General features: G+C 42.7%; 4 protein-coding genes and 2 pseudogenes across 8 annotated transcripts; 1 reads left to right on the top strand and 5 right to left on the bottom strand.

The window, feature by feature from the left end:
* Nucleotides 1–21,895: 21,895 nt before the first annotated feature.
* On the bottom strand, nt 21,896–51,244 carry KCNG3 (potassium voltage-gated channel modifier subfamily G member 3; the record flags this gene model as incomplete). Of its 2 annotated transcripts, none has more annotated exons than XM_079720659.1 (2): nt 21,896–22,541; nt 50,580–51,244. In XM_079720659.1, 2 exons carry the CDS (start codon nt 51,242–51,244, stop codon nt 21,896–21,898), a joined length of 1,311 nt encoding a protein of 436 aa, XP_079576785.1. The 2 variants fall into 2 exon arrangements, with proteins under 2 accessions (XP_079576785.1, XP_079576786.1); XM_079720660.1 differs by having other exon boundaries at nt 50,613–51,244.
* Nucleotides 51,245–97,457: 46,213 nt separating this feature from the next.
* On the top strand, nt 97,458–247,847 carry MTA3 (metastasis associated 1 family member 3; the record flags this gene model as incomplete). 2 transcript variants are annotated; one of them, XM_079720939.1, is made up of 17 exons in its annotated part: nt 97,458–97,485; nt 99,127–99,194; nt 109,405–109,498; nt 148,679–148,805; nt 164,922–164,985; nt 167,187–167,304; nt 179,214–179,316; nt 183,784–183,883; nt 204,309–204,497; nt 220,329–220,403; nt 222,276–222,334; nt 228,192–228,316; nt 231,382–231,533; nt 232,395–232,617; nt 240,509–240,595; nt 243,547–243,693; nt 247,792–247,847. In XM_079720939.1, 17 exons carry the CDS (start codon nt 97,458–97,460, stop codon nt 247,845–247,847), a joined length of 1,815 nt encoding a protein of 604 aa, XP_079577065.1. The 2 variants fall into 2 exon arrangements, with proteins under 2 accessions (XP_079577065.1, XP_079577066.1); XM_079720940.1 differs by lacking the exons at nt 240,509–240,595; nt 243,547–243,693; nt 247,792–247,847 and having other exon boundaries at nt 228,195–228,316; nt 232,395–232,736.
* LOC307064765 (tropomyosin-like) lies at nt 105,043–105,855 on the bottom strand (annotated as a pseudogene). Its single transcript has one exon. The product of its transcript is annotated as a tropomyosin-like (transcript).
* Nucleotides 247,848–250,506: 2,659 nt separating the features above from the next.
* LOC307064227 (hepatic leukemia factor-like) lies at nt 250,507–251,211 on the bottom strand (annotated as a pseudogene). Its single transcript has one exon. The product of its transcript is annotated as a hepatic leukemia factor-like (transcript).
* Nucleotides 251,212–268,266: 17,055 nt separating this feature from the next.
* On the bottom strand, nt 268,267–270,041 carry OXER1 (oxoeicosanoid receptor 1; the record flags this gene model as incomplete). The annotated part of the gene is given in 4 exon segments (XM_079720712.1): nt 268,267–268,681; nt 268,683–269,086; nt 269,092–269,400; nt 269,895–270,041. Coding segments are annotated over 4 exon segments (1,275 nt in total).
* A 2,256-nt stretch (nt 270,042–272,297) lies between these two features.
* On the bottom strand, nt 272,298–284,834 carry HAAO (3-hydroxyanthranilate 3,4-dioxygenase; the record flags this gene model as incomplete). Its single annotated transcript, XM_079721501.1, has 10 exons — nt 284,658–284,834; nt 283,636–283,714; nt 278,535–278,618; nt 278,132–278,238; nt 275,469–275,558; nt 275,076–275,119; nt 274,630–274,775; nt 272,746–272,814; nt 272,475–272,557; nt 272,298–272,376 (listed from the first exon to the last, which is right to left on the bottom strand). Exons 1-10 carry the CDS (start codon nt 284,735–284,737, stop codon nt 272,298–272,300), a joined length of 861 nt encoding a protein of 286 aa, XP_079577627.1. The 5' UTR covers nt 284,738–284,834.
* Nucleotides 284,835–288,358: the final 3,524 nt, after the last annotated feature.

Raw genomic sequence — 288,358 nt, 5'->3', positions numbered from 1 at the left:
GTTTTGGTTTCCTGAATGGAACCCTGATTCAGTATTTTAGCTTTTGTGAGACTATTGAATAATAAGGTCTTCTTCTGGCATTATATCTTCTGTTTGTGTTTGTAAACACAAAGATCTATCAATTCTTTAGATAGCTACTTTTAAATCTCCCATTATGATTGTAAATTTGTCAAATTCTATTAGGTTTGCTTTAAATATTTTAATGTTCTTTTGTAAGGTGTAAAATATATGGTTCTTATAATTTCTTGGTAGATTGTTTCTTTCAATAGCATAAAATAACCTTTGCACATTTTAATTCCTTTGGTCTGATATTATTATTATATTTGTTACATATAATATTATATTGTTATATGCCAACGTTCTTTAGCCTACTGAGGGGTTTTGCCTTCTTTTTTTTTTTTTTTGAAGAAAGCAAAACATTCATATCGTTCAAAATTTAATAGGTTATCCAGTGATGTCTTCCATCCATGGAAGCTACCAGCTACCCAGTTCTCTCCCTCAGTGGAATCTGGAATGTCTTTTTCCATTCCTTTATTTTTAACCTTTCCATATCAAGTTTTTTAGAAGTATTTCTTAAAAACAGTATGTAGCTGGATTTTTCAAAATCCAAAAAAAGAATCTCTGCTTTTAATAGAGGAATTTAACCTCAGCATATTAATTATGATTACTGATATATTTGGGTGTATATTTGCCATCTTGTTTTTATTCTATTTACTATACTTTTTCTTTGCTTTTCTCTCTCTCTCCTGCTGTCTATTGAACTGACAAAATTTTTATTCCATTTTTCTTCTTCTAGTGATTAAGAAGCTATATTCCATTTCTATTCTTCCAGTGAAGAATTGCTTGCCTTTAAACACACACACAAAAACCTGTTGCTATAATAATAATTATTCCATTCAAAGTTCGCCAACATGGTTTACCAATTTCTTTTTTTTCTCCTTTACTTCTGGGATCATGCCCTTTCTTTTTCTGATTCACTTTTATTCCTGCTGAAGCATAGTTTTTAGCTGTCCTTCCAGTGAGGGTCTGTAAATTCTTCTAGTCTTGGTAGTAAGTTCTCTTAGCCTTTTCATGTCTTAAAAAATCTCTATTTTACACACACTATTGATAGGTTAGCTGAGTATAGAATTCTACATCCAAATTATTTTCCCTCAGTACTTTGAAGGTGTTATTTCATTGACTTTCAGCAACTATTTGTGCTAAGAAGAAGCATACTGTTATTCTGATTGTCATTCCTTTCCAGATAATCTGTTCTTTCCCTCTGGTAGCTTTTAAGATGACTCTTTACTCCTAATATTTTGTAGTTTAACTGCAATGTTCTAAGTGTAGTTTGTTTACTTTTTCTTTTTTCTTTTGTTTTGTTCTTCTTTATTTTTTTGTAATCTCTCTCAGCATTCAGTAAGTGTTTTCAATCTGATAACTTGAGTCCTTCTTAAATCTTGAAAAATTCTCACCTGTTTTGTCTTCAAATATTGCCTCTTTGTCATTCTATCTAGTCTCTCCTTCTGGAACTTAAAGAGGTTTTCTCAGTTCCATTTTCCATTTTATTAATTCTCCTTTGAATGTGTCCAGCCTAGTAGTTTTTCATTTTGATGGCTATATTTTTTATATATACCTGTTCTTGTCTCATTGCCTCTAGATCTTACTCCACTGAATTATCCCTCTGTTATACCTAAGCATTTTAAAATATACTTATTTTAAAATCTTTTGAATTGGTCTATTATTTCTATTTCCTGATAGAAATTCTCCCATTTCTTGGAATTGTTGATTCTCTTCCATAGGGCTGGACCACAGGTGCTTTGTAATTTATGTTTGAGAGCTTATCTTGGGAATTTTATCCTGCTGTGCCCCTTCCTGTCAACTGGTTTCTCTGGTGCTATGATCCAGCCTAAGCAGGTACAGAGATCCGAGCTAGACCTCGCATTAGGGCTCAGGGTTTTTGCCCCATTTGGATAGTGTGATTCCAGACCCTTCACCAGATCAGTGAGGTCTCACATGTACAGATGGCTTCCGTTCCTCCCATGGCCACAGACAAATGTCATATTTCTAGTTACAAACCTAAGGTAATTGTATTATTGCTCCCAAATATCCACTGCCCCTCCCTATAGGAGGATTATATTTTCTCACCCCAATAATGTCAGGCTGGGTGTCAAGTGACTAGCTTTGTCAGTAAAAATGTGGATTAAAATGAAGTGTGACGGGCTTCCCTGGTGGCGCAGTGGTTGAGAATCTGCCTGCCAATGCAGGGGACACGGGTTCGAGCCCTGGTCTGGGAAGATCCCCCATGCCGTGGAGCAGCTGGGCCCGTGAGCCACAACTGCTGAGCCTGCACGTCTGGAGCCTGTGCTCCGCAACAAGAGAGGCCACGACAGTGAGAGGCCTGTGCACCGCGATGAAGGTGGTCCCCACTTGCCACAACTAGAGAAAGCCCTCGCACAGAAACGAAGACCCAACACAGCTAAAAATAAATTAATTAATTAATTAAAAAAAAAAAAAAAAAAAGAAATGTTTAAAAAATGAAGTGTGACTGGGCTTCCCTGGTGGCGCAGTAGTTGAGAGTCCGCCTGCCGATGCAGGGGACACGGGTTTGTGCCCCGGTCTGGGAAGATCCCACATGCCACGGAGCGGCTGGGCCCGTGAGCCATGGCTGCTGAGCCTGCGCGTCCAGAGCCTGTGCTCCGCAACGGGAGAGGCCACAGCAGTGAGAGGCCCGCATACCGCAAAAAAAAAAAAAAAAAAAAAAAGAAGTGTGACACTTCTGAGTAGACGCTCTAAGGATCTGAGTGCTTCCACCATCTTCTCTTTGTCCTCTGACACAAGAATAGCAACATCCCAGGCAGGGACCATGCCTTCATCCTGGATCCTGAAATGAAGAGGATATGGCATAGAATCATAGCCAACCTGTGAAAGACATGCAACATGAGCAAAGAACAAGCCTTTGTAGTGGTAAGAAATTAAGATTTGGGGGGTGTTGGTTATCACTGCATAACTTAGTCCAAGGTGATGGATACAAACTTCAAGCTGTCAAGTATAACCTCATTTTAAAAATATGTTGTATCACATTTTAAATAACTTCTAAGTGTTTAGAGTAGATGCAAAAATTACATAGTCACTGTGCTTTTCTTTTTTATCACAGTAAAATACACATAAAATTTACCATTTTAACCATTGTTTAAGTGTACAATTCAGTGGCATCAAGTACATTCAAAATGTTGTACAGTCATCACCACTATTTATTTCCAGAACTTTTTTCATCATTCCAAACAGAAACATATCTATACCCATTAAACAATAATTCCCCATTCTTCCACCCACAGCTCCTGGTAACTTCTGTTCTATTTTCTGTCTCTATGAATTTGTGTATTCCAGGTATCTCACATAAGTGGAACCATACAATATGTGTCCTTTTCCATCTGGCTTACTTCACTTAGTATAATGTTTTCAAGGTTCATCTATGTTGTAGCATATCTCAGAATTTCATTCCTTTTTAAGCCTCAGTAATATTCCATTTGTGTGCGTCTCTGTGTGTATATACCCCACATTTTGTTTATCCATTTATCTGCTGATGGACATTTGAGTTGTGTCCATCTTTGTGGCTATTGTCACTGTGTTTTTTGATCTAGTAGCAGCCAAAAACATGCTATAATAGAAAAAAGCCTGAAATATTACACAAAAACCACTATCAGTTGGTGCCTGTTGGGTTCAATATGGAATAAAGAAAACTTTTACTCTTCATTTTTTATATTCCAAAATTATTTAGTTACAATAATTTTTATGCAATTTAAAAAACTAATAAGGGTTTTTAAAAAGAAATAGTTCCTTTTGATCAGAAGGGGGATTAACAAGAAACCTAACGAATCACTGCAAATGTGTTTTTAAAAATTATTAGTAAAAGCTCAGGGTGGTTCCACTAGTCGGTCAGCCACAGAACATCCATAAATGAAGAAGAGCATTTATTAAAAATTAAAATCACACTGCTGGAAACCATATATCACTAAATGAGACTCTTGCACATAATACTATCACTTTTTTCCTCGTATTCTTCTGGATCAGATTTTATGGCTCATAATGATTAATGATTATTAGTAATAACAGTCCCTTTTGAACAAAGCTGAAGCTTGTTATAGTACCACACCCCAGAGTCTAAATGTGATTAAGAATATACTCAGTTCCAGCTGCATCATTTGTAGTAAAATGCCACCCGTGTGGAACTGCCCTTTGTTTTTTAACTGAAAATGCTACTGTGATTTCCGCTGTTCAAACTGTGTTAACATTGCTCCTGACAGGCCCACGGGACATTCTCATGTGCTGTAATTTCCCAGGTGATTAGAATAAAGTTCAAATGGTGCTTCCTGATATCTTGGAAAAGGTTAGGTTCAGGGAAATGGAAACTTTGAATCAAAGGTTTGCTGAATCAGAGTTGGAAAGCCTGGGCTTAGTGCCCAACTACTTCCATCTTCTACTCAATGCAACTTACACTTTCAGCCCTTTGACTAGCAGGAAGATCTCCCATTTAGTTCATGTGCTGGGCTTGCTGGATGCAGCTGCAAGAGAATAAATAACTACTCACAACTAACCAACGATGGCACTGAAAAGACCAGACAGCAATCATGTGCTTCGGGGCTAAATCCCAGAAGTGATTTCAAAGCCATCTCAACTCCTAAGAGCTCAGGCTGCTGGTCAGTAGTAACTGGAGATCCCCTTACTACCATGGGGCAATCTATATAAAATGAGGATTTAGTCTGAGAAGACCTAGGATTAAATTTCAGCTGAGCCACCTAGAGCTCCGAGTTGCTGAATCCAATGACTACTTTTCAGTTCTCTACTCACCTGATTGTTGGGAGTCATTTAACATCCCCACCTCCCTGCTGGGCCCCTCAAAGGCCTTTCCTCCCCTTGCCCCACTTGTCAGTCTCTGGGAGCAGAATCCAGGTTACTTCCTGTATTCCCATCAAAAGCTACTCACTCTTGCCCTGTGTCTCTCCTCTTTGCTACTGGGTCCTCTCTCATCACTTCCTCCCTGCCTGGATGATGAGCACAATAGTTTCCTAACTGGTCCTACTGTTCCCAGTCTCTCTCCACCCTTGACTTACCTGAAAGAGCGATCCTCCTTTTTTTTTTTTTTATCCCCAGCCATGCTGCACTTGTGGGATTTTAGTTCCCCTGTCCAGGGACTAAACCCGGGCGCTCGGCAGTCCTAGAGCTCAGAGTCCTAACCACTGGACCGCCAGGGAATTCCCAGCGATCCTCCTTAAGGACAAACCTTGCCATGCCATTCCCCTGACTTACATCCTTCAATGGCTCTGTGCCTGTAGGGTAAAGCTCACCTCCTTGGCTGGCACATAAAGCCTTTCCTAATCTGGCCTCTACCCACCCTATTGCACCCCTCACACACTCCTCTGTGTGCTAGCTGACCGAGTGAAATGGCCAGAACAAGCCACGTTCTCTTGCTTTGGTGCGTTCTAAACCCTCTAAGTGTTGCAAATCCTTAAGGGCCTATCTCCCTGAACTGAATTTAAGAATCACTCCTCCTTGGGCTTCCCTGGTGGCGCAGTGGCTGAGAATCTGCCTGCCAATGCAGGGGACACAGGTTCGAGTCCTGGTCTGGGAAGATTCCACATGCCGCGGAGCAACCAAGCCCGTGAGCCACAACTACTGAGCCTGCGCATCTGGAGCCTGTGCTCCGCAACGAGAGGCCGCGATAGTGAGAGGCCCGTGCATCGCGATGAAGAGTGGCCCCCGCTTGCCGCAACTGAAGAAAGCCCTCGCACAGAAACGAAGACCCAACACAGCCAAAAATAAAAATAAATAAATTAAAAAAAAAAAATCACTCCTCCAGGAAACCTTCCTAGACTCCTGAGCTGAATGAGGTGACCATCCTCCAGGATCCACAGCAGCCATTTCATAACCTTTATCCTACCCCTAGACCTCTTTAATGTTTTATTACTGGTCACTTTCCCCACTGGGAGCTCTTCAAGGCTGGGGCACGTCTTCCACATGTGTGTCTAGAGCAGAGCACAGAGAGAAATGAGGCAAAAAGAAGAAAATAAAGCCAAGAAACAAGAATAATTTGTTACACTGATAGGGAACCATGTGCTTATTTCTTCTCTTCCAGTTTCCTATGTGTTCTAGTATGTGGATTATACTATTTTTATACATTTTTGAAAAATCAGGTCATTTTTAAGATGTGTCCAATCTCTCCTACAGAGCTCCAATAAGAGAACTTGCTGCCTAAGTAAAGTTTGTCTTTCCTCAGATCCCTCTGGCTCAAGACCTCAAGCTCCACAAATTCTTCAGAACTGAGCAAAGTAGAAACACTTACTTCAACATTTTCAGCAGACAGAAGGACCACCCACACACACATAAATTCCTTGGCCTTGAAAAGGTTACATTGCTCTAATAGCAGAGTGCCAAAACCCATTTTTGGCCAAAAATTCATCCGACCCTCACTGTATTCACAGCCTAAACAAATGAAGAGGTACATTCACAGACCCTGCCTAAGATGTCAAGAAGATGGAGATGATGGAACTTCTGAGTGATATATCTACCACCTTGTCAACTTGAGACATCAATGAAAGATAGGGAAGAAAAAAAAAACTCTGAAAATTCTTCTGAAACATTGTCTTCTCAGACAGATATCTAAACTTTCAACCATGCACACTGGCTTGTAATTCTTTTAAATTTGTGAGGAATAAGCCAACCATATAATGTTCAGTCTGACATTTGCTATTATTTTCCCTTAGACGAAAACAAAAACCTGATTAGTTCCAAAAATAAAACATAAAAGCTCAGTTGAGAAGCAAACCCTGTGGCTTAGAAATCATCACTCTGATTAACAACACATAAGTGTTACCTGATGAATGGATTCTTATCTCAGATGCAATTATCAACACATTTCTCGGGATCCCCACTGTTTTTATAGTTTATGCCCAGCTCTTGAAGCAATAACTTTAATAGCAATAAAGCAAAGGAAACCTCACCTCAGCACTCAGGCTGACTAGACTTTCTCCCCTCGGTCAACAGAGACCATGGAATGAGGTGTTCAAACTAGGCTCAAGAGCTGTCCAGGAAGGTACCTATTTCTCTACCCTCAGAAGTCCTTGCATCTGGCTCCTGGAGGGGTAAGCTTCACAATTAAGCCCATTGCTAGAGCCTGCTGAGACAATCAGGAAAAGCAGGGCCTCTGCCCTCAGGAAATCCTGGCCTGAGTCTTGGCTGGCCTCCATCCTGGGGATGACTCCACCAAGCTGTTGGCGGTACCAGAGCAAAGTGCTTCTGCCAGTGGGGCTAGAGCATCATCCAAGTCAGAGGGGCCACTGGAGTACAAGGAGGTCAAATCTGGACTCCCTTTTCTCCTGGAAGTTGTGGGTGTGGGGTGTGGGCAGGGATCACACAGAGGAGAGAGACATGGGGTAAGAGGGGAGTTGGAGAGGGTCATGTGGCCTTTTCACTAGGAAAACTGAAAGGGTCTGGCAGGCATCTGTATCACTGAGAACATACTCTAAACAAGTATGGCATTTAGAAGGTTCAATGTCCAAGACTTTTTATTCAACTCAACACATATTACGTGCCTACAGGTACCCATCATCATCAACTGGAAACTTACCTCACATAATTACTTATGTTCTTACCACAGAGAAGAGTAGTTAAAAGGGAGAAAGTGAAAGCAGGTCAGAAGAAGATCAAATGATTGATTCAAAGCCTCATGACCACGAGAGGCACCGTCACAGCCAGGAGACACCTTTTGTGCTTCATCCACCATTGGTTTATTGCAAAGTGAAGTTTAGGTTCAAAACAAAAGGGAGATAAGTCTACTAAGAATGAATTACACTAATTCACTAATTACAGTGAAGTCAACACACCAGACAGGAACATGTATTTAGTATCAGCTGTAGGTGGTTCTCAAAGTCAAAATTTATTAACTATTCAAATGGTCAAGCTGTACAGATTTTTTTCAGATGTACATACAACATATGTATATAATAACAAAGTTATTTTTAAATAAAATATTATTTCCTTAGGGACTAAAGGAACCACTAATTAATTAAATATTTGACGCACGTTTATAGGTACTATTAAAGATTTGACATAAATATGTAAGTCACATAGCCGAATCAGAAAAGCTATGACCCATATGATTGCATACTTTACTAATCCCATATTAAAGTAGAAAACAAAATTATGCCACATAAATGGAGCTGATTTTAAGAATCTTTTTATTAGAAGATAAAAGTGATGTCCATTTAAACCATCATTCCTAAAAGAGCTTCTAAACAATTAAATTATTACCTTAAATCCCAAACTATGATACAATCTTTACTATCCAAATTACCCTCTCTATTGGCTGATAGTACATCTGATCCTTCTATGATAAAGGCAATGGCCATTAACGATGACAATTAGCAGTAGTTATGTATACACAGCAGAAGTATAGACCATATGGTACAACTGACATACACACATTTTTGAATCACTACTCCTACTGAGAATAGGGTCAATGAAAATAATGATTAAAACCAACGGACATTTTATCTGTTCAGTCATTTGCTATCTTTAGGAGTAAACACCACACAACACTCATATTATATTTTCCATAAAATCTTTACATGTCCAAGGTACTTTTTAATCCAGGTTCAGATTATTAACAATGAAAAGATATTCATCTTCTTTCCTACCTCCATGGACTTAATCAGGCCTGCATTCACCAGGCGCACAGAAATATTAGTAACTGGAAAGACGATTTGACTGTAGACTGTTTGCAAAACAGGACTGCTCTATTTTAAGGCAAGTATCTTTATCACATACATACATAACAATTTATTCATTGGTGAACTTTATCATATGATAGTACAAAATTCAACAGAAAAACTGAGGTATAACTTTACCTAACATAAATACAAATGTCAGAAAGTGTAAGGACATTCTCAATGTACTTAACAAATTTCACCAAAAACTAAATAGAGAACTCTTCTCAAAGTTCTTATATGTCCAGAAATACCCAAGATTCTGAATTCTAGAAAAAATACTAGAAATTAAATACTCTAAAATCTTTGCAATAAGGCTCTCCACATAAGGCTACCTTTGATATAAGGCTACTTCAAACTTGGTCTGAAAATAGCAAAAATGTGCACCAAAATTCAAGCTATTCTTAACTAGAGAGGACTTGGTTTCATGAGGGATAGTGAGGTGATGAGTTTACTGAGCAAAAGCAAATTTTTAAAATACATCAAATAAAAAGTTTTCCTATCGTTTTTTTAACATAAAGCTAAACTATTGTGATATAAAAATGACTGAATGTGGGCTTCCCTGGTGGCGCAGTGGTTGAGAATCTGCCTGCCAATGCAGGGGACACGGGTTCGAGCCCTGGTCTGGGAAGATCCCACATGCCGCGGAGCAACTAGGCCTGTGAGCCACAACTACTGAGCCTGCGTGTCTGGAGCCTGTGCTCCGCAACAAGAGAGGCTGCGATAGTGAGAAGCCCGCGCACCACAATGAAGAGTGGCCCCCGCTTGTCGCAACTAGAGAAAGCCCTCGCACAGAAACAAAGACCTAACACAGCCAAAAATAAATAAATAAATTCATTAATTAAAAAGCAAGTTAAAAAAAAATAGACTGAATGTATAAGGTACTTTTTGGGCAAAACAGACACACCTTTACATAAATAATTTAAATGGAATATAATCCATAACTTGCTATATATAATATATTTTTTTAAATCTACATTCTGTGACCTTTACAAAAGTAGATCTATTCTTTACTTTCAAGTTAGAAACAGTGCAACCATTTATCTTTGGATATTTCCAGTCAATGGCTGTATAAAATGAGAGATAATACAAATCTGTCATAGGCCATTCGGTGCATTAACATGTAAGCCATCAGTTTGGGGCCCTAAAAGAGAAAAAATGATTAATACTACATAAAGTGGAAAAAATATACCCCAGATTTCTGCTCTAGTCCAAACACTTACAGTCTTACAGTCCAAAAACTTAAAGTATTTTAAATTATTGAATAGTTTGATGCAATGACATTCAGTGAAAAAATCTGATTACTAACTGTATTCACATTAAAATGTTTCCCTTACGGGCTTCCCTGGTGGCGCAGTGGTTGAGAGTCCGCCTGCCAATGCAGGGGACATGGGTTCGTGCCTCGGTCCGGGAGAGTCCCACATACCGCGGAGCGGCTGGGCCCGTGAGCCATAGCCGCTGGGCCTGCGCGTCCGGGGCCCGTGCTCCGCGCCAGGAGAGGCCACAGCAGTGAGAGGCCCGCGTACCGCAAAAAAAATTGTAAACTGACAGTATTCATTATGCTTAAATACAAAGGTAAAAACTAATGACAAGGTAAATTTTTTTTTAAGTTTGACAATTACAGCATTCATTTCCTCTGTCAAAGTCCCGGTGATATTAACAAGAAAAAATATTCTAATTATTTTCACCTAATACTTTAATCAAATACTCTAGAAAAATATTGTTCTAAAGGAAGTTCAGCAGGAATTGCTTATTACATTTCCAAATTAGATCAACATAAGAAAAACAAAATGGGGTTCAAAAAATTAGACCATGTAACTGAATAAATAATAACAATAATGACAAATAATATCCCAAATTTGGAAAATTTAAGAGCAAAACATTTTGGTAACCTCATCCTTGATGGCATATGAACAAAAGGAATTTAAGATTGTGGATGGAAAAATGGTAGTTTCCATCAAAAGAGGAATACACAGAGTAACCAGAAAGGTTCACAACCCCTAAATTCCACTTCCACAGTGATGTCAGGCATCATCTGGTTGTGGAGCCTCCTGCCAATTCCTACAGAAACAGGCAGAAAGCACCCTCAAGTTTTCGATTCTTTGCAAAAATGTCCTGACATTGGTTAACAGCAGAGGGTGGGAAAAAAGGAGTGGTAAGTGTAAATACCAAGTTAAGCGCTCCTTTGTTTGAAGGGATCTAGAAACCTGCTTATTTACTAATTAACCCAACATACCACTGACTTCAAACACTTGCACCTCTAAAGACAGCCACAAACCAGCCACTGCTTCTTTTTTTTTTCAGTCCCACCCCTCTCCTCAGCCCACTGCTCCCCGCTCTACTGTACACTGGGCCTTCCTGTGTTGCTCACACTCCTAACACCTCAACCAGCCACTGCTTTTGTCCACAGGACCATTCACTCTTGTACCTGTGGCTAATCACAACCGCACCTGGAGCTAGGATCTAGGATCATAACTCCATTAGGTTTGATACTTGCATTTCCATTGAAGATTATTAATATTCACCCAGCACATTCATGGGATTTATTAAAAATGTAGCCATTAACCAAAGGCCCTTGGGGCATATGTACAAAATTAGAGAACTGTAGTATTCAGTCAAATACTACATTAGCAATATTACTCATGAAAAAAAATTCCAGTGGAGCTCTGTCCATTAAAAGATAGTCAGGCTTGAAAACTTGACCTTGCAGGTGATCTCCCAAACCATCTGGGGAAGCGTTGTTTACAAATAACATTGAACTTTTCACCAGTTATTTTACTGACATAATTTCTTAGAGGAATTTCAGAATGATTATATTCATGGCTAGGGTTACATTAAAAAATCTGGGCTTAGATCAGCTCGGTGCTTTGTGACCGCCTGGAGGGGTGGGATGGGGAGGGTAGGAGGGAGGGAGATGCATGAGGGAGGGGATGTGGGAACAGATGTATATGTATGACTGATTCACTTTGTTATAAAGCAGAAATTAATTTAAAAAAAAAAAAATCTGGGCTTAGTATTTGTGTAAAGGAAGCTCAGAATAGGTCTTCTGAGCAGAATGGGAGGGTTTTTTCAAAAGGCATCTGCCAGGGCAAGGGCAGCTGATGGTCATCCCTGTGTGCCCCACAGGGCCCAGCCCGGAAGTCAGGCAAAAGCTCCTACTACGTGCACACAAGGGATTAAAAATAAGAATAATAATTTTTAAAAAAGCCTTTCCTGCAGCAATGCTGCAGGTTAATTAACTATCAAGTGCTGTTTTTGAGATGGCTTCTTCCCCATCCCAGTAATTCAGTGATACTTGCACTTCCTGTAAGTACTATGAAAAGATGCAGACAAACACACTAGGAAACCCAATTCCAGGAAGCTGGTTCTCAAGCTTTTCTACCAAGGTATCCCCAAGATAGGCAGAAGAAGAAAATTGCAACAGCTCTAATCCGACTGTTCAGGGAGATACAGTCCGCCTTTATCCACACCCTCTGGCATTCTCCTAGTATTCCTGTAATATCTAAGTCTGAGAAGCAAAAAGTCAGGTATTAAAATAAACCAACCAACAGAAACAAACTATCTCTAGTGTCTGTGTGTCTCTGTATCTTCAGGCAAGTGAACACAAACTCAAATTAACTTGGGTTAATGAAGAGAGTCAGTTTAATAGTCTTAGAAACCATTAAATGTGTATCAATTGACAAACTGTAAAAACCATCAAGAAGCACTTCTTTGGCTTCAACCTGATTAGCATCTTGTATAGATTTAGAAACTCGCTTCAAGAAAATTATTTCCTGACACAGATAGTACAAGAACTCAACTCACAAGAAAATCTGCCCATCTCTTCATTAAAACACATTGTTAGAATCCAACACCCTTTCATGATAAAAACACTTAACAAACTAGGTATACAAGTTCCTCAACCTGATCGCAGGCATCTATGAAAAACCCACAGCTAACATTATACTTAATAGCGGAAGACTAGAAGCTTTCCCTCTAAGATCAGGAAAAAGAAAAGAATGTCCATTCTCACAACTCCTATTTGACATTGTACTAGAAGTTCTAGCCAGGGCAATTAGGCAAGAGAGGAAAAAAAGGGAAGTAAAAAGTAAAACTATCTCTCTTTGCATATGACATTATCTTATATATAGAAAACAATTTTAAAAATCCTCAAAAAATGATTAGAACTAACAAACAAGTTCAGCAAGGTTATAGGATACAAGATCAATATACAAAAATCAGTTGTATTTCTATACACTAGCAATGAACAATCTGAAAAAGAAATTAAGAACACAATTCCATTTACAATAGCATCAAAAAGAATAAACACTTAAGAATAAATTAAATCAAAGAAGCACAAGACTTGTACACTGAAAGCTATAAAACATTGGAAGAAATTAAAGAAGACTTAAATAAACGGAAAGACATCCTGTGTCCATTGATCGGAAGACAGTATTGTCAAGATGGAAAAACTCCCCTAATTGATCTACAGATTCAATGCAATCCCTATCAAAATTCCAACTGCCTTTTTTGCAGAAATGGACAAGCTGATCCTAAAATTCATATGGAAATGCAAGAAACCCAGATAGCCAAAACAGTCTTGTAAAAGAAGAGGAACTCATATTTCCTGATCTCTAAACTTACTATAAAGCTACAGTCTTCTATGTGGTTTTGGCATAAGAGTACACATGTAGATCAATGGAAAAGAATTGAGAATCCAGATACACCCACAAATCTATGGTCATCCAGTTTTTGACAAGTATGCCAATACCACTCAATGGTGGAAAGAATGGTCTTTTCAACAAATGATACAGGGACAACTGTATATCCACCTCCAAAAGAATGAAGTTGGACCCCTACCTCACACCATATATAAAAAATTAACTCAAAATGGATCAGAGACCTGAAAGTAAGAGCTAATATAATAAAAATTTTAGAAGGAAATAGAAGAGTAAGTCTTCATTACCTTGAGTTCTTTAAGATACAATACTAAAAGTACAAAAGACAAGAGAAAAAATAAATTGGACTACATCAAAAGTTAAAACTTGTATGCTGCAAATGATATCATTAAGAAAATGAAAAGACAACCCCTTCATCTGAGAGAAAATATTTGCAAATCATATATCTGATAAAGTTCAGTATCCAGAATATATAAAGAACTCTTAAAATTCAACAATTAAAAAAATCCATTTTTTAAAAATGGTCAAAGGATTTGAATAGACCTTTCTCCCTAGAGGGTATATAAATAATCAATAAGCACATGAAAAGATGCTCAACATCATTAGTCATTAGGAAAATGCAAATCAAAATCACAGTGAGATATTAACTCACACCAACCAGGATGCTATTACTTAAAAAAAAAAAAAAAGGACAAGGAATAATTGTTGGGGAGGATGTGAAGAGATTGGAACCTTTATATGTTGTCAGTGGGAATACTAAATGGTTCACCTGCTTTGAAAAATAGTATGACAGTTCCTCAAAAAGTTAAACATGGTGTTACCATATGACCAGGAATTTCATTCCTAGGTATATACCCAAGAAAATGAAAAACCTATGTTCACACAAAAACTTGTACATGAATGTTCATAACAGCATTGTTCACAACAGTCAAAAGTAAAAATAACACAAATGTCCATCAAAAGAGAAATAGATAAACAAAATGTGGTACATCCATACAATAGAATATTATTCAGCAATAAAAAGAATGAAGTATTGATCCATGCTACGATATAGATGAACTTGAAACATTATGCTAAGTGAAAGAAGATGGACACAAGGGCCACATGTTTCCATTTATATGAAATGTCCAGAATAGGCAAATCCCTAGAGACAGAAAGTAGATTAATGGTTGTCAGGAGATGGGTAAGGGAGGAATGAGGAGTTACTGCAAATGAGTATGGGGTACATGAAAATGTTCTAGAATTAGAACATTTAGTGGTGATGGTTACATAGCTCTGTGAGTATACTAAAACCCACAGATTTATATACTTTAAAATGATACATTTCATGGTATGTGAATTATATCTCAATTTGTAAACAATACATAAATATATTGCTAAGAACACCTCATATTTATTTAGTTCCACTTTTTAACTCCCCTAACTAGCCTTCCAAAATCACCTAAAGCTTATCAACAAAACCACAATGCTTACAATTGATCCATCAATTTAGTCAAATGTCCAGTAACTACTTCTCACTCCCCTCCCTAGCCACTCACTTGCCTCTTGGCATGGTGAAGACATGTTTAACCTCACTTGTGTGGTTTTAAACAGAATAAGATGTGAATTACTAAACTGAGAAAGGGAAAGGCAGAAAAGATTTAGAAGAGGCAATAAAAAGAAGGTATCCACCCTTTCATCCCTGGCTACCCCTTAGAAAACTTTTGAGGGGATCAGGAAATCACATCCAAAAGCTAATAAAAATTAGCTGATAACAATTCTCATTAAGTTAAATGTTCTAATTTCTCAAATCTTATTTCACACATAGCAGCTTTTCAATAATTTGATATGAGTCTGATCCCCATGCAAGTATGTTCTTCACAAGAGACCTCATTCTTACATACATGAAAAGTCAAATCTAAAAAACATATAGTTCAGGGGACAATAACACAACAGAAGGATGACTCACAGGTTAAAAGAATTCCCTAACCGAATTCCTATACACATTCATTATTGTGTATATGAAATATGATGAAATTTACAAAAAAAATTTTCATACTAATGTTTGGAAACCTATTTATTACAAAAAGGGGATGCACCTAATTATTTCTTGCATGCTACAATCCTCCTATCTCTGCCATGCACTGCAGCACAGAAAAGTGCATAAATAAAAACTGTATTTAAGAAAATGGCACAGGGCTTCCCTGGTGGCGCAGTGGTTGAGAGTCCGCCTGCTGATGCAGGGGACACGGGTTCGTGCCCTGGTCCGGGAGGATCCCACATGCCGCAGAGCTGCTGGGCCCGTGAGCATGGCCGCTGAGCCTGCGCGTCCGGAGCCTGTGCTCTGCAACGGGAGAGGCCACAACAGTGAGAGGCCCGCGTACCAAAAGAAAAAAGAAAAAAAAAAGAAAATGGCACAAACACGCATATGCTCAATTTCTTTCTGACCTTTTTAAACTGAGTGACTGGAAGAGCTAATTAAATGTGATTTCCCTTATGTAAGCCAAAGCTTTCAAAAAGGGGACGATGACCCATTATTCTAATTTTAAAACTATACTATACTTATATAATTTTTTTTTAAAAAAACCTTACAATGGTAAAGATTATCGAATGAATAAAAATACAGGTAAGAAAAAAAGAAAAAAAAAATACAGGTAAGAAGTTAGGCAGTTTATCTCAAAGCAAAAAAAAATCTAAACTTTCCACTTCTGTTCAATGAATAAAAATAAACAGCCTTTCACATGGACCTGAAAGCTAAGCCTTATATTAATTTCATAATTTTGCATTTTAGTTCCAAATGTTTCATATGAAAGAGTGGCTATGGCTAAAAAAATGAGGGAAAAAAATATGCACAGCTATGGCCACACACACAATTCTCTTGTATCAGAGTCAAGGATTTAAACTCAAATACTGCTCTCCACTAAGGAAGTAAAATTCTCCTGCCCTCTGCATTGTAGGGAAGGAAAGCATGGAATTCCACTGGAGCTCCAAGATCAAGTTTGTAACATACAGTTAAAAAGCAATATGTTAAGTTGAATAAATCCCTGTATTTTATTTTATTTTTTAAAATATGGAATGCTTCATGAATTTGTGTGTCATCCTCACGCAGGGGCCATGCTAATCTCTGTATTGCTCCAATTTTAGTATATGTGCTGCTGAAGCGAGCAAAAATCCCTGTATTTTAATACAGCAAAACACCTGTCATTACTAACACTTTTTTTCTCTAATGGAAAAAAAAAAAACATTTTATAACAATAAACACTACAAATGGCCTCCACTCTGTCATGGGCAGAATTATAGAATTATTTCAAAACAATTAAAATAATTGAAGTCTAGGAGGGGAAAACCTACCAAGTACAAAGTCATGGTAAGTTTTAGTTTTAGTTTCAATACAACATTGCATAAATTAAGTAAAAGCACTACTCCAGACATAAATGATAGAGCATTACTTAGTCCTGGTAGGTGAACTCCAAATAATATATACTCCCTCTGGCTTTCATCCACTAAGTGTATATTGGTATAGTGTTGATAGTTTAAAATATAAATTAAAGGATGCTCATCAAAGCTATGTAAAATTAATTTGTTCAAATTATAGCATAAATGCAGATTATCCAATTCAATTCCGTGACAAATAATAAACTCACAATTGAGCTACACCAACAGTCAAAAGTTTAAGTTGCTTATTGGGAATGTCTGGGAGAATTGGAAAAATCTGAAAGTTTAGGCATAAGTGTGGAATTGCTAAAAGAAAAATAAAAGTTAATGACAGAATGGGACAATATAATCGTGCTTGTGGATGACATTTCACAAGTCTATGGAAAGCTCAACAGCATGGGGCAGCAAATTATTAGTTTACTTTTCAGGGGCAGAACTGATATGCCCAGTCCTCCAAGTACAGATGGGTCTGGAAAGGCAGGAAGCAAAACACCATATGAAAGCATGCTGAACAAGCAGAGAAGTGTATGAAACCTTCCCTGACCAAAATGGAATTTTTCCAGAACACTCCATTAAAGCTTCAACCCATGTTACTTCCTCTTCAGTTATGACATTTCTCAACCTGGTCCTTCTAAATAATGCAATGATAAACTATGAAATCACTGCACTTATTTGCATGTATGTGAATGAGTGCACAACTGTGAAGTTTTGCAATTTAAAAACTCTGTTGAAGGGCTTCCCTGGTGGCGCAGTGGTTAAGAATCCGCCTGCCAATGCAGGGGACATGGGTTCAAGCCCTGGTCCGGGAAGATCCCACATGCTGCAGAGCAACTAAGCCCGTGGGCCACAACTACTGAGTCCATGTGCCACGACTACTGAAGCCCACGCGCCTAGAGCCCGTGCTCCACAACAAGACAAGCCACTGCAATGAGAAGCCCGTGCACTGCAACGTACAGTAGTCCCCGCTCACCGCAACAAAGCGTAGCCCCCGCTCGCCGCAACTAGAGAAAGCCCATGCGCAGCAACAAAGACCCAATGCAGCCTAAAATAAATAAATTTTAAAAAAAGCAACTCTATTGAAAATCTGAGTTCCCTATACACTGGTCCCAAGTCCTCCTTCCTGACATCTAGAGCATCTAAAAGCAACATCTGATTTTTTTTTTTTTTTTTTTTGCGGTACGCGGGCCTCTCACTGTTGTGGCCTCTCCCGTTGCGGAGCACAGGCTCCGGACGCGCAGGCTCAACGGCCATGGCTCAAGGGCCCAGCCGCTCCGCGGCATGTGGGATCTTCCCGGACCGGAGCACAAACCCGTGTCCCCTGCATTGGCAGGCGGACTCTCAACCACTGCACCACCAGGGAAGCCCAAAAAGAAAATATTTTTAAGAGAAATCCTTCGTGCCTTCTGAAGTTACCAAAAAAAAAAAAAAAAAAAAAAAGTATGTCCAAAGAGTACTGAATTAAAGTCTGAAAACCAGGTTTCTGAGGCGTGCTCTGACACTAGGGTGACCAAGTGTCCCAGTTCACCTGAGACTAAGGGATTTCCCAGGATGGGGGTGCGTTTAGTGCTAAAACCAAGAAAGTTCCAGGCAAACCAGGGTAAGCTGGTCTCCCTACGGGTGATGACGGCTAAATCACAACCCACTGGGAGCACAGCGGCCTGGCTGCTAACATTTAGATGGGATAAAGGACATAGGAAGGGTCAAAGTAAACCAGAAGGTCTCCAGGGCCCTTTAGTTGTAATTTATTATGACCCTATGACATATTTATACCACATTTGATTGGAATGTATATTTCATACCATAAGTGAATGTACATTTATGTAGGGTCAGAGGGCGCTGGAAATATTTTGTGAAGCTATGCGTTAAATTTGGAGTTATATATGCTTAATAGCAAAACAGAGCTAGGAGTTTTCAGCTTTTTATTTTTCATTTCTATAGTAAAGAGGAAAAATAAGCTGCTTCTAGAAAATATCAAGCCAACAGAGAAAATTCTTCCAATACCAACATCCAACTTAATCCCATCTCTCCTCCTCCCAGATCATTGGAGACCTAGGACATCTGGACAAAAGTTTAAAAACAGGAAATATTATTTTGACTTACTGCCACCATGAAAGAATACATTTCCACATTTTTAAGAAAGTAAGAACTTAGAAACGTGTGCTTACAAGTAACTACAAAACCCAAGAGAAAAGCAAATGCAACTGTAGCAACCAGCAATAACAAAAGAGTCATAAAGAGCCCGTGCTCTGCAACAAGAGAAGCGCACTGCAATGAAGAGTAGTCCCTGCTCACTGCAACTAGAGAAAGCCTGCACGCAGCAACGAAGACCCAATGCAGCCAAAAATAAATAAATAAAAGATAAAGAAGACCTTGAATTGTTAGAGTATATTTACTTTCAAATATGTTTCCTAATTTTGGATCTTTAATTCTGAAAAATCCCACTTAAGAGGATACAAAACAAGTCATACATTACAAGATCAAGTCTAATAAGCTCATGTGCGGTACAATGAGAACAAACATTCGGGAGTCCTCTTTCCTCCTTGGGCATTCTAATTTAAGATACCTGACTTACTGAGACTAATATAGGTCCTAATGAAAGCATTTCTGCCATGAAGACTGAGTTATGAGAAATTTCTAAAAGTACAACTATGAAAGAAGTGCTACTCAATTATTATTTTTTAAGGCAGTAACATTCAGGGAAAGCTATAAGAAAATGCCTCTGTTCCTAAAAAACTACAACATCCATGATATATATTTTTTTCACTCATGAATGAACTATTCTATCAGGTCTCATCATCATCCTTACTACACGGGTGGCTGAACTGACATTAGCATTTATCTAACATGCTCCTTTATGAGAACTGGTCCTATGAAAACTTTGGCATCACCAACAAGCGATTTCTTACTAGCTACTTAAGAGCAGCCTCAAAGTCTGCTTGTGAATTTACATGTGTGACTCTACACATACCCATACAGGTATACAGTTCTCCTTGTCTCTTCAAAAAGCAGTTTCTCTTCCCAAATCAGTCAACAGTTTGTGCCCAAGTCTATGTCTATCACATATGCTGTGGGGACATGAAGGTGTGTGTGAGAGAGAGGATTCCAGCCCTCAAGATAGTTATACTTTACTTGGGGAGATAAGACATATATTCTCATGAAGAGTTCTCAGTGCCAGAAAAATTGCTGGTTGTCTTATTCTTGTTAGTAATGTAGGGGTGCTATCACCTGCCTATTATTTGCATAAATCACAAAGCCTTAATCAAAATAGGTAAGAAAAAATAAATCCATGCTATCTATTTCAAATATATTAAAATACAATAAATATACAATAAATAACAGAGCTTATTTTGAGTATGTAATAAGTAACATACCAGTGTGCAATAGTAGGCAAGATGGAGCGAGAGTCTTAATGGCCAAAATATCACTTAAATTCAGGAAAGGAAATTAGGGAAAAGGAATGGTTTCACTATTATTACCTCAGCAGTGACAACAGCAAAGAGTGTGGTTTCTCAAGGCTTTTCTTGAAACCCAGAGGTGTGTTAAGAATAAGCTGCTGGGCTAGGTTCCTAGAGATCTAGGTTTTAGCCCCACCTCCTTCACGATCATATCCTCTCTTGCCCTGGTTTTCTAGCCATACTGCTTGAGGCTGGAACTAGATGATGGCTAATATTCCTTTAATGAACACTTCTGGTAACCCTTTCTCTGATAAATATATCCAGGTCCCCTTTCCAACGCTTCTGCTCCCCCTCCCACCCCCACTAAATTACAGTGTATAACATTAAATTATTCATGAATCTATGACTTTCATTTTTTGTGTTTCTATACTGACGGCTTTACGGCAACTGGTTAACAAAGCAAAATCCCAATTCAGATTGCTAAAATTCAGCAGTAAACAATCATCAGTTTCACATTATCTAGTCCTAGGAACCTAGCCAGATTAGTATGGCATATTATTCAATATTGTTACAAGAAGTTTTGGCATAGCTATCATTGACAATGGTGAAGATCAGCTCAAATAATTATGTATTCATTGTTTTTAGCTGACTTAAAAGTGGCTTGGCTACACAGCAACCAAGAGTAAAGAAATAATTTTTTTTTATGATAATCTAGTGACAACATCTAAGTACGACTTTGGTATAAAACGGCTACATAAATATCCTTTCATCTTAAGTCTTATTAAACCCATGGTGTTTGGCAAAAAAAGTTAAGAGCAGAAGAAGATAAGTATGGGTTGTAATATCAAACTATTTCCATTATCATTTTAATGTTGGAAATCTTGTTTGGACATCCAAATCTTAGGATAATTATCACCTAGTAACAGCAATGAATTCCAATAAAATGAACTCCAATAAAATGCTAAACAATACAAATACTCTTTTTAGTCATATCAGGACAGAGAAAAAAGAAATCCAAAATGGAAAAGTAGGAACATACTCAATCTTCCATGAAGCTGTATGATAAGGTGAAAAATAGGAACAAACATAAATCAGATAATTGAGAAATATGCTGGAGAAGTTTTTCAAATACTATTCTTGCTTGTATCTACTAGCTCCACTATACAGTTTAAAATCTGGCCAAATTTTTAAAGTAGTTGTTAAACACTTCCTGCATCTGACATATGTTTCCAGGGTACTTCTGACATTGATATGAGAGATTATAAAACATTTAGAAATGAAAATGTTACTCTCCAACAAAAAACACTATAACTTCCAAGCTTCCTCTGCATTCACAAGACGGAAAAACATTTGGAAAATAGTAGCTTTCGGTTTTAAAATGTTCAAATAATATACTTTAAAACAAACACAAAAAGTGTAATTGTTCAAGGCAAGGAAGAGACAAGTCTAAATAAAACAGGATCCTAAAATTTACTCTAGGAGTCATTCCTTTTCCTTTGCAGTCTCAACCATATTTACTCCATAATAAGTAAACTGCTTTACCCCTTCAGCTGGGAAGGACAATTTTTACTCTACCAAGGTGATGACAGGACCACTGCAGTGCTCACCCAACGAGAAATGCATGAATATGAAGTAGCGTCAACTCGATCAAATGAAGTGTATGCAAGATTTGATTTGCAATGCATTAATTTAGGAACTCAGCGGAGAGGCTCCTACTATATCTAGCTGATCTAAACTTGAGCTCATGATAACACTGCACGAAGCTATGGTAGATAAAAGTGATAGGTAATGCCAATAAAACGATTCCACTGACAACACAAACTCCTCCAAGAATTCTTCCAGGCATTGTGATAGGATACATATCTCCATAGCCAACTGTAGTCATAGAGATAATCACCCACCAGCAGGCAGCAGGAATGCTGGCGAAGTCCTTGTTGGATGTTTCCAGGTCCAACCCATGTTCAAGAAGCTGAGAAAGTGCACTAAAGATTGCCATGGCAACACAAATGAAGACAAGCAACATAACCATCTCTCGGTAACATCGTTTGAGAGTCAAACCGAGTGTCTGAAGACCAATGAAGTGACGGGCAAGCTTAATCACCCAAAAAATCCTCATCATTCTAAGCACCCTCAAGGTGACTCCAGCCCTCTGGAGTTGAGAATTCTCGCCCGTAAATACTGTCATTAACACGGAGATGTAATACGGCGTGATTGCCAGTAAATCAATGATGTTCAGGGGTCTCTTGACAAACTCACACTTGTTTTTGGAGACGATGAACCTCACAATGCATTCTGCAGTGAACCAACCTATGCAGATAGCTTCAATTATCCTGTCAAGAGAACAAAAGAAGAATTGATCATTTTATTTTTAAGCATTTTAATAGCTCTTAGATTTCTTCAGATAGTACTACACTGACATACACATTTAGTTACCTTTCCAGAAAACATAAAAGAACAGACAGCATTACCAACATCATCAGACCCACTGGGATGCAAGAGAACAACAAATACATCAACAAATGAAAACTGAACTTGATAAAGTTCTTATTTATATATGGCATGTAATAGCATTGAAAAAAACATGTTTGCTTTTTGTCACTGATACTTAAAAAAAAATCTATCTCTTACTTGGTGGCTTGAAATTAACTTATACTCAGCTCGCCACACTATGAAATGTTATTCCATGAGGACAGTGGTTCTCTACTGGGATGTAAGTTATTAAGTAGGTCAGGAGGACTTGGTTCCTACAGACAGTGGACACACCCAAGTTTTCAATGATTTACTTCTTGGTAAATAAGAGTGAACTCAAGATCATCTACGAAAATGTTACTGTATTTTTTTTTTTCCTACAGGCTTGTGTGGGAGACACTGAATCTGAGCCTGCCTTTTGGGCTTTGCAGGAATGCCAGTGCCCTCACCAGGAGAGCACCAGGTCATGACCATCCTCATTACAAGCGTTACAGTGGGAAAAAGGCTGAGGAATACTGCAATGGAACAAAACAATCACTAAGACCCAACAAGTTTGTTTGTTTGTTTTCCATAGCTATTTTTATTCAACATGTATCTTTAAAATATAGGGCCATGGACTTCTCTGGTGGCGCAGTGGTTAAGAATCCGCCTGCCAATGCAGGAGACACAGGTTTGAGCCCTGGTCCGGGAAGATCCCACGTGCCGTGGAGCAACTAAGCCTGTGAGCCACAACTACTGAGCCCGCGTGCCACAACTACTGAAGCCCGAGAGCCTAGAGCCCGTGCCCCCGCGCGCCGCAACTAGAGAAAGCCCGTGCGCAGCAATGAAGACCCAACGCAGCCATAAATAAATAAATAAATAAAATATAGGGCCACATTTAATCTAGAGTGGTATTTACCAACCCTTCCATGTCACTGCACACATTGAAAAGAATATTACCTGCATAGCCTACTGGCGTCAAGGGGTAGCATTCCTGAAGTGGAAGCCACCAGCCTCGCCCCACACTCCCCAAGGCTGAGGAATTAAATCTCAGCACAGTGGTTAGGAAGCCCTGACCCAGAGTGAGAGGTAATGCTAAGGTAATTTTTAATTAAATTACATTTTTTATTTGTAAATATTTTTATTTCAGTTATTTCATGCAGTAGCTTTAGAAAAGAAAATGCACTACAGTACATGTCTGTACAGTACAGTACAAATATGACTGTAATAAAATGTTTTAAACATGGCATTTAAAAAATTATAATTAAATTACATTTTAAAATTCAAATTTAAAGTTACAGTCCTTATACCATCATTCGTTTTTCTCCACATAATTCTGTCTTACTATTGACCTAGACCCAAACATGAGAAATATGATGGAGAGAGAAGAAAATGTAGCAGGTGGGATGGTAAGGTCTGTGGGGCAACATTTTGAAAAGAAGTACCCAAAGTGCATGGCACAGAACACAGATTGCACTGGATGTTTCTCAGGGAAATGAATAAATAAAATTAACCATGTTCCCCTACTATGGAGGTTCCTAGGGCCATAGAGATTAATTTTATTTATGTCTTGAATAGGTAGTACATTCACATGGTTTAAATTTCAAAGGTAAAAAAAAGAGTACAGAAAGAAAATTCTCACCCTCACCCTATTCCCCAGTCACTTGGTTCCCCAGTATTCACTCCAGTCCCAATTCCTCACTGGTCAGAAGGGCAAGAACCACTGACCAACAAGAAAGTGGTAACTTGATTATATTAATTTCCTGTGGCTGCTGTAAAAAATTACCACAAACTTGGCGGCTTAAGACAACAGAAATTTATTTTTTTCACATACCCAGAGGTCAGAAGTGCAAAATCATTATCACTGGGCCAAAATCAAGTGTTAGTAGGGCCCACTCCCTTCGGAGGCTCTAGGGGAGAATCCATTCCTTGCCTCTTCCAGCTCCTGGTTGGCATTCCTTGGCTTGGGGCCACATCACTCCTATCTCTGCCTCTGTGCTCACCGTGTCAAATCTCCCTCTGCTTCCACCTTGTAAGGATACACATGATAGCATTCAGAGCCCCAGGGATAATCCAGGACAATCCCCCATCTCAAGATTCTTAATTTAATCATATCTGCAACATCCCATTTGATATGTAAGGTAATATCCACTGGTTCCAAAGGATTAGGACCTGATATCTTTTGTTGAGAGGGAGGGATTATTCTTCAGCCTACACACAAACTAAGCAGGAAGATAAAGCCCACAGTGAAAGTAATCCAACCTACCGCCCAGTGAGGAAGGTCAGCAGATGAAGTCACAGCTGCCCCTATTTCTTTCTCTACTGTATTACCTGCTGCTCTGCACAGAGACCCCATTACTCTGTGGTTGGCAGCGACTTCTCTATCCCCACCAGGCTATCAGTAAAAGCTGCTGCCATAATGACCTCTATGAACCTAGAGGCTTAGAAAACTGGGAGGGTAATGAAACTTGGTAGATCTAGAAGATAGGAGGCTGCATTTTTTCAATATTCAGTTTTAATAAACACATTACCATAATAAAACATTAACAGGGAGAAGGCATCCCTTCTCCCTGGTAATGCTCATCAAATACTCCATATGTTCCCCCATATTTCTAGCCCCTTTCAGTTAGGCAAGGTCACATGACCAGTTCTGATTTATGAGCTGTGAGCAAAATGACTACAGTTCTGGGTAGAGGCATGGAAGAGTAGGTGTGAATTCTCTTCCCTGCCATGGCAACCTGAAAGGCATGTGTCCTAAGTGGCTCCAAGATGGTGGGGTTCCTAGCAGCTCAAGTCACTGAGTATATGTTCAAAGAAAGACAGACATTCCCCATCCTGACTCTGATTGGACATGGTATGTGGGCAACCAATAAATCCTTGTTGTGTTAAGCCACCAGAATTTCCAAGTTGGTTGCTATCCTAAGTAATAAACTGGTAAATTCAGTAAGTAATATGATACACACTCAAAAAGGATTGCAAGAGCACAAAGCAGTCACAGTAACAGTGTTCTTTGATCGGCTGTGGTTTTTACCAGTTCTCTAGCTAAAGTACTGTCTCTTCTCTAGCCAGACATGAGCAAGAGCCTGATGCTGGGAGCCCTGCTGCTCTTCTCACTCTGATCTTCTAAGAGCTCTCCCATCAATAAAATCCTAAGATCCTATTAAATTAAGAGGAGTAGAGGCTTCCCTGGTGGCACAGTGATTGAGAATCCGCCTGCCAATGCAGGGGACGCGGGTTCGAGTCCTGGTCCAGGAAGATCCCACATGCCGTGGAGCAACAAAGCCCGTGCACCATAACTACTGAGCCCACGCCACGACTACTGAAGCCCGTGCACCTACAGCCCGCGCACCGCAACGAAGAGTAGCCCCCGCTCTCTGCAACTAGAGAAAGCCTGCGCACAGCAACGAAGACCCAACACAGCCAAAATTTTTTTAAAATAAATTTATTTATTTATTTTTGGCTGCGCTTCAGTAGTCGTGAGGCGGGCTCAGTAGTTGTGGCTCGCTGGCTCTAGAGCGCAGGCTCAGTAGCTGTGGTGCACGGGCTTGGCTGCTCCGCGGCATGTGGGATCTTCCCGGACCAGAGACCGAACCCATGTCCCCTGCATTGACAGGTGGATTCCCAGCCACTGAGCCACCAGGGAAGCCCAAGAAGAGTAAAAATTTTAATTGTGCCAAAAACACCAGAACATTTTCAGCTAATTACTTCCACCAGCAGCCAAATTGTTCAGATTAAAAAGGAGGAAATCCAAATGACACTAAATAATCTCTCAGTAAGGGAATGTCAAAGAGGTAAACGCGTCTGTAATGAGGCCCACGGGGCTCCTCCTGCCCACCCCCCAAGTCAGACACAATTTATCCAGAATTCCACGCTAAAGAGATGAATAAGTGAGAAACCCCAGGCATCCCTCTTTCACCCAGGATTATGCCAAGGCATTCTCCAACAACAAACACCACTGAGCTGCCAAAGCTCCCATGCTTCCAAATGGCACTCTCGCCAGTGCCACCTCCAGCAACTGCTGGAAAACTTGAGTGCTGTGTTTTACTGAGCACTACAGCAAATGACTGGGCACTCCAAGGGCTACTTCTATAAAAAGCAAACTGAAAAAAAGAACGGAAGAAGATACTGAAGGATATCAGAATCCTTTGAAGCCCATTCTGATTTCTTTTGAGGCCCAAACATATAGAAGTTCATGAATTCACAGCTAAACATATATATATATATATATATATATATATATATATATATATATATATATATATATGCACACACACACACAGAGAGAGAGAGGCCTTTCAGTTGGGCACTGTGTTAAGCACTTTGTAGACATCATCTCATTTAACCCTTTTCAAGAACTTTATGGAGTGTGTACTTCCCCTAATATCTCCATTTTACAGATGACAAAACTGAGGCTGAAAAGTTAAACATCTCTTCTAAGATCACACGACTAAGAAACTGCAGTGGCACAGCTAATGAAACCCAGATCTATTGGGCTTTGAAGCACTAAGGAACATCTGAAACTGCTAATGATTTTTATGACAATGTTCATTGTTAATATTAAATTATATATGTCAATCTCTTGGTCTCCATGGTTGATGTATTAGAGCAGCATTTTTCACACTGCTGATTCTTAGCCCATTAATGGATCAAAATTGATGGAGGTATTTTTTTGGGAAATTAAAAAGAAATATTAGTGTGCATCAAAGTATAGTTTCATAAAACTTTTGTTTCAGCTACATATAATTGTGTACTAAGTTACGATGTAAAATGTATTCCCTTCTGTAGGCACTGGAGGACCTCAAAAATTGCTGGCAATCATCAGTCATTCTAATTCCCCTAACTGATCTGTCATGACAGAAGGCACTTCTGGCAATGACTCAGAGGTTTACAAACAGGCTCCACAGGAGAACAAATGCTTTTAGTGCTAACCATCCCCTCCTGCCTGCAAAAAAGACTAGGACAGGACATAAAAAGCCATTAACTATGTTGTATGAGGTGAAGATCAGTCTCCCTCTGGGAGCTAACTTCTCATCTTTTTCCCTCAACATTTTATTGTGAAAAATTTCAAACATGGAACAAATTAATTAATATTTTAAATATACTTGCTTATCACCTATTCACCCCTATATCCATTTATTAACCTTTTTTTCTTGGATGCATTTTAAAATGAATCCAGACATCTGTGCACTTCCATCTAAAAAATTCAGAGTGCATATTATTAACCAGAGTTCAATATTTGTTTCATTTGTTTCTTTTGATTTGAACTTTACATGCAATGGAATGCACAAACCTTATGTGCACACTTACTGAGGTTGGACAAATGCGTAACCTCTATAACCGAAACTCCTATCAAGATATAGAGCATTCACGTCACCTGAGAGTTCCCTGCCTTATTCATCTTTGTATCTCCTGCCCTTACTTCCCATCAGACATACAACAAGTGCTCAACAGCTTTTTGTCCAGTACAATGTAGTGACTTTGATAGAACCTGAAGTACTGGAATGGCTCTTCTGGGAGCTTTAAGGGATAACTGAAGCCTGTCATCAAAAAATGGTGCTGAGGGGACTTCCTTGGTGGCACAGTAGTTAAGAATCTGCCTGCCAATGCAGGGGACACGGGTTCGATCCCTGGTCTGGGAAGATTCCACATGCCGTGGAGCAACTAAGCCTGTGCGCCACAACTACTGAGCCTGCGCTCTAGAGCCCGCGAGCCACAACTACTGAAGCCCGTGCGCCTAGAGCTCGTGCTCTGCAACAAGGGAAGCCACCCAATGAGAAGCCCGCGCACCACAACGAAGAGTAGCCCCCACTCGCTGCAACTACAGAAAAGCCCGCGCGCAGCAACAAAGACCCAACGCAGCCCCCCAAAAAAGAATCCACCTGCCAATGCAGGGGACATGGGTTCAAGCCCTGGTCCAGGAAGATCCCACATGCCGTGAAGCAACTAAGCCCGTGTGCCACAACTACTGAGCCTGCTCTCTAGAGACCGTGAGCCACAACTGCTGAGCCCACGTGCCATGGCCCGTGCTCCGCAACAAGAGAAGGCACCACAATGGGAAGCCCGCGCACTGCAGCGAGGGGTGGACCCCGCTCGCCACAACTAGAGAAAAGCCCTCACGCAGCAACCAAGACCCAGTGCAGCCAAAAATAAATAAATAAATAAAAATGTATTTTTCAAACAATCGTGCTGAGTTCAGTTGGACCCTTACCTTACACCAAGTACAAAAGTTAATTCAACATGGATTAACTGCCTACATGTAAGACCTAAAACAAGTTTTAAAAAAATTCCTAGAAGAAAATATAAGAGAAAAGCTTCATGACATTGGACTTGGCCACGATTTCTTGGCTATGACACCAAAAGAACAAACAACAAAAACAAAAATAGGACTACATCGAACTTAAAAGTTTTTGTGCCTCAAAAGGCACAATCAACAGAGTGAAAAGGCAAGTTACAAAATAGGGGAAAATATTTGCAAATCATATATCTGATAAGGGATTAATATCCAGAATACATATCGAACCTCTACAACTCAACAAAAAAAAAAATCAAATAACCCAGGACTTGCATAGACACTTCTCAAAGATGGTATACAAATGGCCGGCTAGCATTTGAAAAGATGCTCAACATCACTAATCGTCTGAGAAATGCAAGTCAAAACCAATCAGAAGGTATCACCTCACACACATCAGGATACCTACTATTAGAAACAAAAACCAGAAAACAAGTATTGATGAGGATGCGGTGAAATTAAAATCTCTGTGTACTGTTGGTAGGATTGTAAAATAGTGCAGCAGCTGTGGAAAACAGTACGGAGGTTCCTCAAAAAATTAAAAACAGAACTTCCATATCATCCAGCAATCCCAATTCTGGTTATATATCCAAAAGAACTAAAAGCAGGGTGTTAAAGAGATATTTACACACCTGTGTTCATAGCAGCACTATTCACAATAGCCAACAGGTGGAAGCAACCCAAATGATCATTAATGAATGACTCCATAAATAGAATGCGTCACAGTCTTACAATGGAATATTATTCAGCTTTACAAAGGAAGAAAATCCTGTCACATGCTAATAAATGGATGAACCTTCAGGACCTCATACTAAGTGAAAGATACCCAGTCACACACACACACAAAGACAAACACTGTATGATTCTACCTTTAGGAGGTATCTAAAGTACTCAAAATTCAGAGAAACAGAAAATAGAATGGTGGTTACCAGGGGCTGAGGGAAGAGGAAAAAGAGAAGTTGTTGTTTAACGGGTATTTCCCCTAATATCTCCATATTACAGATTACAAAACTGAGCTTAAAAAGTCAAACATCTTTTCCAAGATCACACAACTAAGAAATTGCAGTGGCACAGGTAATAAAATACGGATCTACTGGGCTTTGAAGCACTAAGGAACATCTGAAAATGCTAATGATTTTTATGACAATGTTAATTTTTTTAAAATTAGTTTCTGCTTTATAACAAAGTGAATCAGTCATACATATACATCTGTTCCCCCATCTGTTCCCTCTTGTGTCTCCCTCCCTCCCACCCTCCCTATCCCACCCCTCCAGGTGGTCACAAAGCACCCAGCTGATCTCCCTGTGCTATGCGGCTGCTTCCCACTATCTATCTACCTTACGTTTGGTAGTATATATATGTCCATGCCTCTCTTTCGCTTTGTCACAGCTTACCCTTCCCCCTCCCCATATCCTCAAGTCCATTCTCAAGTAGGTCTGTGTCTTTATTCCTGTTTTACCCCTAGGTTCTTAATGACATTTTTTTTCTTAAATTCCATATATATGTGTTAGCATACGGTATTTGTCTTTCTCTTTCTGAGTTACTTCACTCTGTATGACAGACTCTAGGTCTATCCACCTCATTACAAATAGCTCAGTTTCGTTTCTTTTTATGGCTGAGTAATATTCCATTGTATATAAGTGCCACATCTTTATCCATTCATCCGATGATGCACACTTAGGTTGTTTCCATCTCCAGGCTATTGTGAATAGAGCTGCAATGAACATTTTGGTACATGTCTCTTTTTGAATTATGGTTTTCTCAGGGTATATGCCTAGTAGTGGGATTGCTGGGTCATATGGTAGTTCTATTTGTAGTTTTTTAAGGAACCTCCATACTGTTCTCCATAGCGGCTGTACCAATTCACATTCCGACCAGCAGTGCAAGAGTGTTCCCTTTTCTCCACACCCTCTCCAGCAATTATTGTTTCTAGATTTCTTGATGATGGCCATTCTGACTGGTGTGAGATGATATCTCATTGTAGTTTGGATTTGCATTTCTCTAATGATTAATGATGTTGAGCATTCTTTCATGTGTTTGTTGGCAGTCTGTATATCTTCTTTGGAGAAATGCCTATTTAAGTCTTCTGCCCATTTTTGGATTGGGTTGTTTGTTTTTTTGCTATTGAGCTGCATGAGCTGCTTATAAATTTTGGAGATTAATCCTCTGTCAGTTGCTTCATTTGCAAATATTTTCTCCCATTCTGAGGGTTGTCTTTTCATCTTATGGTTTCCTTTGCTGTGCAAAAGCTTTGAAGTTTCATTAGGTCCCATTTGTTTATCTTTGTTTTTATTTCCATTTCTCTAGGAGGTGGGTCCAAAAGGATCTTGCTGTGATTTATGTCATAGAGTGTTCTGCCTATGTTTTCCTCTAAGAGTTTGATAGTTTCTGGCCTTACATTTAGGTCTTTAATCCATTTTGAGCTTATTTTTGTGTATGGTGCTAGGGAATGATCGAATCTCATACTTTTACATGTCCCTGTCCAGTTTTCCCAGCATCAATTATTGAAGAGGCTGTCCTTTCTCCACTGTACATTCCTGCCTCCTTTATCAAAGATAAGGTGACCATATGTGCGTGGGTTTATCTCTGGGCTTTCTATCCTGTTCCATTGATCTATCTTTCTGTTTTTGTGCCAGTACCACACTGTCTTGATTACTGTAGCTTTGTAGTATAGTTGAAGTCAGGGAGCCTGATTCCTCCAGCTCCATTTTTCGTTCTCAAGATTGCTTTGGCTATTCGGGGTCTTTTGTTTTTCCAAACAAATTGTGAAATTTTTTGTTCTAGTTCTGTGAAAAATGCCAGTGGTAGTTTGATAGGGATTGCATTGAATCTGTAGATTGCTTTGGGTAGTAGGGTCATTTTCACAATATTGATTCTTCCAATCCAGGAGCATGGTATATCTCTCCATCTATTTGTATCATCTTTAATTTCTTTCATCAGTGTCTTATAATTTTCTGTATACAGGTCTTTTGTCTCCTTAGGTAGGTTTATTCCTAGATATTTTATTCTTTTTGTTGCAATGGTAAATGGGAGTGTTTTCTTGATTTCACTTTCAGATTTTTCATCATTAGTGTACAGGAATGCCAGAGATTTCTGTGCATTCATTTTGTATCCTGCTACTTTACCAAATTCATTGATTAGCTCTAGTAGTTTTCTGGTAGCATCTTTAGGATTCTCTATGTATAGTATCATGTCATCTGCAAACAGTGACAGCTTTACTTCTTCTTTTCCAATTTGGATTCCTTTTATTTCCTTTTCTTCTCTGATTGCTGTGGCTAAAACTTCCAAAACTAAGTTGAATAAGAGTGGTGAGAGTGGGCAGCCTTGTCTTGTTCCTGATCTTAGTTTCAGTTTTTCACTATTGAGGACGATGTTGGCTGTGGGTTTGTCATATATGGCCTTTATTATGTTGAGGAAAGTTCCCTCTATGCCTACTTTCTGCAGGGTTTTTATCATAAATGGGTGTTGAATTTTGTCGAAAGCTTTCTCTGCATCTATTGAGATGATCATATGGTTTTTCTCCTTCAATTGGTTAATATGGTGTATCACGTTGATTGATTTGCGTATATTGAAGAATCCTTGCATTCCTGGAATAAACCCCACTTGATCATGGTGTATGATCCTTTTAATGTGCTGTTGGATTCTGTTTGCTAGTATTTTGTTGAGGATTTTTGCATCTATGTTCATCAGTGATATTGGCCTGTAGTTTTCTTTCTTTGTGACATCCTTGCCTGGTTTTGGTATCAAGGTGATGGTGGCCTCATAGAATGAGTTTGGGAGTGCTCCTCCTTCTGCTATATTTTGGAAGAGTTTGAGAAGGATGGGTGTTAGCTCTTCTCTAAATGTTTGAAAGAATTCGCCTGTGAAGCCATCTGGTCCTGGGCTTTTGTTTGTTGGAAGATTTTTAATCACAGTTTCAATTTCAGTGCTTGTGATTGGTCTATTCATATTTTCTATTTCTTCCTGATTCAGTCTCGGCAGGTTGTGCATTTCTAAGAATTTGTCCATTTCTTCCAGGTTGTCCATTTTATTGGCATAGAGTTGCTTGTAGTAATCTCTCATGATCTTTTGTATTTCTGCAGTGTCAGTTGTTACTTCTCCTTTTTCATTTCTAATTCTATTGATTTGAGTCTTCTCCCTTTTTTTCTTGATGAGTCTGACTAATGGTTTATCAATTTTGTTTATCTTCTCAAAGAACCAGCTTTTAGTTTTATTGATCTTTGCTATCATTTCCTTCATTTCTTTTTCATTTCTTTCTGATCTGATCTTTATGATTTCTTTCCTTCTGCTAACTTTGGGGGTTTTTTGTTCTTCTTTCTCTAATTGCTTTAGGTGCAGGGTCAGGTTGTTTACTCGAGACGTTTCCTGTTTCTTAAGGTGGGATTGTATTGCTATAAACATCCCCCTTAGAACTGCTTTTGCTGCGTCCCATAGGTTTTGGGTCATCGTGTCTCCATTGTCATTTGTTTCTAGGTATTTTTTTATTTCCTCTTTGATTTCTTCAGTGATCACTTCGTTACTGAGTAGTGTATTGTTTAGCCTCCATGTGTTTGTATTTTTTACAGATCTTTTCCTGTAATTGATGTCTAGTCTCATAGCATTGTGGTCGGAAAAGATACTTGATACAATTTCAATTTTCTTAAATTTACCAAGGCTTGATTTGTGACCCAAGATATGATCTATCCTGGAGAATATTCCATGAGTACTTGAGAAAAATGTGTATTCTGTTGTTTTTGGATGGAATGTCCTATAAATATCAATTAAGTCCATCTTGTTTAATGTATCATTTAAAGCTTGTGTTTCCTTATTTATTTTCATTTTGGATGATCTGTCCATTGGTGAAAGTGGGGTGTTAAAGTCCCCTACTATGAGTGTGTTACTGTCAATTTCCCCTTTTATGGCTGTTAGTATTTGCCTTATGTATTGAGGTGCTCCTATGTTGGGTGCATAAATATTTACAATTGTTATATCTTCTTCTTGAATCGCTCCCTTTATCATTATGTAGTGTCCTTCTTTGTCTCTTCTAATAGTCTTTATTTTAAAGTCTATTTTGTCTGATATAAGAATTGCTACTCCAGCTTTCTTTTGATTTCCATTTGCATGGAATATCTTTTTCCATCTCCTTACTTTCAATCTGTATGTGTCTCTAGGTCTGAAGTGGGTCTCTTGTAGGCAGCATATATATGGGTCTTGTTTTTGTATCCATTCAGCCAATCTGTGTCTTTTGGTGGGAGCATTTAGTCCATTTACATTTAAGGTAATTATTGATATGTATGTTCCTATTCCCATTTCCTTAATTGTTTTGGGTTCGTTATTGTAGGTCTTTTCCTTCTGTTGTGTTTCTTGCCTAGAGAAGTTCCTTTAGCATTTGTTGTAAAGCTGGTTTAGTGGTGCTGAACTCTCTCAGCTTTTGCTTGTCTGTAAAGGTTTTAATTTCTCCATCAAATCTGAATGAGATCCTTGCTGGGTAGAGTAATCTTGGTTGCAGGTTTTTCTCCTTCATCACTTTAATTATGTCCTGCCACTCACTTCTGGCTTGTAGAGTTTCTGCTGAGAGATCAGCTATTAACCTGATGGGGATTCCCTTGTGTGTTATTTGTTGTTTTTCCCTTGCTGCTTTTAATATGATTTGTGTTTAATTTTTGAAAGTTTGATTAATATGTGTCTTGGCGTATTTCTCCTTGGATTTATTCTGTATGGGACTCTCTGTGCCTCCTGGACTTGATTAACTATTTCCTTTCCTATATTAGGGAAGTTTTCAACTATAATCTCTTCAAATATTTTCTCAGTCCCTTTCTTTTTCTCTTCTTCTTCTGGAACCCCTATAATACGAATGTCAGTGCATTTAATGTTGTCCCAGAGGTCTCTGAGACTGTCCTCTGTTCTTTTCATTCTTTTTTCTTTATTTTGCTCTGCATCAGTTATTTCCACTATTTTATCTTCCACCTCACTTATCCGTTCTTCTGCCTCAGTTATTCTGCTATTGATCCCATCTAGAGTATTTTTCATTTCATTTATTGTGTTTTTAATCGATGCTTGATTCATCTTTAGTTCTTCTAGGTCCTTGTTAACTGTTTCTTGCATTTTGTCTATTCTATTTCCAAGATTTTGGATCTTGGAAATAGAATCTTGGATCATCTTTACTATCATTAGTCTGAATTCTTTTTCAGGTAGACTGCCTAGTACCTCTTCATTTGTTAGGTCTGGTGGGTTTTTATCTTGCTCCTTCTCCTGCTGTGTATTTTTCTGTCTTCTCATTTTGCTTATCTTACTGTGTTTGGGGTCTCCTTTTTGCAGGCTGCAGGTTCGTAGTTCCCGTTGTTTTTGGTGTCTGTCCCCAGTGGCTAAGGTTGGTTCAGTGCGTTGTGTAGGCTTCCTGGTGGAGGGGACTAGTGCCTGTGTTCTGGTGGATGAGGCTGGATCTTGTCTTTCTGGTGGACAGGTCCACGTCTGGTGGTGTATTTTGGGGTGTCTGTGGACTTTTTATGATTTTAGGCAGCCTCTCTGCTAATGGGTGGCGTTGTGTTCCTGTCTTGCTAGTTGTTTGGCATGGGGTGTCCAGCACTGTAGCTTGCTGGTCGTTGAGTGAAGCTGGGTGCTGGTGTTGAGATGGAGATCTCTGGAAGATTTTTTCCATTTGATATTATGTGGAGCTGGGAGGTCTCTTGTGGTCCAGTGTCCTGAAGTTGGCTCTCCCACCTCAGAGGCACAGCACTGACTCCTGGCTCCTCAATTTGGGATGATTCGTTGTCTATTCATGTATTCCACAGATGCAGGGTACATCAAGTTGATTGTGGAGCTTTAATCCGCTGCTTCTGAGGCTGCTGGGAGAGATTTCCCTTTCTCTTCTTTGTTCTCACAGCTCCCGGGTCTCAGCTTTGGATTTGGCCCCACCTCTCCGTGTAGGTCGCCGGAGGGCGTCTGTTCTTTGCTCAGACAGGACAGGGTTAAAGGAGCAGCCGCTTCGGGGACTCTGGCTCACTCAGGCCGGGGGGCAGGGAGGGGCATGGAGTGCGGGTGGAGCCTGCAGCGGCAGAGGCTGGAGTGACGTTGCACGAGCCCCAAGGCGCGCCGTGCGTTCTCCCAGGGAAGCCGTCCCTGGATCCCGGGACCCCGGCAGTGACGGGCTGCACAGGCTCCCCGGAAGGGGGGCATGGACAGTGACCTGTGCTCGCACACAGGCCTCGCGGCGGCGGCAGCAGCCCCAGCGTCCCACGCCCGTCTCTGGGGTCCGCGCTTTCAGCCGCGGCTCGCGCCCGTCTCTGGAGCTCCTCCAAGCAGCGCTCTTAATCTCCTCTCCTCGCGCACCAGGAAACAAAGAGGGAAGAAAAAGTCTCTTGCCTCTTCGGCAGGTCCAAACTTTTTCTCGGACTCCCTCCCGGCTAGCTGTGGCGCATTAGCCCCTTCAGGCTGTGTTCACGCCGCCAACCCCAGTCCTCTCCCTGCGCTCCGACTGAAGCCCGAGCCTCAGCTCCCAGCGCCGCCCGCCCCGGCGGGCGAGCAGACAAGCCTCTCGGGCTGGTGAGTACCGGTTGGCACCAATCCTCTGTGCGGGAATCTCTCCGCTTTGCCCTACCCAGGTACGTGGGGAGTTTCTTGCCTTTTGGGAGGTCTGAGGTCTTCTGCCAGCGTACAGTAGGTATTCTGTAGGAGTTGTTCCACGTGTAGCTGTATTTCTGGTGTATCTGTGGGGAGGAAGGTGATCTCCACGTCTTACTCTTCCGCCATCTTCCCCGGAAGTCTGACAATGTTAATTGTTAATATTAAATATGTCAATCTCTTAGTCTCCATGGTTTATGGGTTAGAGTAGCATTTTTCACACTGCTGGTTCTTAACACAGTTTCAGATTTGCAAGATGGTAAATTTTATGTTATGTATTTTTTACCCAAAATAAAAATACATACATGAAACTGCCCAACGAAGGGGAGAAGATAGGAGGCTCCTGAAGCAAGAAGCCCTTCTCCACTTGTAACTTGCTGTGAAACCATGGATAAGCTATTTAATCTCTCTTCCTGAATTTTCCTCAAGGGTTAAATGATGAGAATAACAGTAAGACCTATCTCTCAGATTGTCTTAAGAATTAAATGAATTAATATGAAATAATAGTAAGTGCTCAGTAAATCGTGTCTATAATTATCATTATTACAAACCATCTCTGGGCTTGTAGTCTTCCCTTCACACTCAAAAGGAGATCACGTCAGTGTTTTCCTGAGTGCAAAGAGAAGGCAAGAATGAAAGCTCCATCCTTTCATTCTCTCTTCTCCCAAGAATTCTGCCTATATTCTCACACACTGCTGGCTGCAGCATAAACTGGTAAAACCACTTAAAAGAGCAATTGGCAGAACCTATCAAGCTTTATACTGCACATGAAACCCAGCCACCTACTCTAGGAATTTATCCTACAAACACACTTGCATATTTACATAAGAATATGTACAATGAGATCCACTGTTTGTAATACCCAAGGGTAAAAAAATATATAAACATCTATCCAGAGGAGATTGATTATATAAATGTATTTCCCAAAGTTATTAAGTTGAACCATATGAAATTGACATTGGAAATTTTATGACTCTACCTTATGCCACGTAGCCACGAAAAAGAGTTAAGGTGCATTCCTGAGCTTTGATGTGAAACAGTCTTCAAGATGTACAGGTGCAGAACAGTACATATATTATGCTCTAATTGTGTGTGTGTGTGTGTGTGTGCGTGTACTGGAAGGATACTTAAGAAAATGTTAATACCAGTTGCTGACTCTAGGGAGGGAGCCTGACGCAGGATGGAAACTCACTTTCTACTTTATTACCTTTTGTGCTGTTAAATGATTTACCATGTGCACATATTATTTTTCCAATTAAGAAAAATTTTAAAGAAAAAGTGAAAATCACGCCCAACTAGAAGAGCAATCACCATGATGAAGTTGTCAGTGGCTTGAATCAACCAGCACACCCCCAGGAGTAGCACAAAAAGAAAAGTTGCACCCTTCCTACCCTAAGCTTTCAGGCTTGAACATATGAGGCATTTCCAGCAGGCCTATACAGTGTGATGATACATGGTGTAATAAAAATCTCCAACAAACTACATCACCATCCACCAAATTCTCTACAGTCTCTTTCATGTCCTTATAAAAGTTTTCTCCACAAGTTCAATGGGGGAAAAAGGCAGGAATCAAACAAACAAAAAAAAACTTGATTTTTTTCTTATGTATTTTAATTACCTTACAGAAAGAAAAAATCCATACCACTTATATATTTTTATCTTGTACTCTAGATCAGTAATGAAAATAAACAAAAACATACATTAGGTACTTACTCAAGTACCAAGAATTTTTCTGTAAATTTATACATATTAATTCATTTAATTCTCACAACTGAATGCATAGTACGCAGAGAACAGGGATCCTCACTGGGCTGCCAAGTGAGATGTGCAGTGGAGAGAGGCGTGATTGTAGGATTTATGGCTGGAAGCCTTATGGCAACACTGAAGCCTTATGGCAAAGCTGATAGATTTTTCAAAGTCAAGTTATAGCTTTAAAGGCAAAGGGAACCCCTTAAAGTTTTGGCAACAGGTGGATTCATTCGTGGAATAAGCATTTCTTAAGAGGTTACCGTGTGCTGGGCATATTGCCAGGCCTGTGAGCTGGGAAGAGGCCAAGCGTACTGTGGGAATATACATCGGGCAGATGTTTATGGGCTGACTGGAGGGTGCGAACAGGCAGGAGGCTGTGACACAGGCAAGAGAAATGGAAGGCCCAAACTGGCAGATGACGGGAATGAAATGAAACGAAATAATGCAATGAAATGAAATGGGGGATAGATGGCAGAAGACTTCAACAAGACCCTGCCACTGGCTGGCTGTGAAGGGCACAAAGAGCTGCAGCTGCAAGGATATGAGCAAACGGCCCAAGACTCAGCAGACCTTCACCACCATCCTGGACCTTGGAGAGATATGTGGGTCCAGGCAGGGAACCAGGCAGATGCCTCGAGGCAAGCGAAGAAAAGAAAACCACCCAGCAAAATCTTATTACAAGAGATGGCCGCTCTGAACCAGTCTCTTGATTTTCCTAACAGATGAAAAGACAGAAATCATCTTTCCAGAGCCAAATTATGAAAAGCATTTCATCAACACCATGCTTCAGTGTTTGTGTTCATTACCCTGTAATCGAGGACTTGGCTCTGGGCTGACTCTGAAGAAACCATCCACATTTCTGTGTGTATCTCTACCAGATGCTCTCAAAGTCAGGGACACCAGGGCAGCTTTTCTTCACCAGATGCTGAGGAATGAGTTTTCAGTAAACCACCATGTTCTAGGTGAACATACACATAACAAGTGGAGAGACCCAAAAGCTGTGGTTCTGGTTCTCACTACTAAAAGACTTCCCAGAGATGAGAACAACAGAAACCCAGATCCATCAACACCTGCCCATCCAGGCCACCAGCGTTCTCCACTCCAGGTGGGCATCCTTCATCCTGCAGGTACAATCATCTCCCCCAGCACCTTCACCTCCACTCCAAAGAGACACTAATCCATCTAAATAATGATGTAAGATCAACTCACTGCAAGAACTGATCTGTTCTCAATCTATAGACAACTACCCGATGGGTTCTACTCCTTCTTTTTTATATTTCATTGGCAATGCATTAGTAAAAGAACTTTTTAAAAAAGAAATGATATCAAGAGACCATCCTCCTCAGACACGATCATCTTATAAAAACCAATACCAATTCTTTTCTTTTTTTGCCTACTTTCTCTTTTTATTTTTTAATTTATTTTTTGACATTCTTTTTTAAAATATTCTTTTCCATTATGGTTTATCACAGGATATTGAATATAATTCCCTGTGCTATACAGTAGGACCTTGTTGTTTATCCATCCTATATAAAATAGCTTACATCTGCTAATCGCAAGTCCTTTCCTCCCCCAATTCTTTGCTTTTTTAATGAATTAATTTATTTATTCATTTATTTTTTTTTTTTTGGACTGTGTTGGGTCTTCGTTGTTGCATGCGGGCTTTCTCTAGTTGAAGCGAGCAGGGACTACTCTTCGTTGCAGTGCGTGGGCTTCTCATTGCAGTGGCTTCTCTTTTTTTTTTTTTTTTTTTTTTTTTTGCGGTATGCGGGCCTCTCACTGTTGTGGCCTCTCCCGTTGCGGAGCACAGGCTCCAGACGCGCAGGCTCAGTGGCCATGGCTCACGGGCCTAGCCTCTCCGCGGCATGTGGGATTTTCCCGGACCGGGGCACGAACCCGTGTCCCCTGCATCGGCAGGCGGACTCTCAACCACTGCGCCACCAGGGAAGCCCAGTGGCTTCTCTTGTTGCAGAGCACGGGCTCTAGGCGCATAGGCTTCAGTAGTTGTGGCACGTGGGCTCAGTAGTTGTGGCTCGCGGGCTCTAGAGCACAGGCTCAGTAGTTGTGGCACACAGGTTTGGTTGCTCCGCAGCATGTGGGATCTTCCTGGACCAGGGCTTGAACCCATGTCCCCTGCATTGGCAGGCGGATTCTTAACCACTGCACCACCAGGAAAGTCCCTAAAAACGGTTTTAAAAATGCAAAACAATGCTATATTTTATGTGTAAATACATATGTGTGTACAAGCATATATTAAAAGTGTTTTTGATTTGCCCCTTTGCTTAGACCCGCTAGGCGTCCCTGCCTGGTGAGGAGGCTGAAGCCATGGAAGCCCACGCATACTACACCTTGGAAGAGCTGTCTTGGAGGAGGGCACATCCAGGGCCCCACATGCCACTGGGCCTGAACTGAGAACAGGCCTGGGCCTGGGCTCTGGATAACTTCCCTATGCTGAGCCACCCCTCCTGCCAAAGCCCCCAGTTCTGCGGGACACGCACTACTGTGCATGTGGGCTGCCACGTCACGCCTGCACTGGACATGCAGACGGTCCCCAGGTGGAGAGCAGCCAAAAACGCTGGTGAGACACACACGTCCAGGAGCCAGTGGCTAATCCAGGATGGAGCGACAGTCCCGTCAAGAAAAGGCCAAAGCCAAACACCGCAGGGCACAATAGGGTCTGAATAGCCAGGAGATGCCAGCAGCAGCGGAGGCCAAAAGACACGCGGCCAGATCGCCTCCAAGTGCCCAGGCCACTCCCCACCCCACACCCCGAAGCTGCAGAAACCCTGTAGAGGCTTGATGCCCTGTGGAACTCAGCAAAGAGAAGAATCGCGCCCTTCTGCCTGGCCCACATCGCCCCTTCAACCCATGCCCTGGCCTGGGGCCTGGGTCATCCCAGTGGAGGGCTCATTATGCCTGTCTGGACTCCTCCCCTGGGCCCCGCCTTGCTCCAGGATGAGCCTGGAAGACTGTGGGGCAGAAGATTCCGTATGTGCCTCCTTTCCTGGATTACTGACAGGTTTCTCAATTAGAAATCTCTCTTCAGGGAATCCATACTATCTTAAGGAACTTTTTTATAGCTGTACTCAGAATTGTCATGTTTATGTTAATTCCAATTATGAGCAATGATTAAAACGCGCTTCCTTAAAAAAAAAAAAGTGTGGGCTTCCCTGGTGGTGCAGTGGTTAAGAATCCACTTGTCAATGCAGGGGACACGGGTTCAAGCCCTGGCCCGGGAAGATCCCACATGCCACGGAGCAACTAAGCCCGTGTGCCACAACTACTGAGCCTGTGCTCTAGAGCCCTCAAGCCACAACTACTGAGCCCGCGTGCCACAACTGCTGAAGCCCGTGCCCCTATAGCCCATGCTCTGCAACAAGGGAAGCCACTGCAATGAGAAGCCTTCACACCACAATGAAGAGCAGCCCCCGCTCGCTGCAACTAGAGAAAGCTCCCGCGCAGCAATGAAGACCCAAAGCAGCCAAAAAATAAATTAATTTTTTTTAAAGTGTGTTTTTGTTTGTTTTGGCTGCACTCTGAGGGATGCAGGATCTTAGTTCCCTGATCAGGGATCAAACCCACACCCCTTGCATTGTGAGCACAGAGTCTTAAGCACTGGACTGCCAGGGAAGTCCCTAAAAGTTTTTTTAAATGCATAAAACAATAACACCAAAGTCAGAAAAGTGGCTATATCTGTGGAAAAGGAAGTGATTTCAATGGGGAAATGTTTTATTTCTTAAGATGGGTGGTAGGTACACAGGCACTCGATGTACTATAATCTATACTTTTTTACATGCCTGAAAGACTTTATGATGGTTTTATGCATAACTTCCTCTTCTGCCTTCGTAAAACATGTATTTCCTTTATTTCACAGATTGATTTGTTCTGCTTTTTAAGTTTCTGGTAATTGTATTCAAAGAAAACAAATTTTGATTGGCATAAAGAAATCTACATTTTAAAAAAATGCTTCAGTTTTGCTTTATTTTCAATAGTCTCCTAAGTTAAAAATAATTCTTTAGAGCATTTGCTGTAGAAATGTTAAAGCACCAACATCCACCATTTAAATAAATTATACAGATTAAAAGAGAAATAGGGACAATTTGTTTTAAAAGCCCATTGTATAAGGTACTGTTTTTTTTGTTTGTTTATAAATGTATTTATTTATTTATTTATTTTGGGCTGCGTTGGGTCTTTGTTGCTGTGCGCAGGCTTTCTCTAGTTGCAGCGAGCGGGAGCTACTCTTTCGTTGCGGTGCGCAGGCTTCTCATTGAGGTGGCTTCTCTTGTTGCGGATCACGGGGCTCTAGGCGTGCGGGCTTCAGTAGTTGTGGCATGCGGGCTTCAGTAGTTATGGCTTACGGGCTTAGTTGCTCCGCGGCATGTGGGATCTTCCCGGACTGGGGATCAAACCCATGTCCCCTGCATTGGCAGGCGGATTCTTAACCACTGCACCACCAGGGAAGTCCCCAGCTATTTTTCCACTTTGGAATTTATCCAACATATGCACTTATACCAATTTGCAAAGAAACATGAAAAAGACTGTGTTCTGCACTCCTGTTTGCATTTTTGAAAAACTACAGTTGAGCTAACCATTCCACAGCAGAGTAGAGCAGGGACCTGGGAATCAAATGCCAGGTCACGACTTAACCACTATGTGAGTCTGACATACTACTTAATCTATCTAAATCTCAGTCATAAAATGGGGATAACAATGGTGCTACCTTGTAGGATTATTATGAGACTTAGATGATAAAATAATTGTAAACCTTAACAAGTGACTAGCACATTATAAGTATTCAATAAATATTGACTATTACAGCCATTACTATAATTGATAGGACAGACACTTGTAAATGAACTGTGGCCCATCTATACAATGGAATATTACACAAATTTTAAAAAGAAGGAGGAAGATTTATATTAACTGATGTGGAAAGAGTTCCTAGATGTTAAGTGAAAAAAGCAAATTGCTAAACAAGATTATAGAATGATCCCAGTTATAAATTTAAAAAGACACCTGTAAGGGGGCTTCCCTGGTGATGCAGTGGTTAAGAATCCACCTGCCAATGCAGGGGACATGGGTTCAAGCCCTGGCCCGGGAAGATCCCACATGCCGCAGAGCAACTAAGCCCATGTGCCACAACTACTGAGCCTGCACTCTAGAGCCCGTGTGCCACAACTACTGAAGCCCGTGTGCCTAGAGCCTGTGCTCCGCAACAAGAGAAGCCGCTACAATGAGAAGCCTGCACACTGCAACAAAGAGTAGCCCCCACTCGCTGTAACCAAAGAAAGCCCATGCATAGCAACAAAGACCCAACGCAGCCAAAAAATAAAATACAAAATAAATAAATTTATTAAAAAAATAAAAATAAAAAGACACCTGTAGGGACTTCCCTGGTGATGCATGGATAAGACTCCATGCTCCCAATGCAGGGGGCCCAGGTTTGATCCCTGGTCAGGGAACTAGATCCCACATGCATGCTGCAACTAAGAGTTTGCATGCCACAACTAAGGAGCCCATGTGCTGCAACAAAGACCTGGTGCAGTCAAATAAATATATAAATAAATAAGAGACATCTGTATAATATGCATATATAATTATATATCCATGCATGTGTGGATAGTATACATATACACATATATACACACATATATATGTGAGTGTGTATATCTGTATATATGCAAAGAAAATTTCTGGAAGAATGCTCAGAAACTGGGTAATAGAATGCAGGAGAAAGAGGCATGTTTACTCTTTACTCTGTAACACTTAGAACCATACTTTTTTCCAATGAGCAAAGTTTTCATTTAAAAAAAAAAAGAATAATGTTTAAAATAACTTGCTTACCAAAAGGCAGAAAAAAAGCACTTTGATTAAAAAAAAGGTATTAACAAAAGGAAGTTTCCACTGAATTCTAAAATTGGCAGCAGATAGAAAAACCCTGTACACATATTAAAAGAAACAGTCCACTGTGAAAGAACAGACTTTAACTGAGGTTCTGGGTTATGTTCAATCCTATCAGAGATCTATTAATTACTGGTTTCTGAAAATATCCACCTTATCTGCAAAGTAAAAGCACTGAGACTTTCATCTTCAGTTTCAAATATTGCTTTTTATTTTTAAAGTACTTTAAAAAACCTATTGAATTTATATAATATCGACCTAAAAGGCAATAGAAATAACACAATTGAGTTTTAAATTTCCATCACCCGCTGTTTCATTTTTATTTCATTTTTTTAAACTTGAGCTTAAAATAACACCTAAAGAAATTTAAATATCTTTACATCTCAAAGTCTCACAACACAAAGCAACTTTTAGAAATAATTTCTAAAGAACAGATTAAAATTACAGGCTTTGCATGCTAAAGAGATTTAAAACTCAAAAGAGAACACTGCTGGGCTTCCCTGGTGGTGCAGTGGTTAAAAATCTGCCTGCCAATGCAGGGGACATGGGTTCAAGCCCTGGTCCAGGAAGATCCTACATGCCGCGGAGCAACTAAGGCTGTGCGCCACAACTACTGAGCCTGCGGTCTAGAGCCTGTGAGCCACAACAATTGAGCCCACCCGCTGCAACTACTGAAGCCCGCGCACCTAGCCCATGCTCCACAACAAGAGAAGCCACTGCAGTGAGAAGCCCATGCACCACAACGAAGAGTAGCCCCTACTCGCCGCAACTAGAGAAAGCCCACGTGCAGCAACGAAGACCCAACACAGCCAAAAATAATTAACAAATTAATTTTTTAAAGTTTTTTTAAAAAAAAGAGAACACTGCTGCTGAGATAACTGAGGGACCAAAAAGTAAAAGGCACAACTTATTTATATCTGGTCCATGTTTTATTTTATTATTTATTTATTTATTTATTATTTTTTTAAACCCAAGCCCCCTGCATCGGGAGCACAGAGGCTTTTTTGTCTTTTCTTTTTTTAATTTATTTATTTTTTAGAAATTTATTTTATTTTTGGCTGCGTTGGGTCTTCATTTCTGTGCACAGGCTTTCTCTAGTTGCAGTGAGCAGGGGCTTCTCATGGCAGTGGCTTCTCTTGTTGTGGAGCACGGGCTCTAGGCACACGGGCTTCAGTAGTTGTGGCACTCAGGCTCAGTAGTTGTGGCTCACAGGCTCTAGAGTGCAGGCTCAGTAGTTGTGGCACACATGCTTAGTTGCTCCACGGCATGTGGGATCTTCCTGGACCAGGGCTCGAACCCGTGTCCCCTGCATTGGCAGACGGATGCTTAACCACTGTGCCACGAGGGAAGTCCCTGTAGTTTTCTTTGAATGGGGTCCTAAATTAGAGAACAAAATATTTGCAACTCATGTCATTAACAAAGAGCTAATTTCTTAATTCTTTCTAAAAATCTTCCAACTAAGAAAGTCATCGCCAAAATGGGCAAACGGTACACACAGATCACTGAAAAGTAAAATAAGTGAGTCCTAAATATATGTAAAGATGCACATTTTTACTCAAGGCAAAAATAAATTAAAAATACTAGACACCGGGGGCTTCCCTGGTGGCGCAGTGGTTGAGAGTCCACCTGTCGATGCAGGGGACACGGGTTCGTGCCCCGGTCTGGGAAGATCCCACATGCCACGGAGCGGCTGGGCCCCTGAGCCATGGCCGTTGAGCCTGCGCATCCAGAGCCTGTGCTCCGCAACGGGAGAGGCCACAACAGTGAGAGGCCCACATACCGCAAAAAAAAAAAAAAAATACTAGACACCATTTTTCACTTTCCAGCATGATAAAAAATCAAAAGTATAGGTATAATGTTATAAGTCATAATTCTAGTTATTACTTTAAAATGTGTATCTCAGAAATAACTAGAAAAAATCAAAAGTATAATAACGCTTTGAAGAGTATGAAAAAACATGGTCTCTCACACACTGCTGGTGGGAGTATAAATTGATACAACTTTTTGTAGAGCAATTTGGAATTATCTATGAAAATGACAAGTACACAAAATGGAGTAGACAATCAACAAGGACCTACTGTAGCATGAGGAACTATATTCACTATCTTGTAATAACTATAAAGGAAAAGAATCTAAAAAAGAATACGTATGCATGTTACTGAATCCCTTTGCTGTATACCTGAAAATAGCACAACATTGTAAGTCAATTATATTTCAATAAAAATTTTAAAAATTATATATATATAATTTTTTAAAAGAGAAGTACAAATGTCCTTTGACCCAATGACTTACTTTCAGGAATTTATCCTATGGATATACTTTCATGAAAGCAAAATAATGTACATGTACAAGGATATTCACTACAGCATTCCCTACAGACAAGAAACAATGTTAAGTGTCCAGAAATTATAGAACATTCATACAATGGAACGTCATGCAGCTGCATAAAAGAACTGAGCAGTTCTTGGGATTTTCTGTTGTTTTTTGGCTGCGCAGAGTGGTTTCGGGGTCTTAGTTCCCAGATCTTAGCTCCCCAACAGGGACTGAACCCACCCTGGCAGTGAAAGCGTCAGGTCTTAACCACTGGACCGCAAGGGAAGTCCCCAAACCATATATTCTTATCTTTATTCCTTTTGCACAGTAAGTGCTTCATAAATAATCATTCCCTGACCTAACAGACTTTTTTCTCATTCTAGCACAGGATCCCATTCTCCTCAACTAAGAGTTCCACCACCTGAATGCCTCAGCCTTAACCCACAGAGCTCTTCAATCTATGCAAGAGAAGATATATTCCTGGAAGGTTCTATTTTGAAATGTAAGATAAACAATAGATATTTATTGTGCCTGAATAATAGTTTTTTCTAAAAGATGCTATCATAATAAATAGTACAATATAAGAGAATTTAGATGCCTTCTAGGGCTTTTCACCTCATGTAGTTTGGTGGCTAAGACATGGTTATATAAAAAAATAACCACCATGCTAGGAAGGATATTACAGCTGCCAAATGAGTCACACAAGTAAGCAGTCTCTCAAGAAACTCAGGAGGAAATATCACATCTACTAGGGTAGTCAGGAAACGCTTCAAAAGGGAAACAGAATCAGAGTTGGGCTTGATGGATGATCTAATTTCAACAGGCAAGGGACTGACTGCACAGTAAGGGACATCCAGGTGGTTCAGGAACGAGTGAACAGGCTGGTCTGGACAAATGGAGCCTGCAGGTGGCAGGGAGTGCTCCTAGCTCCTGGAAATCCACTTATTCAGTCCCTGAGCCTGTATCCTTCCAATGCCCTGGATTTATTTTGATTCTTCCTACTATTTCCCAGAGTTGTCATTTCATCTCCATTCTCACCAACCTCAAAGCAATCCAAGCTCTCATTCCCTCCCTCTGCAAAAATCTCCAAATTAATCCTCCTATTTCCAGTCTCCACCATCTCCAATCTATGGTGTACAACTCGTGACATTTGTTACTTTATACTCATGATCCACTCACCCCAAACCTGTCAACAGCTAACCACTGCCTGCAAAATAAAATTATTCTCCCTCTCATTCCAGGCCTTCTAACATTGCCCTGTCTCCATCTTTCACTCCATCACTGGACTCACACTCCCTAAACGTAATATACAAATGTCATGCCTAGGCCCTGGATGTTCCTATTACCCGGAAAATCTCTGTATTTTGTTCCCAGGTGGGGTACACATGGTTGTACAGGTTTCAAACACTGTAGTTTACATAAATGATACCGCCTGCCAGTGTTGGGCAGTGCACAACCTCTGCAACCTTCCAAAGACAGCTTGTTTCTATCCTCTCCCACCTTGAGACCTTCCCAGAACAACTCAACCCAATTGTTGATCAATTGTGCCTCTGATTCCTACATCAACTGCCAACTTGACACGGTTTCCTAACCAAAAAATGTTACAATATTTGGAATACCAATAGTACCTTGAACACAGCCGATACTCAAAAGATGCTTGCAAATTACAGCGGGTAAGTCAACAAAGGCAGATTGTGGTTAATGGGCAAAAAGCCTTGGAGAGGGACTTCCCTGGTGGCCCAGTGATTAAGAATCCACCTGCCAATGCAGGCGACACGGGTTCGAGTCCTGGTCCATATGCCACGGAGCAACTAAGCCCGGGCGCCACAACTACTGAGCCTGTGCTCTAGAGCCCGCAAGCCACAACTACTGAGCGCATGAACCACAACTACTGAAGCCTGCATGCCTAGAGCCCGTGCTCCGCAACAACAGAAGCCACCGCAATGAGAAGCCCGCGCACCACAAAAAAGAGTAAACCCCGCTCGCCGCAACGAGAGAAAGCCTGAGTGCAGCAATGTAGACCCAATGCAGCCAAAAATAAATAAATTAAATAAATAAATAAAATTTTCAAAGCCTTGGGGAATTCCATGGCATCCAGTGGTTAGGACTCCACACTCTCACTGCCAAGGGCCGGTATTCGATCCCTGGTCGGGGAACTAAAAATCCCATAAGCCACGCAGCGCGGCTAAACAAAACAAGACAAAACAAAACAAACCAAAGGTAAAGAGCCTTGAAGGCCAAGAGAGAAGTTCCGACTTCATTTGGGAGATGATCAGAATATGATCAGAAATATGATCAGAAAGATGTTTTAGGAAGAAAGACTAATTTCAGCAACCACAAGCAAACAGGGTTTGAGACACTATTCTCAAAGTACCACCTTAGTTGTCTGTTGGAGGGGGCCTGTGGGAGGCTCCCTCTGTAATGTGCAGCCTCCTCAAGTCATTCAGCCATCCTTCAGTTTATCTGTTTGGGATTACAGATAATGGTTTACATATACCTACACTCAGAGTGAAGCTTAAAACTGGGCCATTAAGCCAAGAAAAACATGTTTCTGCCTGAAATATCTGCGTATCTAGGAAACAGTTCTGACGTGAATAATTATATACATACATAAAATACATATACACAAATTAAACATTTATCTTCTTCCTTCACTTCTTTTGCAGTCTTCCTCTTTTCCATCTGTCTCTTCCCTTTTTGGTTTCTTTCTCTCTTTCCCCCTAAAATTATTATTCATGTCTCTCATTTCTTTCATAAGTACATAAATTAATTTCATTGTACTGATGGAGTACCAAATAAGTAATTCTTATCTGTAAATTGAAAACTCAGAAACTAATACATTAAACAAAATGAGTTTTCTAATTAATTTCCTTTCAAAGCATGTGTCTTAGATTTCATGTCAAGATAGCATATCAGTAATGGACTCCATGGTCCCAGATAGTTTATTTACTTCCTAGATTTAAATAAAAATCTTTACTCTCCAAAGGAAGAATATTATGTGGAAGTAATCCACTCCAGTATCAAGGCACATAGCACCAGTAGAACCATGCACATGTCTATCAGGAAAAGATTACCAGGCAAGCAACCAAATTTTTAAAATGAATGGAGAGTGAATCTTAAAAGAGGATCCAAGGTAAAGCACATGATACAATTTTGTGTTTGTGCCCAAAGAGGCTGTCTCCCTTGAAAGCCCGAATTTACTGTTTATTCCTCCCACCAAATATGCAAAATAAACTCACTAGTACTAAAAACAGAAGTATGCTATCACTACTGAAAGGTAAGCACCATCAAAGGAAAGATCAAAATATTTTCCTTTCATCCTACTAAAGTGAAAAGAAAAACCATTAAATACTGGATACTGTTTCTGAATTTAGGGCAGTTTCCCATGGTTTTTTCCCTCCCCAGCCTGAAGATCTTCCGGAAGTCACAGTGTGAATCTTTGGTAACAAACGGTGGACAGGTGCTTTGCTAATTCCATACTTGGTAGGAAAAGAAGAGGGAAAGGGCACGGACATCCATTATTTAGAGTCTATCGCTAAATTAATCTCCTGTATAAAAATTCCATTACAACTAATGTTATTCAGAGTGTATAGAGTGTGTGGGTAGTGTACAGCAGACCACACCATGATAACAAGACTTCATCTTTTCAAACACCATCAGAAATTGGCAAATAATTCAAACTGCTCTTAGCCCAAGTTTAAATTGTTGAATACTAACGATAAAAGTTTAGAGAAATCTAATTAACCGGTTGCTAATTTGCTCAAAAGTAAACTACAAACATGGGAGGCTTGTTCATCTCTACCTGCGTCTCCCCAAGGCTGGCGATTCGCCCTCAGGAGGGGCGTCTAGTGGGCGGACCGGAGCCGGCTAGAGCTGGGGAAATGGGGGTGGGGTGGGGGGTAGTGAGGACCAACCCACCCCTTGGCTGGCCGCGCCTGTGGCCGCGCTCGGCCCAGAACCCGGCCTGGCTTGGCCTCCCGGAGGCAAACAGGACGGAGACTGGACCGACGGACGGGACGGACAGACTCGACAGGACGGACAGGACGGGCAGAGAAGCAGTGCGTCCTACCCGGAGGGCTCCCTCCCAGGGCCGGCGGAGTACCTGCTCCGGTCATCCAGGCTGCGGTTGTCGGCCGCCGCGGCGCGCCAGTCGGGCAGTGTGCTGGCGCACAGCACCACCATGGACACGATCACGAACACCACCGACACGCTAGCCAGGATCTGCGCGGCCAGGGACGACGTGGGCTCCTCGAAGGTCCGCCGCATGCGCTCCAGCCAGCGCCGGGAGGGGGCCGCCTCGGCACCGCTGGCTCGCGCCTCGTCGCGGCCCAGCGCGCCCGGCTCTTCGGCCGTGTAGAAGGTGTAGGTGTCGGACATGCGGTCGTCGAGGCGGCGCTGGCAGCAGTACTCGAGGTGCGCGCCCTCCAGGCCCCAGTAGATCATCTCATTGTAGAAGGAGAGCTCGCACATCCGCGGCGCGAAGCGCAGCTTGCCGTGGCCGCGCACGTAGAGCAGGATGAAGCCGAAGGCCTCCGAGTGCCGGTCAAAGAAGTACTCGTTGCGTTCGCGGTCGTAGTCGTCGCACACCTCGAGCACGTCGCGCTCCGAGCGACAGCCGTGCAGCCGGCTCACGCGGCGCAGCGGGAAGTCCTTCAGTAGCTCCCGGGACAGCGAGTACCGGGCGCCGCCCACGTTCAGCACCACCGAGGCCGCCCCGCTGCGCCTGTAGGTCATGGCTGGCAGCCCAGAGGCCCCGAAGCCCGACGGCGGCGCCGCCGCTCCCCCGGCCGCCGCGCGGGGCCTGCCTGCCGTTGGCCGACCGGGGAGCGCGCCGTCGGGCCCCGCAGGCTGTCCCGCCGGCTCTCCCTCCGTGCTCCGCTGCTGCCCTTCGCTGGCCCGGGAGTCCCTCGGCTCTAGCCTCTTCGGCAGTCCGGCGTGGCTGCTAGCGACGCTCCCTCCGCACGGCAGTACCTGAAGGTGGCCGAGGAGTCCCCTCTGGCGCCAGCGCTGCGCCCCACGGGCCGAGAACGAAGCTGCCAGCGCCGCCGCCCCTCGCGTCTGAGGGATGCCCCCTCCGAGGCCGGGGTGCCCTTTCAAGGCGGCGGCGCTTTCCCCCCTGGGGGGCGTGCGTGCCGAGAGGAGGCGCCCGCGCTGGATGTCTCCGGGTCCCTGGCGCTCCCTCCGGCCGCGGCTTCAGCAAGCGCCCCACCACCGTCCAGAGGCAAGAGGTAAAGTGAGCGGGTTCGGAGGCGGCGAAGAGCCGGCTCCGAGGGGCGGGGGCGGGGCCTCCTCGCGGTTCCCCCTCCTTGCCTCCTGGCTCCGCTCCGCTCACCTCCCTCCACGCGCCGCCCTCCTCTTCCCATCCGCGCCCTCACCTCGCTCGGGCTGGGATTCCCCGGCGCCCCTCCCTGGACCTCGGGCTCCCCGCCTCGTGACGCCGTCCTCCCCCTCCGCTCCCGCCCCCAGTGGCCAGGAGGGGTCTGTGGAGCAGGGATGCGCCGAGCCTGCAGCCCCGGGTGGAAGGGTAAGCAAAGCCCCGCGGCCGGGGTCTCGGCTCCGGAGTCCCGCCCCGGACCATCGGGATGACTTGGGGAGTCTCCAAGGGCCCTTTTAACGGCCCCCAAAGGGAGGCGACAGGAAGGTAAGGAGGAGTGGACTGGGGTGCGGGATATGAGGGGCGGGGACAGACGGCGTTGGGAGAGCTTTTTCCAGAAGCTATTCGGAGCCCAGCTCGATTTCTGAGACCGCCCCAAAGGATTTCTCAGAGAAGGCACCCCAGCAATTCTTTTCTTGCCGACTTTGTTCTTCCTCACCCGGCGCGGAGACTTACGTACCGCGTGCTCCGAAGGCGGCCACACATCCCAGCACCCAGTCTCGGTGCCGCCTTCCCGAAGCCTGCCCTGTCTCGGAGGGGAGCGGCTCCAGCCCCCGCTTTCGGGGGCGCGGGTCCTAAGAGAGCGCCGAAGTGTAGCGCCGCTGGACCCTCTCGTGACGCTTCCTGCAGAGTGGCGTGAAAGTCTGGAGAGAATTGCCTTGCCACTGGCAAGAACAGAATTTCGCATTGCCTTCGTCTGCCTCCTCCTTTCATGTCTTGATTTCCCCCATGCACCTCCAAGTCGGCTGCAGCACCGGCCCTCGGAGCTTGAAGAGCCCTTTAAGGCTCTGCAGAGCGAATTGCCCTGGGCACTGCTCGATGCTCTGGGAGTGGGCTCCATTTGGCAGGGATTATTTTAAATTGCTCCCAGCAATTCACACGACACCCGATACAGGCAGCCCTGCCCGCGCAGTACCCGCCAGAGGCGAAACAGGTGAGTTGTAAGGCAAGCTATGTTAAATGTAAAAGTACTGGAAGGAAAAATAAGAGTGGGGTGGGATGGAGTGGATGCTGTCTTCTGACCTCAGAGTAAACCCAGCTGGTTACTTGGGAAAGGTTTTACTTTGCCCTTCACTTTTCATAATTTCGTAGGATTGTCCCCTGCCCACTAGAGGTCACCATCAAGAGTCGTTTTGCTCTGATTCTAATGTGGATTCCTAGCGAAAAAGCAGACACTTAAAAATTGGAGTGCTCTCTCCTCACAAAGTAAAATCACTCTGGGTGATTTTTTTGTGTGCTTTTTTTCTTTTAACTGAAGTAAAGTTGATTTACAATGTTCCAAGTGTACAGCAAAGTGATTCAGTTATATATAGATATAGATGGATAATATGTCTATATTTTTTTCAGATTATTTTCCATTAAAGGTTTTTTCAAGATATTGAATATATTTCCTTGTTGGGTGATTTCTTAAAGAATGAAAATCTCTGTAAGTTGTTTTTTCTTAGACTTGGATATTATCCCTAGACTTGGATAATTTATCTTAAATGCACTTAATGTGATTAAAAACTCAAAAACGGAAGTTGTTTACTTGCTAAATATCTACTAACCCAGGAAAACATCCTGAAGGAAATGTTTCAAGACAGAATCAAAGGAGGTGATGGTCATAAGCTGGCAGAGAGAAGGAGGAGAGCCTGCCGAGTAGCAAAATCTCAGGTGTGGAGGACTAAAGTCTGTAAAAAAGCTAATGCATTTGCTTGGCTGAAAGGATGGGGATCTCCACTGTAGAATTTAGATTTCATCCTACAAGCTAATGGGATCCCTGAAGGTTTTAATAATAGAACCAACTTTATCTCAGGAAGAGCCATTTGCCCTCAGGAGAAGGCCACTTCTGCAACCAAGGAATGGGAACCCCACCCCTAAATCTTTATAGATGAGGAAGGGTTATTTCTGAGAAACACTGAGACCAAGAACTCAGCAGGGCTTGGAAATGGATTTGTTATAGGATATGAGGATGGAGAAAAGTTTGCAGTTGCTAGCAGAGTGAAGAGCCTGGCTTCTAGAAGCATCACAGGCAGCAGAACACAGAACAACTATTTTGTCAATTATTCGTTTCAACGCTACTATATTTATTTCCTATGTTCTCTATCTAAAATCCCTTTAAAGTCTGTTGATTTGAACCAGCTGAAGAAATATCATATTTTAAATTAAATTTGAGCTTAGAAAACAAACCCTCTTGCACCATTGGTGGGAATGTAAATTGATACAGCCACTATGGAGGACAGTGTGGAGGTTCCTCAAAAAACTAAAAATAGGGGCTTCCCTGGTGGCGCAGTTGTTGGGAGTCCGCCTGCCGATCCAGGGGACACGGGTTCGTGCCCCGGTCTGGGAGGATCCCGCATGCCGCGGGGCGGCTGGGCCCATGAGCCATGGCTGCTAGGCCTGCGCGTCCGGATCCTGTGCTCTGCAATGGGAGAGACCACAGCAGTGAGAGGCCCACATACCTCAAAAACAACAACAACAAACAAACAAACAAACAAAAACTAAAAATAGAACTACCATAGACCCAGCCATCCCACTACTGGGCATATACCCTGAGAAAACCATAATTCAAAAAGAGTCATGTACCACAATGTTCATTGCAGCTCTATTTACAATAGCCAGGACATGGAAGCAACCTAAATGTCCATCGACAGATGTATGGATAAAGAAGATGTGGCTCATATATACAATGGAATATTACTCAGCCATAAAAAGAAATGAAATTGAGTTATTTGTAGTGAGGTGGATGGACCTAGAGACTGTCATACAGAGTGAAGTAAGTCAGAAAGAGAAAAACAAATACTGTATGCTATCACATATATATGGAATCTGAAAAAAAAAAAGGTTCTGATGAACCTAGGGGCAGGACAGGAATAAAGACTCAGACATAGAGAATGGACTTGAAGACACAGGAAGGGGGAAGGGTAAGCTGGGACGAAGTGAGAGAGTGACATGGACATATATACACTACCAAATGTAAAACTGATAGCTAGTGGGAAGCAGCCGCATAGCACAGGGAGATCAGCTCGGTGCTTTGTGACCAACTAGAGGGGTGGGATAGGGAGGGTGGGAGGGAGATGCAAGAGGGAGGAGATATGGGGATGTATGTATATGTATAGCTGATTCACTTTGTTATACAGCAGAAACTAACACACCATTGTAAAGCATTATACCCCAATAAAGATGTTAGAAAAAAAAAGAAAGCAAATTAATTTGATGACAATACAGTTTGTGTCTCCTAGGTATATTTTCATAAAATATCTTAGATAGGTTTAAGTCATCTCATTTGTTTCAAGAGTAATATTCTTATTTGATTTTAATATCATCAACCACTACTGCAACAATACCCAAGTCATTTATTTATTTATTTATGGCTGTGTTGGGTCTTCGTTGCTGCGCGCGGGCTTTTTCTAGTTGTGGCGAGTGGGGGCTACTCTTCGTTGTGGTGCGCGGGCTTCTCATTGTGGTGGCTTCTCCTGTTGTGGAGCACGGGCTCTAGGTGCGCGGGCTTCAGTAGTTGTGGCACGTGGGCTTCAGTAGCTGTGGCTTGCAGGCTCTAGAGGACAGGCTCAGTAGTTGTGGTGCACGGGCTTAGTTGCTCCGTGGCAGGTGGGATCTTCCCAGACCAGGGCTCGAACCCATGTCCCCTGCCTTGGTAGGCAGATTCTTAACCACTACGCCACCAGGGAAGTCCCCCCAAGTCATTTTTTTTAAACAAAGAAAACAATAAGATGCAGAGATGATTGGCTTGTCTCAATATAATCTGGTTTAAAAAGCATCCTTAAAAACAATTTTCCTCCTTTGAACTTTGAAAAAAAAGATTTATGTTGAGAATTATTATATTTAATTTCTTTTCTGGATTCTGGATGATATTTAGGGTCTTCAAACATAAATCTTTAAACTGCATTAAATTTTAAAGGCATCAGGCAGAATTTTAGAGTTTGAAAGAGATTTTCTTATCTCAGTTTATAAGCCCATTATTTGGAGAGGACTAACACGGCTTCAGAGGTGTGGCTGTAACTTGCCCTAGGTTCCCCAACCAGCAGCATCACGGTAGAGACAAGGCTAGAACTAGATTTTCTGGTTCCAAACCCTAGTCACTCCATCTCCAGGGCCTGCATTGCTGCCACAACCTCCTATCTGATCGCTGCACTCCAGTTCTTTCCTCTGTCTGTGAATCCTGTATTATGCCACTAGACAGCTCTTCCTTTCCTTCAGTTTCACCAAGTCGTTCCCCAGTTCAAGAACCTAAAGTGGCTAAGGATCTATAATTACAAATTGTCCTTACAATAAAGTCCACAATGGTTCTAAGGGCTGTGTCTCTAGGTTCAAATCCTGGCTGTACAACTTATTTGCTAAGTGACTTGGAACAAGTTCCTTAACCTCTTTGGGCCTCCGTTTTCTCATCCCTAGAATGGAGATAACATGGCTCCATCAAAGGGGTGATGTGAGGATTGAATGAGATGATGCAAGGGTGGTAGATGGCTCAATGCATGACACTGGAAAAAAATCTCACTTCGTGTGTGCCTCCACCAGCCCAAGCAGGTCATGCTCATTCTCACTCATGGGTTGTAAATAAATACAAATCAGACAAGTGAATTGATTCATCTAAAAATGTGACCAATCACAAAAAGTAACCTGAAACATCAAAAATTCAGTGAAAAGTTGTGACCCATGTACTGCTGAGTCTGGATTGAACATGGATTCCTCCATCACTTTGCACTGCACGACTGGATGTGTTCAGGGTCCTTCAGCAACTCTAAACACTTTTTTTGTTTGTTAATTATTTTTATATTTTTGGCTGCTTTGGGTCTTCGTTGCTGTGCTTGGGCTTTCTCTGGTTGTGGTGAGCGGGGGCTACTCTTCCTTGCGGTGCACAGACTTCTCATTGCAGTGGCTTCTCTTGTTGCGGAGCACAGGCTCTAGGTGCATAGGCTTCAGTAGTCATGGCACGTGGGCTCAGTAGTTGTGGCGCACGGGCTTAGTTCCTCCGCAGCATGTGAGATCTTCCCGGACCAGGGCTCGAACCTGCGTCCCCTGCCTTGGCAGGCGGAGTCTTAACCACTGAGCCACCAGGGAAGCCCCCTAAATCCTTTTATACAAGGTTGAACAAAGAGAGGCAACTGTAGAAAAGTAACTAAAATATATGGGGAGGCTAAAGGAAGATAAGAATTATTTTAACAAAGCCTGTTTATACAGAATTCTCTCAGCTTCAACTTCTGTCCTTGATGATAAGAATGGTACTTTCCTCCTGGTACAGGGAAGACATCTTTCAAATTGGGGTTTTATCTCCTGCTTTGAGAAAGAAAAGGGGGAGGTCAGAGCACCCTTTTTGTACCTGATGTTTTTTAAGTGCTCAAAATAATCCTTATGCCAAAGTGACATATTTTAGGGTGGGATATTCTTCTACCCTTCATCATTAACAGCAAAATACATTTTTGGTGCCATTGCAGAAAGACCCCTCCCCTTTACCTTCACCCAACCCTCACTCCCATCCTGCTGCTATATTGCATTATGATGTGCCCACCCTTCTGCCCACCATCACTGCAGGTCTCTTGCCTCTCACAGTGACCAAGAGCCCTTTCTATGTGGCACCACAAGCTCAGCTTTCCACAGAAAGGCTCTTATTATTACCCTCATTTTCCAGATGAGGAAATGAGGCTTCAGAAAGTTAGACTTGCTCAAGAACCCACAGCTCCTAGTAAGTACCAGACCCAGTACTGAAACCCAAAGTCTCTGCAGGCTCTCATGCTTTGCATGCTGGCTCACCACCAACTCTCCTCTCTACCCAGCATCAAACACCCCTGGGAAGGGAGGAACAAGTTAGGCGATCCCAGAGGAAGCAATTTGACAAATCTTGAATGTGGGTCATTCTGCAAGATAACTAATCTTCAATAAGTCGCTTTCATATCCTGAAATATTTAAGGAGGAGATGATATAATGTCTGCTCTCTGCTTCAGAATAATCAAGGGCAGGGGCAAGTGGATTGGAAGTATGGATGAAATAGATTGGCCCTGAGTTGATAATTGTTGAAGCTGGGGGATAGGGTTCATTATATTAGTCTCTCCTCTTTTGTATTTATTTGAAATTGTCCATAATAAAAAAGTTTTAAAAATTATTTTAAACCTTGAGCTTCATTTAAGCTTATTTTGTTTTTAATCTTTTGTTTCTTCATTAGAATGTAACTTCTTTTTTTTTTTTTTTTTTTTTTTTTTTTGCGGTACGCGGGCCTCTCACTGCTGTGGCCTCTCCCATTGCGGAGCACAGGCTCCGGACGCGCAGGCTCAGTGGCCATAGCTCACGGGCCCAGCCACTCTGCGGCATGTGGGATCCTCCCGGACCGAGGCAAGAACCCGCGTCACCTGCATCAGCAGGCGGACTCTCAACCACTGCGCCACCAGGGAAGCCCTGTAACTTCTTTTTTAAAAAATGTATTTACTTATTTGTTTGGTTGCGCCGGGTCTTGGTTGCAGGCAGGCTCCTTAGTTGCGGCATGCGTGTGGGATCTAGTTCCCTGACCGGGGATCAAACCCGGGCCCCCTGCATTCGGAGCTCGAGTCTTATCCACTGCACCACCAGGGAAGTCCCTAAGCTTGTTTTTGAATGTTGACAATTATTCCTTCAGACTGGACCTGAATGCACTATTTCATAGTATCTGTCATGATGAGTCCCTTCAATTTCTCCAGAGTATAAAAAAGCTCAGTACATTTGACCATGTCTATTAAAAATTTTAAATGCGGACTTCCCTGGTGGTGCAGTGGTTAAGAACCCGCCTGCCAATGCAGGCGATCCAGGTTCGAGCCCTGGTCCGGGAAGATCCCACATGCAGCGGAACAACTAAGCCCGTGTGCCACAACTACTGAGCCTGCACTCTAGAGCCTGCAAGCCACAACTACTGAGCCCTCGTGCCACAACTACCAAAGCCCGCATGCCTAGAGCCTGTGCTCCGCAACAAGAGAAGCCACCGCAATGAGAAGCCCGTGCACTGCAACGAAGAGTAGCCCCCACCTGCCGCAACTAGAGAAAGCCTGTGCACAGCAACAAAGACCCAACGCAGCCAAAAATAAAATAAATAAATTTAAAATAAATAAATAAATAAATGTTCTCTGAGTGCTGAACTGGCAGTATCAGTGTGTGCATATAGTGAGGCAGGAATTGACCAACTTGAGAAATCCAGGCTCTTTCTGAAAAACCACTTCAATTTTGTTAACTGGTTGGCATCCTGGCAGAGATCTTGGCACTGCTTTCCCCCTGTACTACAGTGTATGCCAGCTTCCTGTGGAAGCTCTACTCATTTAGCTGACCCCAGCCCTGGGTCAGTGGGTGCCCCTATATTCCTTACCCAGCAGGTGCTTTAGTTAGAAAAATTCTTAGAATCAGCTCCAGTCATGTCTGTGTTCCACCATCCACCCATTCCTGTCCCTGGAGGAAGGAGAGAGTGTGGACGCAGAGCAGGGGCTGCAAGGAAAGAAGAACTGTCTGCCATTGAATTAAACACTTCAAATGGTCTAACTGTGAATTCTATCTCAATAAAATTGTTTCCAAAAAAATAAACTGTCCAGAAGGGACTGGATGTGGATCTAGCAGTTCTGTGTGTCTTGGCTCACAAACTATAAGAAACAAGGAAAGAAATTTAAAAGGCTGTTGCCCTGGTGGTAGATGGACATCTCAGAAATTCAACTGCTTGATTGGGTGCTCAAGATTAACGAAGTGAAGCTTTCCAGCAAAGCAGGTCTTGAGCCCAGATGGGAAGGAAGTGGGAGAGCCAAGTAAGAGAGAGAGGAATTCCCAGACTCTGCCCCTTATCACATTACAGGGCATATTCAAACAGCCTGAGACAGGGTTCTACTCACAAGAAAAATCAAAGACATTTTCAGAATGAATGGAACGTTCCCTGCTGTGTTGTATCCATTCTGCAAAAAGGAGAGCTGCCTTTATCAACATTAGTGAACCAAAATTAACTGGTTTAGGAGTCAGCTTTCAGAAACACCTGCTGTTTTTATCCTTATGTCCCTATAACAATCTATTTCCCTACCCCCAGTCCAGCCCTCCTCCCCCTCTATGCTCAGCGCTATTATTTCTGCCTCAGAGGAAAGGTTGGGGCTGGGGTTGACTGAAGCGAAGCGTATGATATTCCTGGAAATGATCTTCTCATTGTAGATGCAACCAAAATAACATTGGTTCCACACTTAATAATTGATCTTCTCTTCAACAGCAACTGCATTTTTCTCCAAGGTACAGGATTTAAAATACAGACTATTTTTCTCCAGTTCTTAACTGGAGATAAAATAATTCAATTCTGGTGTGTGTGATCCCATTACCCTACTATGGCAAAAACCCCAGGCATTTGCCTCAGTTTTCCCTGAGATACGTGTTCTCACAGGGTAGCTAAATAAAGAAATAAATAAGTAAATAAATAAATAAATAAGGAAGGAAGGAAGGAAGGAAGCATGCTCTTAGTGGAAAGCTAAGAGGTATAGCAATCTGGAAGATTTGCAGTTTTAAAAGAAGGTTTGGAGCCAAAGCAATTAGGTTGGTATAAGCCTGTCTCAGGCCTGGGTCAGAGAGCAGAGCCTATGGCTCAGCAAAAAATGCTGAAGTAAGTATTGGCTTTAACTCCATGTGCCCATGTGGATGTGCAACCTCAGATCCTGTCCCCATAGGACCTTCCTCTGCCTGCAAGGAACCTTGCCCTCTGCTTAAGATTTGCTAGTACCTTAGGTCTTCCAGGTAGGATTTTTCCTTTTCAAAGGAAAGTAATCACAAATAAAAATCTCTGTATCAAGACACTGAGAAGCTTTTTATATCCTTTCACTAGCTTCTATTGTGATGGATGAAATTGCAAGAACAATGGCAGCAGAGCAAATGTCCACGTCAATCTATAAAGAAAGAAGAAAGTAGGTTTACCAGGTTTCCTTTGATGATGACAAGGCATTCTTTTCTCTAGATACAGTGCGCCTTTAACTTTGACAATGTCAGTGACTGAACTAGTGGTCTATCTCAATAGTGACAGGTACTATGGAAAGGGAGAAATTGTGAATACAACTTCCACTGAATCAATATTAGTCAAGACTTTCAATTTATAGCTCATTGTGATTTCACCCTAGTAACCAACTCAAGCGTGACATTTATATTCTATATAGATTAAACATTACTGAGACGAGACATCCCCTTACTTATAGAACCCTTAAGAAAACTAGTTTTAATGGTGCCACGCAAGCAGTCAGTTCTCTCAGACGGTGAAAATGTGAGGTATGCAAGTAATTTTGCCACTTAATTTGATTCCGTCACCATGAGATCCCCCAGAAGAATGTTCACTCTGCCCTCGCTTCTCACCTGCTAAGTAATCAGGAGAGGCTAGCGTTTTCGGCTACCCCTTCAGTGGACGCCCCATTTTATCTCTGTCTTAGCAAGCACCTTGTTAGATGTTTAAAGTATTGTTTGATGTTAAACTGCAGCGATTTATATTGCAAAAACCAACTGGGATTGGAGGGATTCTAAGGGATAAAATGAGAACTACTTGGAATACCTGGTCCCTATTCACAATTTGACTGAGAAAGGATTTGTAGTCATTGAACTTGAGTAGGTTAATCTTCTTGGTTTAACAAATATCATTAGAACTGAGCATTTCAGAAGCTAAAAAAAGAACCTTCCTGAGAGAGCCACTAGAAGGCATGGGAAGGAAAGAGCAGTGGCAGCACCCCGGAAACGGGATGGACTCCAAGTTAAGAAGTCATTGGCCTCCAGAGGCCACCTGAACAGTGGTGACAATACACCTAAAGCTAGCCAGAGGGACGTCCCTGGTGGTCCAGTGGGTGGGTCTCTGCGCTCCCAATGCAGGGGGCCCGGGTTCTATCCCTGGTCAGGGAACTGGATCCCGCATGCATGCTGCAGCTAAGAGTTCGCATGCCACAATTAAGAAGTCCTCATGCTGCAATGAAGATCTAGCGTGCCGCAACTAAGACACGGCACAGCCAAAATAAATAAATAAAAATAAAATAAAGGGACTTCCCTGGTGGCGTAATGGTTAAGAATCCACCTGCCAATGCAGGAGACACGGGTTCGATCCCTGGTTAGGGAAGATCCCACATGCTGTGGAGCAACTAAGCCTGAGGGCCCAAGAGCCACAACTACTGAGCCTGCATGCCACAACTACTGAAGCCCGCATGCCTAGAGCCCATGCTCTGCAACAAGAGAAGCCACCACAATAAGAAGCCCGTGCAATGCAACAAAGAGTAGCCCCCACTCGCCACAACAAGAGAAAGCCTGTGCACGGCAACAAAGACCAAACACAGCCAAAAAAAATAAAAAACAAAACAAAACAAAAATAATAAAATAAATAATATTTAAAAATAAGTAAATAAATAAAGCTAGCCAAAGACTCAGCAATAAGGAAGAGTATAACCAGGCTTATCAGGACCTTCAGAAGTATTCTTTGGATAGCGACCACAGGATAGAGAAAAGGGTAGAACTTCCAGGGCAGAGAAAGAGGGCCACCAGGAGGGCTATTTGGAAAATTAGACCCAGCTGACCTGAAGCCCAGACGATGACTGCTGGATTCAGGGAGCTGGGAATTAGGAGAACCGGAGAGGACCAGGTACCCAGGCTGTTCCGTGGGGCAAATGGGGACCCATGCCCAGGAAGACCCTGGAAGGATCTCAGACTCCCATCAGACCCAGCAACACTGGTCCCCTTCCTCCACCTCATGCTGAGAGGCAGAAGTGAGAGCTTGGAGAATTCCAGGTCTGCAATAATGACAATTGGGCAAATCATGGTTACCTTAGGATAAGAAAATTGTATTCCACAATTACTAAGAGTGCTGCTAAAATTTCCTTGCACATGTCTCTGAGGAAGTTTTTATAGGTTATGTTCCTAGAAGTATTATTGGGTCATAGGACATGAACATATTTAATGGAACATAGTAATTTGGGGAGCATTAGCACCATCATGATATTGGGTCAATTGATGGGTATAATTTAACTATCGATTTATTCATTTTTATGTCCTTTAATAATTTATAATTTTTTAAATAAAAGAGTTGCACATTTCCATTGTGCTTTAAAAAAACTATTCAAAAAAATTGTATTCCGTTAGCTCTCTATTTCTATGCTATTTGTAAAAAATCTATACTTTTACATTTTCATTTGTGTGTGTGTGTGTGGGTGTGGGTGTGTGTGTGTATTTTAAAAAGTTCTTTATGTAAAAGCTCAGTCTGTGTAAAACTGAAGGGAGAGGGATTTTTGGCCTTGCTTCGGTTTCAGGGTGGCAGCAGCAAAGATCAATTATTAAAAGCACCATAAATACTGCTCCCCTTTCCTTCAGTCCAGGCTTTTTATTAAGCACAGAAAATGGACATATCTTTATGAAACTCAAGCCTTTTCTAGTTCAGGGTCCCAACCCAACCCAGCGCTCTAGGTGTCCAGATGACTCCCTCCCTCCTTCCCCAATAAAGGTTTTATAGAATTCTAATTTTTACAGGTTTACAAACTCAAGGCAAATGTTAGAGTTTCATTTTACAAAATGGCAATACCTTTACATTAGGAAGGAAGAAAATGGCTTCAGGATCTTATGTCTAGACTTGAAACAGTAAATGTGATTGAAGAATTTAGTGGTGACAACCCATGGATATCAGTCTAGCCAAAGCCCATTTAAGCAGCTTTAAAATGTAGACAGATGGGAATTCCCTGGCGGTCCAGTGGTTAGGACTTGGCGCTTTCACTGCTGGGGCCCGGGTTCGATCCCTGGTTGGGGAACTAAGATCCCGAAAGCCATGCAGCTCAGCCAAAAATTTAAAAATAAATAAAATAAAATAAATGTAGAGAGAAAGCAAATGAGAGAATGGGTAGCAAAGTATACAAAGAAATTAGAAGCCAAAATGGAAACAAAAGTAGGCTTATGCATACGTGTAGCACACTTTACCTTAAGTCAGGGAAGAGTAAAGGATGAACATACAGTTGAGCCCACCCAGTGCCCAGATCTTAGTTTCTAATACCATTCTCAAATATAAGGAACCAGGACTCCTTGGAGAAATGGCTGATTCTACGACTGGGGCAGGAAATATACACAATAAACTGCCAGAAAGTAAGGAAGTACTATTATAAAAAAAGCGAAAACAAACAAAAGCTATCACAATATGGTGGTATGTCAAAGCAACAGAGAAGTCAACTGAAAGAGCTTCCAATGGCCAGAGCTAGAAGAATTTGAGTAAAAAAAATAAAGTAGTATGGGATTATAACCCAGAGTATGAAATCAATATCCATAAGGCCATACTAATATAAATAAATGATTGATTAAATACATAGGGAGAAAAGACAAACCTCCGATGCAGAAAAACCCTGAATAACTTGTGTAGGTGCTCTACCCTGAAAGGAGGCGGAGGATAACTCCTCATTCCCTAAGTGTAGGTTGCTCATAGTGATGTCTTTCCAAAGAGTACAGTATAGAAAGGTGGAAAAAAAGAGTAACTTCGGGAGGAGGAAACTGGCAAACAAGTTCATTTGGTGATCAAGGTCAACATCACCAATGATACAAGGTGATGAGAATAGCACTTCACCTTTGTGGTCTTTCTCTCCAAAACCCACAACCTCTGGGCTTCCCTGGTGGCGCAGTGTTTGAGAGTCCGCCTGCCGATGCAGGGGACACGGGTTCGTGCCCCGGTCCGGGAAGATCCCACATGCCGCGGAGCAGCTGGGCCCGTGAGCCATGGCCGCTGAACCTGCACGTTGGGAGCCTGTGCTCCGCAACGGGAGAGGCCACAACAGTGAGAGGCCCGTGAACCCCCCCCCAAAAAAAAACCACAACCTCAGTCTAATCATGAGAAAAACATCAGGCAAATCCCAACCGAGGGACATTCTAAAAATACCTGACTAGTATTCCTCAAAACTACAAGGTCACCAAAAACAAGGAAAGTCTCAGAAACTGTCACAGCCAAAGGAGCTTAAGGAGGCATGACAACTAAATGTAATGTATCCTGGATGGGATCCAGGGCCAGAAAAAAGGACATTAGGTTAAAAAACTAAGGAAATCTGAATAAACTATGGACTTATAGTCAATGATAATGTATCGTGTGGGTGCATTAATTGTAACAAATGTACCATCCTAATGTAAGTTGTTAATTATAGGAGAAACTGAGTGTGGGATATATGGAAACTTTCTGTACGACTTTCTCAATTTTTCTGTAAGTCTAAAACTGTTCTAAAAATAAAGTTTATTCTTTTAAAAAATGCAGTAGGAAAAAAAAAATGCAGTGGAGGGATTCCCTGGTGGTGCAGTGGTTAAGAATCCACCTGCCAATACAGGGGACACAGGTTTGAGCCCTGGTCCAGGAAGATTCCACATGCTGTGGACCACAACTACTGAGCCTATGATCTAGAGCCCGCAAGCTACAACTACTGAAGCCTGCACGCCTAGAGCTCGTGCTCCACAACGAGAAGCCACCGCAATGAGAAGCCCACACACCACAACGAAGAATAGCCCTTCCTGCCGCAACTAGAGAAAGCCCGCATGCAGCAATGAAGACCCAACATAGCCAAAAATAAATAAAATAAATTTATTTTTTTTTAAATGCAGTGGAATTCAAGAAAAATGTAGACACATATCAGAGTAGTAGCAGGTTCATGACAGGTCTCAAAGGGGGAAGGTAAGTGTGTTAGAGACACTTTTAGTAGTAGTTGCCCAAGGATCTGACTTTTCCTCAGTTTACCTTGATGGCCACTGCTCTTGCCTCTGCCCCCATATCTAACTGTGTTCCCAACCCTACACGTGCAGGCTCTTTCTGGATCTTCCATCCTTTTTCAATTGCCCAGAGAACATCTCCACCTGGATGTTCCATAGGTACTACAAAATCAGCTTGTCTCAGAACAAATCAGTGACCCTCATTATTTCCTAGCCTGTGTAACTGTACCACCACCCACCTGCATCTGTTCTGCCCAGCCTCATGCCTCAAGATTCTGCCCCATAAGCGTAAGAGAACATCTGTGTGTTATGAGCAGGCTTCCCAAAACTGGTTTCTCAGTGCCCCATTGAATCGTTTGTACTTTTTCCTATCTCAGGCCACTTCTATTATGAGCTCTCCCTCATTCTTTGGTTCCTTTTTGCCTGGCCTCTCCACCCAGGAATCTCAGCTCCTAGCTTTGACCTCCAGTCCTTGACTTCGATAACTATCTCATTCCTCTGTCCTGGCATCTCCTAGAACTGACAGACCAGTGACAAACCCTTTATTGACATCACATCTCTGGGACTGGCTGTGGTAGGCTTCCTGGAAGATGATTCCCAATGGTTTTTTTGGGTAATCCTCTCCCCTTCAGTGTAGACTGGGCATAGTGACTCACTTCTAACAAATAAAATACAGCAAAAATGATGGGATATCATTCCCAAGATTAGGTTACAAAAAGACTGTGGCTTCCATCTTCTGACGGAAGTCAGCTGTCATGTTCTGAGCTGTTCTACAGAGAAGCCCACATGACAAGAAACTGACGTCTCTAGCCAACAGAGAGGACCCGAGGTCTCTCAACAGCCATGGGAGTGAGCTGGAAGGTAGATCCAACCCCTTGTAGGGCCTTGTAATGACCGCAGCCCCAGTCAACAAATACACTGAAGCCTTGTGAGAGATTCTGGACCATAGGCAGCCAGCTAAGCTATGCCCATATTCCTGACCCCAGAAACAGATAACTGGGAATTCCCCAGCAGTCTAGCGTTCAGGATTCAGCAAGTCCCTGGTTGGGGTTTATCAGACCCTCAAGGTGCCTCCCAGAGTCTCCTGGGAAAGCTGTAAGGTGTAAAAGTGGCAAGCTGGGGCTCCGCCAAGATCACCACCACCTAGTCTGTGTGCTGAACTCATCCACAGTCTCAAAACCACCTCCGAGGCTCAGCTACTTTGAGTGACTTGTCCTACCCTGGCTGCTGCAGCTCCCCTGCTGGGCATCAGCACTTTACAAACTGAAGCTTGTAAGGCTTCCTGAACCAGGATATGGTCAGGCATTTGGATAATAATTCATTTGACAGTTTTCCTTTCTCTGGAAACAGGTTCAATACATGAGTGGCACCCAGGGGTCATTTCTGTCTCTCCCCTCCCTGCTCCAGGCTGGGGCTTGCTGACAGCGTTTGACAGATGGTCCAGCCTAGAACAGTCACGTTTTCCTGCCTGTAAATCTGGAGCATTCAATGAATCAATATCAAGCCTGAGGGCTTGGGGAGCAGAATCCAGAGTATTGCCCTAGAGAAAGTGTCCATGACCTCTAGCTGCCAAGGTCCCTGTAGCTATGCTAGTTCATATTCTTTCCAAGACTTGATTACTTAGCTCCTATATTTCAGTTCTAGAGAAGCTTTCCACTAAACTCCCAATAATATTTTCTTGTAACCAAAATAACCTTAATTAACACGAGCTTCAACAAATATTTATTGGGCACCTTTTATGTACAGTTACTGTGCTAGATTCTGGGAATTTGGGGGTACAAAGATGAGTTTTTAATTAGTCTTTACCCTAAAGGGGTTCATAGTTCAACCTATATTCTTTGAACTTGGCCTCAAAATGCTAAGTGTAAAAAAAAAAAAAGAAAGAAAGAAAAAGAAAGAAAAGGAAGAAAGAAAGAAAAAGGGAATTCCCTGGGAGTACAGTGGTTAGGACTCTGCACTTTCACAGCCAAGGGTATGCGTCAATCCCTGGTCAGGGAACCTGCAAGCCACTCAGTATGGCCAAAAAAGAAAAAAAAAAAAATGTGGGCTGACACAGGGTCTTTTCCTCCCTCCCTGCTGCTGGAATCTGGACAAGGCAAAGACCCTGCTTCAACCAGGGAGATAAGGTAAGCCAGAGGAGATGGAGGAGCCACAGGGGGAAATAACCTGGCCCCTAAATGACCTCAAGAAGCAGAGTTACCTAAAAAAAAAAAAAAAGGCAAAGTTACCTGCTGACCTAAACACTCATCTCTGAGGTTATATAAGAGGGAAATCAGCTTCTCTGATCTTTAAGCCACGGAATTTGGGGATTCTCTTTCGAGTTGTCATTTAGAAACCCCTCTCCCACAACTAATACAATCACCTCCCCATTAACAGAGATACTGTGTTATCATGGCCTGAGGTGGCCATCCTAAGATACTTCCTCAGCCAGGGCACGCTGACTAGCAAAGATGATCATGGTTCTAGATTGGAAACTCTTGAAGGCATCAAAGATACAGAACGGTTCCTGAGTTTTGCAGACTATACCTCTGGTCTGATTCCTCTCTTTCCGACAACTTCCCTTTGATTGGTCTCTGGAAAAAAAATAAAAAAGCTTTCTATTCACCTGGAATGGTTGCAACCATCATTTGGGGAAGTTTAAGACCCTCTTTACCCTGTTTCTGTCTGCACATACCCTCATCCACGATTTATACTAAAGATAGATGCATCCAGTCTTGAGGTGGTGCTACATTCTCTCAGAATCTGCAAGCACTAAGGCCCTAAAACCTTGTATTTTGGCACTGGTGGAAGAGAAAAAAAAATTTTTTTTCTGGTTATTATTATTAAAAAAAAAAAGAGACACCTGCAGTAAGGCCACCTTCCAGGTCTGAAGGCCAACTTTCAACCTGAAGGCCCCAATACTCTAGGACATGCAATTGAATTACCAAAGCCTGAACCCTCTTGGGTCACTTGAGGGTGAGGCATGGCAGATGCATGGAGTCCTATTCCTTCTGCATTTCAATTTCAACCTCTCCTTTGCCACAGAGAAAGAACTGCCATGTCAGTCCATGCTTTCCCAGGTAGCCTGAGTACCCAGGACTCCAAATGCCACCTGAAGAAATCCACTGCCAGATAACCCCACCCAGACCTAGAAATCATTGCTCAGAACCAACACCAATCTGATAACCAGGAGCTCCATCATCCAGACACAGCCCCAGAGAAAAGCAGGTGCAGGGGTGGCTGCCAACTCCCATAGCTGGTTGTTTGCCTTCTGGGGGTGAGGCCAGGATTCATGGTTCTGCCTGTGTCCCACCGTTCTCTGGAGGCCTCCAGGGTCCTGCCAAGATGACTAATGCATACCTTGGAATGTCTCTTGGCCCTGCCAATACTCGGTGTGCTCTGCCATGTGAATCCAGAGAAATGACAGGCACCCTGAGGACAGCCGTATTCATCCTCATCTCTGGGCACCCTGGAAGATGGCCTGTGCTAGAATTTGTTTCCAAACCCCCATTATGCCCGGACGATGATTTGTTCATTTTGTTCGTTCTTCTATTTAACATTTATTCAGAAATTCCTATGTACTAGGCACGGTTCTATTGTCTGAAAATAGAACAAAAAGAAGTCACTGAACAAAAGAACAAAATGAAGTTACTGTAGCTTGGGAGTTTACATTCTAGTGGAGAAAGGAAATGATACATTAAAAAGTAAGTATAGGGAATTCCCTGGTGGTCCAGTGGTTAGGACTCCAGCAATTCACTTCCGGGGCCCAGGTTCAATCACTGGTTGGGGAACTAAGATCCCATAAGCCATGTGGTGCAACCAAAAAAAAAAAAAGTAAATATACAAAATACCTGCCAGTACTCCTCACAACTGTGAAATAAACCTTAGTAATAATTTTCTTAAAGTAAGCATACAGTATGTTAGATGCTGATGAGTGCTGCGAAGAAAAAGCAGGGGCACAGTGGTAGGTGCTCTTTTAGTTAGGGTGGTCAAGGAAGGCCTCAGCATTCAGCAGAAACCTCAGTGAAGGAAAGGAGTAAAGTGTGAGGATTTCTGGAGAAGGGGGAAGGAGTGCAAAGGCCTTGAGGCAGCAACATGCTTAGTGTGTTGGAGGTATACAGAAACCTGCTTAACTATGTCTCCTGTTGGTCATTCCATCTGTCCCTCCCTTCCTTCCTCCCTCCCTTCCTCTCTTCTCTTTCTCCCTCCCTTTCTTCCTTCCTTACCTTCTTTACTGAAAACGTGTCTTAATGTTCAGAGTGGAAGGAGAATGGCTTGATGTGGTCCTGAGACCACACTCATGTGCAGCTATGAACCCTTTAAGGCATAAGTCCTTTTGACCTCCAAGGTGTTGTAGGTCGACAGAGACAATACAGGCTTGAAGAGCCCAGAGAAAGTACGTTAACTCAAAGTTCAACCTTCTCACGTATTTCAAACAATTTTTCTTTTTTATAAAGAAGTGCTGTTTTTTGGGACTTCCCTGGCAGTCCAGTTGTTAAGACTCCGTGCTTCCACTGCAGGGGGCACATGTTCGATCTCTGGTCAGGGAACTAAGATTCCGCATGCCGCACAGTGCAGCCAAAAAAAAAAAAAGTGCCTTTTTTTTTTAAGACAAATTTTTTAAATGTTTATTTATTTATTTTGACTGCACAGGTCTTAGTTGCAGCACGAGGGATCTTCCTTGCAGCCTGGGGACTCTTAGTTGTGGCATGCATGCGGAATCTAGTACCCCAACCAGGGACTGAACCTTGGCCCCCTACACTGGGAGCATGGAGTTTTACCCACTGGACCACAAGGGAAGTCCCAAAGTGCTGTTTCTTGATAAATAAAATGTCAGTATTCTCTTGTGGAGTCCCAAGACTTCCTCTCCTCTGCTTCTTAGGGCCACATTCTCAGCAGGAGTTTGTAATGCCCAATTACTATCACTACATGTTAAAGATCCATCCTTCCATGAGATAGCATGGGCTTTCTCCATGGTCCCATGACTCTCTGGACAGCACATATCTTTACAGCCAGCCAAAGAAATTACCTATTTCTCTTGTGAAAAGAGCTTAGTATGAGGAGATAGACCTGGTCATTTGAATCCTGGCTTTCCCTATGATTAGCTGTGTGATATTAGGAAAATCACCTACCCTCTCTGAGCATCAGTTTTTTCATCTATCTTAGCCATTTTCTTTTTTAAAAAAATTATTATTATTTATTTTATTTTTGGCTGCATTGGGTCTTCGTTGCTGTGTGCGGGCTTTCTCTGGTTGTGGCGAGCGGGGGCTACTCTTTGTTGCGGTGTGCAGGCTTCTCATTGTGGTGGCTTCTCTTGTGGCAGAGCACAGGCTTTAGGCGCTCAGGCTTTAGTAGTTGTGGCTCACGGGCTCTAGAGTGCAGGCTCAGTAGCTGTGGCGCACGGGCATAGTTGCTCCACTGCATGTGGGATCTTCCCGGACCAGGGCTCAAACCCATGTCTCCTGCATTGGCAGGTGGATTAATAACCACTATGCCACCAGGGAAGCCCTCTCAGCCATTTTCGATTGTTTTGTTTTGCTTTTTTAAGTAGTGAAGCCATTTAAAAAATGAAAGAGTATGTAAAACTTTAATCTTTAAATAGATAATAGAGGCCCCAGTCAGGTTGAGGCGGAACTTGGAGAGCACAGAGTTCTACCCACTAGGCCTCCCCTTTTCTCCCCCATGTCTTTTTCCAGGCAGCCCCCAGAGATCTCTGCAAATGGGAACTTCACAGGGCACTGTTTGAAGATTACTGTTCTTGTGTTTTGTTGTTTGTGTTTTTCTTTTTTTGGCCACACCACACGGCTTGTGGGATCTTTGTTCCCCGAGCAGGGATTAAACCCCAGGCCCTGGCAGTGAAAGCACAGAGCCCTAACCACTGGAATTCCCAGGAATTCCCTGAAGATTACTGCTCTACCCACAGAAATTACAACTTCACCAGCCCCTGGTCTTGAGCCCTTATGTTCCAGGGCCTCACCTGTTTTTAGGGACCAAAGGCCATATGACAGCCACCTGCCCATGGGCAACTGATGTACAGAAGAGAGAAAGCCCTTTTGCCTTCACCTTGCCTGTATCCCAGTTTTTATTTCCAATCTGAGGACTTGTCAGTTTTCCAAGTGATTGACATGAAGAATAAGCTCACTCATCGGGTGATTTTTACCTCCCACTCTTTCTGTTTCCTTTTCAAGATCTTTTTTTGTTTTTTTTTTGTTTTTTTGCGGTACACGGGCCTCTCACTGTTGTGGCCTCTCCCGTTGCGGAACACAGGCTCCGGACGCGCAGGCTCAGCGACCGTGGCTCATGGGCCCAGCCGCTCCGCGGCATGTGGGATCTTCCCAGACCGGGGCACAAACCCATGTCCCCTGCATCGGCAGGCGGACTCTCAACCACTGTGCCACCAGGGAAGCCCCCTTTTCAAGATCTTAACCCTTGGCATTAGGCAGCAGTAGTTTGAGACTGCCCATGTGAAGGATCAGCTGAGTATTTGAGAAGCACCTAAGGAACTTCACCCCTCTGAACTTCCCTTTCAAACAACTGGGCTTGTCCAGGCTAGGAGAAGAATGGAGATGGGCTGGTCCATGACTATATGGACTAGGAGGCAAAGAAGATCTAAAAGGTTTAAGGGCACTCCACACAACACATCAATCCAAAGGTGTCAGGCAGACAGACAATAACCTCACAATGAGATTACAACCAGAGACAAAAAGATGGAACTGGCTGGCTTGGAAGGAGAGAAGAGGCAGAGTCTAGACTTGCCCCGTTCAGTGTGGTGGTGACGAACAACAGGGGACTGCTGAGCACTTAACATGTGGCTAGCCCAGATTGAGATGCACTGTAAGTGTAAAATATACACTGGATTTCAAAGACTTGGAACAACAAAGGGAATGTAAAATATCTCATTAATAATTTTTATAGTGATTACATTTGATCCAATACAATTATAATAATTCTGTTTGTATCAATTACATTGCTTATGTTGAAAATGGTAATATTTTGTACATAGAGGATAAGTAAACTATAGTATTAAAATTAATTTTACCTATCTCTTTTTACTTTTATTAATGTGGCTACTGGAAAATTTTTAAATGCATATGTGGCTCACATTATTGGGTAGTGGTAGTCTAGACTCTGAGCCCTAGAGAGATCTCCTGAGGTGGGGAAACAAAGAAGCAGGGACCTTTTTATAGGAAATCTGAAGTCTTGCCCTCAATAAGGAGACAAATTTTAAGAGAAACACCTGGAGACTTCCCTGGTGATCCAGTGGTTAAGAATCCACCTTCCAGGGGCTTCCCTGCTGGCACAGTGGTTAAGGATCCACCTGCCAACTCAGGGGACATGGGTTCGAGCCCTGGGCTGGGAAGGTCCCACATGCTGCAGAGCAACTAAGCCCGTGTGCCACAGCTACTGAGCCTGAGCTCTAGAGCCCGCGAGCCACAACTATTGAGCCCGCATGCCACAACTACTGAGCCCACAAACCACAACTACTGAAGCCCACGTGCCTAGAGCCTGTGCTCCACAACAAGAGAAGCCACCGCAATGAGAAGCCCACACACCGCCACGAAGAGTAACCCCCGCTCGCCTTAACTAGAGAAAGCCCACGTGCAGCAACAAAGACCCAACGCAGCCAAAAATTAATTAATTAATTAATTAAAAAAAAAAAAAAAAAAAAAGAATCTGCCTTCCTAATGCAGGTTCCTGGTCGGGGAACTGAGATCTCACATGCTGCGGGGCAAGTAAGCCCACACACTGCAACGAAAGATCCCGTGTGCCACAACTAAGACCCCACACAGCCATAAATAAATAAATAAATAAATAAAAATATTTTAAAGAAAGAGCAACATCTCTCTCAGTCTTCTTCCTGTCAGGAGCTCAGATGGAGTCTATTCAGTTTGCTTGACGGAAGATTCTAGGAAATTTGGGAGGATTCTGAAGGTGGGGAGCAGATTCCCATGGGGCAGTACTTCTTTACTCACATCAGCCTAGAACTGGACCCATCACTGACTCCAGTACATTCCAGTGCCCACCCTAGGTTACTTGATGGAGGATTAGCTTCAGTTGCATATAACACACAAAGCTCAAAATAACAGCAGCATAAACAAGACAGAACGTTATCTCTCTCTCTCTCTCTCTTTTTTTTTTTTTGGCTGTGTGGCGAGGCTAATGGGATCTTAGTTCCCCAACCAGGGGTTGAGCCCAGGTCCTTGGCAGTGAAAGTGCGGAGTCCCAACCACTGGACCATCAGACAATTCCCAGAACTTTATCTCTTAAGGAAAAAAATTTGGGACAAACCTTAATCTTGTTTATGCACTATTTTTTTTTGACATTGTCTATTATGTGCAACTGGAAGTGTTGCATGGACTTCTTACAGCCATCTTGGACCTTGAGACAATGAGCTAATGAAGGTGAACAGCAAGGTAGAAGGAACCCAGGTCCTGGATGATAGTGGAGCTATCATTGGTTTATTGTCTCATGGTTCACGAAATCCATGTTTGAAGCAGGAGAAAGGTGAAAAAGGAGGGAATAAGACATTTTCCTCCCTTTTAAGGAGACTCCCCAGAAGTACCGTACAACACTTCTACTTGCATGTCTTTGGTCAGAACTTGGTCACATGGTACACCTAACTTCAAGAGAGGATGGGAAATACCTTTTTTTTTTTAATTGGAATATAGTTGATTTACAATGTTGCATTAGTTTCAGGTGTACAGCAAAGTGAATCAGTTATACATATACATATATTGACTCTTTTTTTAGATTCTTTTCCCACATAGGCCATTACAGAGCATTGAGTAGAGTTCCCTATGCTATACAGTAGGTCCTTATTAGTTACCTATTTTGTATAGAGTGGTGTAAATATGTCAGTCCCAATCTCCTGATTTATCCCTCCTCCTGGAAATACCTTTAGATAGGTGAATTGCTGCCTTGAATAAAATCAGAGTTCTGCAACTAAGAAGGAAGAGAAAATAAACATTGGCATAAGCAATACATTTGTACCTTTTGGGTACATGTTGATGATCTGCATCCCTCTAAAAGGACCCACAGAGTGGTCCTACAGCTTTCAGCATAAGCATGTAGACAAAAGCTAAACCATAGGAGTATTGACCCTCCAAAGATCTCCCCCTGGGCCTCATACAATAGAGAGGGCATAGAGTAAGTCATGTCTGTGCACAGGGGCAGGTTGTAGACCATCTCTACAGCACTTCTGCCTCAGAGGCAATTAGGTGATTAGGAATTTATAGTGGTCCCTCACGGCTCAGGTTTGACCAGAGCACAGGTGTCCCAACCAGAGGCTTTATTGGCTCATGTAACCAAACTGTGAGAAGGGCAGGGGCAGCTGGCCTAAGAGACGACTGGAATCAGATACTCAAATGCCACTTTCTCTCTGCATTGTCCGCATCTTTGCTTCCTGCTGAGGAATGGCTTCTTCTGCTCAACTGGAAATTTGTCTGCATATCAGCCTCAGAGCCTCACATCTACCACTTTCCTCCCTTTCTCCGGCTGGAATTTAAAAAAAAAACAACACCAGGGGAGGGCTCTGGTGTACATCACGTGCCGTATTCAGTCATCAAGGGTTGAGTCTGGTGAAGGAGGAAAAGGGGTCCAACTGTGGATGGACAAAACAATATTACAGCCAATATTAGGAGTTAGCTTTGTAGAAATCTTTGCTAAAATGAGAGGTAAAAATGATATAGGTAGAAAAAGTCTTTTCCCTTTGTTGTGAGTTTTTTTTCCCCAATTTGATGTTTGCCTTTTACTTTTAGTCATTTAATAAACACTGCAAAGCATTCATTTTGCACAAGACTCCTGGGTCCTTCGGTATCCTTTCTTTGGTCAAGGTAACAGTTGATTAGGTTACAGTTTTCACTAAATCCATTTCAATCCTAAGGATATACTTCAGCCTCTTGATAGGATTTAGGTATTTCCGAAGTCTTCTCAGTAATATCTATTCTAGCCACTTCTCCCACTGAGGCCCTTACCCAGGACCTGTCAATTAATGACGGCTCCTTGCTTGTAAATAACGGAACCCTGTTCAGATCAACTTAGGCAGAAAGGAAGACAGAACTCATAAGTTAGAAAAACTGGGCTTAGGAGGGATTGAAATCTGGAAATGGGGGGACTGTGAGGTGCCAAGGCAGCATTTTTTTCAGTTTTTCAGTGTGTGCTCCCTTTTTTCTTTTTTTTTCTTTCTTTCTCTCTCTCTCTCTCTCTCTTTCTTTCTTTCCTTTCTTCTTTTCTTCCTTTCTTCCTTTCTACACTGATGACCCCTGCCTTATTCTGCTTTCCCTGCAGATGAACTTTCTCTGTGCTCATGGGGAAAACAGTTGCCCCCCACCCCATTATTCCAAAATGTGTATGTACTCCTCGATCAAGTACACCTACTCCCAAGTACCTGTCCCATCCAGAGGTTCTTGAGTAACTGGCCCACTTGAGTCAGGGTTCTTCTCCCTACTCCAGTCATCTATGGTCAGGGGAACAGAGTCCCAAATGATAAACGTGGCCCAGCTCTGTGTGGAGGCTGGGAACGTGAGTGGCTTCTCAGAGAATGCAGGTCTTGGGCTTACATTGTTAGAATCTTCCTGAGAACTTCCTGTTACAGATCCCCAAGTGTGAAGAGAGTAGCACTGAATACCAAGGACCACTCGCTCCATTTCTTGCCTAACTATCTGGCAACAGCCTGTATTTGACGACCAACTGATATCTGACACTGAAACACCCGTTCTTTGATCAGTAGAATGCTGTTTAAGTCTCACAGAGATTAGAGGACTCTAGCACTCCAGGTCCCAGTGATGACAGCAACAGAAAACAGCTTGGTCATGAGACCATCAAGATTTTTAGGGCTTCCCTGGTGGCGCAGAGGTTGAGAGTCTGCCTGCCGATGCAGGGGACACAGGTTCGTGCCCAGGTCTGGGAAGATCCCACGTGCCACGGAGCGGCTGGACCCGTGAGCCATGACCGCTGAGCTTGCGTGTCCGGAGCCTATGCTCCGCAATGGGAGAGGCCACAACAGTGGGAGGCCCGCGTACTGAAAAAAAAAAAAAGATTTTTAAGTGAATTCCCTAGTGTATTAAGTAATGGCACTTTATTTATGGATTTGTGACATAATAGCAAGAAGAGATACAGGTGAAAAAATGCTAGATTCTTATCTCACTCGACAATTTCGCCCTCCGTGATTCTATTTCTATGGTTTTAACTGTCATCTCCACAGAAAAGACTCGCAAATCTAAACTGTAGCCCTCCCCTCTAAACTTAGCTCTAGGTATAATTTCCACCTGCACTGGATATTGCTATAAATATTCCAAATTTATTAGGACCAAAACTATCTTTCCCCACAAATCTGCTCTTACCACATTACCAAACAAGCATTCAACGGCATTTCTTTCTTTCTTTTTTATTTTTTGGCCACACCACGCAGCCTGTGGGTCTTAGTTTCCTGACCAGGGATCAAACCCGTGCCCCCTGCAGTGGAAACTCAGAGTCTTAACCACTGGACGGCCAGGGAAGTCCCTCAGTGGCATTTCTTTTTTTTCTCCTTTTTGCGGGACGCGGGCCTCTCACTGTTGTGGCCTCTCCCGTTGTGGAGCACAGGCTCCGGACGCGCAGGCTTAGCGGCCATGGCTCACGGGCCCAGCCGCTCCGCGGCATGTGGGATCCTCCCGGACTGGGACACGAACCCATGTCCCCTGCATTGGCAGGCGGACTCTCAACCACTGCGCCACCAAGGAAGCCCAGTGGCATTTCATTTTTTTTTTTTAAACTTTTATTTATTTATTTATGGCTGTGTTGGGTCTTTGTTTCTGTGCTAGGGCTTTCTCTAGTTGCGGCAAGTGGGGGCCACTCCTCATCGCGGTGCGCGGGCCTCTCACTATCGCGGCCTCTCTTGTTGCGGAGCATAGGCTCCAGACGCGCAGGCTCAGTAATTGTGGCTCACGGGGCTAGTTGCTCCGCGGCATGTGGGATCTTCCCAGACCAGGGCTCGAACCCGTGTCCCCTGCATTGGCAGGCAGATTCTCAACCACTGCACCACCAAGGAAGCCCCAGTGGCATTTCTTGTAACTACTACCAAGCTAGAAACCTTCCTGCATCCTCTCCATCTCTCCCCTTTATCCAGCCCCAGAACTGCCGCCTTTGGTTAAGTACTATTGTGTCTTGTCTGGACAACTGCAATGGCCTCTTCATTAACTTCCTTACTTTTTCTCCTTCTTGTCCTCCAGTGCATTTTCCATGCTAGAATCAGATTATCTCATTAAAAAGATGAACCCAATGTTGCTCCCTGCATAAAAACATGATCACCTACAGAGTGAAACCCAAAGCTTCTTAACAGTCAAGGCTCTTAAGATTTTCTAGCTTTTGCTTATCCAGCTTCATCTACCAGATGTGCCCGGCATTATACCTCACGTCCTCCTTACACCCTATTAATGTCAATTCCTCACCCTTCCCAAAACAAGAGTTTTCCAACCTAGATGCCAGAATGTATATTCCAAGGTAATGAAATGTAATGTGCCATAATAGAGCTATGCACAAGTGCTAAGGGACCCAGAGGAGGAGCAACCACCAGCCTCCATCCTTGGGAAAGAAGTACTTCTAAGCCCAGAGCAGGAGTTACCAGGTGGAGTCAAAGGGGGAGAAGATCAGTAGCAGATGCTAAGATGGAAGGAACACAAGGGGGCTTTCAGTGTTTAGTATCTTTGTAGAGTAGCAGAGTGTGTGGGGGGCGGGGCGGGGCGGGGGGAGGAAGGCAAGGGGCTGGTGATGGTTCTAGCCCAGCTAAACTGTAGACAAGACAATGGAGCATATTAGGGGAGTGGCTTCAAAAGATTTTCAGGACAAAGAGATCCCTCTAGAGAGGCAGAAGGAACCTAAGAAAATACAAGGCTTTGTCCTTAATTCCAGAGAGAAATGCTCTGGGTGAGATGAGAACTAGGGCATTGAAGGATATGATCCTGGGATGGAGGGGAGAGCGGGGGTTCCCAGAGAGAATCAATTAATTCGAGTTAATAAAAAATGGGAGGGGGGAACTCGTGCATGGGGAGGAGTGTCTAGGAGGAATCTAGCTTCCTATATGTAAGATAAGAATATAATACAATTCCTCACTCATTCGATAAAGTATGACAGGCTTCTAGTTTTGTGGCTGGTGCTTGGCAGATTTTCGAGAGGGTTTAAAGTTGATAAACCGTTTTCCAGAGACTGCATGATATGATCCTCAGAAGTGTTGAATACAAGGGCAGAGGGCTTTCAGATATAAAAATGGAGGCCCAGAGGTTCCAGCTCCCCCAAGTCAGTGGTGGGTGGGGTTGAGATCCCAGACCAGGCCTTCTGCCTGAGACCTCTACACCTTTGGAAGTACTTCCAGCTGGAAATTCTTGTTTTTGAAATTCTTTTAAGCAGGGAATCTTGAACTTGCCTTCCCAGAAAGATTCCAAGATATAAAAGAAGGGCTCAGGGGGCTTCCCTGGTGGCGCAGTCGTTGAGAGTCCGCCTGCCGATGCAGGGGACACGGGTTCGTGCCCCGGTCCGAGAAGATCCCACATGCCGCGGAGCGGCTGGGCCCGTGAGCCATGGCCACTGAGCCTGCGCGTCCGGAGCCTGTGCTCCGCAACGGGAGAGGCCACAACAGTGAGAGGCGGCCCGTGTACTGAAAAAAAAAAAAAAAAAGAAGGGCTCAGTATAATGCTGATCACCATGATAATAGTACTAGTTATTGACTGTTTTGGAAATTCATTCTGTGGATAACCTGGTGGGGGGAAGGGAGGGAGAGAAGGAGGGTCTTAGAGTCTTAATAAAAAACCCTTAACATCAGCTAATAGCAATGATAATAGAGGCACCTGGTGACTGCTTTGGGCACTTAAATGTAAATGAAAATGGGAGGGCTCCTTGGTTGTCTCCATTGTTATATGCTAACGAAGTGGCTTCACTCAGACAAAGGCCACAGGGAGGTTAGTGGAGGGTGTGGCCTGGTCCCACTTTGGGTCAGAAATCTGTGGCCGTCCTGGGCCCAGAATTAGAATGTGTTCCTCTGTCCTACTCAGCTTTGTGACTTGGAGCAAGACCCTGCACTTTCCTGGACCTCTGTGGGGTTTTTTTTTGTTGTTGTTGTTTTAAGTAAAATGTATATAATCAACTCTAGGGGTGGCTGACACCTACAGTCTAGCCTGGCAACCAGATTGTTGATCATGTTTTTTTCCTAGTCAAACCAGAAAGACTTGAAAACAATTATTTGTAGTTTCTTACATGGGCTGTACTGTACTTAGAAGTTTTTCCTGCTTTCATTCCTTATGCGTATTGCAAGTCTTCCCCAAGCATCCATGTGCATGGAATCTGTGGTACCTGATGGGTTCCCTGCTGTCAAAGGCTCACGTTTGGATGGGAGATAGACTGTGTGGAAAGACAGGAAGCAGAATGTAATCAGGGTGGGACATGGTAGACAAAGAAATATACAATAGGGCAAAATGGGGCACGTGTCACATGGATCCCACAGCAAGAGTTGTACAAAAGTGGGAGCAAAGTACTATGGGAGCCAGTGGGGTTGGTCTGGGAGGCTTCACAGTGTTGTGTTCTGTCAACTGAGAGGCTGCGTCCTGGGCTTAAGGCCTCAGTTTTGTCTGCCAAATAAAACATAATTTTCAACTTTTGGGTCTGCATTTTTTTCAGTCGACAGTTTTATGAGCTGTAGAAACGCTCTCAACACCCCCACCACCACCACTTCTCAGTGATGACTACAGTCAATGGCGGACTTTTTAAAAAATACAGATTCTCGGGACTTCCCTGGTGGCACAGTGGTTAAGACTCCATGCTCCCAATGCAGGGGGCCTGGGTTTGATCCCTGGCTGGGGAACTAGATCCCACATGCGTGCCGCAACTAAGACCTGGTGCAACCAAATAAATAAATAAATATTAAAAAAAAAAAAAACAGGTTCTCTGGCCCCTCCCCCAGAGAATCAGATTTTTTAGTTCTGGGGTGGGCTCTGCAAGTCTTCGGAAAAACAACAACACAACACCACTCTCACACAGGTCAGAATGGTCATCATTAAAAAAAATCTGCAGGGGGACTTCCCTGGTGGTCCAGTGGTTAAGACTCCACACTCCCAATGCAGGGAGCATGGGTTTGTTTGATCCCTGGTCAGGGAACTAAGATCCCGCGTGCCATTTGGCACAGCTAAAAAAAAAAAAAAAATTACAGATAAAAAATGCTGGACAGGGTGTCAAGAAAAGGGAATCCTCCTACATTGTTGGTGAGAATGTAAATTGGTGCGGCCACTATGGAAAACAGTATGGAGGTTCCTCAAAAAACTAAAAAGTGAGTTGCCATATGATCCAGCAATCCTACTCCTGGGACATGTATCCAGACAAAACTCTACTTCAAAAAGATACATGCACCCCTATGTTCATAGCAGCACTATTCACAATAGCCAAGACGTGGAAACAACCTAAATGTTCATCAACAGTTGAATGGACAATAGAATACTACTCAGCCATAAAAAAGAATGAAATAATGCCATTTATAGCAACATGGATGGACCTAGAGATTATCATACTAAGTGAAGTAAGTCAGAAAGAGAAATTGATATGAGATTACTTATATGTGGAATCTAAAATATGACAAAAATGAACTTATCTACAAAACGGAAACAAACTCACAGACATAGAGAACAGACTTGTAGTTGCCAAGCAGGAGGAAGGTCGGGGAGGGATGGTTTAGGAATTTGGGATTAGCAGATGCAAGCTATTATATACAGAATAAATAAACAACAAGGTCCTACTGTATAGCACAGGGAACTATGTTAAATATCCTGTGATAAACCGTAATGGAAAAGAATATGAAACAGAATGTCTATATAGATATATATATATATGTATATGTATAACTGACTTTGCTCTACAGCAGAAATTAACACAACATTGTAAATCAATTATACTTCAATAAAATAAATTTAAAAACAACAACAACACAACAACAAGAAAACAAACTGCCTTGTGCTTCTGATGATCAGCCATTGGAGCCCATTGGTACAGTGGGGGGACAGGCCCAAATAACCATGGGGGTTGTTAGAATAGAGGGATGCTATGGGGGTGTTAGTGCTCTAGGGAGAAGCTTATATTTAAGCTAAGAGGTTCGCCCAGCAGAGCAGAAGGAAGGAAGGCCAGGTCATGGAAACACAGGTGCAGAAGTTGAAGCCAAGGCAAGCCTCTGCCTTGCTCAAGCAGCTGAGGGTGGCTCCAAGGTGGTGGAGTACACGGGGAGAAGGGTGGGACATAAGACTGAGAAAGGGGCGTTGGGACCAGATTGTAAAGGGCTAGCCTTGAATATTGTGCTAAGGAGTCTGGACTTGATCGTAGAGAGACTGGAGAACCAGAGAAGGTTACTTTTATGCACACCCAGACCTTGATAGAATAGTGCAAGTTCTTATAGCTGTTGTAGGGATTCAGTTATTCTTTCCTTCTCTCTCTTGGGTAAATCAATGAATAGTTCAGAATGCAAGTGAATCTAAGTCAATCAGCAAGTTTAGAGCAGACTATGAAGAAGCCTGTCTTAAAACCACCTCTCACTTGGACTACTGAAAAAGCTTTTTGTAACTGGCCTCCTTGCTTCAGTCTGGCTCTTCTCAGATTGGTCCTCTTTAATGCTTCTGAGAGGTATTTTTAAAATGCTTGTCACATCCTTGCTTAAAACCCTTCGGTAGTTCCCTGTGGTCTCTACATAATAATAAAGTTTCACCTTAGCCTGGTGTACACAGGCACTCATGATCTGACATCTTCTTAGTTATAGTAGTTTCTTTTTGTTTGTTTGTTTGTTTGTTTGTTTTTGGTTTATGTAAACTAAGTTAATTTAAGAAAAAAAAAGGAAAATTGATTTGGTGCAAGGAATAGGGGTGCAGGCTGGACACCCAAGAAAACTGACTAATCAACTTGGCTTCAGGAAGTTCTACTGTATAATTTTCTGTCTATGTCTTTAGTTTTTAAAATTTTTTTGTTAAATAAAAAAAATGTATTTCAGGACTTCCGTGGTGGTCCAGTGGTTAAGAACCCGTGCTTGTAATGCAGGGGGCACGGGTTCAATCCCACATGCCGTGCAGCCAATAAATAAATAAATAAATAAATAAAATTTAAAATGTATTTGATGAAAATGTAATGCATTCTCATCGTAAAAAACTTTGAACAGTATGGAAGTACACAGAAGAAAATCGAGTTATTTTCACACGCCTCCCACACCCTGTCCCCAGAGGTAACTACTGTTGGTTACAGATCTTTCTAGCCCATCTTCTATACATTTATTTGCCTATGTATTTACACTACAAATATATAATTTTTGTTTTTTCCTAAATGCAATTGTACCATACGTATTTTAATCCAGCTTGCTTTTTTTCACTTAATATTATATATTTCTTACCTTTTTTTTTGGTGGGGGGAGTGGGTATTTTCCTAAATTTCTTAGGCATTTAAATTATCTTGGAAATGTCCAACCTTGTCTCTGTGAACAAATAAATTTTAAAATGTGTGTCTCTATACTTGATTCAGGAAAGGGGATCAGGGCCCTTCTACCTGAAGGTGCAAACTCATCCATCTTTAGTGCCCAGAGAGAGATGGCAGAGGGAACACAGGGCCATATCCTTGGGACTAGTGTAAATGGCTGTCACTCCTCAGCTAGCATTTCTTCTCAAGTTACTTAATATTTACCTTTTTAAAAATTGCTATAATTTGCCATCTGTTATCTCTTCAGTTAATTTTCCAAAGGCCTGGGCAAACTCAGTCCACATACTTCTCAAATTTGAATGATTCCAGGTTCCTAAACATCTCCAAGTTCCTATCATTGGAAGTCTCACCAGGCCTGAATAACCACCTCTCTCCAGTTCTTAAACCTAAATAATCACTTCTCATAGGAGCCCCAAAACCTTCATTTGCTTCTCCCTCTCAAAAATTCTCCAGGGCATAGGTGACCTCATCCTCCAGGACTCCTGAGACCTCAGACAGCTGGGATTTTTTTTTTTTTTTTTTTTTGGGGTACGCGGGCCTCTCACTGTTGTGGCCTCTCCCGTTGCGGAGCACAGGCTGTGGACGCGCAGGCTCAGCGGCCATGGCTCACGGGCCCAGCCGCTCCGTGGCAATGTGGGATCTTTCAGGACCGGGGCACGAACCCATGTCCCCTGCATTGGCAGGCGGACTCTCAACCACTACGCCACCAGGGAAGCCCCAGCTGGGATTTTTGAAGTGGGAGCCAACACATAGGAAGGGTTTTCAGGCAATAATACCATTTCTCCTCATATATGGGTCATTTTCACCTTTCCAAATTTTCTTAGATAGTTTGTGCTGCTATAACTGAATACCATAGACTGGAATCTTATAAACAACTGAAATTTATTCATGGTGCCAGTAGGAACGGGTTCTGGTGAGGGCCCTCTTCTGGGTTGCAGAGTTGTAGCCTCACATGGCAGGAAGAGGGCTAGAGAGCTCTCTGGGGTCTCTTTCATAATCCCATTCATGAAGGCTCCACTCTGTGACCTAATTATCTCCCAAAGAGCCCCACCTCCTAACACCTTTACATTGTGGGTTAGGATTTCAACATATGAATTTTGCAGGGACAAAAATATTCAGTCCATAATACCAAGATAAAAGAGAATGGAACTCACACGATGAGCTCTAATTTACCCCTTCTCTTTTCAAACACTTCTCTGCTGAATTTAAAGATAAGTCTAACAGGGAGCATGGCTGCCTCTGCTCTATTGTCAGCTCTGCAGGCCCAGAAATGTTATGTATTTATACTAACCTAACTCACATTTTAGTTACAAAAACTAAAATGCCAATTTATTGGGAATTCCCTGGCCATCCAGTGGTTAGGACTCTGTATGTCCACTACAGGGGGCATGGGTTCGATCCCTGGTCAGGGAACTAAGATCCCACAAGCCCCAAAATGTGGCCAAAAAATAAATAAAAAAAAATAAAATGCCAATTTATTAAATTTTAGCCACTGCTATCCTTCTTACTTAATACAAATATAACAGTGTTAGCTCCCCATGGCCTCTAGGCCCTACAGCATTAGGTCAAACTCCTTAGCCTGGCATTTAAGGCCTTTACAATCTGGCTTTGGGCCAAGTTTCTAGTTGGTTCTCATATGTCATGCATGTACTTCCTATATGCTCTTCCCTCTGTCTGGAATGTCCTTTTTGACTCTTTACCATGCAAAGTTTTTATTTTAATTGATGGTCCAGATCAAATATCACCTTCTCTCAAAGCCTTCTCTGACCAGCCCTGCCCCTGCAGCAGGCCATATTAATTGACCAATTCTGAGCAATTATGGCTTTTATTTTATTAGACTGTAGCTCATCATATACGAATTGCCTGCCTCTTCCATCAGACAGTGAACTCCTTGAGGATCAGAAATCTATTTTCATCTATCAAGGTAACCCAGAGTATAGCACATCGACTAAACACACAATCTCAATAAACTTTGAACTGAAGTGAACTTCTGCATTTGTACTTCCTGCAATTACTTCCTTTTCTTGCCTAAGTTCTTATAAAAGTTAATTTTGAAAATGTCAGCCGTCTCGGCTATCTTTAGAGGAAAGGAGGGTAAGGGTGTTTGTTCATGCAGGGACTGAGAAAAAGCACGTCCCTGGGAACCAGGAATGGTGACTGCTGTAGAGATACAAGCGAGGGAAACCACCGGGAGGAAAAAACACAGCGGGAGAAGCCAGGCCAAATGACAACTGTTTCTTTCCACCAGGAAATCACCTTTTGAGATCTTTCTTTCCTCATATCTGGAGATTTCCGGATATTGTAAATAGAGGGCCCTGTTCCCCTGTGTCTTCTCTGTGTAGGGTTTCCTCTGTGTTTGTGTGCAGCGGGTGGAGGACGGCTTCCTAATTGGGACCTGTCTCAGGTGGAATAAGAAGAATCAAGACAAGAGGGTTGGTCCATGTTTGCCCAACTTCCCATCATCCTCCTTCCAGCTAATCAAAAGGTAAGCGCGATCATGTGGGCAGATGCTGTAGCACAGATCTCTCCAGACCAGACCGGGAAGAACAGATATCGCAAGACAGGAATGGCACAAAAGGGTCCAGAGGCATGAATCCAGCCAGAGTTTGTTCTGATGTCTCCTAATTTCATTCCCACATTGGCTCTGGAACTATTCCTCTGGTCTTCCAACTCACCTTTCCCTCTCGACTCCGAAGTCCCCTGCAAACCCTTTAGATCTACCCTGGAGAGGGAACTGGGATCTGACAGTGGAGGAAAGCCATAAACCAGGGGCACCCAACCTTCCCCTATGATCTGCATGGTGTTTATCAAGTCCTCAGCCTTGAAGTCATTTGTGGTGCTCTCTGCTTTACTGAAGCAAAATGGATTTTGCCTCAATTCCTGATTCCTGTTTAAATATTTAGTTTAATCAGCACAGGCCCAAGTGCCTTTTCCATTTCCCCTGGTGCCTGGGAGCCACGCTGACACCAGTATCATAAATAATGCATCAGATCCCAGCAACATGCCACTGGCTAGGAGTCGCTCCATCCCTCAAGTCTCAGGGCCTGCCCTCCGCTGCAGCTGCTTTGGGAGAAGCTGGGCTACCATGCAGAAGTCAGTGGAGCTTTGAAAGCTTCACCTCAAATCTTCTCCTGGAGGCAGTGATTGTGACAGACAAGCAGTCTTCACTCCAGCCCGGATCTGAGGGGCCTTGTGGAGGTGTGAGGGGGTGTGTGTTGGTGGGGAGAGTGGGAGGAAGAGGTGGGAACACCAAGGCCACAGAGTTTTCAGACTCTGCCTTTGAAGTTGCTCTGACCTGGTGAGAGACTTCAGCCCACCCCTAGAAAGGGTCCAACATAGGTTCTGTGTGAGTGTGGAGCAGACAGGGGACACCTGACGAGAGGAAGCAGCCAGGTTCAAGGGCACAGGAAGGAGACTCTGTGAAATGCTGGAGACTTCTGTCTTCCCTCGGCTTCCAGAATTCTGGCTCCTAACGTGGGCTCCGCCCTCTATTCCATGAACACAGTCTAAATTTCACCCACTAAACCAGAAGCCTGTCGGGGATGGAGGGGAGTCAGGACTTCCAGAGGATGCACACTTAGTCTCCTCTTACAGAAATCAACCAGTGATAGGATTTGGCTGGATGGCTCCTGGGCATCCTTTGCCAAAACCTCAAAAAGCTTATACTGCCTCTAGGTGCCCTTTCTTTGGAGCCAGGTCCTCAGCGCTCTGATCTGGGCAATTGAATGGGAAACATCAGTTGCTACTAATAATATGGTCCTGTCCTGGCTTTGTAAAAGAAGCTCCTTGGAGCAACTCTGTACTACTCATGTTTTTTCCTCCAAAACTTCACAGAGATAAAAGGAAACATAAACAACGATTTATTTATCCGGGAGTTTAAAGTTTTGCTTTGAGCCCTCCAACATTTTCTGTCCTTTTTGAAATTAAGATGCAGATAATGTCCCTCAGTCTCTTTTATTTTATTTTTTAAATTTATTTATTTATTTATTTGTTTTATTTACGTTTGGCTGTGTTAGTTCTTCGTTGCTGTGTGTGGGCTTTCTCTAGTTGCGGCGAGTGGGGGCTACTCTTCGTTGCAGTGCGCAGGCTTCTCATTGCGATGGCTTCTCTTGTTGCGGAGCACGGGCTCTAGGCGCACGGGCTTCAGTAGTTGTGGCACACGGGCTCAGTAGTTGTGGCACATGGGCTTAGCTGCTCCGCGGCATGTGGGATCTTCCCAGAACAGGGATCGAACCCGTGTCCCCTGCATTGGCAGGCGGACTCTTAACCACTGCACCACCAGGGAAGTCCCTCAGTCTCTTTTAGAAAGGGCAGCAGCTACAAACCTATGGATAAAGATAAAAGGAGCTGATGAAAGGAGCAAATTCTAGTCTCCATCCCTCAGTCTGGGGGGGTTCGTGAGCCCCCCTCTGTGCTTTTGGAGTCATCTACACCATAGAACGTCTAAGGCCAGAACCCTACCAATTTTTTTCCAGCTGCCTAGGATTTCGACGGTCAGAAACTACCAAAAGAAAAGATGTCAGGGGAGTTGGTCTCTGAAGACAACGATCTTGCCAAATCCAGTGGTCGATTGGTTGCTCTGGTTTATCACAGTTGGGCCCCTCCCTTTGTCACATGGCTCCTGGAACCTGTACTCCTCAGGCTTTTTTCCTAGCTCCTTCATTGCTCCCTCAGTCCCCCTTTGCAGCTCTCCTCTCCTGATGACTACTTGAATAGTTCTCAATCTTGGCTGCCCATTAAAATCACCTGAAGAGGGACTTCCCTGGTGGTACAGTGGTTAAGAATCCGCCTGCCAATGCAGGGGACACAGGTTCGAGCCCTGGGCCAGGAAGATTCCACATGCTGCAGAGCAACTAAGCCAGTGCGCCACAACTACTGAAGCCTGTGCGCCTAGAGCCCGTGCTCCCCAACAGGAGATGCCACCGCAATGAGAAGCCCACGCACCGCAATGAAGAGTAGCCCCTGCTCGCCACAACTAGAGAGAGCCCACGTGCAGCAACGAAGACCCAATGCAGCCAAAACTAAAAAATAAATAAAATAAAATAAATTTATTAAAAAAATCACCTGAGGATTTTTTTCTCTTAACTGAATGAAAATCATGGTCCACTCCAAGCTAATTAAATCAGGATCTCTGGGGGTGGGGCCTGGGTATTATAATAGCAGTTTCCTTGGTGCAGCCAGGGTGCAGAACTGACCTCTGCCCTCAATGCTGGCTTGCCCCAGGGTTCAGGATTCTATGCTCTTTGCCATCTATACTCTCTTCCACGTGATCTGACCAGTCCCCAGCTTCACAGACTTTCTACATAGTGGTGACTCCCAGATCTGCATTTTTAGCCTGGGCCTCTCTGCTGAGCTCCAGAGCCCAGACCCAGTTGTCTATTCCAAACAGATATGTACAAGCACTTGAAAGTACTAATGTTCATGGATTTTGCCCTCTCGTCTCCTACATCCAACCCTTCAGCCAGGGCTATTGGCTCTATCTTAAAAATATATCTTTATTAGCCACGACAGCTATCATTCTATTCCAGGCCTTTGTCACCTCTCTCTCGAAGTATGTTAGCCTCCTAACAAGCCTCTGTGTTTCCATTCCCCTCAGTCCATCCTCTGTACAGCAGCCCAAGTGACGTTTGGTGTCTTTGGGGTTTATTTTTTTGTGTGAACTTTTCAGTAGGCTTTATTTCAGGTCATGATATTATATGCAGCATCACTTATAACCAAGACACTTTATTTAACATGAAAAAATGCAGTAAGTGGCTCATATTCATGGAATTCACTGGTCTTACCATGTTCCCCATGACCAAGATGTAGTTCTTGGTCTGAACTTGGTTCAGAACTTGGTTCTTGTGGCTGAAAGAAAGGTGAATGGCCTAGGAAAAACTCAGTGACAGTATTGGGTGTAAGGGGAACTAACTACAGCCTACATGACAAGATGTTGTCCAATATGATTTGGTATAGGATTTTAAAAGGTAGCCAGTGTATGTTGCCATTACGTACAGGTCTCAGTACCACAGTTTGAGCTGGAAGGGGTCTCTCTCACTATTATGCCAAATGAAACACAGGAGGAGTTTTGGTTTTCCATCACATAAACTTTGGATTGGTAAGTTTTGAATTCCTTGTGCCCAGGGAGGTTTGATGCCTCCAGAGAACACAGTCATGCTTTTTTGTTTTTTTGGCCAAGGGAGCTTAGTTCCCTGACCAGGGATCAACCCGAGCCCCCTGCAGTGGAAGCGCAGAGTCTTAACCGCTGGACCATCAAGGAAGTCCCCAGTCATGCTTTTTTTGTGTGTGTGTGGTATGCGGGCCACTCACTGTTGTGGCCTCTCCCGTTGCGGAGCACAGGCTCTGGACACGCAGGCTCAGCGGCTGTGGCTCATGGGCCTAGCTGCTCTGCGGCATGTGGGATCTTCCCAGACCGGGGCACAAACCCATGTCCCCCTGCATCGGCAGGCAGACTCTCAGCCACTGCTCCACCAGGGAAGCCCTCCAGTCATGCTTTTTTGAATTGGAAGTCAAGACTGGCCCCTTTCTACTTTGTGTTCTTCATATTCCAGTTGATCTTTTAAAAACATAAATCAGATCCCTGTTACTCCTGTGTTAAAAACCTTTCCATTATACTTAGAACAAAATTCAAACACTTTACCATGGCCTCCTAGGCCCTACATGATTGGACCCTGCTCACTTCCCTGATCTCATCTCCTACCCACACTGGCCTTCCTAGGTCACGATCAGGTCAGGCTGAGTCTTGATTTGGGGAATTGGCACTTGCTGTTCCTTTGTCCTGGCATGTTGCTCCCCACACGTCCCAGTGGTTCACTTCATCCCATCATTAGGTCTCTTTTGAGTTCTTATGTCCAAGAGGCCTTCCCTGACCACCATCATAACTTTTTGTTTCTTTACCCGGATTTACTTTCTGTAGGACATTTATCGTTGTATACTAGCATATCTATGGATTGATTTACTTGGTCATTCTTTGTCTTCTCCACTAGAATATAAGCTCCAGGTGCTTTGTCTGTCTTGTTCACTGGTGTATCCTCAATGCCTTTAACAGTGCTCATTATCTACTTGTTGAATGAAAAGGGCACTTTTGTAGACGAGACTTATATTCTTGGTAGCCTCTACCCTACTCCCCACCATAGAGGCATTGATTGGGATCTGAGGAGCCAGAGTGCTTCCTGACAAAGAAACACAATTAAGGGGTTAAAAGGTGCATTACCTTATTGGTAATCTGCTGTTGCTCATGGGAATGTGTGATAGCTCACAGGTGTGCTGGGGAAGAAAAAAATTGGGGGATGCTTACACTGGCACTTAGCTGAGGGGCATCGCATCTGGGTGTTCCTTTCTCTTAGCACTACTAAGCCAACCATGTCAGCCAGAAGGAGAGACAAACCAAGATGAGATGAACTGAGCTCTGTCTAAAGGATTTGAGCAGGACTTAAGTGGAGTGGTGCTGGGCCCTCTTCTACGTATCTGTCTTTTATTTGGCTTAGTCTCTGTATGTCCCTTAGTCTCTGTATATAGTGCTCAGTGTTTTCTGGCTGAATCTATGTTTACTTAAAGTCAAGGGGTGGTTACGGTCTGTATGAGTTTCCTAGGGCTGCCGCAACAAATTACCACAACTTGGGTGGCTTCAAACAACAGATATTTATTCCCTCATGGTTCTGAATGCCAGAAGCCAGAAATGAAGGTGCCAGAAAACTTAGTTCCTTCTGGGGCTTTGACGGAGAATCTGTTCCACGCCTCTTCCCCAATATCTGTTGGTTGCTGGCAGCCTTTGGCATTGCCTTGGCTTATAGCTCATAACACCAGTCTTTGCCTCTACCTTCACATGCCTTCTCCTCTTCACTCTGTGTCCTCTCTTCTTCTGTTTCACACAAGGACACTTGTCGTTGGATATAGGGACAACCCTAATTCAGGATGATCTTACCTCCAGATCATTAATTTCATCTGCAAATACCTTTTTTCTAAATAAGGTCACATTCACAGATTCCACGTGGACATATATTTTGGGGGATCACCATTCAACCCACTATACCATCTTAGAGGCAAGAGGGTTAAGTTAGGAAATAAGCAGATTTGCTCTATTAGGCTGTATCCCTTCCCTTCTCTTCCTGTTCTTTTCATCCCCCACTCCCACCGTCCTACCCCAGCTGCTTTTTTCATCCTGGGAGCAGAACTCTCTCCAGCTGAGAATTTTGCCTGTGGGAGGTCAGCCCTGGGCATTCCCCCTTGTCTTCACCATCTGTCTTGGTCAGTGACTTGCGTGGCTCTTTGCCCGTGCCCTGCCTGTTTGCACATTTGGACCTGGACTCTGATCTCCTGGACCTAGACCGGCTAAACCAGTTTTCTCCCAAGCTGAAGGACTCAGGGAACCTGCTTCTTCCCCTGGGGGCAGGGTTTGGTTTATTCCTCAGACAAGACAGACCTGGCTCTGAGCTGATGGTGACACAGAAGAGGGTATTTCTAGCCCAGATCTCTCAAACTCCAGGTCTGTTCTACACCTCATTCTTTTTTTTTTTTTTTTTTTAAATTTTATTTATTTATGGCTGTGTTGGGTCTTCATTTCTGTGCGAGGGCTTTCTCTAGTTGTGGCAAGCGGGATCCACTCTTCATCGCAGTGCGCGGGCCTCTCACCATCGCGGCCTCTCATGTTGCAGAGCACAGGCTCCAGACGCGCAGGCTCAGTAATTGTGGCTCACGGGCCTAGTTGCTCCACGGCATGTGGGATCTTCCCAGACCAGGGCTCGAACCCGTGTCCCCTGCATTGGCAGGCAGATTCTCAACCACTGCGCCACCAGGGAAGCCCTACACCTCATTCTTAACAAGGAAACATACCTTCATGTTTCCAAAGGCACCTCTTTTTTTTTTTTTTGCGGTACGCGGGCCTCTTACTGTTGTGGCCTCTCCTGTTGCAGAGCACAGGCTCCGGACGCACAGGCTCAGCGGCCATGGCTCACGGGCCCAGCCGCTCCACGGCATGTGGGATCTTCCCGGACCGGGGCACGAACCCGCGTTCCCTGCATTGGCAGGCGGACTGTCAACCACTGCGCCACCAGGGAAGCCCGGCACCTCTTTTTTTTGGTTGTGCCACCGGCATGTGGGTTCTTAGTTCCCCGACCAGGGGTCAAACCCACGCCCCCAGCATTGGAAGCACGTTGGAAGTGTGGAGTCTTAACCACTGAACCGCCGGGGAAGTCCCTCAAAAGGCACCTTGCACACAACTTGTCTAAAACTGAACCTGTCAAGCATCCCTCTTCCCCCCAACTTGCCTCCCCTCCTGTACTTTCTACTCACTGAATCACACCTCTCTCCACCCACTTGCTGATAACCAGATGCTACACATTTACTCCAAACCTCCCCAAAGGCACCAGATTCTGTAGCTCCCACCCCCTAAGTCTCTCTCAAACCCATCTACATCTCTCATATCCCACTGCCTCTACTCTAGGTCATCATCCCTTTGCACCAACCTGCCGACTAATCTCACAGCCTCGACTCTCCAGCCTCTCCAATCCACTTTCTTTGCTGCTATCTGAGTCATTCCTACAAACACTCCCTGTTGTATCCCTTCAACACTTCCCATTGCCTTTTAGGATTCTATTTCCTGACCCCACACCCTGTGCTGTCATCATCGCCAATTCAAATCCACAGCACTCCAGCACTTTACAGATTAAAAAAACAAGAGCACTGGGCTTCCCTGGTGGCGCAGTGGTTGAGAGTCTGCCTGCCAATGCAGGGGACACGGGTTCGAGCCCTGGTCTGGGAAGATCCCACATGCCGTGGAGCAACTAGGCCCGTGCACCACAACTACCGAGCCTGCGCGTCTGGAGCCTGTGCTCCGCAACAAGAGAGGCCGCGATAGTGAGAGGCCCGCACACCGCGATGAAGAGTGGCCCCCGCTCGCCACAACTGGAGAAAGCCCACGCACAGAAACGAAGACCCAACACAGCCATAAATAAATGAATGAATGAATGAATAAATAAAATAAAAAAAAAAAAAGAGCACTTAGGTCAATTAGGTTACCCTTCCAGGTTTCCAGTGATTTCCAGTCCCTTTTCCAGTATTTGGAGGCAATGTTGTCGCTAGAGAAGGAACCTCCTTGTGGATGCAACCAAATGGCTGAGCTAACTCCTCTCTGAGGACATGAGAGAGCCATGGAATCCTAAAACACACACTTCCAAAAATCAAGATCTGGGACTGGTCCTGGGTTTCATGTTTTTTGCACAGGGGATCAATGGAAGGAGAAGCTCCATGGCTAAAGAAGCTAGGAAACTCCAACTCTGGTTTCCTTTCCCTTAGGGGCTCCATTGCTTTGATTCTTGCTTTCTTCTGGAATACAGTCATCTGCTTGTAAAACCCAGGACCACCTTGGAATAGCTGAGAGAGACAGGCCTTTTTCCAAAAGAAGTTTTACTAAATAACACATAAGTTAATGAAAGAAAAGGGAAAGAGAGAGAGAGAGAGAAACCAAAGAAAACACAAAGGACAAGATATGGTACTTATCTAAAGACTGGCATCTGGTTTCAGATTAATTACATTCTAGACCCCCAGGCTGCTTTCTTGAGTTCAATATCAGAAAGTTCCCAGACTCTGGCCAGCCCTTATTTTTTTTTGCATGTATAAAAATTCCATCCTGATGTTGAGACAAAAACCAACCCTCTGTCTTATCTATAGCTTTCTTACAGCATCCACTTTTTTTCAGCTAAGCTGTGGGATGCTGGGGACTGCACAGGGAAGATTCTGGGCCTTTTGGCAATCCCTTATCGTGGTTCTTTAATCACAACGGCCATGCCAGGAAATTTTACCCTTGCGGAGGCTGGATTTTCCCTGGGGTTTCTGGCATGATCCGAGAGACCCCTCTTTCTTAGTAATGAGGATGGCTGGATTAGAGAGAAGTGACATATAAGTATGAAGCTTAACATGTGCCCAACACATTGTATATTTCACTTTTTAGCATAAGCATTCGCCATAGGTGTCAATCACTAGTCATGATTTGTAGAACTTGAGGATCTGAGGTGTTAAGCAACTTGCTCAAGGTGTTAAAGCTGAACAGTTAAACTAGGAGTGAAGTTTGGGCTGATTGATGACAAGTTTGTGATCTGAGCCATGCAGCCTGAGGAGGTAGAAGTGCCTTTGCTTTCTTTGAAGGCACAGGCGTTTCCACTCTTCTTTGTATGTTTTTTTTCTTTTTCCAATCTAGAGACATTTGCTGAACTCTCTTATGTGCATACCTCTTTGATATTAGGAGGTATAAAAGTTTCCTAGACAAAGTCCCTGCATTCAACTCTGCACCTGGTTCTCTATGTTGAGCCCATCATTCACAGGCACTTATTCTTTCAGATATTGAGCACCTATTATGTAGAAGACACTGGCCCAGGATCTGGAGATGAAAGAGGTTAAACACACAGAATCTGGGCTTCCCTCGTGGCACAGTGGTTAAGAACCCACCTGCCAATGCAGGGGACATGGGTTCGAGCCCTGGTCTGGGAAGGTCCCACACGCCACAGAGCAACAAAGCCCATGACTGAGCCTGCGCTCTAGAGCCCGTGAGCCACAACTACTGAATCTGCATGCCACAACTACTGAAGCCCACGCGCCTAGAGCCCGTGCTCTACAACAAGAGAAGCCACCAAAACAAGAAGACCGCACGCCATAACGAAGAGTAGCCCCTGCTCGCCTCCACTAGAGAAAGACCATGCACAGCAACGAAGACCCAATGCAGCTAAAAATAAATAAATTTATTAAAAAAAAAAAAGAATCCGCCTGCCAATGCAGGGGACACGGGTTTGAGCCCTGGTCTGGGAAGATCCCACATGCCGCAGAGCAACTAAGCCCGTGCGCCACAACTACTGAGCCTGCGCTCTAGAGCCCGTGAGTCACAACTACTGAGCCTGTGTGCCACAACTACTGAGCCTGCGCTATAGAGCCTATGCTCCGCAACAGGAGAAGCCACCGCAATGAGAGGCCTGCACACCGCAACGAAGAGGAGCCCCTGCTCGCCGCAACTAGAGAAAGCCCACACACAACAACAAAGACCCAATGCAGCCCTAAATAAATAAATAAATAAAATAAATTAACAAAAATAAACTACACAGAATCTAGAGGAAGGAGGAGCCTGGGTTCTGCCACCATCATTACCTCCTACTACTCATCCCCTTCCCCCAAAATCTGAGCCCTTTCATGGAGGGCGTGGGCTTGGGGCTTCTGGATAAGGGGAGGAGGTAGGTACGAATGGAGGGAGTTTTCTTGGCACTTTTTGCCCATTTATTGTGGTTAGTACCTGGTAAGGTGCACAAAATTGTGGAAATGAGACAAGGAACTAACAGAAACAGAAATATTTTGAAGGGGAGAAATTGCTCATTTATTCAAAAATAATGGGAAAACCCCTTAGTAGAGCTTGTGATCTATTATTCCTTTGCAGTTTATGGTTTCCAGGTGGCCTTTTCACTTGGAGAAATTCTTCCTGGTTAAGAGATTTCTAGGCCAAAGGAAAGGGTTGAATTATCCCAATACTGCTGCCAGTTTATGGTTTGACTCCAGCTAAATTATTCAACCTATTTATGTGTCAGCTCAGAAACGGAGAGAGTGATGTCAGATACGTCACAATATGTTTTCCGTGGGATCTCCAGTAAAAGGGTTATGAGAAATAACAGTTATGCAGTGTGCATAACAAAACACTTCTGCTTTTTTCTCTAGGTCAAAAGAGCTGATGCAGGATCACAGTTTGACTCATGGCATAAAACCTTTGGGAATCTGGGTTTCTTGAGTTAAAAAAAAGCAACAGACACCTGTATTTGCATAGTACTCTATGCTGAATGGTTTACAAAGCATTTTTTTTTTTTTTTTTGCGGTACACGGGCCTCTCACTGTTGTGGCCTTTCCCATTGCAGAGCACAGGCTCCGGAAGCACAGGCTCAGCGGCCATGGCTCACGGGCTCAGCTGCTCCGTGGCATGTGGGATCTTCCCGGACCGGGGCACGAACCCGTGTCCCCTGCATCGGCAGGCGGACTCCCAACCACTGCTCCACCAGGGAAGCCCTACAAAGCATTTTAAGATATCACAATTGATCCTTACCCCATCTGTGAAGTGGAATTAGTGTGCCCCCGTTTTATACTTAAAGAAACTTGGGTCACACAATCAAGGTAATTCAGGCAAAGGTACTTTATTTTTTATTTTATTTTTTACTTTCCCTCAGCTATCTAGAAAATTATTTTTTTCACCTCAGTAATTTGTGATAATGGACCGTCACAAATGCCATCACCAGACAAACAAAACACAATCTTCTTTTCTGGGGACACTTCCCATCCCTGCACAGACCCCAAACCCAGAGTCAACAACACACAGCTGTAAAGCACCAGAAACTCCAAACAACCTACAACAGTAAGGGATCATCTTCATGTGTATTTTACAGCAACGTCTGGGAGTAGTTTGGAATGGATTGGCTTCTCTCAAGAAAGTTGTTTGTGTTCATTTTGGGGGAGAGCCAGCTCAGATTCAACTCTACTTGGTTCTTTGTTCCTGTGAGGGTATGAAGGCTGAGAAAACAGGGGTTGTCTAGAGAACTCGCATGGGAAAACAATAACTTTAAAAGCTTTAGGTACATAACCAGTTAACAGTCCATCAACAGTAAGCTGATTGGCACGATCTCTTTTTTGAGGGGCTCTGGTGATGATGAACTGTAGGGTCCTGTTCCTGTAAGGGCAAAGGAAGCCCCCCTCCTCTAATGGTCTCTTCTCCCAGCCGGGCTGCACTGCAAGCCTGTCTAGAGGCAAGGCCTCCAGGTGTGGGGAAATAGGTTTTATTCAGCTCGGTTTTGGGGTGAACGCGGATAGACCTGACAACGTAGTTACGGTAGACTTGGAAGGGGCCTGTTTTTCTAGCCTTGTCCCCAGATAAGTCTCTGCCCGGAGAAGCTGCAGGCACCTGGGGTCCTCCTGGCTCCAGGGCCTGCCGGCTCCAGGCCCGCCGCATTAACATCACCACGAGGAAGGCGCCCTGCTGCGAGCACTTATTTGCATCCAAGTGTTTGCACCGAGACAGGGGCTCACGTGCTCGAGGTCACACAGACTGGGTCTCTCCAGGGACAGAAGCGGGGAGGAAGCCCTGTCTCGGGGTGGGCAGGTGCCGGGGTACGCTGGTACACCCTCCACTTCCAGTTAGGTCCCCCAAGCCGCCTCCCCTCCCCAATTCCCTGCTGGCCCCAAGCGCTCCGGCCTCCCAGGGGGCCGGGAACTCGGCCTCGCTAGCCCAGCGCTGGGGGCGGGCACCTGCTCCCACCCCTCGGCGTCCCCTCCCCTTCACTTCCCCCTCCCCTTCACTTCCCCCTCCCCTTGTTCCCTCCCTCCCCTCCCCCCCGCGGCTAGGCGCGGCGGCGGCGGCGGCGGCGGCGGCGGCGGCCGGGGCTGAGGCGGCGGCGGCGGCGGCAGTGGCGGCGGCAGCGGGCGGGGCTCGGCTCGGGCTCCGCGGGCGGGCGGGCGGACATGGCGGCCAACATGTACCGGGTCGGAGGTAGGAAGGCTCGGCCCGACCCGGCCCGTCTGGGAGCGGGCTCCGGGAGTGGGGGGTAGGGGCGAGTTCACCCTAACCGCTGGGAGCCACGGGCGCCCGGGCTGAGGGCGCATGGGGCTGGGGGCCTGCGGAGGGGGCCGGGGCTGCCCCCCTCCCCTCCCCCCTCCCCCACCGTGGCCCACAAGGGGCCGGGGCCCATCCACACCCCCGCATCCCAACCAGGGTTTGAGGCCAGGCCTGTACTTGGGGGTATGAATTATCAGACGCCACCCCACCTCAACCCGTGAAACCCCCATGGGGGTCAGGGGCCGTCGAGCCCCCTAAGAGGGTGGTCTTTCCTCGCGTGGCTTCTAGGCGTTGGGGGTTTGGAGAGAGTGGAGGGACATCTCTACTGCTCCCCTTCATTGGGGGTGTGGGTGGGGGCGATGGGGTCCCAGCCAGGGGCACAGCTGGATAGGCCTGTTTGCGGGGACAGGGCCCTGCACCTCTCCTTCGTCCCTCTCCCTTACGTTTCTTGTCCAGCCCCCCCAGGAGTGGGGCTTAGAGGGGCCGGGGCACCGCAGCCTGGGGTGGGGAGTGGAGCTCTGCCTGGACGTTTGCTCTGCTGTCTGCCTCCTTCCCAGCCTTCTGCAGAAGAGAGAAATAAGGTCAAACAAACTTTCTCCCTACTCAAGACGCCCTCCTCCCTCTTTCCTGGTAAAATAATAATTCAGATAAGTGACGTGTTTGTGTGTAAGACTGGCTCTTCTCTGCTCATTAGCCGAGCTCCTTGATGGATGGTGGTGGGAACGGCCTGGCTAAATGAGGCCACTTTGCAGAAGGGAGACGGGAGAGAGCCACTAAGGTAGACAATAACACTGCAGCCCAGCCTCTCAAATAAACACACAGTGGGAAGTTTCCAGTGAGCTTATTAGATGAGAGGAAAAACCACACTTGAAAATTTATATCCTTTTTGTTGAAAGGCTGCAGCAATTGCTTTATAACGAGACCCTAAATGGATCTGGATTAAATATGGTAAATATGGTATTAAAACGGCTGGTATCACCTCCACAGAGCTCTGCCTCTCAAAAAGTGACCCCTCTCCTTTGTCGTCCCCTCATCTTCCTAGACAGAGCTGTGAAAGGGTTTGTCAATGTGCTTCTGCTCTGCTCACCTGATTTTTTTTTAAGTTGGTGATTGAAATGTACTTTGGGCTGCTAAGCCTTTCAAGATGCTCTGAATTTGTCTTAGGTCAATAGTTTTATGTGAGAAGCCTACTCCAGGGCAAATTGGATTGGAGTGAAAAGATGTGGAAGCAGTTATCATATGAAAGACACATGTTCAGTCAGCTCTGACTACTCAGTGATAAGAGGTGTCTTTTTGTTTATTATTAAAGAAGCGACACATGTGGGACAGAAGTCTAGGAGAACTTGAACAAAACATTAATTGAAATGAAAATGCCAGGAAAATAAGGGTCTGTGAATGGTAAGCACATAAGAAAGAGAATATATTGAGGCTGCGTTACTCAGTTTGCTTTTACCAGGAAATGAATCACGGGCGTGCTTCATTTTGAATGTGAATTACCTAATATAAAAAGTCATAAATTGACAAATGTGAACTTTCTGTTGAAAAGATTAAGCTCTTTACTTCCTTTAATTACAGATTATGTCTACTTTGAGAATTCCTCTAGCAATCCGTACCTCATCAGAAGGATAGAAGAACTCAACAAGGTATACGCTGAGTGTTCTTGATTCTAATATTAAGAAATATTTGTTGCCCATTGAAGGGTAATTGGATAAAGGGCGTAAGAGGTGATTTTACTTTAAGTTCCAGACTCTTTGAAAGTAGAGATTTCAGCTTAGAGAATTATGCAGGATTCTGAATATTCTTTTGCTTTTTATAATTACCTCTGATATTAAATGTTGATATTGAATATGTAACACCTGTAAGATTTCTTCAAATTGCTTGGAGCTTCTCAGAGCAGGTCACTCCTGTAACTCAGTCCCTTTTTATATTTGAAGTCATAATTTGTGTTTCTCCCTTTTTAGTGAATTAATTTTTTCCTCTTTCAGCTTGAGAAGGAGGAAGTTAGGGAATATGATATTTAAGGGAATTTGTAAAATTCTAGACTAGGTTAACTAATAAGAATACAGTTTTGGTATAATTATAAAGTGACTTTTTGTACCTTAGGCCCAAGTAAATAAAACTTTTACATCAAGGTTTGTCCCAAATCGCAGGTGTCCAGGACATCAGAAGCATTATGACTGTTGGCAGTAGCTGAGCTTTTACAGTGGAGGCACTCAAACAATCATAAATGACATGGACCATAGATTTCTGATGATTGAGGGTTACTTGTGTAGCTGGTGAGAATTCACATTGTTAAAATGGTTGGGGGCTGTCTAGCTAATACCTTTCCCCCAAAATACCATCTGGAGACTGGTCCCGTTCTGAGTCCCAGGAAACCAGATCTGGCCAAGGGCACGCCTGGCTTATGAGCGTTGAGGTCTTGGTTCACTTTTGGGGATACCCTGGGGACCTTGCATTGAAAAAATTTCCATAGTATTTGAGACCACCACCAAGTGAAGAAAATGGCCTCAGGATTAGGTCAGTTTGTGGGTGGGAACTGTTGAGATGTCTTCCTGATGTGCTTCTCTTTTATATTATTGATGTAAGGTATAAGAATTTAGGCAATTCCAGGGAATTCCCTGGTGGTCCAGTGGTTAGGACTCGGTGCTTTCACTGCTGGGGCCCAGGTTCCATCCCTAGTTGGGGAAGTAAGATCCTGCAAGCCACGCATGGCCAAAATAAATAAATAAATTAAATAAGTAAGTAAATACATACATACATACATACATACATACATAACTAACTAACTAACTAACTAACTAACTAACTAACTTAAAAAAAAAGAATTTAGGCAATTCCACACTGTTCACTGCATCAGCTTATTTGGAAAGTTAACTAGGATTCAAGGAGAAATATTGCCCTATGAGACCTGTATTCTCTGGCTGCTGCCTGCTTTGTTCATTCAGCTCTAAGTGCAGTAAGCTCTTTCTTGCCTGTTTCTCTCTCTCTTCTTTTTTTTGGCTGCGCCACCTGTCTTGCAGGATCTTAGTTCCATGACCAGGGATTGAACCCAGGGCCATGACAGTGAAGCACCAAGTCCTAACCACTGGACCCTCTTGGCTATTTCTCATATGCACCCACCTTAGGACTGTCTGGTTGTTTACAGCCCCCCCATACCTTGCTTTTTTCCCCCACATCATTTATCACCTTCAAATATACTTAATTAATGTGTTTACAGGCATACCTCAGATATTGTGGGTTCAGTTCATATCACTGCAATGAAGCAGATATTGCAGTAAAACGAGTCACATGAATTTTTTAGTTTCCCAGTGCATATAAAAGTAGTGTTTATACCATACTGTAGTCTATTAAGTGTACCTTATGTCTAAAAAAGATGTACATGCCTAATTGAAAAATACTTCATTGCTAAAAATTGCTAGCTATCATCTGAGCCTTCAGTGAGCCTTCATAAAATAATATTAAACATCACTGATCATAGGTTGCCATAACAAATATCATAATAATGAAAAAGTTTGAAATACTGCAAGATTTACCAAAATGTGACAGACACGAAGTAAGCAAATGCTATTGGAAAAATGGCATAGACTTGCTCCACCGAGTGTTGCCATAAACCATTGATTTGTAAAAAACACAATATCTGAGAAGTGCAGTGAACCGAAGTGCAATAAAATGAGTTGTGCCTATATTTTCATTGCCTGTTTTCCCAAACTAGAATGTAAGCTCTATGTGTGTAGTGATCTTTTCTGTTCACTAATGCATCCCAAGTGCCTTAGAGTAGTGGCTGGCACATAGTTAAGTAAACATTTTTTGAATTAATTAATTTCTCAGATGTCTGATGTTAATACTGGTACATGGCTTTACTGTTTACAAAGTACTTTGATTCATTCATTTTACAAATATTTCTGAGGACCTGCTGCTTTTAGATATGCACTTTTAGGAATTGAAAGATGAACAAGATAGGTCTAGTAGTGGAGATGGACATGAGCTAAATAATTCCACAAGCAGAAGGAAAATTGCATCTGTGCTAAATTTACAAACATCAGAGCATGGTGCTCTGGAAGCATATAATCTGGGGATTCACGTTTGTCACCTCTCTTGAGCCTCACAGTACCTTCAACCTTTAAGGTAGATGCATCATGGATTGTTGTGAAGCACACTGTGGTTAAGTAACTTAAATGCCTGGGTTAGACATCTAGCTGGAACCTGGATCATTTCACACTTCTTTATCATTATATTACTCTTCAGTCCCCTCCCCCACATTCTCACCTTCTCCCTGCCCCTCTGCTTTCTCAAAGAGTCGTTAACATACTAGCAGTCCTTAGGGGACTGAGGGTGACTGAACTGTGAGAGATCAGTCTCTGTAATTTCAGAGAGTGGCAGTTTGGATGGAGTATTGATAAAAAGGAACTGCAATAGGCTAATTAATTACTAAATATTTACATAGGACCTTTATTTCTGAAGGGATATGAGAGATCTCATTTTAAGTAATTAATTAAACAAATATTTCTTGAGCACGTGTTATGTAGCAGGCACTATGCTAGGCTCAGGTACAACAGTAACCAATATGCACATGGTCTCTGCCCACGCAGGGTCTCTGTTCTCATGAGGGAGACACATGAAAAGATGAGTTAACGGGTGTAAAGAAAATAGCGATAAATGGTGTTAACTTCTAGAAAGGAAATAAGCAAGAGCCTTGACAAAGAGAATAACAGAGGTTGCTTCCTTTGGATAGGGAGTGAAGGACTTTAAGGACATTGAAGTTGAGGCCTAAAGGATGAGAAGGAGGTAGCCTTGGGAAGAGGGGCCACAGGAGTTCCAGAAAGGCCTTGAGTGGGTCAGAGGTCAAGTTGGCTAAGTGGGGAAATTTAACATGATTAGAAAATCCAAATAATGAATTTAAGAACACTTGATATATTATTATTTTTTAAAATTAATTAATTGATTTTTGGCTGCATTGGGTCTCTGCTGCTGCACGCAGGCTTACTCTAGTGTCGAACGAGGGGCTACCCTTTGCTGCGGTGCGGGGCTTCTCATTGCGGTGGCCTCTCCTGTTGTGGAGCATGGGCTCTAGGCACGCGGGCTTCAGTAGTTGGGGCACACGGGCTCAGTAGTTGCAGCTCGCCGGCTCCAGAGCGCAGGCTCAGTAGTTGTGGCGCGTGGGCTTAGCTGCTCTGCAGCATGTGGGATCTTCCTGGTCTAGGGCTCAAACCCGTGTCTCCTGCACTGGCAGACGGATTCCCAACCACTGCGCCACCAGGGAATTCCCAACACTTGATATATTCTAATTGATAAGCTAAGAGAAGGGATATTAACCTATTTTATTAACTTTCTTCTAAATACGTAGGATGTGTTTTGGGATTCCCTAGTGGTCCAGTGGTTAGGACTGGGTGCTTTCACTGCTGCGGCCCAGGGGCAATCCCTGGTCAGGGAACTTAAGATCCTGCAAGCCTCATAGCGAGGCCAAAAAAGAAAAAAAGAAATAGGATGTGGTTTTTTTTTTGATGTGTTTTTTTTTTAACAAAATTCCTAGAATAAGCTATCAATCATTATTTTTATAGAAAATTCACTTTTATAGGATGACGTTCCCTGATTTTTTAAAAAAATCCTATTTGAAATGTTACTTGCAGAAAGCAGAACTACAGTATTTTTTCTTTTTTTTTAAATTAAAGAAATAGATGTAAAAATATTTATTTATTTATTTATTTGGCTCTGTCGGGTCTTAGTTGTGGCATGTGGGATCTTTGTTGTGGCATGTGGGATCTTTTAGTGCAGCGAGTGGGCTCTGGTGTGCATGGGTTCAGTAGTTGCAGCGAGCGGGCTCTCTAGTTGTGCCACACAGGCTCAGTAGTGCGGCACGCAGGCTCTAGAGTGTGCAGGGTTAGTTGCCCTGTGGCATGTGGGATCTTAGTTCCCTGACCGGGGATCGAACCCACATCCCCTGCATTGGAAGGCAGATTCTTAACCACTGGACCACTAGGGAAGTCCTGAATTAGATTTTTGTCTCAATTTTTTTTCCCCAGAACTTTTAGGTGCAAAACTGAATATGTTGGTTGATCAACACGGTTTGACATTGTTGTATCTTTTTTTTTTTTTTTTTTTTTGGAGGGACTGGTTCTTTATTTCAAAAAGACATTTATCAATTTCAGTATCTAAACAGTTATACTATTGTTTTTTCTTTCCCCAGTTGGCCCCAAAAGAGACCACACCAAAGGGGAGTACATTTTAAGCCAGTTAAGCTGTAGGATGCACACCTAACTGACCTCACTGAACCCTCACCAAAAAGGGGAGATTGGGTAGGGAAAGAAACTTTAAAAGATCAGCACAGGGCTTCCCTGGTGGCGCAGTGGTTGAGAGTCTGCTTGCCGATGCAGAGGACATGGGTTCGTGCCCTGGACCGGGAAGATCCCACATGCCGCGGAGCGGCTGGGCCCGTGAGCCATGGCCGCTGAGCCTGCGCGTCCAGAGCCTGTGCTCTGCAACGGGAGAGGCCACAACAGAAGAAGAAGAAAAAAAAAGATCAGCACACTGCCAGCCCAGACTGTAGAGGGCTCTCACAGCCAGATGGGGTGACCAGTGTGCCCCAACCCCAAAGAAGCAAAGTTCCAAAATAATATAAAATTTAAAAACAATTTTGTACATAAGCTATTCAAGATTTCTCCAGCACTAACTGCTACAACACACAATGAGATGGCAGTTTTAGAGACAGCAGCTTCAGACCCAGAAAAGGGTGATGAGATGAGTTTCATATGGCTAAATCAGTGGTAGAACATAATTTTCTTTCCTTTCTTTCAAGGAGGTGGGAGAGCAAATAAGTGGTCACCTCAAAATAAGGGGCACATGATCCATTCTGTGAGTGATTGGGAATGGGATAGAGCTGGGACAAGGATTTGGTCTCGAGGTCTCACCATCTTAATCTCATCTGGTCACTTCTGATGGAAAAAAAAGTTGCCCAAAGATACTGTAAAGCTGAAGACCTGAACAGCGCTTTTTTTTTTTTTTTTTTTTTTTTTTTTTGGCTAACTCCTTCTGGAATCACCTTTCTGGTTTGGCAGGTACTTTTTACAGAGCAATAAGGCTTCCCAAAATGGAGTCCTTCTCTGGGCTGTTTGGCTCTCAGGAAGGCAGGCCCATACCTTTTCCTCTCCTCTACGGAGAGGGCAATATGCATTAAGCTGAAAAGTTACCTTCCAAAAGTGAGAAAGGGATTAGACTGCTGCTTCAGAACTATGGAATTATCTGGAATGTTTTACAAATGGCTGCTACATCAACCGCAACAAAAAAGGTAATTACAAAATGTGTACATCACAGCATGCTTTTAAAGACACTTAACATTGTGCTCACATTCCCTTAAACGTTGTTCCCAAAGATGCTCAGCCTCTAGCCCAAATGGAATCTCTGGGGAGAGGCAGAGACAGTTTGGTGAAAAGGACACAGGGGTGGGGGTGGGAGACGTGGCGAAAGGAGAAAGCAGCTTTCCAGTTAAAGATCAGTTTAAAGATCAGCTTCGGGCAGGCTGGCCTCAGCGGAGTCGGGGTCAGAGGGAGGGGCAGCACAGGGCGGGACTGGGGCGCTCTGCATCTCATCCAGGTCAAGCAGAGTCTGGTCCAGCATCCTTTGTGTACAGAGGTGCTCCTCTTTGGTGCATTTCAGTTTATCTTCCAAATCATCAGTTGTCTTTTCCAGCTTGGCTACCGATCTTGGCACGGGTCTCTGCCTCCTTGAGTTTATCAGTAAGAATCTTTCTCTCTTCCTCATATCTGTCTTTTTGAGAGTACTTTTCTTCAGCAGCACTCAAGACACTTCAGCTTCTGGTCCATCAGTCTGACCTGCTCATCCGTCTCTCAGCAACGGGACTCTGCCAGCTCAGCTCACTCCTCTGGGCCTTCCAAGTCTCCCTCAGTAATCACCAACCTAAGAGCCACCTCTTCGTACTTCCTACCTGCCTCTTCTGCAGTGTGCTTAGCTTCTTTGAGTTGGATTTCCTGGAGCTCCATTTTTTCTTCCTCTTTTAAGGATTGGTTTTCAGTAACCTTCAGACCTCTCTCGCTGTCATCAGCAGCTTTCTCAGCTTCCTCTAGCTTTTGCAGGGCAGTGGCCAGGTGCCCTTGGGCACTGTCCACTCCTTTTCAACCAGCTGGATCCTGCGGTTCAAGGAGGCCTCCTCAGCCTGAGCCTGTTCCCGGACCGCCTTTCTCCCTCCACTTCCGCGGGAGGTGTTCGGCCCTCTCCTCCACGTCACTGGCCTGCAGCTGCGGAACCTGGGTCTCAGCGCTTCACCGCCTCCGTGGTGGTGACCCCGGCCATGGTGTCCACCCGGCCCCTGCTCGCCTTCGGGTTCCTGCCTCCTGTGCCCGGAGCTGCAGCTGCTTCTCACCGACATTGTTTATCTTACATACCCTCTTTTCCTCTCCTCTAAGCTGTACTCAGATACAGTGATGATGATCTTTTGGAGGAAGAATATAAAGTTAAAATAGAAAACAACTTCACAGTAAATTTTATTTAGTCACTATCTAGCTTGGGTGTTGCTCTTCTAAAGATTTAGTCTGCACACATGTTGGAAGAAGGCTTTGTGTGCATAATAATGAGGATACAGTCTCAGGAAGTTTTGGAAGTTATGCTTATGGATAAATTTAATGTTATTTGCTGTTGATTGGTTTTTTTGTGTGTTGTATAATTTATATGTTTCTTCATATTCTGTATGTTTTATTAGCCATCCAATTTGCTCTGAGATTCATTTTAATGTTTAGGGTCTTTTTTTGGTGGGGAGAAGGGAGCCACTAACTTCTTTGAGCATCTAATCTTGTCCCCCACCCCAATCTATATTTGCACATACAAGATTTTGCATATAATTTCAGGAGATCCCTTCAAAGCCCTTTTACAGAACCCAAGTTAAGACCCCTCCTGACGTTTGGAATCTGTTGGGAAGGACAGAAATTGGGAAAAGGAAGTTCTTTTCCATCTGTTCTTGAGTTCGAGCAGACCACAGACTTTCCAAAATGGAAAGCGTTTGGTTTTTTTTTTTTGCGGTACACGGGCCTCTCACTGTTGTGGCCTCTCCCGTTGCGGAGCACAGGTTCCGGACGCGCAGGCTCAGCGGCCATGGCTCACGGGCCCAGCCGCTCTGCGGCATGTGGGATCTTCCTGGACCAGGGCACGAACCCGTGTCCCCTGCATCGGCAGGCGGACTCTCAACCACTGCACCACCAGGGAAGCCCTGGTTTTTTGTTTTTTAATAATGGACTTTCTAAGTCTGGGATAGAAATGGACGTGAGTATGAGGTTGAATGAAAGCCCCTTATTGCTGAAGGATGTTTTACTAAACGTGTTTGACAGAATAGAGATTTAAGAGGCTGCAACCTAAATGGAGAAAAGAACACAGGAAAGAAATCACTGTTCATTGTAGGTTCTTCTTTATACCTGTCTCCACTTTTCCCACCTGTGGGTTTTGTTCGGGTCCTTTTTTCTTAAGACTACTCAGTGCTCCAGGCTTCACCTGCTGGACTCCTTTCCTTCTTTCCAAGCTAGCGAGGGACCTTCTGCCCGCTTTCCTCCTCCTTGAAGCTTTTTCTGGTCTTCCCTCAACAGGTGGCACTTCCTGCCTCCATGAGTGAGAAGTGAAGTCTGGAGGGGAAAAGAAAGGAGTAAAGGACAGTAGTGCTGGGAATTTGTCAGGAATGTTTTACTCTTATGCTTCAGTTGTGGGGAACCGGTGAAGGTTTCTGGGTGAGGGACATGATTACAGCTGGGCTTTGGAAGGTTGGAGACGAGATGACACGTGGACAGGCATCTTTGCTGGAGCAGAGGCTTGGTGAGGGCAGACACCATGCATCCATGGTGCTTAGCTTGCGCAGGGGCACATAGGAAGCGCACACAAGAAAATTTGGTGACCTTATATATACAAAATATTTAACTTAGGTCTTCAGAGCTATACTTTTTAAATTATTTGTGGTGGAGGATCTTTAAGAATTTTCAGTATCTTAGACTGCTTTTGTAAAATTTAAAAATGAGAGTAGAAAAATGAGATTTAAAGTAGGCTTATAAAAATGCAAGCCCCATTTTTCATTATTAGATTCAATAGATATAAAATTAACTCTCAAATACTATAATTCATTTAATTTCTGTACTCATTTCATTACATAGTAACAGCTGTGGACTGGGCCTTGGACCACAATTTTAGTAGCTCAACTTTCGAGGAATGTTGGAAGGGAGGGTGTGTGTGTGTACAGTAGAGAAGAAGAGTAACACTGTAAACTGCCTAATAGCCAAGTGTGTACGTGGTTCAGAAGAGAATATTTATTTTGAACTATGCCCCTCCACCCCAAGCAGGTTTAAATAAGAATTTAATTAGCTTTACAGAGTATCCCTATTGGAGGAACTCACCAGTAAGGTAGGAAAAATACACGTATGCCTTAAAACTCTTGCTTTGGTTTTTTTTTTTTTTCCCCTGGTATGCGGGCCTCTCACTGTTGTGGCCTCTCCCGTTGCGGAGCACAGGCTCCAGATGCGCAGGTTCAGTGGCCATGGCTCACGGGCTTAGCAGCTCCGTGGCATGTGGGATCTTCCCGGACCGGGACACGAACCCGTGTCCCCTGCATCGGCAGGCGGACTCTCAACCACTGCGCCACCAGGGAAGCCCTTGCTTTGGGTTTTTAACACGCATTTTTTTTTTAATGTTTATTTATTTATTTTCTTATTAGTTGTCCATTAACATGCTTTTGTCTCAAGAAGACAAAAATGATAAAGCACTGATAATTGAAGTCATTGATAGATTTTATTTACATAGGAATATTGGAATATTCATTTAGCAGACTGCTGGGTCATTACTTCTGGAGGATGTATTTGATCACAATATTGTGAAATATAGAAGCACTTTGGTTAGGATGTAATACGATTTCAGTTTTAAGGGGCAATATTTCTACAAGACTATTTCTCAGTTTGAAATACTGCCGCTGAACTTCATAAAACTGACAAATTTACTGCAGCACATATACTTATTTCTTTTTGTCTGAGTGTATCTGTAAGCCCAGAGAAATTCTGAAAATTTGTTCTCAAATTTGTTTGAAATTGGAAATCACAATAGCATTTTATTGTAATCTGTGTGTTTTTACAATGAACTTTGTAGTGAACAATTGACCTTGAAAGCTCTCAGAATTCATAAAGAATAGGAGGGTAGGAGCCTGGGTCCCAGCTGCAGTAAATTACAGCCTAACTGAATATTGATTGTATTCTAGACTGTAGTCAAAAAGAAATAAGAGCTTCAGTGTTCATAACTCAAGGTTTTTAATACTTTCATATGTGAAGGTAAAGTAAGTACTACTAAGAATGTTGACCGTTATGGATGCATGGACTCCCTTGGGCTGAGAATGCTTTTCCAAGTTATCTGGTCCACCTCACATGTTGACTGCCCTGCACCTGCAGAGCTTCACCATCAGTCAAACATGAGGGTGTTTAGGATGGGGCTGGGTGATTTTGCACTTAGCCTGTGCCTCAGGAAGAGGGTTTGGAGGACTATGTTTAACTGTCTTTTAAGTTACGTTGTGGCTTTTTAAATTTTGGGGATTAGTTTCTTAATCAGAGTTAACTATGGCTTTAGTCATTAAAGCTCTCTGATCACTTTAGTTTAATTTTTAATTGATGCCAATGAGTTATTTTGTGTTTGACATTTGTTTCACTTGGAACTTTTACAAATGTTACTCGTCCTTATTTGAATTTTTAAGCTCTCTGATTATCCTGCAGTTGTGGTTGGCACAATAAATGACAGTGACTTTACAATTATGCTGTCTCTAGTTTTGTTTTATAAACTACTTGTATCTAATATTCAGTATAGATGACTTTTATTTTTCTTATTTCTTAGACTGCAACTGGCAACGTGGAAGCAAAAGTAGTGTGCTTTTATAGACGACGAGATATTTCCAACACGCTTATAATGCTTGCAGACAAGCATGCTAGTAAGTTAATTGTCTTTTTCTTGGAAAATTAAAATGTGTTTTGAGTCTTTTGTTTTCCATGATATGAGGAAAAGTACTTTATGTTACCTGTAGCTTTTTGGTTTCCCATTTGTCTTCCTCTTAGTTTAGATGGGAGTAGGTTTTTGGGTGGTTCTTGGTTTTAGTATATATTTTTTAGGATGCAACATATGTTTATTAGTTAGTCAAAATGTTGAAATAGAAGTCTTTGCACATAGGCTTTAGTGGACAATTGGAGCAGTGTTTTGCCATCTCCAATTTTCCCTGGCGGTTTGAAGGTTTGAATATGAGGAAATTTATACTTCACTGGTATTTTGGAGGACTTCTTTTTCCCTCCTCTCTAAAACAACTGGGTTGTATTTACAGTTTTTAAAATTCTGAGTATTTATTATATATTTATAGTATTAGGTATGTGTGGAAAAAAAGTTTGCTAAAGAATGAAGTGCAATGTGATAGATATGGAAAAAAATTCCTGCAGATAGCAACTCTGAGCATTTCTTTGTAGTTTAATCTTCATTGTGTGCTTCTCCCCCCCGCCCCGCAGTCAACAGCTTTGACATATTTTAGCCCCTTTGATTTTTTTTTTAACAATCAATAAAAAAGTGATCTAAATTTTAAGAAAGAAGTATAAGTACTTTATTTTGAAAGCCATTTTTGTCCTACAAAATATGTAATGAGACTAGGACCATATGTAAATGTATTTTTCAGTTTAATACCATAGTGTCTCAAACTCTGGTCTTGGGGTTCCTGAAGCTTTTGAAATGTTTTGGTAATGGGGGAATGGAAGCTGTTGGCGCACAGGTTTGTTCTGTGTCTGCCTGAGAATGATTTCCCCACTGGTTTTCTGTCTCATAAGTTAAATTCCTACTATATTTTCTGCTGTAGTTCATAGAGTTTTTCAGTTTCTTTCCATTTTTGTAGAGTAAGTGTTAATTATGATATGGGTTATTCTGTAGTATTTACAAATTATATATTCACAGATTCAGGGTAATCATATTTGTTCCTCATGTATGAGACCAAAGTATTGCTTTTTAAAGTGACATACTAATCAGTTATTTTAGCTATACCTGAAATCTAGAAATTCAGTGTGTTATTAAAGTATCTATGCAAAATTATTTGGATTTTATTCACCATTTACAACATAAACTTAAAGATAAAATGTCTCATTTATATTCATGTACTTTTGGATTTAATTTAGCTTCTAACGTAGCTTCTAAAGTTGTTGTTGCAAAGGTAGTGAGGTGTAAAGATGGTTGGGCGTCTGTTGACTGTTCATGGAGGGTCTCAGCATGGCTGCCTTTTTTGGTGCTGTCTGTTTTAGGCTTGTAAATGTAGAAAATCAGGCTTTTTAGAATAGATGAGGCTCTTAGTATTGACTCAGAGAGATGAAATTTTAAGAAACTTAAGAACCAATGAAATTATATAATGGCAGTCATGCAGTTTAAAGAAAGACCTGGGTTCAGATTCTGGTTGGTGACTTGCTGCTTGCCTTAGGAAAATGTCTTAACTTCTCACTCATCTGCATTTTCCTCATTTGTAAAATGAGGTTGAAAAAAATCACCTCTTTTTTAAAGTAAATATTTATTTATTATTTATTCATTTATTCATTCTGGCTGCGCTGGGTCTTAGTTGTGGCACGTGGGATCTTCGTTGCGGCATGAGGTATCTTTTTTAGTTGCGACATGCGGACTTAGTTGCAGCATGTGGGCTTCTTAGTTGCAGCATGCATGCAGGATCTAGTTTCCCGACCAGGGATCGAACCCGGGCTCCCTGCATTGGGAGCGTGGAGTCTTACCCCCTGGACCACCAGGGAAGTCCCCATTTTGAATCATATGTATTTTACCACAGTTAAAAAAAATTAAGGGAGGGAATTCCCTGGTGTTCCAGTGGTTAGGACTCTGTGCGTTCACTACCAAGGGCACAGGTTCAATCCCTGGTCAGGGAACTAAGAACCCACAGGCCATGAAGTGTGGCCAAAAATTAAAAAAAAAAAAAATCTAAAATTGTATACTTTAAGGAAAAAAATTAAAAACAAAATTAAGGGAAAAATTATGCCAGCATTGATGTGAAGCTTAAATGACCTAAGGAATGGCTTATAATGGGTGCTTAACAAATGTCAGTTGGTTTTTCTCTCTCTGTGATTTGTAGATCATCTCTTTGGGTGGATTACTTCTATCTACATTTACCTGTTTTCCTCCATTATTTATTGATCTTACTCTCAACGGTAACTATATGTCCATGTACAGTAGAGTTAGAGGTATCAACTGTATTTCTGTTTTTGTATTGACTAAAACTTCACATGGGGCAAATAAAATTGCCTGAATGGTTCATGCTTTATAAAGAGGTTTTAAGGGGAGATTAATGGAGAGGGTGTCATATATCAGAAACATTTCAAACTAGAGTCCTGGATGTGGGTGCCTCTTTTTTTTTTTTTAATAAATTTATTTTATCTTTTTATTTTTGGCTGCATTGGGTCTTCATTGCTGTGTGCGGGCTTTCTCTAGTTGCGGCGAGCGGGGGCTATCTTCATGGCGGTGCGTGGGCTTCTCATTGAGGTGGCTTCTCGTTGCGAAGCATGGGCTCTATGTGTGTGGGCTTCAGTAGTTGTGGCACACAGCCTCAGTAGTTGTGGCTCACGGGCTCAGTATTTGTGTCTCTTGGGCTCTAGAGGGCAGGCTCAGTAGTTGTGGCGCACGGGCTTAGTTGCTCCGCGGCATGTGGGATATTTCGGACTAGGTCTCAAACCCATGTCCCCTGCATTGGCAGGCGGATTCTCAACCACTCTGCCACCAGGGATGTCCCTCATTGTGGACTTCTTTAAAACTTTTTATTGCAGAAAATTTCAAACATAGAAAAGTACAGAGAATAGTATAATACATCTGATGTTTCCATTATCCTACTTTAACAGTTATTACTACATGACCAATTATTTCATCTAGACCCCTACTTGTCCCATTATTTTGAAGCTCATCAGAGAAATCTTACTTTTTCGTTTGTAAATATTTCAGAATGTATTTCTGAAAGATATGGCCTCATTTAAACTTACAGGAAATGCCAAGAATATACGAGGAACTCCAGTATGCCCTTTACCCAGATTCAGCAATTAACATTTTGTCATTTTTTATATATATAATATATATTCTTTATTATATATATATTTTTCCTGAACCATTGGAGAGTAACTTGGAGACTTTAGAGTGTTTTTCCTAAATGTACGAAAATTCTTTTACATAACCACACTGTAGCAAACATCTCAGGAACCCTACTATTTACACAAAGCTATTGTCTCATTCACAATCCTTATTCAAATTTCATGTCTCAACAGTGTTCTGCGTAGCTATGTATTTTTTCCTTAGTCTAGGATAAAATCCAGAATCACACGTTGTATTTTTAATTAATTAATTAATTTTTGGCTGTGTTGGGTCTTCATTGCTGCACATGGGCTTTCTCTACTTGCAGCCAGCAGAGGCTCCTCTTTGTTGCAGTGCGCGGGCTTCTCGTTGCGGTGGCTTCTTTTGTCACGGAGCACGGGCTCTAGGCACGCAGGTTTTAGTAGTTGCAGCACGCGGGCTCAGTAGTTGTGGCTCGCGAGCTCTAGAGCGCAGGCTCAGTAGTTGTGGTGCATGGGCTTAGCTGCTCCATGGCATGTGGGATCTTCCCGGTCCAGGGCTCGAACCCGTGTCCCCTGTATTGGCAAGTGGATTCTTAACCACTGTGTCACCAGGAAAGTCCCCACACATTGTATTTTATTGTCATGTATCCTTCATATGGAACCAGCTCAGTCTTTGTGTTTTTTTTTTTTTTTTTTTGGCCGTACCATGCGGCATGCGGGATTAGTTCCCCGACCAGGGATCAAACCCTTGCCCCCTGCAGTGGAAGAGCAGAGTCTTAACCACTGGACTGCCAGGAAAGTCCCTTTCTGTTTTTTTTTTTTTTGTGGTACGCGGGCCTCTCACTGTTTTGGCCTCTCCCGTTGTGGATCACAGGCTCCAGACACGCAGGCTCAGCGGCCATGGCTCACGGGCCCAGCCGCTCCGCGGCATGTGGGATCTTCCCAGACCGAGGCACGAACCTGTGTCCCCTGCATCGGCAGGCGGACTCTCAACCACTGCACCACCAGGGAAGCCCCATTCCTTGTTTTTTAATAGCTCTTTATTGGAGTATAATTGCTTCACAATACTGTGTTAGTTTATGTTGCACAGCAAAGCAAATCAGCCATATGCATACACATGTCCCCATTTCCCCTCTCTCTTGCGTCTCCCTCCCACCCTCCCTATCCTAGGCCTCTAGGTGGACAAAAAGCACTGAGCTGATCTCCCTGTGCTATGCGGCTGCTTCCCACTAGCTATCTATTTTACGTCTGGTAGTGTATATATGTCCATGCCACTCCCTCACTTTGTCCCAGTTTATCCTTCCCCCTCCCCATGTCCTCAAGTCCATTCTCTACATCTGTGTCTTTATTTCTGTCCTGCCCCTAGGTTCTTCAGAACCACTTTTTTTAGATTCCGTATATATGTGTTAGGATATGGTATTTGTTTTTCTCTTTCTGACTTACTTCACTCTGTATGATAGACTGTAGGTCCATCCACCTCACTACAAATAACTCAATTTTATTTCTTTTTATGGCTGAGTAATATTCCATTGTATGTATGTGCCACATCTTCTTTATCCATTCATCTGTTGATGGACGTTTAGGTTGGTTCCATGTCCTGGCTATTGTAAATACTGCTGCAGTGAACATTGTGGTACATGTCTCTTTTTGAATTATGGTTTTCTTAGGGTATATGCCCAGTAGTGGGATAGCTGGATCATATGGTAGTTCTATTTTTAGGTTTTTAAGGAACCTCAATGCTGTTTTCCATAGTGGTTGTATCAGTTTACATTCCCACCAACAGTGCAAGAGGGTTCCCTTTTCACCACACCCTTTCTAGCATTTATTGTTTCTAGCTTTTTTGATAATGGCCATTTTGATCGGCGTGAGGTGATACCTCATTGTAGTTTTGATTTGCATTTCTCTAATAATTAGTGATGTTGAGCATCTTTTACACAAGACCCATATATATGCCATCTACAAAAGATCCACTTCAGACCTAGGGACACATACAGACTGAAAGTGAAGGGATGCAGAAAGATATTCCATGCAAATGGAAATCAAAAGAAAGCTGGAGTAGCAATACTTGTATCAGATAAAATAGACTTTAAAATAAAGAGTGTTACAAGAGATAAGGAGGGACACTACATAATGATCAAAGGATCAATCCAAGAAGATATAACAATTATAAATGTTTATGCACCCAACATAGGAGCACCTCAGTACATAAGGCAGATGCTAACTAACAGCCATGAAAGGAGAAGTGGACAGTAACATAATAATAGTGGGGGACTTTAACACCCCACTTACACCAATGGACAGATCATTCAAACAGAAAATAAATAAGGAAACACAAGCTGTAAATGACACAATAGACCCGATAGATCTAATTGATATTTATAGAACATTGCACCCCAAAGTGGCAGAATACACTTTCTTCTCAAGTTTACGTGGAACATTCTCCAGGATAGATCACATGTTGGGTCACAAATCAAGCCTCAGAAAATTTAAGAAAATTGAAATTGAATCAAGCATGTTTTCTGACCACAATGCTATGATATTGGAAATCAGTTACAGGAAGAAAACTGTAAAAAACACAAATACATGGAGGCTAAACAGTGCGTTACTTAATAACCAAGAGATCACTTCATTCCTTTTTATAGCTAAATACCACATTGGGTGGATGTAGTACATTTGTTTATCCATTCATCAGTTGATGGACATTTGGATTGTTTCCACTTTCTGGTTATTATGAATAATGGTGTTATGAACATTCCTGTACAAGTTTTTGTGTGGACATCCTTCAGTCTTTTAATCCATAGATACATATTATTTCATATTCTCTCTCTCAGTATTTTGTTGAAGATAGCAGGTGGTTAATCCTGTTGAGTTTCTTTTGGCTTGGAGTTTGTTCATTGCATCTCTCTTGTGTCCTTTACCATGCTTCTCTATAGATGGATAGTTAGATACAGATTCCAGAGGATCGAATCTAGGTTTATTTTTGTGGGGTGTGGGTACAAGATCACTTCATGGGTAGCATTGTGTACTTCTGTCATGAGGTCTGTAATGTATCGTTGCCTGTTTCTCTATTTTATTATTTAAAAATTTTTTTTAATTTAGTTTGTTTATTTTTGGCTGTGTTGGGTCTTTGTTGCTGCGCGTGGGCTTTCTCTAGTTGTGGCGAGCGGGGGCTACTCTTTGTTGCGGTGCGCGGGCTTCTCATTGTGGTGGCTTCTCTTGTTGCCGCGCATGGTCTCTAGGCACGCGGGCTCAGTAGTTGTGGCTCACAGGCTCTAGCGCACAGGCTCAGTAGTTCTGGCACATGGGGTTAGTTGCTCCATAGCACGTGGGATCTTTCCGGACCAGGGCTCGAACCCGTGTCCCCTGCACTGGCAGGTGGATTCTTAGCCACTGCACCACCAGGGAAGCCCAGTGTTAAGTTCTTTAACGTTGGTTTGATCATCTTTACAGCCTTCGTGTGTCTTGTTCATTATATATATATAGTTGCTCCACAAGTGTTTGTAGCTTTAAATTTACCAAGGGAACAAATCTGAAGAACAGCCAGGCTACCAGTTGTTTTGTTTTAGCATCTTGGTTGTCTGAAAAGAGTCTGTGGTGTTTATCTATCTATCTATCTGTCTGTCTGTCTGTCTGTCTGTCTGTCTATCTGTGGTGTTTTAAAACATGGTCCTCAACTTCTTTGACATTCCTTCCATTGATAGATGAAGTCCATGTCTTCTCCGCTTGGATCTGGGTGGGGTTTTGACCAGAACAGTATAGTGGAAGTAATGCTGTCTGACTCTTCAAGGCTAGGTCAGAAAAGTCCATGAAGCTTCTACCTGGTTTTCTTGGAATGTTTGCTCTCAGGATAGTTCTGCTTGGAACTCAGCCACTATACTGTGAGACAACCAGGCTACATGGTGAGGCCGTTTGTAGGTGCTAAGGTTGATCGTCCATCCTATCTGAGACCAGGTGCCAGACATATGCCTGAAGGAGCCACCAGCTGATCCAGGCTCAGCCATTTGAGTCCCTCTTGAGGCCCCAGTTATTGTGAAGCACAGACAAGAGTTCTGTGCTGTGCCCTGTCTGAATTCCTCACCCACTGAATCAGCAAAGTAGAATGTTTGTTTTGTGCCACTAAGTTTTGGGATGATTTGTAACTCAACAATAGACGATATAACTGGAATAGGATCATAATAGGTTTTTCTGTTATGGGATATTTTCAGTGACAGTTTAAAATCAATATTTAAGCTTATGACTGCCAACTAAAAGTATTTAATGAACTATTAGTTTTCCTTAAGTAAACTTCCTTTTCTTTTGACAGACTGATTAAATGAAGAGATTTTGCCCCAATGCGTTACTCCTTATAAATGATTTTTGGCCACTTTGAGCACAAGTCAGGAAAAATGCCCTTTTTATTATTCTGAAGTGAAATTTTTTGATAGTGTAACTTATATGTATAATGTAAAAACAAAATTAAAACTCAGTATTATGTTCTGACTGCAATATAAAAGAGAAAAAATTTATAATATATATATCATAGGATCATATATACTGTATTTCAATATGTGTAAATGCTGAGGCATGACAATAGTGGAAGCTGTAACGAAATTGTGAAATGTTTGCATGTATGCATAGAATCACTAGCAATGCAGCGGTTATAAATTAGACTGATATTTTATACTAGGAGCTCTAATATTTCCTGAGATTTTTTTTCAAAATGGTACTATTGGTAAGTTTTGAACAAAACAAAATAGTCTTTTCTCTTTTTATATGATGGCTACATTGCTGGAAAAGTCAGTTATATTAAAACCATACCCCAAATGTTTTGTGTTCTCATACATAGAATGGAATTAGTTCTAGTCTCAGGTAACAGAATCATGTTTTTCACTTACATAAATGTCCAGAGGGACATTTCAAAGTCATATGAATCATGGACTGTCCTCTGCTGTATACCTATATATCTTTGGGATATCTAACATCCTTGTCTTCCATTTATGAAATGTTAATACTGCTCCCATTGTGGTAGTACTGCCACCACCTCACCCTTTCCAAAGGAGTCCTTGGGGTGTAGACTAGTACCCATTTAAGAACCAGGGCATGCTGGAGGGGTGGGATAGGGAGGGTGGGAGGGAGACGCAAAAGGGAGGGGATATGGGAACATATGTATATGTATAACTGATTAAAAAAAAAAAAAAAAAAAGAACCAGGGCATGAAATGCAGTATAATAAAATAAAAACTATGTCTGTATTGTTGACTAACACATTTGCTGACATTCACTGTAACTTTGGGAACATGGAAGTTATTTGGTACAAATTAAACAAAAAAAAAAGCTCTTAATAGTTTCCCTAATTCCTCCAAATTAGAGATTAAAGTTGCAAATAATAAAAAAGTTAAAAGTTAAAGTTATTTATATTCAGCTAGGATTGATTGATACGGGCTTTTAAAAATTTTTATTTATTTATTTATTTAGTCTATTTTTGGCTGTGTTGGGTCTTCTTTGCTGCATGAGGGCTTTCTCTAGTTGTGGCGAGTGGGGGCTACTCCTCATTGCAGTGCGTGGGCTTCTCATTGCAGTGGCTTCTCTTGTTGTGGAGCACCGGCTCTAGGTGCACGGGCTTCAGTAGTTGTGGCACATGGGCTTCAGTAGTTGTGGCACACAGGCTTAGTTGCTCCGCGGCATGTGGGATCTGCCTGCCAATGCAGGGGACACGGGCTCAGTAGTTGTGTCTCATGGGCTCTAGAGCACAGGCTTAGTAGCTGTGGCGCACGGGCCTAGTTGGTCCGCGGCATGTGGGATCTTCCCGGACCAGGGATTGAACCCATGTCACCTGCATTGTCAGGCGGATTGTTAACCACTGCGCCACCAGGGATGTCCCTCCCTTATACATTTGAAAGTTGACATCTAAAATTTTTCATCAAAAATTTAAATAGTTGTGGGCTTCCCTGTAGAGAACAAACGTATGGACACCAAGGGGGAAAATGGCAGGGGGTGGGGATGGTGGTGTGATGAATTGGGCGATTGGGATTGACGTGTATACACTGATGTGTTTAAGATCGATGACTAACAAGAACCTACTGTATAAAAAAGTAAATAAAATAAAATTCGGGGCTTCCCTGGTGGCGCAGTGGTTGAGAGTCCGCCTGCCGATGCAGGGGAAATGGGTTCGTGCCCCGGTCTGGGAAGATCCCACATGCCGCGGAGCGGCTGGGCCCGTGAGCCGTGGCCGCTGGGCCTGTGCGTCCGGAGCCTGTGCTCCGCAACGGGAGAGGCCACAACAGTGAGAGGCCCACATACCACACACACACACACACACACACACAAAATAAATAAATAAATAAAATTAAAAAATTAAAAATAAAAAATAAAAGAATAAATGGCTATGGAATTCCTTGGCCATCCAGTGGTTAGGACTCCGTGTTTCCACTACTGGGGGCTGGGGTTCATCCCTGGTCAGGGAACTAAGATCCAGAAAGCTGCTTAGTGCAGTACAGCCAGAAAAAAAAAAAGAGATACTGTAACAATTTGCCCACCATCACAGGTTAAAAAGAAAAAAAGCATGAACAAGCTCCTGTTGAACAGTTTGAAATCTTACATGATCCTTTTGTCTCCTTGAGCTCTTTTCCATTTTGCTTTCTCTGCAGAATTCTAGCCTAATGTATTTTATGCTTGAAAAGTTTTGTTTATCATCATATTATTCTCTGCAACAAAAATTAAACATAAATTAAAATTTTAAAACACTTTGTATTTCTTGACTTCATAAGGCTCAGTCTTAATTTCTTTTGGATTTATTATAATTATAGTACAAATACTGTAAAAAGTTTGATAATTACTAAACATAAAAATACATTTTTACTGGAAATCATCTCTTAACGAGATGGGTGGGGATTCTTCTCACCTCATTTAGTTAACAAATTCTTGCATTAATGTAACTCATTGCTAGAATGAGAGGGTTTGGTATTGATTCTGTTCCTGATTTTTGTGTTTATAGGTGTAGTTTCTGACAAAATTTTTTCATCTAAGCAGATGAGAATGGTGGTGTTTTCCTCATTTATTCGTTTATCAAATATATTTTGAGCTCCTACTGTGTTATGGAGACTCCTCTAAGTTCTGGTGATAAGCACTGAACAAGTAGAAGTTCCTCCCCTCAGAGTTCACAAGTGTCTCTTTGTTCTTCTGAGTTGTATGTGAAAAATCATATAGCAGTTTTTCATCAAAAGTGATTTTTAATGATTTAGCAGCTGACAATTCAATTATGTCCTACTTCAGTCTTGTTGAAAGCAGAGAATTTGAAACCCCCAGAGTTGGAAGAGGTTTGTTACCCAGTCATTAGTCACTCATGATCTCATTTCTTGAGAAGCAGAATAAAAAGGCTTTACCAAGACCTAACAAATGACCTAACAAATGACCATTAATTTTACTTCCTACTCTTTGACCTACGTAGATTGTGTCACTTAGGGGTCTACCAGGTAAACAACTAGTTGGAGATTTTGCGTATATATAAATACATAATATCCTATACACATATGTAATCTCCAACTGGTTTGTATAAATATATAAAGAGATTTATTTATTGCAAAACGAATAAATGATTGTGGGTCTGGCCAGGTGGGATTTCTTCTTCCTCAAGGAAATCTCAGTTTTGCTCCTGAGACCTTTCATTTGATTGGATGAGACCCACCCAGATTATTGAGGATAATCTCCTTTATTCAGAGTCAGCTGATGGTAATCCCATCTGCAAAATACTTTCACAGCAACACCTAGTTAATATTTGAATAACTAGGGACTATAGCCTAGCCAATTTGACACACAAAACTACCCATCATAGGGATCTTATTTAAACCAGTATACTCAGAAAGGTTTGGGAAAGTTGAAATAATGTTCATTTAAATATACCTTTGCGGGACTTCCCTGGTGTCGCAGTGGGTAAGAATCTGCTTGCCAGTGTAGGGAACAGGGGTTCGAGCCCTGGTCCGGGAAGATCCCACATGCCGTGGAGCAACTAAGCCCGTGCACCACAACTACTGAGCCTGTGCTCTAGAGCCCGCGAGCCACAGCTACTGAAGCCCGCATACCTAGAGCCCATGCTCTGCAACAGGGGAAGCCACCACAATGAGAACCCTGCGCACCACAGCGAAGACCCAACACAGCCAAAAAAATAAAAATAAACCTTTGCATTTTAAATTTAAGTCTGATAAAATGTTTGGATCTTATACCATTTGTGTACTTATATATTTAAATATATATGACATGTAAATTGATATATAAAGTATAATATGAACTGTATTTAAATATATGTACATCAGATTGTTGGAACTGTGGATTTCATTTATTCAATGGAAAATGACTAACAGTAAAACTTTAATGACAAAGCCAGTCCTTATTGACAAAAACCAGGCAGCTAAATCATACTTTCTGTCAGTGTTCTTTTTCCAATTTTAATAAATGAGTACTGTGCATCCCCAAGGCAACCATCTCGTTCTGAATTCTAAGATAGATTCCTGGATAATGCTCAGAGCCTTGCTGTGATGGACTAAGGCCATCAGCATTTTTTGCAGACTCTGTTTTTTTTTTATCTTGGGACTGTTTTCTCAGGAGTGTTTTTTTTTTTAATAAATTTATTTTATTTATTTTATTTTTGATGGCGTTGGGTCTTCGTTGCTGCACGTGGGCTTTCTCTAGTTGTGGTGAGCAGGGGCTACTCTTCACTGCAGTACACAGGCTTCTCATTGCAGTGGCTTCTCGTTGCGGAGCATGGGCTCTAGGAGCGCAGGCTTCAGTAGTTGTGGCTCACGGGCTTTAGAGCACAGGCTCAGTAGTTGTGGCACATGGGCTTAATTGCTCCACGGCATGTGGGATCTTCCCGGACCAGGGCTTGAACCCGTGTTCCCTGCATTGGCAGGCGGATTCTTAACCACTGCGCCACCAGGGAAGCCCAGGAGTGGTGTATTTTTTGATTACCATTCAGGGGTTGGAAAAAGTGAAGTCTTTAAGTATAAATTGTTCATATATCAGTTGATCAACAGGTAGATATCTGATGTCATAGTCTCAAATATTTCTGAATTCATAACATGGTAACATTGGCCAAAACACCCCAATTCTAATACCACCTTTGCTGTGACTAAAGTATGTGTAAGACACAAAACCATGTTCTGTGAATTTCTGATATCTTTATCGTGTCCCTGTTTTGTCACCAGTGGTCTCCTTGTTTGGTGCTCTTGTGGTTTTTACTCCCTTGGGCTGTGCTGTACTTTAAGATTTAGAGTGGTGGAGAGGTAAGAGAAGAGTGGTGGAGATGAGAAAAGAAGGATCCTGTGCTAGTTCTCAGGCTAATACATGTGGAATTTGATCTAAAAGTTGATTTCCTTAAACCTGTGTTTCTGTGTATCCCTTACAATGTCTTCTGTACCCTTAGAAGTGTTCAGGCTCACCTTTTGAAGACTTCTGTTAACACTATACCACTTTTCCTGGGCCTTGCTCTTTTCTTATCTTGGAGATCCTTCCATATCTGTATGTACTTTGTTTTACTGGTTGCATTGTATTCCACAGTTTGATGTTTTTACTATAATTTAACCAGTCTGTACTGGTGGAGGATTGCGTTTTTTATCTTTTGCTGTCAAATAGTTCTACAGAGTACATTATCATTTAGCACATGTTATGAGCACAGCATCTATATTTAGGATAGATTCCTAGAGTTGCAGTTGTGGGATCAAAAGATTATGCATTGTGGGCTTCCCTGGTGGCGCAGTGGTTGAGAGTCCGCCTGCCGATGCAGGGGACACGGGTTCATGCCCCGGTCTGGGAGGATCCCACGTGCCGCGGAGCGGCTGGGCCCGTGAGCCATGGCCATTGAGCCTGCGCGTCCGGAGCCTGTGCTCCGCAACGGGAGAGGCCACAACAGTGAGAGGCCCATGTAACGCAAAAAAAAAAAAAAAAAGATTATGCATTGTAATCTTGATAGATATTGCGAAATTGCCTGCCTCAGACAGGGTATCAGTTTAGACCTGTCAGCAACAAATAAGTGTCTATTCCCTCCCACCCTTACCAATATAGTTTCTATCAGGCTTTTGATCTTTACTTAACCTAATAGGTAAAAAATGATACCTTGGTATAGTTTTATTTTACATTTCTTATGAAAATGTGGCTTTCTCATAAAAGCCACTTTTGTTTCCTTTTCTGGGAACTGTTTATATCATTTGCCTTTTTTATATTGAGTAACTTCTGCTAAATTAATGTGTAGTGGAAAAAATCTTCAGTTAACTCAATAAATACAGTTTTGTTTGTTTGGTTTTTTGGAATCCAAGCTATCTTTATTTTTTGAATTACATTTATGTTTTGTTTTGCCCTTATCTAAATTTTTTTCACTAAGTGTCTGTGGGTGGTAAGCTTTCTAAATCTTACCATCATACTTAATGCTATTTTATAGAATTCTAGGTTCAAAATAATTTCCTCTCAGAACTTTGAAACAATTAACTCCATTGTCTTCTGGAATCCAGTGTTGTTACACTGGATTGTGATACAACTCAGAGTTGTGATAACAACTCTGATGTCAATATAATTCTTTTTTTTTTTTTTTTTTTTTTTTTTTTGCGGTAGGCGGGCCTCTCACAGTTGTGGCCTCTCCCCTTGCGGAGCACAGGCTCCGGACGCGCAGGCTCAGCACCATGGCTCACGGGCCCAGCCGCTCTGCGGTATGTGGGATCTTCCCAGACCGGGGCACGAACCCATGTCCCCTGCATCGGCAGGCGGACTCTCAACCACTGCGCCACCAGGGAAGCCCTAATTCTTATTCTTGTAATTCTTTTTATTCTTAACATGTTTTTCCCTCTGGAAAAACACAGCTTTAGAATTGGCATTCTGAAATCTTGCCAGAATATGCCAGAATATGTCTGCATGTTGCACTTACTTCAGTAAACCATTCTATGTGTTTTTGGTGAATATGTTGGAATGAGGGAGGACCTGTAATTTGTTTTCGGTCAGGGATGTTTTCTTCTAGGATTTCTATTTCTTTGTTGTTCCTCTACTGTCTCTCTTTCTGGAATTCCTAGTAACAAAAGTTGTGACTTCTGTTAACTGATCTCATTCTTTTCATTTCTTATGCCTTTTATGTAGCTTACTGGAAGAATTCTTTGATTTAGTACTCCAGCTCACTTATTTGATCAACAGCTGTATCTATTCTGAATTCATTCAGCTCAGTTGTTGAAACTGTAATACTTCCAAGAGTAATACTAAAGAGAGAAGGGGAAACACAAACAACAACAGAAAGTTACCCTGGTATTTGAAGAACCTTTTTTTGTGCTTTGACCACAAATTTTATTGGCAGGGATAAGGCTAAACATATCTGATTTCTAGATATCTGTTGTGTATTCTTCTGAACTTTGACATTATGAGAACATAGCCCATAGATCTGTTGTATCTTAGTCTATAAAGTATTTAGGTGCATAGATCTCAGCCTTTCTCTCTCTCTCTATTTTATTTTAACATTTTATTTATTTTATTTTCTGGCTGCACCACACAGCATGTGGGATCTTAGTTCCCCATCCAGGGAGCAAACCCATGCCCCTTGCAGTGGAAGCGTGGAGTTTTAACCACTAGACCGCCAGGGAAGTCCCAACACTTTCCTTTTTTTGAATCCAGGTCCAAATGTGGCTAATCTGAGACACTGAGCCCTAACTCTGCCCCTGGAGAAACTTCTCAGTCTTTTCCAGGCAGCTACTACCAGTTGATTGGAGTTGGCGCAAAGATCTATTTTCTGTCACTGCATTAAAAGTAATAAACATTGGGCTTCCCTGGTGGCGCAGTGGTTGAGAGTCCGCCTGCCGATGCAGGGGACACGGGTTCGTGCCCCGGTCTGGGAAGATCCCACGTGCCGCGGAGCGGCTGGACCCGTGAGCCATGGCCGCTGAGCCTGCACGTCCGGAGCCTGTGCTCTGCAACGGGAGAGGCCACAACAGTGAGAGGCCCGTGTACTGCAAAAAAAAAAAAAAAAAAAAAAAAAAAAAGTAATAAACATTCATTTATAAGGACATTTTTCTCTTGCTATTTTATAATGTTTTTATTTTTGTGAATGACATTTTACAATTAGTAGTTATGGCAAGTTTGTGTCTCATTAACCAGATTATTATCAACCTGTAAATATTACAGAGGTTTATTATTTGGCAAGTTAATTATGTTTTATGATACACATTTTCTTATTGATCTGTTACTTTGAATGTTAATGATTGCTATTATCTTTTTAAACAAAGCAAGTACTATATTACTACTTTAAAATTGATGTCACATTGCTTTTTGATTATTAAATGAGGCATTCCAATAATTAGATATTCTTAAGCTTCTTTAAAGGCTTTGTGTTAGCTTTACTTAATTTGTGGGATGGAACGATGTAGACTTCATGTTTTATATTTTCATATGACTGGTTGAATGAATATCATTTTTGTAGTCAGAGTAGCTTATCTAAAATTTTCCACAGGTTATCATTAAAAAAAATCTTTCCATTGACGTATAGTATAGATATTGAGTTCTGTAGCTTCCTACTACTACCTCTGTTTCTACTAGTGCTTTTACCTTTACATATTGTCTTTATTTAGAATAGCCCAAAGTATGTTTTCATTAGCATTTCAAACTCTAGAATTTTAAATCTGGAAGGACCCTATACATAATCTGTTTAAACTCTGTTTTATAGCTGAGTTCTTGACCCAGGGTTACCTAGCTGGACTAATGATCTGTCCTCTGATTCCTGTTTTTCTACACTTTGTTTTATTTATGTCTAAAATTTATTTTGGAGGAGATAAATATGACTATACTTCATTTTATGTTTGTCCAATTTGGCCTTGTGAAAAAAGGAGTTTTGGAGGCAGACCTGGTTATTAATGCTGGTTCTATCATTTAGTAGCCATGTAGCCTTGGGCACATTAGTTAACTTTGCTGAGCCTTAGTTTCTTCATCTTTACAAGGGGCTTACTAATACTTTCTACCTATTATCCTCCCTGTCTTGAGAGTTGTTGTAGGAATTAAATGAATAAAGTGTCTGGCAGATCATGAGGTATACAGAAAATGGTAGCTTTTTGAATCAGTGTCACTGAAAGAAACAGAAACCAATCTGGATTTGGTCTATTACTGGGAATTAAGTGCTTCCCAAAAATGGTGGACTGGTTGAAGGGACATACCCTAGGTTGGGCCTCTGGATGACTCCCATAACAGTACAAAGAACTGACCCATACACTACCCTAGGCTGGGCCTCTGGATGACTCCCATAACAGTACAAAGAACTGACCCATGTGGGAAGCTGGTCCCTCTGGAGCCAAGCTAGCAAGCACCATGCTTTTTTGATTGCCCCTCACAGCCAGGAAGTTGGAAAATGGTCACCTGAAGCCTCAGTCCAGGTTTTTAGAAGTCATATCAAGAAGCTGCTAATGCCTGCCGCATTCTTGACACCTAGGAACGTGGAGAATGGACATTGCTGCATAAAAGCCTCACTTTCAACTTTGCTAATGGCTAATAGTCTCAGGAAGATGGCCCCTGTCTCATAGCGTCCCAGTCCATTGCATGCCAGTTCCCATGCACAACTCGGGGTGCATGGGAAGCTGGGAACTAATTTTAAGCTTTCTGATCTCTGCAAAGGGAAGGAAGGAGGTTGAGAAAATCCAAATATTTACTGTAGTGGTATTAAGCTGGATAGTAGTGATGGTGGTGGATAAGGATTATTATTGCTGTGTTCAGTATACATCATTCAGAATTATATATCAAGTGGGTGATATTCTAGAACTAGAACTAGAAATTCCAAATCCAGTTATTTTCAGTGGGCTGTACTCCTTCTAATATCTTATTCTTTATTTGTTAAGTAAATAATTCACTGAGCATCTCAGTATGAGCAGATGGCTGTTCTGGATGCTCTGAATGTTTACAGTGACCAGACACTGTCCCTGCTCTCAGAAAGGCTTAGTCCTGTGGGTTACAGATGTAGGCTGTTTTACTACAGCATAGTAAATGCTGTGGTAGAGGTGACATACTCAGGAAGGACTCCTGACCCCTAGCAGGGAGGCTTCTAAAGTGACACCAGATTTTTTTAGGAAGTGGTCATTCACAAGTTAAAGTACCCCAATTGCCTATACATTTTATAAAAGAGTAAAGAGAACTGTTTTCATAACAAGTTTTGGTAAGAACAGGACAGTATAGATGGGAGATTCTTCTTGTAAAGAGATGGAGAGGATACTTAAGAGGAGAACATCCTCTTGGATCTGGCCAGTATTGCTGTGGAGCTGAGGTAGGAGGCATCTTTGATGGCTCCCTCCATCACCCGTTTATCATCTTCACCTGGAGGGCTTCCAGGGGCCATATTCCTTCCCTGGAGATCCAAGCAGGCACCCATAGCATAACTCACACTCTAGGCCTACACTCCAGATGTTCAGATGTTCTCTAACCCTTTCCCCTATTATCTTGAGTTTCTTTGTCCAAGATGTGAGAAGGGGCTCCTTACTTTTATTCTATGTGTTTACTGCACGTATAGGATAAAAAGTAATAAACAAAAATTTAAGGCACTGAAAAGGGCCTTATTTGTTCATTTTCCATTTTTATTAGCATTAATAAATGTACATTTTTTTACAATGTTTTGTTTGATTTTAATTTTGTGCAGTCTTAAATTTTTTTAAAATTTATTTTGCTGAAGTATAGTTGATTTACAGTGTTGTGTTAGTTTCTGGCGTACAGCAAAATGATTGTTATACATATATATGTAATATTCTTTTTCACATTCTTTTCCATTATGGTTTATTACAGGATGTTGAATGTAGTTCTAATTTTGTGCAGTCTTTAAGCTTAATTAAGATATCTTTGCTCTGTTGGTTGTAAATCAGTATTATTTTATCTGGCCTTTTGTTCACAGACTTTGCTTTTCAGTAAATGTGATGATAACCTATATTGTATATCAAAAGAGATTTTAACATTTTCAACCCATCAATACTTTATCTTTGAGAAGGAAGGAAAACTAACAATTTTCTTAAAAATTATTTATTTACTTATTTACTTATTTATGGCTGTGTTGGGTCTTGGTTGCTGCGCGCAGGCTTTCTCTGGTTGCGGAGAGCGGGGGCCACTCTTCGCTTCGGTGCGTGGGCCTCTCATTGCGGTGGCTTCTCCTGTTGTGGAGCACAGTCTCTAGGTGCACAGGCTTCACTAGTTGTGGCACGTGGGCTCAGTAGTTGTGGCTCACAGGCTTAGTTGCTCCGTGGCATGTGGGACCTTCCTGGACCAGGGATCGAACCCGTGTCCCCTGCATTGGCAGGCGGATTCTCAACCACTGCGCCACCAGGGAAGCCCCCAATTTTTTAATACATTTTAAAAATTAATTAATTAATTAATTAGGCTGCGTTGGGCCTTAGTTGCTTCTCATGGTGTATTCGTTGCGACACAGGATCTTTTGTTACAGCGCATGGGCTCTTCATTGTGGCACACAGGTTTCTCTAGTTGCAGTGTGTGGGCTTCTCTGTAGCGTGGCACGTGGGCTCCAGAGCTCACGGGCTCAGTAGTTGCAGTGCACAGGCTGTCTAGTTGTGGCATGCGGGCTCAGCAGTTGTGACATGGGCTCTCTAGTTATGGCGTGCAGGCTTAGTTGCTCCACGGCATGTGGGATCTTAGTTCCCTGACCAGGGATCGAACCCACATCCCCTGCATTGGAAGGTGGATTCTTAACCACTGGACCACAAGGGAAGTCCTGAAAACTAACAATTTTGAACTCTGTGTTTCAGTTGGTAACTAGACACATATTCATTTTGTTCTTTTAACTGTCACTACTAGAATTTGTTAATTTAGGTTGTTATTAGCTCTATTTCTACAGTGGCCCAAAGAGAAGTCAGTAACTTACCAAACTTACCAAAAGTCGTAGCAACGTTTAGTGGAATTAGAATATGAGCTCTTCCACTGCCGGTGAGTACTGCACTACGCTGAGTACTGCGCTACGCTGAGTACTCGCCGCCCCCGACTAAGCAGTCGGACGCTGACATTGACCGGGGACTGGCAAGGAGTTCGATAGCTGTGGGGCTGGGTATTGCAGCTCTTGGATTTGCAGGTTGCTACACATTTCAAATCTGGAAACCTCTAGGACAAGTAATCACAGAAACTGCAAAGAAGATTTCAACTCCTATAATTAAACTCAGGGTCAAAAGAACTGCAAGTAGAGACCTTCAAGATGGCGGAGGAGTAAGACATGGAGATCACCTTCCTCCTCACAAATACATCAAAAATACATCTACATGTGGAACAACTCCTACAGAATACCTACTGAAGGCAGAAGACCTCAGACTTCCCAAAAGGGAAGAAACTCTCCACGTACCTGGCCGTGTGGCTCACAGGATCTTGGTGCTCTGGCCGGGTGTCAGGCCTGAGCCTCTGAGGTGGGAGAGCCAAGTTCAGGACATTGGTCCACCAGAGACCTCCCAGCTCCATGTAACATCAATAGGCGAGAGGTCTCCCAGAGATCTCTGTCTCAATGCTAAGACCCAGCTCCACTCAATGACCAGCAAGCTCCAGTGCTGGACACCCCATGCCAAACAACTAGCAAGATAGGAACACAACCCCACCTGTTAACAGAGAGGCTGCCTAAAATCATAATAAGTTCACAGACACCCCAAAACACACCACTGGACGCGGTCCTGCCCACTAGAAAGACAAGATCCAGCCTCATCCACCAGAACACAGGCACGAGTCCTCTCCACCAGGAAGCCTACACAACCCACTGAACCAACCTTACCCACTGGGGGCAGACACCAAAAACAATGGGAACTATGAACCTGCAGCCTGTGAAAAGGAAGACCCCAAACACAGTAAATTAAGCACAATCAGAAGACAGAGAAATACACATGAGGTGAAGGAGCAAGGTAAAAACCCACCAGACCAAACAAATGCAGAGGAAATAGGTAGTCTACCCGAAAAGGAATTCAGAATAATGATAGTAAAGGTGATCCAAAATCTTGGAAATAGAATGGAGAAAATACAAGAAACATCTAACAAGGACCTAGAAGAACTAAAGAGCAAACAATGATGAACAACACAATAAATGAAATAAAAATTCTGTAGAAGGAACCAATAGCAGAATAGCTGAGGCAGAAGATCAGATAAGTGACCTGGAAGATAAAATAGTGGAAGTAACTACCGCAGAGCAGAATAAAGGAAAAAGAATGAACAGAATTGAGGACAGTCTCAGAGACTTCTGGGACAACATTATACACACCAGCATTTGAATTATGTGGGTCCCAGAAGAAGAAGAGAAAAAGAAAGGGACTGAGAAAATATTTGAAGAGATTATAGTTGAAAACTTCCCTAGTGTGAGAAAGGAAATAGTTAATCAAGTCCAGGAAGCGCAGAGTGTCCCAGGTAGGATAAATCCAAGGAGAAACATGTCAAGACACATATTAATCAACTATCAAAAATTAAATACAAAGAAAAAATATTAAAAGCAGCAAGGGAAGAGCAACAAATAACATACAAGGGAATCCCCATAAGGTTAACAGCTGATCTTTCAGTAGAAACTCTGCAAGCCAGAAGGGAGTGGCAGGACATTTTAAGGTGATGAAAGGAAAAAACCTACAACCAAGATTACTCTACCTGGCAAGAATCTCATTCAGATTTGACAGAGAAATTAAAACCTTTACAGATAAGCAAAAGCTAAGAGAATTCAGCACTACCAAACCAGCTTTACAACAAATGCTAAAGGAACTTCTCTAGGCAGGAAACACAAGAGAAGGAAAAGACCTACAATAACAAACCTAAAACAATTAAGAAAATGGGAATAGGAACATACATATTGATAATTACCTTAAATGTAAATGGATTAAATGCTCCAACCAAAAGACATAGACTGGTTCAATGGATACAAGTACAAGACCCATCTCTATGCTGTCTACAAGAGACCCACTTCAGACCTATGGATGCATACAGACTGGAAGTGAGGGGATGGAAAAAGATATTCCCATGCAAATGGAAATCAAAAGAAAGCTGGAGTAGCAATTCTCATATCAGACAAAATAGACTTTAAAATAAAGACTATTACAAGAGATAAAGAAGGACACTACATAATGATCAAGGGATCAATCCAAGAAGAAGATACAACAATTGTAACTATTTATGCACCCAACATAGGAGCACCTCAATACGTAAGGCAAATACTACTAACAGCCATAAAAGGGGAAATTGACAGTAACACCATCATAGTAAGGGACTTTAAAAGTTTATTTTTGATTTTTATTTTTGGCTGCGTTGGGTCTTTGTAGTTGTGCGTGGGCCTTCTCTGATTGCGGCGAGCAGGGGCTACTCTTTGTTGCAGTGTGTGGGCTTCTCATTGCAGCGGCTTCTCTTGTTGAGGAGCACGGACTCTAGGCGTGTGGGCTCAGTAGTTGTGGCACATGAGCCCTAGAGTGCAGGCTCAGTAGTTGTGGCGCATGGGCTTAGTTGCTTCGCGATATGTGGGATCTTCCTGTACCAGGGCTTGAACCCGTGTCCCCTGCATTGGCAGGCAGATCCCTAACCACTGTGCCACCAGGGAAGTCCCAAATTCATCTTTCTTAACATAGTTTTTTCCCCATGATCTCTTGCTTTGTGTTGTGTTTTTCCCCCCATGGACCCAGTGTATAATACTCACAATAGTCTTTATTTTAAAATTTAATTAATTTATTTTAAAAATTTATTTATTTATTTATTTATATTATTTTGGCTGCATTGGGTCTTCGTTGCTGCATGCAGGCTTTCTCTAGTTGTGGCGAGCGGAGGCTACTCCTCGTTGCAGTGCGCGGGCTTCTCATTGTGGTGGCTTCTCTTGTCGCGGAGCACAGGCTCTAGGCGTGCGGGCTTCAGTAGTTGTGGCGCACGGGTGCAGTTTCTCCGTGGCATGTGGGACCTTCCTGGACCAGGGCTTGAACCCGTGTCCACTGCATTGGTAGGTGGCTTCTTAATCACTGTGCCACCAGGGAAGTCCTGGCAGGTGGATTCTTAACCGCTGTGCCACCAGGGAAGTCCTACAATGGTCTTTAAAGCTGCATGAATATTTTCACATTGTGGAGATTTGTGAGTCTTTGTGTGGCAAGGCTATAAAAATAGCTGGTTAGCCCAACTTGCTTTATATTTAAGAGTATCGGTAATTCATGAGGGTGAAACTGCAACTCCTAAGAGGAATTAATTTTAACCTCGTAGAAAATTATTGAAGGTTGGGTGTTAGAAAGACATCTCTTGTGATAATAAATAAAAGATTTTATTTCCTGTTTTTTTTTTTTTTTTTTTTTTTTTTTTTTTTTTTTTGTGGTATGCGGGCCTCTCACTGTTGTGGCCTCTCCCGTTGCGGAGCACAGGCTCCGGATGCGCAGGCTCAGCAGCCATGGCTCACGGGCCCAGCCGCTCCGCGGCATATGGGATCCTCCCAGACCGGGGCACGAACCCGTATCCCCTGCATCGGCAGGCGGACTCTCAACCACTGCGCCACCAGGGAGGCCCTGTTTTTTTTTTAATAATTGTTTTTGCCTTTAAGGTGTAATATGGTTGACTCCTTTGTTGCGTTTTCGTAGTTCAAGGAGCAAATCCATTTTTTCTTTTGTTGAGGTTGTTTTCAGATTACTCAGTCCTCTACAGTTGGAGAAATATTTTCCATATTCTTCCCTATTTGAAATGACTTTTTAAAAACTTGCTCAGGGTTGTATATCTTTTCATATAAATTACTATAAGCAGGACAGCAAAGGATGACAGAATTAAATGAAATTTTTAGAAACTATGAAGCTCCAAAATGGATTAAAGACCTAAATGTAAGGCCAGACACTATCAAACTCTTAGAGGACAACATAGGCAGAACACTCTATGACATAAATCACAGCAAGATCCTTTTTGACCCACCTCCTAGAGAAATGGAAATAAAGACAAAAATAAACACATGGGACCTAATGAAACTTAAAAGCTTTTGCACAGCAAAGGAAACCATAAACAAGACCAAAAGACAACCCTCAGAATGGGAGAAAATATTTGCAAATGAAGCAACTGACAAAGGATTAATCTCCAAAATTTATAAGCAGCTCATGCAGCTCAATAACAAAAAAACAAACAACCCAATCCAAAAATGGGCAGAAGACCTAAATAGACATTTCTCCACAGAAGATACACAGACTGCCAACAAACACATGAAAGGATGCTCAACATCTTTACTAATTAGAGAAATGCAAATCAAAACTACAATGAGATATCATCTCACACCAGTCAGAATGGCCATCATCAAAAAATCTAGAAACAATAAATGCTGGAGAGGGTGTGGAAAAAAGGGAACACTCTTGCACTGCTGGTGGGAATGTGAATTGGTACAGCCACTATGGAGAACGGTATGGAGGTTCCTTAAAAAGCTACAAATAGAACTACCATATGACCCTGCAATCCCACTACTGGGCATATACCCTGAGAAAACCATAATTCAAAAAGAGACATGTACCAAAATGTTCATAGCAGCCCTATTTACAATAGCCCGGAGATGGAAACAACCTAAGTGTCCATCATCGGATGAATGGGTAAAGAAGATGTGGCACATACATACAATGGAATATTACTCAGCCATAAAAAGAAATGAAATTGAACTATTTGTAATGAGGTGGATGGACCTAGAGTCTGTCATACAGAGTGAAGTAAGTCAGAAAGAGAAAGACAAATACTGTATGCTGACACATATATATGGAATTTAAGAAAAAAAAAGGTCATGAAGAACATAGGGGTAAGACAGGAATAAAGACACAGACCTACTAGAGAATGGACTTGAGGATATGGGGAGGGGGAAGGGTAAGCTGTGACAAAGTGAAAGAGCGGCATGGACATATATACACTACCAAACGTAAGGTAGATAGCTAGTGGGAAGCAGCCGCATAGCACAGGGAGATCAGCTCGGTGCTTTGTGACCGCCTGGAGGGGTGGGATAGGGAGGGTGGGAGGGAGACGCAAAAGGGAGGGGATATGGGAACATATGTATACATATAACTGATTAAATTTGTGATAAAGCAAAAAAAAAAAAAAAAAAAAAAAAAAAGAAATATCCCTAGAATTTTAACAACAAAACAAATACTGTAAATTATTTAAGGCAAATGTATCATGATATGTAGTCATATCAAACGGACTTCTCTGCTCTTCAGTACAATAAACCACAGAATGTTAAACTTTAAAAAAAAAAAAAAAAAAAAAAAAAACAATACATGGTACTGGATGACATGTTTATAGCATGGCTAATAAAGATGATTTGAAATAAAAAAAAAAAAAAAAAAAAAAAAAAAAAAAAAGAAACTATGAAGCTCATTAGTGTAAGGCTCTCAGGAGTGAAGATACTGCAGAAAATGTGTGTAATAAATGTAGTTGTAATCCTGTATTCTGTGATTCATTCTTAGAAATAAGAAGTTTTATCCATGCTAGACTATAAATTTTCTGACCCTCGGTTTCCTGAGTGTTTCAAGCTTTGAAAAAGATGATATCCTACAGTATGAGGTGGCCCATGTTTCTTATATTGGTAATTCATATATCACATTATTCACAACTTTAAATAGCATGTACCATTGTAGAATTATTTTAGATTATTTAGTAGTTTACAGGAAAAAAAGTAGAAAAATGCTTCAGTTACTGTGTAGCAAATACATTTTCATGAATTTATCTGTCTTTTCTTAGTGGAATGATTAGATCAGAGCGCATGTACAATTTTTAAGATTTTTTTTTTTTTTTTTTTTTGCGGTACGTGGGCCTCTCACTGTTGTGGCCTCTCCCGTTGCGGAGCACAGGCTCTGGACGCACAGGCTCAGCGGCCATGGCTCACGGGCCCAGCCGCTCCGCGGCATATGGGATCCTCCCGGACCGGGCATGAACCCATGTCCCCTGCATCGGCAGGCGGACTCTCAACCACTGTGCCACCGGGGAAGCCCTTAGTTACTTTTTGTGTTACGGTACAAGGTGTCCATACTAAGTTCCTTTGGGGGGTGCATGCATATTCAGTTGCTCCAGCACTGTTTGTTGAAAAGACTATCCTTTCTCCATTGCATTGCTTTTGTGCCTTTGTCAAATCAGTTGGTCATATATGTGTGGCTCTATTCTGGCCTTTCTGTTCTGTTCCATTGATCCACCTGTTACTCTTTTCACCATCAACACACTTTGGATTATTTTAGCTTTCTAATACTACTTGAAATCAAGTAATGTTAGCCCTCCAACTTTGATTTCTGTTTGTTAGAGTTGTTTTGGCTATTCTAGATCTTATGCATTTTTATATAAATTTTAGAATCAGCTTGTCAATTTTTACAAAAAGTTTGCTGGGATTTTGATTGGGATTGCATTACATCCATTGATCAATTTGGGGGAGAATTGACATCTTCACAATACTGAGTCTTCTAATCCTTGAACACATGGATCACTGGTTTCTTCCTGTTTTTAAAAAATTTTCATTTGTTTATTTAATTTTATTTATTTTTGGCTGCATTGGGTCTTTGTTGCTGCACACAGGCTTTTCTCTAGTTGTGGCGAGCAGGGGCTACTCTTTTTTTTTTTTTTTTTTTTTTTTTTTTTTTTTTTTGTGGTACGCGGGCCTCTCACTGTTGTGGCCTCTCCCGTTGCGGAGCACAGGCTCCGGATGCACAGGCTCAGCAGCCATGGCTCACGGGCCCAGCCGCTCCGCGGCATATGGGATCCTCCCAGACCGGGGCACGAACCCGTATCCCCTGCATCGGCAGGCGGACTCTCAACCACTGCGCCACCAGGGAGGCCCGAGCAGGGGCTACTCTTCCTTGCGGTGCACGGGCTTCTCATTGCAGTGGCTTCCCTTGTTGTGGAGCACGGGCTCTAGGTGCGTGGGCTTCCATAGTTGTGGCACGGGGGCTCAGTAGTTGTAGTGCACGGGCTTAGTCGCTCCGCGGTATGTGGGATCTTCCCGGACCAGGGCTTGAACCCGTGTCCCCTGCACCGGCAGGCGGATTCTTAACCACTGCGCCACCAGGGAAGCCCCTCTTCCTTTTTATTGTTGAGTAGTATCCCTTTGTGTGGATGTATCCCAATTTGTCTACTCATCTGTTGATGGATATTTCAGTTGTCTGCAGTTTTTGCTATTACAGACAAAGTTGCTTTGAACAGTTGGTGCAGGTCTTTGTACAGACATACATTTCTTCTTGGTTTGTACTGGCCTGGCCTTATCATATGGTCTGGATATTTTTAGCCTTTTAGGAAACTGCAACTGTTTGTGAAAGTGATTGTACCACTTTACATTCTAATCTGCAGTGTAGGGGAGTTCTGGTTTCCTCACATCATTGCCAACACTTCATAAGGTAAGTCTTTTTAATTTTAGGCTTCCTAATAGGTATGTAGCAGTCACTGTAAATTTTACCTTCTTGTGTCCTGGGTATTTTTATGCTCCTGTAAATCTTCTTGAGGCTTGTTCTGTGATGCACTTAAGTTACTTGGAAACAGTTTGGTCCTTTTGGTTGTTGCGTTTATGATTTAATGTACATTTGTTAAGTGGGTACAGAGCAGTCAGTGCTGTCTAGGGCTTTAATTGTTCCCCATTACTTAGGCAAGACCTTTGTGTGTACTCTACCCAATACACCGTGAATTATGAGTTTTACCAGTGTGGTTGTTTGCAAACAAGCACTGTTCATGGCCCCGTGTGAGCAGTGGGCACTGTTTTCGCTGATTCTTTCCCTGTTTTATGGCAGTTTCCTCACATGCATTCACTGATGGGTGCTGTGCTCGAGGATCACCCTCTGTGATCTCCAGGTTTTCTCACTCTGGTACTCTGGTACTCTATCTTTTGAACTCTAGTTGCCTTGTTCTCCCTGGTCTCTCACCTTCGTCTCCTCACCTCTGGGAGTCTGCCAGGCTCTGCCTCAGTTTCCCCTCCTTCACCGTTGCCTGGAAACTCTGCCACGGCAATAAGTAAGGGCCAGTGTTAGGGCTCACCTTGTTTGTTTTCTGTCTCTCAGGGATCACTGTTCTTCGTTGCCTGATGTGCCCGTGGCCTGATGCTTCATGTATTTTTTTCTGCTTTTAAACTTATTTATTACGTTTTGATTTTGGGGGGTAAATTTGTAAAAACCAAAATTTGTAAATTTTGGTTGTTTCATATGGGTGGGTAGATCTGATCTCTATTACATTGTCTAGAAGGAGAAATCATAATCCTTTTAAAAAATATCTAAAAATCAAGGTATAAAATACAGTGTAATAGGTAAAGTGTGCAGGTCAAGAGATTTTCACAGACATATACATTTCTATTATTACCACTCAGATTAAGATAGAAGAACTTTCTAATACCTCAGCAGATTCCTTTGTACCCATTAGTACCCTCTTCCTCCCCCCTCCCCAGATAACCACTGCTCTGATGTCTAGTGCCACTTGTTAGTTTTTCCTGGTTTCTGACTTCATCGCAGTGGAGTACCTATAGTATTTACCCTTTTGCCTGACTTTTTTCACTCAGCACCGTGTCTGTGGGATCTGTCTATGTTATTGCTTGTATCACTTGTTCTTTTTTCTGGCCCAGCAGTATTTATTCTCCTGTTGATGGACATTCCAATGGTTTCCAGTTTGGGCTCCTGTGAGTAAAACTGCTGAGAACATTCTTTTGGTATACTTAAGCTCTCATTTCTCTTGGATAAATGCCAAGGATTGGGAATTGTTGGTTTATGAGGTGGGTATAAATATACTTTAGTAGAATATTGCAAACAGGTTTCCACAGTGGTTGACCAATTTTTACTTCCTCTGTCAATTTATGTGAATTCTAGTCGGGCTGTATTCTTCTTTTTAAAAAAATATTTATTTACTTTATTTGTTTATTCGGCTGCATTGGGTCCTAGTTGCAGCACGCAGGATCTTTTATTGTGGCGCGTGGGCTTAGTTGCCCCGTGGCATGTGGGATCCTAGTTTCCCGGCCAGGGCTCGAACCCAGGTCCCCTGCATTGGAAGGTGGATTCTCAACCACTGGACCACCAGGGAAGTCCCGGGCTATATTCTTTTCTTTTTTTTTTTTTTTTTTCGGTATGTGGGCCTCTCACTGTTGTGGCCTCTCCGGTTGCGGAGCACAGGCTCCGGACGCGCAGGCTCAGCGGCCATGGCTCACGGGCCCAGCCGCTCCGCGGCATGTGGGATCTTCCCGGACCGGGGCACGAACCCGTGTCCCCTGTATCGGCAGGCGGACTCTCAACCACTGCGCCACCAGGGAAGCCCCTATTCTTTTCTTTAAAATAAATTTATTTATTTACTTTGGCAGTGTTGGGTCTTCGTTGCTGCGCGCAGGCTTTCTCTAGTTGTGGTGAGCGGGGGCTGCTCTTCTTTTTTTCCCCTGGGAATGGGGTGTAGTTGTGGGGGAAGTAGGTAAATATATGGCAGGGCAGATCATTAGAAGATTTATAAATATGAGACTCTTTATTAATCAAAGCAAGAGAAGTGAGTTGCATTGTGGGAAGATGCTGGCTACTGTGTCTGAAATGAATGGGAGAAGGGTGGTGGTCTTGTGGTGCCGGAAAATTTGGTTGCTTGTAAATCATTTTGTTTCTTAAGTTTTAAAATTGATAGCAAATGGAAAAATGCATGGTGGCATGTTAAGGCTGCATAAAATTCCAGATGGACTTTGAATATATTATAAGATTGGGCAGCCTTTGCCAGATGCAGTGTTCTTTGAATAAATAAATGTAAAGCAGAAATAGCTTAAATTTCTGATGGGATCCTAACTTGCTGTATAACAACTTATGAGTCATTGTATCTCACAATGTGAAGATAAAATTTCTGTGACAGGTTTCTTAAACCCAATAAAGTAAAAAAAAAAAAACCTTGCTTTAGCCAGTTCTTGTTTTTCTTTTCAAGTTAGACTTTGAGTTAATATTTCTTTTGCATAAGTCAGTTTTTCCTGAATATCTTTCAGGGTGTCTGTGGTGAAAATTTTCTTGATAATACTAAGCTGTTATTTAATTGTCTTTCTGATTCTCTCAGGAATATATAGCAGAGTTTTTCCAGGCTTTATGACATTCATCACTCATGATAATGCATTGTGTGCTTGTGATTTCCAGTATTTTCAAAATTTATTTGTTTTAATTTCTAACACAATATTGGTAGATGTGTTACCAATGTAAACAAAACTCCTTTGAAACCCTTGATAGAATTGAAGAATATAAGGGGTCCTGAGACTAAAAAGCTTGAGAATTGCTGGCATAGGTGTTCTACCAGAAAAATGTTTTAAAATTAGTGCTTTATAATAATGATTCTTAACTGAGGCTTAACTGGTGTGACTGTACCCTAGAATTTTTAAATCAGGATTTCCAGGGGCGGGGTCTGAATATCTGGTTTTGGTTGTTTACAAAAAGTGAAAGCATATTTTAATTTGTTTTAATTTTAACATGATTTGCTTTCTTAATTAGGAACCATTGTCTTAGGAGATAAGAATTGTTTTCCAAATGTCAAAGAAAATTATATGAATTCATTAAAAAATTGTAATAGCAGTTTTTAAAATTTAGCACTGTGTTAGGCACTGTGCTAAGCAAATTATGTGCATTAATTCTCACAATAACCTTATAAGGGAGAAATTATGTCCACGTTTCACAGATGACGAAACTGAGGATTAACAGAGAGTAAAGAATTTTGTCCCCAACTAGGAACGGGTGGAACTAGACTTTGATTTCAAGTGTGACTCTGAAGCCTGGTATCCCATCCACCCTGTGTTAGATCTGGGAAGAATTGTGGAAAGCACTGGGATGAGATGTGACAGAGCCCTTGAACAGTAACCTTTTGATGGTTACTCTTTGCGGTGTTTTATGTCATAACTCTGTGAGTCTGTCCTGGCAGCAGCTGATTTGAGTGTTACTGATAATTTTTACTTGGTCTGCTGTGAACATTTCTTGAGGTTCCATCTCTTTTACCCCATGAGAAAATCAGCATTGATACAAAGATAAATGACCATCTTTGTTCTCAAGGGACTCTGTGAATCAGATGACTCTTGCACAAAGCATACTGTGGCAAGTAAGTACCTTAAGCTTATGTGGGTGCTGCTTTATAGCAAAGAGAAAGGGGACTCCTCCACCTGGAGGTTGGTGAAAGTCTCATGGATTAGGTACCAGAACCTCAGAGACTCCTTTCAACTTTACATGTGATCTTCTTACTTCTATTAACTTTTCATCCACTCCAGTATTCTCCCTGTTTATCTCATGCATTTCTTTTTTTTTTTTTTGCGGTACGCGGGCTTCTCACTGTTGTGACCTCTCCCGATGCGGAACACAGGCTCTGGACGCACAGGCTCAGCGGCCATGGCTCACGGGCCCAGCCGCTCCGCGGCATGTGGGATCTTCCCGGACCGGGGCACGAACCCGTGTCCCCTGCATCGGCAGGCTGACTCTCAACCACTGCACCACCAGGGAAGCCCCTCATGCATTTCTTTATAGAAGCAGTCAACTCTTGGTGCTGACCTGTTTTTGATCTCCCAAGATGGGCCACTTTTCTATTTAGTTCCCTTCCTTTTTTTTTTTTTTTGCTGTACGCGGGCCTCTCACTGTTGTGGCCTCTCCCGTTGCGGAGCATAGGCTCCAGACGCGCAGGCTCAGCAGTCATGGCTCACGGGCCCAGCTGCTCTGCGGCATGTGGGATCTTCCCGGACTGGGGCACGAACCCGTGTCCCCTGCATCGGCAGGCGGACTCTCAACCACTGCGCCACCAGGGAAACCTGCTTCAGATTCTTTTAGTGCTGTGTGCATCCCTTCCCAACTCCATTGCTTTCCTGGTTTCCCCGTAGGTGAATTGCTATCTCAACTTTAGCATGTGGTTTTTTTTTTTTTCCATTCGTGTATTTATACTTTTGTTACATATGTTTGTATTTAGAGCATTGTTTTTGCATTTTAAAAAATGGTGTTTTACATATGGGTCCTTCTACAGATTGCTTTCTCGCTCAATATCAAGTTTTTGTGATTTGTCCATGTTGATATGTGGATTCATTCATTAACTTTTAGCTATTGAATAGAATCCCATTCCATGACTATGCTGAAGTTTACCCATTGTTCTTTTGACTTTTTGCATTTCATCCCCCGCCCCTTTTTAAGGTTTAGCTTGTTCTCTTTTTGATATAATTCACATGCCATATATAGCTCACCACTTTAAAAGGTGTACAATTTAGTGGTTTTTAGTATATTCATACATTTATGCAAGTATAACTATTATTTGATTCCAGGACATTTTTATCACTCCAAAAAGAAACCCCGTACCCATTAGCAGTCCCTGTATTTCCCTCCACTAATCCTCTGGCAACCACCAAGCTACTTCCTGTCTCTGTGGATTTGTCTATTCTGTATTTTTCATATAAATTGCATCCTATAATATGTGACCTTTTGTGTCTTTCACTTTTGTAATATTTCATTTAGTAGGGGGTTGGCCAAAAATTTCCTTTGTTCGAACTAATACAACCTAATACAGTGTCTCAAGGTTCATCCATGTTGTAGCATGAATCAGCACTTCATTCCTCTTTATGGCTAAATGATAAATATCCCATTGTATGGATATACTACATTTATTTATCCATTTATCAGACGTTTGGGTTGCTTCCACTTTTTGGCAGTTATGAATAATGCTGTATAAACATTAACGTACAAGTTTTGTATAGACATGTTTTCTCTTCTCCTGGGTATACACCTAGTAATGGAATTGCTTGGTTGCATGGCAACTCTGTTCAGCAATTTGAGGAACTGTTGAACTGTTTTTTTTTGCGGTACGCGGGCCTCTCACTGTTGTAGCCTCTCACTGTTGTAGCCTCTCACTGTTGTGGCCTTTCCCATTGCGGAGCACAGGCTCCGGATGCTCAGGCTCAGTGGCCATGGCTCATGGGCCCAGCCGCTGCGCGGCATGTGGGATTTTCCTGGACTGGGCACAAACCCGCGTCCTCTGCATCGGCAGGCGGACTCTCAACCACTGCGCCACCAGGGAAGCCCTGCTGAACTGTTTTACAATGCAGCTGCACCATCTGACATTTCTACTGATAATGTACAAAGATTACAATTTCTCCACATTTTTGCTTGTTAATCTTTTTGATTATAGTCATTCTGGTCAATGTGAAATATCTCATGGTAGTTTTTAAATAAATAAATAAATAATTTTAAATTTATAAAAATTTTTTTTTCATTTATTTTTATTTTTGGCTGCATTGGGTCTTTACTGCTGTGCGTGGGCCTTCTCTAGTTGTGGTGAGCAGGGGCTACTCTTCGTTGCAGCGCGCGGGCTTCTCATTGCTGTGGCTTCTCTTCTTGCGGAGAACGGGTTCTAGGCACGTGGGCTTCAGTAGTTGGGGCACATGAGCTCTAGAGCACAGGCTCAGTAGTTGTGGCACATGGGCTGTGGCACACGGGCTTTGTTACTCTGCAGCATGTAGGATCTTTCTTCACCAGGGCTCGAACCCGTGTCCCCTGCGTTGGCACGCAGATTCTTAACCACTGCGCCACCAGAGAAGTCCTCTCATGGTAATTTTGATTTGCATTTCCCTAGTGACTAATGATGTTGAGCATCTTTTCATGTACTAATTGGCTCTTTGTATATCTTTTGGAGAAATGTATTCAGATCCTTTGCCAATTATTTAATTGGGTTGTCTTGGGTTGTCTTTTTTTTCTTTGTGAATGGTTTTTTAAAAATTTATTTTAATTTGTTTCTGGCTGCGTTGGGTCTTTTTTGCTGTGTGCGGGCTTTCTCTAGTTGTGGTGAGCAGGGGCTACTCTTCCTTGTGGTGCACGGGCTTCTCACTGTGGTGGCTTCTCTTGTTGTGGAGCATGGGCTCTAGGTACGCAGGCTTCAGTAGTTGTAGCACGTGGGCTCAGTAGTTGTGGCTCACGGGCTCTAGAGCGCAGGCTCAGTAGTTGTGGTGCATGGGCTTAGTTGTTCCACGGCATGTGGGATCTTCCCAGACCAGGGCTCGAAGCCGTGTCCCCCTCATTGGCAGGCGTATTCTTAATCACTATGCCACCAGGGAAGCCCTGCGTTGTCTTTTTATTGTTATAAGAGTTCTTTATATATTCTGGATACTAGAACCTTATGAGTTACATGATTTGCAAACATTTTCTCCCATTCTATGGGTTGTCTCTTTGCTTTCTTGAGAGTACCTTTTTAAGCACAAAAATTTTAATACTAATTCTAATTTACCTGTTTTTTCTTTGGTTGCTTGTGATTTATTTAGGGTACCATAGTGAAGAAACTATTGCGTAGTCTAAGGTCATGAAGATTTATACTTGTGTTTTATTCTAAGTGTTTTATAAAAGTTTTAGGTTTTACATTTAGGTCTTTGATCCATTTTGAATTAATTTTTGTATGTGGTGTGAGGGTCCAACTTTATTCATTGTATGTGGATGTCCAGTTGTTCTCAGCACCCATTTGTAGAAAAGACTATTCATTCCCCCAGTGAATTATCTTGGCATCCTTATCCAAAGTCATTTAACATAAATGTATGGGCTTATTTCTGGACTCCCAGTTATATTCTAATTAATCTATGCCTATCCTTATGCCAGTACCACAGTCTTGGTTGTTGTAGCTTTGAAGAATGCTTTGAAATCTGGAAGTGTGAATACTCTTTTTTTTTTTTTTTTGTGAGTACTCTTAAATTTGTTCTTTTTCAAATTATTTTGGCTATTCTGGGTTGCTTACATGTCCATATGAATTTTAGGATTAGTTTGCTAATTTTTGTGAAAAAGACAGTTGGAATTTTGGTAGGGGTTGCATTGAATCTATTGATCAATTTAGGCAGTACTGCCTGCCATCTTAACAATATTAAATCTTCCAATCTATGAACATAGTTTTCCCATTTACTTAAGTCTTCTTTAATTTCTTTTTTTAAATTTAATTTTATTTATTTTTTCTTTAATTAATAGTAATCTTTTGTTATTTAATTATTTATATATTTATTTTTGTCTGTGTTGGGCCTTTGTTTCTGTGCGAGGTTTTTCTCTAGTTGCGGCAAGCGGGGGCTGCTCTTCATCGCGGTGTGCGGGCCTCTTCACTATTGCGGCCTCTCCTGTTGTGGAGCACAGGCTCCAGACGCGCAGGCTCAGTAGTTGTGGCTCATGGGCCTTGTTGCTCCATAGCATGTGGCATCTTCCCAGACCAGGGCTCGAACCCGTGTCCTCTGCATTAGCAGGCAGATTCTCAACCACTGCGCCACCAGGGAAGCCCCTTTAATTTTATTTTAAAAAAAATTATTTTTATTTTTGGTGGTGTTGGATCTTCGTTGCTGCACGTGGGCTTTCTCTAGTTGCGGCGAGAGGGGACTACTCATTGTGGTGGCTTCTCTTGTTGCGGAGCACAGGCTCTAGGTGTGCAGGCTTCGGTAGTTGTGGCACGCTGGCTCAGTAGTTGTGGCGTGCGGGCTCTAGAGCGCAGGCTCAGTAGTTGTGGCGCACGGGCTTAGCTGCTCCGCGGCATGTAGGATCTTCCCCGACCAGGGCTTGAACCTGTGTCCCCTGCATTGGCAGTCGGATTCTTAACCACTGTGCCACCAGGGAAGCCCCGTGATTTTTTTTTTTTTTTTTTTTTTTTTTTTTTGTGGTACGCGGGCCTCTCACTGTTGTGGCCTCTCCCGTTGCGGAGCACAGGCTCCGGATGCGCAGGCTCAGCAGCCATGGCTCACGGGCCCAGCCGCTCCGCGGCATATGGGATCCTCCCAGACCGGGGCACGAACCCGTATCCCCTGCATCGGCAGGCGGACTCTCAACCACTGCGCCACCAGGGAGGCCCAGCCCCGTGATTTTTGATGATAGTTCTATTCTTTTAAATTTTTCATTGTCTAAATGCCAGTTTTTGCCATGTGGTTGTTTAATGTTTTTAGGATGTTAATGGCATGGGAATCATTTCTTGTTCAGAAGCCAATAGAAATTTATACAAATATGTAAATGAAATTAACTTGTAAATTTGAAAAAATGAGTTTCAGATGCTGTTGCGGTGATTTCTGTGTTTGGTTAGATTGAACCTGAGAGATTTTATTCCTTTTCACCCAGTATCAAGAGATTGTACAAGGAAATAAGATTTGCTGTTGTTACCATTATTTTTAGAGCTTGTTGCTGTTTTAGCTCTATAGGGCACACGTTAGAATTCAGTTAGCTGTGTTTTATGGAACAACAATTTATCAAATCCTAGTTAGGTAAAGAGTATAATTTTGTATGTGATATTTGCTGGTGCTAATAGTGCCAATGCAGCAATAACTTCATTGATTTCCACTGGTGAGATGTTATTAGACTTGCAAGTAAATGGCTCTTTTAGTGCTTCATTTCTCTTTGAGTAGTTCATTATAAAGAACAATCAAAGAATTTTAAATCACATTATTCTGTTTTGGAGCTAGGTGGGTCTTTTTCTAAATCAGTTTCTAATTTTTACAGGTTCATTTTCAATTCAGAGTTTTAAAAGTTTGAAGGTAGAAAAGATTTGATACTTAGCCTATTAATTACCCTCATACAACTCAGAAGAACTACAACTACAACTATATGATAAAATCTCTTGTGGTCCTGGGTCCGTTCGTAAGAAATTTATAAGAAAGAATTGTGAGGAACAGAAATTTGTTGCTGTGTGCGTGTGTGTGTGTGTGTGTTTTGTCACTGTCGAAAAATTAAGGCTCTGAGGCCTAACCTTGGGCTTTACTTCCTGTGTGAGAATCCAGTCACCCCCTCCCTGACTCTGAGTTCTCAATACTCCTGCTATTCCCATAGCTACACAGTCTCTTCTGGTCCGGTCCAGGTAAGGCTGCAGAGGATCTGTGAGCCTCTACAGGTATTATATTTAAAAAATTTTTATATCTAAAATTATTTGGAATTATATCTGTAAATGACATCTAGTAATTTTTTTCTTTAAAAAGAATATTAAAAAAAAAATCTCAGGCAAAACTTTGTCTCCCCTTTCATCCTTTTCTTTCAACCCTGTTTCCCAGAGGCAAACACTTTGAATTATTTCTTCATAGTAGCAACTTTTTTGCTCACTGATTGCCTCCAGCACCTTGATTAGTGCCTGTTTTTGGTGCCTAATACAGTTAACCCTTGAGCAATGCAGGGGTTAGGGACACCGGCCCCCTGCACAGTTGAAAATCTTCATAGAACTTTTGACTCCCCCCAAAACTTAACTGATAGCCTACTGTTGACTGGAAGCCTTATGCATAACATAAACAGTTGATTAACACATATTTTGTATGTCATACAGAATATATACTGTATTCTTAAAGTAAGTCAGAGAAAAGAAAATGTTAGGAAAATCACAAGGAAGAGAAAATACACTTACAGTACTATGCTGTATTTATTGATACCATAAATCTAATTATAAGATGAATTGTCTGTCAGTACGTACATCAGTATTGTCTTATACAGTACAAAACACTGTAGATGTTATGTGTGTTACTAACACTAGACATCAAAAAGGAAAAAAAAATGTGAAAAAGAAGTTCATATTTATTTACAGGTATAGTGATCTGTGCTATAGTGATCCGTGCTATAGTGATCTTCATTGATAATGAAGAATCAGCAATATGAGTCTTTTTTTTAAAATAAATTTATTTATTTATTTATTTATTTTTGGCTGTGTTGGGTCTTTGTTGTTGCATGCGGGCATTCTCTAGTTGCGGCGAGCGGGGGCTACTCTCTGTTGCGGTGCGCGGGCTTCTCATTGCAGTGGCTTCTCTTGTTGTGGAGCACGGGCTCTAGGCGCGTGGGCTTCAGTAGTTGTGGCACGTGGTCTCAGTAGTTGTGGCGCGCAGGCTCTAGAGCGCAGGCTCAGTAGTTGTGGCGCACAGGCTTAGTTGCTCCGCGGCATGTGGGATCTTCCCAGACCAGGGCTCAAACCCATGTCCCCTCCATTGGCAGGCGGATTCTTAGCCACTGTGCCACCAAGGAAGCCCATCAATATGATTCTTTATGGTAGCCTAGTGTAATTGATATGATTGCTTCACAGTAGCCTAGCCTATACGATAATGAATGAATCATTTAAAAAGTTTTATGGCATAGAGTATTACAGTTATATTCATAATACACTACTGGAAACATTGATACAATTAAAAAAAAACCCACCTACCTGTGATAATATGCTGATAAGCAGTTTTTCCAGTTACTAGAGAGAGAGGCAATATAATATAATGAATGGTAATGTAATTCTTTGAAAGGAAAATTGTTAAACAGTAAGAAAACTAACACAGTAGTTTTTATTAAATATCATTCACCTTATGCCTATATAAGGATAGACTAGTATCCACATGTTTTATGAATTCATGAGATACCTTTTTTTTTAATAAACATTTAGGTGAAAAATCCCTTTTTAAAAAAACTTATTTATTTTTGGCTGCCTTGGGTCTTCATTGCTGCGCGTGGGCTTTCTCTAGTTGTGGCAAGCAGGGGCTACTCTTCCTTGCAGTGCGCGGGCTTCTCATTGTGGAGGCTTCTCTTGTTGCGGAGCATGGGCTCTAGGCGTATGGACTTCAGTAGTTGTGGCTCGCAGGCTCTAGAGCACAGGCTCAGTAGTTGTGGTGCACAGGCTTAGTTGCTCCGCGGCATGTGGGATCTTCCCGGACCAGAGATTGAACCCGTGTCCCCTGCATTGGCAGGCGGATTCTTAACCACTGTGCCACCAGGGAAGTCCCAAGATACCTTTTTCTTAATTTTTTTGATATTTCTAAGCTACATGGTTCATCTGTGAATTCTTTTCCTTTTTGTTTGTTTTTTTTGGCCGTGTAGCATGTGGGATCTCAGTTCCCTGACCAGAGTTCAAACCTGCACCCCCTCCATTGGAAGCACGGAGTCTTAACTACTGGACTGGCAGGAAAGTCCGCATCTGTGAATTTTTTCAAATTGTTGCAAACCTCCAAAAAATTTTCCAATGTACTGTATTTATTGAAAAAATTCACATATAAGTGGACTCGTGCAGTTCAAACTCACATTGTTCAAGGGTGAACTGTAAATCTTGATTGAATGGATGCAAAAAGTTTGTCCTTTTTCTCTTTTAAGACTTGATAGTTGACTATGCAATTCTAGGTTGAATATCATTTTTCCTCTTGGATGGCATTGCTGTGCAGTCTTAGCACACAGTGTTGCTGTTCATCTGTGATTCCACTCGGATTCTGGTTTCTTTGCTTGTGCCTACACTTCTTTCCTGTAAATGGTTGCAATCTTCTCATGCTGTCACTTAAAAAAAAAAGTTAAGTATGACAGGAATTCAGTTGGGACACTCAGTCTCACTGGACACTTAGTAAGGGGAAATTTTCTTGAATCATCTCTTTGATAGGTCTTCCCTCATCCTCCCCGCAAAACAAACAAAGAGGTAAAAGAATCTGTTTTCTCTATTGTTTCTTTATGGAACTTTTGTTAGTGGGATGTTGGACCTCATGCATTTTTCTTTAATATTTTAATCTTTTGGTTTTCAGTTATCTCTTTGTTTTAATTTCTAGGAGATTTCATTAGCATTATCCTCTAATCCTTCTATTAGTTTTTTATTTGTGTTATCAAATTTGAAATGTGTTATACTATTTGTTTCTGATTGTACTCTTTTTAACTGGAGTATTCTGGGATTAAGTTATTGTGTTATAGATAGACTTTCCACCCCTTTCTTCTGCTTTTTTGCTCTCACCCTACTTTCTTTCTCATAATACTTGGTAGCTTCAAGGGATAAGTCAGTACACGCCCTGTGCCCACCTTCTCCGTGGCATCCCTCTCTGTACGCACATAGATTGTCACTTCCTTCTCTTGACTAAGTGTGTACTTTTCCTTTTTTTTTTAAATCTACTTTCCATATTTTTTTGTTGTTGTTGAAAATCTTTCTTCCATTGTTGCTTCATTTTTTATTGTCATTGAAATGTTAATACATTTTCATTGATATTTTTGTGTAGTTTCATGGGGGAAGAGGAGATAGATGCATATGTGCCATCTGCCATCTTAAAATTGGAGTTCTTTCTTTGAGGCCTGGCTAACTTAATTTTATGGTTGTAATTCAAATAACAGGTTAAATGTGTAAATTTAAAATCAATTTGTTTGAAAAAAATATTGAATGAAAGGCTGATTCAGTCTATCTTAATAACCAAATAGGTAATGTACTTTGTAATAATGCATTTTTTGAATTTTATTTGTGTAGAAGAAATTGAGGAAGAATCTGAAACAACAATTGAGGCTGACCTGACGGATAAACAGAAACATCAGTTGAAACATCGGGAGCTCTTTTTGTCACGCCAATACGAATCTCTGCCTGCAACACATATCAGGTAAGAACTTTTTAGAAGTTGATCTGAAGTACTCAGTAATATTGTGACAATTGGGAAAAACAAACAAACTAAAACAACCTTTTTGAAGCATTTTCCAAACTCTTCCCAACAATCTTGCTCAAATTAGTTCACTAAAGGCTTCATTATGTAATCTTATCTTGGAAATTTATAGTGTATATTAGCATTTTAAAGCCCTGCAAATGTTCTGCAGTAAAGTAACCATGTTAGCTTTGTTTTAATCCAGACTTTTCCAATTTATTTAAGTATGTATTAGCATCTTGCAGGACAGTGTCCAGCAGATACCATTTTGGGAAATGCTGGTCTTCGCCAGATTCCCAGAAAATAATATAGTCATTGGAGTCCAAGAACTAGAACCTGGTTCTAGATCTGGTTCCCAGGCACTTGTCTCTTGACCTTGTAGGATACAAGGCTTTTGATTGATTTATTTATTTTTCAGGTCCTCTGGGATGAAAACTTTATATTCTTTATTACTCACTCACTTGCATCTGATCTGTGCAATGATGGGATGTAAAAGTGAAATCCAGTCCCTGGTTTGTAGTTTTGGGAGAATGGTGGTGGTCTTTTTGATCCGGTAGTGGTTAAGATTTAAGCATAGATACAATTGAGCTCTTTCTGAGTGCTGTCTGTAATAGGTGCATTTTGGAGGTATAACAAAATGTTTGAACTCAAAAACTTCAGAAGGAGTTGGCATTTACTCAGCCTTCGAGAGATTGGGGGGCATGTTTCAGGTAAAGGTAACAGGTAAGCATGGGTGTGTACAGGGAACAGCCTGTGTCCAGGATGCAGTGTTTTTGTCCCCTAATGTTAAAGGAATTCCTTCAACTGTTGTTCACAATCTTTACTTCTTTTATTCAACTCCTCACTAGTTATTATTGTCTTAAAAACTGTTTATATATAGAAATAAAATGAATTAACTGTTTATTTAAAAAAAAAATCGGCCCCTCTTCTTTAGCCCTGAATGTCGGTATTGTATCTAAGTCTGTCTTTTTTGGGCTCAGACATGTTTGGAGACTTCCTGAAGCTCCAGTTTGGTCTTTGTAACACAAACACGCATGCCCCAACTCCCCGGACCTTTGTGTATTCTTATACTTCTCTTTTCAGAAATGGACACAGAGCTCTTCTAAGGCAGGAAGTGTATCACAAAGATACCAGAATCCCCTTTCTCCAAATCTTTTCAGAGATAACTTGATTCTCCTCAGTAGTTAACATCATATCATTGCTTTATTTAGGTTTTTTAGGGGACACTGTGTTTATTTTTTATTTATTTTTGTTTCGGAATTGCCTTTAGTGGTATAAAATTGAAAGTAAATGTCCATTAGTAGGGAATTGGTTAAATGAATTATGATACAACAACTACAACAGAATACTGGAGTTCTGTTGTTATAGAAAAATTCTATTGTATATTGATAACCAGAAAATAATCAAATTCAAGAAAGTATGTAAAAATGAGGACACTGTGTTTAGATTGGCTAGAGTTAGTATGTTCTGTGTGACTTAGGGCCTGTGTTAGAAAAGATAATCAAGCCAGATAATGTGGGAATAGTATTTAACCTAAAAATAGGGGTATTTCAAGAAATAGGAAAGTAAGTTAATTTTTGCTCAAAGAGATGAAACATGCAAACATATTTTGTAATTGTTTTAAAGATATAGGTAACTAATAAATGCTGAAGAGCCATATGCATTTATCATTTAATTGGAAGAAGCTAGAATATAAAGATTCATTTTAAGCTCAAGAAGTTATGTGGCCAGTCATAAGACTCTTGCCAGAACAAGAATCTGACAAATGGTTTTAAAAATGTATCCAAAACACGCAAGTATATTTTTAATTTACCCTCCTGATAGCTTGGAATCTGTTTATAAGTAATGTTGGTTTCCTTTAACAGATTGCTTGGAATGGAAAAACTAGTGAAGTATTTTTCATGTTTCATAAGGACTGAGAGAGTATATTGAAATGTAATTATCAAGACACCCCTTTGTTGAACATAGAAATTACATAGAATATACGATCATCCAGTCATGTTGAACACATTTCCTGAGTATATTCTCAATTAGGGAGCTTGCTAACTGATAAATAAGACAAGGTTCCCCAGCTTGTAAACTTAAGGAGTTTACCTGGTGGCAATTCTTTTTTTTTTTTTTTTTGTGGTACATGGGCCTCTCACTGTTGTGGCCTCTCCCGTTGCGGAGCACAGGCTCAGGACGCGCAGGCTCAGCGGCCATGGCTCACGGGCCCAGGCGCTCCATGGCATGTGGGATCCTCCCGGACCGGGGCACGAACCCGTGTCCCCTGCATTGGCAGGCGGACTCTCAACCACTGCGCCACCAGGGAAGCCCATGGAGTTTACCTGGTGGCAATTCTTTTGAATTATGAGGAAGAGATATAGACATTTGAAGCATTTTTAAAAAAATTTTTTTGTTCTCCAAGTTGAGAGAGAGTAGTGTGGAGGCATATTTTCTCATTTATGGCTCTCATTTTCAAACAGCTGAATGGATTTAGGGGCAGTCTCCAGCCAAAGCCCAAAGCTGTGCTAACCAGCCCTCATGCTGATGTAGAACAAGTGCACGTTGGAGTGATCTTGACATTTTGCTAACGTTGAAGTCATGCCCTATTTATCTGTGCTTTAACAGGAGAAAATTACTGAAGTCCCATTGTTCTTTGGCAGCAAAGAGGGGTAATTTGATGAATACTGGCTTTTTATTCTTAGGGGCATTATTAAGTGCCCAGAATTTCCTTGGTGCTGTATGGAACAGAGGAGAAAACCTGACTGAGGCATTCCTGAGGTCCTTTGTAGTTTGTGAGCTATAATACTAACTGGGTGCTACAAGCTTCCCAAAGTGGCAGGGAGGCAACTCTTCCTTCCTTCTGATTTCATTGGAAGAGAATGAATAGGACCAGGACTTTTCAGGTTAGAGTTAGTGATTCACCTCTTGTTGAGGATTTGTTTATATCTATCTCGTTAGGATAGATAGGATTTGAACATGAGAATTCCTTTGGAACACTTTTTGGGGTGAAGGGGAGAGACAGCATGCTTCTTGCACAGTGCCTTAGGTCATTAATGATCGATTATATGCTGCGTGGGATATAAAGCACTATAAAATTCACTGTTACGGGCTTCCCTGGTGGCGCAGTGGTTGAGAGTCCGCCTGCCGATGCAGGGGACACGGGTTCATGCCCCGGTCCGGGAAGATCCCACATGCCGCGGAGCGGCTGGGCCCGTGAGCCATGGCCGCTGAGCCTACGCGTCCAGAGCCTGTGCTCCGCAATGGGAGAGTCCACAACAGTGAGAGGCCTGCGTACCGAAAAAAAGAAAAAAATTTACTGTTATGCCAGATGCTAGACCCGTCACTCTGTGTGTGTGTGTGTGTGTGTGTGTGTGTGTGTGTGTGTGTGTGTAGAATACTGTGTTCAGTTATATAGAGCCCATGTTTATTGAACTTGGCTTTTAAAAATTCTAACATTTATTGAACCTTTATGATAGGTGTTATTTCAGTTGCTTTACATGTATTTTATTTGATCTTCCCAATGACTTTGTAATGTAGGTCCTGTTATTATCCTCATTTTACAGATGAGGAAACTGAAACATGAAAAGGTTAAATAACTTTTCAGTCTCACGGCTTTTAAATGGCAGATTCAGATCTTGAACTCAGATCACGTGGCTGCAAATATACAATATTATGATATATACATGACTCTAAGTGTTAAAAAGCATCAGAGACAGAAAGACAGCTATTTAGAAGCTTGTTGAATAGATAGGCTCTTTGATTTTCTATTTTTTTCACATAATTTTTCTACTTAAGTCAAATGGGCAGAACTAAATTAAAAACTGAGTTAAGCATACAAACTATACTATTTTACAGTGTTAGAGATATAAATAGCAACTGGGAACTGCCTACTTGATTGGGTGCTTACGTTTATGGATGTGTCTTATATATTGTCCAATGTCATTTTTCCTTCACCTTGAACACACAAAGCCTGGCTTTTTAAAAGCTGCTAGTTACAGCACTGTATGTGTAGTGATTAATACCTCTTCCCTGCCTCTGGTATAGCTAGTTAGTCATGTTTAAACACAGCCAATGTTTTCCTGCTTGCCAACCTCGGGATCTGGATTACAGCCCTGGAAGTTATGCTTCATTGTGTCTTAAAAACATTTCCTTACGTACCTCTTGATTATTGGCCTCAATGTGTCCTATAGTAAGGGCTTTTGGACTGGATGATTTGATCTCCAAGCCTTGTTTCAAGGAGTGAGTGGTGATAGAGAAACCATTGTATCCATGTCATTAGACCTGGCCCTTGCTCAGAGCATCACTGGTGAGCGTCCTGTCTACCTCATTATTTAATTTAATTTAATTAATTTATTTATTTATTTTTTGCGGTATGCGGGCCTCTCACTGTTGTGGCCTCTCCCGTTGTGGAGCACAGGCTCCGGACACGCAGGCTTAGGGGCTACGGCTCATGGGCCCAGCTGCTCCGCGGCATGTGGGATCTTCCCGGACCGGGGCACGAACCCATGTCCCCTGCATCGGCAGGCGGACTCTCAACCACTGCGCCACCAGGGAAGCCCTACCTCATTATTTAACGTCAACAAAGTCCAAAGAAACTCTTCCAGAACGTAAATTTAGTGTCAATAGTAGAATAGGTCTTGAAGACATAGGTGCACATAGTGTTCAAGCCGTCTCTTAAGGGCAGTGTGCTTCAGAGAAAGCCTTACGTTCTTTTCCTCTTAAACAGTTTTTAGGTTAGGATTCCAGGGTATGATCATCATCATCACCATAATCACCATTGTTGCTTCATAGAAGACTGGCTGCAACCACAGTTTGTTGTGAACTTTTCTTGGTTTAAGTGATGCCATGTCGCTTCTACATTGTCTCCTGCCCTCCAAAATGAGGAGCTTTCTTAATTCAGTTGAAAAAGTATCTTTTAGCGGCTGTTAGAAATCTTGGGTTTTATGTATAATTTCATAGGTTCTTCATATGTATAATTTTTAGGTTCTTCAAGTCAGACATCATCTTAGAGTGTGAGATTCTAGAAGCTCCTTAGTATGTCCTTTTTTTCCTTTTTCCTGCCTGCTGTGGAACAGGGTACTCAATAGCCAGTTAGACTTTGAAGCTTGCATAGTTTCCATTTTTAAAATTTTTGTTTGTTAAGGAAATAAAAGTCATCAACAGATAGTAGAATAATCTCCTCTCAATTACTGCTGACCTTAAATGAAGTTTTAGATTGTGTGCCTTTCTCTTTTCATGAAAATTAAAGATTGATACTTGGAATCACAGGTTGCTTAGGACTCTGAGGGAGAGTGACTCAGAGTCAACATCAAGCTTTCACATGGAGGGCTAAGCAGAGGATAGAAAATCTGTTTTGTGTACATATTATTTGTCACCAAACAAAATGAATTTATAAGCCATATATAGCAACCATGAGAAAGGGAGAAACGGAAAAGTTTCTAGCCAACAAGAGGTATTTGGGGGATGGAATACTGAAGTTCTTGTCTTAACACTCAGTGTTGATGAGGGTGGGGAAATAGATAACTCTTCTATATTCGAATGATAATATAATCAGAGAAATCAAACTTTAATGTGTGAATATCCTTTGACCCAGCAATTCCACTTTTTTGATTTTATCTAGCAGAGGTTCTCATGCAAGTGTGTAGAAATATATATACTGATATGTTTATTGCAGAATTGTTTTGTTTTATTTTTTTAGTTAAAGATTTTCTTGCAAATAAATGAGGTCATTTTCATTCATAGATAGGAGTCAGCATCACAAATGTAAGTAGGAACCTGGTATTTGATAGATTTCAGGATTGCACTACTATCAGAAAATGCAAGCAACTTTCATATTTATGCTTTTCTATATTTCTACTTTCTCTGAAATGAAAACACATTAGATATATAATAGAAAAAGTATTATTTAAAAGTTTGTACATTTGGACATTAGAGAGGGAAAATGCCATTTTGCAGCCATTTTAATCCCCTGCGTTGCGTGACAACCTGGCTGGTTTTGATGAAGACAGAATAGATGGGAATCTACTAAAAACTAAACTCATCTTTATTCTCCCTTCCCCAGTAGTAATAAAGTACGGTAGAAACATTAGCTACTGTTACCATTTGATAGCAGACCTGTTTCTAATTTAGGGGTACATTTTCCAAATGTTTTTGTTGCAAAATGCTGTTTCCTTCAAGAATTATTCTGTCGGTTTATATTCCCACCACAGTATATTAAGAATATGCCCATTTTGCTGTTTCCTCAACATCACTGCATATTAAAATTTAAAAGTAAACTTTTATTGTTTATTTTATGATAATGGAAGAATTATAATTCATTGTTGAAATGGGAAAAACACACAGAAAAGACACACACACACCTGTAATCCCTCCACCCAGCAGCACTGACATTTTGGTGTATCTTCAGTGCATTTTCATTCTTAATCTTATGTGCATTCTTTGGATTTGGGCTGCACATTGTTGGAGTTTACTCAATGGCAGAGGAGCTACATTCCTTGTGTTCAGCTTCCTGTCGTTAAGCAGTGCTTATTCTTCAGTGCTGCTATTGTCATCTTTGCTCTTTCTAGGTTGGTTGGTTTGTTTTTAAATATGTGAGAAATTTGGTAGGAAAATGAATGATGGAACAGCAGGAGGAGGGGAGGAGGACAGTTAAATAAAGGCTGGAAAAATTCCATTCTTGAGACATTAATAGACATGCCTGATAGGTTTGATATATATGAAGGAGCAGAATGAATCTAGAGTAAGAATACTTTGGGGAACTCCCTGGCAGTCCAGTGGTCAGGACTCGATGCTTTCACTGCGGGGGGACGGTGGGGGGACGGGGGGGAGGGGGACGGGACAAGACTTAAGATCCCGCAAGCTGTGAAAAACAAACAAACAAACAAAAAACCAAAAAAAGAATATTTTGTTACTCAGAAAGAGTGCTCATTCAAAAACCAATCCAAGTGTCACGATCATATAATGGGCAGAGTTTTCTTAATTAAGATCATGAAGATATTCTTCTATGTTTTCTTGAAGTTCTACTGTTCCACCTTTTATATTTAGGTCTGTTTTATGCATATGGTGTGAAGAGAGGTCAGTTAGAAAATTAAGTTTAAAAAGATACTATTTACAGTATCATCAAGCAATATCAAACACCTAGGAATAAATCTAAAGGAAGACGTCTAGGGCTTCACTGGTGGCACAGTGGTTAAGAATCCGCCTGCCAACGCAGGGAACACGGATTCGAGCCCTGGTTCTGGAAGATCCCATATGCCGCGGAGCAACTAAGCCTGTGCGCCACAACTACTGAGCCTGCATCCCACAACTACTGAAGCCCACATGCCTAGAGCCCGTCCTCTGCAACAAGAGAAGCCACCTCAGTGAGAAGCTCGCATGCTGCAACGAAGCCCCAACGCAGCCAAAAATAAGATAAAAATAAATTTTAAAAAATAAAAGATGTCTAAAAAAAGGGAATGATGTGTAAAAACTCCACACAGAAATTACAGAGTATTGCTAAAGGAATTAAAGATTAAGTAAATAAATGACAGTAAGTCTGTTTTTCCCAGATTGATCCAAAGATTCAATGTAATTCCAAAGAAAAGCTTAGCAGGGTTGTGTGTGTATGTGTGTGTGTGTCTGTGTATGTGTATGTGTGTATAAATTGAGAAGCTGAGTCCAAAATCTCTGGGAATCGAAAGGACCAAGAACATTTCAAATCATGGTTCGTGTACTTCTGGATGTCCCCATAGACCCATTCAAGAGGGCCTTTATGAGATCAAAACTATTCTCATAACAACAGTAAGATGTTATTTGCCTTTTCTCCTTGTTGATTTTGCAAAAGCAAAATCATGTGCAAAAGCAGTGGCGAGTAAACTGCTGGCACCAAGTCAGCAGGAATCACGTCAGTGTCACCAAACTGTGCTATATTCGTCACTGTATTGTATGCATTTGCAATTAAGAAAAGAAAAAAAAAAGACAAGTTCCACTTAAGAATGTTCTTGGCAAAACAGTACAATTTATTAATTTTAATGTCTCAAATGCCTTTTTTTTAAAAATTGAGGAAAGAGTCACACAACATGTTAACCACTGTACAGTATACGGGGTACAATTCAGTGGCATTCAGTATAAAAAATTCAGTATACTGACAACGTTGTGCAACCATCACCTCTCCCTTATTTCAAGAGATTATACGTCTTCATTTTCCGATGTATGTAAGTCAGATCATTATCTGTACCCCTTAAACTTATATGGTGCTGTATGTCAATTATACCTCAATAAAACTGGAAGAAAAAAAAAAAGAGATTACACATTTTTTAATGTTCCATGTGCTGAAATGGGAAGTATGCATAAATCGTTTCTGCTGCCTATGAAAGTGTGATGATCATTTTGAGAAAAAACTCATGGGCTTGTTTGAAATATGAGCTAAACTAGCTACCTTTTTCATGGAACACCACTTTTGCCTGAAATAACCACTGAGAGATGAACTGTGGTTATTGAGACATGAGTATTTGATGGATGTTCTTTGAAAATGAAGTAAACTGGTTACTTATGTGAAAACCTAATTGTCTATTAAGCCAGACATTGAAGAGATTTGCAAAAATGTTAAATAACGCCACTGTTCCCATTAATTTTGGGGGGGAATATAGTAATTATTAATAACAAATATTTGCTAATATGTTTTTTATTTTAAATTAATTAATTAATGTTAAATTTTTAGTTTTAATTTCTATCATGGTAAATATTGATAGATGTAACCCACAAAGGCAAAAGTTCATTGAGGTTCTCAATAATTTTTAGGAACTTAAAGAGATCTTGAGGGGGCTTCCCTGGTGGTGCGGTGGTTACGAGTCCGCCTGGCAGTGCAGGGGACACGGGTTTGAGCCCTGGTCCGGGAGGATCCCTCGTGCCGCGGAGCAACTAAGCCCGTGCGCCACAGCTGCTGAGCCTGCACTCTGGAGCCCGCGAGCCACAGCCGTTGAGCCCACATGCCACAACTAGTGAAGCCCGAGCACCCTAGAGCCTGTGCTCTGCAACAAGGGAGGCCACCGCAATGAGAGGCCCGCGCACCACAATGAAGGGTAGCCCCTGCCCACTGCAACTAGAGGAAGCCTGCGCCTAGCAACAAAGACCCGATGCAGCCTAAATAAATTTAAAAAAAAAGAGGTCTTGAGACCAAAAAGTTTGAGAACCATTGATAAAGTCAGTCTTGAAGAACAAAAATGTTAGAGGTTTATATCATTCGATACTAAGACAGTTGTATAGCTACAGTAATTAATGTAGGGTAGTACGGGTAAGTGGATTGTGAAATAAACCAGTGGAACAGAATAGAAAAGCCAGAACAGACCCACGTATATAGTACAACTTGATATTTGATGAAGGAGCCTTTGCAGTGTAGTGGAGAAAGGGTGGTCTTTTCAGTGTATGGTGCCAAATCAGTTGGGTGGCCCTAGGGGAAAATAAATGGAGGCTTCCCTTTGTCTCTCCCTATGTCTCCCCTCCCCTCCCCCCCCAACGCTATTTTTTTGTTGATGAATTGAGGATCTTGTTTCTCGCCGTTTGGATTTTGCTGATTGTATCCCCCCATGTTCAACCACGTTCCCCCCTCCCTCATATTTCTTGTGAATTGGTAACAGAGGACGTGGTTTCCTTCATTCCTCCTGCCCTGCCTCCTTCCTCTGTGGGGAAGAGTGAAGTACAAGAGACAAAAACTTCTTCATAGGTGGTGGTGTACATTAGGAGGTATATAGTCTCTCATTTCTGGATGTTACTGGCATTTATTTGATGCTTATTGCCTGGAGTTCCATTAATCACAGTTGTTATAGAGTGGTGATATTCTAATTACACTGTTCTTCATATACTAGTTGGAAGGCTTCTGTGTTTTTTGGTTATGACTCAATTTTAGTTTTATGTTTTAGTGTATAACAACTTACAGCAGAGGCTATCAACTTTATCAGACTCAACGTCTCTTTTACATATTTTTTAATACTTCCTATGCTATTCTGGAATGAAATTCATAGATAATTTATTACTACACATGTGATACATAGTTTGGCTTGGAATTTAATTTTGGGTTGAAGATGACTAACCCCATTGTCCTCAAACATCTATTGTCATTGAAAGTAGTTTTATATCACATAGATTCTCCATACTCTGCTTATTACCTGTGTTTTTCCAGCTTTTAAATCATAGAATTCTCTTATCCATTGTATCCTGAAATTTCAGGGATGCCTCAATGGTGAGGATATTTGGTAGATCATTTTATTCTATTTTATTTATTTTTTTTAAAGCTTAAAGGTTAAAAAAATATTTATTCCTCCCTCCCTCCCCCCCTTCTTTCCTCCCTCCCTCCCCGCCTCCCTTTCCCCCTCCCTTCCCGAAGGCTTCTTAGTTGTGGCATGCTTGCAGGATCTAGTTCCCAGACTGGGGATCAAACTGGGAGGCCCCCGGCATTGGGAGCGCGGAGTCTTACCCACTAGACCAGCAGGGAAGTCCGTGTTGAGGCCTTTTAAAAATCTTCAGAGAAAACCAATTTTTACAGATTTATGTTTATTGATAAATAAGTAGTAATGCTAAGTTGTTTTTTTTTTTTTTTGCGGTATGCGGGCCTCTCACTGTTGTGGCCTCTCCCATTGCGGAGCACAGGCTCTGGACGTGCAGGCTCAGCGGCCATGGCTCACGGGCCTAGTCGCTCTGCGGCATGTGTTTAAAGTCTACATGTTTAGCACACTTTTTCTTGAATGTTGTGTTTATACTATATAATCTTTCCTTTGAAATGATCAACCCTATGGGTTGAAGTGTTTTCTTCTCCAACTAAAGTCATAATGCAGAAATGCATTGGGCTGGGGCTTCCCTGGTGGCGCAGTGGTTGAGAATCTGTCTGCCGATGCAGCGGACACGGGTTCGAGCCCTGGTCTGGGAGGATCCCACATGCCGCGGAGCAACTGGGCCCGTGAGCCACAACTACTGAGCCTGCGCGTCTGGAGCCTGTGCTCCGCGACAAGAGAGGCCACGATAGTGAGAGGCCCGCACACCGCGATGAAGAGTGGCCCCCGCTTGCCACAACTAGAGAAAGCCCTCGCACAGAAACGGAGACCCAACACAGACATAAATAAATAAATAAATTTAAAGACTTTAAAAAAAAAAAAAGAAGAAATACATTGGGCTGTATCACAGGATAGCCTCCATATTGTCCTGAGTACTGGTGTTCCATATGGTTGTGGAAAGAAATGCTTGTGAGATTTTCCTAGTAATCAAAACAACTTGTTTGTCATCCTGTCTTGGAGAAGAGCTTCCTAATCCTAGCTCCTTCTTTTGAACATTCTAGTTTCTCCTAGTCATGAAAGGGAAAAGTGGCACCAAGAGAGGATCTTTTTCCCCCTTGAATTCCTCTTTGATAGTTTCTTTCGTTTGTTACCAGATCTCCAGGATCATGGGCTAATAACTTGTTGCTTTGCTTCCTTCCACATGCCACAAATGGAAGGGGCTTTCCAAAACACTGCTTGTCATGTTTCTTCACAAAATCCATTGAGCTATCACATTAAGCTCAAGCTTCTCTTCTTGGGTTTTCATTCCTCTGTCTTACCTACTCACACAAGTTCTCTGACATTGACCTTGGCATTTACACTACTCTGATACTGCTACTGTTCGTTTCTAAAAATTTTAGAAATCTCTCTTCACTTTCTCTTCTCCATTCCTTTTCCTTTGTATTTCCAGTATATCACAATTTTATTTAAGTTAATAATCAGTATTTGTATTTTATGAACGCATAAATATTCCTCACGTAATCCATTGTTGTACAATCTCATGTTTTCCTTGGAGTTAATAATTGTTTTGCCTTTTCCTTTTGATTAGTCTTCTAAAATGTAAAAAATTTTAGTCCTTGCTTATCTGAAAATGTTTTTCACACTTGACTGATGATTTGTTTAGGCATATAATTCTGGTTTGGAAATAATTTCCCTCAGAATTTTGAATCTTTCCGTTTGACCTATCTTACATTGCTGCCGTTGAGAAATGTAATCTTATGAAAGCATTTTGGATCTTTGAACTTCATTAATTGTTTTAAATTTGTTCATTGTATTCAGTGGATTAAATGCTGTATAAAACTGTTTGCTGAATTTCCAATCACAGAACCAGGCATGGTTCTTTACATGAAAAAATGCTCAGAATTCATTATGTGGCTAATATAAGACTCATAAGACCAATAACACAAATGCCCCTTTTTTGGGGGGGGGTCTTAAAAAAATAAGCATTTTATTTTGGGATACTTTTAGATTTACAAAGAAAGCTGCAAAGATGGTACAGAGAGTTCCCGTGTACTCTTCACTCGGTTTCCCCTAATGTTGATGATTTATAGAATCATTGCATCTTTATCAAAACCAAGAAATTGACATAGATGTATTACTATTGACTAAGCTCCAGACTTTATTCAGATAGTACCATTGTTTTTCTGATGTCCTTTTTTTGTTTCACGATTTACCCTGACATTTCATTTAGGCGTCATGTCTCCATTGTTTCCTCTGGTGTGTATCCCAGTCTTTCCTTGTTTTTCATGACCTTGACAGTTTTGAAGAATAATATATATATATATTTTTAATAATAACTTTATTGAGATATTGTGATGGTTAATTTTATGTGTCAACTTGACTGGGGCTATGTGAGGCCCAGATATCTGGTTAAGCATCCTGGGTGTGTCCGTGAGGGTGTTTCTGGAAGAGATTATTAGAATCAGTAGACTGAGTAAAGCAGATTGTCCCCCGTGCCCCCCATGTGGCGGAAACCTCTTCTAATCAGTTGAAGATCTGAAAAGAGCAAAAAGGTAGAGGAAGGGAGAATTCTCTCTCTGTGTGACTGACTAATCTGGGACCTCGGTCTCCTGCCCTTGGACTGGGATTTACAGCATCAGCACTCCTGGTTCTCAGGCCTTTGGACTTGGACCAGAACTACACATTTTGTTTACCCATTCATCAGCTGATGGAAATTTGGGTTGTTTCCACTTCTTGGCTGTTATGAATAATGCTGCTGTGAACATCCGTGCACAGGTTTTTGTGTGGATGTATGTTTTCTTTTCTGGTATTATGCTTAGCAGTGGAATTGCCGGGTCAGAGGGCAACTCTGTTTAACATTTTCAGGAACGGCCAAACTGCTTTCAGAAGTGACTGCACAGTTTTATATCCTCACCAGCAAAGTATTAGGGTTCCAATTTCTCCACATCCACGTCAACACTTGTTATTGTCTGTGTTTTCCATTGTAGGCATCCTTGTGGTTTTCTGTGAAGTGTATCTCACTGTGGTTTTGAGTTTGCGTTTTCCTAATGGCTGAGAATGTTGAGCGGCTTCCCCCCACCACACTGGCAAATAGTTTGTTTTTGCATATGTTAAAAATTGAAATATCGTTGACATACAACATTATGTTAGTTTCAGGTATACTAAATAGTTATTTGACATTTGCATACATTATGAAATGATCATAGTAATCATCTGTCCCCATACAAAGTTACAGTTAGGTTCATTGCTTGAGGTTCAGGGTAAAACAATTGGGTTATCTATATTCAGAATTTGATAATAGTTCCTTTAGTTTGCTGTTAGCTTAAAATTTATCATGCTTTTTCCTGTGAGCCAAGATTTGTTCAGCATAAAGGAAGCCAACACTTTAAATCTCTTTTTAAACTACTTTTATCAACAACTCTTGGCGTGGTGGTACATGTGTTAATTACATATTCATATTTACTTCATAAAATAATTCTGACTGAACCTCTTACTTTGTTAGCTGTTAATATATGTACATGAAAATTTAAGTGACACATTTTCATTTTTAATGGGGGAAAAGGTACAATATACTACATTAAAGAAAAATTAAGAACTAAAATTACCTATTATCCTTTCCTCTTTGCATAAAATCTACATTTCTAAAGAAAATTTATATTTTAGATTGGTTGAGATATCTATCCTTCTATTGGTTTTGTAATCATGTTGTGCCTCTAAAACAGTATAATCAGTGTTTTCTTATCTCCTGATATAAATATGAAAATAATGGTTTAGTGATTAAATTCTTTTGTCATTTCAGACAGTATGGAGGCAACTTTATGCTATATTCTTTTTTTTTTTTTGCGGTACACGGGGCTCTCACTGTTGTGGCCTCTCCCATTGCGGAGCACAGGCTCCGGACGCGCAGGCTCAGCGGCCATGGCTCACGGGCCCAGCCGCTCTGCGGCATGTGGGATCTTTCCGGACCGGGGCACGAACCCGTGTCCCCTGCATCAGCAGGCAGACTCTCAACCACTACGCCACCAGGGAAGCCCTATGCTATATTCTTTTTATGAAGTTTCAGTGTCTGTTATCCTATAAAATTCAAGTGGTATCTATTACAATAACATTTACAGCATCTGCTCCCCTCCATTTAAAAAAAAAAACCTGACTTTAGAGAACTTAAAAAAATATTTTTTCTAGGTGATTAAGTATTAAATGTTAGAAATACTGCTTTGTCAGCAGCTATTGAGGCAAGAGAAGTAAATGAAACTATTTTTGGAAATCCCGTTTGTTTCTTAAGTACTCTTGCATGTGTGAGCATGTAGTCACAGGTCATAGAGGTTCTTCTATGGCAGCTGTAGATGTGGTAACAGCAACAGAGCAATTTCCCTGCTCATAATTCTGTCCTTTGTAAGAGCTTGTCAGGTAATTGTTGACTTTACATATGCATTGAAGTAATAATGTTAATTTTTCTGCTTCAGTAATACGCATGAATAAAATATATTAGAAAAGTAGAAAACCTTTATAGCTCCTAGTAATCGAATTAGAGATTTGAGAGGATTATATGGAAATACCACATGCTCACAGAGAAATATTTATTTATTTATTTTTAAATAATCAATTTATTTATTTTTGGCTGCATTGGGTCTTCTTTGCTGCACGCGGGCTTTCTCTAGTTGCGGTGAGCAGGGGCTACTCTTCGTTGTGGTGCAGGATCTTCTCATTGCAGTGGCTTCTCTTGTTGCGGAACACGGTCTCTAGGCACGCAGGCTCAGTTGTTGTGGCTCGCAGGCTCTAGAGTGCAGGCTTAGTAGTTGTGGCGCACGGGCTTAGCTGCTCTGCAGCATGTGGGATGTTCCTGGACCAGGGCTCGAACCCATGTTCCCTGCATTGGCAGGCGGATTCTTAACCACTGCGCCACCAGGGAAGTCCCTGAGAGAAATCTTTTGAAGTGATAACAACCTAAGATGATTAACAGAGAAAGATGTTTTGATGAGAGGAAATCTTTTTTTAGATTTAAGGAATATACAGTTGCAAAATGTTTACTAAACTATAATATTTTTCTTTTTTTTAGTAAACTATAATTTTTTACTTATGTGTTAATATTTTACTTTTGCAAAAGTTTTGCTTTTGGTAATTTTTTCCTTTGAATTGTATTTCACTCTGATAATCCAACAACAAGCTTCCTATTGTATATTTGATGCATTTGTTTTTACAGGTTATTTCATGGGGAGCAAGTAGTGACTTTTCTTTAGAAAATCAAATGACATTATGACATTTAAGAAATATTTTGTGGGCTTCCCTGGTGGCGCTGTGGTTGAGAGTCCGCCTGCCGATGCAGGGGACGCTGGTTCGTGCCCCGGTACGGGAGGATCCCACATGCCGCGCCCGTGAGCCATGGCCGCTGATCCTGCGCGTCCGGAGCCTGTGCTCCGCAATGGGAGAGGCCACAACAGTGAGAGGCCCGCGTACCGCAAAAAAAAAAAAAAAGAAATTACCTCATATTAACTTTTTACAGATTCAGAAACTAGCTCTTAGTCTGAAGATTGCATTGTACTGTTCTTTTTTTTTCTTGAAAAATTAGGAAATACCTATAAAGTGTTTTATGTTACAAGGATTTACTGCCTAACATTGTTCCTTCCCCAGATTAGCCTCTTAATAAATGTCTACAAACACAGCCTTATTTTTTAGGTTACACAAAACCAAGATGGTAGAGAGTCCAAATATATACATAATATAGATTTTCCTAAAAGCCATCTAGTTTCTTAATACCACCTTTACATTTTGAATATTCCTAACTTTGTATATATCATCACTGTGAGGGTGAGGTGGCCTTTATTTATTCACTTTTCTCCTCTTTCAACAGGGGGAAATGCAGTGTTGCCCTTCTGAATGAGACAGAGTCTGTATTGTCATATCTTGATAAAGAGGTAATTCACAATTATACTTGTTTTTGTTTTTCCCTCTATTTCATAAGAAGCCCATACTTTTTGTATTATTTCTTCTTCTAACAAATTATTGCACAGTGATAGCAGTATTATGGTAAAAGTATAATGACTGGACTGCATTCAGGTAATTTTATTTTTCTGGTTAACTGAGATAAAAGTTGGCAAAAACTCCCGTGTCTGTCTGTCTCTTTTGCTTGGTAATTAAAAGCTTGTAAAGTATAGCGCATGATTTAGTTGGTAGTGGAAGAACTATTTTTGGTTTTATGAAATAAATGACTTCAGTATACTTGGTCCTTCTCCCTTTTTTTTCTTTTTAAATAAATAGCTTTTCTTTTAGACTGTTTGCAGATGAGATTTTACCATTGGTGGTCTGCTTTCTTTCCTGGAATCCTAATAAACTTTGTCAACTAAAAATATTTTTTTCTGTAAACTTCAAGAAACATTTTAAACATTTTTAACAAGTTGAATTAGAGCAATCACTTCATTGAAGGGAAGAAATTCTTGTAAGCAAAACTATTCCACATTTTGCAGTTTTATGTGACTTTTATCATTTGTGTTGTGGGGAAAATATTTTACTATTGATAATGTTTCAGTATTTAACCTTTATAATTTCATAGTGTTTGTTTTCCCAAAATCTTTATTACCCATAGGTTTTTTTTGTTTGTTTGTTTTTTACAGAATTAAAGGGACATATTTTCTTTTAAAAAAATATTTTACTATGCTCAAAAGTGTTGTTCCCTTATCTCAAATGAAGTAAACATTGCCGAAAATGATTGATACAAACATGTAGAACTACTATGTATTAGAAGCCTAATAAAGAAAACTAAAACGAAAATAAGTATTCGAGGCAGAAAAAAGGTTAATAGACTCATGAAATTTGGAAAAGAAGGGTAGGGTTTGTCATCAGTCTGTCTAACAGAATGATGGATAATATGGATAATGATGGTGCTCAGAAATTAACTTTTGCTCACAGAAGCAGAAATAAATAGAGGACATATTCAGTATGTTTTAGTGTATTTTATTGTATTTGGCTGTTAAGAGAGTGGTTTTTTTTTTTTTTGGCTGTGATGCATGGCTTGTGGAATCTTCTTTCCCTGACCAGGGATTGAACCCAGGCCACTGCAGTGAAAGCACTGAGTCCTAACACTGGACTGCCAGGAAATTCCCTGAAATTTTTTTTTAAAGGTGATATTTATTGCCTTCTAATTTATTAACAATTTGTATATGCTAAGGACTGTAGTAGATGAAAATTTGCAAAGGTCTTTAGGATTTTTTTCCTATCCACTTGCTTTTTAACCACCTAAGTCCTTTATCAGTCTGCTGTTCTTAGGGATAGGCCCTTTCAGGATATAATACAGAGAATCCTGCAGTAGGTCACCCTCAGAACCACAGTGGGAAGCAGGGACAAGACTTTGCTGGTTCAGATGATCTCCAGTGGTTATGCAGAATTCAGCTAAGGATTTGTGGCTATAGGTCATTTTATCCATTAGGTCCAGTAACTAGGGTGCTTTGCTCTTTAAGGGTCCATGGAAAGTTAGGTGGGTATGCCAGTGGTGGTAGCATGTATAGTTATGTTTATATGCCTACCTATAGGTACGTATGAGTGTTTCAGAATTTAAAGGAGAACTGCAGAATTATAATTAATAGACATTTACTTGCATATATACAGTGTGACATATTAGTAAACGGCATATAAACTCAGTTCTTCTATAGTTTATTTAATGTGAGATGTGTGTGCATTTTAATATTTTTGATAAAATGTGGGCTGGACACTAAGTAAGAGTGCCGGGTATCTATGAAGGCATCCTTACTGTTTGGTGGGGGCTTTACAGCTTTAAATGATTACTTGATTTCAGGGGTCTTCCTTTGACTTTTGCTTAACTTTGCTAGCTTTTAGTTTTAGAGCAGTTAATGGTTTTCTGTTAGACTAAAGCAAATAATAATAACACTTTATTATCCACTTTTATTGTAAGCTATTTGTTTTGGTTTCATTTAATTTTATAATGTTTACCTGATGATAGTAACATCGTGCTCTTCTTAAAGATTTATGAATTTATTCACCAAAATGAAATTTTATACTCTGGAGTTTTATGGTTTCATTATTGTGACATTGGATTTATTGCTTTATAAAAAGTAGAAGGAATTATGTTTACCTAGGTATTTTCTGTCATTTTTTTTTCCAGGATACTTTTTTCTACTCATTGGTCTATGATCCCTCAGTGAAAACACTGTTAGCTGACAAAGGTGAAATCAGAGTGGGACCTAGATATCAAGCAGACATTCCAGAAATGCTCTTAGAAGGTATGTTTTCCTTTGGGTTGCAAATCCTTTGAAAACAAATGCACCTTGAAACTCAAATATTTTCCTCATATGGAAGAAACAACTTTCAGGCTAAAGTTTAAAAGTAACGGGCTCTTCCAACTTTAGAAATACAACAAACAGCAATGAAAAATAATTTAATCGATCAGTTATTCATTTTTTATTTTACACTTTCATGAGTTTTCTGCCTGTGTTTTTCTTTTAAATACAACTTTAAGAATGTTAGTGTTGTTGAACTTGTGTTTCAATGTGACATGCTCATGCCTTGAGATCCTGAGTGCCTTTATGTCATCTATCTATGGTAGCCTTGGAATCTAGTGAACATTTACATTTTGGTGGGGATTTTGGCTGATCTGCGTAGTTTCTATACCAGAGAGATTCAAAACTTTGCATTTTAAAAACAGATCTTCCTAGCAAGACTTTTCTTTCTTCTGTCATAATTATGTACTTAAAACCTTTATTTTCTGATTTCAAAAGTAAAACATTCTTACCATTAAAAAATAAAACACAAAGAAACGTGTAATATAGAAAATGAACACCATCCCCTTTCCTTCTTTCCAAACCCATATTTAATTACTAATGTTGTTCAGGGTATTTTTTTTTGGTACAGGCTCTGGCTCATAATCCATTCAGGAGTGGTCTTTGTGGGATGGCAAGTTGCACGTTGCTCTGCAATTGCTTCTTTCAGTTAATAGTGTATCTTTAGCATCTTTCCTGATGAGTAGAGTGGCTTTATTCTTTTCAGTGACTGTAGAGTTCTTAAGTCTGCATGGATGTGCCACAATTTATTTCCTTTACCAGTACCCTATTGACAGACTTTTAGGTGTTTACATTTTTTGATATTACAAATGATGCTTCTAGAAAAGCTTTACATATACTTAGGCTGTGTAAATATTTTTCAAGCATAGCTCCCTGGAAGATATTGAAAATGCTTCTTTGCCCTTCAGAAAGGCTGTTAATTTTCATATGAGTGAACCAGGTGCTTCCACCAATAGATTATTAAAGAACCCCCCTTGGGGCTTCCCTGGTGGCGCAGTGGTTGGGAGTCCGCCTGCCGATACAGGGGACACGGGTTCATGCCCCGGTCCGGGAAGATCCCACATGCCGCGGAGCGGCTGGGCCCGTGAGCCATGGCCGCTGAGCCTGCGTGTCCGGAGGCTGTGCTCCGCGGCGGGAGAGGCCACGACAGTGAGAGGCCCGCGTACCGCCAAAAAAAAAAAAAAAAAAAAAAAAAAGAACCCCCATTGCCCATTTTGTGATATTATTGTCTTGGCTTTTCATTTTTTGTTGTTGTTGCTGTTTTGTTTTTTGTCTTTAATTTATAAAAGTTACTTATGGTTTCCGTTACCGCTCTTCTGTAAATTTCTTGTGTATTTTCTTTTTTTTTTTTTTTTTTTTTTTTTTTCTGTACGTGGGCCTCTCACTGCTGTGGCCTCTCCCGTTGCGGAGCACAGGCTCCGGACACACACAGGCTCCGCGGCCATGGCTCGCGGGCCCAGCCGCTCCGCGGCATGTGGGATCTTCCGGGATCGGGGCACGAACCCGTGTCCCCTGCATCGGCAGGCGGACTCTCAACCACTGCGCCACCAGGGAAGCCCTCTTGTGTATTTTCTATTTGGTTATTTATATGTATTGGCAAGAGTATTTTGCATATTAAAGGTAAACAAATATAAAAGTATTTGCCCTTTGCCTACGAGTGTTGCACATACTGCCTCCTCACTTAAAAAATGTTAATGATTTTAAATTTGTTTTATTTATTTTTGTTATACAGAAATTGAGAATTTTTGTCGTACAGAAGTTTAGAATTTATCCCTTAAGGTTTATATAATTTGCATTCTTTACCTTGCCTTACCTATAGGAAATATATGCAGAAGAGTTAAGTCAACTCAGGATAGAGTTGTGTTGTCATTGTCAGTGGTGGGTAGGTGGGGTGACTGTGAATAATAACGGGTTGCAGACTTCTGCATTTTCATGAATTCAGTACCAGGAAAGGTCAGTCAGTAATGACTAAGCTTTGAGAACAGAATGCCACGTCTGCACTCATCTGTGTTTAGAAGTTTTTTTTTGAAGAAATTGTAAGTAGTGACTCAGTTTATTATAGGCTGAGAGATTGCATTTATTAGCATTCTGTTCTGTACAAACCATCTTTTCTTCCAGAAATAATTTTGGATGTTTTATAGTCCTTAGTGTTTGATCTTAGACTTTTATCACTACATGTAAGTGTTCACTAAATATTTATTGTTTTATTTTTAAAAACACTTGATTTTCAAGTTTTACAAATAGTGCTGCATTGAGTATCCTTTATATAATGCATAATTTTGTACTCTGGATATAACTGGAAAGTGTGTTCCCAGAAATGAAATTGCTAAGTCATAAGGCATGTGTTTTTGAAATTTTATACAAAATGGTAATTGTCTTCCAAGTAATTATTTACAGGTGTTTTTTTGCCTTGTTTTAATTAAGGTATAATTTATATGTAGTACATTTCACCCTCTTTTGTGACAGTTCTTTGAGTTTGGGGCAAATGTATACACTCTTAGTGAGATAGTTCAGCAAGTCCATCTATGCACAGGCCAAAAGCCAGGGGTGACCCTGGTGCTCATGTGTGCTTGTCGCCTGGCCCAAGTTCTACATCCCCTAAGCAGCCCTTTGTTACTCCTCCCTGAACTTTGATCTCTCCCCTTGTCAAACTCTGCAGACTGTGTCGTTCATGTAATCTTGTGTGCTATTTTTATTATTTGACTTTTAAAATTTTGGACTGTCTGAGCTGTTGATTGCGTGGTCCTCTCTCTCTTTTTCATAAGAAAAAAATTTATATATATATATTTTTTATTGAAGTATAGTTGATTTACAGTGTTGTGTTTTTAAATTTTTTTGATTTTTAAATTTATATATATATTTTATTGAAGTATTTTATTTTTTAATTTTAATTTATTTTTTTTTTATTTTGGGTGCGCCATGGCTTGCACGATCTCAGTTCCCTGACCAGGGATTGAACCCGGGCCATGGCAGTGAAAGCTCCAAATCCTAACCACTAGACCACCAGGAAACTCCCTAATTTTTTTTTTACGTTTGGTTCTTTCTTGAGCACTGACATAAGCCTAGGTGTATAGAAAGCCTAGAAAATTTTGTGTATTGCTCATGTAAAGATAAATGCTGAACCAAGTAATAAAGTTGGGATATTTCAAGTAATGGTGGGCATAAAAATCAGATCATGGAATCTCATGAGTTCTCACTTATCTGCAAAACTTTTATGTATGATATTGCCCCCCAAAAGCATAAAGCTGGTTAGAGTTAGTAATTTGGAAAGCATATCTACCTAGCTTAGAATTAAAAAAATTATTTTAGGAAACGAAATCATATATAAAATGCAATAATTTATTCTACAGTACTTCTCAATAAGGATTTGAATTCTTGAGGGTAAGAACCTTGAGGTTCTTCTTCCAGGTAAAAGGAAAGATTCTTAACAGCTTGTGTCATTTGGGGAGTTACACCAGTTGTGACTAAATATTCGTTAATACAATAGATCTTATAATTCATTAACAAGTATTAATTGCCTTTAACATTGCGTTTCTCTTAGTAGTCTTCCGGGTGGGTGGTTTACAAACTTTATTTAGGCAATAGAACCCTTTCTTATTATGCAGTATGACCTTAAATAAGGAAGTCAGGTTGTTGTGGGTGAAGTGGAAGAGAAGGCCCTGTTGAGTCTCTTGAGGTACCTTATTGAACCTTAGGATTCAGAGAATCAACTTGAAGGCCACTGTGCCGATTAGAATCCTGTCTCTTCGTTGCACAGTCAAAACCCCCAATCCTTGCAGTTAGAAGCGCTTATGATGAAGTCCCTTTGTAACATAGTATAACGAAGGAGCTCCACTGTTTTCCCTTTGCCTTTTCCCATTTTTTAAATCTTAAAATTTATTTTATTGCCAACAGTATGAATTGTGGTAGAAAATGTAGTTATATTGGAAACAAAAAGTAGTAGTCCCTCAGATCATCCCTTCTAACCCTAACTATTAACCACTGTTATTAATTTAACATGTTCTCCCAGACTGTTTGTTATATAAATATGTATAGAGACCCATGAAATTATGTTCTGTAGTATTCCTCGTGTGATAGATCCAAGTTTATTTTATCTATTTCTTATGTGTTTAATGGTCGGGCAAGTTTCCCCTCAGTTGTTCTTTACAATTTCTTGGTTGTGGCGGGTTTCTCATGTCGATGAAATTTTTTTTTCTTACTGTCAAAGTTTATCATCAATTTGTCAATTTCTTCCTTTGCAGATTTCATTAGGATTCTGATTGAAATTGTATTAATATTAAGATTATTTTGGGAGTTGATTGATTATTTTATAATACTGGGTCTGCTTCTGAGGTTTCTGTTCTATTCCCCTGGTCTGTCTGTCTGTTCATGCTCTAGTAACCCATGTTTTAGTTATAGAGGCTTTGTAGTATGTGTTAATATCTGGTGAGGCTAGTTCCCCTCTTATTTTTCGAAGCTTGACTAACACCAGAAAAAGAAAAATCTTCCTTCCTGTTTTTATTGGGACTGCAGTTAATTTTTAAGTTAATTTAGACAGACATTTTGATGATTTTGAAACATCCTATCCAGACACAAGGGATTCTTTCTCTTTGTTCAAGGCTACTTTTGGGTCTTGTGGAAGTTTTTTGTTTGTTTGTTTTGTTTTAATACAGATTTTATATATTTCTTGTTAAGTTTATTTTACTTATTTATTTTTTTTCTGGCTGCTTTGGGTCTTAGTTGCTGCGTGCGGGCTTTCTCTAGTTGCAACGAGCAGGGACTCCTCTTTGTTGTGGTGCGTGGGTTTCTCATTGTGGTGGCTTCTCTTGTTGCAGAGCACAGGCTCTAGGTGCACGGGCTTCAGTAGTTGCAGCACGTGGGCTCAGTAGTTGTGGCACGTGGGCTCTAGAACGCAGGCTCAGTAGTTGTGCTACATGGGCTTAGTTGCTCCGCGGCATATGGGATCCTCCCAGGATCGTACCCGTGTCCCCTGCACTGGCGGGCGGATTCTTAACCACTGCACCATCAAGGAAGTCCCAAGTTTATAACTTGTTACCTTTATTTATACGTGTTCTTCTTTAACAATGAAAAACATTGTATTTTTCAACATAAATGAAAGTCACTTTGGGCTCTTATTTCAACTTAAAGCATTTAGCATATCCAAAATGTTTTTTTCACTTGTAATCAGGAAACCCACTAGATGCAAGATTTAAAGAACCCCCTTCTTCTAATTAGTATATTTTCTGGGAAGGAGGAGTAGGGTGGCAGATCGGTGCTCCAGCAGTTAAACCACACTTGAAAAACACAGACACTGCCATCATAGAAGCTTTCATACACAGCCAGTACCTGTTTGCAGGGGAATTAAATCGTAGAAAACATCATGTTCAAGAACAGATATTTAGGACTTGACGCAGTCTGTGCTTACTAACCCTTTTGATACTCTTGAGTGGGTACGTTTAGACCAGTACCCACTCCAATTTGCATTGGCATTGGATGTAGAACTTGAATTAATATCCTGAGTAGGTGGAAGCATCAGCTCCATGCCAGAATATATTACAGGCTTGCTTTCTTTGTGAATGTGTCCTGATGAATTTAAGACATTGTTGTGGCATTTGTCTTGCTGGTGAATATTTCTTTTTTGTGGCTTTAGAATTTTAAAATTCATTTATGGCTACCCACCATCTAGCAAACTCTTGAGATCTTGAAAGATCAGTATGCAGCTTGCAAGCGAAGGTGAAGGTTTGTTTTTTAGATTTTAAATCTTTATTGAGTTTGAATAACTACCTAGAGAATTTTCTGTAGAAAAAAGATGTCATATGTAGTAAGTTTTGAATTATTATTTAGCTGTATTGTAACATTGGAATTTTAAGAAATTATTTACATCTTAAACTTTGTAACTGTTAAGAGTATTATAACATTAAATTATTAAACAAAAATGACTTTGGATTCACAGTTTTGGGTAAAATCTGGCTGTACTATGTTTTAGCTGAGTTACCTTGGGAAAATTATTTAACCTCTCCAAGTTCCCATTTCTTCCTCTTTAAAAAGTGAGTAATAATGTATGTGCGTACATCATAGTGTTGTGATGATCAAATGAAGTAATTCTTGTAAAGCATTTATTTTTAATTTTTTAAAATTTATTTTGTTTTTATTTATTTATTTTTGGCTGCATTGGGTCTTTGTTGCTACACGCGGGCTTTCTCTAGTTGCGGCGAGCGGGGCCTACTCTTCGTTGCAGTGCGCATGCTTCTCATTGCGGTGGCTTCTCTTGTTGTGGAGCACAGGCTCTAGGCGCGTGGCAGGCTTCAGTAGTTGTGGCTCGTGGGCTCTAGAGTGCAGGCTCAGTAGTGGTGGCGCACGGGCTTAGTTGCTTTGTGGCATGTGGGATCTTCCCAGACCAGGGATTGAACCTGTGTCCCCTGCATTGGTAGGGGGATTCTTAACCACTGTGCCACCAGGGAAGTCCTTGTAAAGCATTTAGCACAGCACCTGCTGCTCAGTGTTCACTATTACAGTTGCTTCTCCCGGGCCACCAACTGTCTACTGCTACTAATTAAGTAACTCTTGTCTGTATTTGGGAATTTAGGGTGTGTCTCTCTTTGAAAGTTAAAGAATTAGAATAGTCTCTTATGCTAAAATACATGCCTTTTAAACTTGAATTAGCTCATATACAGTCAATAGAAAAATGTCAGTATAGTGTGGAAATTGTCAGTTCATCTGAGGCTTTTCTAAGCAGTTATTCTCACAGATGAAGAGCGTTTAAGAAAAAAAAAAACCAGTATATTTTGCATCTTAGAGTTACAGATGAAGGAATGAGAAATATCTTCCCCAGTGTTTATAAAAACGTATACCCTAGATTTTATTTTTAATTTTGTTGAAACTGTACACAGTGACCTACATCTAGGTGGAGGAAGCATAAGTCCAGGGTTTAAGAAGATAAAGGATTGACTGACCTTTGTGCTTGGTGCAAATGTCAGTGGAGATTTAGCTGTGTTGGTATTTTTGTTATGATTATTACTTTTTTTTTTTTAAGTGCTCTGGTTCTTAGGTTTTAAAATTTTTGTCCTATTTTTCCGTAGACACTGTTATTTTCAAGTGTGTAATTTTGCAGAATGTGTTTTCTGCAATGTGGTACATGTTAATCAACTTAAAAACACCAGACCATAACAAGTAAGTGTAAGCAGATATCGGTTGCAACCATGTGAGCGCAGTAGTTCGTAACCCAGGGCAGTTTTGTCTTCCATGGGACATTAGACAATGTCTATAGACATTTTTGGTTGTCACACCTGGGGGGAGGGGGAGATGCTACTGGCGTCTAGTGGGTAGAGATCATGACTGCTGCTGAGCATAGTACAATGCGCAGGACAGCCCCCATGACAAGGAGTTGTCGGCCCAAAGTGTCAACAGTGCACACTGTGTACAGAGGAACTCTACTGTAAAGGGTTTTGGGGACATAGTAAGCACTAAATAAATGTTAGTTAATATGTACATAGTTATAGTAATATTTAAATTTTCAAATATGTATTATATTACCTGGTCTATTTCTGTGGTTTTTATTGTTTATTTTTGTGCCAGTACCACATTGTTTGATTACTGTTGCTATATATTATAATCCCACCCAGTTTAGAGGACCCTCTTATATTATTCTTTTAATAATGATAATATTCTTTGATTTGTAGAGATTAATATTTGAATTATTTTGTGGGCTTTCAGAACTAAATTTTGTTAAATTTAACTTGAAGTACTTGTACAAAAATGACAGCCTTAAGATTTTAAAATATTCTTTATTCAAGTCATCTTATGTTCTCTGAAAGTTTTGTAATTTCTTTATATAAACATACTTCCAATTTTGTTTCTTAGTATTTTATATTTTTGTTGCCATAATATATGTGATTTTTTTTTTTTTTACATTTTTGTTTTCATTCTCTTTGGAATGCCATTGGGTTTTATATATTCATTTTTTATTGTGCCTTTCTTGTAATTTATTTTTAAAATCTATTTTTATTGAGATATAATTGCCATATAACACAGTGTATGTTTAATTTGTTGATTTGATTACATTTAGGTATTGCAGGTTGGTTACCACCATAGCATTAGCTATCTATCGTGTCATAATTATCACTTCTTTTTTGTGGTGGGAACAAAGATCTAGTCTCTTATCAACTTTGAAGTTTATAATAACAGTATTGTCTGTAATCACTGTGCTGTGCATTAGATTTCCAGAACTTACTTACCTAGCTGTTGGAAGTATGTACCCTTAAACAATCTCTCCCCATCCCCCTCCACTCCACCCCCTTTCCAGCCCCTGGTAACCACCATTCTACTCTGTTTTAATGAGTTTGGCTTTTTAAGATTCCACATAAAGTGATATCATACAGTTTGTTTCTAGTAACCTATTATTCCTTTGATGCATCACTTAAAACATTGCCCAGAACTTTCAGAACATTAATAAAAATGGTGATAAATGGCAGCCTTCTGTGTTTCTGAATTAAATATAATATACTCTGATGGTTGTTGCAGAGAAAATGAATTATATTTAGAACAAAGAATATTTCTAGTTGTCTAACAAAGGGTCTATAGGATGACAGCTCCATCCAGCCTTAGTTCTTCAGTCTTTGAACAATGGTCTGTGCTCTTTGGGGGTATACTGAAGAAGTACTTTGCCATTATTTTCTAGAAATCTTAAAATATAGCTGAAGGATTAGGGCTAACATATAAAATCATTGTTGAATCTACATTTCTTCAAAATTATGAAGAGGAACGTATGAAGCAAAAAATTGGATGCTATATATAATCGTGTAAGTAGTTGGTAAATACATTTGGCAGGAATTCACAGAGAGAGAGAGCTTCATGGGCTGGTGTGGGACTAGAGCAGATTGTAATTGCCCAGATTATCATAAATGGAGGAGGAAAGTGAGATTATTGCAATGACTGGAATGAACATGACCAGAGCGTAGAATTCTTCTTGGTTCAGTCTCTGGCTCATACCACATTTCCCAAGACCATTCTACAGATTGTTGATAGCGTAGTTGAGGGTTTCATTATACAGATTCTAGAGCTTCTTAAAAGTTTTTCCCTTGTGAAAAAGTGATTAAACTGATATAAATGTAATTATATGATGAATCCAAAATGGGGAATTCCCTAGAGTGACTGTTTGAATAGAACATTCTATATTCTTTTTATGTTCTTGTTATTTTTGTTCTCATCCCATGGTATTGTATGTTTTAGTTGTTAGAAATGCATTCAGGAGTGTTTTATTATTGTTTTACAGCAAATTTATTTAGAATTCTTATACTGAATTATCTTTTCTCTGTATGCTGCAGAATGTATGGATAGGATTGAAATTTATCAACTTAACTGACTTAAATTTGAAAAGTAAATATCAGTTTTACCCTTACATTCTAGAATATATAATAGAAGGGGCTTAATACTGAATAGCATCATCATTTCATCTTGTGTTATTTAAAAATGCAGATAATTATTATTATATTTCTTTCTTTTCTATTTTACTATTTATCTTACTTAACATGTATTTCTTGGAGATACTGGGGAGTATAATTGTGTCATTTTCCTTTCAAAAGTTTCATGCAGTTTACAAACGTTTGGGTTTGTAAATGGTTTTTAAAAATGAACCAAATGAATCTTTTTTTTAACATCTTTATTGGAGTATAATTGCTTTACAATGGTGTGTTAGTTTCTGCTTTATAACAAAGGGAATCAGCTATACATATACATATATCCCATATCTCCTCCCTCTTGCGTCTCCCTCCCACCCTCCCTATCCCACCCCTCTAGGTAAGTTACATGCATTGTAAGCAAAAACAATGAACAACGAAATCCTTTTAAACACTTGATATGTCTTTGGTATAGTACTCACTCTGGTCTGCTTGTGCTTCTTTATGTTGGGGGTGGCAATTGACTTTTTTGTACCTGACAGCAGTGGCTGACAGGAGACTGCAGATGGGGTGGCCGATTCTGCCCTCCCGCTTTCTTTTTTTTTTTTTTTTTTTTTTTTTTTTTTTTTTGGCGGTATGCGGGCCTCTCACTGTTGCGGCCCCGTTGCGGAGCACAGGCTCCGGACGCGCAGGCTCAGCAGCCATGGCTCACGGGCCCAGCCACTCCGCGGCATGTGGGATCCTCCCGGACCGGGGCACGAACCCGTGTCCCCCGCATCGGCAGGCGGACTCTCAACCACTGCGCCACCAGGGAAGCCCCCGCTTTCTCCTTTTGCGCCTCAATACCTGATTGCTCCCATCCTAGGAGGGAACACATTAATAAGCCTATAGCCTCGATTCATCAGTCACCAAGGGATGTTCAGCCTCCTAGTATGTCAGTCAGTGCAAGACACTCTGCCTGATATTATAGATGCAGTGATCAAAACCAAAACAGCCCAAACCAATTCCTAGCCTGATAGGGAATTCATAGCTGTAAATTGGAATCCAATCAACTCCCAAGTCTGTTTTCCATTACCATCTTTTATCCTAACATTGAGTCTTGCCTGATGGTTATATCTCCTCATGAGATGTTCCTAAAACAAAGCATCCTGTATTATCTTCAGTCTTTTCCTCAACCTCTTGATTGTTTCCTTCTTTGTGTTAATGCCAGCACTATCTATGTAGTTCTCAAGACTGGAAACCTACCTGTTATACCAGTCTGTCACTGTCATTTCTAAATATTCTCTCTTAACTCTTTATTGTCACTGTCAATACCATGTCTCCCTGTCTGTATCACGTATCTCTGTAGAGCAAATTATTCCATTGCTAAGTGTTGGATGTGAAATTTGTTTCTGGTTTTGTCACTCTACTGCTAAAAAGGCAAGGGCTTCTTATTACCTCCAAATAAAAATCTATTCAGAAAATCTGTGCAGAATCTTCAGTAATATTTTCATAACCCACTTCTTTTAGCTATCTCTTTCATTCCCCTTGATGTACTCCTGACAAAATGAGCTACTTTTCTACCACATCTTAAAGCCCCATGACTTTGTTCACATTCTCATTTCTTTTTTTAAAAATTTTAATCAATTCTTTTATTATTTACAACAGTCTTTTGATAATTTCTGCCAAATTTGTTGATATATTCTTTTTTTTTTAACATCTTTATTGGAGTATAATTGCTTTACAATGGTGTGTTAGTTTCTGCTTTATAACAAAGTGAATCAGTTATACATATAAGTATGTCCCCATATCTCTTCCCTCTTGCGTCTCCCTCCCTCCCACCCTCCTTATCCCACCCCTCTAGGTGTCCACAAAAAAATATGGAACGCTTCACGAATTTGCGTGTTGTCATCCTTGCGCAGGGGCCATGCTAATCTTCTCTGTATTGTTCCAATTTTAGTATATGTGCTGCCAAAGCAAGCACCATTCTCATTTCTTACTTTACGTTCTCTCCCCCTGCCAGTGCATTCATACCCTTCAGTTCTTAGCAGGAATGCCACCTCGTGCATGACATCGTTCCCTAACTAGCCTGAAATGATTTCTCTAATCTTTAGGATCTTACAGTCATATCTATACGTCTCTGTGACATCTGTTTCTTTTCATGTGTATCCTAGTTATTTATGAGTAAGTTTTATCATAACTTGAGCATCTTTCTTTTCTGTCTCTATGTCCCTTAGTGAGGCTTGGGGCCTCACGCATACAAATACACAGGAAAGACATGTTCATGACTAAGTGAAGACATCATATGGTCGGTTTGGTTGTGTTATCATCAGCGTTCACTTTACAGAGTGTTCTACATCTTCTGTCTGATAAAATGTATGCAAACCATGTACATTTACCTTATACTTTCAATGCTGTGGTGACCACAGTCATCAATCATATGTGACAATGTATGTGCCTTGTGAGTAACAAGACTCCATTTTCTTTGTTCTTGGACAGGAGAATCAGATGAGAGGGAACAGTCAAAATTGGAAGTGAAAGTTTGGGACCCAAATAGCCCACTTACAGATCGACAGATTGACCAATTTTTAGTTGTAGCACGGTGAGTATGGCACTGTGGAGTCAAGAGATGTCTTTTCTTTTTATAAAAGAATTTATAGAAAATTTATGAATTTTCCTTTTTTGTGTTCTATTTTTCATTGGTTGTATTTTTCTTTTTCTAACTGTGTAAGAAAGTCGAATATATATCACACCTCTTCCTAAATAATATGGTTTATTATCGTTAGTTTCTGTTTTAAAAATGAAAATAGATTTATTAATTCTTACTGATTAAGAAAATACATGCTCCTTGTAAAAATGTAAGCACTACAGAAAAGTATAAAGTAGAAACTCAACACCTGAAATCCCATATCTTCAATTAAAGCAGTGCTCTCCTTTAAGCTAGTCAGGGGTTATTCAGGTGTCAGTAATAATGTGCTCCTCTACTTGCACCCACGTATGAGTACTGTCTGTTGGCCAGGTGCAAGGCTGTCCTTTGGGAGTCCTACGCCTGGCTCCCTGGCTGCCTTGCCCACCCCCTCACCCCCCACCCAACCCCTGTTCTTGAGAAAATGAGTGGACACAAGTTTATTTTTATTGTTTCAATTATAAAAGTAAATGATGTTCGTGGGGGAATTGCTGCAAAGCAGAAAGTAAATGAGATTATCATAGCATTGTAATAGCAGAAAAATTGGAAAAAACCTAAAAGTACATCAGCAAGCAGTTGATGAATGAATTGAGGTATATTTAGTAATGGAGTATTACTTTACAACAAGGAAAATGAATGAATTAGGGCTATATGTAGCAAAGAGATAAACCTCAAAAACAGTGTTGAGTAAGAATACATACAGTATGGTCACTGATAAAAAAAATTTTACAATGTGCAAACAATGTCTTATTTCATTAATGGGCATATGTATGCATATGCATATTATATATATATATGTATGAGTTCTGGGAATGTGTATTGATAAAATTTGTTTCCTTAAAAAAATGAACCAAGAGACTTCCTTGGTCCAGTGGTAAAGAATGTGCCTTCCCATGCAGGGGATGTGGGTTTGATCCTGCTCGGGGAACTGAGATCCCACATGCCACGGGGCAGCTAAGCCTGAACGCCCCACAACTAATGAGCTCATGCGCCTCAACTAGAGAGCCTGCGTGCTGCAAACTACAGAGCCTGTGTGCTCTGGAGCCATGTGCCACAGCTAGAGAGAAGTCCATGCACCGCAACAAAGAGCCTGTGAGCCGCAACAAAAGATCCCTCATGCCGCAACTAAGATCTGATGCAGCCAAAAAAAAAGAAAAAAACAAATGTGGCAAAATATTATCTTTTTAATTTTTTTGATTTATTTATTTTATTGAAATATGGTTAATTTACAATCGTATATTAGTTTCAGGTGTACAACATAGTGATTCAATATTTTTATAGATTATACTCCATTTAAAGTTATTACAAAATAATGGCTATATTGCCCTGTGCTATACAATATATACTTATTGCTTCAAACATGGCAAAATATTAGAATGAGGTAGATCTGGACATGATTACAAGCATCTTCATTATATTCTCTAATTTTTTGTTGAATGTTTTTTATAATACAAAGGACAAAAGGGTCTTAGCCCATCCTTAGCACTGTTCATAGTGCCAGTCACCATGGAAGTCATATATCATATCGGTGGGTAGGCATTTAGACTCCAGAGCCCACACGCCTAGCCACTAACTGATTAGATGAAGAGACTTGATATATATACATTGTTGGGGAGGAGCCAGTCAGTGGAATAGAGGAGACTGAAGATTCGGGAATGGAAATGAATCATTGGTGGAACCGCTGCCCTAGAGACTCCAGACAGGTTATCTGGATTTTGTATTATTTAGTAGATTTTGCAGTTTCAGATTTGATTTTCATTGTTTTTTTTCCTTTTCCTTATTATGACGGGCCATGTTTTCTTTTTTCTTGAAGCCAGCATGAGAGGCACCGAGGAGAAGCACCTAGTATCTTCTTCAATTTTTGTTTTTTTTAAAAAAATCTAAATACAGGGCTTCCCTGGTGGCACAGTGGTTGAGAGCCCACCTGCCGATGCAGGGGACATGGATTCGTGCCCCGGTCCGGGAAGATCCCACATGCTGTGGAGCAGCTGGGCCCGTGAGCCATGGCCGCTGAGCCTGCGCGTCTGGAGCCTGTGCTCCGCAATGGGAGAGGCCACAACAGTGAGAGGCGGCCTGCGTACTGAAAAAAAAAATCTAAATACATATTAAACCCAGTTAAGCACCACTGCACATCCCACCAGAATGGTTAAAATTTAAAAGACTGGGCTTCCCTGATGGCGCAGTGGTTACGAATCCGCCTGCCAGTGCAGGGGACACGGGTTCGAGCCCTGGTCCGGGAAGATCCCACATGCCTCTGAGCAACTAAGCCCCATGTGCCACAGCTGCTGAGCCTGTGCTCTAGAGCCTGTGAGCCACAACTACTGAGCCCGCTTGCCACAACTACTGAAGCCCACGTGCCTAGAGCCCATGCTCCCCCACAAGAGAAGCGACCGCAGTGAGAAGCCCGCGTGCCACAACGAAGAGTAGCACCCGCTCGCTGCAACTACAGAAAGCCCACGCGCAGCAATGAAGACCCAACGCAGCCAAAAATAAAATAAATAATAAAAATAAATACATTAAAAAAATTTTAAAGACTGACAGTGCCAAGCACTGGTGAAGATTTGGGACAACCAGCACTCTCATATTCTGTTGGTTGTAGTGCAAGTTGGTACAGCTGCTTTAAAAAACTGTTTGCTGTCATCTAACACACATATCCCTTAAGTTTCACTCCTAAATATATATGCAGCAGAAATGCATACACCTGTGTGCCAAAAAGATACATATACAGATGGCAGTAATGGCACTATCCATAGTAGCCCCAGCTTTGAAACACATGTCCATCAACAATAGAGTGGGGGTGGGGCATCGTGCAAAGTAATGCTCACAGCAAGGAAATGAACGAACGCAGCTCATTCACAGCAGGCAGCATGGGTGAATCCACAGGCATAGTTTTGAACAAAAGAAACTGGATGTGAAAAGTGTGCATAGCGTGTGATTCTGTTTAAGTTTTCGATTGAGCAAAACTAATCTTTGATGTTAGAATCTGGGATGCTGGTTCCCTTCCACTAGGAAGTAGTGATTGGGAAGGAACCCGAAGAGTCTTCTGGGTGCTGTCATGATCTGTGTCTTGACCTGGATGCTGGTGGCATGGATGCATTGACTTTGTGGTAACTGAATAGCTGTACAATGTGTGCTTTTTGCATGTGTTTTATATTTTAATTAAAACCTTAAAAAAAAAATCTCTTCCTCAGCTAACATGTTTAAAACCCAGACAACAAGCAGGAAGCCTTACCTTCATTTCACGCTTTCTTTCTTTCTTTTTTACTTATTTATTTATTTATTTTTATTTTGGGCTGCATTGGGTCTCCATTGCTGCACACGGACGTGCTGTAGTTGCGGCGAGCAGGGGCTACTGTTCGTTGCGGTGTGCGGGCTTCTCATTGTGGTGGCTTCTCTTGTTGCGGAGCACGGGCTGTAGGTGCACGGGCTTCAGTAGTTGTGGCACGTGGGCTCAGTAGCTGTGGCTCACGGGCTCTAGAGTGCAGGCTTGGTAGTTGTGGCGCACAGGCTTAGTTGCTCCACGGCATGTGGGATCTTCCCGGACCAGGGCTCGAACCCATGTCCTCTGCATTGGCAGGTGGATTCTTAACCACTGCGCCACCAGGGAAGCCCACGCTTTATTTCTTGAAGTTAGGGTTCTCTGTGTATGGGAAGGCCTTCTAAATCACTAAATGAAAATCAGTGTTGTGGTAATTGTTTTTTTTTTTTTTTTGAAATCTGTTATATATTGAGTCCTTGAAGGAAGAGGTTGCTGCAGTTGATGATATCTCATTTCAAGGAAAAAATGTTATTGGGATTTCACCGTTTGGGCTAAAAAAGTGGTCAGAACTTGCTTTGCAAGAATAGTCAAATTCTGCATCACATTTATTTCTCATTTTTGAAGCACATTTGGAAAGCAACTTGTTTATTCCATGGCATTTCATTATAGATCTTTCCCTTCTTTATGCCACCACACAAGCCTCTTTTTCTTAATTGTTTAAAATATATTTATTTATTTTGGCTTCAGTGGTCTTAGTTGTGGCATGCGGACTTCTTAGTTGCGGCATGTGAACTCTTAGTTTCAGCATGTATGCGGGATCTAGTTCCCTGACCAGGGATCGAACCCAGGCCCCGTGCATTGGGAGCATGGAGTCTTACCCACTGGACCACCAGGGAAGTCCCTCTTTTTCTTAATTTAATTGTAATGACACATATGTGTAGTGAATTGGCTTGTCAATTGTTAAATCATAAGGAAAATACTTTTTGTCTGATATTTGATTCTTAAACATCAAAGAACTTGTTTGACTTTTACAACTGTTCATTTACTACCCAAATGTGTTTTTTTTAAAGATAAAAAAATAACAGTGCCTTAATCTTTCCTCTTTGTTTGTGTGGTTTATCCAGTGCTGTCGGGACATTCGCTCGAGCCCTCGATTGCAGCAGTTCTGTAAGGCAGCCTAGTTTGCATATGAGTGCAGCTGCAGCTTCTCGAGACATCACCCTGGTAAGACGCTTTTTGAAATTTGGGGGTTATTATTTCGTCTGCTACTTGTTTAATTTAAAAGCCAATATAGCAATGTTGTAGACGTGAGAACTTCCTGGCTCTAAGCCCTGCTGACTGTTAGGTTGATTTGGCTTGGCTGGTTGATTAACTGTGGTGTCTCATTCCTAAGTCACCCCTTGTGTTTGTGGGCTGGGACAAGTAAGAATGACTATTCACAGAGTAGGTACAAAATGATAAAAAAATATTTTGGGGAAAACAATTCAATATTCTGATTCATCTGTTTTCACTTTGGTGCTTTTTTGGTGTATTCCATCTACACCAAACTACATAAATAGTTGTAGCTCACACATAGTGCTTTACAATTTTTTTAAGTGAAAGTAGCCATCTCTTGAAACCATTGCTATAGGAGTTATTCTATTGTCATGCCATTAGTCAGTATTAAATATTTAAAGTTTTTTTTTGTCTGTTCATTAGAAAGAGGTTCTGTTTTCTTAAATTATTTCATTATATTATGGTTGCTATCTTTTAAGGCTATTTCCTTTCTTCCCTTGGTGATCAAATGAGGCTTCCCACATTCAGCTTAATTATACCACTGAGGCCTGCTGTGGCTGGGCATCAGGCTTGGCACTTGCTCCCTTCTCTGCACCCTCCAGCAAAGCAGACCTGCATGTTTTTGCCTATTGAAGTTCCTTAACTGTATTGATTGCCACTCCCTCTGAGATATTCATGGTAGGATGCTCATTTTACAGATGAGGAAACTGATGTATGGCAAGGTTAAGTTGTTTGATATTCATTACACGTAATAAAAGTTAGCATTTTGTTTTCTGATGGAATGGAATACGATGATAGGTTTTATTACTTTCTCATTATATTCCAATTTGAAGTGTTTTCCACAAAATATTTATCATGACAATGTAAAAACTTGTACTAGAATGCACAACAAATTTGTTTCTTATAATTCTTTCTTGTATTTTTGTACAATTATAGATGATGATGAAAGCATTAATAGGCTGTAGCCTTTAAGGAACCCTTTTCCCTGTCCTTTCTCAAAGACTAGAATGTTGTTTATAGAAACAAGTTTTGTTCTCTCCGTTGGTACATTAATATTTTATGAAAGTTTAGGGGTTTCAAAATAGGTTTGTATTTTGGTTGTTTAGCACTTTTAGAGTGCTTTTTTGAACATGCAAGAGTACACGTGTCACTTTGTAACAACCTTAAATCCTGTCAACAGGTATTTATGTGAACCAGAACTACATGGAATCTAATCACTACCTGTTTAAAAATTTTTCCCCCAATTCTAAAATTAGTTTATTCTTATTATGAAAAAATTTAAAAAGTAAAGTACAGCAGCCAAAAAAAAAAAGTTTTGTCCTCATTATCCAGAGTAGAATATTCTTACCATTTTATGTTTCCTTTCAGCCACTTTTTGTGCATTGCAAACAATATACTAGCAAATTATAGAATAGTACAGAAGATAATATAATAAAATACTATGCAATGCCACCTAAAGCAGATGTTAACATTTTAGTTCTTTGGATTAAACGGATTTTCAACCACTATATTAATGATGAAATCCCTAATATTCTCTCCCTAATCCTATTCCCCATCCTCCATCTGTACCCCTGGCCCTGATCATCCCTGCCTCCTGACAAGAGGGCAGCCACTATATCAAATCTGCTGTGTATCTAGTCTGTGTTTTTCTAGTTTTACTATGTATTGATATTTCCAAAAACAACATGAACATTGTTTTACATGTGTTTAAATCTACTTTGTAACATTTTTCTATTTGCTTATTAGTGAGATGTAGCCATGTTAATAAATATGTACCTCTTTCACTCATTTTTAACTCCTTGGTAGTATTTGTAGTATTGTTTCATAGAATACTACACCACATTATTTATGTGTTCTCTTACCAGTGAACATCTGGAGTACTTTAAAAACATTTTCCTTTGCTATTACCCATAATGCTGCATTGGAAATTCTAACACATGTCCTTTCTGAGCATGTGTGTGAGCTTTCTAGGCTGTAACTAGAATTGGAATAATTATTCATAGCGATTCGTAGGGTGGTGCTCATTTTCAGTTTGACCACGTGCTGCCAAATTATTCTATTATATACCATACTAGAAATTTATAATCCCACAAGAAGTTAATGCCTGTTTTTCTTTCTGCATCTATTTTCTTACATTGTCTTCAACACTTGGACACTTGCTATGTTCAGACTAAAATTTTTTACTAACCTGATGCTGCCTCATTTTAATTTATATTTCCCTGATTACTTAATGAGGCTAAGCATATTTTCATATTGGCTCTTCAAATTTTTTCTTCTTTGTATTTTAGATTCATGTATCTTTTGTACATTCTTCACTTACATTATTATTCTATTTTTGTCTAATAGTTTTAAAGTTTTCATATTTAAGACTGTAAATATATCTGGACTTTATTTTTAAGAATGGAGTGAGGTAGGGGTCTAATTTTGTTTTTCTCCATATGGTTATTCCAGCACCTTTTATTGAATTTGTTGTTTCCTCATGATTTTGTAATGCCCCTTCTATCTTATTTCATGGTTCTAGATATGCTTAGGATTCTTAATCTATTCTCTTCTGTTTCATTGATCTGTTTGTCCCTGTGAAAGCACCACAGTATAATAAATTCCGATAGCTGGTAAGACAAGTTCCACGTCACTTTATTTTTAATATATAGTTGAAGTTATTTAAAATAGAGTTTTATATTTTGTCTCCCCTCTACCCCATGTTTTTCCTAACAGTATAATATAAACAGTTTCATATAAGAATCTGCAAAGTTTTTTTCTAATGTTGCATGATCTTGCCTTGTATATACTGTTACTTATGTAGCCAGTGTCTTGTGACTTAACACTGTTCTTAAGAGATAATGTTTCCCAGATTATAAAGGGGGGTGCTATCTCTGTTGTAGTCCAGCAAATTCCCTCTACACTGAGGAGCTAGAGTGCAAAGCCTGTTCCTGAGATGGGATAGAGCTCTTGTGACAATTGGGGCTGGGATTTGCCTGAAGATGGGTCTGACAGGTGAAGAGCAGATGTGTTGGCTATTGGTTCACAGCGGCAGCGACTCTTTGCTTCCCACTGCTGGTGACTGCTGGGACAGCGGATGAATTTCTTTTGGAAGAGGGCAGAGTCTTCAAGAATCAGTGTTTGTTTTTGTCAGTGAAGGCCATTATAAAAGAAACATTTTAAAGAGCATACAACCTTTATACCTTAATTGGTTTAAATATCATTTTGTGTGTGTTGTTTGTAATACTTGCGTATTATTCTCCTTTTAGTACTTTCACACCCTCCAGTGTTTCCGTCTCTTCTGTTTTATTTCCTTTAATACTTAGCAATTTGGAGTCACTTTTTAATTACATTATCTGAAATTATTTACTACATTATAAATTTTTTTAAGCAAAAATATACTCAGAGGTTTAGGAAATTTTGTTTTGTCTTGTTTGTACAGCTGGTTTCAGAGACAGGATTTGGATCTTAACTCCTGCTGAGGAGTTCTCTCCACTAGATTACGTCTTCTGTTTTATTCTTGTTAAAATGGCTTGGGTTTAAATATCATTGTTGTCTGTCTTGGATCAGGCAGCACTGAAGATTTGTTTTTTTAATTTATTTTTGTTTTTTTAAATATTTATTTATTTGTTTATTTATTTATTTACTTTGGTTGTGCCGGGTCTTAGTTGAGGCATGCGGGATCTTTAGTTGTGGCATGCAGACTTCTTAGTTGCAGTATGTCATATGAGAACTCTTAGTTGCGGCATGCATGTGGGATCTAGTTCCCCAACCAGGGATTGAACACGGGCCCCCTGCATTGGGAGCACGGACTCTTACCCACCGGACCACCAGGGAAGTCCCTTATTCTTTTCTTTGTTTAATTTTTAAATTTAATTTTATTTATTTTTTTATACAGCAGGTTCTTTTTAGTCATCCATTTTATACACATCAGTGTATACATGTCAATCCCAATCGCCCAATTCATCACACTGCCACCGCCCCACCCCCCCCCGCCAGTTTCCCCCCTTGGTGTCCACACGTTTGTTCTCTACATATGTGTCTCTATTTCTGCCTTGCAAACCAGTTCATCTATACCATTTTTCTAATTCCACATATATGTGTTAATATACGATATTTGTTTTTCTCTTTCTGACGTACTTCACTCTGTATGACAGTCTCTAGATCCATCCACATCTCTACAAATGACCCAGTTTCGTTCCTTTTTATGGCTGAGTAATAGTCCATTTTATATATGTACCACATCTTCTTTATCCATTTGTCTGTCGATGGGCATTTAGGTTGATTCCATGACCCAGCTATTCTAAATAGTGCTGCAATGAACATTGGGGTGCATGTGTCTTTTTGAATTATGGTTTCCTCTGGGTATATGCCCAGTAGTGGGATTGCTGGATCATATGGTAATTCTATTTTTAGTTTTTTAAGGAACCTCCATACTGTTCTCCATAGTGGCTGTATCAATTTACATTCCCACCAACAGTGCAAGAGGGTTCCCTTTTCTCCACACCCTCTCCAGCATTTGTTGTTTGTAGATTTTCTGATGATGCCCATTCTAACTGGTGTGAGGTGATACCTCATGGTAGTTTTGATTTGCATTTCTCTAATGATTAGTGATGTTGAGCAGCTTTTCATGTGCTTCTTGGCCATCTGTATGTCTTCTTTCGAGAAATGTCTATGTAGGTCTGCGGCCCATTTTTGGATTGGGTTGTTTGTTTTTTTAATATTGAGCTGCATGAGCTGTTTATATATTTTGGAGATTAATCCTTTGTCCGTTGATTCGTTTGCAAATATTTTCTCCCATTCTGAGGGTTGTCTTTTCATCTTGTTGATGGTTTCTTTTGCTGTGCAAAAGCTTTGAAGTTTCATTAGGTCCCATTTGTTTATTTTTGTTTTTATTTCCATTACTCTAGGAGGTGGATCAAAAAAGATCTTGCTGTGATTTATGTCAAAGAGTGTTCTTCCTATGTTTTCCTCTAAGAGTTTTATAGTGTCTGGTCTTACATTTAGGTCTCTAATCCATTTTGAGTTTATTTTTGTATATGGTTTTAGGGAGTGTTTTAATTTCATTCTTTTACATGTAGCTGTCCAGTTTTCCCAGCACCACTTATTGAAGAGACTATCTTTTCTCCATTGTATATCCTTGCCTCCTTTGTCATAGATTAGTTGACCATAGGTGCGTGGGTTTATCTCTGGGCTTTCTATCTTGTTCCATTGATCTATGTTTCTGTTTTTGTGCCACTACCATATTGTCTTGATTACTGTAGCTTTGTAGTAAGTGTCTGAAGTCAGGGAGTCTGATTCCTCCAGCTCCGTTTTTTTCCCTCAAGACTGCTTTGGCTATTCGGGGTCTTTTGTGTCTCCATACAGATTTTAAGATTTTTTTGTTCTAGTTCCGTAAAAAACGCCATTGGTAATTTGATAGGGATTGCATTGAATCTGTAGATTGCTTTGGGTAGTAGAGTCGTTTTCACAATATTGATTCTTCCAATCCAAGAACATGGTATATCTCTCCATCTGTTGGTATCATCTTTAATTTCTTTCATCAGTGTCTTATAGTTTTCTGCATTACAGGTCTTTTGTCTCCCTAGGTAGGTTTATTCCTAGATATTTTATTCTTTTTGTTGCAGTGGTAAACGGGAGTGTTTCCTTAATTTCTCTTTCAGATTTCTCATCATTAGTGTATAGGAATGCAAGAGATTTCTGTGTATTAATTTTGTATCCTGCTACTTTACCAAATTCATTGATTAGCTCTAGTAGTTTTCTGGTGGCATCTTTAGGATTCTCTATGTAGAGTATCATGTCATCTGCAAACAGTGACAGTTTTACTTCTTTTCCAACTTGTATTCCTTTTATTTCTTTTTCTTCTCTGATTGCCATGGCTAGGACTTCCAAAACTATTTTGAATGATAGTGGTGAGAGTGGGCATCCTTGTCTTGTTCCTGATCTTAGAGGAAATGCTTTCAGTTTTTCACCATTGAGAATGATGCTTGCTGTGGGTTTGTCGTATATGGCCTTTATTAGGTTGAGGTAGGTTCCCTCTATGCCCACTTTCTGGAGAGTTTTTATCATAAATGGGTGTTGAATTTTGTCAAAAGCTTTTTCTGCATCTATTGAGATACATATGGTTTTTATTCTCCAGTTTGTTAATATGGTTTATCTCTTTGATTGATTTGTGTATATTAAAGAATCCTTGCATCCCTGGGATAAATCCCACTTGTTAATGGTGTATGATCCTCTTAATGTGTTGTTGGATTCTGTTTGCTAATACTTTGTTGAGGATTTTTGCATCTATATTCATCAGTGATATTGGTCTGTAATTTTCTTTTTTTGTAGTATCTTTGTGTGGTTTTGGTATCAGGGTGATGGTGGCCTCATAGAAAGAGTTTGGGAGTGTTCCTTCCTCTGCAATTTTTTGGAAGAGTTTGAGAAGGATGGGTGTTAGCTCTTCTCTAAATGTTTGATAGAATTCACCTGTGAAGCCATCTGGTCCTGGACATTTGTTTGTTGGAAGATTTTTGATCACAGTTTCAATTTCATTACTTGTGATTGGTCTGTTCATATTTTCTATTTCTTCCTGGTTCAGTCTTGGAAGGTTATACCTTTCTAGGAATTTGTCCATTTCTTCCAGGTTTTCCATTTTATTGGCATAGAGTTGCTTGTAGTAGTCTCTTAGGATGCTTTGTATTTCTGCAGTGTCTGTTATAACTTCTCCTTTTTTATTTCTAATTTTATTGATTTGAGTCCTCTCCCTCTTTTTCTTGGTGAGTCTGGCTAATGGTTTATCAATTTTGTTAATCTTCTCAAAGAACCAGCTTTTAGTTTTATTGATCTTTGCTATAGTTTTCTTTGTTTCTATTTCATTTATTTCTGCTCTGATCTTTATGATTTCTTTCCTTCTGCTAACTTTGGGTTTTGCTTGTTGTTCTTTCTCTAGTTCCTTTAAGTGAAGGTTAGATTGTTTATTTGAGATTTTTCTTGTTTCTTGAGGTAGGCTTGTATAGCTATAAACTTCCCTCTTAGAACTGCTTTTGCTGCATCCCATAGGTTTTGGATCGTCATGTTTTCATTGTCATTTGTCTCCAGGTATTTTTTAATTTCCTCTTTGATTTCTTCAGTGATCTCTTGGTTATTTAGTAACGTATTTTTTAGCCTCCACGTGTTTGTGTTTTTTACACTTTTTTCCCTGTAAATCATTTCTAATCTCATAGTGTTGTGGTCAGAAAAGATGCTTGATATGATTTCAATTTCCTTAAATTTACTGTGGCTTGCTTTGTGACCCAAGATGTGATCTATCCTGGAGGATGTTCCATGTGCACTTCAGAAGAAAGTGTAATCTGCTGTTTTTGGATGGAATGTCCTATAAATATCAATTAAATCTATCTGGTCTATTGTGTCATTTAAAGCTTGTGTTTCCTTATTTATTTTTATTTTGGATGTTCTGTCCATTGGTGTGAGTGAGGTGTTAAAGTCCCCCACTCTTATTGTGTTACTGTCCATTTCCTCTTTTATAGCTGTTAGCAGTTGCCTTATATATTGAGGTGCTCCTATGTTGGGTGCATGTATATTTTTAAATGTTATATCTTCTTCTTGGATTGATCCATTGATCATTATGTAGTGTCCTTCCTTGTCTCTTATAACATTCTTTATTTTAAAGTCTATTTTATCTGATATGAGTATTGCTACTCCAGCTTTCTTTTAATTTCCATTTGCATGGAATATCTTTTTCCATCCCCTCACTTTCAGTCTGTATGTGTCCCTAGGTCTGAAGTGGGTCTCTTGTAGACAGCATATAGGTGGGTCTTGTTTTTATATCCATTTAGCAAGCCTGTTTCTTTTGGTTGGAGCATTTAATCTATTCACGTTTAAGGTAATTCTCGATATGTATGTTCCTGTGACCATTTTCTTAATTGTTTTGGGTTTGTTTTTGTAGGTCCTTTTCTTCTCTTGTGTTTCCCACTTAGAGAAGTTCCTTTAGCATTTGTTGTAGAGCTGGTTTGGTGGTGCTGAATTCTCTTAGCTTTTGCTTGTCTGTAAAGCTTTTGATTTCTCCATCAAATCTGAATGAGATCCTTGCCGGGTAGAGTAATCTTGGTTGTAGGTTCTTCCCTTTCATCACTTTAAGTATATCATGCCACTCCCTTCTGGCTTGTAGAGTTTCTGCTGAGAAATCAGCTGTTAACCTTATGGGAGTTCCCTTGTATGTTCTTTGTCGTTTTTCTCTTGCTGCTTTCAATAATTTTTCTTTGTCTTTAATTTTTGCCAGTTTGATTACTGTGTGTCTCGGCATGTTTCTCCTTGGGTTTATCCTGTATGGGACTCTCTGTGCTTCCTGGACTTGGGTGGCTATTTCCTTTCCCATGTTAGGGAAGTTTTTGACTATAATCTCTTCAAATATTTTCTCGGGTCCGTTCTCTCTCTTCTCCTTCTGGGACCCCTATAATGCAAATGTTGTTGCGTTTAATGTTGTCCCAGAGGTCTCTTAGGCTGTCTTCATTTCTTTTCATTCTTTTTTCTTTATTCTGTTCCACAGCAGTGAATTCCACCATTCTGTCTTCCAGGTCACTTACCCGTCTTCTGCTTCAGTTATTCTGCTATTGATTCTTTCTAGTGTAGTTTTCATTTCAGTTATTGTATTGTTCATCTCTGTTTGTTTGTTCTTTAATTCTTCTAGGTCTTTGTTAAACATTTCTTTCATCTTGTCGATCTTTGCCTCCATTCTTTTTCTGAGGCCCTGGGTCATCTTGACTATCATTATTCTGAATTCTTTTTCTGGAAGGTTGCCTATCTCCACTTCATTTAGTTGTTTTTCTGGGGTTTTATCTTGTTCCTTCATCTGGTACATAGCCCTCTGCCTTTTCATCTTGTCTATCTTTCTGTGAATGTGGGTTTTGTTCCACAGGCTGCAGGATTGTAGTTCTTCTTGCTTCTGCTCTCTGTCCTCTGGTGGATGAGGCTATCTAAGAGGCTTGTGCAAGTTTACTGATGGGAGGGACTGGTGGTGTGTAGAGCTGACTGTTTCTGTGGTGGGCAGAGCTCAGTAAAACTTTAATCCGTTTGTCTGCTGATTGGTGGGGCTGGGTTCCCTCCCTGTTGCTTGTTTGGCCTGAGGCAACCCAACACTGGAGCCTACCTGGGCTCTTTTGTGGGTCTAATGGCAGACTCTGGGAGGGCTCACACCAAGGAGTACTTCCCAGAACTTCTGCAGCCAGTGTCCTTGTCCCCGTGGTGAGCCACAGCCACCCCCTGCCTCTGCAGGTGACCCTCCAACACTAGCAGGTAGGTCTGGTTCAGTCTCCTGTGGGGTCACTGCTCCTTCCCCTGGGTCCCGATGCACACGTGTGCCCTCCAAGAGTGGAGTCTCTGTTTCCCCCAGCCCCGTCGAAGTTCTGCAGTCAAATCCCACTAGGCTTCAAAGTCTGATTCTCTAGGAATTCCTCCTCCTGTTTCCAGCCCCCCAGGTTGGGAAGCCTGATGTGGGACTCAGAACCTTCACTCCAGTGGGTGGACTTCTGTGGTATAAGTGTTCTCCAGTCTGTGAGTCACCCACCCAGCAGTTATAGGATTTGATGTTACTGTGATTGCACCCCTCCTACAATCTTATTGTGGCTTCTCCTTTGTCTTTGGCTGCGGGGTATCTTTTTTTGGTGAGTTCCAGTGTCTTCCTGTTGATGACTGTCCAGCAGCTAGTTGTGATTCTGGTGTTCTCGCAAGAGGGAGTGAGGGCACGTCCTTCTACTCCGCTGTCTTGGTTCCTAATCCCCTTATTCTTTTTTGAAAATTCATTTTATTTTCTTTTATTTTGGCCACACCGTGTGGCATGCAGGATCTTAGTTCCCCGACCAGGGATCAAACCCACACCCCCTGCAGTGGAAGTGTGGATTTTTAACCACTGAACTGCCAGGGAAGTCCCCAAGATTTCTTCTTTTGTCTGCAACATTTATGTGTCTTTTTTTTTTTTAATATTATTTATTTGGTTGCACCAGCTCTTAGTTGTGGCAGACAGGCTCCTCAGTTGTGGTATGTGAAGTTTTAGTTGCAGCATGAATGTGGGATCTAGTTCCCTGACCAGGGATTGAACACAGGCCCCCTGCATTGGGAGTGTGGAATCTTATCCACTGTGCCACCAGGGGAGTCACCACTTATGGGCCTTGGTTTCCTGCTCTAACTATTCTAGGTTCAACTTCACTTGGACTCTTTCTGTATGTTCTTGTGTTGAGATTATATTATTTTCAGTTGCATAAAATTGACATCTTTTAGAAGTCAAAAGCAGGAAGAAGTCATTGTCTCTTTTTATTTCAGATGCCATGACCTGCACCTTTCATCTTGTTTGCCTGGTGATATCATGCCTTCTACTTTGATGTTAAAATATAAGATCTTGAGGCATTTCTGTAAAAATGAATGGGAGTGGTTAAAAATTAGTAATATGTTGATGAGTTTTGCAGATTGTTTTCCAAGAAGAACATATGAAAGGCTGCTAAGTTGTTTTGTGCCATTAAATGAAAATGGATTCATTGTTTAGTTGAATTTGAAGAATTGGGCTCTTATTTTTCTTTCAGTGTTCACAGGCCTGCACAGGTCAGGTTAGTACCTTTCTCTGTCAGGTGACCAGAGCATGGATCTGGAGACCATGGAGAGGGCAGGGTTGTGGAACTGCTGGGACCTGGGTAGCTTGTTCTGGTGATTTTCTCTGTGGCTTGTCCTGTGAGGACTGCAGTCGGCTTTCAGCATTCCTATCTGACATATCTGTTTATCCAAGACAATATATGCCACTTATCAAATCACCAGTAATATTTTGGGAGCAGGTAATTAAGCTGCCTGCAGGATTGTTGGATGTAACTTCCTCATTTTCAGGTAGCTGGGCTGTGAATTTCAAACACAGCTAGTCTAAGACATATAATGAGATTTATAATTGTTAAAACATTAAAACCAGGGAGGCTTCATAGATTTCACCTTTGTTTCAGTAAAATGGGAAGTATACTTAGTGCAATTTGCAAAGAAAAAAAAATTAGTGTGCAGTAATCCTTACATTCACTCCCCTGTCCCCCTGCATTGTGGATACAAAATTACTTAGAACAGAGTAAACCCTGAAATAGTTACTTAAGTAGTAGTTCTTGGACTTTCTAGCCTGTGACTTCCTGTTCATGGCTGGAAGGGCCAAGTGCCATGTGCACTGTTAGGGAGCTATTGCTGGAACAAAGCCTCTCTCTCGGAGAATAGGTAATTGCAGAGATACTGGATTTCCCTTTTGTCTGTACTCTGAGGACTAAAGCAGGTTGGAGGGTAGGATTCTAGATAAAAGCTTTTTGAGTTTTGGGGGGCCTTAGAAATCTTCTGGGATAGACTATATTAGAGATAATGGTTAAGTAACTTATATAAGACTAGAAACTTAGGCTTCCTGATGCTAAATTCTGGTTCTAAGAAAGGTCAGGCTATGTTGATTTAGTAGGGAGGAAATTGCATGCTGGAACATCTCTAATTCTATATTATATCTGGTCTCTTAAAAATGCAATTCTGATTTTGCTGTCCCCTATCTTAGATCCTCTTAGTGGCTTTCAGTTGCACTTAGGGCAAAAACCCAGATCCTTAAAACAGTCCCCAGGCCTTGGCAGTCACCATTCTACTTTACATCTCTCTGAATTTAACTACTCTAGGTACCTCATATAAGTGGAACCATAAAATATTTGCCCCTTTGTGGCTTGCTTATTCACTTAGCATAACATCTTCAAAGGCCATCCATGTTGTAGCATATGTCGGCATTTCCTTCCTTTTTAAGGCTGAATAATAATCCATTGTATGTGTATATTACATTTTGTTTATCCATTCATCTGTCAATAGAAACTTGGGTTGCTTCTACCTTTTGGCTATTGTGAATAATGCTGTTATGGACCTGGGTGTACCAATGGATTTACTTTTATGATTCTGTTTTTCCCCTTAGAGCTATAGCTGTTTTTTTTGTTTGTTTGTTTTTTTTACGGTACGCGGGCCTCTCACTCTTGTGGCCTCTCCCGTCGCAGAGTACAGGCTCCGGACGCCCAGGCTCAGCGGCCATGGCTCACGGGCCTAGCCGCTCTGCAGCATGTGGGATCCTCCCGGACCGGGGCATGAACCCGTGTCCCCTGCATCGGCAGGTGGACTCTCAACCGCTGCGCCACCAGGGAAGCCCAGAGCTATAGCTTTTGATCCATATAGCCTTATGCAAGTTAATTAACCTCCCTGTGTCTGAGTTTCCTCATCTGCAGTGGAAATAAAATCTATCTGCCCTGAGGTTATGGATTGACAAGAAGAGGGTATGCAGACATACCCCTATAATTGCTGATATATGTATCCAAGCATATAGAACTTGATGGAACTGCATTGGCTCCCCAGAGCATGCCTTGGGCCTGGGCCCCTACATTCTCTGGAGCAGCGTAGAGCTCCCTGTGCCATTGGCTGTCCAGGTTGGGTGGAAGACAACTGATTTAATGCTATGTCACAAGTCTTTTTGAGCTTCCATCAATATTCTAGAAGAAATTACGTTCAGCAGTTTATGCACCTTCATTTAAGGTAATGTTTACAAACACTGGGCTCTTCTGGCTCTTGAGGCCCTGTCCTCACTAGGAGAGAAAGTAGGTGGTGCCTCAGTGTCCTCCTCCAGCCTCTGGAAAAGTCTGTCTCTGACTTACCTTTTGATATCAACTTGAGGATTAAACAAGATAATACTTGTAGATCATCTGGAACAGTATCTGGCACAATGTCAGAGCTCAATAAATATTAGTTGTTATTGTTGTGCTGATAACAATGATGCATTCCCCGCTCCCCCATCTTTGTTGAGTCTCATTTACTTTCTTCTGATTTTATAGCATTACCGATTGTCTGAAAGTGGTTTTTTCATGCCATATTTATTATCATTGTAGTAGGTTATCAAGTTTGAATATGGTCATTAGGCTATAATTAACCATGCATGTTAATATAATTGTTACAAGGAAATCACTATACAGTTTAAAATCTTCTGCTTAAAACAAGCTATACTTTTTACAATAAAAATTTTCCCATCAAGAAGAACTTAGAAAAGATAATTAACTTATTTTTCTGATAAGAGAAGGTTGATTTAACCAACAATAGTTTTATTCTTCAGATGCTCTTTGTAAAAATGCCAGCTGTTGACCATGCACTTCACTCTCTTTGTGATTCCTGTTCAAATCACACACTTCATTTAGGGCTTTGAGGAATTGAGAACAGTTTGGAAATCATAGTCATTACATCGTTTATAGAAATTGTACTCAGCAGAATATATGAATCTTTTGATTAACATTTTAGACATCAACTCACATTAAAAAAATCTAGTCTTCAAAATGAATATAAAATTGATTAAATGAGAATTCACATAATTTTTAAAACTCAGTTTGCTAAAACTTAACAGTATTATCCATGTTTCCAAGACTGTAAAATTAGAATTTGAACTAATGGACTACCACTGCAGTAAAAAATATGAAACGTGAAATTTTCCTTCCTTCTAAATACATCATTAAGGCAATAATATTCTACATTAGGCACATTTCCTTTTTGTCTGATGATGTATTATTGCAGTTAAGAATTTTAAAATGATATTAAATAGGCTTAGAGACACTGCGGACTGTCTTAGGGGGAATTGTTTGCTTGTGTTAAGGTCTGTTTATCCATCTCTTTCTTTTAAACTTAAGCTTAAATTTGTTTTCGTTTCATTTTTTGTTTTGGGTGTATGTCGCCTTTTACTTTACTTTTCTCCCATGCATTTGACAACTAATATAAGAAACATTAGAAAGTCACCATAGAATTGAACTATGGAGAAATACAATGAAAATTGTTTTAACTTCTGTCTAGGGTGAAGAGATTTGGATTTTACAAGTGTGAGTTAATGAAGCCTTGTGGTTATAATTTCTTAAAACTTGTTATTTTTGTATTTTGAGATAATACAAAAATAGTACTAAGACTTCCTGTATTCCCCTTCACCCAGATTCCCCAAATGTTTACATCTACCACGTTTCCTTTATCATTCTTTCTCTGTATACATATTATTATTATTTCTGAACAGTTTGAGAGTAAGTTACAGAATGGATGTCCCTTTATCGCCAAGTATTATTTGAGGAGGTATTTCCTAAAAGAACAAGGATATTTTCTCACTGAACCACAATACAATTTGCAGATTCAGGAAATGAACATTGTTATAGTACTATAACAATAGTACTATAACGATTTAATATTACTAACAATTTATAGTACTATAAATCTGGCTTTAGTCAGATTCGTAGTTGTCTCAGTAACATGCTTTATAATAAGAGAAAAAAGATTTTTTTTCTCATCCGGGATCTACTTGAGAATCACTTACTGCATTTACTTGTCCTATCTCTTTAATTTCCTTCAATCCTGAACGGTTCTTCATTCTTTCTCTCTTTTGTGACCATTCTTTCTCTCTTTTGTGGTATTTTGAAGAGCACAGGCCATTTGTTTTGTACCATGTCGCTCCATTTGGGTTGTGGTTATAATTTGATTAATAATTAGAGTAATTTTTTATTCTATTAAAGTCCCTTTTGGGGGCTTCCCTGGTGGCGCAGTGGTTGAGAGTCTGCCTGCCGATGCAGGGAACATGGGTTCATGCCTCGGTCCAGGAGGATCCCACATACCGTGGAGCGGCTGGGCCCGTGAGCCATGGCCGCTGGGTCTGTGCGTCCTGAGCCTGTGCTCCGCAGCGGGAGAGGCCACAACAGTGAGAGGCCCGCGTTCAGCAAAAAAAAAAAAAAAAAAAGTCCCTTTTGGTCAGTTACATCAGGAGAGTTTCCATTTTTCCTTAGGTTTTCCAATTTTTCATAGGTTTTTTTTTTTTTTGGCCACATGGTGCAGCTTGTGGGATCTTAGTTCCCTGACCAGGGATCGAACCTGGGCTCCAGCAGTGAAAGCGCAAAGTCCTGACCATTGGACCACCAGGGAATTCCCTGATAGTATTTCTTAATTAGGAAATTTTTTGATGCCTGTAGTTATAAATAGCTTTTTATTCCTGTTATTGTTTATGTGTCATTTCCCATTTTTTTCCTTGATAGTTTTGCCAGAAATTTCTCTTTTATTGTCTAAAAGAATGAAATTTTAGTTTAGTTGATCTTCTTTATTGTATGTCTGTTTTCTGTTTAATTTATTTTTGCTCTTTATTATTTTCTTCCTTCTACTTTTCTTTGGCTTTACCCTGATATTAACTATACCAGCTTTAAACACCAATTTTTAGCCCATTAATTTCATTTATCTACTTTTCTGTTATTAGTAATTAAGATTTTAAATGTCCCTCTGTATCTCATATTTTTATATGTATTATTTTCTTTATCACTTGGTTCTAAGTATTTCCTAATTTACTTTATAATGTTACATTTGATTGTGAGTTAATTTCCAAGGAAATGTGGTTCTGTCTAAATAAATAAATCTATCTTAATTGCTTTGGGGGTTGTGATCAGAGAACATGTATGATACCAATTATTTTAACATATTGTGATTTCCTTTAGGGCCTGGAATATAATCCTCCTGAGGATTGTGCTCCCTAGGTCTTGCCCACTTTCACCTCAGCATAGTCACAGCTAACTTTCTGTTTGGTCTGTTCTCTCTTGTAGCAGTTTAGAAAATACCTCAAAGTTAAAGCTCGGGTCAGTGTGGAAGCTCATCTCTCATACTTCCTCTTCCTGAACTATCTTAGCCTCTCCTTCCCTGCATTGCTTGTTCTCCAGTGTCTCCACATAGCTGTATTCCATATTTGCCTGGTTTGTGTCTGGAATCAGAGCTGGGGGGAAGAACCCACAGTTATGCTCAGGGTAGATTTGGAAGTGACATTAGAGCCATGGGGCTACTATGGCCTGCTGCCCCTGTAGCTTTCTCGTGATAATAATCAAAAGGTATGAGTACACATAAGAACATAGCTCTTGGGTGTTTATAGATTGATTTGAGTGAATGACAACCAGGTCTTAACAAATCTGATTATGAATGAGGGATTTTGCTTTGAGTACTGTGCATTGAAGCAAAAATTGACTGGATGGCATACTTCTCATATAAAAATTTTTGCCTTGATCGTGGTTTGAGGTTTACTCATGAGAGTTTTTATTTCTACTTGGAAAAAACCATATGCTCATTAATTTTAAAATAGATTTGATGGTCTGAATGCTATAATTTGTGCTGGAGTTATACATGTAAACTTTTTGTAAAACTTTTAACTGAGCAAATCGATAGTATTAAATATATATGGGTATCAGTTAGCCATTACCAAAATAATGTCACATGTTACAGATTGGGTTCCTGGGAAACAGATTCTGAGATGAGATTTGCATGCTGGAAGTTTATTAGGGAGTACTTTTGGGCTCAACACCTGTGGAAGAGAAGGGAAGGAGGCAGGATTGAACAAAGGGAGAAGGTAGGCTCTGATACAGTGTGAATGAAGGCCTCACCCTTTACACTCCTGCATCATTGGATGCTGGCTGCCCCAGGAAGAGGGCATGACCTTGGGCGATGAACTTTTCTTAATTTGAGATCATTCCAAAGAGAAGCAGCAGCTGTAGGCTGTTTGTTCACAGCACTTCTAAGCACTGGGTGAATAAGCTCTTAATTCTCAAAAGGGAAAATGCAGTATCTATTACAATGCCCAGAATTTCATTGGCTTATAAACAACAAACATTAATTTCTCATGCACCCCTGTACAGATAGTCTAGGATTCTGCTGAATTGTACTGTGCTGATTCAGGTGAGAAGCTGCAGGTTAGGTCCACATCTGGTCCATGTATCTCTCATCCTCTGTTGACAAAAGTCAGTAGCACAAGGCCAAATGCACAGGCTCATGTCAAGGCTCTGTTATGTCACACATCTTAAGAGCCAGTTGGCCACACAAGTCACATGGCCAGGCCCAACCTCAGCAGAGTGGAAGAATATGCTCCCTTGGAGGTCCAGGAGAGGGAGTGAATTTTTGCCAAACAATAGTCCAGTTTACCAAAGTGTGATTCTGCTTAATGAACAAAAGATGAGAATTCCACTGCCAAGATTTCATTGTCACTCTTTCTCCTAAAATACTTCTGTTTGTCATCTCCATCTGTTTTGAATGAGATGAAATGTGACAACACCTTCACCACTATTTGGCAGAGAGAACAGCTTGTACTGAGTTCTTATGATTTTTAAAAATTTAGATTTGAATGGATTTGTGTGTATCTGTATCTCTATTGAAAAGATGGTATCTTTGCAAAGTATTTATCTGGAGGGAGGATTTTCAGTTTCAAGTTCTTTATCTTATTTTAAATTGAGGTATACATATAATAAAGTGTATTAAGTACACTTAGGTGCACAGCTGATAAATTTTTACATATGTCTACATCCATATAACCACCACCCAGATGTAGATGATGAACAGGGTTCCCTCATGCTTCTTCCCAGTCAATGATCCCCTCTTCTGAGGTAATCATTATTCTGACTTCTCTCATCATAAATTAATTGTTATTTTTCTCAAAATTCATAAAAATGGAATCAGCCAGTATGTTCTCTTATATGTCTAGCTCTTTGAGTTTTTATCTTAACTGATAAACTGTAAGTTGTTGGTTACATTGTCAAACTCCTATGTCTTTTCTTAGCTTATTTCTGTGAGTTCTCACTGGATGTTGTCTCTTTTGTTTTAGAAACCTTATTTTGTGTTTTACTTACTTACTAGCTTTTTGTGGTTGGATTAAACTATACAAAAGTTCATTCAGAAGAAGCTTCTATGTATGTCAGAAAGATGGAGTTAATATGCACTCCTAGCAAATAATGTGATCCTCTGGTTTCCTTTGTAAAGCTGGTCATTGATTTTTAACAGGACTATTCCTTAGGCATTCCACAGTACCTGTGTCTCATGGGATGTTTATTTTCTACACATACTGATCATTACTACACTTTCCCCTGGGCTGTGGTCTAAATGTGTGGGCTATGGAGGTTTCATAGCTGTGGTCAGCCTTATTCCGACTCAGTCTTTCCATTTGATTTGTGACACAATGCAGGAGCTAGTTTTCAAAAGCAAATGCTTACTTCAGTGTTCAGTAACACAAACACACTCTGTAAAGAACAGAACCTTTAAAAACAACCTGATCGGGACTTCCCTGGTGGCGCAGTGGTTGAGAGTCCGCCTGCCAATGCAGGGGACGCGGGTTCGTGCCCCGGTCCGGGAAGATCCCACGTGCCGCGGAGCGGCTGGGCCCATGAGCCATGGCCGCTAGGCCTGCGCGTCCGGAGCCTGTGCTCCGCAGCAGGAGAGGCCACAGCAGTGAGAGGCCCGCGTACCACAAAACAAACAAACAAACAAACAAAAAACAACCTGATCACTTGGGATTTTGGTTACAATCACTTATAGAGGCTAGGATATTACTTTGGTACTTGAAGCCTTATTAGATAATAGCCCATCGTCATTTTAAAAAGTGCCTATAAGGAAGGCATTTGCATTCACCTAACATGAACAAAAGACTGAAAATCCATTCATGCTTTGAGTGGTTGGTATAATAACAGCTGAGAAAAGCTCATTTAATTCTGTGACTTTTGGTTTCAGAGCACCTGTTCAATATAAAAATTACTTGTATCTCCTGAGGAATCTCAGCAGCAGTTAATTTGTATAATTATTGATTTTGAATACTATTTTTTTTTTTAGTTATCCACTGTAAATTTAGGAGTTTTAAACATAGTTGTTTATGGAAATATATTATTGTTTGAAGGGACCCCTCAATGCTGTTGATCTTTGCATTTTTATAGATCAGTTATCTAGAAACAATAGTTTTTTAATTTCAAGGATGGTGTTAAGAGTGTATAACTGTAACATACAGTTAAAACGGCTGAATCTGTCAAGTGAGAGGTTAGCTAGAGAAGTGGAATTTAGTTGATTCTGAAGTTTGCAGAGCATAAGGGAAGAATCAAGATCAATTCTAACATTTTTGTAACCCCTGCTGCAGAAGGGTGAGAAGAAATTCACTTGAAAGTTGAAGTTATTATTCCATGATTGTGACACATATATCAAAAGTCTGCACATGGTCAGTATGGTCTTAGCTGTGGTTATACCTAGGAAATTGATAATGAAATCCCTACTTGCTTTTGTTTTGTGGAATCCAATGATTTATTTTAGGGGAGATGTCAACCCTTGTTAAAGCAGTTAGTTACTGTTCCTAATCATGTCCTAAATCCTGCCTTTAGCTCTGTCAACAAATTCATATTCAGCATCTTTATGTATCACAGTATAAATACATACTTTTAATGTGTATTTTAGCTAATAATTTTTTTCTCTTTAATAGATGTTAGTTGATATTGGATCTTATTTTATGCTTTTGTACCAGTGGGGAACTGTCCACTGTCCCCTACCAGATATTTTGGGATCACTTATAAGCTAAATTTTTAAGAAACATAGATGTGACTCTCCTCATTTATGAAATTTTTAATAATTATCAAAGACACTTTGTGTAAAAGGTGTAAAACTTGGCTTTCACATGTTAGAAAGTTTAAACAGAACTAGTTCTCACTTGGCAAGGATTTGATCACCAACCAAATTTGTACCACACCTATATGCTTATCCAGACACAACTGACTGTCCTGTTCAGCGGGTTTCCTGCTACACACACAAATACACATGCATATTATGAATAGATCTTTTTAAAATAAGCTAGGCCCTAGGTACTTCTGAAAAAAGCCACTTATATTATCCTAATCTATCTTTCCTCCTTTCAAATCACTCACCCTTGAAATATATATGAAATCCACGCTGGCCTAGGTAGCTGTTCCAAGCAAGCCTGGTCATCTATTCTTGGTCTTACAGAATTTCAACTAAGTTACTGTTTTTACATGGATATATAATTTTGTTTGTTTTGTTTTGTTTAACATGGATGTGTAATTTTGTCTTCATCATTCTCAGTTTCATTGTTTTTTCTCCATCTCTTGTTCTTAGTATATCATTCTCTTACTCCAACCTGAGAATATTTTTTCTCACTCTGATACATCCTCTGTCTACATATCTTTCCCTTGTCAAGGAAGGCTGTGCCAGCCTTATACAATAGCTGAAGTGACTCTGGCACTTTTAACCAAAAGGATGATGGAACTTACTGGGTTCCCATTTTAATTCCTGGAGGTCCTAGATCTTCATAGTTAGGTTGCTGTAACAAACAAGTGCATTTAAAAAAATACATACCTTAAAAGGTACAAATCAACATGTTCTTAAAAGCAATACGTGATGTTTTAAATAACTGCCTAAATCCATTGTTTAAATTTTTTTCTTAATTGTGTTACTGAAAAAGTAAATACTAAGTATATTGTTGCTAATTAAGTGCATCATGCATTTTAATATTTCTGTTCTTAAATAATCTAGCAAGTTTGCATTTCTGGCTGATCTTTTCTCTCCATTTTCTTTGGTTTTTTTTTAGTTTCATGCTATGGATACGTTGTATAGGCACAGCTATGATTTGAGCAGTGCAATTAGTGTCTTAGTACCACTTGGGGGACCTGTTTTATGCAGAGATGAAATGGAAGAATGGTCGGCCTCTGAAGCTAGTTTATTTGAAGAGGCACTGGAAAAATATGGCAAAGACTTCAACGACATACGTCAAGACTTTGTAAGTAGAAAATTGTGAATTAAATAAAAGTTGGGGTGGGAATATTTTATCTGTTTTAAAAATTTGGTAAATCTTAAACTATTCATCTAGCAAGCCTGTGATTTAGTAATTTTCATCTGCTCAACATAGAATGCAGGCCAGTGTTGTGGAGGGAGAAATTGACATTTGTCTTGAGCAGTAATTGTAAGACCTCAGGGTCAGGAGGCAATATGAATTAATCCTCTTCACCTCTCTCTGAGTTCCAAGTTAAAAATATGCACAGCTTTTCTAACCATTTGCACTAAATATTTCTGATCTCTGCTTTTTAAGCTTGTTGCTCTCTTTTAAACCTTCAGTATCTTTCTAGTTATCTTACTAATCATTGAGCCTGAATTTGATACAGACCTCTATTATAGAAACGACCTGTATCAAGCAGAGCAGAAGAATTTTCTTTATGGGTTTTTGATCTTTACTCTTCTTGATGATATGCAGGATCTTACTTACATTTTAAATACTAAGTAGTCTTGTCTACTATTATGTACTTCCTTTGTCTTTGTATTTATGGAATTGCTGTCTCTAATTAACCTTACAGTCTCTTCGAAATGGGGAAATTTCTATTTGAGAAGTTCATAAATAGCTTTCTATAGCAGCCATTCTTTTTTTTAAAAAAATATTTATTTATTTATTCATTTATTTATTTGGCTGCCTCGGGTCTTAATTGTGGTGCATGGGATCTTAGTTGCGGCATGTGGGATCTTAGTTGTGGCACACAGGCTCTCTGTTGCGGTGCACAGGCTTCTCTCTAGTGGCACACGGGCTTAGTAGTTGCAGCGCATGGGCTCTAGAGCGTGCGGGCTCAGTGATTCTGGCACATGGGCTCTCTAGTTGTGGCAAGTGGGCTCTAGAGCACACGGCTTAGTTGCCCCACAGCATGCAGGATCTTAGTTCCCCGACCTGGGATCAAACCAGCATCCCCTGCATTGCAAGGCAGATTCTTAATCACTGGACCACCAGGGAAGTCCCAGCAGCCATTCTTTTGTAAAATTTATGAAAATAGACTCATTGTAGCCTATGAAGTATTTAATGTGAGCTAGGATCCTGCCTTTTATGTTGTTGCATCTTTTTAAAATTATTTCTGAAGGAACATTTTAGTTATCTATATGAGTTGATATATTAAATCCTAAACATGATAATTAAAGCTGTTAGTGTCACTGGCATTTGTTTTGGCAAAACTTTACTGACACGCAGGTTGTTATATGTCATGGTTTCAATTTACAGGGTGTGCAGCTGGGAATTTAAAATGCATTGGTGGCATTTGGCTTCAGGTGGTCAGAATAACACAGCAGTGCAATGCTACTAATATAATGTAGCTACACCACTAAATAGAAACCGCAAAAACAAAACTCCCTAAAGAACAAAGGCTGCAGGCCTGATAAAGGAGTAGAAGATGAGAAATACTAAAGTGAAACTAGTTTTCCCTGCACTGAGTGTGACATGCTCATTTTATGTCCTGATCATCATTCTGAACTCAGTTCAATTCAGCAAATGTTTATTAAGCACCTGCAACATACCAGGCCCTTAAGTGTGCACTAGACATGCATCAGAAATGTAATGTGGTCCTTACTTTAGGGAATGATTCATAGTCAAGATCAAGCGATTGAAAGATAAGCCCTCAAATAAAATATAATGTAATTATTTCTGTCAGTAGTAAGAACGAGTATTATGGAAGTGGTGGGAAGGGAATTATTAGTTGTGCCAGTCAACTCAGGAGTGTCTTCATGGAGTTAACTGGCGTTTCAGCTGGACCTCTGATGGTAAAGGGAGAGAACAGCAGATTGACGGGTATACACTGAGCTGTAAACCTTTTAGACAGCCCTCCTGGGCACTTAATACAGGACTAGGAAATAACTCTGAACAGTAGCTTGGTGCAATATACTTGGACATAGAGGCTGGCATTCATAGAAGGTAAAATAATGGTGTGAAAATGAGTATAACAGCAATAATGCTGTTAAATGGTTTTTTGTTACCTTCATGATCTAACAAAATTCTTGTAAATTTGTGGCATGATAAAGTTTTTCTGAAGGTGGTTAGAATGCTTGTTGATGAGCCAGTCCACATTAGGTTTGTTGTATTTTGGAGCTTGGTATTGGCCGCCAGTGTCAAAAAGCTTAGATAGACCATCAGGAGGCTAACTCTTCAGAGGGTTTGTGTTTTGTATAGCTTTGGGTGTTTGTTTGTTTTTTTTAGATCTTTAGGCTTTGTTTTATTTATTTATTTTTATTGAAATATAGTTGATTTACAGTGTTAATTTCTGCTGTACAACAAAGTGATTCAGTCATACATACATATATATATATATATACATTTTTTAAAATATTCTTTTCCATTATGGTTTATCACAGAATATTGAATATGGTTCCCTGTGCTATACAGTAGGACCTTGTTTATCCGTTCTATATATAATAGTTTGCATTTGCTAACCCCGTTTTGGTGTTTTTAACTTATTATCTCTCCCTTCCACCACCCTATACTTGTAAAGTAATGTATAAACCTAAAGGCCATATTTGACAAGCCTACAGCTAACATCATCCTCATTGGTGAAAAGCAGGTACATGAAAACGTGTTCAAGGGACTTCCCTGGTGGTCCAGTGTTAAGACTCCTGGCTTCCACTTCAGAGGGCGTGGGTTTGATCCCTGGTCGGGGAACTAAGGTCCTGTATGCTGTGTGGTGTGGTCAAAACAAACAAACAAAAAAGGTGTGCAACATCACTAATCATCAGGGAAAACCACCATGAGATATTGCCTCATACCTGTTAGGATGGCTATTATTTTTTTTTAAATGAGAGATAACAGACCTTGGTGAGGATGTGCAGAAGCATTGGCATTAATTCTTCTTTAAATGTTTGGTGAGGTCATCTTGTCCTGGGCTTTTCTTTGTTGGAAGGTTTCTGATTACTGATTCAGTCTTCTGTTCACATTTTCTATTTCCTCATGATTCAGTCTGGATAGGTTATATATTTCTAGGAATTTATCCATTTTTTTCTAGATTATCCAATTTGTTGGCATGTAATTTTTCATAGCAGTCTCTTAGGATCCTTTTATATTTCTGTGATATCATTTGTAATGTCTCTTCTTTCACTTCTGATTTTATTTATTTCAGTCTTCTCTCTTTTTTCTTAGTATAGCCAGTGGTTTGTCAATTTTGTTTATCTTTTCAAAAAAACGGCTCTTAGTCTATAGATCTTTTCTGTTGTTTTCCTTGTTTCTACTTCATTTATTTCTGCATGATCTTCTTTTTCTGCTAATTGGAATAACTCTCTTTTCATTCTTTGTTTACCCTTTCCTCCTCTGACTGGATAATTTCTCATGACCTGTCTTTGAGTTCACAGATTTTTCTGCTTGATCAAGTCTGTTGTTGATGATCTGCATTGTATTTTTCATTTAATTCATTGTATTCTTCAGCTTTAGAATTTGTTTGGGTTTTCTAAAATGATTTCTCTCTGTTGAACTTCTTGTTTTGTTTGTATATTGTTTTCCTAATTTCATTGATTTTTCTATCTGCATTTTCTTGCAGCTAACTCAACTTCATTAAAACAATTCTTCTGAATTCTTTGTCTCGGAAATCCTAGATCTCTATTTCTGTGGGATCAGTTCCTGGAAAATTACTGTGTTCCTTTGCGAGTGTCATGTTTCTTTAATTTTTCACGTTTCTCATAACCTTGTGTTAATCTCTGCATTTGACTGAGAGGACATTACAGACGTTACAGACTGGTTTTAGTGGGAAAAGACCTTCACCTGCAGGTGGGTGCAAGGGTACCAGGCAAGTGGGGTGCATTGGTTCTAGCTCCTGGGAAGGCCCATTGGCATAGTGCGCATTCAGCTTTATCAGCTGAGGTCAGTGTCAGTAAAGATTGCAACAGCCAAGGGTGCAGGTGTCTGCTGCAACAGAGAGGGCTGTTGGGGTCTTCAGTGGCAAAGGCTGCTGGGGACCTCCTGATCTCTTTTTCTCCCACAGCGTATGTCATCGGCAAGGGGATGTCTCTTGGCTCTGGGTCTGGCTTGGAGTGCCCTCATGGTGGCAGTGGTGCCTGAGGTGTGGGCATGCTTGGATCAGCCCCTGAGCCAGGAGTGGAGTGTGTGTGCTCACAGAGTGACTGAAGCATATGATCTGGTTCCTGTGATGTGAGTGCCTGTCGAGCAGCCAGGGCTCTGGGGTCTGGGGTGTGCACATCTTCTGGAAGGAGTACAGTAGCGTCTCCTTCTCTAGGAGGCCAGCAGCAGCAGTGGCTCTTGATTACCTAGGTGGCAGGAGCTGCCGGTTTCTTCTGCACAGGAGCCTGCTGAGGTCCATTCCAACAAACGCTACAGAGTCCTCTACTGTACAAGCTACATGTAGGGATTCCTCAGCAGCTCTCTTGGGTGCTGCTGAGGTCCTCAGTGACCAGGGCTGCCAGGCTTCTCTGCAGAGCAGGCCACTGGTGACTGCAGTGGTATCCAGTGTGTGGCTTATACTGATAGCCTCCACCCTTCGTTGTTCTTAGCTGTTTCCAGATGTCTCAGCTAAAGTCCATCTCCTCAGTGATCCTCTCTTTGTACTCTCTGTGCAGTTATTCTCCATTTTTTGCTGCACTGTGTTGCTGTAGGTTCTTCTTTGACTCTTGCACCTTCCCAGGGCAATTTTCATTTGTTGATAGCTATCTAATTATTGTTTTTTGTGGGGTTACAAAGGCTGGTATGTCCTCCTCTTGCTGGCATATCTCTTCCTGTCCATTTTGTCTAGTTTGTTGTCATAACGTTGTTCATAATCTCATTATACTTTTAAGTTCTGTGGGATGGATTTGTAGTGATGTCCCCTCAGATATTCCTGATACTGGTAATTTAGCTTTTCTTTTTTCCTCATTAGTCTGGCTAGGGGTTTATCAATTTTATTGATCTTTGCAAAGAACCAGTTTTTAAAAAATAACTAATTAATTAATTAATTTTTGGCTGCATTGGGTCTTCATTGCTATGCGTGGGCTTTCTCTGGTTGTGGTGAGCAGGGGCTTCTCTTGTTGTGGAACGCGGGCTCTAGGTGCGTGGGCTTCAGTAGTTGTTGCACACATGCTCAGTAGTCGTGGTGCACAGGCCTAGTTGCTCCACGGCATGTGGGATCTTCCTGGACCAGGGATCGAACCCGTGCCCCCTGCGTTGGCAAGCGGATTCTTGTCCACTGCGCCACCAGGGAAATCCCAAGAACCAGTTTTTGGTTTGATTGACTTCTCTGTTTTCTATTCCATTGATTTCTGCTTTTATGTTTATTATTTCTTTCCTTCAGCTTGCTCTGAGCTTCTGTGCTTTTATCTTTTCCTAGTATTTTTTTAAGGTTGGATCTTAGATCATTAATTTGAAACTTTGCTTCTCCTGTAACCATTTATTGTTAATACCCTTTTGGCTGACAATGCATTCAGCTTTTGACTGAGAATGACTGCTGCCTTGTTTGAAAAACTTTACTGTCCCCTTTGAAGAGAGATTTCATTCTGTATAGAATTCATTAAAATTTTTTTTCCTCTTTGAGTATTCTAAAGATGTCTCTCTATCTGGCTTACGTAGTTTCTGATGAGAAGTTCCTATGTATGTAAATGTTTCTTTTTCTTGGTGCTCAAGATTTTCTCTTTACTTTTGTTTTACGACTACAGTATGAACCTGTAGTGGTAAACCAAAAGCCCTGGCAGGCTTTTCTTTATAATTATTCTACTTGTAGTTCACTGAGTTTCCTAGAGCTGAGATTTGTTGTTTATGTGTTAGTTTGTATCATTTGTATTGGTCTGTCTTCTAGTGCACTAACTCTTTTCTCGGCTATGTCCAGTATACCGATAAACTTGTTAAAGAAATTCTTCAAATATGATAGCATATTTTCCTAACAGTCATATTTTATTTTTATGCTTTTTATCTCTATGTAAATTCCCCATCTATTCATGTGCATTGTCTGCCTTTTCAACTAGATCCTTCAGTATATTAATACAGTCTCTAGTTGGCCAGGTTTGGATTTCATTGTTGTTCTGGTTACCTTCAATGTACCACTGTACTGGAAGGCTTAATATTTCATGTACGACCTTTATATCTTTGAGCCTCACAGGGCCCCAAAAGCTTAACTGAATCTCCCCATTTTTTTTTTTTTTTTTTTGCGTTACATGGGCCTCTCACCGTTGCGGCCTCTCCCGCTGCGGAGCACAGGCTCCGGACGCGCAGGCCCAATGGCCATGGCTCACGGGCCCAGCCGCTCCGCGGCACGTGGGATCCTCCCAGACCGGGGCACGAACCCGTGTCCCCTGCATCGGCAGGCGGACTCTCAACCACTGCGCCACCAGGGAAGCCCGAATCTCCCCATTTTTGCCGGATATGCAAAATCCTTTCCTGCCTGGCTAATTCACCTACACCCCACTCAGCCTTGAACCTAATGGGTTTCACTTCCCTTGCCAGGAGGCAGAATTATTCTCACAAGCCAATCACATCCTCCTGTGGGAACCTTCTTCCGGAACCAGGGCATACCTCACCCTCTTGTTATGCAAAGCCACACTTCCACAGCCCCTACTGGGCTCACTATTCCCAAGTACAGCCCCTGTGTGGCCCTACATGGTGTGTAGTGTCCTCTTCCCCCAGACCGTGAGTATAAGTGACTAATAAACTGCTGTCAGTCTCATCTAGTTTGTCTCCGGTGTCATGTATTGTATATCTGACCACCTTCCACTGTCTTGAGGGGCAGGTCCCTCCCTCGCTGGTGGGATGAATAGGAGGTGAACTGAACATCCACAGACGTCATAGTCTTACCTATGCTTAATGTAGGGCCTGGAAAGCAGAAGGGTTTTTTTCTTGTGTTCCTGTCCCATCCTTAGCAGGCCTTGCACTGCAGAGCCTGTCTCCACATTTTGCCCTTCCCCCTGTGGTAGTATGCTGTTGCAAGTCCATGGTGAGGGTGCAGGGAGTTTCTTAGTTGTCCTGTTCCTGCCCAGACTTTGGTAGGCTTTGGGTGCCTGAGTCTCAGCGGTGGAGCTCCCACAGCAATTCTGTTCTTCCTCCAGCTCCCTTGTGGCAACCGGTCTCTGCTTTGTGTCGCCTTTTATTAGCAGGGCTTTTTGGATGTGAGCAAATTTCCTGTCCCCCTCCACTGGCCACTGCACTTTGACTGGGACTTGGGGGTGGGATGGTTTCTAGTCCATCTCCAGTGGCAGACACTTTTGCTTTGTATGAGAGAAGGGTCTAAGAGAAGGATCTGGGAAGCGGTTTTCTGGCCTGGTCCCCAGTGGCAGCTGATCACCATTGTGCACACCCACACCACCACCAATGGGCAGGTTTCTTGCCCTGTCCCAATTCTTTCTGCTGAACATCTGATGGAGGAAAGGGGGTGTGTCGATCCCCTCTGTGCACTGCTTTATTTAGCTTCACCTTCTTACCAAGGTTGATAAGTTGTGTGTTCGTTTTCATTCCTTCATTTTTCCTTATGGTTTCCTTTTTGATCCATGGATTGTTTAGAAGTAAGTTCCACATATTTGTAGGGTTTTTTCCCCATTTATTTTTCAGTTACGAATTCTGGTTTAATTCTGTTGTGTTCAGAAAACATACTTTGTTAAATACACACAAACACACATACACACACACACACAAATTTTACATTTTGAAGACTTGATTGATTCTGCCATAGTATATGGTTTGGTTTGGTGAATGCACCATGTGCTCTTGAAAAGAACAGATATTTTGCTGTTAGGTATAGTATTCTATAAATGCTACTTGGGTCAAGTTTATTGATAATGTTGTTCAAGTCTTCTGGAGCCTTACTGATTTTCTGCCCACTTGTTGTGTTACTTGTTGAGAGAGCAGTATTAAAAGTCTCTAGCTGGGCTTGCCTGGTGGCGCAGTGGTTGAGAGTCCGCCTGCCGATGCAGGGGACACGGGTTCCTGCCCCAGTCTGGGAAGATCCCACATGCCGCGGAGCGGCTGGGCCCGTGGGCCATGGCCGCTGAGCCTGCGCGTCCGGAGCCTGTGCTCCGCAACGGGAGAGGCCACAACAGTGAGAGGCATGCGTACAGCAAAAAAAAAAAAAAAGTCTCTAGCTTATAATTGTTGATTTTCTATTTTTCTTTTCAATTGTATTAGGTTTTTGTTTTAAATATGTTGAGTCTCTGTTGATGGGCACGTACATATTTAGGATTGTTATATTCTTGTGATGATTCGACCTTTTTATCTTCACATCATGCTTCTTTATCCATGGGTAATATTCCTTGTGACAAAGTCTAATTTTTCTCCTATTAATATAACCACTCCGGATTTATTGTTTACATGATATATTTTGTTTGCATCCTTTTACTTTTATTTATTTCCAAAGTGGGCTTTTTGTAAACAGAATACAGTTGAATGTTTTTTCCCCCCCAACCAATCTAACAATCTCTGCCTTTTACTTAGAGTGTTTAGACCACTTGCCTTTAATATAATTATTAATAATATAATTATCGGGGCTTCCCTGGTGGCGCAGTGGTTGAGAGTCCGCCTGCCGATGCAGGGGACACGGGTTCGCGCCCCGGTCCGGGAAGATCGCACATGCCGCGGAGCGGATAGGCCCGTGAGCCATGGCCGCTAAGCCTGCGCGTCCAGAGCCTGTGCTCCGCAACGGGAGAGGCCACAACAATAAGAGGCCCGCATACCGCAGAAAAAAAATAAAATAAAATAAAAAATAATATAATTATCAGTTTAAATCCATCATTTTACCCTGAGTTTTCCATTTGTCCTATTGTTCTTTATTCCCCCCCCACACTTTTTTTTTCATTATTTTGCTTTTAATTTTTATCAGAGTATAGTTGCTTTACAATGTTGTGTTAGTTTCTACTGTACAGCAAAGTGAATCAGCTATACGTATACATACATCTCCCTTTTTTTGTATTTCCTTCCCATTTAGGTCACCACAGAGCACTGAGTAGAGTTCCCTGAGCTATACAGTAGGCTCTCCAATGGTTCACTTTAGTTTTTAGGTTTGCCTGACCAGAGGATGTCCCTCTGCTGCCTTGATTTTTCTTCCCAGCAGCACCCAAACTTCCAATCTTCCACCCTTTCTAACCAGGTTATTTGTCCTGGTCTGCGCCTTTAGTACTTACAATGGACTTGACTTGGTGAGTGGTGCATGATACGCACAAGGTTTAGATTCCCTCATCCTGCCAGCAACTCATAACCAGGACAAAACTAAGCTAATTCAAATCCTTTACTTTGCCCTCTAGTCTACCAGTACTGTATTTTTGAGTTGGCACTTTCATTCTGTACCATCTTGCGCACCATTTTTCAACTAAATATATCATGTTAATCGCTTGACCTAGGCCTCTCATGTGACCTTTTACTGGAAGTGGGGGGTGGGCAAGGGAATGCTTAAGCCAGAATGTCCACCAAAGGCCTTTCTTGTTGGTTTAACCTGAGGGTGCTGGGGGAATTACAAAAGATATTAGGTCCATTGGCTAGACTGGTAGTTTCCTCTCCGGCCTCACAGTCCCAAAGCCTCCATTTTGGCCCGTTCATCCAGCAGGAATTATACTCATCAGTCATTGCTCTCGCATGCGTATCTAAAAAAGCCCGGACCAAAGTGCTCCTGGCCCTCTTTCCAAAGCACTTTTTCAGGACCCCTCAGGCCTGTTTCTAAGTGGGGTAAGGCCACAGTGGACTTCCAATGAGCCTTTCACATGACATACACAGGGCTGCAAAAACTTATGGCTGGGATACCTGAAACCAAAGCATAAGCATTTTCACAGGGGGTGGAGATCTGGAGTGGCAGAACTGATTTGCCATGCTCCACTCTCAGTGATATTCCAGGAGAAACACTCTAGGACAGGAAGTACAAGTCTGGCACCAGAGTTTAGGACTTTTAATTTGTCCCAAAGTTGCTAAAGCAAAAATCATGATAAAACATTCTGCTTTCCTTTATAACCCACCAATGCAAAAAAAAAAACAAAACCAAAAAACTCCGTAGGAAAAAAATGGTTTTGTACATGGGAGGAAACAATATAAATTCAAAACTTACAGATAAGGGTTAGCTCTATCACGCATCTCTTTAAAAAGTTTATACGAATATCCAGTCAACACCAACAGGGTTATCTCCCTTGAACACACACTTTTTAAAAAATTTTATTTATTTTATTTTTTTGGCTGCGTTGGGTCTTCATTGCTGCACGGGGGCTACTCTTTGTTGCAGTGCACGGGCTTCTCATTGCGGTGGCTTCTCTTGTTGTGGAGTGTGGGCTCTAGGTGCACGGGCTTCAGTAGTTGTGGCATGCGGGCTCAGTAGTTGTGGCTTGCAGGCTCTAGAGCGCAGGCTCAATAGTTGTGGCACACGGGCTTAGTTGCTCCGTGGCATGTGGGATCTTCCCGGACCAGGGCTCAAACTTGTGTCCCCTGCATTGGCAGGTGGATTCTTAACCACTGCGTCACCAGGGAAGCCCCTCTTCCCCCTTTCTTGATTAATTTTTTATGACGCCCATTTCATCCCTCCTGGTGGCTTACTAATTAAACTTTTGTTTAGTGATTTACAATATATATCTTTTCTTTTTTATTTTATTTTTTTTTGCGGTACGCAGGCCTCTCACTGTTGTGGCCTCTCCCGTTGTGGAGCACAGGCTCCGGACGCGCAGGCCCAGCGGCCACGGCTCATGGGCTCAGCCACTCCGCGGCATGCGGGATCTTCCCGGACCGGGGCATGAACCCGTGTCCCCTGCATCGGCAGGCGGACTCTCAACCACTGCGCCACCAGGGAAGCCCTACAATATATATCTTTAATGTACCACAGTTTACCTTCAATCAAATTCTGCTTAGATCACATAGATTATAAGAACCATAAAACAGTACACTTCTAGTTCTTCCTTCCCATTCTTGTGCTTTTGTCGCCATACATTTTATTTCTGTACATGTTCTAAGTCTCACAGTGCATTATTACGATTTCTTGCTTTAGGCAATCAGTGATCTTTTAAAAAGATTAATCCCCTGCCCATTTTTATTTACTTATTGTTACTTATTTTTTAAAAATTTACCATTTCTGCCCCTCTCCATTTCTTTGTGTACATTCAAATTTCCACCACCACCTATGGATTTCTCAGGTCTCCTCCACTGGCTCAGTTCTTTCTGATGAACACCTGATAAGAAATCTCTGGCAAATGTGTTTGGATTCCCCTTGTGTCTAGAGCTTCCACAGATGCTAAACAGTTGTCCTAGCCCACTGTTGACCTTTAATAATCTGGCAAATTTTTTGTTGTTCATCACCTGTTTCTTTTATGATCTGCCAAAGTAAAAATACTTAGAGGCCTGTCTCTCCTTGGAGTGACTTGGGAATTTAGTTCAGTTGATTGTCTTGTAATCTTAGCTCTCTGATGGACTAAAGAGTTGGTGTGGTTTTATAAATTATCTGTTTCTGTCCTCATCTTTAGAGTGGGGATGACATTCTCTTGTGGATTTCTACATCCTAAACAGGACCTGAAATATGCAGAGGAACCTGAAAATTCAAAGGGCAAAATAGCAAAGTCCTCCCGTCTTCATACAGTGGAGTCCTTTGCCATAGAAACTCCTTTCAGCAAAGGGTATTTCCTGGCTGTTGTATCATTTAGACTTCAGTTGCAGATAACAAAATATTGGAGCTGTTTTAAACAGAATGGGATTTAACTTTAGAAATTAGATGCTTAAAATCATTGATAGGGTTGGAGAAGTCGGCTCAAGCTGGACCTCAGAATAGTCCCACAGAAATGGTTCCACAAGTGAGCTCTTAACCTCTGCCCCATATGGAAGTTGAGAAGCTGCTGGGTTAACTTCTGAGCCAGGATCACACTACTTTAGCCGTGATCTTGAGATCAGGAAACCTCTAGCAGCGTCACTGGCTCTAGAACAATTTTGTGCCTCCTACTTCTGCTGCAGCAAAATGGATCCCTTGTGCACCATCCACTCTATGCCTGCTTAATTCACTTCTGAATTTGTCTTATACACATACATCTGATTGGCAGAAATAAATCCAAGGGGGTCTTAGAAATATAACGTTTGGATTTCTAGCCTTTGTAGCATAAGCAAGTGAACTAGAGGGAAGTTGGAAAGGATACTGAGCAAGTCATAATTAGAGACGACAGAATCCATTTGAGTGAGCTATTATGAGGAGAAAGAAATTTATTAAAGGCTGTCAGAAGGCTAACAGATGTTAGCCAGGGATCCACGTTTCGATGCTTCACAGACAGGACTTGTGAAGCCAAGAGCGGTATCTAACCCCACAATGGCAGTGCTCTAACAGGAACCCCACTACAACATCTGCTACCTCTACTCAGCAATCTTGCATGATTCTGTTCTACCTTGACTCTGTCAGTAAGTGCCACGTATGTAGGGTCTATTCTTAGAACACTTCACTTTTTACCAATTTTTGTATTAGAGTACTTTTGCTTATAAGTGAAAGAAACTCAACCTCATCTAGTTTAGAATAAAGGATAGATACTTGGTTACATTAGTCAGGGTTCTTAGTTGGTAAGTACAGAATTCACTATAATTTAAACCGAAAGGCATACAGGATATTAGGTTCTCATAAAATCTCTGGGAAGACTAGAGAACCAGGTTTGGATGCTGCACTTCCAGAAACAGTGGAAAGACCCATGCCCTCTGCTGCTTGGAATCCGTGCTGTCGGACATGGATGGCAGAAAAGTCAACACACAAGCCCCAGAAGAACATGATATCCCAGCCACTGTTCTTGCCAAACCATCCAGTCTGCCTGCATGCAGCCTTATTCTGATGTTGCTAACTCCTATATCTAAATGTCATGCACATTTGTCAGCTTGGCTAAACCTGGCCTGTATGTCTGCATCCTTGTTCAAGAGTGTCTGGGGAAAATGTATTTAGAGCTTCAAGGAAGGTAAGCTGGAAGTAGGTTGGAAATGGGTGTACAGTTTCTGCCACCACCCACTTCTTTGACTACTTAACATCCATCTTTGCTGTCTCAACATGCTTCCTTTCCAGACATCAACTTTAAAACAATAGTAATTATCCCTGAATCATTAGAAAATATGGTACTATCTCCTTAAATGGGGAGGCTTAAATTTAATGTCACAGCAGCCATCTCTGGTCGCTGTTTATTCCTCTTCTGGTTTTAGCCACACCCCTGTCTTTATAGCTTGTAACTGCTGCATTAAATTATAAAGGTAAAAACACCACCACCAACAGACCTTATATCAAAATAGAAAGGGAACTGGGTGCAGAAGGAAAATAATTACACTGAGCCAGGAAGAAAACATAGATAGCTTCGTTAGTCTTCCGTTCTCCCTTTGTGAAGCTCTTCCTGATGCCTTCATTGCCATTCAGGATAGAACAACACCCACCACACACACACACACTGTTCTCCCCTCCATATCTTAGATGACCAGAGTTCTTAGTCTGGTGGGGTGACCCAAACCTTCATTCTTGAAGGTTCTGGGCCCTGGGTTAGAAGCAGTGTTTTGCGCGAGTAAGTCATTCATAAGTCTGTGTGTGCTATTGCTAGTCAGTAGTACAGAAAAGGCAAATCATATCTAGAATAATTGTCCATTCAATGAAAACAGGTAACTGCTATTCCCGGATGCTGAGAGTCTAATCTAACTGACATGTTACCAGGAATGGTGCCATGTTGGAGGCCCAGTGTACTCTGTTCCTTGCAGATTAGACACTTGGAGTAATCAGATCAGAATGGGTGAGAGGACATCCCTGTGGTGGCATCCACATGTGTGTCCATTTTGTTTACGTGTCCTTTGAGCAGTCATTGGGTGGCTAGGGAAAGAGGCTGGCTTATAGCCATAGGGATCATCTTAATCCAGCAGACGAGTGAAAAACCTCCTTTGCAGAGGAGGCTTTGTGAACGTGGGGGCTCAGATATCCTCACAGCCAGGCCCACCCTCAGATGTCTGTCCCACAAACCTCTTTTGTAAGCCTCATTGTTACCACTCCTCTAATCTCATTCCTTTCAAGTCCCTGATCATTGTGACAAGTAAGTAACCATTGTCCAAGGATGGGTGTGGGTTGGTACCTCTGGCCATCTCTCTTGCAACTCAGAGTAGAAAACCAGATGTCCACTCTAATGTTCTGCCCTCCAAAAGGATCTCCCTTCTTCACTGGGCTTCACAGTCACTCCTGCCTGGGGCTGAAATGCTGCAGCAGTATAATTCCAGTGGGTGCCAGTACATCATGCGGAGCCATCTGCCACATTCGGATTTTTTCCTCTTCGGTTGACGTGTTGGAACTCCCATGAAGGCTGAGTGAGGGTTGAGGGAGAAATGATACTGTATCAGGAGTGGACACACTGAGATGTGACCTACACTACTCCTTGATGAGAGTGTGCTGGTGCTGAGTACAGCTGATGAGGACTTTATGGCTTAGATAAAATCTGACTCGTGAGGAAGCTCAGGTTACAGGGTCACTTGGCTTTCTTTTCTCAGGTTTCCAGGTAAATTGCATGCCCGGGCCTATTTCCCAGAAGAAGAATAATTAGGGGATAAGAGGTTTTGGCTTGCTTAAAACCCTGGAGACTGTGCCTCAGCTGTCCTGTGAGGTGTTGCCGTAGTTGGCTCCTTGACACCATCCCTCAGACACTTTCAGCTCCATTAGATTGCTTGTTAAATTGGAGAAAATTATATTTGCTTTAACTGCAATCCAAATGCCAGCTGTGCCGATCTGTTCCTGTAAGGAGACCACATTTGTTGAAGTTCCCACCCAGTTAAGTTTTAAAATAACGTCCTTTTTCTGAACTCCATTTATTTTTCTCTTTAGACCAAACAGGTGAGTTAAATGTGGAGATGACAGGAACTGCATGGTTGTTGTACATGTGGGTCATAAACAGACCCCTAGCTGCACTGAGGTCTGGGAAGAACTATTTTAACTCTAACCCCAGTGGTGCATTAGGGCAAGCTGGGAGTCAGAGGGTGCTGAGTCACCTCTCAGTAAAATCTGCCACAACAGCTAAAAATCGAATGTTATCAGTCATTTTGTTTGATCTGCCCTGATTTGCATCTTGGAAGACTAACAGATCTCCCTTTACAGAGGGACATATTAAATATATTCTTTCATTGTGGGTCTCATAAGTAAAGGCTCATTTGGCCATTTTGAATAATTATGGAAAATAGCAGACAAGCTTCCTATTTTTCTAATATGTACCGCACTTGGCTATGTTCTTTTTCAGAGATTTAGGTTTTCATTTTATTTACAACAAAATAGATCAGAATAGAGCAGTTTTGGAAAGGATTGAGAAATATTATACCAGAGACCAATGACCCCCAGTCGTAGGTGGCATCTTTGGAAGTTGAAGAACTCAGTCCAGATTCTTTAAAATATCATTTCTAAAAATTGTACTTCCACCCCACCTATAGCCCGAGAAAAACTGAGTAAGTCATGAAATATTTTCAGTTGTAAGGTTTTTTTTTTTTTTTTTTTGGTACGCGGGCCTCTCACTGTTGTGGCCTCTCCCATTGCGGAGCGCAGGCTCAGCGGCCATGGCTCACGGGCCCAGCCGCTCCGCGGCATGTGGGATCTTCCCGGACCGGGGCACGAACCCGTGTCCCCTGCATCGGCAGGCGGACTCTCAACCACTGCGCCACCAGGGAAGCCCCATAGTTGTAAGGTTTATAATTTTTAACAGAATGGGAGTTGAGAAATGGAATGTGTTGTATCAGCATCTCTAGGTGAATAGAACTTGTTTGGGGACCCTTTTGCTCAGAATTAATTTCAGTTTTTCAAACATTTCTTCTAGAATGCATCTTCCATGTGGATTATTACCTCCTTATTTTTAAGAAGTGGTTTTAAAGGAAAAGAGTTTCTACGGTAGCTTGTTTTCATTATCATGTTAAATTTTTTTTCAGCTCCCTTGGAAATCATTGACTAGCATCATTGAATATTATTACATGTGGAAAACTACTGACAGATATGTGCAGCAGGTATTTTTTTCATATTGCTACCAATACAATTGCATTAAAATGAACTTTCTATTTATACATTAATATTTCTTAGCAATATGCTTAGTTTTAAATTTGTTTTGTTTGCTTTATCTTTTCTAGACCATTTTAAAGTACGTGATTTCATATCTTTAACATATTATTTTAAGATTTTAGTCTCGATATTTTCTTTACTTCAGATTCCATTATGATAAATATTTTGGACAGACAGCAGGGAAAGATACCAATAGAGAGGTATTATTTTCCTTTTAGGTGCCTGGTGCTTCATCTCTTTGTGAGTATAGTTGACAGGAATGACTTAAAATGTGTAAAAGATCTTCTGAACCCTCCTAGACATTTTTGTGGTTATACCCCCTAAGTGTTTGACCTTAACTGTAGTAGTTAGTCTTTACTAGTTTGATACTTCGTACATAAGCACACAACTTTTTTTTCCAAAATTATCTCTAAAAGCAGGGAATCACTTATTTTGTAAATTCTCCCCAAATGTCCCAAATTGAGGTAATTCTCTTAGTTACCTATTTTGAGTAATACTACTTTTGGGGGAAAGATACATTTTCCTCAAGTGACCTCAGTCAGTATATTATATTCTTCTAGTTAACATGTCAGAACTGGTAAAGAAAGAGGCAAGTATATTTAACACCAGACATTATTTTTCCTAAGTATATGATCACCCAATGGCAAGTGTTAGATGCTATAAAAATACAATTTAAAGATCACTTTAAAAATTACCATAGTGAGTTGTTGAGGTTGTGAATAGTGAATAGATACCCATGGCTTGTTGAAAGATTCCCAGCATTACATCATATATAATTCAGAAAGTGCTCATTTCAAATTAGCATCCAAATCCAGGCAAGATGGTTCTTTAGGACATTAGTCTGCCATCTTCTCACCTGTTGGCTTTCCTAATAAAGTTGCTCTCCTGCCCCCCACCCCCCAGATACTTACTTCAAACAGCTTAGGTAGCGTGAAGACCATGTGCTCTGGAAAACCTGCGTTATTCAAAGTGAAAAGAGTCCCTAAAGATAGATGGTGGCGATGATGGCATCAAGGATGGTTGAAAGTGTTTGGATAAAATTATTTCCAAAAATTTGGGCTCCTTCTTTAAAGTTTTAAGTTGTCTCCTTAAATGTTTTTGTTTCCTTCTCATTGAGCAAATGGAGGGTTGTCTTATATTCTGATTTGTCTTCATTTTGAGTATCTACCATACATTATTTTCCTTCCCTATTTGCATTTATTACTGTGTTGGTCACTCTCTGGATGTGATTATATAATCTTTTCCCCATTCCTTTCCCTGCATTTGGCTCCTAATTGGTTCCTAAAACTCTGACATGAGTTCAGACAAGCTTTAAAGTTTACTGCATGTCTCCCAACATTTGAGGGTACATGCTTATTTAATTGGACTTAGATTAGTTACTGTCTCCTCTTTCATGGACTTTGGAAACTAATCATCTCTGAATAATTTTCTAAAAGCAAAGGTTATGCATGTTTTTTTTCCCCTCTGAGAAGGGCAAAAAAGAAATAAAATAGAAACTAAATGTGAAAAGTAAAAATAGTTACTTATAAGTCCTGTTTATCTACTCATGGAGGAATAGGAAACAGAGTTGTTCATTGCTTTATTTTTAAAATTTGTGTCTAAAATGTTTTTAATACTTGTAGTTCTGTACCTCAGAATCTAGTGATTTTTTTCTTACAAATCACTGCAGTTTACGTGCATGAAAGAAAAGCTCATCTTAAAAAGGCAATTTTTGAATTATACTTTAATGTTTTATTTTCTTGTGAATTTTTTAAGGCAGATGAAGTGGTAATAATTATTTGACATCATGTGTAAAATATTTTATCTATCTTTTGAATTAGAAACGTCTAAAAGCAGCAGAAGCTGAGAGTAAGCTGAAACAAGTATATATCCCAACTTAGTAAGTAATGGAAATCTTTTAAAATATTTGCCATGGTATTAATTCTCTTCAAAACAAAATATGTACATTTTGGTCAGTTTCAGCCAAATTTGAATTTCTTTATGTATCTTATTTTCTTCCACTACAAAGCACTGTTTGCTTTCCATTATAGTGTCACTTAAATGACCTTTTTTAGAAAGAAAAATGGCTGATGGGGGAAACCCCGAGTCAGCCAACAAAAGGACCAGAGGAAACATGCCATCAAAGCTTCAGGGAGGATTTCCCTGGTGGTCCAGTGGTTAAGACTCCACACTTCCACTGCACGGGGGTGCACGTTCGACCCCTAGTCAGAATTAAGATCCCACATGCCACGCAGCGTGGCAAGAAAAATAAACAAACAAACAAATAAATAAATAAAAAGCTTCAGAGAAAGTGTTAGAAAACTAACCTATGAAAATATTATTTGAAGCAAATGTGTTTCAGAAAGCTAGCAACTTTTGAAACTTCTGTATTGTTTAAAGTATTTTGTTTGGGTAATGTGCGTTGCCCTTTTGAGGTATGTTGTTTATTTGGTTGAGGATTTTACATTGTTTGGGGAAAGGGTTAGGGGACATAATTAGAACCAAACTTTGTAAATATTGGATAAATAATGAATAGGTTTCAGTTGTTTCAGATGCCTAGCATTCTATCATTATTGTCCTTTTGGTTTAGAAATCATTGTCATATCAAAATGAATGCCAGTTTTCTTTTCATTTGCTACATTATAAATGAATTACCTTTTTTTGAGGTCAGGAGTTTGACAGTTCATTTGTTCAGGAAAATTTATTGAGCACCATGTATATAGTGCTATCCTAGGTTCTTTGGGGATTAAAATGAAACTTACTCCAGCGTTCTGTGTACTGATTCAAGCTTTTTCACTCTTTGAGCTCAGTACAGTTGTTTTATACCTAGCCTTTTGTTTACTGAATTTTGATATATTAATACATATTTTTATAAACAGGAGGCCTCATAGACACTGCATTGTTATATTTCTTATTAATCTTTTATCTCAAGATAGATAACATGTAATTTACAGGGTCCATAATTTTTTTTTTTTTTTTTTTTTTTTTTTTTTGGTGGTACGTGGGCCTCTCATTGTTGTGGCCTCTCCCGTTGCGGAGCACAGACTCCGGACGCGCAGGCCCAGCAGCCATGGCTCACGGGCCCAGCCGCTCCGCGGCATGTGGGATCTTCCCGGACCGGGGCACGAACCCGTGTCCCCTGCATCGGCAGGCGGACTCTCAACCACTGCGCCACCAGGGAAGCCCCCATAATTTTTATTCAGAGCTGTAATGTCCTTCCTGCAGAGTGGTTTCTAATATTTTAGAAAATTATATGTTTTATTGGACTAATCTATAAAAGATCAACTCCCCAAAGAAAACACTGCTGTGATTCATGTGTCTTAGATTTTCAAAAACAAGCATACCAGCTTTCTTATACTTTGCAATACTGTCACATCAAAGGAAAAGTACATTTAGCCAGTTTTCAGCAAATAACCCAGATAATTGTTGCTATTCTGTTTTGCATTGACTTTGGAGTCTTGATCTAAGCCTTGATCTAAGTCAAAGACCAGTATGTGGGCCAAATCTGACCTGCCACCGGTTTTTGTAAATAAAGTGTTATGGAATACAGCCATGTTCATTCATTTATGTATTGTCTCTGTCTGCTTTTGTGCTACAATGGCAGTGCTCAGTGGTTGTGACAGAAATTATAATACCCACGAAGCTTAAAACATTTACTCTGCCAACCCCTGATCCAACTGAATGATTTTTAAAGATCAAGACAGAGTTTCTATCCATACTTTTAAAAAATGTTATATAAATCATGTATATAAATAGAATATATGAATTCTATTTATTATGAATTTATTATTCATAATAAATTCTGTTATGAATCTGTACTGTTGAGTTGGATAAGAATCTGAGTTCTTTGAAGAATTTCCCAATTAACTCTGAAATATTATTTTAAAACAAATAATAGATTACGTTTTTTAGGGGAGGGGATGCTGCGCTACATGGCTTGTGGGATCTTAGTTCCCTGACCAGGGATCAAATCCAGGCCCATGGCAGTGAAAGCACCAAGTCCTAACCACTGGACCACCAGCGAATCCCCAAGACTTATTTTATACTGTCATTCTTTTGAGACTGGCGGTCTCCTATATATATGCAAAGCACTCTGTTCAGTACTAGAGGTAGATCAGTTAAGAAGACACGTTGTCTTCTGGAGCCTACGTTCTATTGTGGGGGAGACAGATGCCAAACAGCTAGTCACCCAGTGTGTTGAGTATTCTGATGGTGAAAAAGAAAGGGTGTGACAGTTTATTCTGGGGACCACACTCAGTTGATGCTGTCAGGAAAGATTCCTTGTGGAGGTGAGTTTGAGTGAACTGTAGAGGAGGGATCATTCAGGTGACGGAGGCTTTCCAGGCCAATGGGATTGTGAGATGGGAAGGGGCAGAACAGAGTTAAGGAGGTGAGAGAAAGGCAGTGTGGCTGGTATGAAGAGAGTGTTGAGCCATGGGAGGCCAATGTGGTAGGCAAGGGCCAGGAGTTAGCCATCTGATAAACAGTGGAATTGGATTGTAAACAAGTAAGTATCATGATTAAATTCCTACGTACTTTAAGACTACTGGCTACATTTTGGAAAATGGTATGGGGAAACAGGGGAGTGGATGTAAGAACACCAATTATGAAGTTCTTGGAGAAGAAAGATGATAGTAGCTTGACCCAGAGCTGTGGCCTGGAAATGGTATGCTACTTACAGGTGATTGACTTGTATGGAGAGATAGAGGGGAGATGTCAAGCTGAGTCCCAGGTTTCTGGCTAGCTCAATTAACTAGGTGGATTGCTATGCTGTTCACCATGATGAGAAACTGCGGCAGAGAACCAGGTTGGGTCATTTTGAGTTTGTTTTCTCCAAAAAGAGGTGTTGAATATGCTGTCAGATATATTGGTCTTAAACTCAGGAGAAATTTCTGGGCTAGAGGTCCATATTTGAGCTTCATCAGTATATAATATTGTGCTTGAAACTATGGATGAGATTTCTTAGAGTAATAAGAAAAAAGAGCCTTGGACCAAACTTGAGGAAATCTGTTCAATATATCAGATAGAGTATGATAGCTGAAAAAGGATAGCCAGGTGAGTGCATTATCACAACCTGAGAGAGGAGTGTCTTTTAAGGAGGGAAAGAGATTAATGGTGTCAAATGCTAATGAAAAATAGCCAGGGAATTTAGCAACATGGAGGTCGATGGTAATCTTTAATAGAGTGCTAAGGGCTGCAGACAGTGAAGATTAGCAGCTCTCAGGAAAACTGGCTGGAAAAGGCAGTCGAGAGAGTTCTTGGCATTGAGGGGTGAGTTTGGATAGAGTAATGGGGGAGTTTTTTAAATATGGAGAAATGGAGAACTATGTTTCCATGGTAGTGAGGAGGGTCCAGGAGAGAGAATCAAGTGTACAAAGTTCTCAAGAGGGCAGGAGGGCTGCAATCTGGATCATAGATGAGGGGAGGAAAGGTTTGGGCATTAGATAAAGGAAGGGCAGTTTCATATAATGCAGCTTTAAAAACTTTTTTTAAAAAGTTTGTCTGTATTCAAATGGTCACATTGACATTAACCACTTGTCCCCTGAGAAGTAACCTGTAGGTACTTGGTTTTGCAAAACATGTTTCAAGTGGTTCACCTGTCTATATTCCATCTCTGCACGCTCATTTTCCTTTTGTGATTATTAGAATTAAGGTCAGTGGTTTATTCAGTCAAATAACATTCTAGATTCAGTTGAACAACTAAAGTTGTGTTTACTCTCATTCTTTTTTCAGGCCGCTCAACTGTAAATTTGTATTAGCTCTCTTAACACATACATTTTGCCCTGTGTAAAATGTCAGAAATGTTCATATTTGGAGAAAGCCTTCTGACATTATCAGCCATTTGACTTCAAGGGGCTACCACTTCTTTCTATGTATAGTAGATTTTAAAAATCAGAAATATTTTTACATACCCTTGGAAATCTTAGTCATTCTGAATCACCACTTTTAACTTTGTACTTTTCCAACTGAAAACTGTAAGAGGAGAAACACGTTCTGTCTGGTTTAAAATGTGTCTTTAAAACCAATTTGTCTTCAAAATACATTGCTGGCACAGATTTGAAGTGTAAATATTAGCCCTGTTTATAGAATAGGGCCCTCAGTGCACACAGAGGTTAAATGATTTCTTCTTGGGTGGCGATGGGGCGTCAGCTAAGAATTACAGTAACAGTGCCAGAAAGAAATCTTATTTTTTTTAAAAAATTTATTTATTTTTATTATTTTTGGCTGTGTTGGGTCTTTGTTGCTGCATGCGGGCTTTCTCTAGTTGCAGCGAGCGGGGGCTAATCTTCGTTGTGGTGCGTGGGCTTCTCATTGCGGTGGTTTCTCTTGTTGCAAAGCACGGGCTCTAGGCGTGCGGGCTTCAGTAGTTGTGGCACGTGGGCTTCAGTAGTTGTGGCACCCGGGCTCGGTAGTTGTGGCTCGCGAGCTCTAGAGTGCAGGCTCAGTAGTTGTGGCTCATGGGCTTAGCTGCTCCGCGGCATGTGGAATCTTCCCGGACCAGGGATCAAACCTGTGTCCCCTGCATTGGCAGGTGGATTCTTAACCACTGCACCACCAGGGAAGCCCAGAAAGAAATCTTAATTTGTCGTCAGGCCAAGGTTACATATTAGGCTTTCACTGGTAAATGTAAGTGTGGGAATGAGAAACAGCAAAAAGGAAACTCACGAGCGTACTCTGTGCTGAAACTCCAGGTGTCTTAATAGTTGTGAACTCTCATTACTTCACAAGCCACAGGAAGATAGAGTATGGTCTGCATTTAGTCATTCAGCATTCATTACTAACAAATAATTTGCTAATTTACTTGCTTATTTTTTGCCCAGCAAATAGACATGAAAGCTCCTCTAGAATGCAAGCTCCTTGATGTCAGCACTTTTGTTTACTGGGCACTGAATAAATATATGTTAAATGAATTATGAGTGTATTGAGGACATACTATGTACACTTGTACAGTATTCTTAGGCATGGCTGATAAGCAGGGGAGTTAGGCTACCCCAGATGGGAAAAAGTGAGCCATGTTTGCTCAGTAAATACCAAGACAATCTGGGTTACATGTCTGTGAGGAATTATGGCCTCTGGAAATCGATAGATATAACTTTTTCCTCTTAAAAAGAAATGCCTCAAATACATTTATTGTTTTTTTTAATTTCAAATGCTACTTAATCTTCGTCATAAAAATTCAAACATAATAGAAATCACGAGTGGTCACAATCTCCTGAAATGCTGACTTTTACCTCTCGAGATATGCCTTGCTGATATCCACAGTGTCTCAGAGTTGGGCATGTGGCTTTCGTGTAGTTCCCTTGAGAGCCAATGCGTGGAGTCAGCAGCTGTCACATCAGCAGCAGGAATGAGACAGTGGTTTTCTCTACACACAACACACTACCCTTGGCTTAACTATTTAATCCAAAAATTATATTCTCAGGAGAATTTATGATAGGTGATAAAGTTTAATAAGTTGTATCTTTCAAATTTATCAGAGGGTGTCCTAAGGAAATTGTGTTTGAGTGGAGAAGAGATACGGTGTATTTATTTTGTGAGTGTCAGGCTTAAGAGATTGGTTTTTACATAACGTTGGTTTGTAAAGATAACTGGTTTGGGTTCCTTTTAACACCTTACTTTTACCAGTTTATTTCTTCTTCACCAAACATTCAAATGTTTACTTATGTGTAGTTAAGATAAATCAATAATGAAATGTAGAGCCTTTTACCTTGTTATGCAAGTCATTTTTATCACTTCACTTTATATTTCATTGAAAGCAGCAAACCAAATCCCAACCAAATATCCACCAGCAATGGCAAACCTGGTGCTGTGAATGGAGCCGTGGGAACCGCATTCCAGCCGCAGAACCCTCTCCTAGGGCGAGCCTGTGAGAGCTGCTATGGTAAGTTTTCTCCAGTAGGGCTTCCCCCGCTCCTTTGATGCCTGTTGTGGGTGAAGGGAAGGGAATTGTGCTGGCACTGCCGGGCAGGAGGTGTGAGAGGTCAGCACTGCGCAGAGGGCAGAATAGTGTAGCCTCAGAGTGAACAGGTGCCCATCCTTACCTTCCACCTGGACACTGAGTTTAGGTATTGGGTTTCCTTTGATTTGCTTCTGTGGTGTCCTGGGTTTGTTGAGCAGTGTGTGGTAAGCTGTATTCAGAGCTGTTATTAGCTTTGTGCAAACCATGGTCCCACGAAATATACCAGACCCCCTTTTGGTGTTTCTCAGTATGTTTTGACAAATTAAAGGCTCCAAATAATTCTGTAGGAAAGACCTGCGTGTGGATAAACTGCTATTTGTAATCCTCAGATGAGTTTCCCTTAGAGCACTGGCTTGGGAGATGCTGTTTTATGATAATTTTGGCCTCAGGGCCCCAGTCTATTTATCAGTATTTATCCATGTAAAAAAAACTACCCAGTGCCGGCAGTATTATATTTGCCCTGGATGTTAAATTGGGTTGGTGAGATGAACTGCTAGGTAGTCGACACTTTTTTTTTTGGCTGCGCCTCGAGGCATGTGGGGTTCCCCAAACAGGGATTGAACCCATGCCCCCTGCAGTGGAAATGCTGAGTCTTAACCACTGGACTGCCAGGGAAGTCCCAGATACATTTTTTATATTTATTTAAAACCTCAAACGACAGTATAATTTCTTAAATGGGACATTGGTGACACGGTCATCTATGTTTCCTTCCAATCATAGTGGCCCGGGGTGGAAGAGGGAAGGGCACTCATATTTATTAAAAGTCTACTTGGTGCCCAGTTTTTGCCTCTCAGCAGCTCTTGGGGGCTGGGGGCGGGTAGGCTGCTGCCCTAAGGACACAGGGATGAGGGGCGTTTTTGAGTCTGCTCCATACTCCACACCAGGCTACAGCATTGGAAAAGGCTTTCAAAGCCAAATCATATAATCATCTTTCCTGCAACCAAGGAAGGTGTGAGCCAGGGAGATTGCTATCTTCACAGAAATAGCATATGTCTAACCATTTTCTGCACTATGGGAGAACAAAGGGAAACACTCTGTGGAAAATTAGATTTTTTAATAAAATAAATAAATATTTATTTATTTATTGATTGATGCATTGGGCCTTCGCTTCTGTGTGCGGGCTTTCTCTAGTTGCAGCGAGTGGGGGCTACTCTTTGTTGCGGTGCTCAGGCTTCTCATTGCGGTGGATGGGAGCAGAGCACAGGCTCTAGGCACATGGGCTTCAGTAGTTGTGGCACGCGGGCTCAGCAGTTGTGGCTCTCGGGCTCTAGAGCGCAGGCTCAGTAGTTGTGGCGCATGGGGCTTAGTTGCTCTGCGGCATGTGAGATCTTCCCGGACCAGGGCTCAAACCCATGTTCCCTGCATTGGCAGGCGGATTCTTAACCACTGTGCCGCCAGGGAAGCCCGAAAATTAGATTCTTTTGGTCAAAATTTTACATGGATTGCATAACTGTTTTTGAGTTGGCAATTAGATTTTGAACTTCATTTATATTTAAATGAAAATAAGAAGAATCCTGTAGACAAGTGGTAGTCGCTTAATGTGTCTTATTTTTGCCTTACAAACCCCTTTCATGTTAAATAATTATTTCACCATTTTTATGTGTGCGTGACAAATAAGCAATTTTAATTTTAGGTCCATGTATTAAATAATCTATTATAAAATGTATCTTACTATAATATACATATAAGTTTTACCTTTATAGAAGGATAGAATTTGGTGTTTTCTATTTGTCACTTTCATTGAATTTGAGTTAATTATATAAAGAGAAAGACATTTGTTGACATACTAAAATGACATGTCATGATTAATTTGGGTGAAAATGTATATTTAAATATGAGTGAAATTTTATATTCAGAATCCAAAATAGGCCCATGCCTAATATTTAGGATTCTTAAAATTTGTGTTTTAAAAAAAATCAGCTTATTTTACTATTTGTTTTTAAATTACAAGAGGAAAGGTTTTTAGGCTGCTATTTGCAAGGAGTCCTCCCAAAATAATACATGATGGGTTCACAGTATCATTTTCAACAAACTAAGAGTTTGACTCTAATGATCACTATATCTTCTCTTTTTGACATTGGTTTATGAAGTGTTAGTTGACACCCTGATGTGCTGTTTGAACGTTTTGACCTGATAAAGGTAACTTACAGATCAAGGGAAGGATATTCCTCGGCAAACTTACAGAATCGTAATTTTATGTACCTTATTAACTTAGTGTTCATCATCAGTGTTTTCTGTCTTAAACTTCAGACCCATTGTGGGAGTGCTTTAAATGTTATATGGCAGTATTTTAAACTTCAGAGCAAAGCAGCACAGGTTTGTAGTTTTTAGCTCAGGAATGAATCAATCGAGCTATCAGGTCTTAAGCATGCCGTGATCTTGGCTACACATGCTCACTTGACAGGGACTTAACAGTCTGGAAAAGGATTCTGTTTTTAAAGAGAGAAAAAGTAAAATAATTATTTTATCTATTGATTAAAATAACGGAATGGAAAACAGATACCTGTTTCTGTCAGACTTCTACCTTTATCTGAGGGGTCCCTCTAAGCACTTCAAACCCTGAGGTAGTTTCTGAACCACAGGTTTGAAAACCTGGATTTAGTTTAATAATACCTTTCTGATAACTTATTTCCAGAAATGTACACAGTATTTTTAATATTTAATATTGTACAAAATGTTTTTAATGAACCAACAAAAACTCCTTCAGCAGCACAATGTATAATATAGGGCACTTCACCTAATGGCCCCTCTTAGTAAGGGCCACAGGCACTTGATATCTATAAAAATAAATGGTTTAATGAATTCTCACTTGAAAAATACATACATGTATTAGACTTTCCTGTTTGTTGGGTAAACTGGAAGAAGAAAAATAGCATTGTAAACTAAAGATGGCTTTGGAATATTTTTGAAACATTTGACCTTATGTGTATTGATATTACAAGTTATGTCGCATTCTTTGTTTTTTCTTATTTTTCCTCCATCTTTAGCTACACAGTCTCATCAGTGGTATTCTTGGGGCCCACCTAATATGCAGTGTAGGTTATGTGCAACCTGTTGGCTCTATTGGAAAAAATACGGAGGCCTAAAAATGCCCACCCAGTCGGAAGAGGAGAAGTTACCTCCCAGCCCAGCTACAGAGGTACACAAGCAATAGTCTTTTTAGTGTTGAGAAATGTAGTGTTTTTCAGCGCCTGGATCATTCCTTGGAGACAGAAGTACAGAATAGGATAAGTGAAAAACAAACAAAGCTTTATAGCTAAACGTAGTACTGAAACGTTGAGGGTGGGTATGGAGATAGGGGCAGGGACAAATCCAGTTTTTTCAGGTATTCAGAATATCCGTCTTGAGAGATTACTCAGAAGAAGAACAACGTGTGTGAGGTGTTAGCCTGAGTAGAGAGCTTACAAATTAAATACTGGTTTTAATGGCTTTTTTGGACACAGTTTGCAACCTTTCAGTACTGTTAAAAATGTGTTTCATTGCATAAAGTAATAAGTACAAACTGAGCATTCTTTCTGTCCCTGGGCTATCGTAGGAGGGACAAGAAGGCATGGACTCAACCTTGAGGTGAACAACAGTTAAAATATGATTTTGGTAAAATTCTCGTAGATGGCAGATATCAGGCACCTATGTCTACCAGAGGGAGGTTGTTCTTTTTGAGAGCTAGCAAGATTTAAGGACCCCCTTCAATGCTTTTTTTTAAAAAATAGTCTCTCCCCTGGCAATTTTTTACTGTTGTGAATGTGATTTTGGATTGTTAAGGTCAATTTAGGAGAAAAAAAATATAGGATCACAGACACCCTTACTTCCACCCAGTTTCCTTCTCTATTCCCCACCTCCTACTCCAAAGTACATACTTTTAAATCCTCAACCCCGTAATAAGTTATGGATTCTTCAGTGAAAGACTTAAAAACTGCGCTTTTCTTTGAACAGGATGCAAGGAGTATTGTATTTTGACAAGTTCTGTTCTTTACATGTTTGTTGGTGTCTGATTTTATAGGACCCTCGAGTTCGAAGTCACATGTCTCGCCAGGCCATGCAGGGGATGCCGGTCCGAAACACTGGGAGCCCAAAGTCTGCAGTGAAGACCCGTCAAGCTTTCTTCCTTCACACTACATATTTCACAAAATTTGCTCGTCAGGTCTGCAAAAATACCCTCCGGCTGCGGCAGGCAGCAAGACGGCCGTTTGTTCCTATTAATTATGCTGCCATTAGGGCAGAATGTAAGATGCTTTTAAATTCTTAACCTTATATGTTGTGCTTCTGACCATTTCCTCTCTTTCCCTCTCTTTCTCTTTTTGTTTTTGTTTTTGTTTGCAATAAACATAAGTTCTTGTGTACAGCCTTTTATTTGGTTTATTTTTTTTTTAACATTGTTTTGTCTGCTGCCATTTGTATAATGCCAACCTGAAAACATTGAAACTTCTGCAGTCTTTATGAGAAAGTAGTGCTCAGCAAAAGATTGATGGGAGGTGATCCTATCCAGTGGGGTTTTGTGATGGAATTACCTGAAAGCCCTTATCGAAGAGGGATTTTTACCTATAAGGTAGAATAAAATTTGCCAATTTACACTAATGAGAAATTGTATGTCTTTGTAAACTTCTCAATTTCCCACAAACCTTTTACAATTATCATACAATATTCTGGAAATTCATGGTGTTTCATAACAAATTAGAAGATTTAGCAAATTATAAATGAATTTTAAAGTTTTTTGGGTGAATTTTCTGAAAAACACATTTAATTTTTACAAGCTAGTGTCTGAATTTGTGGTTGAGCATTCTTTCTATTTGTCCAATTTGGTTTCCATTTCATAATCATATACCATATACATTACTACATAACATTTACATGACTTTATTACTCATTATCAACACATTCAGTGTTGCTTATGTTTTTTTGTTGTTGTTAGAACAAAGGTCATATGTACCGATGAATTGCAGGTTGTTCTGTTATTACCATGTACCCCTAAATGTGTCCATAATTTGTGTGTGAACTCTGATTCTAGTCTTGCTACTTTTAGTTACATTCCTGTTTAGCATGTTAGAGCCATGAAACTTTTTTTCCCTATGGGATGAGAAAACTTGCTGTCTGGCTTAACAGGTAGGAAATCTTAAAGACATTCAGTAGATAACTCTATCTGTGAGATAAGAAATTTCTTATTATGAGATGTTCCATTTTGATTTAAAGAGGGTATCGGTAAAAGGAGTGATGATTGAAAAGTGTTTTTTGTTCCTAAAGATAATTTTCAACAGAACAGTTGAAAGGCTTTAAAACTTACAGGTAAAAGCTTTATAAGAAGAAGAAAAGTGCTCTGTAAAGTGAGTAGAAATTGCAAGTAATCTCTGCGTCCCATGGAGGGGAAACTTAGCTACATGAAACTCATGTATATGTGAGAATTTAGGCATGTATATTGAGGTTTTGTGCTAGCATTTCTGAGTTCATGGATTTATGTTATCACTTTCTTGCCATTTTAAGGAACTAGAAAATATTTATATCCATGAATAAATGGCTTAGCTGATTTAAAACACATACGTTTATATATAATTTATTAAATATAAAAAATAAAAAACACATGAGAAAGAAAGTGAATGAAATTCTTCCATTAAAATTGGCCAGGCTCCAGGATCATCTTCGTTGCTATGAATGGAAAAGAAACTATCACCAACTAAATTGGCTTCCGAGGAAGCTTCTGTTTCTCATTAAGCTTCTGTTAATTTCTCAGTTAATTTGCAAATTGTCTTTATTTTGATGATTCTTCAATGAAGTATGTTTTTGTGTCACCTTATTTTAATTTTTCTCAGTTAAAAGGCCATGCTACTAAAAAAGGGTCGAGATTAAATTACCTGCATTTTATTTCTACAAACATATAGCTATAATAATGATAATGGTAATAAAAGAACAGACTCCTTTGTTGTGATGAGAGTCAAGGAGCATATTTTATTTTGTATTTAGCTTCATTGGTCAAGTTACACATAGAATCAGATTCTCAGAATAATTTTACCTCGAGATGTAAAACTATAAAGTTTCAGCAGCCACCTACTCAGTCCCAGTCCCCCCACCCAGCAAGCAGCTAATGAACTCTTTTCCTAGCATCTAATTGCTTCTTGCATTATCTTCTCCCTTCTTATATTTGTACTTTGTCACAACCTCTTTAGCAGATTCCTTGATCTTGGCTTGTTAGCAAGATTAGGTGTTAATAACCTGATGTCTGTATGCAACCATGTTTATGGTCCAGGGGGAGGTTAAAGCTGTATTTGTTTTTTTGCTTGTTTTTTTTTTTTTTTTTTTTTTTTGTAAGCTTTCCTTGGTTTCTCAAAGGCAGTGGTGACCCTGTCCCTCCCCCAAAAAGTTAACAATCACCGTGATGGTGAATGACTTTCAGATCAGGTGAAAGTTTGTAATTCTAAAGATATTGATGGATCAAGAGCTCCAATTAATGCATTTAGAATAATTCTTTATAATATTGGAAAAGGAAACTAGTTTTGCCTGTGAACTTGAGACTCTTCCTCTTATAAGAAGTGTAGAAGTTGACCCCTTCCATGGCTCCTGGCCTTGGCAGCAACACCACAGCCAGTATCACAGCCAGAGTTGATGGGGTATCAGACTGCAGAAGAGTGAAGAAGTGGGGAGCTGAGGAGATAAATTCTCAGTTACATGGGGGAGAGCATAGTCATAACTTTCAGATCTCCACTTACAAGTTAATCCTTGTTTAGAGGAAGTTTTGTTTTTTTTTAAATTTGTTACAGCAGTGCTCTCTGGCCTTTATTTTCACTAAGAAACCGGTGTTAAGGAATACAGTATAGTGAGCAGGGGAATCTTTGTTTGCATATCCATAAAGTATCGCAGGAAAATGTAAGAAGTAATATCTTTGGGAAGGGAAACTGGGAGGCTGAGGGAAAAGGGTGGGAAGGAGACTTACCACTATTCATCCTTCTAAACTTTTTCAATTTTGAGTCATAGGAATATATTTCCTATTATAAATTTTTTTTAAACTTGAAATAAGTATACACTATGACCAACATGTGTTTTTTTGTTGTTGTTTTTGTTTTTATTTTGTTTTGTTTTTGCGGTACGCGGGCCTCTCACTGTTGTGGCCTCTCCCGCTGTGGAGCACAGGCTCCGGACGCGCATGCTCAGCGGCCATGGCTCACGGGCCCAGCCGCTCCGCGGCATGTGGGATCTTCCCGGACCAGGGCACGAACCTGCATCCCCTGCATCGGCAGGCGGACTCTCAACCACTGCACCCACCAGGGAAGCCCCAACATGTGTTTTATAGATATAGATATAAAAAATTACTGTTAAAACCAAATCCCAAATACCTATTTATTTGAATGATATACCTTTATATGTAAATATGTAAGTCCATGCTAAAAATTGCTAACATCAGTACAGTGCCTGAGCCAGTTCTACCATGTAGATAGTGCTTAATAAAAATGAATTGCTAGACCAAAACCCAAAACGTTGCATAAAGAAAAGTACGATGTCCTTGACAAGATTTGCAGATCAACTGCATAGTTGTAACAGCATCAAGTTTCAGACAGCCTGCCCCTGCTTCCCCTTGACACCCCTCCCCTCATTAAAAAAAGCCATACTATAATGATGATGGCTTTCCTCCTTTGTTACTATCATGAGACTTTACCACTGAGTTACTGGATGACTGACTTGTCAAAGATCTGTAAAATCACCCAACACCGGATGAGCACAGGGCTTCTATTTGAGACTCAAGATCCAGAGACTGAGGTTAAATAGAGGTAGTATATTAGCAGCATTTCAGAGATGAAGCAAAAGTCCCCGGAGAAATGGATCCAAATGACTTAACCTGCCCCCTCTAGCTTGCATGGATAATTAAGTAGTTTCTGAGTTGATAACACACGAGACTTGAATGACAGCACCGTTCCCCAGTATGAATGTTTTCAAGAGATACATGGAGCCCTTTTTTTCTGTTTGAAGATGTTAAATCGACTTCAGAAGTATTATCCCAAGGGCCCATATTCAGAAGAAACTTGTTATATATTTTATGAGATTTCTAGAGGTTTCTCAGTGAAAGTTACTGTTAATAATTGTATAAAGTTTTGTGAAATTTTAAGTTCTAACATTAGGAGAACAGTTTTGGCTTGTTTATTTTGGTAGTTTATTATTTTGATAAAAATTTGTCTTTGAATGGATACTTAAGATTTTTTTAAAGGTACGAAAGTAGTTAGAAATCTTAACGCCATTCCCATTCCTACCTCTTTTGGAGGTAACCATTGTCATCAGTGTCTGAAGTATCCAGAGACATCCTGTGTATCTCTAAGAAACTAAGAAGGTGTATTTTTTGTTTTTGTACAGACGTTAATGTCTACATTGTTCTGCACCTTGCCTTTTTTACTTAACGTATCTTGGAGGCCATTCCATACCAGTACATTGAGAGCTACATCCTCTTTTGTGTGTGTGGGGGGGTGATTTTCTTTCTTTTTTTTTTAAAGTATATTTATTTATTTTTGGCCACGTGACATGCAGGATCTTAGTTCCCCGACCAGGGATTGAACCTGTGCTCCCTGCATTGGAAGTGCAGAGTCATAATCACTGGACTGCCAGGGAAGTCCCACCTCCTTTTTTTATCAGCTGCATAATAGTCTATCTTGTACTTGAGCCAGTACTTCTCCTATTTTTTAAAAAACTAGGTTGTTTCCAATCCCTTTCTATTACAAGTAGTGTTGCAACAAATATACAGATATCATTTAAGACTGATGTATGGGGCTTCCCTGGTGGCGCAGTAGTTGAGAGTCCACCTGCCGATGCAGGGGACAGCGGTTTGTGCCCCAGTCCAGGAAGATACCACATGCCGCGGAGTGGCTGGGCCCGTGAGCCATGGCCACTGAGCCTGCGCGTCCGGAGCCTGTGCTCCACAACGGGAGAGGCCACAACAGTGAGAGGCCCGCGTAAAGCAAAAAAAAAAAAAAAGAAAAGAAAAAAAGATGTATGAAATGTGCATGTAGCTGCTTATAGGTTAAATCCCTAAAAGTAAAACGTCTGTGTCAAGCAACTTCCATTCTGAATTTTGATAGTTACTGCCCAGTTGCCCTCAGAAAAACTATGATTTACACTCCCACCACAGTGTCTAGAGAGTGCCTGTTTCTCTAGAACCTTGCCAGCGGTGTTATCCATCTCTGAAACCCTTAACTAGTTGACAGGTGACATGTAAGTTATTTTAGCTTGCATTTCTCATTTTGAATGAGGTAGAAAATTTAGCATATATTTGACAACCATTTGTATTTCCTTTTTTGTCAACTGTTTTTGCCCCTGGCCTGTTTTCTATTAAAAGTCTTACTGACTCATGGGAACTTTTTATATTTTAAGGAAGTTAGCTCTTGATCTGTAATGCAAATATTTCCCCCATTTTGTCTTTGATTTTGTTGATGATGTATTTGCCAAGCAGATTTTTTAAGTAGTTGAATTTATCTTTTTAAAAAAAAATTTTTAATGGCACATGCGTTTTGTGTCTTGTTTAGAAATGCCTTTATAATTCCTATAAGAAAATTCTATGGATGGTTTTACTTTGATAGCAGTTTTGAAGGCCCATGTGAGATATTTTTGTGAATTTTGATTCAGTATGTACTTTCTGCAAGCTTTCTGTTTTATTTTCCCCTCTAATATTTCCAAAACATTTTAGAAAGATAGCCATGAGTTACAAAAAAAGGTAACTTTTTCCAGGTTTACCTCAGGGAGATATAGCTCATCCTCTAGGAGGCCAGGGAAATATGCCTTGTGCTCAGTCAAGCCATTTGAGTGAGGTGAAAATGCTCTCCCTCTGGCCAGATTTTGATTCCTTCTGGTTTCTTCAGGCATTTCTCAGGTTGCTTTCTTTACCTGTGTGCTTTTAATGGGTACTAATTAATTATCTCTTTAAATATAGTTAGGTGAATAATTTGAGAGCAAGGTACCACTGGCCTGGTCTTGAGTACAGACCAGGATTCTTTTTAACCAACTCAAAAGTGGACCTGATCATCTATGTTTATGATCATTTCCTCGGGACAGAAACTATTTTTTTCTATTTATATTCGGTATAGTCACTGAATGGATGCAATTTTTATGTTAAACAGTCATGCAGTAGTCTTAGCACCCACCTTTCATCCTAATTTATTCACAGTTGAGACTGATCTTGCCACCAACTACTTCCTATAAAATATAATGAAGATTGATGAAATATGGATCCTTCTAAACAGCTTTGATCTCCCACTCAGGTGCTCTGTAAATTCTCACTGGGAACATTACATAATGAATCCTACTAATTTAGTGAGAAATTAAAAGCAGGTTAATATAAAGTGAAATGTCTGTGGGTATTGTGTTGGTGACTCCTTTGATGGGTTTGTTGATTATCGTCAAGGTGACAGTCATGTGGGAGTTCATCACTTGAAGTCACATTGGCAGTTTTCCTTTGGGCCTTATAGGCTGGAATAAAGAGCAAAGTTAATCTTATTACTAGTAATACAGTAATGGTTTTTGTCCAAAACATGGAGCGAATACTAAGATGATTCATTCAAGCTTTATTTTATTAATAGAAAATAAATTTCTTCTCGTCCTCTTCCTACGTAGAACTTGAATTTTAGGTGAATTAGTAATATTAGGAAGGAATTATTACTGTAAGCACACAGTGATTTGACAGGTGTTTGATCCTTGCAGGGTTTGGACTGCTTTTTAATGTTTGTTTAGATTACTCCTCCAAAATATGCTTATTATATTTCTGACTGTATCTTCACTATTATTCAATAACAGGTGAAAAGCTTCATAGCTTAGTGATTTTTTTTTGCTCAAAGGAAATCAGCTGAGTAGGAGGAAAATAAACTGGACCATTTATAGTTGTCAGTGGTTGCATAGTAATTAGCCAGTGCTTGGGATATATATTCAGATTCCAGGCTGTCTGCAGTTTGTGCTTTGTCTATTTCAATATTTTTAAATGCTGCTTTCTCACCTTTTCCTGTTTAATAGTTATTGGATAAGCGTTTCCTTGTTGAGAGGGCTAGAGCTAATGAAAATGTTAATTTTTAATTTTAAATCATTTGAAGTTCCGGATTGAATTATACATTTTAACACTAATAGTGCAGAGAATCCCTGTGGAGGTCAAAGAAAATTTCCTGTATGTAGGCCTAGAAATGTGGTCTCAGCCACAGAAAATCTGTAGGACATTTTTGTCTAAAATGTGAAGGTGGGAAAAGGCATAAACATAGCAGAATCATATCTGCTAAAGCTACTCTGTTAAGCTTTCTGACAGTATCTGCAAATTTAAAAAACATTTCAATACACATTGTTTTTGTTGCTTCACACTCTACAGCTTAACTCTTTGGTATGAGAGGCAGCCATGTTTCACATCTACTCTTCCATCTAATGACAGCTTAAAAATTAAAACGCAGACAGTGTTTCTGTTGTGTGCTTTATTTTTCTCTGAACTGTTTTATGGTAGGGTATGAGGAATGTGATGTGACCTCTATGAACTAATATCCATCACAGTATTTTACTATTCTGACTATTGGATGAACTACCTGTCTGCATACAGGTAACCTTTTAAATCTCAGCACTAATGACATCGTAGTAGGATATGAAGGATAGAAAACTAGTGATAAAACCAAATGACCCATTTTTACTTTTGGGAAGCTCTAATCTAATGGAATTGAATTTAATCGCGATAGATGAAGACTCCTCCATAGAGACCCACTCCATCTAGGTCAGGGATGGTCAAGTGTGTTACCTTTGTTAGCTGTCATTTTTGTCTTCCATGCCAGATTTATCTTCCATTAGGACTGATAACACCTCATACTTTATGGAAGTTTTTCTACTATAATGTAGAAATGCCATGGCTATTTTACAGATGAGCATGCACAGAAAGAAAGCATGTGCGTGTAAGATGTTAGCTACATTCATAAGGGACTTTAAAGTGAGTATTCTCCAGGTAAAATCCCATTCAGTCATTTGAACCAGAACTGAAAACGGTTTTCTTAAGCCCCAGAGGAAATTATGGAGGAATCTGGAGGATTTTTTGCACTGTTTTCCACTTGCACATTTTATTTCTGTGGTGTATGTAGCATAGGCAGAGAAATCAGCCTCATTGGTTGTCTCCGTGTTTCTCTCTCTCCTCAGATGCAGACAGACATGCGGACCTATCTGGAAGTCCACTGAAAAGCAAAAGCACTAGGAAACCTTTGGCATGTATCATTGGGTATTTAGGTGGGTATTTCCTAACAGAAGAAAAACTCGACAATTTCTGTATCTTATAATTGGCTATTCAAAATTGACATACCTAAATTAAATGCAAGCCTTTCAAGTAGCTGCAATTGGATACCTTCATATGTATAATCAATTTATTTTATTTCAGAAACTTTTTATTACCAAAACACACACAAAACATACAGAGTTATAGATAAGTTTACTTTTTCCGAAAATATCATTGAATAAAAATGTAATGTATATTTATGAATATAAATACAGATTAAGCAAAAAGGAAAATAAGAATCACTAAATTATTAGAGGATGAATATTTTTTTTTAACTGAAGTATAATTGACTTACAATGTTATATTAGTTTCAGGATCACCACATAGTGATCTGCCATTTATACACATTACAGGATGATCACCGTGATAATTCTAATTACCATCTGTCACCATTCTAGGTTATTATAAAATTAAGGATGAATATTCTTAATATTTTTATTTAGATCCTTCCACTATTTCAAACCCACCTCACCCCTTCCCTTAAATAAAGATTGGTTTATTTACTTTTTTTTTTTTAAACAGATAAAACTGGCTTTTAACCCACCTTTAAACAATATTTATAGTTTTAATGTGCCAATTAAGGTTACTTGAAAGGAAAGCATTAGTATTGCTTTCTGGTTTTTATCATGTTATTTAACTTAGAAGTCGCCAAAGATGATGGTTCCATTTACATTTTGAAATATCATAATTAGGAATAGTATAAAATTACTAGGCAATAACCTTTTTTGGGGGAAAGTTTTAAGATAAATAATTTACAAAATAATGACTGCTAAAATGGTTCCTACTATACCTAGAAGCTATAATGGCATGTTTTTATGCTTCTAATATTCTTGCTTTTTCATCTTCTCAGTAAAAGTGAAGTATATTCTCAGAGTTGCATTGAACGTTATTACTCTGTCAGAAAGATTTATATTTGTGAGTGTTCAGACTTAAGACATCCAGTCTTTTAAAAATCAAAGTGTAGCCTTAAAGTTGGTGTATTATCTGGTCCTCATCAGAGCATCCTAGGAGTCAGAAGTGCATAGCTCCTTCTTTGATGTTACTTAGCCACCTTATTTCCTGTTTTATTCCTCAGGGCCCAAAGAGTTGCTTTGATAGCCCCCCAAAATATCACATGGTTATCACAGGCACGACCTAGCTCATGGTGATCAAATCCTTGAAGTTTGCTATCTGTGTTCCCTTGCAGGGCCTAATCCTAGAAGCCCCTCCCACCTTCCAAGGGAAAGTTTATGATCATAAAAAATAGAATATAATTGCATATTAGTCAGCATTTCCATAGGTAATTATGTGTTCCTGCTATGGGCAAATTGGTTTCTGTCTCTACCAGATAAGCCCAAAGCAGTGCTGTCCTTACTAACTGAACCACTTCCCTGTATAACATATTTCTGAGTATTTACTATGTACAAGACACTTCACTAAGTGATTTGGGGAACACCAAGATGAATACAACCTTGCCCTCAAAAATCTTCAACTAGCCGGGAAGGCACACAGGTAAGAACAATTGAGCAAAGGATTAGATCCTATAAAAGAATTACAGGTAATAAGCATTGGGCACTTGGAGGAAGGGATAGTTATTTCTGATGGGAGTTAGGGCAACTTATGTGAAGAAAGTAATAGTTGATCTGAAGCTTGAAAAATAGGTAGTATTTGAATAGATAGAAAAAGAATGTTTTTCCCCTTATGAGGCCAAGAGAACTAGATGAACAAAGGCTCTGGAAAATCGGATCAGGGAAGGCAGGTTTTCTGGTCCTGATGGAGCATAGCGTATGGAGGTTGTGATGAAATATGAGGTTGGCAAACCTTCAATACCATGTTGAAAAAAAAATCAGCACTGTATTTTGGTTAGTACCTGATCCATTCCTAAATTTCAGCAAGTGTAGGATTTTGACCGGACCAATACTCCTAACAGCCCTTCCTAAATTTCAGTAAATAAGGCTGATACCCTGGCCCTCACCTGGGAAGACAGGGTGGCTTGTGCATGATTGGCATGTTGGGTGGTGACTCAGAATCAGTGAGCAGGTTTAGCTTTAGAGAAGAGGTTGCCTGATAGACTGAGGTCCTTAAATCCAATTTCTACAGTGTTGCAATTTCTGTCCATCTACTGACAACTACATACTTCACATAAGCACACATGTACCACATGCACATTACAGTTTTGTGATATATCCTCCGTCAAAGTTTTCTTCTGCTGCTTTTTTTTTTTTTTTTTTTTTTTGGCCATGCCACGCGGGACCTTAGTTCCCTGACCAGGGATCAAACCCGCGGCCCAGCAGTGGAAGTGCAGAGTCTTAAATCACTGGACCACCAGCGAAGTCCCATCTTCTGCTACTTCTTAACTCTAGTATTTGGTGTTTGGTGTCAGATTTCATCTATATCAAATTGTTTTTGGCTGGGAGTGATTGACCCTGGTCCTGTATCCTAGTTGCAGAGCCAGAGGAGGAATCCTGTTTTTTCAGAAAGCTCTCACACACCAGATGTGCTACATGCTATCTATGTTCCTGGTTTGATGGAGCACAAGGGTAGTTTTCTTTGAGGCTACCTCTCCAGATAGCCTTTGAATTTCTAATTCCTTGAAGAGTCAGACACCTTTTTCCCCTCATAAATCTCATGTTTAAGTGACCTTCCGAAGTGGCTTTTTTTTTTTTTTCTTATACTCACAACGTGAAGCTCAGAGCTTCAGCTAACAGGGGCAGAACCAGCTCCCTTTTGATAAATTAAAGCCATGGTAACAGCACTTGAAGTTGATTCATTATGCAAGTCCTTGGGAAAATAAGCTGGTTCATAAGGAACTGGCTCTTAGCTCATTAAGAAATAAGAATAAGATGTGTGCCTATTAGCCGATGTAAGTGCACACAGATTTTTAATACCATGTTCTGAGTTGAGAAACCTTTCTTCCCCCTGTCAGAGATCCATCCTTCGAAGAAACCTAATGTAATTCGATCTACACCAAGCCTACAAACCCCAACTACCAAGCGGATGCTAACCACCCCGAATCACACGTCTCTGAGCATTTTGGGGAAAAGAAACTACAGTCATCACAATGGCCTGGATGGTATGTAAGCCCAGGAATTCTGGGGGCCGATCCCGTAGGCTAGGGCATCTCTGCCCTTGCCTGCTCCCGAGTGTTGCCTGCCACATCCAGGAATGTGTAACAAACAGGTTCTTCTACGCCCTGATTGAACTGTGTGGGAAGGGGGATATGAGGGAAGGCTGCCATGGGCCACAGGGAAGACATGTTGCCAAGTGACATTTTTCCATCTCCTCAGAAGGGACCTTTCGGTTCACATTTCCCGTTAGGAGGCTTGTTTGAAAATGAAGTCTGTATTTAGCAGGTTGCCTCTTCTGGGTAATAATGCTCTTGCTGTGATGCACACTCACTGCTCATTTATGTTTTCTTGAGCAGAAGGGATTATTTCGCCTCATGTCTGAGACAGCAGTGTTGTCTGGGGGTTCTTCGGTGTTGTGTGGATCATTTTAAATTTGGCATTTGTCCCTGACTTCTTTCACCTTATCAATTTTCTTAATTGCTCAAGGGTACTACAGGTCATGAAAAGAATTGCATGGTTGATGTCTTAAATACAGAGCCAATAATTTGTTTGAAATGGAAAAACTGAGAAATATCACCTCTTATCCAAAGTACTTCTCTGGGGCTTGGCCATATAATGGCTCTTCAGGTGGAACTGAATTATCTTCCCGTTCAGACTATAAACACAAGTGTAACAAATCATCCAGGCAGTATATATTGTTGATTTCAATATTCAATATTGAATTTCAATATTCAATATTGATTTCAACACCTGGAGTTTGACGCTGTCTTGATTGTTTAAATGTTGGCATTTATTTATGAATAAAACTGTCTCCAGGCTTTTCATGCCTTGTGGTACTCTAAATTCCTTCAGTGACAGTAAATTATAACAAGGCCCGAGAGCAAGGATGTGGAATAGACCTTCTAGTAATAATTTCCCATGGTTATTTTCCTTCAGTATGACTTTGATAGTCATGGTGATGTCAAAATGAATAAAAAATTGAGGGTGAAGTGTTTAGTTTGCATTTATAGGATATCAATGTGCTGTAGATTTTTTTTGGGGGGGGGTTTGCAGTACATGGGCCTCTCACTGCTGGGACCTCCCCCGCTGTGGAGCACAGGCTCCAGATGCGCAGGCTCAGCGGCCATGGCTCATGGGCCCAGCCGCTCCGCGGCATGTGGGATCTTCCCAGACCGGGGCACAATCCCGTGTCTCCTGCATCAGCAGGCGGACTCCCAACCACTGCGCCACCAGGGAAGCCCTGTGTTGTAGATTTAATTCACCTCTCTAGGTCTCATTTTTCTTAATCACTTTCATTTATTCAACCAGCGTTTATTGAGCACCCACCAAGTTCCAGGCACTGAGCTTTCAAGAATTTAGCTGCACAGTAGTCTTGCAGAAATACTTCCTTGCTAATGAGGACATTGGCCATCCTTGCCTCAATATGCCTGATGTCTAGTCAGAAGAAGTCCAAGGAAGGATTGTGTCAAACTGTGGAGATTGAATTTCTTTCCAGCTTTTCCTTGCCCACAGCATGGGACCTTTAGGTTCAGGCTTAAATGGAATAAAGAAACTTTCTTTTCCATCTTATCACCTCCCTGGACTGTCTAGGTATATAGTCCTACTGCAGAAAGTAAGTTCTGGTTTATTTGATATTTATATATTCTTTATGGTAAAAAGACTCTCGCTGTGACTGATGCTGGAACAGCAGCTTTCTATCTTTCTCCACTCACACCCCATGGTCATGGTCATGGTCATTCTGGGCCCCAGTCCTACTCCTGCATTGCAGCTCCTTTTGTTCTTTCCTTGTATAACAGGAACCTGTCTCTTTGGAATTTCTAAAAAATGCCATTATGTGGTGTTTCCTCTCTAGGGCTGTTTGTCGCATTTCCTTCTGAATGAATACTTTTGCGAGGTCATTGCTTCTCTGCTCTGAACAGGAGGAACGGACAGGGCACACAATGAATCCCTGATGTTATGTTGACTGAGACCTTCAGCCTTGTTGAGGAAAAGACACTTGTCTCATTTTCTGAAGAGACATAGATGTTACACTTTTTTCAAGAACCATTTGTCTTTGCTCCCCTGTCATGGTACAGAGAGGAAGGCTGATGACATGTGACCTGCATTATCTCATCTGATTCCATTGACAGAAGGTTTCAAGTCAGGGGACTTAACTGTTTTGCATAACATGGTATCTCTACTGCCTGGCACAGTGCCTGGAACTTGGGGGGTGCTCAATAAATGTTAGTTGAATAAATGAAAGTGATTAAGAAAAATGAGACCGAGAGAGGTGAATTAACTCTTCCGGAGTTACCAAGTACTGCGTAAATGGGTTGGGGTTCCCATCCGGGTGTGACTGATTTCAGAGTCTGCTCTTTTTTTTTTTCTTTCTTTCTTTCTTTATTTTTGGCTGTGTTGGGTCTTCGTTTCTGTGCGAGGGCTTTCTCTAGTTGCAGCAAGCGGGGGCCACTCTTCATCGCAGTGCGCAGGCCTCTCACTGTCGCGGCCTCTCTTTGTTGCAGAGCACAGTCTCCAGACGCGCAGGCTCAGTAGTTGTGGCTCATGGGCCTAGTTGCTTCGCGGCATGTGGGATCTCCCCAGACCAGGGCTCAAACCCGTGTCCCCTGCATTGGCAGGCAGGTTCTCAACCACTGCGCCACCAGGGAAGCCCCAGAGTCTGCTCTTTTAACCACTGTTATAAATGAAGTTGAGGCTCTCAAACGTGCTGTATTAATCAGCAAAGTAGAAACTACGTAAGTTATTTTAACAGCTCTTGTAATATCAGAATCAATATGACAGATATTGAAGGACAGAATAGGTAAATGGGGAGCATGGGCTGGGGGACAGGAAACAGCCACCATCACTAGAGCTGCGAGAGCAAAAGGGACAAGTTGGGGTTATTACAGCTAGAAGCCCAAGGAGCTGGAACTCAGACCCTCGAGGAAAGGGCGCTGCTCTGTCGGTGCTGGCATCACTCAGAAAGTGTGATGCGGCTGGTTCTGGGAGTGTGAAGAAAAACTGGGAACCGACACACACTGCTGCTGCTCCTCGGGGTGATGCCGACGGGAGCAGGAAGGAGCAAGCCTGTTGCCGGGCCCCCAGCCTTGTAGGTGCCCTCGGGCACCCCCTGCTGGTGCAACAGGGATCTGGATGGCAGAGTTGAAATGGATTTACGGAGTCCCAACCCCACCGAGAATCGCAAAGCTGAGTTTAAGTGGATGGACGTGGAGCTGAGAGGCAACAGTGGAACAGAAACACATATTTTAGAAAATGTCCCCATTTTTGTATTCCGTGTGGACCTTTTCCTTGGGATAATGCATCTGTTTCTTGTCTCCTCAGGATATAAGATCCTGACTAACGTGAGTTTCCAAGGTGAGCTCAAAGTACTAGAAAAAAATGTTAGGCTAATAGTGAGTTTTCATGGGAGAGTTAATACCATTATACACTGGAATTGATAGGGACAAATTCATGGAAGAGCTTTGCCCTGTGTGATCCAATAATAAAATCAATTAGCAGTGCTGTAATTATCAGCATGTCAGACAGATGAGCAACCACACAGGATGTCGGTGGGCAGAACTAATCTAACTGGAAGCAAAGCCTGATTGTACTGAAATATCCAGGTCTCTCAGCTTTAGGGCTTCCTGTCCCCTTCTTAGCAGCTTGCCCCCTTTGCTCAGCCTCCACCCTCAGTTGGAGGTTCTTCATAATGGGAAAAGAGTCTCTGGATTTCTGCTGGTAGAAAGGATTTTACCTGACATTAAAAAAAAAAGATGGACAGCTCCTTCTTATCTTCTGGAAGTCACTGTCTTTCACCTGGCCCTGGCCCTGGTCCTTTAAAGGCCCTGGTATGCCTGGGGGCTGGAAGTCAGCACTCTGTGTCCTCTTAACCTGTGGCACCCAGCCACACACAGGCCTCTGTGACTGTCCTAATGGAACTTAAATTCCAAGGGTAACAAACAAAACCTGCCTACATAAGAAGCCTCATTTTTTGGAGTCAGTGTAGACTTACCCAGATCCGTGTCAGTCCCCCTACTTTCAGCCTTTCCTGTCAGGCTGTAGGTCCAGTGGTGCGCCACATGCCGTCGTGGTGCTTTCCAAATCCTGTCTCCTTTTCTGACTTACAGATGCTTTGATGACATTCCTAATGCCAGCAAACCAAGTATCTACCACACTTGGCTGACTTGGCTAACACCAGGTGGCTGTGAAGAGAGAAGGCCCTGAGATCAGTGGGGATAGAAGAGGCATTAATTTCCATGTCTGAGAGCCCAAAAGGGAGGGCGGCAGGGGAGATGGAATTTGTCTGTGCCGTGGAAAAAAGCACATCTGACTGTTCAGAGTCGGAAGGGATTAATTGCTGGCTTCTCTGATTATTTCCTATGTGGCTTTGGGTAAATCACTTGGTTTCCTTAACCTTTTTTTTTTTTTTTCCCCTCTTCTGTAAAGTACAGATTTCATTTGCCTTAACGGTGTTGTTATAATGATTAAAAATTTTCACCTACTTTATACCACTTGATCTTCCAAACACTTTTATGAGGTAGGTGTTATAACCTGCATTTTAATACTGAAAAAAACTGAAGCTCAAAGAGGTGAAGGGATTTGCCCAAAGTCACACTGCTAACAAGTAGCAGAGATGAGATATAAACTCCAAGTCTAAGGTTGTTTCCACTGGGTAAATAAGCACCCCTGATCTGTGTGTTGAGTGTAGCACGTACCTGGGAGATGTTTCTGTTTTCTGTGTATCGGAGATGGGTTTGTGTCTGCAAATACAGAGAGGAATGTAGAGGAATGTAGAGCAATTTTTCTTTGCTCAGACTGCAAAGTGTAAGCCATTATTGTCTAATCAAAGCCGTCACCTCCATCTCCTGCCTCTGTGAAGCTCCTCTGCCCATATCGTACCCCCTCCTTTTTCTGGAACTTAGGGGATAGGAACTATATTCGTGTCAGAGAGAGGGGAGAAAAAAGAAATAGAGGAAAGCCACAATCACTTAAAGGTGAGATGTGTTTTAATTAAATTATATGATATTCCCAGCATTGACTCTGACACATCGTCGGTGTTCATTAAGTGTTAAGATTCCATCCCCTCCTTTAAAGAAGAACTATTATTAATGTTCTATTTTGAAAATTGTTACAATATCAACCAAAGTTTTTGTAGTCATATGTGAATTGTATATAAATAAAATGTCAATACTTTCCTTATAATTACATTGATTTCTTACCTAAAGTTATGATTCTCAAAAAAATGACTCTTGGATTTGCTTGAAGGTAAATCAGTATGTTCCAATGTATATTTGCACATAAAAGGGGCCAGTATCTATAAAGAAAAGTTGCCCTTAAGTTATTTAGAAGAGTATTAAAGACAAAATTAGGTTTATAAAGAGGGCTCATTCAGCTTTCTGTAGGTTCCTGTGATTAGAGATCCTATGGCAAAGGGGATGGAACACCATCATCCTGAGGCAGCGAAATCTTTTTCAGAGTAAAGGCTGGGTCAGAAAAGACTCCAGAGATGAGAGGGGCAGAGGGGCTGTACAGGCATCTCTCACCCTCTCCTGACCCCCTAAGGAGATGCCCTGGGATCCCCTCCCCACCCCGTGTCAAGATGCTTGAGTTTTGGTCGATCAGCAGATCTTCCATTGCACTGCACAGGGACGAGGGGACTTCCTGCTATGTCTCCATCTTTATCAAATGGGGACCCTTGAGAATAGCTTCTGCTGTGTAGTGTTACAGACCAAGGGAGCATCAGCTGGAGGTGCTCTTAACCTTTCTCTGAGATGGCATGGCTTTTGTCCCAAGGGTACTACTGAAGCAGGACTCAGTGTGTCAGGAAAACCAAAGGAACAGGCTCAGAAGAGAGGTGAGTTTTCAGTGGGACAGAGTCAGATCATCTGAGAGAGGAAGTTGATGAATTATACAATAAACTTCTTTTTAATCTGCTCTCCTCTGGCTTATTTCCCCTGTGGTATGTGAGTATACTGCAGATCGTTATTTTTCTTATTCGTTTTCTGCATTGAGTAACATCATTTCTCAATGTCTTTATACCATGAAGAGGGTATCTAATGTGGATGCCTCTAAGTATAATATTATGATCTGGTGTGTGAAGACTGTCCTTTTGATGACTTGTTTCTGAAATCAGTGATTCAGCAGCTCTGTTTGTTTCCCACCCTAGGAAATGGGTGGTGGTGAGGGCCATTGTACCAGTGAGAGAGCTCTGGGAATGCATCTGCTGTCTTCACAAATCTCAATAAAAATAGACTGCCAGGAGCGGCTGATGGTGCTCCTCGGCATGCTTCGGCCCAGGCTGCCTTCTGTCAAAATTTTTATGTCATTTCAAAAGACTAAACCATTTTTTATGGAAGAACATTGAGTGCCCCTGGACTCACCTCTGGTCTCCTGTCCCAAGGTATAATGTTATAACCTGATTAAATATATCAAAGTACCTTGGAGTTTTGTTTTTTTATATAAATTTATTTATTGATTATTATTTTTTTTTATTTTTGGCTGCGTTGGGTCTTTGTTGCTGCACGCGGGCTTACTCTAGTTGCAGTGCGTGGGCTTCTCATTGCAGTGGCTTCTCTTGTTGCGGAGCACAGGCTCTAGGCATGTGGGCTTCAGTAGTTGTGGCACACAGGCTTAGTTGCTTCACGGCATGTGGGAGCTTCCTGGACCATGGCTTGAACCTGTGTCCCCTGCATTGGCTGACAGATTCTTAACCACTGCGCCAGCAGGGAAGTCCCTGCAGGTGGATTCTTAATCATTGCGCCACCAGGGAAGTCCCAAAACCTGGACATTTTATGATTCTGCATCACTGAAGGTAATCTGAAGTATTGGATGACAGCAGTGACTTAAATCTGCCAGGTACTTTTTCCTCCAGTGCTCTTCAGATCATCTGGGATGAAGACTTTGCGAGCTTTCTTAATCACAGGCTGTGGCTTCAGTTCTTCCTCAGAGAACTTGGGTTTGCAAGGGTCAAACATTTCCTACCCGGGGATGCTGGAGAGGGCAAGGTCAGCTGGGTCTGGCTTATAGCCCACCGGGACCTGGATGCTGTCAGGGTCAGTGGGGCTCGGAGTATTGTGGTTGGCTGGCAACAGCTGGTCTGGTCTGATGGGGCTCTGCATGCAGTTTGGGGATGGGATGCCAGAGTGAATGGATGCAGAGGTCCGACTGCTGAGGTCCATGACGGAGGGGGCAGCTGAGGAAGCAGGCTGTGGCCCGGGAGGTTGAGGGCTGTGGTCATGCTGAGACGGGCTGGGGGGAATACCATTTTCCGACAGAAACTCCTCCAGGTCCATGTATTCCACCTGGAAAGTATCTCCATCATAGGGAAGGGTTTTGTCCCATAAGGTGGGTCCCAAGAATGCTGACTGGGGGACCGTCGGGCTCTTACTGTCATCATCCAGCTTCTTTTCCTTGTCTTTATCTTTACTAAATGCGTCTTCGTGATGAAGGGGGAGCTTCAGCGGGTTCTCCAGCAAGGACCCGAGCACACCGTAGGGAGGTGGGATAAAGGTGGGATTCAGTGGGAGCGGTCGGAATGTTTTCTCCATCGCTATGCACTCAAATTTTTTTTTCTTAAAAAAAAACAACCCCAACCTCCCCCCAAAATGTTGCTGAGCTTCTTCCTCCGTCCTCTGCCAAAAGTTCTCGCTTTCAAGGCGGTGGAGACAAGGAGGGAAAAAAATTACCTATGTCTTTATAAATACATCTGCATAAAAATATAAATACATCTGCATAAAAATATAAAAACAAAAAACTTTTAGGTTCCCAGTGCAGTCCCCAGGGAGCGCGCCAAGTGCCCGTGGGCGCCTCCACGACGTGCAGGATGCTCTCACTTGCCTCGAACCCCTCGTCTTGTAAAATGTTCAAAATTGCGAAAAGGAAAGAAAAAAGACGCAGACGGCTGCAGAGGGCAGAAGGCACCGCACCAACCGCTGCATCGCGCCCTCCCACCCCTCCCCCTCCCCCACCCCTCCCCCTCCCGCACCCTCCCACCCCACCCCCTCCCTGCGTCGGGGGCCCCGCGGCCCACCGCCCACAATCTCTTTAGATCCCAGTGAAGAAGTGAGCAGAAGTCTCCCGAATCTGAAGAGCCCCAGGGGCAGTGAAAATGGAAGGATTTGTCACAGCCTAGTTGATCTGGAGACTCCCACTGGGTTTATTTTAAGCTTCCCAACCTTGCTCATTATTTTCTTTCAGTGTTTCCTGTTTTCCCTTCCAGATGACTGAGCACTCTTAAAGCTCAGAAAACATGAGTTATAATTTATGCGTTTTCCTCCCTCAACCAAATATTTATTTTTATCAGCGACTATTTACATATACATGAATATGAAAAGTAATTAATGTAAAACTGAAGAGCAAGCTTGAAGGCAGCTTCGTTATTAGATGGAGCTTCCTAAGAAGATACCTGAGAAGACCCTTTCCGTGATGGTCTGATTGCAGCGGCACTGAGCGCCTACAGGAACCCCTCTGGGGCAGTCAGTGAGCAAGGCCAAGAGTGAGTCCTGGGGAGACAGGGCTGATTACATGTAAGGCATCTGGGACCAGACAGCAGAAAAAAGGAGCAAAATGTCGGGCCTCCTGCATTGCTCTTCTAATTTTCTTCTTGTTTCTCCCCAGTTTTCATTCCCTGCATCTTTTTTCTCTACTTTCTGGAGAGTACTACTTTACTCAACTTTATATTCCAACCAGATTTGTCTAATTTCTCCCTTTAAGTCTGCCAATTTTTACTTCATGTAATTTTGAAATTCTGTTATTGAGTATGTAGTTAGAATTTTTATGTCTTTTTGACCTTTTTATCACTATGAAATGATCCTTTTTATTTCTGTTAAATTCATCTATTTTGTCTGATATTAATATGAACACACCAGATTTCTTTTTCTCCTGTTTTTAGTCTTTTTTTTTTAAAGGTTTAAAAATAGCCTTTTGGGGGCTTCCCTGGTGGCACAGTGGTTGAGAGTCCGCCTGCCGATGCAGGGGATGCGGGTTCGTGGCCCGATCTGGGAAGATCCCACGTGCCGTGGAGCGGCTGGACCCGTGAACCATGGCCGCTGAGCCTGCACGTCTGGAGCCTGTGCTCCACAACGGGAGAGGCCACAACAGTGAGAGGCCCGCGTACCGCAAAAAAAATAAAAATAAAAATAAAAATAGCCTTTTATTTTTCACATACGCAGACACACACAGACGTACACACACGTACATGTATGTATGTATGCATTTTTTTTTTTATGGAGAGAAAAGTTTACATTTTATTTTAGAACTGAGTCTGAAAATGCATAATTACTAGAATTCCCCTTAAGCTGCTCCTCATATATAATTTGGAAAACAAGATTTTTTTAAAAGTTTTATTGGATTATAGTTGATTTACAATATTGTGTTAGTTTCAGGTGTACAGCAAAGTAAATCTGTTATACATATATATATATATATATATATATATATATATATATATATATATATATATACACATTCTTTTTAGATTCTTTTCCCATATAGGCCATTACAGAGTATTGAGTAAAGTTCCCTGTGCTATAAGGTCTTTATTAGTTATCTATTTTATATATAGTATTGTGTATATGTCAGTCCCAATCTGTTTTTAGTTTTATAAATGAATTTTTCTATTTTTATTAAACTCAAAATAGAATGATTCTTATCACATCTCTAAAGCCAGCACATGTTGTTCCAGCACAGATTTTAAAAACCCTATAAAGCTATTTTTAATAGTATACTGTTTGTGTTTTGTGGAGACTGTATCTTTCCTTACTTCTTTGAGGATATTAATGATAGTGTTTTTCGTTTCTTAAGTTTTCTTCTCCATGAATAATCTATGTCTTCCAATTTGTGTTCTTCTCTTTGTTTGTTTTGGTCTCTAATATTTGTGTTAGAGGTTTCTTCCTGATGACCGTTGGTTGTGTAATAATGTTTAAGAGTAGGAGACTAAAATAAGATGAAAGCTCTGTGCTTGAGCCTGTAGTGCACTTCACAGTATGGTGATTAGGCCGAGCTGTTTGTTGGGTGGCCCAAATGCCAATATCTTCAGGTCTTTTTCTACAGACTGGTCAAGTTTCCCAGAGAAGATTCTTCCCATCTATCTGAGTCCATTCAGGCTGCTGTAACAAAATACTACAGTTGGGTGGCTTATAAACAACAGGAATTTGTCACAGTTCTAGAGGCAGGGAAGTCTAAGATCAGGGTGCCAGCATGGTTGGGTTCTGGCAAAGGCCCTATTCCAGGTTGCAGACTGCCATCTTCTTGCTGTGTCATCACATGATGAAAGGAGCTAGGGAGCATGTGGGGTCTCTTTTATAAGAGCATTAATCCCATTCATGAGGGTTATACCCTCATGACCTAAGCACTTCCCAAAGGCTCTACCTTCTAATACCATCATATTGGGCATTAGGATTTCAACATAGGAATTTTGTGGAACACAGACATTCAGACCACAGCGCAGTCTCTTTTCCAGAGAATAAAGTTTTGGCTACCTGCTTTCTGGGAACTCTAGGGGAAGAAGGCTGGCGGTCTCACCATTCAGTAGGCATATGTTCACTTGATCCCTCAGTTTGGGGATCGGTAGCTCTGCCCTCAACTGCGCTTGGTGCCTTGTGTCCCTTAGGCCTGAGACCCTCTGTTTGGTCCTCTTTAGAGAATAAACATCCAGACTTATGGGAGGTGGGCAGTTGCCTAGGGGTATGGAGTCAGGAGAGCTTCTAGGAGTCCAGCAGCTTCTCAAACAGCCTTCAACTAACCCTTACTGCAGTCTCCCTCCCCCACTTCCAGAGGTGTCTGGTGTCAGTTCCTTTGTATAAACTGGGTTCTCACCTTTTCACACTGCCATCTTCAGCTTTGGATTTCTTGAGTGCATAGTCTGTTGTCACTTGTTTATCTGCTTTCTGGGCTCCAAAATCCTGATAATGGTTTCTCCTCTGGGTTTCAGAAGGGAGGGAAATTAACTCAGACGCCAGTAGCTGGAAACCTTAAAAAAGGTTGTTCCCATTGCGTCAGTTGGTTAGAGTGCAGAATCTCCAAGTCCATGGACTTTATGTACTTCTGAATAGTCAAACCAAAAGGGAAAATTTTGTTAGAAAAAAAAAAAACTTATGAATCAGGGGTAGTATAGACCAAACTAGCATATGTAGATCGATACATTTGAGAATTTATTTATAAGCATAAAGGGAAATGATTTGGGCTACATCATCTAGGAAGGAGACCTGAGAATGGGTATAGATCTTTTCCTGGGGCCCTCTGCCATGCTGGGGGCTTATGTATCTGGGACCCTGCACGTGGGTCTGGTTCCTTGCTTCAAGGAAACACAGTGGGGCTGAGGAAGCTTTGAGCAGGGAGACTTGAAGCGGTACAAGGGCAGGTGGTAAGCACTGGGATTCTTCAGCCCAGAATGCAAAGAGGTGACATATTTCAACTTAAAGCCATGGCCAGTGTGGAGAAGGCAGGTGTGATGCCAGATCCCGATGCCAGATCCTGGATGCCAGATCCCGAGCTGCTGGGAGGAGAGGGTTGCTTTTGAACCTGGAGCAGGTAAGTTTAGCACAGATAGAAGAAAGCATAATTTACCATGGCAGGTCAGAAACTTGGAAAACTATTTACAAGCGACTCTTCTGGCAGGTGGCTTAATTCCATAGCGGGGTGGACAAAAAGAGAGAGGCTTCTGAGAGATACTGGAGATACTGACACACACATAACCCTTAATTTAGACACTGAAGAGGGCAGTATGCTCTTACTGAGATGGATGGAGAATGGGGCGGCTTGGAGCAGTAGGAAAACCTTTACCTGAATTAAGAAGATCTGCATTCACATCCTGACTCCTCAACTTACTCGCCCTGTGACCTTGAGCAAGTTCCTAACCTGTCTGGCTCTCACAAGGTTCTGGTGAAAGTTAAATAAGGCAGTTCCGTAACCTATCAATAAAGCAAGTTAGCCCAGTCCTGAACTGAATTGTCTGGGTTTTAATTTAACACATACGTGCTGAGCCCTATCAAATACCAGGCTGTGTGCATATATCTCCCCTATTCTAGAAAGGCTCATGAAGTGAAGGCGCAGCTCTGCTCTGTCCTGCAGACCTTCCTCAGGATGGCGGGAGGCTGTGAAGGTGAGCGTCCCTGTGTCCTAACCCTGTGTCCTCTCCTGGTTGCAGAGCGTGTGATGAGAGAGAGTATCTGAGCCCTACCTCGGCCCGAGCAGCTGATCCCATCTCAGCAGACACCCCCCACTTCCCTCCCAGCCACTTTCCTGATAACCGAGCAAAAGTTTTCACAACCTACTGTGTAACACCAGATGGTGATGTAGTTTGCCAGCACTTCTCCTTTTCATTTACTTGTTTCTCTTGAGAGTGTCTGGATGCCCAGCTCTGGGACAGGAGAGTTGAAGGTTTGGGGGCAAGTGGAGGGGGTGGGAACGACAGACACTGTGACACTGTGGGTGTTTGAGTTCACTCCCCTTCTGCAGAAAAATATGTCCCCAGCCTCCGCGTGCCCACATCATATGATTTTTTTTTTTTTTTGCGATACGCGGGCCTCTCACTGTTGTGGCCTCTCCCGTTGCGGAGCACAGGCTCCGGACGCACAGGCTCAGTAGCCATGGCTCACGGGCCCAGCCGCTCCGCAGCATGTGGGATTCTCCCGGACCAGGGCATGAACCCGTGTTTCCTGCATCGGCAGGCGGATTCTCAACTACTGCGCCACCAGGGAAGCCCCCACATCATATGATTAGCTGTGGTTACCTCAGATCAGGGTGTGCCTCCTGCAGGCCAGTTGTGTTCCCCATTTCTCAGCATCCAGTCAGAGAGGTTCCGTGATGTTGCTCTGATACGCATGTCAGCACTTGCCTGGTGTGTTGCAGCGCCTTGCCGGTAACCACTACACCTGCCCATCCAAATCCCAGCTTTTAAGGTACTTCAGTGTCATTCACATATCTTCTTGGCCTCAATTAAACTTTCCTTATGTCCACCCCTAAACGACATTGCGAGCTTTCATTTGAATCAATGCCCGACCTTCTTTCCTTGAAGGTTGTGATGGTGGTGGTGGTGGGAGGCCTGATCCACCCTTCCTCTCACCTTGCCTCCGTCATCGGAACCTGTTTAACTTCGACCCTGTTTCTTTCCTTTTCCAGAATTCACATGCTGCGTGTCAGACTGAGATATCCCTGTTTAATCCTATAATCCAAGACTTGCTACTCTGTTCTGCTGATGTTTACGGCCATGCCACGAGGCAGCCCCCTTCCCAGAGCAATTCAGTGGGAGACCTCCACGCGCCCCAAGGAGACTCGATGGGGCAGGGGAAGAGACTGCAGGAGTGTACGTCCCCAAGGCTGTGTCTCCTTGTGTGAATCAGTGTCACCTTGCTTTCCTCTCAGAGACCTTGCTGCCCCAGGGGGGACCTGCCTGGGGAATCGAGGGGCTCGGGGAGCCACTCCACGTCCCCGCTTCTCCGGTGCTCCACACCCTGGGCACTGCGGCTCCTGGGGCAGTGGGGCTGCTGCGGGCTCAGAGCCGCTGCTGCCCTGCATGTGCCAGCTCAGCTCTGTCATCAGCTGTGTGGATGTGTACACGAGGGACATGGCATCTTTCTGAATGGATTTTTCTTAAGAAATGTGCCAGTGTTTATGCAGTTCATGATATTTCCCCACATCCTTGCTGTCACTGTCACTCAGCTTTGACCTCAATAGGCTTCATTCCCCATTTTTTTAATGGGGAAATTTTGTCCTTCACCCACCGCGTCCTGTATTTGACCCCCTCCCCCCTCCCCCCGCCAAGGTACAGAATTACCTACGGTTCTGACAAAACATAAGAAAGTCGTCTTTGGGAAGCCTGTGCACTCTTCATGTCCTCTGTATTTTGTCTTTGGAGAGCGGTTAGCCTTCTGCTCGGTTCCGTGCAGCTCCAGCAAGAGCAGGTGCTAACCTGAGCTGCGTGTGGGTATCGCGGCGACCAACCGTCGTGTCCTGCCCTGTGCCTTCACAGCCAACGCAGCTGACGAGCAGCTGCAACCAGGTCGGCCCTTCTGTGAGTCTCAGTCACCCAGGTTGATTTTAAGCAGGTGGAGTCTGTGTGGCCTAGAAGGGTGAAGTGAGAGAACTGTGTCTGCGGGTGAGTCTGTGTGTATGACCCCATGAGCCCCCCCGACCCTTCCAACCCAAACATATCTGTGAGCCCCTGTGCCTGGGCCCCGGGAGACCTGCCTGCGACCTGGTTTCTCCTGTCTGCGCTCGGCACTGGCCCTGCTGCCATCACAGGCAGAGTGCTTTGCGGCTCTGTGTACACAGCCACGGGGACAGGAATAACTTAGTCCCCATTGGCTCCCTGAGCAGGTGTGAGTCTGGCCACTGCCCTGCCTCTGTTTGCAGGTTCAGGCTGCAGGGCACAGGGTCCCAGCAGCGTGAAAGACAGCTGGAGTTTGACCTCCCAGCCATCCCTGGAGCCTTCAGCTGGGAGACAGCCGGGTGGCTGGTAGTAGGCGCCCCGCACGGCCAGGTGGTTGCAGGACAGAGTGGCTCCAATTGAGTTGAACACCCCACCACCACCCAAGCAGAGTGCGGTAGCCCTAAAATGACAATGACCCTCTAGATGTCTAGATCCTCAGAGGGTGGGTTCAGCTCAGCAGAGAGGATGTGATGTGTGATGGCTGAGGGCGACTCTCACAGCTTGAGCTGCCTTTTCCTTTTCCAGTCTTGCAGTCATCTTGGCTCCTCTTCCTGGGAGGGGTCGGTTCTCATCTTAGGCTTTGGCGGGGTGACCCTGGGGACATTCTCACCACTGCCAACTCCTGGAGCTGTTCCGGCTCTTCGCTTGGTGGGTGGGCCTGTGTCAGAGGTGCTCAGTGAGCCGGGCAGGGTGGCAGGCATTGCCCTCGGGGTCCCACAGAGAAGCTCTTTCTGAAAAGACCCAGGGAGAGAAGGCAACCAGCTCTCGCATCCCCTGTCACGTGCCACGTTCTCCTCTAAAGAAGGAGACACGGCAAAGCTGTGTCCCTGTGCCCTGCCCTGGATTTGTTGTGCACGTGGACATAGAAGGTGGAATGACTCCCCCACCCTTTCCCTTTCCTCTCCTGACCCACATGAAATGGTGACTCGTGGTTAAAGGAGCAATTAGCCGCCCGTGACTCTGCCGTCAGCTTGTTGCGGGGAGGCCCTCCTTCCCCAGGCCAGGAGATTTGGAGACCGGGGCCAGGCTGGGTCTGAAGGAAGAAGAGGGAGGCCTAGCCCGGTTCCAGTTCATGTTTAGCTGTGGGACAAGCGCAGCTCATTTTGAGCCACATGAAGTTCTTCCTTCACCGTGTAGTAAAAGCTCCTGGTTCTGCAGCCCCGTTCTCTTTCAGGGAGGATGCTAAAGATCTCACGCTCTAACTGCACCTCTGGAAAGTCCCCCAGCATTGAACCTCCAGGGAATGGACGAGGGACGCCAAGGAGCCTCTAGTATCTGCCTTTGCCACCTGAGCAGTTGGTGTGGAGAGGGTTTCCCAGCCACCCCCTTTCTTGGGGCCACAGTGTCACCATTGTAGGTGTCAGTGGCATGTCACCGCTGTGAGCAGTGAGCTTGTGGGGTGACATGCAGAACCTGTCTGCACAGCTCCCAGCAGACATGCACAGTGGTGCTGTGCTGAGCCTGGTCTGTGCTCCCTTGGACAAGGATGCAGAAGCCCGCAAGCCATCTTCCCTCTCCCCCCATCATCGCCCGCCCCCCTGCATCCCCAAGGTGGTGCAAGGGAGGAGGACACAGTGGTTTTTAGCTTGCCTCTCACAACTGTGCCTAGTCCCCAGCCTGGTTTCTATCGGCCTCCAGCCAGGAAAACAGAATCAGTCTGTGTATTTAAAACAGGGGTTTGGGGACTTCCCTGGTGGCGCAGTGGTTAAGAATCCACCTGCCAGTGCAGGGGACACTGGTTGGAGCCCTGGTCCGGGAAGATCCCACGTGCCGCGGAGCAACCAAGGCCGTGTGCCACAACTACTGAAGTCTGCGCTCCTAGAGCCCGTGCTCTGCAACAAGAGAAGCCACCGCAGTGAGAAGCCCGCGCACCACAACGAAGAGTAGCCCCCGCTCACCGCAACTAGAGAAAGCCGGCGGGCAGCAGCAAAGACCCAACACAGCCAAAAATAAGCAAATTAACAAAAAAAACCCAGAGGTGTTTTAATCCAGGGAATCGTTTAATACAGAAACAAGAAGAGCTGAGATGCCAGACAGGGGAGTGAGGGGCAACCCGGATGGGAAACCACAGCTGGTAGGACAGGGGAGAGGCCATGTTACTGGATCTCGGGGGGTCACAGCCACTGGTGGGGGCCTGGGACCACAGAGGGCCAATGTAGTGGGAGCTGGAGCCATGAAGAGGCATGGTCCGTGCCAGAAACAGGTCCCTGCCTGGTCCCCCCAGGCAGAGAGGGAACAGAAATAGCCTGGCTTCTCACTTCCTCCTGCACTCCAGATTTCTGCAGCTGCCTCTTGTTAGCTAAACCCAGCTGGAAGCCAGCTGACCTGGGAGCTGGGGACAGGCAACCTGTGGTCAGCCCCCCACCACTCAGAGCAGAGCAGGGGAGGGTGGGGGCACAGGTCAGAGGGCAAACAGGCCCAGGATGTGCATGGCCTTGGTCCTCTCTGTGTCATATCCAAGCCTGGTGTTTATGTCCCATGCTGTCCTAAGACCCTGGTGAGGGTAGATGTGTTTTGTAGATTCTCTTTCGCTCTGCCTAGGCAGGAAAGTGCTTTGGGGAGGCAGGGGGGACTTTATTCTTAACACTTGCCCCAGTTTTCCATTGCGGGGGTTTAGCCATTTAGCAGCCCCACCTCACCATTCCCCTCAGGAAAGCTGCGTCCCAGTTTTCTGCCCACCCCTCCCCATTCCTCTTCCCCCAATCTCTGGTTTTCCCTGCCAGAGAACGCCAGAGAACACCAGCCCAGACCATGCATCAGTGGTCATGAGTATTTACCCAGGATAATTCACTCAGAGCGTGATATTACAGTGTGGACCGTCTGTCTGTAAGTAGATGCCATCTACTAATCAATTTGTATCCTGTTTCCAATAAATTTCTGGAAATTCTATCTGGTTTTATGCTGCCCTTTGCTGGGACAGTGGCTCAGCTATAAGGCTGGGTGCAGGGGCAGGCCCCCAGCCCTCAGCATCAGTTGCTTCCTCCCCTGTGTAGCTCTGAGGCCAGGCAGGTTAGTCTGATGTCCTCCCAGCCACACGGAGACGCTCAGAGGCCTTTCCCCAGGGTCTGCACTTCCTTCTGCTGTCTTATAAACCACATCCTGAGGACATGGAGGTTTCATGTGGCCAGGCTGCCCCAGCAGGTGGCTTTTGACCATGTCCCCAAGGCCTGGAGGTATGAGAAGCAACAGGCAGGCCTTGCCCCATCTATCACTCTTGCGCTGCTGTGCCTAGAGCCAGGTGGAGGACGTGTGCCAGGCCGCTCCTGTGGTGAGCTGAGGGAGTGTGCTGTGCTCCCACCTGGGGCTTTGACAGTAAGGCTCCCATGCCAGTGAGGTGGACGCAGGAGCTGCATGTTACACAGATGAAGCCCAGCACCCTCTTCTGCATCTCACCCTCCTCCGCTCTGAAAGTCAGAAACGAACATGTCTGAGTTGACTTAAAAGGTATCAGGAGGCTGATCCAAATGCCCAGCATTCTTCACTGTTTCCCAGGCCCTGAAACTGGCTTGGTAGAAGTTATTCTCTGTTGAGTATTTTGTTGTTTCAAACCTTTTTGACTGCAGTGTAGACTGTGCCTCAGTTGCTGTGCTAGGGCCATCATAGGCTCCCTTGGGACCCCTCCAGCCTTTGTGAGGTATGCCTGTTGGCAACCCTAGTTTGCTGGGATTTGTGAGAGGTGTTTTTAAAAAGATACACCAAGTTTCTTTCAAGAGCTTCACTAGGGAAGCAAGACATACACACACAAGTTTACTGGACAATAGAAAAGATTGTAGGTAAGGCAAGGGTGTGCTGGTACTTGTAGTAGTCCCAGGAGAGATGGCTCAGCAAGGCTGGACTAGTGGTCAGGGAAGATTTTGTGGACGCAGAGGGACCCTCAAGGCAGAACACAGCAGCTCCCTCCATGAAATCCCTGACGTTGTGGTTCTTGGTGTCTTTTTATTAAGACTTTTGGGACTTCCCTGGTGGTCCAGTAGTAAAGAATCCACCTTACAATGCAGGGGACGCAGATTCAATCCCTGGTCAGGGAACTAAGATCCCACATGCCACGGGGCAACTAAGCCCGCCCGCCACAACTATGGAGCTCGCATGCCACAAACTACAGAGCCCACGTGCCCTGGAGCCTGCAAGCCACAACTAGAGAGAAGCCCGTGCACTGCGATGAAGAGCCCATGCACTACAATGAAAGATCCTGCATGCCTCAACGAATATCCCGTGTGCTGCAACGAAGACCCGACTCAGGCAAAAATAAAGAAATAAATAATATATAAATCTTAAAAAAAAAAAAAAAGACTTTTTATCCTGACCCAAATACCTCCCTCTTTCTGGAAGCTCACCTATAGAGTGTCACACGCACTACCTCTCAAGGTGTACCAGCCTTAAGATCCATCATCAGGACTGGATTTTTATGGTCAAACTTTTTTTTTTTTTTAATATATTTTCTTTATTTTTTTGGTTGCTTGGGTCTTCGTTGCCCTGTGGCATGTGGGATCTTAGTTCCCTGACCAGGGATCGAACCCACGTCCCCTGCACTGGAAGGCAGATTCTTTACCACTGGACCACCAGGGAAGTCCTTGGTCCAATTTCTTAAGAGGTTTCTTCCTGATAAGTTTTATCTTCCATTTGTTCTGATCTTGCTCCTGGACTACAGGGAGTTGTTGGAGGAAACCATCCAACCTGCAGGCACGGTTGCTACCGTAGAGCTGTGAGCACCCACCTCACCAGGCCTCTTGGGCTGCTTGCTGAGCAGCCCACTTATATGTTCTTCAGGAGCTTGTTTTCTTATTTCCAGAACGAGCTGTTCCAATCCTTTGTTACTCCTGAAGCTCTCACCTCCTGAGAGCCAAGCCTTCCAAGGATCCCTTCACCTTTCTTCCCCTTGTGCCCCTCGGCCTCTAGAGGACCCTCCTGGTACCCACATGTTGGATCCACTCCTCTCCCCACCCTCCTTAGGAGCTTGCAGTAGAGTGTCCTGACTCAGGCCAGACTGCCACTTACTACTGGATGACCTTGGGCAAGATACTCAACCTCTCTGTGCCTCAGTTTTTTCATTTGTAAGATGGGAATCATAGTATCTACCTTCCAAGACTAAATAAATTAGTGTGTGTAAAGTGCTTAGCATGGGGCCTGGGACAGAGTGTTTATGATTGCTCTGTCATCATTCTCTCCCCTCTCTCCTCATCTCCACCCTCCCTCCCTTCTCCTCAGACTGTTACACTTCTCCATCCAGTCAACATCACAGAACAGTCAAACCACCACCGCATCTGTCTTCTACTCAGCTTCATCTGAAGCTAGCCTTATCTCCCTTTACTAGCAAATCTGTTGAAAGAGGAAAGAGTTGTCTCCATTCCTTCAAATCTCATTAATTCCTCGACCCATTACAGTGGGTTATATGGCTTCCCTTCTGCCCCCACCCCAACCTGTCACTGAGATTGCCATCACAAGGTCACCAGAGACCTCCTAAATGCCAAATCCAGCACTTTTGGTCATCCTCTTTGAGCTTTCTTGAGCGCTTGACACGGTGGTCCCCATGTTACTTTTCTTTGTACTCTTCATTACATTGACCCCTTTATTCTCTACCCAGAGCAATGCTAAGTAACATTCAGATATTGCAGCCATTTTCCCAGATTTTTTACAGGGATAAATTTCAGATACAGTAGTAGTCACCTGCATACCCCCTTTCCATGTCCCTCCATTTCAGAAGTAAGCATTTTCCTTAATTTGGTGTTTCTCATCCCAATGCATGATTTTATACAATTAATACAAATGTATGAATCCACAACCAATACAGAACATGTTTTGCATATAATTAACTTTTATACAAACGACAGTCTATTCTTGAAAAGCTGGGGGTTTTTTTGTTTTTGTTTTTTTTTATAAATTTATTTATTTATTTTTGGCTTCGTTGGGTCTTTGTTGCTGCGTGTGGGTTTTCACTGGTTGCGTCCAGCGGGGACTACTCTTTGTTGCGGTGCGCGGGCTTCTCATTGTGGTGGCTTCTCGTTGCAGAACACGGGTTCCAAGCACGCAGCCTTCAGTAGTTGCAACACGCGGGCTCAGTAGTTGTGACTCGCAGGCTCTAGAGCGCAGGCTCAGTCGTTGTTGCACACGGGCTTAGTTGCTCCATGGCATGTGGGATCTTCCCGGACCAGGGCTCGAACCCGTGTCCCCTGCATTGGCAGACGGATTCTTAACCACTTCGCCACCAGGAAAGTCCCCGAAAAACTGTTTTTAATAGCACAGACCATGCGGTGTTAATCCAGGGTGTCGGTCCAGGATGCTTGACCAGACAGTGTCAGACACATACTTTGGTTCTCACATCAGCTTTCTTCAGCATGCAATTAGGACTTTTGAGAATGCTTTATTCTTGCATGGGGCACTTTGCAGTCTGTCTGGGTGTTTTATGTTCGGCTTTCACCCTCATAAAAGATGGCTCTTTTTAATTTTTTTTTTTTTTTTTTTTTACTTCTTTCATGCTCTTTTTTATTGTTGCATTCCTGGTTTTCTTCCTACTTAAAGGTTTCTTCTGGGCACTTCACTGGGTCTTCTTTTGTGTGTCCCTCACTTGTGGGGATTTTTTAAAGGATGGTTCTTGGTCCTCTTCATTCTCCTGCAGGTGACCCCATCCATCCCCGTAAGGTCAGCTCTCATCAGTAAGAGGGAGATTCTGAAATCCAGTCTCCAGCCCTAAGTGTGATGCTGCACGTGTTTACCTGCAGGTCCTCCAAGCCCCTCCAACTTGTCTTAACTCTGTATCTTTTCCTATGAACCTGCTCTACCACCTGTTTCTTTAATGCGTCAGTGTCCACCCATCATCCACAAAGTTGCCTCTCTCCTTGACGTGGGCTGTGCCTCTCTGTCTGTACCTTTGCAGACTGCCGCTGCCCTTGCTTGGAATACAGACCGTTTCCTACTCAGGTCCTACTCAGGTCATCTCCCACACCCCTCACCAGTCTGTCCACACTGTTAGCAGAGTAACTGATCAAAATGCAAGACAGATCATCCTCGGCTTCTTAAAAACCTCACACACACTCCCTTTCCTGCCTTACTGGGTTGTCTGCAGGACCCTCCCAGGCTCCTGAGATTGCAGGGCCCAGCCTGTCTTTTCCGCCTGTCTCCTAACTCTGTCCCTAGGCCTCCTCCTCCCTTGCCCCAGTGATCTCCTCACGCTTCCCTGCACACCGAGACTTCTCACGGCTCTGTGCCCTTGTTCATGCCCTTCCCTATGCCAGGGACGCCGTTCCCTTTGCTACATTCCTCATCCTCCAAGACTCAGCTCACATGCATCGCCCCCTGTCACCCCCCACTCCACCCGCTGTGCTCTTGTGCTGTCATCGGTGCGTTGCCACCTCGCAATCCCACTGGCTTGGGTTGCATCTGATCCGTTTGCAGGTCTGTCTCTCCCATACTTGGCCTGACGGGGCTCAAGGTCAGAGACCTCTCGTCTGACTTTGTGGCTTAGGGTCTGGGCTGTGGTGTGTGCCCAGCAAATGCTGGATGATTGGTGGCTTCAGGCCTGTCAGCCCAGCCATGCCTGCCTACCCCCTGCACACGAGTCCCCGGGGTCAAGTCGTGGAAGCCGTTTTTTCACCCCTCAAGGGGACAGCGGGTCCCATTAGGAAGGGGAGAGAGGTGCTGCCCAACCTGTTCACCGAATAGTGCAGCCCGTCCCAGGGACCAAGACGCTATGTAGAAGCCAAATGCAGGAAGTAGGGTCTCTGCTCAGCCTTGTACCACCTCCCACGCACCTTGTACCACCACAGCCAGTACCCGCCCACCAGTAGGAAACGCTGCACTGCAACACAGTTTGCCGTCTGCCCTCCCCTCCCCCATCCTCGTCACCCCTTGTCCCCTCCCCCTCCCCGTAATAACTACCTTCCTCACTCAGTGCTCTGGCGTATCAGTTATTTCCATCTCCAACCCCTGGAGTTGAGCAAGGGCCAGGGTTACTGTTCCCATTTCACACATGGAGAACAAGTCCTGGGAGGGGCACAGTGGGTTGGGACCAAGGTTAGGACCAGGGGGTCCTTCCATGCAAGGAGAGTGTGGAGGCAGCCTGAAGCCCTGCTGCTCTCCCACGAGGGGGCACCCAGACCCCCTTTAGGGAGTGCCTTGTCAGTGGGGAGAGCAGTCCTCAAGTTCAAGCTGAGGGGCAAGAAGGATCCCGGGGAAGGTTAGGAGTGTGGGCCCAAACCCTGTGACCAGCCTCTACCTGGGGCTTCTCGAGGGGGAGACACAGCAGTGCACGCAGGCCATGGGGACCACCTGGTCCTTTCCCTCACATCAGGTCAGGAGAGTGAGCCCGGCTCCTGAGAGGGTGGGGAAGGCGGGGTGGCGGTGTTGAGGGGAAGGGCCCGGGGAAGGGAGGACCAAGGAAATGGCACGTGGAGCCCCATTTGCCCCTAGAGCTGCTCTGAAGCCAGGCAGGTACAAACGTGGGGAGAGATGGTATCAGAGGGAAGGTGCCTGGTGTTCATTCGCCACACACGTTAGTGCCCCTTGAGGGGGCTGCTCCACGAGAAAGGGCTCAAACCCCCGCCTCCAGGAGCGCTTGGACCTCTCGTAAGAACGTCTGACTTAGAAATGACAAATCTCAGGTCGGGCTGGCCCAGGCTTGGCCCGCTCCTCTCTGTGGCAGCAGGGGGCTGCGAGGCGGGGAGTTCCTAGGAGTGGCTCTACCAGCGAGAAGGCAGCAGCAGAGTGGAGGACTGGAGCAGGGGGCCGTGTGGGGCAGAGACACCCGGGGAGCCCCCTTGGAGGGGCCTGGGCGGCACACCCATTTCCATCACTTGGTTTGGGTTCTCAGTATTTCTGTGGGTTTCTGACAGCGGCTGGTGAGTTTTCAGAAAAGGGAAGGTGGCTGGAGACACACCGGGTTTTAATACTCATCCAACCTGTCCCCCAGGCCACCTCCCTCTGCCTGACACGTTCTGTCTCCCACCTCAGCATCCACACGGCATCCACCTGCCTCCCTCCTGGGATGTGGGTGACCCTCCTGAGCCTTGGCCGCCACTCCTGAGGACTTTTAACAGAGGGAGGGCATCCCTGTCCACAATATCAGAGGGTTGGACTAAGAGGATTCAAACAGTTGGGGAGAGGGGCTTTGGCCCCCATCGTCAGACCCTGTATCTGAGGCCTAGAGGCCAGTGGCTGGGTGATGAGTAGGGAACCAGTCCCAGGCCCTTCTGTCCCCCGCAGCAGGGAGGACGTATGTCTACTGGGGGCAGATGTTCATTCTCCTGAGATGGCTAGGGCTGGGGACACATGGTGTTCAGGAGGTGCATATTTGGGGCTTTAGTGGCTTCTGTGTAGCCCTTCGGAAGCCTTGAAGGCCACGCACCCCCAATGACTTTGGCTGTGGACAACAGGGCCAACCACTCTCCCCGCCAAAGAAACCCCTGATCCATGCCCAGTGCACGCCTTGTGCCTGGGGGCCCCAGGTCAACAGATGTGTTAGCCCAGGTAGTCTCAGACACTGACACAGTCGTATTGAACAGAACAGAACGGGGAGAGATGGGCAAGATGGCTTTGGGCCTGGGGGAGGGCGGTGAGCTTGCTCTGGTGACCTGGAGACCCCTGCCCCCATCCAGCATCCTGTCCTGGTGGGGTAGCAGCCACCACAGTTTCCAGGGCCATAGAAGGGTACTTGGGGCTGAGGAAAGCCAGGGGAGGGGGTCCAAGCTGAGCCAGGAGCCTGAACTGGATGGAGGTGGTAACTTCCCAGGCTGAAGATCCTCACGTGGTCCCGCAGGAGAGCAAGTCAGGGGCCTCCCAGGGATCCAGGTGGGCAGCCCATCCCATGAGCCTGAGGACCTCTCCCAGGGAAGCGTTCTGACTTTAAGGGCACACCAGGGCTCCAGGATCAATGTGGAAGGACAGCTTCCCCACTCTGTCCCCAGAGTGTCCCTTCATCTTGGGGAACTCACTTTGAACCCTCCTGATGCCAGAGCCAGATGGACCCAAAGATAACTTATTGGTTTTCCTTAGAACAGCTGAGGCAGCCTTGCATTTTCAAAAGGAAGTTTATTAGTATTGAAAAAGACAAACTGGAGATCACAGAAAATGCAGCTGTCTAATTTCTAAAGCAAGACTTCTGCTCTCACAGTCCTCCAGCTCTGGCCCGGGCCAGGGCAGCTGTGTGGCCCTCTGCCTGAGCTGGAGTCCCGGAGCCCCTGCCTGTCTCCACCTGCCATCATGCTCTGTGCTTTGGGGACATCATCTGGGACACACGACTCCAAGCCAAGACACTTTTCTCTCCCTGCCACCCACCTGGCTCCTGCAGATGTCCCTTGTCCAGTTGGTTGAGGGACCCTGTGCTGGCAACAGTCCAGGGAGTGACCCTGTCCCTCCAGCCCAGAGCCTGGCAGTCCTCCCTCCTGTGGTACCGCAGCAGGCCCCCGTCCTGGGAGGGCCTTCCTGGTCGGCCCTCCTCTGAGATCTCCTGCGACACCTCTGCCTACAGCCTCTCTGCGGCCACCACATTCCCAGAGGGCACCCGGCGCCAGGCAGAGGGCTGGTAGGTGCTCTCGTCGCTGGCGGAGGCCTGCCAGCCCTGGGTGAGGCCCAGCAGGGCCCAGCCCTGGCAGAGGAAGTTGGGGTTGGAAAAGCAGTAGAGCATGGGGTCCAGGGCACTGTTGAGGTAGGTGAAGGCCAGGGAGCCATGGAAGAGCTGCGAGCAGATGTCCAGGGCGCGGCAGGCATGCAGGCGGAAGGCCACAATGGAAGCTTTGCTGAAGATGATACTGCACAAGAAGCAGACCGTGTAGACGGCCACGACCGCGGCCAGCATGCACACGGCCCCCCGCGGGCCCACCTGCACGTCCAGGCCTCGGCGCCGGATGGTGAGCATGATGTTCACGCTGGCAAAGAGGAAGCGGCAGGAAGGATTCCAGCAGGAACAGGGCCTGGTGCCAGTGGAGTGAGGCCGAGGGGCTCGCGCCCAGCCGGTAACTGAGGCAGGAGTGGCTGGAATCGGTGGTCGGGAACAGGTGCCCGTTGAGGAGCAGGATGCCCCCCAAGAGTCCCCCGGCCCCCCGGGTGGCTGCCCACACGGAGGCCCTGCTCAGCACGTGCTGAGGCCGCACCACCTTCAGGGAGCTGTCGCGTGAGATGGCCGCGAGGGAGACCGTGCTCGCTGGGCGGTTGGTGACGATCATGAGGAGCTTGACTTTGCAGGCAGTGGCCCCGAAGCGCCAGGTCTCGGGGAGGAAGTAGTAGTCCACGCGAAGAGGCCGGCTGATGATCAGGAGAAAGTCGGCCACCACCGGGCTGACCAGCTGGACGTCCAGGGCCGCGCGTGGAAGCAGCAGATGAAGAAAGCCAGGCTGTTCCCCACCAGGCCCAGGACAAATTCCACGCTCAGGTCTGGCGCCAGGAGGGCAGACACCATCGGGGAGGAGGCCGGGTGGCAGGGAGCCGAGGCCTCTCCAGGTGACCCCAAGGCAGTGGTGAAGGCAGAGGGCGAGGAGGAAGAGGGAGAGGGAGGGAGGAAGGGAGGGCGTGAGGAGGGAGAGAGAGAGGGAAGGGGAGAGGGAGAGCTCAGGTTATGAAATTCCAGGGGCTGCTTGCGCCGTGGATCTGAGAGACGTTTCTACGGTCGTCCTACCCCTGCACGAGAGTGTTCAAGGATTAGTGCTCGCCATCAGCTGGCCACCACGATGACTCAGTATCCTGGGGTTTTCATCAGCATCCTCGCAGCCACTGAGAAACCCTGTGTTCCTATTTGCAGGCAAAGGGGAACCCTGCAGCCTGCCCTCCCTCCCTCCCCGCCTCTCCCGGGTACCGAGTGGCCTGCCTGTGAGGTCTCTAAGCTGGGCCTCGGCTGGAATCTGCATTGCCCCTGGCAGAGGAGGATGCAGGGCTCATCAGGGTGAGTGGAGGCCCAGAGAAACCCTGAAGTGGGAGGAAGTCCCGGCTGGGGTGAGGTTGGGGAGAGTGTTTACAGCCCTGAGTGGTCAGACATTGGCTTGCCTGAAGGCAGGAGCTTGTCCTGGCAACTCAGAGCCCTCCAGTTCATGCAGACCACCCTGGACCCCTCCCACCCCATCATAGATACAGACTGGGTGGCTGCCTCCCTGCCCCCACCAGCTCTGGCAGCAGGGACTGTGGAGCCAACAAGACATCGTCCTGGGAGAGGGAGGCGGGAGTCCAGTCAACACCTTGACCGTCGTGCTCACAGCCTGGTGAGAACAGCCTGCTGTACGTCCGCCAGCCTGCTGTCGTTATTCCCATATTCCTGATGCTTCCAAAGTCTGTGATGGTCCCAAGTCCACATCTGTGATGAAGTACATCCCACAGGCAGAGGGCTCCCCTGCCAAGTTTCTACTGCCGTGGCCTGGGGACATGGGGGCTTCTCCCACAAACAGAACAATCTTGAGAGTCCTTGAGCTTCCCTGCCACTGTCCACCCCACTTAGCCGGCCATCACCCAGTACTCACTGCCGAGAGGGGAGTGGGAGGCTGTGGCTGGCTTCAGATGAGGTACCAGTCCTGCTCCCCTCTGCGTGGTATTCTCATGGGCCCATGGCGCCAGGCCTGCGGGCAGAGATGAGGGCCCGGGGCTCCTGGTAACCTGGGACAGCACCAAGAGAGGCTGTGGTTCCAGGCTCCAGGATCTGACACACCCCGCCCTCTTGCCCCCATGCCAAATGGCTGTGGTCAGCAGGGTGCTGCGTGCTGCCAACTCTGAGTCTCTGGGTTTCAGACGCAGTGGCCATTGGCCCCTCTTCCACAGACCCTCCAGGCCTTTCCGCTGCCCTGGGCTCCCACTGGCCAAGGCTGAGGGCAGATAGGCCATAACCACAGGGTGCAGGGTGGTGGGACCACCAGACTGAGCTTTGAGCACAGACAAGCCTGGGTTGGAAACAGAGCTGCCTACTTTCCAAATCTCTCTTGAGCCTCATCTGTAAAATGGGGTGCTACCACCTTCTTGGAGAGTTGTAAGGATTAAGTGAGGTCATGTATGTGAAAACGTCTAGCAAATTCCCTGGCACAGAGTCGGTGTTCAGAAAAACAGGAGATCTAATTTTCGTGATTTTTCTGTCTTGGATTAGGCCCACCCTTGGCACTAGGGGGCCCTTCTCGTGGCCACGTGCACCCTGCCCAGGGGGCCTCCCTGGGACATTCATGTGTTCTGTTCTCAGCTCCTGTACAGAGAAACACATCACTGCAGCCCGGGCACACGCCCAGCCTCTGCCCTCACTGCCCGGAAGTGGTGGAAGGTTAGGGGGCGGCTGGTGGTGTTTCTTCATTGCTTGTAGGAGAGGAAATCCTCTAGAGAGGTAGGTGGGTGAAGGTCCCAACATCCCTCAGGGCCGGAAGTCCTTTCAGCAAAGTCGGAGTCTCCTTTGCCGTTGTCAGTGGAGGGGATCGAAGCAATGAGCCGGCAGACTGGGGCGGGGGAGGCAGGGTTCGGACCCAGGTTTTCTGGAGGAAGCGCTGACTCTACCCAGGGACCTGTTTCATCCAGATCCAGCTTCAGTTCCCCCCATGTGCAACCCCTCACCAACTTCTCATTGAAGCCCCATGAAACCGAGCCCGGATCTCCCTCTGCAGGTTGCATGATTCGTCTCTACCCACTGCTGTGTCCGGGGCTCCCGGCACTCCTGGACCCCACGGGGGCCTGTACATAGCAGGGGGGAGAAGGGGGAGGAGGCCAGACAGCCCTCCCCGCTGCTGCCAAGCTCCTGAACAGCTTTACGCCCCTCTGAAGGCTCATCACAATCTTTGTGTATTCACTGTGGTTAACTCCAGCTGCAGGGATTTTGTGTTTTTAGTATTTCTACGTTTTCTACAATGAGCACAAGTCACTTCAGTTACTGGGGAGAGAAACCTCAACAGATGCTATATTTTAAAGTTATATGTAAAAAGAGTAAGTGAGAAAGAGAAAGAGGCCGAGGGACAACATCAGCTGTGCCCCAGGACAGGCATAGGAGCTCGCATGGAGGGGCCACACACACAGCATGAGGGCTTCTCTACAAGCAGGGGGACCCGATCACAGACCCTCCACAAGGCCCACGGTCACCCAGTGCTCCAGATCTCCCTCCCCCCTGCACACACACACACAATCATGGGAGCACCAGGTGTCTGCCAAAGATCACAGGCTGCGTGTGTGCAGACCCGTAGGTGCCCGTCTGTCAGGAAGCCTTTACTGAGGACCTTCTTGGCAGCAGGCAAGTGCTGCGCTGAGCCTGTGGACAGAGGGTTGGAGAGGACCCTGGCCTCAGGGAGCAGTCCACCCGGCAGAGCCCTGCAGGGCAGTGGGCTGGAGGCTGTTAGGGGTGAAGGGGAGCTACGGCCTCCGGGAACCTGGCATCCTGGAGAGGACAGGAGGAGGATGGATGACAGTGATGTCCAGGACCCGGCCCGGGAGACGCTGAGTCACTCGGCAGCAGTGCACGTAGAAGCGGTGGGGCTGGGAGAGTTACTTGGCAGGGGTGGCGCTCGGGGGCACCCTGTGGCTGCTCTGGGCCCGCAGCATGAGGATCAGTCACCCCAGGGGCTTCTTGCGGGCAGGGTCCTGAGTCACAGACAGGGCCGTGGAGCCTTGCCCTCGTTCCCAGCTATACCTGTGGCGATGCAGGTGGGCGGGGCTCAGACAAGGCTGGGATCCCAGGGAAAGGTGGGCAGTCCCACAGTTGGGGGTACATCCTCCCCGGGCACTCACGCGGTCCCAGCTGGCACCAGGAGGCTGTCATCGGGGGTCAGGCTCAGGCGCTGTCCTTCCATCGTCACCACTGAGGAGCCCTCCTAGGAAAGAGGAGTAGAAGCAAATGGAGGCTGTCAGGCCGCGGCGCCTGTCCGAGCGTCCCTGAGTCAGCCTTGGCAAGGAAGCCCGGGAGCCGGTCCGGGCTGTGGGCACCCCAGGAGCAGCCTGGTCCTCACGGGCAGGCAGGAGGCTGTGCCCCCACCCCCGCCCCGCCCCCGGGCCCACTTGCCAACTGCCACAGCCACACGTCCACGTCCTGTCTCGGGCCTTCGCTGCTGCCTTGTCCATGGACCATCACCTGGAGGGAAGTGACACAGAGCTTTCGAGCGCGTCCTGCCCCACGTGGGAGATGGCCTTGAACCTGGCCCCGAGACACCAGGCCTGCGTGGGGCAGGGATGGGGCCCGCAACACAGCCTCATTTCCAGGTGCGGAGCAGAGAGCTGGCCTTGGAGAGGAAGGCTGCCCAGGCCACAGGGCCCCCTGGCCACCTGCTGTTGGGGACCACACGTGCCTGCCCTCCACACCCACCTACATATCTGGCCCCTCGGATGCACGACACAACTACTGCTGACCCATGTGGAGGCACGCCTACCAGGGGCACACTAGGCACGTGTGTGTACATGGCACAGTGCAGACGCACGCAGCACACACACATGAACTCCCCGGAGGATGCCCACCTCCCTTCCTCGTGAGAGGTTAGGAGTCTGGCCTAAGGAGGAGGAGGGGGATGGGAGGGGATGAATGAGAGCGAGAGGGAGGCTGAGCAGCTCTGACCTGCATCAGCCGGGAAGCCCACAGCTGCTGTGCAGGCCACGCTCCCACCGGCCCAGAGTGGGACTCAGTAGATATTGGCTGGAGTGAACTGAAGCAGGGAGAAGGAGGGGTGTGAAAGAATGGGGTGGGAGGGGCGTGATGGGGCATGCCGGCTCTCACAGCCCTGTGTAAGCTCAGGGCTCGGCTGGCTGGGCCTTTTAGGGCAGGTCTGCATCCAGTGATCACCCCTCCACGGGGGTATCTAAGTCAAACTTCAAGGGCTATACCAGTGGCAAACGGTAAAGCACAAGTGAACGTGAGCCTCCTGGCAGGTCTCCTCGTCGCCACACTTGCCCTCCTGATCCAGTCCTCACTCAGGCTACAGTGATCTTTCTGAAACACCACTGTAGCCTGGTCAGCCCCCTCCTCCCCACTTCAGCATTTGGGTGAAGCTCTCATTTCCAGGATTCGTCCTTGCACCTTGCCCAGCCCAGGAGAGCCGCTAGCACGTGGGCACTGCCTGCTACTTTGGCCATCTACCAATTGTATCTCCTGCCCCCACTCCGCTGTCCTGGTTCCCCAACCTCAGCTGTTTGCAATGTCAGCCTGTCTCAAGCCTCCATGCCTTTGCTCAGGCTTCTCCTTCACCTGGAATGGGCTCTCCATCTCCCTTTCTTCCTTTTGCAAACTCCTACAATAGCTTTAAAACTCAGCCTATATATCACCTCCTCCAGGAAGTTGTCCCTGACTTCCCTCACAGCCTGGTTCTTCCTTTATCCTCCTATGGCTTCCTGTAGCTTCTCTACCGAAGAATGTGTCACATGATCGTGGCAATTGTTGATTAACTTCTCCATTTACTAGACCATACACTCTCTGAGACAGTGACTCTATCTTATTTTCCTACTAAAGCCTGAAACATAATAGGCACTCAATAAATGTTGAATGGAAGGAGGCGAGCCTTGTTTGGGTCTCTCTCTGTGCAACTCTCCACCCAACCCTCACCCCCAAATATCTCTTTCCCTTCTGGCCGCCAAGGCTATGATTGGCCAAAGGCCCAGGAAATCCTGGCAGGGAGATGACCCCAGACCCCCAGGAATCTCTCAGTGGATGCGGCAACCCCCTACTCCGAAGGCAAAGAAAGATTGCTGGGGACCACATAGCCTCCGTGGGCTTCCACTCACAGCAAAGCCATCATTCTCGGAGTCAGGGAGGAAACAAGACCTATGCTTGTGTCCACAACCTCCAAGACTGGCATGTGAGTGTGTGTGTGTGTGTGTGTGTGTGTGTGTCCATGTGTAATTAGTTCCCATCTCCCGGGGCTGCTGGGCAGATGCCCTGGGTGGCCCAGGGCTGCGTTACCTGGGTCTCGTAGGTGTCCCCAAACAGGCTGAGGGGTATGCCAGCGTGCAGCTCCTTGCGGTGGCCATCCAGCCAGGCCTCCAGCGACATGGGCTCCATGACGGACCGTGTGCTCAGGGGGAATGGCGGTTCCTTGAGCAGCTGGTCTGCACCCACAGCACAGCTGTGGTCAGCATCCTCTGGCCCCACCGGCCCCGCCCCAGAGGGCCCAGTTCCCAGGGGTCCCAGCTCCCAATCGCTGGAATGGGCTCTGGCTCCAGCTCAAGGACCAAGCAGCCATGGGGGGTACTATTTGGTGCCATCTTCTTGTGCCTTGAGTACAGGGCAGAGTACTCAGAAGGAGACTCCCTGGTACCCAGAGCCGAGACCCACCCTTCTCCGGAAAAGGAGGGAGGGAGGGAGGGAGGGAGGGGGAAGGGGAGAAAGATGGTTCCTAGTCGCCCTACCAGGGTTGGGTTTTCCTGTTCTGTGCTGCTCAGAGCTAAGGAACCTGCAGGCAAAAAGGGGGAAGAGTAGTGGCTAGTGAGACACACGTGCGCGCGTGCACACACACACACACACACACACACACACACACACTCATACACTCCGGGGTGCAGGAGCCCACACACACTCATGGTGCCCTCACACAATTTGTTGTATATCCGCCATCCTTTCCCTCCGCTCCCCAGGGGGCTTTCCACCCTGGGGAGGAGCAGACTTTCTCCCTAAATCCTGGACTTGATGGCTCCAGGCAGGCAGGTACAGCCGAGGAGCACTGCTGGGCTGGGTCTGCCCTCCCCAGCCAGAGCATGGGGCCTCAGGAGAGTGAGGGGCAGGGGCTGGGCTGGGGGGCTCACTCCTGGATGATGGGGGCCAACTGTGTGCCGAGATCCTCGCAGTAGAACCACTTCTCAAACAGGACGTCAGTGGTGTCGCCTATGTAGTACCTGCCAGAACAAAAAGCGGGCACCCAGCTCCCCACCTGGACGCCCTCAGGGCAGCCTCCCTCAGGCCCGGCTCTGCTTGTGATTGGCTGGGCCCAGGCTGGCCCTACAGAGCTGACGGCCTGCTTCATCCTGTTAGCACAACCTAGTGGCCAATGCACGCTCACCCACACTCGGCTCTCCCAGGAGCCCCCGTGTGGCCCCAACGTGGGTGGGCTATTACCGACCCCGTTCCCATAGCTCTTCCTGGTTCCCCAAACTTGACCATCTACAAAGTAGATAGAACTCCGAGGTTCAGGGAGAAGCTGGGTAACCTGGCAGGGATTACACAGCCTGTAAGTGGCAGAAACAGGGCAGACTGGAGACAGTCTTAGAGACACAGCATCAGTGACCAATGCTTTTCCAAAAGGGGAAGCTGAGGCTGAGCCTGATCCGGGCCCTAGTGTGCTGGCACTCCAGGTCAGAGCGCACGGAACCTTAAGGAACCAACGTGCTGAAGACGTCCCCCAGATGAGGGGGTCCTTCTTCTGGGGTCATGGGTGGCTCTGAGAACTGGAGCAAAGCGCTGGGCCTCTCCTCTGGAGGAAGGTCCATACGCCTGTACACATAGCCTCTAGTAGACTCCCTGAAGCCCACCCAGGCCCCCAACCCGGCCTGGCGTGCAGCTCCACTGGCCTGAGGAGCGCGGGGCAGAGTGGGGCTGGGCCTCAGGGCCCTGTGTACGCAGCACATCTACTGACTGAATGCCTAATCCCCAAGCTTAGCTCCCAGTGCCAGGCCAGCTCTGCTCTTCGGCTCCTCCTGAAAAAGAGAAGTGGTCCTGCATATGGGCGATGGTTTATAGACACACAGTGCATCCACCCTGCCTGACACCCTAAGTTCTATCCTGGGATGGAGCTGGCCACTGGAAAGCCTCATAACTGGACCTCGATGCCTTCCAGGAACTGCCTTCAGAGTGTCATTTTAATGTTGAGCCCCTGGATTTTATTAAAGGTCAAAAGCAGCCAGATGAAATCTGTTATTGAATTTGCTGTAAAAGTGTTACTGAAGACGCCGTCCTCTCCATCACTGAAGACTCCCCATATGAAGCCCCATGTCAAAAATTTATTTTCGAATTTAAGGCCAGGCAGCTATTTCTACAACAGACTATTCTGCAGTAGATTAGTATGCAGTCATTAACATGGCGTCTTTTGCAAAGCATTTAATAGTATGAGAGATATTCATGAGTTTTTTTATGTAAAAAAAAAAGCAAAACTCAAACCCATGCTTGCAATAAGACTGCAATGTTGTAAGGTGTAGATATGCATAGAAAAAAGATGAGATGGACGTCTAAGTGCTTTGTTAGCTTTGACTGGCGGGGTGACTTTTTTCTGCTTGTTTTCTCTTTATTTTGTTTTATTGAGATATCATTCACATGCTATCAAATTTACCTTTTACCTGACAAGTCATTTTAATTTTGTTCATTTTGCTTTCTTGTACTTTTCCAGATTTCAAGATTGATCATGTATGACTTTGGTAATTAGAAAAAAAGGGAAGAATTTGTAAAATGTCCATTATAACACAAGATGTGGACATTTTTTAAATGTCCATTATAACAAAGTTTTCTGATTTCAGTAACTTGCAGGGAAATTTTAATTTTCTTAGTTAAAAAATACAAAAAATAGCTTAGCTTTTGGAAAAATCTGGGTCCCCCTGAACCACAGGCTGAGTCCTCCTTTCAGAGGATAATAATCGGGCGACTGAATGGAACAAGATGGGAACTCTATTCTAGAAATCTGCTATAGAAACAGGGCACCCATCTCTGCACCCATATTCGTCTCCTCCTTGGTGTTTACTCACACTCCCATCTAGGCTGTCCCGGCCCTAACTTCATATTTCTCTATAACGCCAGCTCGGCCACTTTCTAGCAAACTCAGCTTCCCTGGGCCCAGTTTCTTCATCTGTAAAGTACATAACGGTACCCACCGGACAGGATCGTTGTGAGGGTTAAAGGAATAAATACACATAAAGCGGTGCCCAGCACGTAGTAAGTGTTATTCAAATGTCAGCGCTGGGTGTGGAATGAGCTGGGGTAGAGAAACAAGCAGAGGGGTGCACTGGCGGAGACTCAGCTCTGGGGTGGGCGGCTGGGAGAAGCAGCACTGTTCCGGGCTGCCCTGGGCCAGGTGGGTTTGACTTTGGCATCCATCCCCCTGCCCTTCCCCAGCAGACCTCAGTGCAGAAAGCACAGGTTCTGGGTCTTCCCGGGCGGTCCAGTGGTTAAGACTCCACGCTTCCACTGCAGGGGGCGTGGGTTCAATCCCTGGTCAGGGAACTAAGATCCCACATGTTCTGGGCCCAGCCAGAAGGTGTCAGGCTGATGGGCTCCCAGGCGGTCACAGAGAACACCCCACCTCCCCGGCATCTTCAGACCCACCCTACCACCTACCCCAGTCCCTCCCCATCAGCCAGCAAATGCAGGATCTCTATTGCCACCAACCCTCTCAGTGGTGGCTGAGCGGCTTTCTTGGGTCTATCTAGGATCCTGCTGCTTCGCCCCCATCTCTGCGCCAGACCCCCAGACCAGGCCCATTTACCTGAGCGCATCTAGCTCCGTTTTCAGCCGCCTCCGCTCAATCACCAGCCCCACTGTGTTGGCAAACCTCTGTGGAGAGTGGGGGACCCCAGCAGGCAGGAGGAAGATCTGCAGGGGTGGGGACAAGGTGCCAGCCCCCCATTGGAGGCCTCAGTGCTGCAGCGTCCCAGGCCTCCCCAGCTGACCACAGTCCGGCCCAGCCCCCTCTCTGCCAAGCCTCCACCCGGGAACTAGAGGGGATGTCAGGCTGTGCTGAGATGGACAGCCTTGAGGAGGAAGTGCCTGAGGACGGGGCCGAGGCAGGTTGGGCAGGTAGGAGGGCAGGAAAAGGCTGGGAGCACAAGACCGCCACAAAAGCCAGGAGAGTGGACATGCTGGGGTCCTGTTCTGGGGCCCAGCCTCACCTCTCCCTGCCGGATGACCACATCCCGGTGCTTCCCTTGCTCCAGGACTTGGAGAAGCATGTCGCCTTCCAGCTGGTAAAACACCTGTGGCAAAGGACAGCAGACAGGCTTGGACCCTCCCCAGTCCCTCTTCCAGGTCTTTGGCCTGAGTTCTGACCAGGAAACCTGAGGAACTTCCTGGAGGCCTCAGAGTTCACGAGCACCTTGGTCACTCTCGCATTAGGCCCCAGCCTCCCCTGACACAGGCCACAGATAAAAGGGCTGGGGACACATGAGGATCATACCTTGACATTAAAGTGCTGACCAAAGTACCCAGGACGTAACAGTTGGTGTCTGGCTTGAGGGCAGGAGGCTGGCTGAGATGCTTAGTGGACAATTCAGGGACCCATCAGCCAGGTAAGGAGAACGACCCATTTACTGCATCCTAGGGGCTGGGCAAGCACTTTCCTATACAGACAGGCCTTGTTTTATTGTGCTGCGCTTTATTGCGCTTCCCAGATACTGTGTTTTTTTTTTTTTTTTTAATTGAAGGTTTGTGGCAACGCTGCATTGAGCAAATCTATTGGTGCCATTTTCCCAACAGTATTATTTCTAAATTAAGGTATGTATACTGTTTTTTTAGACATAATGCTATTGCACACTTAATAGACTATAGTATAGTGTAAACATAACTTATACATGCAGTGGGAAACCAAAAAATTCATGTGACTCACTTTATTGCAATATTTGCTCTCTTTCAGTAGTCTGGAACCGAACCTGCAATATCTCTTAGGTATGCCTGTACATTATCAGAAATCTTTGTGACAACCTCCAAAAACATTATTAGCCCCATTCTGCAGAAAAGAAAAAAGGGAAACTGAGGCTCAGAGAGTGAAGCAACTTGCCTAAGGTCACACAGTTAGTCCTGGAGCAGCAGTTTGGACCTGAGTCTGAGTGTAGCTCTGGAGACAGTGCTAGCTCCTCTGGCCTCAGTGATGCCCTGGAATGGGGCTACGCTGGTCCAAATCCCTCTGGAGGTCGACTGGACACATAAATGGCCATGTAAATGGTGGACTTGATGCTGGAAGCTGGGATGAATTGGGGGCTCTGGGGATGGAAGCACTCGCCTCCTGCTGTCTCCCTGGGGTGGGGAGCGGGTGCCGCAGGGCTCCTACTGCATTTTCTTATTCCATCCTAAGTCCCTAATTAATGTGTTTACTGAGATTGCCCATGGCACTGGGAGGAGGAGGAGGAAGACACATTTTCTCTTTACCAGCCACACATTGCACGGGTGTTAAGAGTCCCAGCCAAATAGTTGAAGGGGTGTTATTAATAATAATTATTACTATCGTGTAAGGAGTTAGAGGAGATAGAGCTTCTTGTCCCAGAGTCTACTAAGAGAAATCAAGTGAGCTCAGGGAAACTAGAGAAATGTGGCTTTACAGTCTGACATGAGGACAAGCTGACACAACCCCTCCGAAGGGCAATGTGGCAAAGGGCAGGAAGAGCCTTCACAGCTCACACCCCTGTAAGGGTTTCTTGGGATGCAAGGTCTTCCACGCTGAAACCGTCAAAGTCCAGGGAAAACTAGGACAGTTGGCCACCTTACAGCTTGTCCTAGTCATTCCATCTCTAGGAAAGTGGCTGCAGTGAATCAGAAATGCACCTGGCTCGAAACTTCCCTGGTGGTCCAGTGGTTAAGACTTTGCCTTCCAATGCAGGGAGTGCGGGGGTTCGATCCCTGGTCGGGGAGCTAAGATCCCACGTGCTTGCGGCCAAAAAATCAAAACATAAAAACAGAAGCAATATTGTAACAAATTCAATAAAGACTTTAAAAAAAATGGTCCACATAAAAAAAAAAATCTTAAGAAATGCACCTGCCTCATGGCCGACGCACATGGCTGTTTTATCACAGCACATGGTAGTTAAAGGCATAGCATCCAGTGTCACCTGGCCCTCAGCTCGGCCAGGTCACCGTGTACTTTTGGCCAATTCAGTTAGCCTTTCTGTGCCTCGTTTCCTCATTTATAAAATGACAGTGTCTACTCAGAATGTTGCTGTGAAGTGTGCCCAGGATGCTGTACACAAAGGTACCCAGCACATAGTTATTAATATTAGCTATTACTAGCTATTAGTATTAGTGATGGAAGGAATAGCAAAAATAATGCTAATAATAGCAATAGGGGAAATGGCACTATTTTATGATAGAGACAAAATATAGAACATTATGCAGCCATTAAAAACGATGTCTCTTGGGCTTCCCTGGTGGTGCAGTGGTTGAGAGTTCGCCTGCCAATGCAGGGGACACGGGTTCGCGCCCCGGTCTGGGAATATCTCATGCCACGGAGCGGCTGGGCCCATGAGCCATGGCCGCTGAGCCTGCGCGTCCAGAGCCTGTGCTCCGCAACGGGAGAGGCCACAACAGTGAGAGGCCCGCGTACCGCAAAAAACAAAACAAAAACAAAAACAAAAAAAACGATGTCTCTGAATAACTGTTAATAAAATTATCATATTAAAGCAAGATTCAGAGCTACACCCAGCAGGTTTCTAATTATGTAGCCATACATGTATAATCCAGGCAGTGTTCATGGCATCCCTGAGTGGTGGGATTATGAATGAGGTAGACATTTACGTTTGTCTTTCCTATATTCTGCACATTTTCTACAATAAACAATATTTACTTTTATTATTAAAAATAATTCATGCAAGTTATTTAAAACAAATAAGAAAAAACTTATCAGGCTCTTCTAGGGCGCAATTCTGCAAACTCCCCCCAAACCCTCCTCAGCTGGGAGGAAGCCCCTATTGTTTGTATATGTGGGAGGTCTCCTTCCATGGTTATGGGGAGAGGAGGAAAGGCCTAGAGAATTCTAGGGAGGGGGCCATACCCCTTAGGCCCCACAAATATCAGGGAAAGCTGGAGTGGGCGGCAGGGCTGGAGTGATGGTCTGGGCCAAAGTCAAGCCCTTTCTGGGCAGGCTACAAGGTGTTAGTGGCCATTAAACAACTTAGAAAGTGGAATTTTAGAGGCCTGTCCTGTGATGAGGGACAGGCCTAGCCTGGAGCAGAGGTGCAGGTCCTGAACATCAGAAGATCCCAAACAGCCACGGGCAATCCACAGGGACTGATGCTCTGTTTGGAAGTAAATGATGTTTGGGGCCTGTGGCTAACTAGAAGATTAACTGTACCGGCTCAGGTGGCTGTTGAATCGAATCTGGCCTCCGCAGCCTGGAAAGGCCTTACAGGCAGGCGAGGGCAGAGAGGGGCTGAGGGTGCAGAGAACCCATGTGTATTAAGCACCTAAACTCTGTGCCAGGCTCTGTGCACATACCCTACCCACACTGCATCCTTCCACCAGCCGGGGGCCGGTGTCCCCCGTGAGCTGCGAGGAAACAGTCTCAGAGAGGTGATGTGATGGGCCCTGCCAAATCGCATGGTTGGTAAGAGGCAGACTCCAGGTCCAGCTGACTCCCAACCCAGGCTCCCTCGCACCTGTGTGCCCCAAGGGAAGGAGTCAGGTAACTGGAGTGTGTGTGGTGGGTAGAGCCCGGGCACCTGAAAGGCTGTTGCAGAGGCCTGAGTTCAGCCAGGAGGAGAATTCGGCTCAGTGACTCCCTTGCCTCACCAGGGAGGAGCCTGGCCCCTGGACTCTCCTCGGATTCGAGGACAGGCAGGGACAGAGAGGATGCTGACCCTCAGCCCTGTGGCTGCCAGGGCCTGTGGCTGGCACTCTCCCCCGCCGCAGGTAGGACCAAGCCATCACAGATCGATGGGAATTCCCAAATTCCTCCCAGCCACCTGAGGGTCCCTCCAGAGTGGGGGACACCTGCTCAAGCCAGCCCTCCTCACCCGCCAGCGACCCAGCTGAGTCAGGGTTTGGTTTGGGCCCCTAAGTGGATACCCATCCACTTGGGGAGACCTTGAGGCGGGGCTGGGACAGAGGTGGAAGGGGGCAAGAAGGGGAGGAAGGAGCGGGGGAGACGGGAGAGGTGGGCACTGAGACCTGGGCTCACAGGGTGGAAGCCTCTGGAAGACAAGATGGGGGGCCCGAGGCTGACTGAGGCAGGCAGGAAAGACCCTGTGACCGGCCTCATCTCCCCCACCGGGGCCACTCCCAATCCAATCCCATCTTCTCTCTGTAGTTTTGATTTTCCTGCTGATCTTTCCCAGAGGAAAATGGCCTCCAGTGAGGTGTGTCGTGAGAAGTGGGTGGCGGGAGAGGGGCGGGGCCTAGGACTGGGAAGAGGCGAGGGGTTGGCTGGCCCGGGGTCCTCCCCTCTCTGCCCTCACGCACACCTTAGGTGCTCGGCAAATGCTTGCTAAGCGAGTGCTTCTCCTGTGTTCCCTCCAGTCCCTGGCTGCGGCTGAGACACCAGTGGTGGGGGGTGGAGGCTGGTGACCAAGCCGAACCCCGGACCTTGAACCCCAGCATCAGGCCCCCTATACTGAACCTTTGCCACCAGAGATTCTGATAGCTGGGAACCCATCTGTGTCTCTCAAGGGGGCCCATCTTTTTTCTTTGAGTTTACTTTTGTTTGTTTACTTTGGGGTAGACAGTACAGAAATACAGTTCAAAATTCAAGGTACAAAAGGGTATTCAGTACAAATTCCCCCTGCCCCCTGCCCACCCCTCCATCAAATCTTTCCTAGCAACCGATGCGTCTTGTGCCCTCTAGATAAGGACGGGGCCTCCCAGCCCCAGCCCTTCCTGTTGAACTTGGCTCCTGGGACCAGAGTGGAGCGCCCAGGTCCCTCTCAGCATTTGGCTCTCACTTTGGAGGCCAGTCTTGCATTATTCAGGTTTGGGGGCGAGGGGTCCAGGGCATCCCCCCCAGAGCGTGGGCGGCCCCTGTGTCTGGGGCTCATGCCCGACAGCTGGAGCCTCTCACACCCGCAGCGGCTGGACTCTTTCCCGGGAGCTGTCAAGGGTGTCACTGGATGCCCACAACTTCCAGGCAGCAGTTTTACCCTGTGGTTTCAGTTGTGCCCCCTTCACCCATCATCAGTCATCTGACCACCCGCCTCTCTCATCCACAGGCTCTGACCCTGGCAGGGGAAGTGGCCCCTCCCCCCAGGGCTGGGTCGGTCCTGGGGCGGGGGAGGGGCACGGTCCGCAGCCTACCTCCTCACCCTCCTCGACGTGGTAGTCCTTCCTGGTGTTGGGGCCCCCGACGAACATGATTTTGAGCTGCTTCTGGTGCCTGCAGTGGATGAGAGGGGAGAGGTCCTGAACCAGCTCGTGGTTGTACAACCAGAAACTAACACAACATTGTAAAGCGATTATGCTCCAATAAAGATACGAAAAAAAAAATCCCACCTCATGGGGCTACTGGAGAATTAAATGAGATGATGAGAAAACACTTGGCAGTCTCGGGCTTGTCAAGGTGTTAGTGATTGGAGCTGCGTGGTTTGAGGAGCCGCCCTGCTGGAGATGTTCAGCGGACCCAGCCAACTCAGGACTGGGAGCCCGGAGCTGGGGAGCACACGAGGCAGGGCCACCCAGGCGAATGAGGGGGAAGGAGGTGAAGGGTCCACAGGGGAGGGCCTCAGAGGTGTGCCGGAGGAAGACCGTGCTGGGACACGGTCAGCCCTGTTGGGCGCTGGGGCAGAGGTGGCCAGGGAGGGCCTGGGGGGTCTGTGTGCGCCCAGCTGCAAAGGGGGGCCTGGGAAGAGCACCAAACGGAGATCCTCCCACAGGAGCTGACCCTCTGACTTCGCCCTCTGCCTGCAGCTTCCTGAACGGAGCGTGCGTGTACGATCGGGCTGTCCCCAGGCCTCCGTTCTACAATTGACTCTGGGTTATCCTCCCCACCCCCCAATTTCTGAGAGTCAGTGGGGGATGGAGCGCTGTTTCTCAGCCCTGGGGGACAGGGCTGCCGTCTGGCATCAGCAGCTCTTTAGTCTCCGTCACCCAACCATCCTCAGAGGTCAAGGCAGCACGCAGTCACCAGAAAGAGGAACAGACGAAGGTGGTGAAGCCCGGAACAGCCCGTCCTCACCCTTCCCGGAACACCACGAGAATGGCATCCCCCTTTCTGCAAGCTTCTGGGTTGACGAACTCCGAACTGGAGGCTGAGGGGTGCAGATGGAGGAGAAGGGGGTGAGGACAGAGGGCAGGAGGGTGGGGCCGTGCGTGGGACTCACAGGAGCTGGTTGCAGACCGGGGGCAGGAAGGAGGCGCGGTTCTCCTGCACCCAAGCCTTCACTCTCACGGGTCTCTCCATGGCCCCCCAGGAGCCGCGCTCCAGAGCCGTGTCTTCCGCGCCGTCGGAGGGGCGCGCCTCTGCCCGACCGCCTATTGGCCGCCTGGTTTATCAGCATCCCGAGGGTCAAAGGGCGGGGCAACCACCTGTGACGCGCTGTGGCCCCTCTCGGACTTTGGTCTGGAGCCCCCGCGCGCTCCGCGCCGCCTGGCCCAGCCTCGCAGCACAGCCGGGGCGCCCCGCCCACCCGCGCCGGAGTGGGGCGCCCGATCCAGGCGTAAGTCACAGGATCGAGAACCTCCCTGGTCCCTTGTCCCCAGATTTTCCGCCTGGGCCCCAGAGAAACCCCAAAGAAATCCTGTAAGGGGGGAGAAGGCGGGTTTGTAAACCAGAGCGCCTGAATACAGGGGTGCTGGCACTGGATTGGGGCCTCAGTTTCCTCATCCGAAAACTGGGAATGTCTACACAGCCATCTCGGGGTTGCATAGCGGCCACCATAGGCCCCGATAGATGTTAGTCGCCTATCCTTTCACGAGGACAGAGGTCGGGCCAGGGTCCGCAGATAGATTTCTTGGGGGCTGCTTGCTCGGCTCTACCTGTGGCTGTGGCTGGGTCGGGAGAGGACGGGAGGAGCAGCGGGGGGCGCAATGCCGGGAGCCCCGGACGCAAGACAGGTACTCGCTGCGCCGGGCTGGGGGCGCCGTCCACTCACCTACGTTCGCAGGTGGCGGGCAGAGCACAGACAAGGTGCCTGGCACTGTTCTCAGCTCCTTTCGTGTCTTGGGGGCATATTCAAGTCACACCACAATTTATGAGGAGTTTTACAGATGAAGAACCGGGCACTCGGACCTCAGGAATCTGGGATCCGGGGTGCGGAGGCGGACAAACCTAATGGGCTAACGATTCCAGCCTGGGATGAGAGGCGCTAACCCGGGACCCTCGGGGCGCGGGGAGACCCGATGCTTGCCTGTGTGGGTGCGGAGGAAGGGGAAGGACGATTGGAACCTGCTTTCTTCTCTTTCTTCCCGACTCAGAATTCTTAGGAAGATTGCGCCTGTGTGTTGGAGGAGGGAGGTGAGGGTGGGGGAGAAGGAACATAGCTCAGACACCAGCATCCAGACTGTAGAGCTTAAGAAACTCGAAACTCCTCCGACTCGTGTCCCCCATCCCATCTTGGCCACTCCCTGCTGCCTGGGGTGGGCGCGTTTTCTCAGCACCCTCAGACACAGGGGCTCCTTGTGCCAATCAAAACCCAGTCAGACGAATTACTTTTATTAAGTAAAAAGGGTATTTGAAGATAATACCTGCAGCTTGAATTAAAGATATTTTTTCATAGAAAAAAATCTGGAAGTGCCAAAATTTTGGCAAGTCATCTTTGAGTTATGGTTTCTTCATATTTCTGCTTATCTGTATTTTCTAAATTTTCTGTAACAAATATATTTTTTTTGAAAAAAATAAATTTTTTAGCTTGGAGAACAAAAACAAAAACAAAAAAAACAGCAAACAAGACTCCTGCCCTCCCCTGCTGGGATCCTCCTCTTTCCTCTCCACGTACCCCTACCCTTTCCCCGCCCCCCTTCTCCCTCCTTTTTCTTTTTGGTTATTTATTTAGATTTCTTTTTTCTGGGCATTTCTTTCTAGAATCTTGTTTGGCACCAAAATAACTCAAACCATATTCTTTGTCTTTCTCATCTACAAGTAATCAGAGGAGATGATTGGATATTTGTTAAATGGATGGATGGGTGGGTGGGTGGATAAAGGCATGAATGAATTCCCACTACAAGGAAAAAAGAACCTCCATGATTTCGGCCCAACAGATGTTCTGTTACGTAGTTCAAAGAAAAGAATGACAGTTACCCTGCATTTTATTTTTTATTTTTTTAAACTTTTTATTTTATATTGGAGTATAGCTGATTAACAATGTTGTGTTAGTTTCAGGTGTACAGCAAAGCGATTTAGCTACACATATACATGTATCTCTTCTTTTTAAAATTCTTTTCACGTTTAGGTTGTTGCATAATATTGAGCAGAGTTCCCTGTGCTATACAGTAGGTCCTTGTTGGTTATCCATTTTATTTTTATTTTTTTAAATTAATTTTTATTGGAGTATAGTTGCTTTACAATGTTGTGTTAGTTTCTGCTGTATAGCAAAGTGAATCAGTTATACGTATACATATATCCACTCTTTTTTAGATTTCCTTCCCATTTAGGTCACCACAGATCACTGAGTAGGGTTCCCTGTGCTAAACAATAGGTTCTCATTAGTTATCTGTTTTATACATAGTAGTGTGTATATGTCAATCCCAATCTCCCAATTTGTCCCACCCCTCCACCTTCCCCCCTTGATAACCATAAGTTTGTTCTCTACATCTGTGACTCTATTTCTCCTTTGCCAATAAGTTCATCTGTACCACTTTTCTAGATTCCACATACAAGCAATATTATACGATCTTTGTTTTTCTCTTTCTGACTTGCTTCACTCTGTATGACAATCTCTAGGTCCATCCACGTCTCTGCAAATGGCACTACTTCATTCCTTTTTATGGCTAGTATTCCATTGTATATATGTACCACATTTTCTTTATCCGTTCCTCTGTCGATGGACATTTAGGTTGCTTCCATGTCCTGGTATTGTAATCAGTGCTGCAATGAACATCAGGTGCATGCATCTTTTCGAATTATGGTTTTCTCTGGATATTTGCCTAGGTGTGGGATTGCTGGGGCATATGGTAACTCTATTTTTAGTTTCTTAAGGAACCTCCCTACTGTTCTCCACAGTGGCTGTACCAATTTACATTCCCACCAACAGTGTAGGAAGGTTCCCTTTTCTCCACACCCTCTCCAGTGTTTATTGTTTATAGATTTTTTGATGATGGCCATTCTGACCAGTGTGAGGTGGTACCTCATTGCAGTTTTGATTTGCATTTCTCTAATAATTAGAGATGTTGAGCATCTTTTCATGTGTTTGTTGGCCACCTGTATGTCTTCTTAGGAGAAATGTCTATTTAGATCTGCCCCCCACTTTTTGATTGGGTTATTTGGTTATCCTTTTTAAATATAGCAGTGTGTACATGTCAATCCCAAACTCCCTAACTAGCCCTGCCCCCCACACTTCCACCCTGCTAACCATCTCCAAAATTTACAAACAACTCATGCAGCTTAATATCATCAAAACAAACAACCCAATCAAAAAATGGGCAGAAGACCTAAATAGACATTTCTCCAAAGAAGACATACAGATGGCCAAGAGACATATGAAAAGATGTTGGGCACCATTTGACTACAATGTTCAGAAAGTCAGCAATTCGAATTCTATCTGGGTGTTCTGGCATTGTTTAGTCACAGCCATCTGGACTCCTTCCAGTTATTGACCCATGGGTTCCTTCTAGTTTCTGGCTCTTACCAGCTCACAGCAGCCAGCTCTCCTCTCTGTACACAGGAGCTCATTTGCAACGTGGAGCAAGAAGCAGTCTCTGCCCTAGGACCAAAGCTCATCAGAGCCTGTCCTGGTTGCTGGTGCCTGGCTCTGCTCTCCCCTAGATGGTGGTTGCCTGCCCAGGTCACTAAAGCCAGTAGATACTTCCAGGCTTTGCTGAGTCTGGCTGCTAACAGTCTGATCTCTTCAATCTGTCAACGGACAGA

The sequence above is a fragment of the Hyperoodon ampullatus genome (assembly GCF_949752795.1).
Source record: "Hyperoodon ampullatus genome assembly, chromosome: 15".
Taxonomy (NCBI): Eukaryota; Metazoa; Chordata; class Mammalia; order Artiodactyla; family Ziphiidae; genus Hyperoodon; species Hyperoodon ampullatus.
The sequence above is the reverse complement of the archived record's forward strand: the minus strand, read 5'-3'. Positions and strand labels throughout refer to the sequence as shown.